This window comes from Carex rostrata, chromosome 14, assembly GCF_964058835.1.
Source record: "Carex rostrata chromosome 14, lpCarRost1.2, whole genome shotgun sequence".
NCBI classification, from domain to species: Eukaryota; Viridiplantae; Streptophyta; class Magnoliopsida; order Poales; family Cyperaceae; genus Carex; species Carex rostrata.
This window is the reverse complement of record NC_135931.1, coordinates 9,808,362-10,096,719: the sequence shown is the minus strand read 5'-3', so window position 1 is coordinate 10,096,719 and position 288,358 is coordinate 9,808,362. Positions and strand designations below refer to the sequence as shown.

Here is a 288,358-nt window from a genome sequence, read left to right as displayed (position 1 = left end):
TGCTACTTCCACGCAAATAGTGTGAACTGAACTGCATGCAAAAAATGTAAATCATATCCTTGAAAATAATCAACCATGTAAAAAGATAATCATCTCCCATGCTAATAGTCATGTGGGACCCACGTTACCTTGCCTTGCTAATAGTCAAGTGGGACCCACGTCCACTAGTCTTGCTAATAGTCAGGTGGGACCCACTTGTGTTAGCCTTGCATATAGTCAAGTAGGACCCACGTTTTCCACGCTTGCAAATAGTCAGGTGGGACCCACCTTCGCTTCCCTGGCAAATACTCCAAACTGGGCCAACTCTGAAAGTATTTTCATGCGTAGTTTTTGCAAGGCAAATCTCTTGCAAAAGGTCAGAACTGCGTATTTTCAAGGGAGGCCTTGCAAATACTGAGTATTTGTGACGAATGCAGTTCCAAGGGTACATTTGCAACCGTATCTCCTTGAAAATAGCCTTTTTGGACTTGTTGCAAGCGTATCTCCTTGCAAAAGACCATTTTCCTTGTCATGTAAAAAAATCATATTCTAGTAGTGGGCGGCTTTCCTCTCCGCTTTTTGCTGTTTCGTTTATGGCAAGTGTGAAATAGGAAAATACGAATAATTAATTAATAGGGCCAAAGGGGCAGATCCGTCTACAAATAGAAAAAAAAAAAAAAAAAAAAAAGAGAAACAAAGAACAAAATGGATCTCTGCCCCTGGTAACTATTCTCTATCCTAAACCTACTAAAATCTAAATGGTCTTATTATCATAGAACGATAGAAGTAAATATATAGACTCCGCTATTAATGGCAAGAATTAGCACGCCGTTTTTCTTTTGACATTTTTTTTCATATAGAATAATATATTTTTTTTTTCGCTACCATATAGTATCCTATATGTTGTGTATTGTATAGCATATAAATAGTACAATTTTGGAGGAAAAATATTGAGAAGCTTAAATTCTAAAGTAATTTTATGCTATGTTGTATAGGTTTAATCTCTTAGCATGCAGGTCAAATACTTTCCTTTCAAGATTTTTATTTTTTTAAATTGTTTGTATAAGATCAATAGATTAAATAAAAAATAATTAAGTGAATGAAGTTTTTTTAAATTGTTTGTATAAGGTCAAATACAATATTCAGCCTTTTAATCTGATAAAAAAATTAAAATTAAAATTTCGTAATTATAATAAGGTGTGACTGGTCGAATAGATGTAGAGTTGTAGACCAATGTTTTAATTTATATTCATTTGTAGGACATTTTTTGAAGTTCAAGAATTAATTTGATTACAAAGTTTAAGAACTTATGTTATTCTTATATAAAAAAAAAAATTAACAGAATTAAATCAACTCACTTGTCGTAATGGTGTCATCTAATTTTTTTTTTTAAATAAAATGTAGAATCATACTATTTTAAATCATTCGTACGATTGAAACAAACAGCAAATCATGTTTATATAAAAAGATTTCTGAAATTCTAAATCGATGAATTTAATTGGTTCCCTCTTTATTAACGGTCTAAATTGAAATAATAAGTTGTATATTTTTTTAGAAAAAATAGCGAATGCAGACTCTTCGATTAAATCTTAGCGGAATCAAGAGAAATATGGTGGTCCGTTTTAAAATTTGTGGTCAGACTGTCAGAGTTACTGAACAGTTCATATGAGCTTTGGGTAGAATAGTATCCGTACGAACAAGTACATCGGAATAGTATTCATTCGTACGACTCAAAAATGATTGCCGCTTGTTTATCAAATTGGCAATTTTTGCATTTGGTATTATTCGGACGAGAACAAGGGAGCAACTCCTTCCTCGAAATTGCTCTTTCGTTTTCTTCCGAAATCCAAGTCATCGATCTATAATATGGCTTGAATAGTTTGATATTTGACAACAGGATCTAGAGGGAAATAAGAAAAGTAATAGTCTAAAACCAGTGACCATACAAATATCAAATATGAGATAATGAGAATAAGAAAAGTAATAATTAAAACGCGTGCTTTGACGTAAACCGATCGATAAGCCCTACGTACGGAATACGGACTTGGTAAAGTCGCCGCTTGGAAATGAACCAGAGTAGACATTTGCTAACGGGTAACCCGTGACCCGTTCCGGGTTACCCGTTAGGGGTAACGGGTAGGACGGGTAAAGGGGTAGGTCGGGTACGGGTAAAACCCGTAACGGGTAGACGGGTAATTTTTCCAAAACCTCTATCCGGTCCGTTTATTACCCGTACCCGTTGCGGGTTGACGGGTACGGGTACCGCGGGTACGGATCCGGGTATCCGGGTACGGGTCCGGTCCGCCCGGTTTTTTTTTTTTTTTTTTTCTGTTTTTTCCCTTTTTTTTCTGTTTTTTTCAAAAAATTCAAATTTTTTTGAAGTGAAACGGGTCGGGTACGGGTAACGGGTACGGGTATGCGGGTAGATGGGTACGGGTAGGCGGGTACGGGTATGCGGGTAGATGGGTACGGGTAGGCGGGTACGGGTAGGCGGGTAGACGGGTACGGGTATAACGGGTTTTTTTTCAAATTAGGTTGTCCGGTCCGTTTATTACCCGTACCCGTCTACCCGTCTACCCGTTTGTACCCGGGCAACGGGTACGGGTAGCTCGGGTAACGGGTACGGGCCGGGCAAAACGGGTTGAACCCGTTAGGGGTTTAGCAAACGTCTAAACCAGAGCCTCAACTTCCAACGATCGGTATTACTATTATCCCGCGCAGGGAGGCAGAAAATTTATTAATGGGATCAATTTTTTAAGTAATTCCAAGTAATATGAAATATTAAGAGTTCCCCACGGTATATAATAACTATCTTTTTTTAATAAAAAAAATGGGGGTTGATACGGACTATATATATATGTAGTAGCGAGACAGTAGTGCCGTAATGCGGGATTAAAGTATACGTGTGTGTTTAGGTTTCGTCTCGTCTCAAGGAGACAGTCCGAGGTGAAATGAAAGTGTGAGGTTGGAGTCGGGATGGTAGTTGTGAGATACTCAAATTCTAATCTATATGCAGAGGCGAATCTTAATGTATTAGAAAGGCAGCTAAGTCACCTCTATAATTTTAAAATTTTAGTTATATTTATTGAAATTTAATTTAATTTAATTTTTTTAGAACTTTTTATATAGTCCAACCCTCCTCAATGATAATCAAATATTTATTTGTAGTCTAGTGGTTACAGTTTTATCTTGTAGATGAGAGATTTTGAGTTCAAATTTCACATACTGTCAGGTTTAGGCCAATTCCACAATACTCCCAATATCCTTAATCTACATTTTGCAGATGACACCCTATTGTTTCTTTAAGCCAACCCAACTATGGTGGAAAATCTCAAGTTCCTACTGTTAGGCTTTGAACTATTGTCAGGATTAAAAATAAATTTTAGTAAGAGTACACTAGTACCCTTGAATATATCCCACTCTCTAGCTGTCAATTTTGCTACCCAACTAGGTTGTCCTCTATCTACCCTTCAAATTACATACCTAGGAGTCCCTCTGAAGGATTTCATGATGCGACAAGGCAATAAATTCAAAAATTTTGACCATCTTACAAGCATCTACGGATCTACTTTATTATGCTAATTATATTAAAGCAATTCAAATGTATGCAAATGAATATCTACTCGTTCATTCATCACAAATTTATCTACTAAAAGTGATTTAGATATACCTCTACCAAATGTCAATTTGGTAAATAGAGAGAAATCAAATTCTCTTCTAGGTCTCTTGGATACCTTCGTTTGTCGAAACGGCCTCCTAGTGTTCACCTTGAACTAAACAAGGATTAGAAAGATCTTGCTAGAGATCTTAATCTAATCTAAGCTTAGAACCTAGTTAATAACCCTTCTTGTTCTTCTACTAATTCTTCATTAGAGAAATCAATAATATGAGAGAAAGAGGGATGGCGGCTAGGAGGGAGAGGAAGAGAAGGAAATAAATTTTCAGAAAATTTATGCTTGCTTACTTGAATACCTTCTCTACCTCTCCTTATATACAAATATACTAGGGTTTTCATTGTGTAACCTTCCTAGTATAATTCTCTTTATTAAAAGAGACAACCCTAGCTGCTGCTACAGTAACTGCTACAGTGCGCGCTACAGTAACTGCCTCAACTCATGTTCATTTTGAATTTTAATAAACTTATGTTATAATAATGTTTTGCACATTATTAATTATGTGTCATGTATATTATACTATATAATACGTACCATATTATACCAAATAATATACATGCACATTTCTCATAAATTTATTTTCGTTCTAAGCAGTCATGATATTTATTTATCACATATATATTATTTCATGTTATATGAAACAATATACATCATATAAATAAAATATCCTTCTTGTTTCTCGTTCAGTTGGTGTGACCTATATGGAGGATCTGTGTTATGTTGGCAATGACATAAAACATTTTATTACCATAAACTATAAGCGGTATTCTAGCTATACATTATAGTTACCCAAATAACATAGATGTAAAGTATCATTTTTACAATACATGATCCTTTAAAGTAACGTTACAAATAACATTACTTGTGTCCATTCCTTGCCACATGATATTATGAATAATATACAAAGTCGGACCGTGTCATCTTTGTATTATATTCGTTTCTTGGTCTCTTAAGTAAATTATAAATATATAACTGCACTTCAGTTATATTGCATGCATTATAATTCTACTTTACCAAGGGGCCCATAAAATATCATCACTCATTATAAATGAGGGGCAATGGTACTATTGACATATAACTTTCTCCCGCACAAGTTATATACAAGGAACTAATATTTTTATCACCACTTATGATAAGCAGCTTTTAATACCAATTACATTATATATTTCTCATGTGAAAAAGAAATACATGTAATATCTTAGAATTCTGAGACATAATGAAAATATTAATGACACTAACATAACCCATATAATATTTTCATTCGTTAGGTCTGTTCAATATATAAAACCTTTCATATACTCATGTTATTAAACGATAAGCTTTTATCAACATTTATAGAACTACAATGTACTTTAATCAACATGACAAACTTATCATGGTATATTAGTGTTCCATGCTAATAACCAAGTTTGTGAACATTTTAGAGATTTATGTTTGTCATCATATAGAGTTCTATGGTTCAAGACCAAGAGCATCTTCTTGAACACTTCTAAAGATAAACATAAATTTCATGGAACAAAATGCATGTAGCATCCAATTCATAAACATAACATATAAAAGTGATTAACATAAGATAACTTTTAGAACACATATCTAACACCCTCTCCACTGGAAAAAATTAACTGTTGCTGATTGGCAACCTTTAGTTTCCAAAATAGATAAAAAATTACATACATGGAAAGGAACCCTTCTTTCACTTGGAGGTCGGTTAACAATACTCAACTCAGTCCTAACAGCTATACCTCTCTACTGGCTATCCATTTATAGATTACCAGTCCAAATTAAGAAAAGTATAGACAGAATAAGGAAAAAATTTCTCTGGTCTGGTTCTTCTACGTCCCATAGAAAGTATCACTTAATTAAATGGGACCAAGTATGTTTAGGTAAAGACCAAGGAGGTTTAGGTGTCCTTAACTTAGATAGAATGAATATTTCTTTATTAGCCAAATGGTATTTTAGATTTAAAGATCCAACTTCCTCCGGCAAATGGAAGGATATATTAATAGACAAATACAGTACCTCAGGTCTCACTATTTCCAGATGCTCTTCCTTTTGGTCAGGCATTATATCTATTAGACATATAGTTGACTTAGGTATAAATAGAGTTCTAGGTAATGGACAGGACACATTGTTCTAGCTTGATAGATGGTCAGGTGAATGTGCACTTTATTGTATTTACCCTAATCTTTTCCAAATTACATCTGACCCCCTTATCTCAGATGCACAGGCCATCACTCCAAACAACCTTGCATTACAATTTACTAGGCAACTTATAGGAACCACCCTTACTGAATGGCAGTCATTAGTTTCATCTATACAATTTACAACTGTTTTTACCAATAGATCAGATTCTAATAGTATTTACTGGAGGTGGCTGTCCTCAGGTCACTTTTCAGTTCATTCATTGTATAAGTGGTTAGAATATGGGGGCATCAAGAACACTACTTATACCACCCTTTGGAAAACTAAAATACCCTTGAAAATCAAAATTTTTATGTGGCTTTTAAGAGAGGACAAGATATTAACCAAAGATAACTTGACCAAAAGGGGTTGGGTGGGAGACCAAACTTGTCATTTTTGCAATTTACCAGAGACAATTGACCATTTATTTGTAACATGTCCTATAATATCTAGCTTATGGACCTGGATAGCTAGCCATAATAATTTTGTATTCAACTGTGAAACCTTAACTGATTTGTGGCTGTTAGATGCATGGATACCCCTAAAAGATAGATACCTAATTGAACTCGTTAGAGCAGCTACAATCTGGGTAGTATGGCTAGCACGTAACAAAGTTTGTTTCAATAATACAACAGTTCCAACTTTAGCTTCTTTAGGTTCCCAAATAATTTCTATTACTACCTTTTGGTGCAAGTCCAACTTAGATGATTCATTTTTAAAACTATCTTTAATCCTTCCAATGGAAATTAATACTTTAATTCAGGCATGCAGTATTATAATCCTCTCGGAGACCGATACCTCCACGGAGGAAAACAACTCATGGGATTCCAAGGAAGAACCCTATCTTGGGTTAGAGGATTCAGACCTCCGGGATTACCTTAGAGACAGAGAAGAATTGGATGCAGCAGATGCAGCCTATTTGCAATCCTCTAACCCAACTGCTTCTTCATCTCGTGCCAGCTCTTCTATAACCAATTAGTTACCTTTATATTAGTCATAATATCTAGACTTTGTTGAATGATATATTTCTTGCTTTGTGTAATATTCTAAGTACCTGCTGTGCTCTGATTGCCTAACAATCAGAGTATTATTTTGTTGGTTAGACATTTAGTTTTATTTGGTTGGCTGTCTTGTAACAGTCCTAAGACATGTTTTGTATGATTGAATTAGTTTCTAATGAAACTGGTGGTTTTTAAACCACTTTTATCAAAAAAAAAAAAATTTCTAGTCTCCTGTATTAAAGTTTTCTAATTTCGTCCCTACCTGTATGGTATCTAGCTTGGAAAAAAAGGTCAGCCCCAGCTTAGTGGAACTGTTTGTCTTAAATAGCTTTTTCTCGTTCTGACATTCCGCGTTGTCAGAACAGTTAAGAGGGTTCGCATAGAAGCGGTGATGCTCGCATATTTGGGATGTGGTGTCCGCATATAGTGCAGTGACATCAACATAAAAAGTGGTAACTAAGTCGCACCCGCTTTGTACGGGCGCCTATAGTGGTGACCGTAAACCGATTCTAGGCCGGGATTCTTACAATATGAGGTCTTACAAGGCCGTTTATCCGTATGAAGATTGCTCTCGGGTCTCGGGGGCCTCTTTGCCGGGACATCGCATTTTCCATGCCAGATTTGGTAAATAGTTGTTACACCCCAAAGGGGTATATAGAACAAAGTTTCAATACACCAAAAGATGTACAGTTTAAACCTTGACCTAACTATGATTCAGACTGCAAGTGCACAGTCCTATCTTGGTAGTAAAGTCAGGTATCGATCCACAGGGACGGGACTCAATTACTAAACTTGGCTTAGACTCGAATTGGTTAAGTACTAGAAGTGAGAAAGGGGTGTTTTGAGTATTTAATGTTCCTAACAATTCAATCAATCAATTCTAAGTAAAGAAAGCGATATAAACTTGGTTTTGGTTTATGGTAAGAGGCGCTTCATGGATTTCGGATTTCATTTCTGTTTTGCCTCAGTCTGTCCGACCTAAGAGGTCCGACCTTAGGTCCGACCTTGGTTGGTCCGACATTAGGTCCGGCCTTTGTGGTCCGAGTCGGACAATGAGGTCGGACCAGACTGAGTTAATGTACCAGATTGCTGGTACCAGGTACAAATCTTGTGTGTAGGGTTCATCTGACCATACCTAATGTTCCTAAACCTCAACTATCGTATATTGGTTCGTTAACTTGGTATAGAACTGCAGTTTTTACCCTCTAAGGTCTCTAATCCTCAACTTTCGTGTTTTGGTTCAATTCACCTTAGTTGCTTGTTGGAATTCTAAAGGTATCCTCTAATCCATCGATTAGAGGAGATGTTCACCTGTCGGTTACAGATCGGGTTCACCTTTCGGTTCACTACTCCTACCTCAATTGCTTGGTTTGGTTCAAGAAAAGGTAATGGTTACATAACCTTGGTAGATGTGATCAAGCATCCATAGGCACACCATATACAATCAAGAAAGACAGATCAAGCAAGTAAAATCAGTTCAATCACAAGCAAACAAACACAATCAAGATTCAATACAAGGATTCAACAATTCAATACAATACAAAACAAGAAAATAGATCCTAATCCATGAAACTAGGTCAACTACTCATCCATAGATCTAGAGATCAAAGAAAGTAAAGAGAGAGGGAAAGCCATGGCAGAATGGAGATGGAGGAGGAGAGAATTCGCAATCCGTCGATCTCTTTGAGCTCCCTTCCTTCTTCTCCAAGTCTTCTCCAAGATTCCTTCAATTGCTCCTTCTCTTGCTTCTCTCAGATCTCAATTTTTACTGGAAATGGTCATTTTTTTTCTCCCCTTGGAAAGAGCGAATCCCGCCTATTTATAGGGTTTGAATCGTCCTGACAGCTGTCAGCTGAAATAGAGCTGTTCTGCGAAGGCTGGTCCGACCCGGACATAACTCTGGTCCGACTCGGACCAAGAGGGTCGGACAGAGGCGGTCGGATCAGGGGTCGGACCATGGAGGTCGGACAAGAGAGGTCGGATCAGGGGTCGGACCATGGAGGTCGGACCGAAAGGTTGAAGCGCTTGTTTCCACCTTAATCTTGCTCGTATCCTGCAAAACAAGAACAAACTCACAGCAGTACCAAATCTTGGCATATTTCAATGAAACACAGCTGATTAAACAGTTTAAAGCAATTGTCTGGTATGAAATCAGGACCGAAATGTAGATATATTTGCGGGATATCAAACTCCCCCAAGCTGAACCTTTGCTTGTCCTCAAGCAAAAGATTCAAACTTAGGTAGATGGCTGGACTAAATGACCTAATATGCAGATACAATCCTAAATGTGAATATTTACGTGAGTTTGCTAAAATCGAGAACTTTTAAAATCATTTTTGTCAATAACTTGGACATCCCTTAAATAAATTCTAATTCACCCCACGAATTGGCCAATCGAATGTCATATTTTGAGATGCTTTAAGGGTTGTAAAGACTAGTCATTTGAAATGATCAATTCTTTCATTCTACTAAGCCTATGCCCTCATTTGTGGTGATTTTATTTCATTTTCCCTCCCCCAAGCTTGGAACAAGCTTAGGATAGAAAGTTGCGAACTTTGTGTGTTGGTACATGCAAAATTTTCTTTATTTGGGAGACGAGCTCAAAGGCGCCCAATTGGACTTATTGCCAGTACCCTTATTTTCTCCATCTTTTCATTTTCTTTTCTTCTTTTTTTTTTCTTTTTTTTTTCTTTTTCTTTTTCTTTTTCTTTTCTTTTTCTTTTTATTTTCTTTTTATTTTCTTTTTCTTTTTCTTTTCTTTTTCTTTTCTTTTTCTTTTTCTTTTCTTTTTCTTTTTCTTTTCTTTTTCTTTTTCTTTTTGCACGTACCATGAATACACACATCCATTGGTATTCATTCATACCAATGGATACTCCAATCCTTCTATATTTAAAAATCTCATTTCCTTATTTAAAAGGCACAGTTCAGTTCTAAATGATTTTCCTTGATACAAGTCTAATGTTTCATCTTTTCAATCGCTTTAAAACATCTCATCCTAAGCAATTCTTTGGTCAACTATGGGGTTAGTTCAAATCATTCAGGGTTATCCTAATTAAAACAGAAATTTTTCTAAAAATTCTCAATTCTAGCAATCCAAGCAAATTTTCACCTAAAAATGCAACTGAAAAACTAAAAATGCAACTAGAAAGTGCAACTAAAAAGTAAACATGATCTAATATGATAAAGCGAAAGTCTTCCCCCCCAAGCTTAGTCTGAGCATTGTCCTCAATGCTTCAAGACTGAAAGATAGAAAGATGTAAAACTCGGGGATAGGAAAGCAAACCTGATCAGTAGTCATACTCGTCATCTGGTGGTGGCATGCCTGGCCAGTAGCCATACTCCTCATAGTAACGCCAGTCCCTCAGCTGGTCCTCTACAGACTCGAGGCGAGATCCCTGCGCGCGCAGCTCAACCTGAATATCGACGAGTGTGTCGCTCTGCGCAGTCTGTATATCTCGGATGTCACTGAAAGCGGCACGCTGCTCAATCCTCATGTCTGAAATGAGGCGGTACAAGTCGTGGATGGTGGGATTAGGTGGATATGAGGGTGCGGCAGTAGAGGTAGAGGCACCGGCAGCAAAGGAGGAGAAACCTCCTACAAAAGTGGAAGGGCCGGTGGCGAAGGTGGAAGGGCCAGCAAAGGTGGATGGGCCAGCGAAGAGAGTGGATGGACTGGCAAAGGTGGGTGGATGTGGAAAAGCACAGGTGGATGTGCCAGCAGCGAAGGTGGAAGGGTGAGGAGAAACGTGTGACCGCAGAGGAGAGCGCGGGTGGGTCGGCAGAGGAGACTGAAGAGGATCAGCTGGACCCTCATCGCGCTGAGGAGACTGGTGTACATCCGCCATCGCCACATCAGTATGTAGAGGAGAAGGGGGTAAGGGACGAGCAGCTCGAGATGGCTGCGGAAGAACCAGGTGCTGCTGTCATCGAAATCGAGGGAGACAGGGAAAGGCATGCGATAACTGGTCTTAGTATCTGGCATGACCCAGGCATAGTAGGGTCCAGTAGGTCCTTGCTCGATCTGGATGAACTTGTAGCTGCGGAAATTCTCGAGGGTGAAATGTCCCGGACCTTTGCATAGCTTATCTCTGGCGATCTGAAGTCCCAATTTCTCCGCAATCAGGGTGACATATGCAGAGATAGTGATGGACCCACCTCCCTTCGTGGCGCTCTGCAAATGAATCCAGTGCTTGATCATGAGGAGCATTAGGTCGGGCCGCTCTAGCTCGTCGGCAGGACGGAGCATGTGATCCAGCAACTGCAGATCGTCGACATTAGCACGGGCTAAAGTCTCACCACGTGCAAAGAATGTGCCGCCAATAATCCTCAGGATGCAGCGGAGAACAGGATGGGAGACGTTGAGGCTCTTGTACTGCCTATTGATCACAGATCCTGCCCTCATACCAGAGATCAACTGCCAGAAATGGTCTCTATCAAGGTCCCCAGAGAAGGAGAGAGAGTCGGTGGTGGGGTCCGCCTGGAAACCAAACCACTCACGCATGGTGGAGAGCCATACACGGTGAGTCTCGCTGCAGAGACGGAACTTGATGTAAGGGATGTCCCGTCTGTTGTACTTGAGCTCGAGAGAGGAGAGGAACTCGAGGGTGCTCAACTCGTATCCTTTCTGAGCGATGGCCCAGAAAGCGGGGGTAAACCCGATCCGACCGGTAAGACGAAGGAACTCCTCCTCAAGTCCCAGAGACTGCAGCGCCGTGAAGTCTACAATCCTAGTATTGACAATCTCCTTCTGGCGCAGAACATCAAAGCGCTCGAACTGACGACGTGAAGTGATGGGGAAGTACTCAGCGATGTACTCATCAGCCCTAGCAGTAGTGTCAGAGGAGACGTCGTCGGTGCCAAAGGAGCTGGAATGAGAGCCCGAGCCAGAATGAGCAGGCTGAGCGGGCTGGGCAGGCTGAGAAGAAGCAGACCCTGAAGAACGAGAAGAAGTGGCAGAAGGAAGGTAGTCGGACGCAGAGGCGGTACGCTGACGGGACTGAGAGCCGACTGTGGCGCGAGATGGAGAGTGGTCAGCGTCGGCGTCAGATGGAATGCTAGCGGTCTCACCGTCGCCAGAACCAGAGGGCGAAGGCGTATGTGTGCGTTGCGCGGCCTCTTCTTGTGCTCGTTGCGCGGCCTCCGCGAATTGAGCACGAATGCGTTCCTGCCGCTGCAGTTGAGCGTGCTTGGCGCGGCGTTCGTTCAATGGGTCAGACATGGTTAGGGTTTGACCAGACTTTGGTTTGACCAGACTTTGGTTTGACCTGTGGTCTGACCTAATGTGGTCCGACCTACTGTGGTCTGAGTCGGACAAGGGAGGGTGGGACAGGGGGTCGGACTGGTTGAGGTCAGACAGGGGGTCGGACTGGTTGAGGTCAGACAGGATTTTGGTCCGAGTCGGACTGGTAGAGGTCGGACCAGATCTAGGGTTTGCAGTTCCTTGGTACCAGAATCAATGGAAAACCAGTTAAACCGAAAAATCTAAACTACAACCTAAATCTAAACCTAAAATCTAACGAAATGATGAAGAAAAGGAGAAGAAAACCTACCTCGGTCCTGCGGCGATCCCCTTTGTGCTGTGCTCTGGTGCGTGAAAGAGAAGGGAAACGGCGGAGAGGGCGGAGAAAGAAACAGAGGCGGCGGCGCTGTGCTTCGCTGGTTCGGCTGGTCGGACGAGAGAGAGGGCTTGGTTGGGTCGGACTGAGTGTGAGAGGGAGAGAATGAAGGGACGGACGGGTGTTAAATAGGGAGTCCGAATTAAATGCCCGAGCGGACGCGTCTGTTCGTCTGCACAAGTCTGGTCCGACTCGGACATAAGTGTGGTCCGACTCGGACCAGAAAATGTCGGACCAGAGGTTGGACCAGAAGGAGTCGGACCTCAAGAGGTCGGACCAGAAGGGGTCGGACCTCAAGGGGTTGGACCAGCTTTGATTAAATTAGTTCTTCTCTCTTTTGATCGTCTCAAATCGTCAAAATGCAAATGCAAATGCACACCTATCTAAAATGCAAAAACGAGTAAAATGGCTTGGGTTGCCTCCCAAGAAGCGCTCGTTTTAGGTCTCGAGCTCGACCGTCTCTTTTTTCAATTTGCAGGTGGGGCAGGATCAGAAAGATCCAATTCCATGCGCTCGTCTTGAGGATGGTCAGCAATGTAATGCTTGAGACGCTGACCATTGACCTTGAATGTTTGCCCTTCCTTGTTCTTAATTTCAATCATGCCGAATGGGTACACCTTCTTCACACGGAATGGGTCAGACCATCTTGACTTCAGCTTCCCAGGAAAGAGCCTCAATCGAGAATTGAACAAAAGAACAAGGTTCCCTTGATTGAATTCACGAGGCATGATGCGCTTGTCATGGATTTACTTGGTCCTTTCCTTGTAGATTCTCGCGTTTTCATAGGCGTGCAGGCGCATTTCCTCCAACTCATGCAAGTCAAGGATGCGCTTCTCTCCAGCTGCAAGTAGGTCCATGTTGATTGCACGCGTGGCCCAGTACGCTTTGTGTTCGATCTCCACAGGTAGATGACATGGCTTGCCGTACACCAGCTGGAAAGGGCTCATCCCAATCGGCGTTTTGAAGGCGGTACGGTAAGCCCAGAGTGCATCACTCAGCTTAAGCGACCAATCCTTTCTCGTCCTAGCCACAGTCTTTTCCAGAATTGACTTGATCTCCCTGTTGGAAATCTCAGCTTGACCGTTGGCTTGAGGATGGTAGGAAGTGGTTACTTTGTGAATTACCCCATGACGGCTGAGAAGATTGTCGAACTGGCGGTTGATGAAGTGCTTGCCTCCGTCACTGATGACGGCTCGTGGCACTCCAAAGCGAGGAAAGATGATGTCTGTGAACAGCCGCTTAACTGCATTGGAGTCTGCCTTCTTACACGCCACTGCCTCAACCCACTTGGAGACATAGTCAACCGCTACCAGGATGAACTCATTCCCACATGAGGGTGGAAACGGTCCCATGAAGTCGATACCCCAGACATCAAAGATGTCAACCTCTAGGACAGAGTGAAGGGGCATCTCGTTGCGCTTGGTGATGTTCCCGGTTCGTTGACACTTGTCACAAGCTGAGACAAAGGTCTTTGCATCCTTGAAAAGAGAGGGCCAAAAGAAGCCAGATTGCAAGACCTTTGAGGCAGTCTTGGAGAAAGAAGCGTGTCCTCCATAGGCTGATGAGTGGCAGTGCTCGAGAATGGAGCGCACTTCGTCGTATGGCACACAACGCCTGTAAATGCCATCGATGCCTGTCTTGAAGAGATAAGGGTCATCCCAGAAGTAGAACTTGGCATCAGATCGAAGCTTCTTCCTCTGCTGGTACGTCATGGTGGGAGGTAGCACTCCTGAAGCGAGGAAGTTCGCAATGTCTGCATACCAAGGCACTGAATTGGTGTTGACGCGGCTCGTGTTGATATCCTCCATTGCAGAAACTGAGTGGAATTGATCGTCGAGAAATGAGTCGTTGATTGGCAAGTTGGCAGAGCCCTCATCTTCCCAGCGAAGCCGGGATAGATGGTCAGCCACAGTGTTGTCGACTCCCTTTTTGTCCCTAATCTCAATGTCAAATTCCTGTAGTAGAAGAATCCATCTGATCAAGCGAGGCTTGGCGTCCTGTTTGCTCACCAAGTATCTGAGTGCGGCGTGGTCTGTGTAGATCACTATCTTGGAACCAACCAAGTAGGATCTGAACTTGTCAAGAGCGAACACGACTGCGAGAAGCTCTTTCTCAGTTGTCGTGTAGTTCATCTGGGCCGGATCTAGCACCTTGCTAGCGTAGTAGATAGCACAGGGCTTGTTGTCTTTCCTCTGCCCGAGAACCGCTCCTACAGCATAGTCGCTTGCGTCGCACATCAGCTCGAATGGTAGCGACCAGTCAGGTGGCTGCAAGATGAGCGCTGAGATGAGGGCCTCTTTCAATTTGCAGAATGACTCAACGCAATCTTCTGAGAAAACAAAATCAGAATCCTTGACGAGCAGATTGGTGAGTGGTTTTGCGATCTTGGAGAAGTCCTTGATGAATCGGCGGTAGAAGCCAGCATGACCAAGGAAACTGCGGATTCCTTTGACATTCGTTGGGATCTCGAGCTTCTCAATCACCTCAATCTTTGCCTTGTCAACCTCAATGCCTTTTGAGGTCACGACATGTCCAAGAACAACTCCCTCTTGAACCATGAAGTGACACTTTTCCCAGTTCAGGATCAGGTTGACTTCCTCACACCTTTTCAAGATCTTGCACAGGTTCGCCAAACATGACTCGAAGCAAACACCATAGACAGAGAAGTCGTCCATGAAGATCTCAACTTCATTCTCGATGAAATCAGAAAAGATGGCCATCATGGCTCTCTGGAAGGTTGCTGGTGCGTTGCAAAGACCGAAAGGCATCCTACGGTATGCGTAGGTGCCATATGGACAGGTGAAGGTGGTCTTTTCTTGGTCATGTGGGTGGATGGGAATTTGGAAGAAGCCAGAATACCCATCGAGATAGCAGAAGTAGGAGTGATTGGCCAGCCGTTCAAGGAGTTGGTCGACAAATGGCAGTGGGAAGTGATCCTTGCGTGTGGCCGAGTTGAGCTTTCTGTAGTCGATACACATGCGGTATCCAGACACCACACGTGTTTGGACTAGCTCATTCTTTTCATTCTTCACCACTGTCGTGCCTCCCTTCTTTGGCACCACGTGGACGGGACTCACCCACTCACTGTCAGAGATAGGATAGATGATGCCCGCATCAAGGAGTTTCAGAATCTCCTTTTTGACTACCTCTTTCAGATTGGGGTTGAGTCGTCGCTGGTGCTCAACAGACGGCTTGTGATCATCCTCGAGAAGGATCCTGTGTGAGCAGATTGATGGGTCGATTCCTTTCAAGTCCTTGATCGAATACCCGATTGCGCCTTTGTGAAATCTCAGTTTCTCCAGAAGTTTGGCGGTCTGATCGGGGTCGAGGCTGGCATTGATGATCACAGGACACGACTTTTTCGGATCGAGGAACTCGTATCTGAGGTTGGTCGGAAGAGGCTTGAGTTCAGGGGTTGGATGCGGTGTCAGGTCGTCTACACCAGTCGTGTCATCATCGTTTGACTTGTGTTGGAGATCCTGAAAATCGTTCGTGGTTGCATCTGCCGCACAAATCGACTCGAGCTCGCTTGTTTCGTCTCCCAGCTGAGGCAGGAGATCAGAATGGTGTTGAAGCGAGTTGTCGAATTGTTCAAGGAAGAAGTCCTCAGCCAGACCCAACAAGTCTTCTTCGATCTCGTCTATCCTGTAGCAAGTCTCGGAAGATGATGGGTACTTCATTGCGCGGTCGATCTGGAATTTAACCTTCTCCCCACCAAAGCTCAAGGTCAGAGTACCTTGTCGAACATCAATTATGGCACCTGCGGTTCTGAGGAAAGGTCGTCCCAGAATGATGGGGACTTCCTTGTCCTCTTCCATTTCCATCACCACAAAGTCGACAGGCACAAAGTACTTGCCGACTTGAACTGGCAGATCTTCCACTATGCCGAGTGGTAGTCGTACCGAGGAGTCAGCCAGCTGCAGTGACATCCGCGTGGGCTTGAGTTCACCTACTCCGATCCGGTCATAGATGGTGCGTGGCATGAGACTCACGCTTGCTCCCAAGTCACACAGAGCTTTCTTGATCGTGGCTTTCCCAATGGTGCAAGGAATGGAGAACTTTCCAGGATCATCCAGTTTGGGTGGCAGCTCGCTCTTCAGGATTGCACTGCACTGCTCTGTCAACTTGACCGTCTCGTGCCCCCCCAAGCTTCGTTTGTTGGATAGAATATCCTTCAAGAACTTGGCGTAGGTAGGCATTTGAGTCAGAGCGTCGGTGAAGGGGATGGTGATGTGCAGTTGCTTGATCACGTTAGCGAAACTGGCGAATTGTTCGTTCAGCTTGGTCTCCGCTAATCTCTGAGGGAAAGGGACAGGTGGACGATATGGGGATGGTTTCTCGGTCCATTTCTTCTTCCCTCGTGTTTGTTCGTCAGATGGATGTGGTACGACCTCAGATTGAGTTTGACTTGAGTTGGTCCCACCTTGTGGTCCGACCTTGGTTGTCTGACTCGGACTGCTTTCCTCATGGTGGTCCGACTCGGACTGTCTTGCAGGGGTCGGACAAGAGAGGGTCGGACCGACAAGGGTCGGACCACAAGGGGTCGGACCGGAAGAGGTCGGGCCACAAGGGGTCGGACCAAGGGTAGGACAGGACATGGAGGTCGTACCAGGGTTCGTTTGATCTGGCATGGGTGGTTCTTCGTATTGGGTCCCACTCCGCAGAGTAATTGCCTTGGCCTCTCCTTTTGGGTTGGGTTCTGGTTGACTGGGCAGTCTATCAGGTTGAGTTTGGCTCGAGGAGGCATGGCCACCCATTTGATCCATCATCAGCTTGTTTTGGGCCATCAGTTGAGCTTGCATCTGCTGCATGGCCTGCATTTGATCGAACACCATCTGGTTCATCTTCCTTTGCTCATGCATGAAATTACTGAAAGTAGGATCAACACGCGGCTCGGGAGGACCGGATTGGGGTGCTCGATTGTTCTGATTTGGAAAAGAGGCGTTCTGGTAGAAGTTTCTGTTGTTGTTTCCACCGGGTGGGTTCCTGTTGAAGGAATTGTTGTTGCGAGGAGGAGGATTGTTCCAGTTGTTGTTAGAAGAAGGGTTGTTGAAGAAGGCGTTCTGCTGAGAGTTGTTGAAAGGAGGTCTTGGAGCGTTGTTGAACAGCGTCTGGTTGTTCTGATTCCACCTCCAATTTTGTTGTTCAACTGGATCTTTGGAGTAAGATCGGTTGAAAGGAGGTTTGGGAAAGAAAGACGGTTCGTTGTTGAGAGAGTTCACTTGCTCCACTTCTTCTTCTTCAGCTTGCACCAAGGGACACTGCTCGTACGCGTGTCGCTCGTCTCCACACATGACGCAGACCTCGGGCTGCTGCTCGACCGCCTTCACGCTCAGCTTGTCCACCGCTCTCTGCATAACATCCATCTTGGCGGTCAGAGCTGTGATGGGGTCGACGTCGTACTTGCCACCGCCTCCTCCCTTCGATCGTGTGTTGTCGCGTCCAGACCATTGTTGGTTCTGCGCCATCCCGTCAATCAAGTTCATAGCCTCGAGAGGCTCCCTTGACATCAAAGCGCCTCCAGCGACGGCGTCGACGTAAGCTCGCGTGCTCTCAGTCAAGCCGTCGTAAAATGTTTGGATTAACAACCAGTCTGGTATGCCGTGGTGAGGACACGAATACTGCAACTCCCTAAACCTTTCCCAAGACTCGTTCAACGGTTCATCAAAACTCTGTCTAAAACTGGTTAAGTCATTTCGTACCTTGGCAGTTCTTTTATGAGGGAAAAATCTGGTCAAAAACAGTTTGGACAATTCCCTCCAGGTCAAGATAGAATCCCTCGGTAATGACCCTAACCATTTTTTAGCCTTATCCCTAAGAGTGAAAGGAAATAAAGTGAGTTTTGTGTAATCAGCGTTCTCACCGTTGGTCTTGATGGTGGTGATGCACTCGAGGAAGGTTTGGAGGTGAGCGTGCGGGTCCTCATGATCCATGCCATGGAACGTGCTCTGCTGCACCATGTTGACAACTCCAGGATTGAAATTCGGTTGTTGCCCTGGTATCCGTGGCAGTCTGATTGCCCCTCGTACATCGCCAGCTCTCGGGACATTGTACTCACGCAGAGTCCTTGGCAGAAAGACGTCCGTGTCCTCGTCTGTCAGATTTGCCTCCTCGTCTCTAGCATTCCTGTCTTCCCTTTCCCTGGCTTCCCTCTCTCGAATTTGTCGCTCCAGGTCATTCTCCTCTGGAATCTCCATCTTGTCAGGACTTGATTGCTCAACTCTGGTTGTTGTCCGACCTTGATTGGTCCGACCTTGATTGGTCCGAGTCGGACCAGAAGGGGTCGGATCTGTTGACTTGGTCCGAGTCGGATCGGTTGTCTGTGTCCGGGTCGGACCAGGAGGGTCGGACAAGGAGGTTGAGTCAGAAGGTGGTTGTGCAGGAGGAGTTGAATCTGGAGGGGTTTCGTCAAAGAGAGGTCCTTTGCTCCTCAGGTGGTACTTCAACTTGTATTTACCTGCAGGAGGAGGTTCAAAAGCCAGTTTTTAGAATTTTGGAAAAAGAAGAAAAATAAAGGATACAATTTTAAAATCTAGATTAACTAAGTCAAGTAAAAACCTAGAAAGTAATTGATTGCCGTCCCCGGCAACGGCGCCAAAAACTTGTTACACCCCAAAGGGGTATATAGAACAAAGTTTCAATACACCAAAAGATGTACAGTTTAAACCTTGACCTAACTATGATTCAGACTGCAAGTGCACAGTCCTATCTTGGTAGTAAAGTCAGGTATCGATCCACAGGGACGGGACTCAATTACTAAACTTGGCTTAGACTCGAATTGGTTAAGTACTAGAAGTGAGAAAGGGGTGTTTTGAGTATTTAATGTTCCTAACAATTCAATCAATCAATTCTAAGTAAAGAAAGCGATATAAACTTGGTTTTGGTTTATGGTAAGAGGCGCTTCATGGATTTCGGATTTCATTTCTGTTTTGCCTCAGTCTGTCCGACCTAAGAGGTCCGACCTTAGGTCCGACCTTGGTTGGTCCGACATTAGGTCCGGCCTTTGTGGTCCGAGTCGGACAATGAGGTCGGACCAGACTGAGTTAATGTACCAGATTGCTGGTACCAGGTACAAATCTTGTGTGTAGGGTTCATCTGACCATACCTAATGTTCCTAAACCTCAACTATCGTATATTGGTTCATTAACTTGGTATAGAACTGCAGTTTTTACCCTCTAAGGTCTCTAATCCTCAACTTTCGTGTTTTGGTTCAATTCACCTTAGTTGCTTGTTGGAATTCTAAAGGTATCCTCTAATCCATCGATTAGAGGAGATGTTCACCTGTCGGTTACAGATCGGGTTCACCTTTCGGTTCACTACTCCTACCTCAATTGCTTGGTTTGGTTCAAGAAAAGGTAATGGTTACATAACCTTGGTAGATGTGATCAAGCATCCATAGGCACACCATATACAATCAAGAAAGACAGATCAAGCAAGTAAAATCAGTTCAATCACAAGCAAACAAACACAATCAAGATTCAATACAAGGATTCAACAATTCAATACAATACAAAACAAGAAAATAGATCCTAATCCATGAAACTAGGTCAACTACTCATCCATAGATCTAGAGATCAAAGAAAGTAAAGAGAGAGGGAAAGCCATGGCAGAATGGAGATGGAGGAGGAGAGAATTCGCAATCCGTCGATCTCTTTGAGCTCCCTTCCTTCTTCTCCAAGTCTTCTCCAAGATTCCTTCAATTGCTCCTTCTCTTGCTCCTCTCAGATCTCAATTTTTACTGGAAATGGTCGTTTTTTTTCTCCCCTTGGAAAGAGCGAATCCCGCCTATTTATAGGGTTTGAATCGTCCTGACAGCTGTCAGCTGAAATAGAGCTGTTCTGCGAAGGCTGGTCCGACCCGGACATAACTCTGGTCCGACTCGGACCAAGAGGGTCGGACAGAGGCGGTCGGATCAGGGGTCGGACCATGGAGGTCGGACAAGAGAGGTCGGATCAGGGGTCGGACCATGGAGGTCGGACCGAAAGGTTGAAGCGCTTGTTTCCACCTTAATCTTGCTCGTATCCTGCAAAACAAGAACAAACTCACAGCAGTACCAAATCTTGGCATATTTCAATGAAACACAGCTGATTAAACAGTTTAAAGCAATTGTCTGGTATGAAATCAGGACCGAAATGTAGATATATTTGCGGGATATCAATAGTCCAATTTGTCTTTTGGTCTTGAACCTTGTGTTTATTTTTGGAATTGGTCTTGCTAAGAGATTTCCATTCCAAACTTATTTTTTTGACCCAAAACTTGTTCTATAAAGACCTTGAGTACATGACTCTATTAGGTGTCAACAATATAAACTTTTTACATAAAATATGAGAGTCATTTTGAGATTTTCATAGCATTTTATAATGAATTATATAAAAAATATATATATAACCACCCTGATCTCGCGATACCTATGTGGATAATAATTATATCTTTGAAAATATTAATTTTTATCTATTTATTTTCGATAATAATTATTTTTTGCTCTCGTGAATAGTAGTAGATTTGTACACCTCATGTATGATAATATACATATTATGAATAGATCTGTACTATGAATTTATATTTTTACTTTTAAAGTTTAAACAGTTTATCTGAATCTTTAAATATAATCTTCATATGAAAATATATTTGAAAGTCAATTTTATATTTTTTAAAATTTCCTTACAAAATCACTTCTAAAATTTTATCTTTTTCTCATTCATTTCATAAATCTAAATTCAATCATGAATCTTTAGCACCCAACTAGATCATGCTATATGTAATAATAAAAAGCAGATTTATATATAAAGATTCCATAATTGAAAGAAAGTAGTATAATCTTTTTCCGAGAATATCTTATCAATACATTTCTATTCTATTTTGTTGTGTTTTTTTCAGAAGTTTTTCTTCATTATTTTATTTCATTATTACATGTCTATTCTATTTAAAAACCGTGTATGATGTGTTTTGACAAATAAAAATAGCAAAATTTTTGGAAAAATATACACGTTTTAGAAGAACAGTATATAATTTACCGAACTTACTATACGCGATTTCCGTGAACACAATTGCAAAACCGTATATAAACTCATTTTCAACCGTGCATGGAAACATTTTTGTAGTAGTGATGTTTTTCTTTTTGAAAAAATAGATCTACTGTCCTTTCCATCTATTTCACCTTCTTCTTTGGGGAAAACAATTCCAAAATTCTTTGATTTTCTCAATAATACGACTTTTAACATTCAGACCTCAACTATGCTTCACACTAGTGGAAAATATGGAATCAGGATCGGTTATATACGCATATCAGTATCGGAATATAACCGATCCTGATGAAGGCGGTACTGATACTATCAGGATCGGTTTTTTATTTTTTAAAGAACCGATCCAAATAGTAACTATTAGGATCGGTTGTTTATTATAACCGATCTTAATAGCAGTTATCTGGATCGGTTTTTCTTAACGAACCGATCCTAATAGTTATATTCTGAATCGATTCTTTAAAATAACCGATCCAGATTAATACCTATTAGGATCGGTTATTTTTTAATAACCGATCCTAAAAGTTTTTTTTTCATATCCTCATTCTTAAAAAAAAAAAAAACTTTTAGGATCGGTTATTAAAAAATAACCGATCCTAAAAGTTTTTTTTTTTTTAGAATTAGGATCGGTTATTAAAAAATAACCGATCCTAATAGTAGTAATCTGGATCGGTTGTTTAAAATAACCGATCCTGATGTTTTATTGAAGCTAAAAAAAATATTTTTATTTATTTGACCAGCTTCCATATATATTTTGCTGGTCAGCATCCTAAATTTTTTATTTTTGCACAGTAAGAAGCAATAATCAAATATCATATACACATCCTAAATTAAATATCATACACATCTTAAATTATTACAAAAAATTCATCTTCATACAAAGTTTTGTGAAGCATTACATATTATAACAAGAAATTTAAATCCAAAAAAATTTAATTAATAAACATACAAGTGACTAATTGAGCTATTTCTTCAATTAACACACATTTATGCAATTAATGTAAAGCACAACAATAAAAAAAAAACAATAATTACCTCTTTTGCAATCACATCACTTGAGATTAGAAAAGACCCGACAAACAAAAACAAAGGTAACAATTAGATGGAAAAATATTTTACAATAAAAAATACAAAAAAAATGTGTTTTTAAAAGTATAATAATGAGAAAATTAGATAAAGCTAATACCATGATAGTTGATCGGCCGGATGATTAAGTAACTTGAGCAAGATGTCCTCAAGACTGTAAAATAATATACAAACACCATTAATTAATTTTTGAAACAATAAAAAAAATTAAAAACTGACACAATTGAGAGACTCGGCTTTGAGAGGAAGAGACGGAGAGAGAGAGAGAGAGATACGGAGACACAGAGAGAGAGACGCTAAGTTGAAAATGAGAGGCGCGGAATGAAAATAAGAAGAACCCTAAGCAGGTTATATAGGGAGTTATCATTAGGATCGGTTGTTTATCAAAAACCGATCCTGATACTATTTTTTTTTACCAACTTTGAAAAAATAGTATCAGGATCGGTTGTTTATAAAAAGCCGATCCTAATAGTATCACGATCGGTTTTTTATAAAAAACCGATCCTGATACTAATTTTTTTTTTGGCAGAACCAACTTTGAAAAAAAAAATAGTATCAGGATCGGTTTTTATAAAAAACCGATCCTGATACTATTTTTTTTTACCAACTTTGAAAAAAATAGTATTAGGATCGGTTGTTTATAAAAAACCAATCCTGATACTATTAGGATCGGTTTTTTATAAACAACCGATCCTGATACTATATATAAGAAAAATCACTGAGGTAAACCCCACTCATATTGATGGTCTATCAACCATCAAACGGCTACCATTTATTTTCTTTTATGTTTGGTAATGCATGTACACGGATAAATATTAAGAAAAATGTGAAAAATATAAAAATTATTTATTTGTGTTTGTATGGCCAAATCAACTCTACTATGATCAATTTTGTACAATTTTATTATTATTAATGGCATCAAATTGTTAAATGGAATGCAGACCGTTCATTTCTGCATGATCATCCAATGGTGGGTCTGTAATTAAATGACATGTAATAATTTTTAAAATGATCAAGATATAACATGAAACATTAATAACGTAAAAGTGCCGAAGGCCCGACAACTGTAAGTTTTGATCCAACGTAAACTATTTACGGCCGTGCGATGTTGCTATATTGTTTTGCTTTGATGAACTAGTAAACGAATCCCGAATTGTATCAAATTTTATAATGGTGAAATTAATATGACATTCTTTCATTTTAACGGTTCCGATCGACCAAATGCTGATGTTCGTATTCGTTCCTTCACAACCCCACACAACAAGGGTTCAAGTCCTATGTATATTATTCAGTGTTTTAAATAGCGCGCTATAGCGTTTTTCGACCAAAAAAGCTATGGCGCTATGCCCAAATAGCGCCGCTATAGCGCGCTATTCCGCGCTATAGCGCCGCTATTTGAGCATAGCGCGATTTTTTTAATCCGTACGCTATTTCGCGATAAACGCTATTTAAACCATTGATATTATTATATGGCACAAGTCATTGATGCATCATGCATGATTGTATAAAAAAATTCAATAGTCAAAATGACTTCAAAATGAAATATCAATGTCAAATAATTAATTATATTATCACATAAATTTTAATAATATAAATTACATTAATTTTCATCAAAAAAAATTTATAATTGAACCATATGTCATATACAACAGTCACATATATATTCTATTAATCATCACACTAATTACATATAACACAAATGCCTAATTACATATACTTCTCAATATTAAAATTACAAACATAAATATTTTAAAATATTGAAAAAAACTAATTATAAAATGAAATTTGCTATCTCAATTTTGAAGCTGTCACTGTGCCAATTTGATTTTAATCCGAACAGAGCATTTTAGACTACATACAGCGCACCACACAAAGTTGGTTCTGAAAAAAAAAATAGTATTAGGATTGGTTATTTGAAATAACTGATTCTAATACTATTTTTTTTATTCAAAGTTGGTTCTGCAAAAAAAAAAAAAAAAAAATTAGTATCAGGATCGGTTTTTTATAAAAAACCGATCCTGATACTATTTTTTTTTGCAGAACCAACTTTGAAAAAAAAAATAGTATCAGGATCAGTTGTTCTAAACAAAGTATGAAAATTGTAATATCATGATTAAATAAAACAAACTATATTGAATGGGTGCTGAAATAAAATAATTGGATGCTCTATTTGTTTTTTACTCTTTTTGGGAGGGAGGTTGAAATAATAATTTGATTTCTCGAGAAAACTGTAATGATGACTTCAACTAATTTTAACTAAATTTATCCTAATTAAATTAAAAGGAAAAATATGAAATGTTTTTTAGTTGAAAGATTAAAAAAAGCAACATTTGTCGGACCAATATGTAAATCTTTTACATAGCCGGTTGGCCAAAATGTAAATCTAACTGACCAATAGCAACTACATATATAGCCTTTTAGTGTCAAGGGTAACTAAAAGGCCCCACATCAGGGAAAATAATAAGAACATGTTATTGAGATGAGAATAACATGTTCTCGTTATTCTAAAGGAATAAAAGCAGATTTATTTCCACCTCAGGAGTCAGGAGTCAGGACCCATCCCTTCCTCCGATGTAGATTAATTAAATTGAAAAGTACGGTCAAATATTGTATGATATATTCTGATACTCATCAAATAAATCCAAACAATTTAAAAGGGAATAAAAAACAGATTTCGTCAAATATGAAAGGGAGGCGGCTGGAAGGATTTCACCATGGATTTGAAGCATCTTGCAAAAAGTTTAGCGGTAGGTAGTATGCGATCCGAGTCAGGAACCTGTCCAATTATGTTGCCGCGTCTTTACAAATCAAACAAAACATTTTTAAGAGGCTTGTACGGAAGTGTGATTAGACCCCAAAAAATGTAAAGTCCAAGTCACTTTTTTTTTTATTTTTTATAATTAGGGGTCTAAAGGGTACAAGAGGTTTACTTCACCTGAAATTGCAAACATCATAATTTCAATATTTTTTTTCATATGATTATAAGAGTTCATTAGGTTGATACAAAAATGTCTATTTCATGAAGAAAAAGTATTTTACAAGGGAAATGATTTTGTTGGAGCATCACCATGATGTTTTTCTTTGCATTTTCTTAACAAAATACTTTTTTTTTTCTTATCATTAAGTATAATATCTTCTTTTACCTGATATCAGAGAACTTTAATTTTATCTATCATGTTCATATTTCTTATGATTAATTGATCATTATACAAAGCGAATTCGAGAAATTAAATAATCAATCCGGGAAGTATATTTCGAGTTTGTAATTTGAACTAATTTCTGGAAACTTATTCATTAATATATGCTACAGTACCCCCAAAAAAGTTGTCTCCTGAAAAGCACAGCCGATATTTTATCATGTGAGGTGACCCGAACCTTTTTTTTTTTTTGGTAGAGAAAGCTCCTTATATATATGGTCTGCATTAATTCAAAAATGAATTTTTTGAGTTAATGAATTTTAACCGTCCGATTTTAAACGGAGTCAATTCAGCTTCTGCTTATGATATAGGGAGCTCTTTAATATTAGTGCAGATTTAATCTGTACGAATTTTAAAACAGATCGAATGATCATAATTCATTAACTCAAAAGATTTCCTTTTGAGTTAATGCAGAGGATCCGAATTCATATATATGTGCACTGATCAATTTGGACACCAATCAATTGTACGCCATTAATTTATCTGCTGAAACTTGTGTCCAAGTACCAAGTTGTGAAAGTGAAACTTATTTTGTATAATTCATAAAAAAAGAAAATCCTCCAAAAGTTTTTGTTTCTTTAATTAATTTAAAGAATAATTATTTCAATCCTCACACTCCAGTACCCGCATTGTACCCCCATCTCTTAAACAGATTTTAACTTCTCATAAACTAACTTAACTAACTAGTTTAATTAAATTTATTCACAACACTGTGATCTTCCAAGTTTAATTAAATTCATGAGTATAAATACTTGGAAGATAATGAATTAATACTTACAAATTAAGATATTAATACTTGCATGTCTAACTTGATATAACTATATAGAGGGACCACTCAAACTACATGGGAGAATAATCATACACGTTTTTAGAGGTGAGTTTTTTTTTCAATATCTTCCACATTTCTCACGTTCTATGAGGAATTTTACGAATATAAAACCATGAACATATTCTATGCAATTTTATCTTTCAAATGAGATCCATAATGACGTACATTCGGATTCATCGTCACACACGTATTTATATACCTCATTGTGCAAGTATTTATACCTCATCGTGCAAGTATTTATATCTTATCGTGCAAGTATTTATACCTATACTTGTAAGTATTTCTTATAAATCATGAGAAATGTGGATGAGATTGAACAAATAAAATTGGAGAGATAATGAAAGAATGAGAGTGCGGGTACTCATATCACGTCTCTAATTGAAAACCTTGTTGCTTGGTGACATGTGAAAGCTTAAGTATCAAACTCAAATACGTCTACAACGCAATCTCAACCTCTCAATCCGTTGCCAATAGTTCTGGTTAATTCTGATAACGGACCGACATTTATTTTTTCTTTTCTTTTTCGTATGTTTGCCCGTAGGTTACAGCGCCATAAAGTGAATTTAGAAATAACCAGAAATTATATGAGAATGAAGAGCACTCATAATGTATTCTCATTAACTTTTTTTTTTTTTTTTTAAATCGGAACCGAAATGACGTTTCAGTTCTTATAATTTTTGTAAAAAAAATAAAATAATCATGTTAGTTTCATAAAAATATTTTTATAATTATGGTTTATAAAAAAATTGGTGGTCAATCCGGCCCTGTCCATTCCCAAATCCGAATCTTGAGATTACCCTTTCTATCCGCCAATCCATGATTCTCTGACTAGAAATCTAGAATAGAGACCGACGAAGTCTCCAATGGCATTATGTGTGGTAGTGCGAAGTGATGCCTGTCAAATGTCAATTGTCAAAAGAAAAAAAAAAGTGAAAAAAGGGTAGAGAAGAAGGTACTTCCTTGGGCCTCTCTACCATCCATTTCTCCTCTGTTGTGTTTGCTGTTTCTTTAGTGGAGAATCTAGTAGCTAGGAATAGGATAGATATGTCCCGGCATACGTACCTCTGTTCACCTACTTTATTGCCAAGCGAATTATTGCTAATTTCAGATATCCTGTTCCTGTGCAATCTGTGCAATCTGCTCTGGCTTACTGTTAATTGGTTCAATCAATTTATGATATTAACCCAAGAACAAATATTAATATTCGTCCCTTTGAACTTCAACGCGGTTTTTATTATCTTTCATTTCCAAGGTGTTGTTCTAATCACTACAATCTGCTTGCATCTTTCAGTTTAGATGAATGGTTTATTATTACTCAATTCACATATATAGTACCTGTTTTTGATAAGATGGTACGTACGTTCTACAATCGGATGGAAACAATCAGAAGCAAAAACATGAATTCTAAATTCTAAATCAACTTTCCGACCAATTTGTTCATTTGTTACTCGATCGGTAGCGACAACTCAATGGGTAACAACAATTCAAAGTTCATTATCCAACCAGGCTAGCTGCAACTAAGATATATACACGAATCAACATTCTCTCTTTTACTTCTTAATTTTCATGTATATCATCAACTATAATACATCATCAAATTAAACTAAGATAAATGCATCAACCATATATATTATGTAGAAAGAGACATTGTTATAGTGAAAGAACTAATTTTCATATTTTTATTCTATTCTTGTGATACCTGTAGATGCTTATATCCCTTTTATGGTGTACTTTATGCTTTCCTTGTAGATACTTGTATATGCTTATACCTCTTTTATGGTGTACTAGCTTTATTCTTTTCTTGCAGATACATGTATATATGCTTATATCTCTTTTATTGTGTGGCGCCATTGATCTATATTTACAGTACGTTCATGATCCAGAAAAAATTTAGACTCTGTTCGGGTGATATTTATTTTACAGAGATTCACGGGTTTTGTGCTTGAAAGATAGTATTAATATCTCATAAGTTTGTTCGGTAGCATTTACTTTTGTATGTGGGAATAGATTTTGTTTTTCATTCGTCTTTCCTTCCTTCAATAAAATCTGAAAAAAAAAAAATTAGATTCTACTTGTAATGTTAATTTTGTTTTTTCCCTGAATGCTGATGTTCTCTCGCATCCGCTCCATCTCTTTACATTCTAAGCACAAAATCTCTCTCCTCTATTTTTTATCTTTTCTCTTTTGTTCATTTTTGGTAAGACTATTTCTATTTTATTTTCATTTTCGGTGAAACAGCACATAGGTCCCACGAGTACAAAAACATAAAGCATACGCTACATCTTCATTTTCTTATATTATGTACGTAGTTGTCCTGATTCGCCAACAGCTAAGATTGAAAGATAAACTTTCAAATTGAATATCAGTCCTTCAATCACATAATATTTTTTTTGATTAAATACATCTATTTTATGTGTTGAAGTCTAAATTTAGTTAAAAACAAACTCGCCACAAGAACTGCTACATGGTTTGTCACAATTAAAATTGAATGAATCCCTAGCGATCCGTTTCTTTATTTCTCTTTACAACTATCTCTAATTCCTGCAATTAAATTATTTTCCTTATTTGTTTGTTTTCTCCATTTCATTTCTCCTCTTCCTCCATAATTTCGACAATGAAAATGGAAACTATTATATATTTCCGGATTTTGTTTAGGGCTACTATATCTTTGTGAATAGATGAATAGTATATCTTGTGCTGATAGAAACAACCATATTTTTCTGATCTAAATATATATGTATAGAAAATTCTTATTTGAATCATTTAATCATATCTTTCCCGATTTTGTTTATTTACAGATTATTTATCCTATAAATCGTTTAATAACATGTCTTACTTGTAGAGAAAATTATATGTTAATTCGCAATGATACTTCAAGAATTTTTTCATACTATATTTGATCTTTTTTTTTCATTTGTTGTTGTTTCTTTCATTGTTATTTAATATTTGAATATCTATTTTTTCTCATTTGTGTCTTTTATTTTCATTTAAATATTTTTTTTTAATTTTATGTGAAGGTCAAACAAAAAGGTCTCTTTATATTATATTCAATCTTATAATATGTTTCCGTTGCAACGCACGGGCATGATGCTAGCTAGTATTATATATATTTGTTCAAAATTTCCACTAAATACATGTTCAAAGCAAAAAAAAAAAAAAATACTATTTCAAAATTTTGCTTCAAAAAAATAATCAAATTGTACACGATTTTACTGTTAATTAACAACCATATATAAATTCCGTCCAACATTCATACACAGTTGTAAACAGTAAAACCGTGTATAATTTGATCAAATTGTACAAGATTTTTTTATTAAAAACCGTGTATAAATGTTGGAGGGGATTTTTCGAAAGTTCTGAAGCGCATATTCGGACAAGCATTTTCTGATGCTTTAACAATTCTACACAGTTTTATTATATAATCCGTGTGTGATGAAAGAAATACAAACTTTTTAACGTCATCGATCTGTGTCTTTCTGTTATAATGCATCTCTCTCTAATCTCTATTTTTCCTAAGTAATTTCTAAAACATCTCTTCCATTCCATGTAGGTTGTACATAATCGTTCTCTAAGTCAAGTAAATCTAAACATACGAGGCTAGGACGAAAGATAAGGTAGGAGAAGCGACATCTATGCCAAAAAGACAATTTCTAATAACAAAACTTCAATGGCCATAAAACGGAGCAACGGTGCTCGAGTGTCTAATTTCAGAAAATGACCATTTTTTAGAAAGATTGCGAGAAGATGTATGTGTTGTTGACAACCATGTCATTTTTTAAATTCAGAATTGCAAAAAAAATAAAAGGAAGAGTCTCAAAACTTGAGTTGAAGTTTCCCATTAAGTTTTACATTTTGATTTTCTTATTTTTTTTCATTTACCATATTTCTTCTTAAGGTTTGTTCATATAAATGTATTAGTCTCATATCTAGGGTTTTTTTTATTATATTTTCATTTTTTTTAGTTAGAATATTATTCATGTAACTAATAATATATGATGTAATTGTTGTTTATATATATATGTAAATGTAGTGTTGTAGTGTTTTTATTTGAAATTTAGTTTAGTTTTTTTTTGGTATTTCGATCTAAGATTAAATTTGAATTCAAATCTAGAGTTTGATTTGACCTCAGATCTAGGGTTTCGTGTGATTTATTTTTTAAAAAAAAATTCTTGATTTATACACGGTTTTTCTTTAAAAACCGTGTATGATGTCTTTTGGTGAACAAAATTGGCGATTTTTTTTAATTATATATTGTTTTTAATAAAAATAAATAAAAACATGTAGGATTAGTGTTTTTGTATACGGTTTGAAAACCATGTAAAATTTAGTGACCTATTGTACACGACTCCTGTAGATATGGTTCAAAAATCATATAAAAGTCAATTTTTTACCGCGGTTAGTAGTATCTTCTGTACTAGTGTTCTTGTAAGGACTTTTTGTTATTTTAATATAATTTTTCTTATAAGTTTGTACAATTTTTAAACATATATACCATATATATGTTTTTGTGTTGACTTCTTTCATTTTCAATTTTGAAAACTAAATTAAGTTATTTATGATTGCAATTTAATTTATAGTATTTGTTTTATATTGAAACGAATCCAGAATCTTTAATAAACAATAATAATTTTTACTATAACATAGTTGTAAAAAAAATTATTTAAGCAAATTAAGCATCAGTACAAGTTTCTTTTAATATAGTTGGACTTAGATAAGTATTTTTTATTTATATAATTAAATAATTAACCTAACTCTATAAAAAAAAAATTAAATGTGACTAAAATTTCGTTACAATTCTCACATTATATCCGAACATTTTTTTCCTATAATTTCATAATTTCCATGTTCATAGGATCCAAAATATAATCCCATGTCCTTGAAATTCTTTCTCGTGTGATCTCATGCATGACTGTGGAACATGCCCTGGGTTTGGAAAATGGTTACGACTTTAATTTCATGCATCCTCTAATGCATGAGACCAACAAAACTACTACTTTTGAGTTTTGAGTCATATTGTTATAATTTCATAAATAAATAGGAAATTAATTCAGAAAGACATCAATGATAAACGCATGTGAAGAGAGGAGAAATGCAACTTGGGAATTGGTCCTTATGGACCCTATCCATCCAGAAAGGACTCCATAATGGATGGCCTATAAGCCTTCAGAGGTAAAAAGGGATAAGCTTTTAATATTATGGTTAAAATATTCTATTTATCTCGTATAAACCATAATTTAAGAAAATGTTAACAATTTCTCATTATGGAAGTTTTGAAGAAAAAAAATTTATCAAGGAAATTTCTCTTTATTTTTGGAGTGCAAAGAATAAATTCTCAAACCTTTTTTTTTTGTTTTTGGACGGCAAATATTTCTCAACTTTTCTAAGAAGAACAGAACTCTCACTTGGCATGGGATTCTTAACAAAGTTAGAAACTGCCCCAAAAAGAAGAGGCCAGGATTGCTTGAAACTATTTAAAGATGGGCATGATGGGCCCCATATAGATCCCGTTGTAAAGTCGCAAGTCGCAACGAAATGGTGGGTCCCATTTGGCATGACCGCATGACTGGCTAATCGTAATTTCCATTTTAGTTGACTTCGAATTCTTTCGGTGGATAGGTAATCATCAAGTCAGAACATAAAATATAGTTAGTTTAATCTGAGATTAATCGAGTGGATTAGGCTACTGGTGATGACTTTTGGACATTCAATCTGAAATTAATCGAGCGTTCACGTTCATAACACAATCTCTAAGAATATAATAATAAAATTTAAAGAGTGAGGCTATGATATTGTGCATAGCGTGGATTGTTCTGTAATATGAATCAATATCTTATTTTTTTTTAAATACAAATAGTCAATCTGAACCTATCGACATAATATATAGACAATAACATACTTCATGCTAGATTTTACTATTTCTACAATATTTCTATTTTTTTAGATAAATAAAAAATCACTACTTTTAAATGATTAAAAAAATTCAAATCAATTAATTTCCTACCTAAATAAACAGAGTAAAAATTGTAAAAAAAAATGTAAACTTCAATTTGTATATACATTTTTATATAAAAAACATGTTGAACAGTTTAAATTAACTGTTTAAACTTTGAAAATTAAAATATTAACTCATAATACGAACTAATTCGTACTATGCATATTACCATAGCCTCACTCAATTATCAATATATGCCAAGGAAAATTAAATTATCAACAATTGAAAACGGATCTTTTTATTTGTTTTGTATAACAAAATAATTAAATATTAAGATACGATAACAGTTTTAAAACTACAATCTCCTAACTTTAACGATCAAATATATAGACGGTTAGACAATTTCCAGTGCCTACCTTATTCAGGAAAGTCAGCACCGATTGGGTTAAAGAAAATCAACACCTATTGTATTCAAGTCTTAATAGTGCTTTATCAAATTCTTAATAGTATTTTAGCCAAATCTTAATATATAGTTATTCTAACAAGTTTTAATAGTGATTTATCAGGCGCCTACCGTATTTAAGAACGTCAGGCGCCTGATAAATCACTATTAAAAACAAATTAAGATATGGAAAATCACTATTAAAACTTCTTTATCAAGACTTTATATCTCATATTATAAGTCTTAATAGTGATTCTCACAAATCATAATAGTGTTTTAGAAAGTCTTAATTTGTTTTAACAATGGATTTTCCATATCTTAATTTGTTTTTGACAAGTCTTAATATTACTTTTATAAAATTTTAATGGTTCTTTCAAAAAGTCTTAATAGTGTACCAAAACACATATCTTATGTTTTTCTTCTCCTTTTCTCTCCTCATAAACAACTCTTATTTCATCTTGTAAATCGCCAAGCAAGAAGAAGCTGAAGGCAGATGTAGATGGCGTAGCAGTCAAAAGAGGCAGCTGCAAAAGGATTTGAGAAGAGAAGGGGGGAGAGAAGACTGATGACATGGCGGTTGCAGGTCGCGATTGAGATCATTTACGGAAGATCTTTTGAGCTCCACCACGGCTAAAAGGGGATTTGGCGGAGGCGAGAGGGGTAAGGAGAGAGAGAGAATTGGGCTTTCTTTCTGAGAGGATATCGAAATTGGAATGAGAGAGAGCCGATTTTTTTTTTCAAAGTCTGACTTTTAAAAATAAAGATCGGAGCATTCTTTTTTTTTTTAGTAAAGGTTGGAGGAACCTTTAAAAATCTAAATCTCTTCTTTCAAAGTAGGTATGAACCATCAAATTAATTATATAAACTCCATCATATCTATTATTTATGAGTAGAGTTAAAATGCTTTATTGGTTTTGTATTTTATCATGTTCCAACGTTGTTATTTATATTTTCAAAGTTTAAATAGTTGATCTGAACCGCTCAATATGATCTTTATATTAAATGTTCTTGGATACAAAATTATATATATATATATATATATAGAGGAGGGATCGGATGACACCCTTTTTTGGTGACATCGAATAACATCGTGCATTTTCAAAGTTTTTAAAGTCCAAACAGTCGATCCAAACCGTTCAACTTGATGTATATGTTAAAATGTGCTTGCATATCAAATTTTATATTTTTTGGAATTTTTTTACTATTTGTTAAGTATTTAACAAAATTGCTATATTCAGACCGTTGGATTTTTGTACCCATCTTAATAAATAGTAAAAAAATCCAGAAAAATGTAAAATTTGATCTGCAAGCACATTTTAACATATCTATCAAGTTGAACGGTTTGGATCGACCGTTTGGACTTTGAAAATACACGGTGTTATCCGATGTCACCAAAAAAAGGTGTTATCCGATCCCTCCTCATATATATATATATATAGAGAGAGAGAGAGATAGGTTAATGTGCTTTCGGTAGCATATGGGCCGAAATACACACGGTCTAAATTTGAAATTTCAAAATCCAACAAGTCGATCTGAACTGTTCATCTTGTTCTCCATATTAATATGTGCTTGGAGACCAAATTTTACATTTTTCTGAATTTTTTTACTATTTATTAAGCCACTTTGAAAATTGTTGATCCAACGGTGGCTTAACAAAACACTAAAACCGTTGGATCAGTGATTTTTAAAGTCGCGATTGAGATCGTTTACAGAAGATCTTCTGAGCTCCACCACGGCTAAAAGGGGATTTGGCGGAGGCGAGAGGGGTAAGGAGAGAGAGAATTGGGCTTCCTTTCTGAGAGGAGATCGAAATTGGAATGGGAGAGAACCGATTTTTTTTTCAAAGTCTAAGACTTAAAAATAAAGATCGGAGCATTCTTTTTTTTTAGTAAAGGTTGGAGGAACTTTAAAAATCTAAATCTCTTCTTTCAAAGTAGGTATGAACCATCAAATTAATTATATAAACTCCATCATATCTATTATTTATGAGTAGAGTTAAAATGCTTCATTGGTTTTGTGTTTTATCACGTTCCAACGTTGTTATCTATATTTTCAAAGTTTAAATAATTGATTTGAACAGCTCAATATGATCTTTATATTAAATGTTCTTGGATACAAAATTATATATATATATGAGGAGGGATCAAGTTACAATAATTTTTGAGTTACAACAAGTTACAACAAGCATTTTCTACATTTTCAAACTTCAAATCGTCGATCCAAACCGTTAGATGTGATCTCTACAATAAAATGTGCTTGGAGGCCAAATTTTATATTTTTTTTGGAATTTTTTACTATTTATTAAGATGGGTACAAAATTCAATGGTTTGAATTTGACTAGTTTTTGTACCCATCTTAATAAATAGTAAAAAAATTTCAAAAAATGTAGAAAATGTAGAAATGTATTGTAGAAATCACATTTTATTGTAGAAATCACATTGTAAAAAAATTCAATGTAGAAGTGCTTGGAGGCCAAAAAATTTCAAAAAATTTGGTCTCCAAGCACATTTTATTGTAGAAATCACATCTAACGATTTAGAGTTTGAAAATGTAGAAAATGCTTGTTGTAACTCAAAAATTGTTGTAACTTGATTCCTCCTCATATATATATATAGAGAGAGAGAGAGAGAGAGAGAGATGTGGGTTATGGTGCATTGCAATGCATGGAGGGGTTTGTGCATTGGACCATAAATTTAAAATTCAAAATCCAAAAATGACCGATCCAAACCGTTCATCTTGTTCTCCATATTAATATGTGCTTGGAGACCAAATTTTACATTTTTCGAAATTTTTTTACTATTTATTAAGTCTTTTACAAAATTGTTGATCCAACAGTGGCCGCTGATTTTACTGTTTTGTTAAGCCACCGTTGGATCAACAATTTTGTAAAAGACTTAATAAATAGTAAAAAAATTTCGAAAAATGTAAAATTTGGTCTCCAAGCACATATTAATATGGAGAACAAGATGAACGGTTTGGATCGGCCATTTGGATTTTGAATTTTATATTTATGGTCCAATGCACAAACCCCTCCATGCATTGCAATGCACCATAGCCCGTCTCTCTCTCTCTCTATATATATATATATATATATTTGCTACTTTTTAAGATAGGTACAAAATCACTGTTTTTAAAAGATTCTGTACCATTCAAAAATAGTGATTTGTACCTCTCCAAACAATTAGTAAAAAAATTCTAAAATTTGTTATCCAAGCACATTTTAGAATGAAGATCATATTGAACGATTTAGATCGATTATTTAGACTTTGAAAATAAAAATAATATGTTAGAGCATAATGAAACACAAAATCAATAGAGTATTTTAACCCTACTCATTATTTATTTCCTAATCACTTACAAATTCTAACTTCCATCCTTGTTTAAAATAAATAAGTTATGATGCATTTACCTTTACTTAAAAACTTTGGATCAGGTAAATGCATCAGGTATTAAGGTCTCTTTATTTCTTGAGAAATTTAGATTTATACCCATCATAACTTCATATTAATTAGATATTTACCCATGAAAACTTTGAATTTAGTTATTTCTCCATTCAAATTCATTCAATTTGTTTATATCCCCATTTAGTGATTTAATCAATGAAAACAGTAATAAATAGTGATAAAATAAATAAAGTGACATTTTTGTCCCTAACTTCAAATCTGAATAGTGCACCTCTCTTTCGCTAATCCATTATTGGTTCTTGAAGAATATGAAACGATTTCAGTTTTGATCTATATCAATCGACGACGCAATTAAGTTCGTCTCTTTGATTGACTTTGAAGTTTAGATGCACAAATTAGTACAACATATTGGTTCCACTCACGCTAGTTAATCCCTCATAGTTGTGACTGCTTGTTGTTTATCTTAATCGAAATCCATAAAGTTTAATTATGAAGAGAACTGGAAATGTTTAAATTCTCAAATCCTAGTGTAACTTTCAAATTCAGCAGAAACTTGTTTAAGGCACAAAAACAGTTGTGAGGTAGTGGCCTTGAACTGTGCTGAAGTATAGCAATACATGAGGTAGTGGCTTTTGAATTTAGAAAAAAAAAATTGAACCAAATCGGTGGGTTAATTGGTTATAGAGAACCAAATTGGGAAGCAGAGCCAATGAGCCATATATTACATGTCAGTCAAATACATGAGAAAATGTTAAAGTAGAGTCTGACAAAACAGGTGGTGTGTGGTTTTTGTGCTTTCTTCTGTTTTCTTTGAGCTTGAGTTCTCATTGTGACTTGGGCATATAATTAATGAGTAAATTTATGATGGGCATATAACTAAATTTCTCTTATTTCTTTTAGCAAATGGAAATATCTGCATCAGCTTACCACCGTTTTATTGAATTGGGCCCAAATATAGCCCATCTAAATTTGTCCGGTCTAGACAGTGACCTAGGTTCCCGTTTAAACAAATTATTATATTACATAGTACCTTAACCAACACCTCTCTCCTGGCTCGTCATTTTATTTCAAAAAGAATATATATAATTGGATTAATTTTTGGTTTATCCTCAAAGACTTCTCTAATTTTCTATATACCTCTTTCCTCTTTACTCATTACATACTAATTTTGAAATTAACCATAGTTAAATCTCTAGTTAAAATAATAAATGACAAAATTAACCTTTCCAAAGAAGTTGATCTGTCTCTCTATTTTCCCGCGCTCTTATTTGCTCTCTTCGCCTCTTGCTTTTCTCTTGCTTGTCTGCTCTTCCTGCGCCCTTGCAAATTTATTTCACGGTAAATACTTTCATTGCTCTTTTTCGTTCTCTCTGAGATTGGGCCTCCATAATTCGCATAAGGCGTTTGACCGTCTTTTGTGCCATTTTCTGACCGCTGATGGCTTGTCAAATAGGTTAATTTTTCATTTACATTGAATACTTCTTTTGTATCATTTTCATTCGCTGATTGATTCAGAGACTAATTGGCTTCCTTTATTGCAATTTCTAAAGTAATCTAGAGTTTGTCTACCATATGTTCTTAATAGATGAAAAAAGTAGTATGCCATCACTATTAGAAAAAAGGAAGCGCACACAGGAACTTTCAGAATTTTCAACTTACATGCATGTAGCAGGAACTTTTGCTATCTTGTCCACAGTTTTCATTTCATATTTTCTTTATATTGTAACAATGTATATGAGCTTTTTACCATGGAAAGAGACAACATCGATCCTTTTGCCTCGTAAGTAATCAATCCACCACCTGAATTTCTCTCTCACACGATGGATCCCTCTCTTGCAAGACCAGGTCAAGATAATCATGTGACAAGCAATGAAACCGAGAATGCTTGGCATGGAACACATGCTAACTATCACAAATTAGAGCCTGGAAGAAAGGGGGAGAGAAAGGGGAAGCGACTTGATGATACTTATTCAAGGTATTATCCTTAGAATTGTTCATTTTATTATCTCTTTATTAGTAAAATGATAGAAGCAAATTTATTTGCTTGTGATAAATTGCAAACTGTTAATTTCAAACCGATCAATTGTGAGATTCTTTAATTTTGTTGGTATTTGATTTGATTAATCACATATTTTTGTTATCACATTCCTGTACAGCATAGATGAATCACCTGGCGGTTACAAGCTAAAAGTGAAGTATGATGGATACTTTAAAAAGGTTTTCATAATTATTGATGAAGTTTTTTTCTGATTTGGTGTTTCTTGATAAATTAAGATATTTTGAATATTTTAAAAAAAAAATGTAAGTGTGTTAATCTGTTCATAACTATCTTCTAGGGGCAAGAAAAAGATGGCATGCACAACAAGTTTGTTCAAGCTTCTACAAGAAGAATTCTATTAGCTTTTCATTTACTTCATTATTGTAATTTCTGTTAGTTTATCCAAGTTTTCTGATACAAATTGATATATTGCTACTAAAGTGTTTTGTTGTTGAAATCAATTTGATCTGAATTCATACAGAATTTGTTAAGATCAATTTGCTGCTGAAGTATTTTGTAATTTTCTTCTTAGAGTAGAACTAGGGTGTTCTTAAGCTCACCAAAGTGTTTGGTGAGCTTAACTTCAAAACCCTTCAAATCGGTTTCAAATGACGAATCCGAACCGTTGGAACCCGCCTACCTTACGAGTGATGCGTCTACATGTGAAAATTTTAAACATTTGAATTAATTTAGTATAAAGTCAATCGGTCAAAATTAGAAGGTTAATAAATTAATTTTAGTGCATTCATTTTTTGAACGTTTTTTGACCGCTTGACTTTATACTAAATTAATTCGAATGTTTAAAATTTTTACATGTAGACGCATCACTCGTAAGGTAGGCGGATTTCAACGGTTCGGATTTGTCATTTGAAACCGATTTGATGGGTTTTGGAGTTAAGCTCACCAAACACTTTGGTGAGCTTAAGAACACCCTAGTTCTACTCTCTTATATATGCATGTTTTCTAGTAGTTTCCAGAAATGCCCTTCTGATAATTAATTCTAGTATGCACAAATACAAAGAAAAAGGAAAGGAAGTGATAAAAGAAACTCATCTTCTGTCTTGCACAGTTGCACAGTATACTTGTATAGCATACTGGTACACAAAAATCATTTTTGGTTTGCATTATGTTGCAATAATTTGTATACTGTGTCTACAAGGATTCTAATTTGATAGTGCTCATATTGAATTTACCAAAGGTCAAAGGTATAAAAAATAATTAACTCAGTGTTTAATTTGTGTTTCGGATTTCTTTTCATTGATTTCATACTGGTACTCTTACTCTTAATTCCCAAGCTCAAAAATTGTTACACAGCATATATTGGTAAACAAACGATAATGAACACAAAAATATTTTCACATATTATTGTTCTTTCATTGAAAAATGTTGGAGAGAAAATAAAAAGTCTTAATACTTGTACTACAAGAGCCATCAATTAGAGTAATAAACTAATGCACTTTGATAATTACTATAATCTTATGGCAATTTGCTACAACACATATTAATCATTTAAATCAAGTATCTCAAATTATTATAAAGGAGCATCAAATAGGAATATGTGTTATAGTATATGTTGTTAGCTAGAATGCCATCTCTCATGAGCAACAAGAAGATTGCGTTAGAGGTGTACAATCAACCATGGATACTGATTTGTAGTTTATATCAGAGCTTCTAAGAATCTCTGTCACCTGCTGCTTAAATAAGTTAAGAAAAAAGAATAAAGTTATAAAAGAAATTTCATAATAATGTAAAAGTACCATCTTAAACTGAGAAACAATTCCAATTAAAGAACCCCAATTTAATGTGTTACATGAAATGTAGATGCTAACAGTGATATTGAAGGGCCCATCCAGCAAAAGAATAAACAATGAAACAGGAGATGTGTAGTGAAATTATAAATGGAGAATAAAACTCTACCTCTCCAGAGTCGTTCAGAGAATTGCAACCCATCTACATACAAAAAAGATGAAGAGAAAGAGGTTATAATGGGAAAATAAAAATTCTAACAACACTTAACTATAGAGAATTGACTCTAGGGATAAATAAGAAATATGATTAAGAGTTAAGAGGTATATTAGATATAATAAAGAGTGTAAGGGTAAATAGGAAATCAAAGAAGTTTTGAAGGGTATATGGAATATTACACATAGGCATTTGCTAAACCCGGAACGGGTAGAACCCGTTTTGCCCGGCCCGTACCCGTTACCCGTGGTACCCGTACCCGTTGCCCGGGTACAAACGGGTAGACGGGTAGACGGGTATGGGTAATAAACGGACCGGATAACATGATTTAAAAAATAACCCGTTGTACCCGTACCGGTCTACCCGCCAACCCGTACCCGCCTACCCGTACCCATCTACCCGCATACCCGTACCCGACCCGTTTCACTTCAAAAAAATTTGAATTTTTTTGAAAAAAACAGAAAAAAAGGGGAAAAAACAGAAAAAAAAAAAAAAAAAAAAAAAAAAAAAACGGGCGGACCGGACCCGTACCCAGATACCCGGACCCGTACCCGCGGTACCCGTACCCGTCAACCCGCAACGGGTACGGGTAATAAACGGACTGGATATAGGTTTTGGCCCAATTACCCGTCTACCCGTTACGGGTTTTACCCGTACCCGACCTACTCCTTTACCCGTCCTACCCGTTACCCGTAACGGGTAACCCGGAACGGGTCACGGGTAACCCGTTAGCAATTGACTAATTACACATGCCTCTTAATAATCAGGCCCACTTGGATTCATTCTTCTTTTGTCATTTACATCCCTTACCATGAGTTTGCAGACTTGTATTTTACGAACTCCTCCCCCGCACTGATATATGCCAGATCACCACTTTTACAGACTTAAACATTGCTTATTTCACCATTTAATTTCTAAATTGATCGAGGATGGAAAATTGGCACGAGTTTGGGGTTTCAGCAAAGTCAGAATCATCAGAGTACACAAGCATGATTATACTATTGTTTTAACTTATATTTTGAGTTATATAGTTTATCCAATGATTAAAAATTGGAAGATGGAAACTTCCGGAGCACAACTGCGACACATGGAACGAGCTGGTTTTTTTTTTTTTTTTTTTTTTTTTTTAACTCCCCTAGGACTCAGGAAGGGGAGGAAAAGAAAAGTCATGTGGTGACCAGTCCTGTTTACTCGCTCCAGAAGTGGAAATTTTAAGGGAAAGCAAAGGGGAACCTGAGGAAAAGAGGGTGAACTGTCTTAAAAAAATTTCTGACTTCGTCCACCCAAATTTCATTTTTTTTTTTTTTATTATTAAGTATTGCAAGTCTAGGGACCTAGTTCAAAAGGTCATATTAGAGATGACTATTATTTTGAAAGAGTATAAATCAAGAGATCCTCGGCCCCCAAAGCACGAGCATGCACCAGTGATCAGCTGCACCACAGTAGATCGTGCATCATTGAGATTTGTGCCAAACCACCCAGCCCATTTCAAACAGGAGGGCAGCTCACACAGCACTTGCCGCACGATCAAAGATAAGGGATCTAGGTTCATCACAGGTACTTGTATGTCAGCAGGATCATTCAACTTAATTCTCAGAAAAGATATCCAACCTATTATGCTAAGAATTTATAATGGATTAGACAGACTAACTGCTCCAAAAATGAAATAAATTGACGGAAACAGTTTATCTTTGTTAATATAATTATTAAAAGCTTAATAGGCTTTCATTCCCATAAAGCAATGCGCTATTTTCTTTTGCGGGAGTAGCCTGAAACTGCTTAATAGCTTCCCTCTTCTGTTGACGGCCTCCTTAAGAAATACCTCAAGCTATTGGCTAACACCTACAAAAGGAAACAAAATGCATTTGAGTAAAATAAACATATATTCTGCCACATTATATAGTTGTCAGAAAAAAATTAGCATAACATTATGTAAAAGCTTACTTGTTGCAATGCCTTGATCAGGGGTTTGCCTCGGTAGCTGACATGGAATTTCGCTTTTGCCAATAGCCCCTATTTAAATCATCACCAATATTAAAAATCATTCCTAAAACAAATGAAGTTCATTTTATGTTCTTTTCAAAAGTACACATACAATTTTTAATAATATGTTTGCACATAACCCTGTTGACACAATATTTATCAAACATAGCAGACAGATAAATGAAAATAAAATTCAAGAAATAACTCCCCATCTATAGTTGACCTTGCTGCCCCAGAATATCATAAGACCGTCCTATGCCCAAATTGAACTAGGAGGAAACCAAGCCAAGCTAATTAAAAATTCTAGTAGTGGTAGTATAATTATATTCTGCTTTACTGGTCAAATAGCTACATGCAAATATGAGAAATGTTTGATGCTACAAATATTATAATGCTCAACGCAATTACTAATTTCCATCTTAGAATATTACTTAATACCTCAGTGTCAAACTCTCCTGACTGAACCTCGACGTTAATGTCTGTAATTATCTTAACTAGGTCCACCAGCAGCCCTGGCCTATCAGCTGTCTCCACCACTAATAAGCTACAAGCCAGAAACAATTTTAATGTTAGTAAGTTTCAGTAATTTAAAATTTTATCGGGAATTACATGCAAAATGCACACACCTTCTGTCAGGACCATCATCATACACATTGACATGTGTCGCAATATCAACATCAACCTATGTTTAAATATAAAACAAAGTTTAAGACAAAAAATTGCAATATGTGTTTCCCGATCTGTAGCAAAAGAGAATGGGATAGTTCATTCCTCCCCATGGTCCATCCTTAATAGTGGGTATATGACTGTAAATTATGCTTTGAGATATTTGCAGGTGCACAAGTGAAAAAAATTCTTACCTCTTCAGGAGGTGGCTCAATCCCGAAAGTGGCACCCATGGCTAATTGGCTACTTGACTCCTGTTTCAAATTCAAAATAATCACCAATCTTTCAGGACCTTTTTCAAAATAATATGACAATTACATGAAGACGAGAAAACTAAAGAAGACAGTAGAATGTGTACCGGATGATATTCGATCATGTTATTAATAATTGTTAAACGGATTGCCTCTAGCAATTCAGGGTCATCGATCTTACGCCCAGTAGACCTGTATTGTTTATTATAATTTATTTTCTTATCAATTTGGGAGGTTAGACTTCCCAAATTACCCCTCAAGCAAAATGAAATTGCATTTTACTTCTGCTGATAACAAAAAAATTAGAATATTTAGAGAAAGAAAGAGAACTTACGCTTTAGTGATATTAAATTTGTTGTGCTTTCCAGAAGAATCTAGATAGACATTGGCTTTCACAACATTCAGCCCTAAATTTTTAAGAGAATTCATCTGCACAAACACAAACACAAACACAAACACAAACACAAACACAAACACAAACACAAATAATTAATCAAACAAATAGATAGATAAGACAGAGAAATAGATAAAATTATGACGACAAAAAATTAAAACTTGGGTTTAACATATCTTCATAGTAATAAAAAAATCATATATAAATCTAATTAACAAGTAACCCTTCAAGAAAGTTTGGTCTCAAACTAAGAAAGGCAAAGAAATAGTAATGAAAAATGTTATTGAAACATACAGTATCAAGAAGAGCACCAAGGCGATCACCAAAGGTTATTTCGACTATCGTTGCATCAGTGTCTGAATCTTGGTCTATAATAACTTTAGGTACTGGTACTGCATTGGAGTCACCTCCCTACAAAATTAAAAAAATACTAAACAGTCGCATTGTCAAACTTTAATTGAATTCCTGGTAGTGGTACATACTGGTTCACATGTATCAAATGCTTGACTTCTTTGTTTTGAGGAAGATTCACTGACATAAAAGCTTTGCAAGAACTGAGGTTGTAAACCAGTATATGAAGTTATGGACAGGTGTCTTGCCAGTTTTAAAACTGGACTGCTGCAATAATGAAATATCATACCTCAATAGCAGTGGGATATGCGGCCCCCTGAACCTTCAAAGATATAGAAAGCTTTGATCTGCAGAGATTTTTAAATATGGCATTAATAAAAACAGAAAACAAAGACATCAATCACTATAGTATTTTTGTAAGAGAGTATCAGATTATTAGAATCAGCAATTAAGCAAATCCATCAAACATCCTCTAAACAGTATTAAATAGATCGGGGGACTAAAATAAATTTCTTTTTTCAACCAAAAAAGGATGTCAAACAGCGAATCTAAAACCACTTATTCGAGCTCAAAAATATCAGATTAAAAACCCAAACCTCAATTTCAACGGGAAAGAAAGCACGAAACCAGACCCTGCAACAGATCCAGACGGGAAGGGCGCTATAGATTGGTTACTCGGTGCCATCTTCAACCCCTTGCACGACAGAGAAGCCATGGAAACCGCCATTTTCTCTCTCCTTCAACTAAAACCAAGAGGAGAAAGAGTGGGAGAGAGGAGGTGCTAGATCCTTCCCTATCACTTCAATTTCTTAAAAAATTCACCTACAAAGGGGAGAGTTTTGGAGAGAAATCCATCTAATTTTATCTCCACGTTATCTAGCCATTGCGAAGAGTGGCACTGTGGCCTCTCTAGCTTCACCAGTCTCTTTCCTTTCTCTGTCCATTTAGTTGGATAAATGTTTTTAGAAATAGAAAATAATAGATTTGGATTTTCTGTGGTCGAGCTACTACAACATGGGACGACGACACAATGATATCCGTGAGACCGTGACCTACAGATATTTGCAATGCAATTTAATAATGCAAACATTGTATACTACTTGGAAGTATATCTATAATTTGTTTATCAACTGTATTATAATTTTTTAATAAGCTATATTTTTCGTTTAACTTGCAGGCAAAGATAAAAAATGAAAATCTTAAAAGATAACTATTGCCCCCACGTAAAACACTTTTTTTTTATTAATTAATTAATGGTCTATCAATGGAAAAACATTATTGAATTGTCAACGGTAAATATAATTTATGAATCAAAGATAATATGTTTATAATTATAAACCAGTCAACAAATAATATTTTGTTTGTGCTCTATTATATGTGTTATAATTTTACAGAGCCTAAGGACAAATTTTAAATAAGTTAATTTATACATGTCATACAATCCTTTCTCTAATATTAATTTGTTAAAATTTTGAAAGAGAGATTGAAATTAAAATAAAAGAAAGATGTAAATTAAAATAAAAGAAAGATATTTAATAAAAATGATTTAAAAATAGGAGTCTGATAATTGTACCCCAAAAAAAATCTCTGAGCGCATTACCCAATTAGTTTAATAGAAAAAACTTTCAATGTTATCTAACTTTCATTTTCAGTGCTGATATTCAAATATTTAAAGCTCTGTTTATAACATTTTATAATACTGCTCGCCAGCATTTAAACTTCTATATGCAAGCATTAAAATTATAAATCTGTATAGTGTTAACTCCAACTACTTTTGTTTTCAAGCCAAAAACGGAAAGATTTATTTCACCCACTTTTTTTTTATTTTTTCTCTGATCATTCTCATCCATATTATCAATGATTTGTGATGAATTTTGCGAATCTAAAAAATATGAACGTTTTATATCCGATTTTCTCTTTCAAATGAGATCCATGAAGAATAACTTTTGAGTTATATTTGTATCGTAATTTTTCTTACCATTTTAAATATCTGTGACTTTCAGTTTTTTTTTATTTTGCTTCAAAATAATTTAAACCTCTTGTTACAAGCATATAAACCTCATGTACATGTTGTTTGAGCAATAATCTTTTTCGTCTATTTAACTAATTTGCAAAAACATACAATTATTGAATTTTATGATTTCTTTTATTTTTGAAAGATATGTAGGTTCAAGTCAAATGGAATTGCATTATGGAATACTTGGACTAAAAAAATCATGAAGACATTTATCAATAATACAAATTGTAAAATCAGAAGCTTGATAAAGTATGTTTGAGGCTGTTTACACAGGGATCAAACGTTGGTAATGTTTGTAAAACATTGTAACGTTTGTGTAACGTTTTAGGCCTGTTAGAAATGCTGAAGTAACAGTTTGATCAAACTCAGAAATAGCTTAAAACGTTGTAACATTTTAGGACTGACAGAACTGATGAAGCACAGCTGTACAGAATCAACTTGAAACGTTGTAACGTTTTAGGAATGTCAGAACATTAAGTACAGCTGTATCAAATTCAAAATTCAAGTTACAAACGTTATAACGTTTTAATTAAATCTGAGCTTCAAAAATTCTTGTTTTTGATCAAGTTTTTATAGTAGAAAACGTTACATAATGTTTTACAATCGTTGGTAACATTTTACTAAGCTGTCAGAAAATTGAAACCCTAAATCGCATTTTGAACTAAAACGTTGGTAATGTTTTAGGTCAAATAGCTCATTTTTGAGCTGTCTCGATAAATAGGGCTTTGAGCTTTCTTCCCAAATTATCTGAGCCGACCCTAAACTTCTAAAAAGCGATTTTCTGAGAGCTTAGCTTACTCCATTGTTGTGAGAGCTTAAAACTTCAAAATCCCTCAAACCCACTTTCACTAATCTTGAGTTAAATTAGATTAGAGTGATCTATTGAGTGTTTCTCTTGAATAGCTTGAACTAAGAGACCTTGTTTTCATCTCTTTGAGTTGGCCGATTGATTTCCCGCTTGGTGTGTAAAGACTTAACGGTTCACAAGTTGTAATCCTTTCGTATTGGGTAATAGAAAGGCGCACCCACAAAAGGTTGCGAAGCCTCGAAGACGTAGGCCTTTGTTTTGCCGAACTCCGTTAACATCCAGCGTGTCAAATTTCTCTAAACTCATCTCTTTACTCTTAATTGCAATTATTTTCAGTTTTTAGAGCAATTAGTGGTGCAACTAGTATAATAGTACAAGCATATAAATCTCATTAATAACACTTTAAATCTCGAGAATAAAACATATAAACCCCATATACAAAGAATTTAAACCTCAACAATAACACTTCAAAGCATATAAACCTCAACAATAACACTGCATTTATAAAGCTCATTTACAAAGCATATAAACCTCAAATACAAAGTCTTGAAAATTTTAATGTTTGTAGACTGAGATTTAAAAACGTAAAAATTTAAAGTGCTCATGAGTTTTACTTTAAAATTACTCAAAAGTATTTATTCATGGATCTTATTTGAAAGATAAAATCGAATATAAAACGTTCGTATTTTTAGATTCGTAAAATTCATCACGGATCGTCGGGAAAATAAATTATAATGATCAGAGAAAAAATAAAAAAAGAATGGGTGAAAATAATCTTTTCTTTTTTGGCTTCAAGACAAAAGTAGTTGAGAGTTAAAACTATTTAGATATGTTTTCAAACAGAGATTTATATGTTTGCGAGTAACATTTTAAAATGTTATAAACACAGCTTTAAATGTTTGGATATTAGCGCTAGAGATTTATATGTTTGCGAGTAACATTTTAAAATATTATAAACACAACTTTAAATGTTTGGATATTAGCACTGGAAATGGAAGTTAGACATTATTGGAAGGTTTTTCTATTAAAATACTTAAGGGACGCGCTCGGATATGATGGCTCGGGGTACCAGAACATTTCTCTTAAAAATATTAATAATAAGATATTATAGTGATGTGTATGCTTGATAAAAATAACATTAAAGTATTAATCAATAGCGGCTATACCATTTTTAATAATATCCTTTAGTTATTTAATATATGTATGTTTAAAAAATAAGTATCTACTAGAGTAGGTTTTTCTATTTTTAAAGGGCAAAATAATTATATTGAATGTGGCTCGTATTAATTTTTGTAGAATGGTTTATGCGAATGGCTCAAATACTTTTATTTGTTATACTTTCATTATGTCCTCGTTTTTTTAAACATCAATAATTTAAAATTTAAAATTTACATATCATAATAGTGTTAGACACGATCTATATTATTTTCTTTATGTACATGTAAAAGATTATGGCATTTTAACTTTCTTTTGGTTGTTATCAATAACTTGCAAAAATACACCGATGTAGATAATTTATGGACATTGATTTTTTGACTTATTGATTTATATAAAAATAAATTAGAAAAATTATTATTTTTATGTACATGTAGAGAAGATAATATAGATCATCAAATAGTTTTGTATTTATAAATTTTAAAATTTTGTTATTAAAAAAATAAAAAGTGAAGCATAATAGAGAAACAAAAAGTGAATGTATTTGAATCCTAATTCAGAGTTACATTAATATTTTGTTAGAAATGTGGTACCCTAAAGTCCTACACTATTATATTGGCAAATGGCAATAAGTGATTTGCCATGTGCCCACAATGGTTTCCCTTATCTTCCCGCAACAAAGAATCTCCATTCAAGAGGGTGAGGTTTGGTGACTTGGTGTGGCTGCCCAGAGCGTGAAGGAAAAGAACAATGACATCTTGCCATTTGTGTGATTCCAGTGTATCAATGTAGATGTGATATATTATCTAGTTTTGGTTTAATTTAATTTGGTTCTTAGTAGACGAGTCCGTTGGCACTTAGCACCGGTTAAGGCTCTAAGTTCAGAACAGGCTCAAACTGTAATTCATTCATCAGAGTAGAACTAGAGTGTTCTTAAGCTCACCAAAGTGTTTGGTGAGTTTAACTCTAAAATTCATTAAATCTGTTTCAAATGATGAATGTAAATCGTTGAAACCCGCCTACCTTTCGAGTGATGAGTCTACATGTGAAAATTTTAAACATTCGGATTAATTTAGTATAAAGTCAAGCAGTCAAAAAACATTCAAAAAATGAATGCGCTAAAATTAAATTATTAACCTTCTAATTTTGACCGATTGACTTTATACTAAACTAATTCTAATGTTTAAAAATTTCACATGTAGACGTATCACACGTAAGATAGACGGATTCCAATGGTTCAAATTCGTCATTTGAAATCAATTTGATGGATTTTGAAGTTAAGCTCACCAAACACTTTGGTGAGCTTAAGAACACCCAAGTTCTACTCCATTCATCATATTAATTAAAATAAATATGAGTGGTTTAACATGAAAAGCTGCAAATAAAAGTTTAGTGGCTCGTAACAAAAAAAAAGTATGTCTTATCAAGTAAATGTAAAAAATAAAAGATAAATATGTGGTTCAGAAATATGCAGTTACATTAACCGTGCATCCAACTGAGAAGTGAGAACCAAGCAGCGTCTATTGAAACAAAAATCAGGCATCAAAACTTAGGAAAGAATCCGGAGAACTTTTTTCTCACTTGCTAAGAAGAAGAAGGATATTTTCATATGCGTAACAGCGTAAGCGTAACGTGTCGGCGGGACAACTTAGAGCATCTACATCCCTGAAACTCTTGGAGTTTTTAAATAACTATTAACTAATTTTTAGAAATTTTATCTCTGAAAGTTTATAAACCCTCACATCCCTGAAACTCAAAATTAGAGTTTCTTAATTGCCATATCAGCAAATAAATTACAAGAGAAAAGAATTTCAGCGAATTATTTGGCCACTTCAGAGTTTATAAACGGTTTCTTATTAAGAAACTTTGGAGCAAAGTTGCTAAATAAGAAACTCATCTGCATCTCTGAAACTGGTTTAGAAACTGCCACATCAGATTAGAAACTCAAAGAGTTTCAGGAATGTAGATGCTCAGATAAGCAAAAGAGGATAACTGGATAAGATGCGGATCATGGGTCGTTGATGCCACCTTCCCCCAGTTTTCCCGAATTATAAAAGGCCAAACTTTGCCAAATTGCTCATATGTCAATTTGTCATATCATATCATGAACCGTCAATAATAATTCATTCTCTAATCCCAACTGTCATCGACATAATGACAACACTGCTGCATAATACATATTAATTGACTCGAAGTCTAAGACCATCATTTAAATATTCAAACAAATCTGACAAGTACATGATGAGCAAAATAAAACCGAAAAAAAAAATGTTTTCAAATTTCAGAAATTCCCACCGCCTATTGAAAACTTCATGTAATCAAACAATCAAACAATTAATCTTTTAACCACATACCCTTTGTTATGGAAAATAATATAAAAATGTATATTTTTCTTTCTTTTCTTACTCGTTTGCATAAAACATACATTGTAATTAACAGTCCTGCTATATCCTTGCTTCAACATTTCAAATAATATGAAAACTGCATATTGTTTTTTCTACAATAAGCCATGCGTGCATTTTTTTTTCCTAATACGAAATGAAAGTCAAATGAGCTTCATGATTTTTTTCCTCTTTTGTTAAGATTAATAATTTGTTCTCACTTGGCTAAGAACAAAACGTATATTTTGATATGTGTAGCGGGACAATTTAGATATCCAAAAGAGGATAAGATGCGAGTCATCGGTGATGCCTCCATTCCCCAGTTTCTACGGATTATAAAAGCCCAACTTTGCCAAATTGTACATATGCCAATTTGCCAGATCATGAACCGACCCCACAAGTTGTTACTGATGATTACTTGAATCTGAGTATACTTTTTGGAAACCAGCTTCTGAAATTTGAAATCAGTTGCAAATCTTTATGACAAGAAAAATTTACCAATTTTAGTACATATTGATCAAGCAGCGTGTTACAGATGGCATGTACCATCTGTACCAGATTTGACCGGAACATGAAAAAAATAGTCTGAAAGAAAGTCAAGAGCATCGCACCGACACAAGAGAAGTAAAAAAAAAAGCCTACCAAGATCCTAACTGGTTATGCATTGAAGATGTCCTGTACTTCTGTGAGACATATTTTCGCTAGTCCAAAATACATCACGAGTTTACGACATAAAAGTAAACTTAAACACTAGGTGTTCTTTTCTTAATCCTTTAGCAGTGAAACGAGGAAAGCCTACCAGTTTACTAGATCAATTACATCAATACTTTCTTAAACTATCTGATTATCTATTTTATAACATATCAGGCCTCCAGTCATGTATTCAACTGATTTGGAGGCAGATGGGGCAGTGCATAGGAGTATGCACCATCATCATGCTTTAATACCACCTAGAAGAAGAAAATAAAAAGACATCTTTAGAAATTTCAAGGTCAGTCATCCTTCAGCTGGGTTTTCTTTGATTGGTCTGTTTGCAAAGATGTTCTAGGTTTTCCTTAACAGCCCAGAATTACCATTTCTGCAGCTAATAATTATGTTTGTAATGTCTTGTTTTACCAAATGGCACACCTCCATCAGTTAGGGTAATGGAAAAAAAAAGACGTAATAAGCTTTCCGGTTTGTGTTAGCAATGAGACATTTTAACTTTGAATCAATTTTGCAAGAAAGGAAATACATACCATGAAGATATTTAAACATCACCTTCCTCCGTCTCACCACCCAAGTGGCCACTCAATCTCCTATAGAAAAAGAAGAAGAACAAGAACATACGCAAATCAGAATTTTTTATTTTTGAGAAACAAATCAGACAGATTGTCATCACAAATCACAATTGCAAGTAAACATAACTACTGGGATAAAATGAGGCCTCTTCATGTCAAATTACCTCGGTTTGTCAGACTTGGCAAAATGTTTTGACATTATTGAAGCCTGCATTTGTACACAAAACACAGGTCAGTTTAATAAAATAATCAGGAATAACAGAATTCGTTTTCAAATAAACTTCTAAACGCTGCCTTCTGCAAGTTTTCATGTGGTGATATTGGCATCAGTGAGGGTCATAGAAAGGCATAGGTTCTTAGTAAGGTCTAGGGGAGTCAGCGGGTACGGTAAGAATCGGGTGGAAGTAATTTTGTACCCATACCCATTACAAATTGTCCTTACCCGTACCCGTACCCTACCCTTACCCCCATTATGGTTTTGTCGGATAACGAAACGTAGCCGCCTAGCAGGTTAATAACGGGTAATGCTAATATAATAATTATTTTTATTATTTACTAAATAAAACATTTAAATGGATAAAAGGGTGCCATTGACACCCCTAGTAAGGTCATTATTTTGATTTATGATGGCAATAGAAGGGGTCAATTGAACAAAAACAAAATAATATATTGGCTTAAAGGAACAGGGAAGCATACTACCACCCATCAAGAAAACAAAATACTGAAATAGTATGGGGGCTAGATTCAGTTCTTTGTTTTCTAGAAAAGGTCAGAAGAAAGGAAAGGTGTTTAAAAGATTTGAGTACCTGCTCTTGAATGATGCTTCTGGCCTCAACAAGCTGGGCTTCAAGTTCAAGTTCTCTTTCAGTGGCCTCTGATGTCACTTCTGCCCCCTTTTGTGCATCTTGTAGTTGTGTCATCCTTGCCTATGTTTTACCATTATCACTAAAGACAACATTTGTTTATTTACTTACAAAAAATAGATCATATAGCTCGTAGGGTTAACCTTGATGGAAGCCATCTTGGTGCGCAGGCTCTCTTCAATTTGATCTCTTGCCATGTGAAATGGCAGGTCAAACATATCCTGCACACACAATAGTTAAACACATTATCTGATATGGCATGATGATGTAGTATATCGCTTTACTTCTTGCTATGCAATTGCTCAATTCGTGTGGAAAAATTAATAAGCTGACAACCTACAGGACAGCATGAATAATCTCTAAAAGCTGGTAAGTACAGTTTTAGAGATCTGTCATCGAGTATGTACCGTTTTGCCTCCTAAAGGGGTTTGAGGAGAGCCATTTTGCCTCCCATTGGCTTCAGGAGTCTGCTGTGGATCTTGTGAAAAGCCATTTTGGGCATTTAAAAATTCACGCATATCACCCTATAGTTGAAAAAAAAATAAAAAAAAAACAGAGAGGGAGAATTAAATTTTTTTTTTGGTGAATTAAAATATTTTCTTATAAAAATATCATCAATCTAATTTCAGGTTTACCCTTGTATACCAACTAATAACTTGCTATGTGTCCTTGCCAACAAAATATCAGAAAAAGAAAATCTATTTCATAAGCCATGTAAAGAATAGGAAATACTACCTAAATCAGTAAATCCTAATAATCCAACAATTTCAAATCAAGCTAACCATTCTTTTCCTATTCATGAACAAGACTGGGGCATCTTTAAGTGGGTAAGGGAGGACATCGAGCAAAAGATATTATTCATTTAAGCTTATGTATGGACAACAAATTATGGCCTTGAATTTCTGAACCTGATATGCTGAGTGCTTATTAGAGTATTATTAAATCTCACAAGTGGTAGAAAATCTGTACCTGCATGGAGCGCAACAAGGCTCGCAGGTCAGAGTTCTCTTGCATCAGCTCTTGTTTCTTCACTTCATATGCATCAACCTATTAATGGAATTTACAAAGTTCAAATTAACAAACAGTATAAAATTAGCCCTAATCAGCACAGTTAGGCAACTTACAATCATCTTAGAAAAATCATTGTCAGCTTTCTTCCCAGTCCATGTTCCTCTCTGCCTTCCTTCTTTCTGTTAGATTAAAGATAGTAGCAATAAGTTATTACTATACTGAAAAGAAGTTCCCTTCATTAGACAAAAAATAGAATTGGGAAGTGAACCATGATTAAAGGAAATGCACACTACATAAATTATTTAATTGAAGGACAAAAAATGTACCTGAAGCAAGTTCATGATTTCCATGCCAGAACGAGATTCTTTCTTTTTCTCCATTAACACCTGATTTAGCCTCTCCTGTATACCCAAACAATAAAATTGTTTAGTTCCCATACTTTTCATTTCAAGTAATATATTTAAAAAATTTAGAAGACATCCATGCAAAGTTACCTGAAGCTTTATGTATTCCTTCTCTTTCTTCTTCATCTCATGTATCTGCTGAGTTCGTACTTGCTAAACAGTAGCAGCAACAACTTCATAAATAAAAGGCCATAGAAATGGTTCAAAACTGAAAGGAAAAAAGAGAAACTTGCACCTGATTTCCAATGACCATTTTCTGGAATTCATCTCTTTCCTGTTGTAGTTTGTCGATCTGGGACTTTAAAGCTGCTGTGTTTTTTGCCTCCTGATTATTTGAAACATGATTTTATAAACAAAATAAATCTATAACTAACAAACTAAAAAGGTTAAATTCCCGACCAACACCAAATTCCCGACAGACCAACAAACGTAACACCCAACATTTCTTATGTTTGCAGTTAACAGCAAGACTTAATAATTTGAGATGCAACAACTTTTTTCAGGGTATAATAACAGGCCAAGAGCCTACTATTAATTGAAAATAAAATATAGTGTATATAAGCCAGAGTATTACATGAAATATTACCAAACTGAAAAGTAGTTAGAAGGATAAAAGATGGACATAAGAGGAGATAGAAAAAGAAAAGAAAATGCCAGAACAAACAAAAGAGCTTAATTAAAGCTATTTGAGTGAAGGAGAAGATGCAATCCTTTATTGCCACTTTTACCCCCGACTCCAATAAGATAATGTCACTACAATGTTCAATTTTTCAACTTAATAAAGCCACTGGACTGATACTTGGTCCCCAACAAAAATAAGCTACATATTTTGCTCAAGTCAAATTGATCCTTAATAATTGGGTATTATTTATAAAAAAAAAAATGATGTGGAGCATTACTTGAAAATATGAGATATGTTAGGTGTTATTTGTAACAAAGTCAAGTACTTGGTGCATCTTGCAAATATAGGTAAATATAACTGGAAGAACAAAAGGAAAAAACAAATAAAGAAATATCGTACAGTGCGGGTCAAGCTAGCAAGCTCTCTGTCTTTGGCAGCTATTTGTGCCTCAAGTCTTTCAATCTTGGCCTCCAATCTTGATATATCAGACTGTAACCTAAATTTGCAAGAATAAGTTTATTTAATAATGAACTAAGTAAATAAGTGATAGTTAACTCTGTTTTCAAGAGATATGGTGCTTGTAGAAAAACCATATTTACAAAACTGGTTGAATCTTGGCAGGAGTTATTGATCACCATGTATTTTCCATTTTGCTAGATTCATTGGCTTTTGTTTTTGTTTAGTTTGCCAAATTGGAAAGCTTAAGTACAAGGTGAAATTTGAGGTCAAATTGATTCACAATTGACACAAATTTCCACAAGTTACAGTTAGTTTCTGCAAATTTTTCTATTGAATATACTGTATTCTTGATCGCACATCTAATTAGGCTTAGTACTTTCTGGAAACAATAAGAGAATTTGCAAAGGACTTCCAGTGGTTGGAGATCACAGGTAACATTGAGTGATAACCAATTGCATGTATCAAAAGGACAACAACACTTCTTCTTTTCCCCTGCAAATTGGAGCAGCAGCATTAAAAATGAAAGACAGAAGTTGATAAAAGAACATCACCTCTGCCTCAAATCATTAGATGATTCTCTGAACTCGATATCTCTTTGTCTCTGTTGAAGCAGTGCGTATATGCAATTGCATGTCCTTGCAATAGAAACCTACTCTTACACAAACACAAACAGGTACACAAAATCAAAGAGAAACAAAAACGGAGGTACTAGCTAATGCTTTGAAGTTAGAAAAAACATATTCCCAACAATGATAGAGCTGATGATAAAATTTATACACTGATCGTTTTAAATATTAGTAGGAAAATATAAACAATGAATAGCTACTTGAAGATCAGCGTCAATTGGTGAAACCAGAAGATTCAGGGTAAACTAAACCAAGCACTATACTACATCTTGTCTAAGGCCACAATTGCCATTTGGCCATACTGAACAAAAGTTAAAATGACAGCTCATACTCAAGCCCCTTGACTTAATTTGCTAGACCAGAAAAATTAGGGGTTAACTTTGCAAAAAATCATCAGACAACAGGTATCTTCTGTCAAACAAATATTACTCCGCACAATCATCTACAGTTACGAGTCCACGTTTTGTCAGATTTTAACGATTAGAGAAAATATTCAGGATACTTATTTCAAATTAAAAGAGAAGAGGGACCAAGAGGTAACTTTCCCCTCGTAAAAATTGAAGAGAAGCACTTACTGGGTCAGTGGCAAAGAGATCAAGCGAAGCGGAAAAGCCGTAGGTGACAAGCGTCTGGTTCAAGTATTTCGCGCAGTGTTCTAAGTTGTTTGCATTTGCGAATGCATTGTCGCTGGACAAAGAAATTTACCAAAACAACAGGAAAATCAGAATCAGAAACAATGAGAAGTCAAATTAATGAAAATTGAACTAGAGATGGACAGATCAACTCGCCTGTTCCCAATTGACTGAGCACCAGGTACCTACAATGGAGCAGAAGTGCTAAAATTTCTCAGATTGGAATACAGAGTACAAAAAAAAGGGGATCTGAAGAAAAAAGAGTTCGCGATTTAGAACTCACTCTGAGATCGAACTGGGGTTGAGCCATGGCCATGGTGAAAGAGCGACGAAGAGATGTGATGCTATTTTCGAGTTTGTGTAAAATTTGAAATGTGGAGGTACTCGACTGAGAGAGAGAGACTAGAGACAATTCGCTGAACCTTGTTTATTAATTTATTTTAAATTATTACCATTTCACTGATTAGTGGGAGCCACGAGCCATTTAATAAATGAAAGTGGATCCCCACTTCCCCAGTTCGTTTGAATTATGGTCTCTGTCGGCCTGAGTCCGTATCTATTAGGTACCCATCTCCCAAAATTCGGACCGTTCGATTTATCGGCAAAACAGACTGACTGGATCGAAATTTTTTTGAGATCTGTAAGTAACGGTTCGGATGCTGTTTATTGTGATAGCGTACCTGGGACCAGGTCAAAGTCACGAGAATTTGGATTGTGGGCCCTCTCCTAACTTGAACCGTAGTGTCAAATATGTATATCGCTTGCGCCAGGAAAGCAAGACAGAGAATAGAACCGTTCCTGGTCCTTACTACATAGTGGGACCCAAAATATCATTGTTACGCAAGATTAAACGGTCCACAGATCCTTGTGCATTTAATTATTGTCGATTTTCAACCTCCATAAAAAAATTCAGCGAGGGTCGAAAGCCTCCCGGATCGGTCCGTTGATGATCCAACGGTAAGAAGCAAAGTCATAACTCATAGCAAATTGAAACGGACGCCCAGATTAATTCAAAACGGTGCCTATCGGAGGGATGGCGCAGGGGGCAGTATTATTTGTGCTTGGAGATTCGTCTCAAGTTAAAGGAACGAGCCTAGGCTGTCCGTTTCCAATTTCCTTGAGTCAGGTACTTGGGGCGATCCGAATTAAGCAGGCATTCTAGCTAGGGGTGGCAAAAAAGCTCGTAGCTCGTGGCTCGATCATAACTCGTACCTGACTCGCTCGCTAGCAGCTTATCCGTTATTGAATCGAGCTGTTAACGAGCCAACTCGCCACTAGCTCGATCCAAAATTAACGAGTTCAAACTGGGGCCTAACTTGCTCACTAGCTCATGAGCTAACTCAGCTAGGCATCAATTTATAAAATTGTATGAATTTGTATGCATTTTATACTGTCTAGCTCGGTTTAACTCGATTAAAAAGTTTGTATAATTTATTTTCTTAAAATAAGATCCAGTCAGATCTAGCGAGCTAGCTCGTTGCCATCCCTAATCTGAGCTGCCACCGGCAAAAAGAAAAAAGAAAATTTTAAATGACTTCAATTTGAGACTTTAAGGAATCCTTGACCTTAGAAATTAGAATGCAGAATAACAACAGCACAAAGAGAATTATCTAAATTTAGTCCAAAAAATAATAGAATGAATATAAATTATTTTTTTTGGACCGAGCTTTTTCACTGGGCTTGTCTACCCCAAATAATTAACTTTGCCCGAAACCCAACTATCAAAGCCCAGAGAGAAAAAAACAACCAACTCAAACCTCCGCTCCGAGAGCTCTTGCGCGAAAGAAAAGAAAAGAAGAAAAGAAAAGCCCCTGCGCGAAGGAGAAGACCGGCTCCGCCTGCGCCTGCGCTGCGCGAAGAGAAGAACCGCCGCCTCCGCCCCGCCAGCCACACCTCAGCCTGGACCAGCCACCTATCCCGCCTGTCAACCTGTGCCCGCCGCTGCCGCTAACCCTAGCCGCCCGCCTCTACTGCTGTTCGGTAAATCAAATTCCGAAATTTCTTGTTAATCTTGCTTTGAACTGAATGTCTGAATCAGATGATTAGAATTGCTTAGACTCGGTTATCATGTACTGTCTACTTATTGGGTTATTGGGTTTTTGAAAAAGAGGCAAGTGTACTGTGTATATGATAATATATAGAATAAGCTTCTGATTATTGTGAACATGTTTTATTCTAATTATTGCATATCATCAAAGAAAAACAATGAATAAATTTTTGGAACCTACTGAATTGCATATGCACTGAAAGATACTAAATTATTTTCTCATGGAGCTATCAGATTGTCTCTTTTTTTTTCTTTTCTTTTTTACAAGTACCAGCGTATGCAAAATGCTTCAGGAAATGACAGAAATGTAAAAAAATGCAAGCAGGTCCTTATATGCCTCTATGCTGCTATTTAATGAATTAAATGCCTTTCCATTTCTGTTATGCATTTCCAGTTTCATCCCCAATTGTTCACCTTGTTTGTACGTGCTGACATCCTCTTGGTATCGATTATTACCTCCATAGTCCCATTATGACCAGATTGACCGTGTTTACCAATAAAGATTGGGCTAAACCAGTGGCAAAATTTGCTTACCATTTACTGTCTAAAGCAAAATTTATTAGATATTGTAAGATTTAAAGTCCCTTTAATATGACATCTTGTTCAATTTTTTTGTGAAAACTATTTATATAGTTATGCTTGTCTACTCTTGATTGTATTCCTAGCTTTGCCACTGGGTCTAGCTCTTTTTAGAACAACGAATGGAACCACACTAGTGATGTAGTGCCAATGTGGGAGGCTTGTTGGCACCATACCATAGACTTGGTGCAATCATTCTGGCTACACAGAATTCACATCCTCTGCATTATCTGACAAGGGAATCTTTTACAATTAGTAGATCCTGATCGTTGTTTTTAACTTGACACAAATCTCAAAATCCAATAATATTCTCGTGCGTTAGCCTGAATCCCAAACCAGCTAAGATTTAATATCAAATCGTAAAATAAAAATAATCCTCTAAGGTTACGAATCCGACTACACATGCCATATCCAATACCCCGTCAAAAGTGAGAAAAATATTTGTACCGTACCATTGATATCGTGAAAGCATGTTCCAAAGAATAACCAATAGAAATGCACATTCTACTTGGTCATTACAACATTACACCGAAGAAATGAATTGGTGAGAGGCTGTATTCGGGAATTTTTTTTTGGTAGAAATTAACAGAAAAGAAGAGAGAGAAATAGAAAGAGTGCATCAGTTATTATATTGGTAGTAAGATCGATAGGAATTCTACTGATCCTAAAACTCTCAAATTTTAGAACGGTAACAATCCTACCGATCCTAACTGATTTTTATTTTGTTTTGTTTTTTTCGGCCGCAACACAGCTACTCAAATGAATAAGAAATTTTCAACTTACCTAGCATGGGCCCCACCTACCAATCCTACCTAGCATGGGCTCCACCTCTAAATTTACTATTCCTACAAAACTACAAATTTTAAATTTGGCAGCATGGGCCACACCTCTAAATCAAACATCTCGCACCAGGTGGCGCCTTTGTGAAACTTCAATTTTCTATAAAGATGTTTTGAGTTAGGATTGGTATTAATATTACTGATCAAAAAATTTGAGAGTTTTAGGATCGGTAAAATTCCTACCGATCTTACTATCAATTTAATAACTGATGTACTCTTGTTATTTCTCTCTCTTCTTTTCTGTTAATTTCTGCCAATAAAAAATTTCCCTGTATTTGAGTGGTACGTTCAAAAGGTATAATGAAGTTTATGATTTTTATACAAATATCCAAGTCAATTTACTATCAATGAAGTTTATGATTTTTATTTCTCTCTCTTCTTTTCTGTTAATTCCTGCCAATAAAAAATCTCCCTCCTCCGCCGTTCCCTCCTCTCAGCTCCTACTCGCCTCCTCCTGACGGGCGACCCTTGCTTTCTCTCTTGTTTTTGTTTGCGCGCGTGCATGCTCGGAGTCTCTTGATTGATCTCTAAGTTGTAGTATATTCTTCTCTCCTCACTTGTTTCTGTTTGTCATTGATTGATAAAAATAGCCATTTATGGACCAGCTTGTACTAGTGTTTAGCAATTCGACAACTTGCTTGTATTAAATTTCAATCAAGCACAACTCTAACAATTTTTATTATTGTAGATATCCTGCACTTCTGCACACTTAAATAAGATTCCCTCCTAAACTCCGGCCACGGTTGATGCGTCAATGTCTGCTTGGAAGGGGGAGCTACGGGTAATTGGTCTGAATTGAGCACTGTCGCCAGTGTAGGAGAGAGGTAGGTGTATGTTTGTGCTCAGGCTGTTCCACAGGGACATGTTGCCGCCCGTCGGCAGCGCCATCTCTCGCTGTCTCTCCACCACTTCCCCCCCTCTCCCTTCAGTGCCCCTCCCTTCTCACAGGTCAAGTTTGCCGCTCTATTTGCCTCCTTGCACACTTAAACTAATTTCTCTTTACTTATATTTGTCACTGGAAATTTCCATGCTAGCTATTTTTTCTGAAACTTTCATAGATCCCCATCGGTGACTTAAATTTAGGAGCTTTGTAAATACTACGGAACTAATTAACAATAGACTGATGAATCTAAGATTAGGCCCTGATAATATTTTGGCGTTGGTTTTTGAAATTATACAAATAATGATTACAATTTGATAATCTACAAATTATTCTATTTTCTCTTTATATCATAATACCTTGAAATTGACTTTTACTTTTTACAGAGAGGCGCATGTTTGGTACATTAAACCAGAGGAGATAAATGATTCTTTTTCACTGAAACAGTACACAGACTTGTTATCTCCATGCGAGAAAAGAGGTGTTTTATCTCTAAGTGGAGAGAAGCTCCAAAAGAATGCAATACTGGCACGTACGCTTGTGAGAACCACCCTTTCAAGATGTATGTATTTATTATATATATACCCATCTTCATGGACTAAGTATTGGTTCTGAAGATATGTTGATTCAAACTAATTGTTTTTTTTTCTAAATTAGACTAGATTTTGATGGCAGAGTTGATCCAAGATCAATCAAATTCAAGAAAGGAATATATGGCAAACCTGAGGTATAAACAATTATGAAAAGAGAATATTTTTTGGTGAACTGGAGCCAATAATTTACTCTAACTGCAACTGACATCTGATCTCCATACTTCCAACCATCACTGTGGCTCTCCCGTAATTGTAGGTAAAAAAAGCTGGCCACTAGATTTAGGTGATGGTAAATGTGTTTTTTTGTTAAATTTTGATAGTTATGTCTAATTTTAAGCTCCTGAACTTAAATCATGCCAAGTAGATTAAAGTTCTATAATCCAATGCTTTAATTGTTTATTTCTTGACATGATGGTTGTGGGCTTTAGGTTAAGATTGCCAATCCCAAGTTTCTTAGCTGAGTTGGCTATGTATGAAAAAGTGAATGGAGTCCATTTCTGCTAAAATTAAGTTGGGCACAAGCTTTTAAAAGCTGGCTGAATCCGCAATAACTGCAAGCATTCAGTGCTTGATTAAAATATTGCATGTTACTGAATAAGGTACATGGTGGATGTAGCCTGTTAAAGACATAATTTAAGAAAACAATGCTCATAAGTATGCTTTATCACGTTCTCCGTCCGCTGGAAATGCTCATTTACCTTTTTTTATTACTCTTCTTATCATCTGTTTCATTTTCTTATCCAGATGATGTGGCAAGATGATGATAATATTATCAAGCGACCTTTGCAATTCAGTCTTTCACACACATCTTCATTGGTTGCTTGTGCAGTTGCTTTGGAAACCCCGGTATTTTTCGTATCAACTTTTCTCTTCTGAACATTCATCCCCTCAAAATTTCACAATCCTATCTCCATACTTAATTCCTTTGATGTTCTTTTTCCTGTGGTCTTTGACTCCTGAATTTTAATAATCACTATTGGTAATGGTACAAGCTAACGAGAAATCTATATTTTGACTGGTTTTGGTTGATTTTGATAGCTTGGAATTGATGTTGAAGAGAATAAAAGAAAAACGGTGAATAGTGTTATATCAGTTGCTAGGCGTTATTTTACAGCTTCTGAGGTGGAATATCTGGCTGCTATTCCATATCCTGATATCCAACAAAAGGAGTTTATTCACCTGTGGACTCTTAAAGTGAGCTATTTCTTTAGCCCCCCCCCCCCAAAACACACACATACACCACAGCTTGAGTAATCTGACAGAAAGAAAAGCATTTACAAAATATAAGTACACAAGGGTTATCGCTAATAAAACAGAAAAAAAAAATCCATGAAACATGACGAGTTGGATCTATATTGTTTGGTTTGGTTTGAAGAACCAAATGCTTTTCGTTTCTTCAAACTCTTTGTACCTTTTAGCACTTCTCTATTCTATAAATTAATTACAGAGAATTATCCAGAAGTTTAAATAAAATCAAACAGATAATGAAAATGTAAAATAAAACAAGATTTAAACAACTTGATATGTAGAAGGAAATGCTGTGTGCTTGGTACACTCTCTTATCTCTATTATGATATTTTATTGGTGCTTAATTTTGTAGGAAGCATATGTAAAAGCTACTGGTAGGGGCTTTTCAGGTGCCCCATTCAAAAACTTCACAATTCAAATGGGATCAAACAAGGTTTGATTTTTGTGAATGACCTTCTTTTCATTAATTGCAAAGCGGCCCTCTACTTTTGGAGAAATTCAAAAGCAGCTAACTGCTGCCAGATTTAATAATAATGAGATATGAATAATGTAAATATGTAATGACATAGATGCTGATAATCACAGTTTGGGTCATCCTTATTTTCAAATAGGGTTATAGGACCTCAGGAAAATTCGGTCCATATCATTAAGCTTGGAAAACAACGCACCGAGTTATTTGATATGAGGAGTTAGCTATATTTTGTAAGACAACTCTGTCAGTATCTCATATTCAACCCTGCATTGTTGGTACAAGGGTGTTCCAGTCTTACTAATCGTAGTACCTTCTCTTGAAAGTGTGAGTAATATAAAAATTATGCAGTGCCTGTGCAGATGTTAGAATGGTAGCTAAGTTTCCCTCTGTAGTGTTTTATTTCAAAATTCCATTAACAGAATACTGTTTCTTAAGCATTTGACTGTTTTTTTTTTTTTCACTCTCTAGAGTGCTCCAAAATTGCATATTGAAGCTGGTTCCGGTTGTGATGGTCTAACTGACAATTGTCAATTTGCACTTGTGGAACTTAATAGTTCTCATGTTGTTGCAATTTGCATGGAAAGAGACCGAGCAATTTCAGGTATATTTCTCATTTCACAGGGACATTTTGCATCTCCAACTCAAAAGACTAATTTTTACGACCATAGGTTTCAGTACCCTTTTCTTTTTCATCATGCCGAAAACTCTGGTTTAACTTTTATTAAAATTTTGTTACTTCAATACTAGCTTTGAAACATTAGATGAATAAAAAATGATAGAATAAAATTCTCTGTATAATTTAATTTCAAACTGACTTGTCAACCTAAACAGAATATTTTTCGTTCTTGGTGCAACAGATGATGAAAAAAATTTACTGAGTTTAAAGGTCTGGAGGACAATTCCATTAATCGAAGATGAGTTCATCTCAGAAACAGAAGCTCTGAAGTACATTTGCAGCTTATCTTAACTTTGTTTTTGTTCTCTTACAATTTTTCTATATTTATTATTTAATTTAAATGTAATATTGACTTTGGTTTTATTTACCCGTATAAAATAAGGCTCAACTTTTCCGAGATGTTAATTCTGTTGCCTTATTCATGGTTAATGGCAATAGGCTTTACAGTTTGGTATTGTCATGTAATCATGATGTTGGATTTCTTTGTTATTGTTATTGGATTTAGGACCTTTACTGATCCCTGCATGCATATGTTCATAATAAATTCTATAAAATTATTCCAAATAAGTACAAAACTAAATAGAATGAATACGATGATTTTTTAGGAACTAAATAGAATAAAGATAATTATTGTTTAGGATGAGATAGAAGGAATAAAATGATTTTCTAGGAACTAAATAGAATAATAATTTAGAAACTAAATAGAATGAATAAAATGATTTCTTAGAAACCAAATAGAATGAAAAAAAATTATTGAAGATGAACTAAAACAAAAATTGTATCAAATAACAATCCGTGTTTGCACTATTAAATGAAGAGAAACGGTTATGTTAGACGACGTTTTTGGAAATTAGTTCGCTTGGGTCCTTGAGCTTTTACGAATATTTTGTTTGGAGATTATTTATGTTCCATTAATTGGTGAATTGCTATGAGCTTAATGAATTAATATTATGGCACTTTTGTCAAGTTATCTGTTATTACTATTATTTTTAAGACCTGAAGCATGATAGTATGTTTTTATTAGATATACATATTCGATTGCCCTCTTGATCTTTCTGTTTCAAAAAAATGTAATATGTAAATTGCCAGCGAACCAAAGCTTTCTTGATCAGCCATGTGGGGCAATTTTAGGCCGAAAATGTTGGGCCAAACCTTAAGCCCATTTATAATACTCGTACCTTCATTATTGCATACTTATTGTTATACTAGTATGTGTCGGTACATTGTGTACTAGTCAGCACCCCCAATCCCCATATTGGCGGGCTTTTAATGAAATCTTAAATATATGGAGTTTGCTGAGAGATAACAAGTCGTTGGTTGGTGTGTGTTGATGTGCAGAGAAGTCGGAATGAAAATGAAATAGCCGACAACTTAGCAAAAAAAGGGAGGTTAAATGATTGGGATTGTACCGGTCATATGTTACATTTTTTCCTTAATCAAGCTAAGGTTTATGTTTTGAACGGCACTGTGTAATGCTGACTTTGTAAGAGGATTTATCCTACGGGCCTTGAATGACCAAAAAAAAAAGTATGCAGACATTTTTATTAATATCTAATTTTAATTAGAAATTATCAAAACTTAGTTTTTTTTTTTTAAATGTCCAAGGGATTTTTATTCCAAACCGGCCACTTCAAAAAAAAAAAAAATTCCCAAACCGGGGACTTTAATTCTTTTTTTTTTCTTTTTTAAGAAACTATGAAATTCAATTTTTTTTTAAAATATGTTAGATTACTTCTTTTGATGTATAATTAGCATAATTATAATCAAAGATTTAAATAGCGTTTATCGTGTTATAGCATAATGAATAAGAAAATGACGCTACGTCCATATAGCGCCGCTATAGTGTGAAATAGCATCGATTGCGTAATTTAACGTCATTTAGCATAATTTAGTGTAATTTAATACACTATGATATCTTTGTCATTTAGTGTATTTACCGTATTTTTTTTGTGTAATTTAGCGTAATTTTTCTCAGTGAAAATCACTTATATATTTGCATAATTTGTGTATTTTAGCGTAATTTAACATAATTTCAAGTAATTTAGCGTATTTTAGTATAATAATGCTAATTATACATTATAATTAAGGTTATAAATAGCACGCTAAAGTGCTGCCAAATGACACTAAATTACTTGAAATTATGTTAAATTATGCTAAATGATGCTAAATTATGCAAAGAGAGATTATATCTTCACTGAGAAGAAATACGCTAAATTACGCAGAGAAATACGGTAAATACGCTAAATGACGCTAAATTACGAAGATATCATAGTGTCTTAAATGATGCTAAATTACGCTATCGGCGCTATATGGGCATAGCGCCGTTTTCTTAGCCATTTCGCTATCACACGATAAATTTTCCATCCTGACGTCATGTGGTCGCAGCTGCTGAGCTGTCGGTGTCTATTTTTGTAAAAATGAGGCTAGTTGAAGAGAAAGACATTAGGTGCTGCTACTCATGAGCCTCGTTTATTTATTGGCTTATTGCCCTGGCCCCTGGGTAGGTATTGAAATGCTTTTTAAGAGAATCTTACACGTGTCTGTCTCCCAGAAAAAGACACAAACCGTAATAATCAAAATTCAATGAGGCCGTAAAAGTCATTTCCTATTATTTTAATATTTTAATGAATAACTCAATTATTGAGGTTACTGTAGTGAATTCTTAAATTCACTATTCTCAATTATTGAGGTTACCGTATCACCCCAGGTACCTCATGTGCAAGAGGTGAATCTGGTCTGTTCATTTCACTTGACATGAATCTCAAAGCAGACTCCCTACAACCTCAACAGTTATCGGATTGAATTTGGTCTGAATGGAATTAATCTGAACCGTCCATTTTTATTAATTGCACCACAGGTATCTGGAGAGACAGGAACTCCTATAGCTGAATAGGGTCACAAGTATAGTTATACTTTCGAACTAGTATATATAAACATCAATTATATATAAAAAAAAAAATTATGTAGAAAATAAAATCAATTTTACAATAATATTATATATTTATTTTAAATTATATATAAATACAAAAAATTTAGAAAAAATGAAAATCAGTTAACTCTCATTCATGTTATTTAAGTCTTTAAGTCTGCCTCTGACTTAATTGTTAATGAAATAAATGTGCGTTCCATATGAAAATAGAATGAAGTGATCAAGCTGCAACTAAATAATTTTAACTGTCAAATTTTGATTAAATAATACAAATTAATTATTAGAATTAACGATATTCTGCTCGTGCATTTGAACAGAAGTAGTGGTGCTGGCATAGCCCTGGGAGATTTCGATAATTATTTGTGGAATGACAAAAATATAGATAACAACCTATTCAATTTCATGTGAAGTATGATAGTATTTTCTCATAGAAAAAGCAAGAACACTTTATTGAAACTCATGATGATATGTCTGTGCTTATTTTCTTATTACAAATTAAACCTCTGGAATTAAATTCTTAAGCAAATTTCATGATTTAAAGAAAGACGGAATATACAATTCCCTTCCTAACCATTTTCCTTTTATTTTTGTGACACAAATAGGGCTGCAAATGAATCGAACTTACCCCAGTTTAAATTAATTTCGAACTAAGTATGATTTGAATTAATTTCGAATCAAATTTTTTATGAACTCAATTTCGAATCTTTTACGAACTTTTTAACGACAAGGAAGAGTGATTGTAATCGCCGAAAGCGAGAGATGAAAGTCGTCTAGGGTTTTAGAACTGAAAGCGAGGGTTACGACTTACGAGTTATGATTTATGGCTGAGCGGCCTTATGTTTTAACTTTTAAGTCATCAGCAGAAATCAACAGTTCACGTTACTTTGAATTTTGAACTAGAATAATTTGCGAACCTATTTCGAACGAACCAGGTCCAGTTTGAATTTGATTTGAATTAATTTCGAACTGTTTTGAATCGAATTTTTTACGAACTTTTTCGAATCAAACTTGAATCGAATCACGTAGTACGAATTTTTTGTGCAGCCCTAGACACAAACGTCAAAAAAAAAATTGTGAGCCCAGTAACCAATTGAACTCACTCCTGACGCACCTACATACGTAGTTTTCACGCATCTTAAAAAAATAGTGAAAATTAAATGCATAAAAAAGTTGTCAATAATTTATAAAAAAAATATTTTTTTTACTGCTTGATTTTGTACTAAATAAAATTTAAAAAAATTTAAAATTTTGCATGTAAATACATTATTCGTGAAGTAGGTCGGTTTTAACGTTTGAATTTATTATTTGAAGTCAATTCAATATATTTTTTGAGTTATACCCACCTAACTCTCTTAGTGAGCACAACACATGCTAAATTTGCCCACACATGCTATTTTGAACCTTTTATTATCATTGTACAGTATAGACCAGGGTAGACCCAAGTGGAGCCAGCTGGATTTTTAAATTTTATGGTGATCTATAGATCCGGACTCTGGACCAACTTTGTCTCTCCCTGGATTTTTTTTTGCTCTCCTCTGAAATTATGATCTGCAATTTGAGTTAAATTTAGAATTAAAATAAGAAAACAATCCTTGAATTCGGATTGGTAATTAAAATTAAAAGTCAAAGCAATGAAAATTACAAGTTATTATTTTTAATCTAGTATTTGATTAGTTAATGACTTTGAACTAAATTAGACATTTAAATTAAATTCATTATTTTTTTCTCCTTAACAAAAATCACGAATCCACCCCTATTCTAAATTACACGTATGACTATTGCATAATGTATATGAGTAAGGCTACGGTGCTATGGGTTGCATAGAGGGCTACGGTGCTACGGCTCAATATTCCAGTTTTCAAAATCCTAACAGTCGATCCGAACTGTTCATCTTGTTCTCCATATTAATATGAGTTTGGAGACCAAATTTTACATTTTTTGGAAATTTTTTACTATTCTTTTAGAGAGGTAGAAAATCAAATATCTGAATGGTGCAGAATTTTTTAGATCAAGTGATTTTCTACCTATCTAAAAAAATAGTAAAAAATTGTCAAAAAAATGTAAAATTTGGTCTCCAAACACATATTAATATAGAGAACAAGATGAACAGTTCAGATCGACTGTTAGGATTTCGCAAACTCGAATATTGAGCCGTAGCATCGTAGCCCTCTATGCAACCCATAGCACCATAGCCTTACTCAATGTATCTCTCCCCTCTATATTATGCATCTTAAATTAAATTGACTGAACATAAACTCCAACTGTTGGGAATGATTGATCTAAATTCGGATTAAATCTGAACCCTTCAGTCAAATAATATGCCTTCCTTTAATTGAATACATCCTTTATATTTGTAGAAGTCTATATTTAGTTCAAATTGGATCCGCCACAAGTATAACCAAACGTATTACCACACGCATTTTCACTCTGCACCATTGGATTTGAATCAAAAATGGTGCAGATTAAATCTAAAATTTGTAAAAAATTTCGCTCTTTTTAATTAATATATTACGCCTACGGGCTTCTTTCAAATGAAACCAAATAAATTGTAGTAATAATCAACACCTTCGAGATTGTTGAATTGACTCACAGTAGTGATTATGTTCTTTGCAAATGGAAGAAAAGCTACACACATTTTTATCTTAAGTAAACTGTAGCTTAATTCGCAAGAAATTCTACAATGAATGTATCTATGTTAACTGTTAAGAGTTTTGTATCTATTGACATATAGGATTTGTTGAATAATTATTCATTTAACCTTAAAAAAAAAAAGAATAATTATTCATTTTATTGGTCTTTATTTTATGAAAATATATCATTTTGTATTTTGTTTTTCTCTTATAATATATCTCCATCGCAACGCATGGGCACAATATTAGTTATTGTATAATGCACACTTGTCTATGTACTTCATGAAAAATTAGCCGAAGCCCGAAAGCAACTATAAAGTTCTTAAAGAGTAAGTAAGAGTATTACAAAAAAATATTAAATTTTTAATAAGACCATCCGTTAACTGTCCTACTTTATCACATTAAGAAGGATTGGATAATCAGGTTTCTAATCAGTTTACCATGTTCTATATATTAAAAAAAGAGAAGGTTCGAACCTTTAAAACACGACTCTCCGTTTTTCAAACTGAAATATATGCATGGGATTTTAAATTTTGACTTTCATTTTTTTTTTTTTTAATTTCTTGAAGTTTAATATATAATTTTATATCTATTTTTAGAGGTATACTATTTTGGAAGAACTCTATGTATTGTTAGTTAGTAATAATCTAGAAGTCAATAATGCGATAAATTATCATATAAAGCTTTGTTCATAAATTGGATGTTTAATTATTTATCATTTTGTTGCCTTGAGTATTATTGTATTATGGATCATTTCGAGTTCATGACTAGAATTGTGAAACTCCATAATTAAGATGATATATACTCTTAAAAAGTCACTGACCAAGGTAATTAGCAGGAACACTAATTAACCGTTACTAGGTTAGTATGTGGATTAAAATATGGTTAAGTTTTACAAACCATTGACACGAGATGTCATTTTAATCACATAGATACATGTTCTAGGAACATGATATTTGACAGACTCCGAATGAAACATTGAATAGAATTGTGTTCGTGTCATTAATGTTTTCATTCAGTGTAAAGTTCTACAGTATGAGGTATTCATCGTTCTAGCTAAGAGATGTGTATGTGTGAGTGTTATCTAACGCTGTCCGTAAAAAGCAGTCATAACGGTAGCACTTCCATATGTATAGCTTAGCTAAGGAAGTGATGGTTTACCAAAAGTACTATTGTCCCTCGTATTTTTGTACGAGCTATAGCATCACTGGGCCCCTTGGTAGAGTTAGATTATCTGCATGCGGTATAATTACAAGAGTAATTATATTTGATAGTCTACTCAAGATCAAGAAAAGATTCAGTTAACAAGGATGACACACATCTATCTTGAAACTGATCTGATAGCTATGAGACAGAAGAATAGACACAAGTAAATTGTTTATTGAATCGTGATATTGTACAGTACAGCATCATTTGTGTAATTGGATGGTCATGATGTATACTGCCAGATGCCACTCATGATTATAGAAGTTAAAACAGTTTTAACTCTATTTACCAACATAACACAGATCCTATTGGGTCACACCATATAGGAGCTATTCGGAGAATCTTACTGATTAATTATAAATTTATTGTAATTAATATTAAGATGGTTATAATTAATTATACGTATTATAATTAAATTATATTTGTCATGTAAAATGACAAAGCAAAAAAACTAATGGTTATAATTAGTTATACTTGATATAATTAATTATAATTAGTTATACTTGATATAATTAATTATAATTAATTATACGTCATTTAGAATGACAAACATAAACACTGGTTAGTTTATAAATGTGTTTGACATGTTGTATAAAAATTACCAAACGAAAACCGCAGACGAATATAATTGTACATGACAATTATACATATTTGATTTGGATAGTTACTATTTACTATTCCTTTGGGTTAATGGTTTAGGATCCATTAAACAAATCCAACCAATATGAAATAGCAAAATCCAAATTGGATACCTCTACAAAAGGGCAAATTGGTAATTTTGGCAACTTCAGGGGTATTTCGGTCTTTTTGTGAACCTCCTCGAATGCTTATAAATAGAGGGGAATAGGTTAAAGAGAAAATTCACTAATTCACGTGTTAATCTGATTACTTCGTTAATTAAAATTTCTCTCTTTCTCGGTTTACGGTTTTTCGATCGGTGAATAGTGTTTTACCGAATTTCGCGGTATTTCAGATTTTGCTTAATAGTGAATCTGATTAATCGAAAGTTCGTGAATAGTGTTATTACACCTTTTTGGGTGAATAGTGTTTTTGCTGTATACCGCGGTTTATAGTATTTCTGGCAAAAGAAATAAACCGCTCTCTGGTTAGTCCTGGTGGATAACCAATAGAGGTATCACACGTGTGATACTCCGAGTCGATTTCTTCCCTGGTGTAGCTCTTCTCGCTCATCTGCATTCCAACTGTGATTTGGAAACAAGGTATAAATTGTTATATTAATCTATTTAATTGGTAAATAGATTTAAAGCTTTAGAAAATCAATTATGGAGTAGATCTGTAAATAGGATTAAACGGATCTTCTTGATTCATTTAATCCGTAGCTTAAGTTAGATGTAAAATTTTTGTTTTACTCTTTCCGTACCTTAAGCAAATAAATGGGTTTGAACCGTCAAAACCCCAACATACTTAATCAATGAGTTTGAACCGTCAAAACCCAACATGTATATCCTTCAAAAGTTTTGATATTACGTATTTCCCCTTCTAAAATTTATAATATCATATTTACCCTTTTAAATTTTCTGAACTCATATCCAATTTGTTGTCTTTTCTATTAAAATTTGTTTTAAATATATAAAGTAACTATTTTATATACCCCTTATTAAAAAAAATAGAAATATGTAGAATGTTTTAGAGAATGTTCAGTTTTCTAGTTGGCCAGTTACGAGAACAAATGGTTCGTTCTCTTAGCTATGACGCACAAATACACATGCCAAAATATTACAGTACATGTGTCACAAGTAGAGAAATAAACCATATGCTCTCAGAAACCAACCAATTAAAATACTAAATATTTTTCTTGCACAAATTATATATATACAGGGGCGGAACTAGAAAATTTTAATAGGAGTTGCTGAAAATTAAAATGCACAATTGTAGTGAGTGGGATTTGAACACAAGACCTCTCAACTACAAAATAGAGCTTTAACCACTAGGCTACAACTAAACATTTATAATTTATTGAGGGTGGCTATACTATATAAAGAGTTAAAAAAAATTCAATTAAATTTCTATATGTTTAATTAAAATTTTAAAATCACAGGGGTGGCTTAGCCACCTTTGACTAAGTCTTATTTCTATATATAGATTTTTTTTTATATAAAGAGTAAAACAAATATATAATTTATTTAAAATAAATTTTAATTCTAATAAATATAATACATTGAGTAAATTTATGAGTTTTTGGAAGTTAGAAAGGTATATGATATTATAAATTTTAGAAGGTGAAAAAAGTAATTTCGAATTTTTTTTTTATTTTTTAAAGGTAGTAGAACTCCCAAATCCCAATCCCAAATATTTTCCTAATGCGGGAATCAGTCCTGTCCACGTCTAGGAGACTAGGATAGGACTGTGTGGAGCAGGTTGCGAAGCTCGCCGATTTGTACTTTTCTTCACCGCAGAACCAAATCAACAAATTCCCGGCAGATAGATGCTACACGAGCTAAATTTATGAAAACTTGTGGCCGGATCGCATTTCGTACCTTACATATTTGATTTTTGACGATTCTTTTATATTTTGTGTTCCTTACTCTTTGCGCCACGTTGATGCATCCCAGTTCTCGGAGTTTCTATGGATATAAAAAAAAAAAAAAAATACTACACATCCAATCATTAAACAATCAAATTTAGTCGACTTATGTACGCCAATATGCCCCTGTATCTGTATGTAAGAGTAGATTGGGACTGTTATCTACTTTCTCATGTTAATTACGACCTTCCAATATATTTAGTATAAATTAGTTCAGAATATAATAAATATAAAGATAGCTTAAATTGTTATGTCAGAGAGATATTTGATTAACGAAATAGTGTTAAATCCAAACAGGTCTTTTAAAAATGAGTTAGAAATAGCTCTTTTATAATAAGACAAAATAATTAACACTTAATGATTACATGTCAGTATATTTTATTCATAGATAAATTATACAATTTCATTAAAATAGAATATAATTATTTTGAATACAAACACATTTAACATATTTTTAAATGATCACGGTGAAAATTAGTTACCTTTCTCTGAGTTAGGTTGGACATCTGGTGACAATCTAATTGTGAAGTTTTCATTGATATGTATGTTTGATTGTAAAATAAGAATAATTATTATAAAAAAAATGTAATTTATTATCTAAATCCAGTTCAATTATTATAAAATTAAACTCACGAATTCTCTAACGAGCTTAAAGTTCCCGGGAGCTTTGTTTCATAAATGTTGCAAACCACCCAACTTTCAACTGCTTTTACTGGTATTATGAATAGAGATTGTTGATCACAGCACATGCACCTATTATGTCGTTTAAAATCGGGTGTACCTATTTATTCACATAATGCCATGCTATAGGCTTTTACAGGTGCAGCTAACAAAACATTTAAGACCTCCATACGAATTTATTGAAATGGACATATGCAGGACTAGTACAGTGTTAGGTTCATTTGTCTAGTCTGTACAGATCTGTAGGGAAGTGAAATCAAGGATACCCTATTGAAATTCTCCTTGCACCAAGTAGCAACACTGTCTCAGTTATAACATTATGTCCTGCAGCCTCATCCTTAGTTGGGAACTGAATGCACATGCTCCAGTCATTGTCTCCATTTCAATTCTGCAGAGGTCAGGGGCAGAACTAGAAAATTATATTAAATAATTTGAAACTTTTGTTAGCTTAAGATAATTCAATTAATAAAAACATAAAGCAATCGATAACTGATTAATAGATCAGAAATTTCATAAATATTTCTCCGTCTAATAACCGATTAATAAATCTTTCACATCTTTCCCCGTTTAATTGAGTCAATTAAATTAGGATTCAATTCTATTTAATAACATTTCATTTAGTAACTATTGAACTGTCCAGTACTAAATTTATTTATTTCATTGAAGCCATAGCTTGTTTACGAAACTCTGGATGTTATGAATATGGTACTTTAAATACATAAAATATTATGTTACTTTATATAAAATTTAAGGAAGCGTCTAATTATCCACAGACTTTTGTCCACCATTTGTCCACAGCTTTGACTTGCGCGAATACTGTAAAATTACTTCTACATGCTGTATAATTATACAATATATCACATAAAATATATCAGTTAATCACAAAACATCCAGCAACTATTTGAAGTGGTCTCATGATAGTTAGAAAAAAATTGCAACTTGCACAACATGAGAAAAGAAATGTACTTTCAAACTGTACTTTCGGAAAATGTAGTTATAGGAAGTTATTGACAGTTAGAGTTAGTTATTAGCGTTTGCACTTGGTTGAATCTTGTATACTGTAAAATTGAATCTTGTATACAGTAAAATTTTCAATTGAATCTTGTATACTGTAAAATTGAATCTTGTATACTGTACAATTGAATCTTGAATATTGTAAAATTGAATCTTGTATACAGTAAAATTTTCAATTGAATCTTGTATACTGTAAAATTGAATCTTGTATACTGTAAAATTTTCAAATAATACTGTAAATTTTCAATTGAATCTTGTATACTATAAAATTTCTAAATCTAAACCATAAAATAATACCATATATACTGTAAGATAAAATGTAAAAAATGCTACATTTCAGCTTAAAGCTCTAACTGTAAGATAAAATATCGCCTCTCTATCATCTATTTCCTCCAGATTTTCACAAGATGAATACTGTAAAATTACAAGATGAATACTGTAAAATTACAAGATAAATACTGTAAAATTAACAAATCAATACTCCATATCGCCTCTCTATCATCTCTTTCCTCCAGATTTTCACAAGATGAATACTGTAAAATTACAAGATGAATACTGTAAATTAATAGGTTGAATATTATAAAATGATAAGATCAATACTCCATATCGTCTCTCTATCATCTATTTTCTCCAGATTTCCACAAGATGAATACTGTAAAATTAATAGGGGAATACTGTAAAATTAATAGTTTAATACTCCATATCACCTCTCTATCATATCTTTCCTCCAGATTAACAGATCTCCTCCATATCGAAATTCAACAGAAATAAAGAAATAATTACGAGATCCCTTACTGCATCAAATCAAACAACAAATTCAAATAAAAGTTCAAATAAAAGTTCAAAACAATGCTAGATCCGTTACTGCATCAAATCAAATAACAAATTCAATAGAAAGAAATAACTCACTACAACACCGTCACCTCGGTCGGACGCCGCACCTCTAACATTCTAGTATCTGATAGTCCATTTGGCAGCACATCAATATAGAAATGGAAAAATAAAAGTATTATTATTATGCAAACAAAATACATAAGTAAAAGTAACCTGTCCCATATGATCCGGTCATCAGTAGGCTTCAAGTGATAATAAATTATCACATCACGAGCAGCAGAGATGGAGAGAAGTTAATAAATTGTCACATCGAACATATCAGAATTTACCAGAATTTCATTGCATGAAAGCTTCACAAGCAAGCTTAGAACATTAATAAATTGTCACATCGAACAATTGATGGCAGTGATTCTTGAAAAACAATTAAATAAACCTTAGAAACTTGAAATCCATGGCACAATATCACGTGATTGTCATATTAAACTTGATCTAACACTCCCACCAGCTTCTCGCCGTGCTGATTTGGTTAGAATTATTTGCTTTGAAATTATTGCAAGTACTTAGAGTCCAGCATGAAACATGAAACTTAAGAAACTCAAAGAGTACTTACCTGTGTTGGATTTTCCACCCAGACAGTTACACAAATAAATTGAACTTGCTGGCAAAGGATTTGTCAGTGATTGTGACAACTTCAGGTCAGATGACCATGTGTGGAGGCAAGAGAAAATTGCTACAGTACTCCGACCAGCGTGGGTCCCTTTCATAGTCGTACGCTCGTACTCCGTCGCTACCACCCATTTGGCGCTGCTGGGACCTTGCTTGAAAGGGATCGGTGTCATCTGTAGAGAGATAAAGGGGTTAGCGAGACAGGCAGAGAGAGAGAACTCCGATCAGTGGTGCCGGGTCCGATCGATGGTGGATTAGCAAGACAGGCAGACAATGAGAACTCCAATCAGTGGTGCCAGATCCGATCGGTGATGCCGTGCCCGATTGAGATGAGAGGAGTGGACGGATTCTAATTGGAAATTTGTACAAAGAGAGATCTGGAATGAAAAGAGGATGGGATCGGGAATTTTAAAAATGATTAAATTTAATGAAGAAAGGAAGAAAGGAAGAAAGGAAGGTTTATTCATGTAGTCGGACAGTTAAAATCCGTTAGAATTGGATAAAATTCGTTAGTGGACAAAACGTGGACAGATAGCTGTGGACATAAACCTTTTCTCAAAATTTAAATACATTTTAGTACACGTGGTATCACACTATGAATTTATAATTCTTTCGGTTTTGCTCATGTTATAGTTTTTATTAATTAATGACTCAACATAATTAATTGAAATAAAAGTAAAACTCATAAATGGCCATAAGAAATAACATCTGTTGAATCTCCCATATTAAAATTTATTTATAACTAAACCGCTTCTTAATTTAAATCAGACCCCCACCTCATTTCTAAACTCCACTGTAATTCCCTTTGCCTATACTTCATGTCCATAAAAAGAGATTCAAAATCACACCAAAATCCAAACCGATTGAAGTTCTCTATTGCTTGAAAATTTATGCACTTAAGGTAACTCTAATCACAATATTTAGTTATAAATTGATAGTTGAAATAAATTGAATTAAATTATGATATGATAAACGGATCCATGTTGATGTTAACTAAACTTTGTCCTTTGATCATTTTAAACTATTGATGAGTAGTCTTTTAATTATATTAAAAATCTGAAAATTATCTTTCATTTTACAATACTTTGTTACATGAATTCATCAGTAATTTAAGATATTGTGTTCTGCTGTTTTGGTAAGAAATTTATCTAACTATTATAATCTGAAATTTTATTAACAATTTATGTAATTATATTTAAAATCTGAAAAATCTGATCTATTATTTCATTAGGAATACTAGTATCTGGAAATTTATTTCCTTTAATTATAATAAGATCTGAAAATATAATTTATTAGTAAAAATTTCTTTAGTTTTATGACTTGCAAAATTAAGTTATTAGTAAATATTACGGTTGTTATATTATAATCTGAAAAGTAAATTTATTAACATTCTTTAATTATATTATAAAGATTTAAAATAATTAAGTACTTATTATTAATATTAATTAAAGTTAGTAATTAAATAACTTAGGTTCAGATCTAGAGATCAAGGATCGTGACGAACGTGAAGAGCACGCTCTGGGAATTTACGGAATTTTAGGTGCGGATTTTCTGAACTTTGTAAAATTATTAGTTATCGTTTTGTTTGTAATTATTTTTATAGTAGAATTATGCATGTTGGATTCGAACAACCGTTTGACTTTGCTAGTGAATATTAGAATAAGATTATTCGCTTGATCAACGGACTTATAGGATGTGTTGTGTTGAATTAATATACGTGATGTGAAAAGATAAGAAAAGTGAACAGGGGCCGATATGTTCACATATCGGGATGTGCACATTGGGTTCAATGTTCTATTAGACCCCTCATTAACCTTACTGTAGACGAAAGCAGTCCTGTCACAGGTCAAGACCTAGCGTAGAGTGGACTCCCCATCTAATGAGACAGCCTCCTACTGTTGGTTGGACTTCTGAGTGGGTTGGCGGCCTTCCAATGTTGGTTGGACTTTCAATTGGATTGGCAGATAAATGAATTAACGAAAAACTTGAATGTGAATAACGATTTAAATATGTAGGATTGCATTAAAAATTATTTGTTTATTTATTTTATCATATTTTGTCTATGTTATATTTGTGAGAATTAAGTAAATTTTACAAACTCTGGGTTGAACTAAATCCCGCACTAAGAGGATGTTCGAATCTCTCATCCGTTCCACTTTTATGTGGGTTCCAGATAATGAAGATGAAGGTACTGAGCAAAGCCGTGAGTGAGCTAAAGTGGGAAGATCATGAAGGAATAATATACCACATGTTGATTTGATGTCTAATTTTAATAATTGATATATTGAACGGGCATGGCAGTGGTTGTTTCACTAGCCGTGTCTGTCATGATCGTTTGTAGGACTTTTTTGCTGATGAAATAAATGTGACTTTTATTATATAATTATTGATAATGTATGTGATATAAATACGCCTTACGTAGAAATACGTGATTAGTTGTCTCAGGGTGTAACAGACATACATATAGTGTTAGTTTGTAATAATCTAGAAGTCAATAATACGATAAATTATCATAAAGCTTTGTTCATGAATTGAATGTTTATTTATATATCATTTTGTTACCTTGAGTATTATTGCATTTCTGGATCATTTCGAGTTCATGACTGAAATTGTGAAACTCCATAATATAGATGATATATACTCTTAAAAGGTCACTGACCAAGGTAATTAGCAGGAACACTAATTACCGCTATAAGGTTAGTATGTGGATTAAAAGATGGTTAAGTTTTACAAACCACCTGACACGAGATGTCATTTTAATCACATAGATACATGTTCTAGGAACATGGTATTTGACAGACCCCGAATGAGACATTAAATAGAATTGTGTTCGTGTCATTTATGTTTTCATTCACTGTCACGTTCTAAAGTATGAGGTATTTATCGTTCCCACTGAGAAATATGTATGTGTGATTGCTATCTACCGTTGTCCGTAAAAAACAGTCATAACGGTAGCATTCCCATATGTATAGCTTAGCTGAGGAAGTGATAGTCTACCAAAAGTACTATTGTCCCTCGTATCTCTATACGAGCTATAGCATCACTGGGCCCCTTGATAGAGTAAGATTATCTGCTAGCGGTATAATTACAAGAGTAATTATATTTGATAATCTGCTCAAGATCAAGAAAAGATTCAGTTAGCAAGGATGACACACATCTACCTTGAAACTAATCTGATAGCTATGAGACAGAAGAACAGACACAAGTAAATTGTTTACTAGATCGTGATATTGTACTGTACAACATCATCTGTGTAATTGGATAGTCATGATGTGTTGCCAGATGCCGCTCATGATTATAGAAGTTAAAACAGTTTTAACTCTGTTTACCAACATAACACAGATCCTATTGGGTCACACCATATAGGAGTTAATCGGATAATCTTATTGTGATTGATTATAAATTGGTTATGATCAATAGTAAGATGGTTATAATTAATTATACGTGTTATAATTAAATTATAAATGTCATTTAGAATGACAAGCAGAAACAACGGTTAATTTATAAACGTACGCGTTACGTTGTATAAAAGTTACCGAACAACAACCGAAAAGAAATATAATTGTATATGACAATTATATATATTTGATTTGGATTTTAATTTGTTAATTATGGATTTGAATTATGGGTTTAAAAGCCCAAAATAATCAAAGCCTTAATTAAAATTAAATGCCCAAAGTCAAAGCCCAAAATCAAAGCCTTTTACTATTCATGCCTTAATGGGCCAAGGGCAAAATGGTCATTTCACACCTATGCCACCTTGCATGACACCTTAGGGTGTAGAAGCATGGAGAAGAGTGTGGAAGGGTGTGGAAGGGGTATTTTGGTCTTTTCACATATTAAAGGATGAGGTGTCAAGGGTTTTTGGTAAATAGATTTGTTTTGAGGGGTATTTCGGTGTTTTGCGAACCTCCTCAAAACACTATAAATAGAGGGGTGAGGGTAGAGAGAAAACTTACTAATTCACGTGTTAATCTGATTACTTCGTTAATCGGTTTTTCCTCTCTTCCCTGATTTCGGTTATTACGAGATTCAGAAAAAAATATTTTTGCAAACTCTGCGGTATTTCTTGTTTTGCTTTTTAAGTGAAACGGAATAACTTGGAGTCTTAAATATATTTAATATGTCCCTTTTTCGATGAATAGTGTTTCTACAGAATTCCGCGGTTTACGGTATTTCTGGCAGAAGAAATAAACCGCTCTCCGGTTAGTCCTGGTGGATAACCTATAGAGGTATCACACGTGTGATACTCCGAGTCGATTCCTTCCCTGGTGTAGCTCTTCTCGCTCGGTCTGCATTCCAACTGTGATTTGGAAACAAGGTATAAATTGTTATATTAATCTATTTAATTGGTAAATAGATTTAAAGCTTTAGAAAATCAATTATGGAGTAGATCTGTAAATAGGATTAAATGGATCTTCTTGATTCATTTAATCCGTAGCTTAAGGTAGATGTAAAAAAATTTGTTTTACTCTTTCCGCACCTTAAGCTAAATCAATGAGTTTGAACCATCGAAAACCCTACATATAGATCCCGCCCTAACAGAAATAACAAATACTTAGTACCATCCTCTTAATACGAGGTTATCTAAGGATTTTGTTTCTCAGCATGAGGCATCCAAAGATGGGTCCGAATCCTCTAAAGTAACTCAATCTTTGGGTTTTGGATCGAGACTGTCCGATTCGAATCTATCACTTCAGATTGCTTCACGATTCGAATTCATCTCTTGGAATGTGTGCGCTCTAATTCGGATAGATTATCACGGATTTGAATCGAACGGTCCCAATTCAAAACCCAAAAATTGAGTTACTTCACTGGATCTGAACTCTCCAAAGATGACTACCCTAGTTGGAGTCTTGATCTCCCAGACTTTGTGCAGTCTTGTTTGCACAATAAGACCCATCTGTGTGGTCTGGTAAAAGGATTTGACAGATATTTTTTTACTGGCAGTCCACTCTCCATAGGAAGAATGTCTTTCTGGTTGTTTGTTCTTTAATATTTGATCAGCGTGAAGCATTATTTCTTATATTTATGATATCCACTATTTTTCTTACTAATTATCTAATCATAACTTTTATTTTACTTTTACAACAGATAAATGATTAACAAATAATGCTTCCTGGTTACTTGAATGGAGCGATGTACGTTGATTTTAGACCGTTGAAATTATAAGTCATTCAATGTACATTAAAATATATAAAATATTTTATTATTTTATAGATATAACACGTGGATTATGAATCATATTTATAAAATTAGATTATAAATTTAAGTTTTATTATTTATGCTTGTTAAGATTATTAAAATAAAAAAATGTGAAGTGATTCTTTCTTATACTTGATTATAAATGCACGTAATATATAGATAAATAAAGGATGAATTTCACGTATACTGCTCAAAAACTTCAAAATTGCGTATTTTTTCCTCCAAAATTCATAATATGTACCCTTTTAAATTACAAAAATTTACAAATTTATCTATTTTATTCATTTTCTTACTAATACTCATTTTAAATTTATAAAGTATTCATTTCACTCTTTATTAAAAATATAAAAATATATGTACTATTTTTTAAGAAAAATGTCAGTATTCTAATAGGAGGTCAATTAACATCCTCTCCAATACCTGATAAGGGAATCTTTTACAGTTACTAGATCTGAACCGTTCTTTTTAACTTGGCACAAATCTCAAAGCTCAAAAATACTGCCCCCTATTGCGGCTGGAATACCAAATCGATTGAAATTTAGTCTCAAACTGTGAAGTGAGGGTAATCCTCTGCAATACCGGAGATGATACGGATTCGGTATAATCCTGGAGCAATTCAAGCATACATGTTTATGTTAAAAATGTATCAGCGCAATTCGGTGCTAGGTTTTATGTTTATTTGGAAGAAAAAAAAACTATAAGAAGAGAATATTATTTCATTTCAGGTGTAAGAATTTTTGGATTCAATTTTGTATTGGTGTATATAATTTATCTTATGCATTTTCATCTATTAACAAATCCATATTCTAGACATATTGTGCACTATATTTTAACCATGGATATACAAGAGAAATGATTATGCTCTTCAGAAAAAAAAAAAGTATTTTTGCAACTTGTCAGCTTGTCAGATGCACTCTTTTTTAATTCTCTTGAAAACATCTGCATTGAGATTTCTTTCTGATTTCTCAAAGCACGTGTGGTACATTGAAATTTAATTTTTGAAATGTAACGTAATTTTTTAATTTAGAAAGTTTAAAAAATAAAATTGTTTTCTAAATATTTTTATTGGCCCTCGGTCTCTCTTCCATAGTAATGATTACTGACGTGGTTACTAAAAGAAACTTAAAGTTAATTGCAAGAGTGTAAAGGTTTATAAAATAAAATTAACTTAATTTTTATTTAGTACTTAACAACTAGTTTTAATTTCTTCTTAATTTTTCTGATGGAGATGCTCTAACTATGAAACATAAACAAACACAAAAGATATATTTCCCTATAAAATAATACATTGAGTGCTAACAGCTAGTTTGTTTATATTAACAATGTGCAAGTAAAATAACCAATCACTTACCAATTCTAAAATCTTAAAAAATTGTGAAGTTATTCTTTCTCTTTAATTATAAATCCATGTAATATCAATATAAAAATGTCTCTTTTCAAAAATCAATATAAAAATGTCAAATAGCGGACTCTGTCCATCAAAACCATTTTTTACAATACTGTGTAAAACACAACTGGCAACAGCTAATAGATTTATAAAACTTTTCCAAAAATATTTTAAATATAATCAGTAAGACTATTGATAAAGAAAAAATAACATACTTCGATTAACAAAAAAGGAAGATACGGAAACATTATTGTCGGTCCGAATCCGAATTTTCATAAAAAAAAATTCCAAATTCATGATATCATTTTTTATTAGATTATAAATCAAAATCCAATTCGTTGTGCACCAATTCAAATCTGCACGCTCATTTTGTCGAGTCGGACCGGGCAGGCGTGGGGTTGCGAGTTGTTATGATCACCTCTACATCCATGCATGCTTCTTAATGATTTTTTTACTAGATCAACGGTGAACGTTGAATTCAAGTCATGCTATGGGTCTATATTGCCCCTCTCGTTTTGGGTAAGGCTACGGTGCTATGGGTTGCACAGAGAATTACAATGCTACAACTTAATATTTGACTTTTCAAAATTCTAACGGTTGATTCGAACAGTTCATCTTATTCTTCATATTAATATGTGTTTGGAGACCAAATTTTACATTTTTTGGAAATTTTTTACTATTTTTTTAGATAGGTAGAAAATCAGTTGATCTAAAAAATTATGCACCGTTCAGATATTTGATTTTCTATCTATCTAAAAAAATAATAAAAAATTCCCAAAAAATGTAAAATTTGGTCTCCAAATACATATTAATATGGAGAACAAGATGAACAATTCAGATCGACCGTTACGATTTTAAAAACTCGAATATTGAGCCGTAGCACCGTAGTCTTACCCTAATTTTTTTTATTTGTACTAACATTATAAAATAACAGAGAAAGTATATCTTAAATTTTAATGTATGGATGGATCGGTAGAAATTTGTTCTATCATTCATTCTTTTTGTTTAGTTGTCTTAAATCCTCTGTGATCTCCATCTTGTAAAGCAAAAAAACAAGTTTAGTGTTTTAATTTTTTTTTTGCTACAGTGAATCCAAAATAACTGGAAAATAAATAAAAGAAAGAACATTTTTGGATCGGTAAAAAAAATTCCGGTCTAAAGTTTGGATCAGACAAATTTTACTTATCCAATCCATTTATACATGGATATTCCAAGATACTTCTTCTCTTTTTCTTTATTATTTTATAATATTTTTTATAAATAAAAAATCTTCACGTATTTCAGTTGATATTAAGTTCAACGGCTAAATTTTTTATTGATATCCAATTGATCAAATCGCATTATATCTCTACAACTTTTTAGAAAAGAAAAGAAAAGAAAATATTTTGTTCAAACTAAATTTTCATAAACGAGTTAGGTCTTTTAAATGCAGCAACGCATCTTAACATTTTTTTAGAAAGAGAGGGGATAGAATATTTGACGAGAATCAGTCAATCAGATCACATTCGGTTGAATAACCGATCTAAATAATTTGATCCGTGTCAAAACTTGTACCTCAAAATTAAAATTATAAATCTCTCCTTGAACTAAACGGACTTACAAATTTTGAACGCCAATTGAACTGTTTAAAACAAATATCAAACTGAGTTTGATTCGTCGCGAATTCAAAGTCAAACAAACCCCTTTGACTTTGGAAAGCCGCAGGCGCAGCCCATTCTCTGCTTTAGCTGGTAATTGGTGTAGTTTAAAATCATGTACCACGATCATAGTTAATTGGTTTAATGGAATATTAAATGGCCTAATATGTCGGGCGTTGACAAGTTTGAATTTTGAAAAGTAGAAATAGACGAATAGTATTAGTAAGACTTTTCAAGTTTCAAGTGTTCTGTTTTTCATGATAGCACAGTCTATAAGAAGGTAACAAATTACTGACCTCAATTTCGCGTAGATAAATTAGGGGTGTTGGCGGCTGCTGCCAATATTTCCAAAAACAAAATTAGGGGTGTAAACGGATCGGATATTATCCGATTTTGTCTGGATTTGAATCTAAAAAATTATCTAAATTATCTGATTCATATCCGTATCCGAAAAATTATAACGGATAAGGATACGGTAAGATTTTTAACTATCCGTATCCGACCGTTTACATTTTTAAACCACAACAAATGTGATATATGTTATTAAATATGTGATATATGTTTTGTTAAATTGATTTACTAAATTACATATTGTTCCAATAATTTATTATATGCAATAAATTGTATATAGATATATATTTTGATGAATAAAATAACACTATGATATAATTAGTAACTAATATTTTAATAATATAATAGATGTTTTGTAACAAAAAAAAAATCTGTATCCATCAGATATCCGATTCGTATCTGTATCCGAAACTATCCGTATTCGTATCTAAAGAATTGTAACATATACAGATACGATAAGACCAGTATCCAATCCGCATCGGACCGTTTACATCCCTAGATCAATGCTCGCACAAAGCCGACAGGATTTTCACATAGATGCCCCATAACCATAAAAACTTGGAATGGATTGCACAGAAAATTAAGATAGAAACAGGAGACCAAATCTCAGAGTCGGTGGAGCAGTACATAATGGTCGGCCAATCACATGGTAAAAATTGAATTTTGAAAAAAAACTGGTTATTTGGGTTTTTTTTAGATGGTAAAAATAAAAATTTCGGAAGAACGGTAAATTACAAGCATAAGACATAGAGGCTCTTAAAATTAAACGCAACTTAGCTTATAATACATTTTTCAACATGTTCTTATAATTAAATGGAGAAAACTACAAAGTATTTGGATAAATAGAGGAGAATTGAAATTCTTGACGTGGCTAGAAATGTCTCCATATAAATTATGTCAGTTGGAGCTAACTCTTAACTTCATGCTAAATCCCAACATACTCTCTCCACCGAAGAAGATTGAAGGACCCTTCATGCATTGGAAGGTTCGTAGCTTTATACAGGATTAGTATCCAAATTAAGTTACTGCAAATTTAACTTTTAAGATAAGTAAAAATAAAAATAAATGAGCTACTACAAAAAAAAAAAGTATATATATGATCAATTGAGTCTTTATTTTGCACTTCTTAAATTGCAACAGTGTAGATATATTGTTTCAGGATCTAATAAATGACAATCAGAGACAGATTTAGAATTTTCGTCTGGAAAGTAAAAATATAGCGAATCAGATTCAAACTTATTAACTAATTAGATATTAAATAAAAAATAATGCTTAAAATTATAATTTTTAATTCTTTGACTAATAATTATGATATTCGAATTTATAATTCTAATTACCAATCATAATTTAAAAAAAATATTTTAATTTTAACTTTACATTTAATCTAAATTACAAATCAGAATTTCAAAAAGTGACGAAAAAAATTCAAAAATGACAAAATCAATCGAAATCAATAAACCTCTATAAAAATTGAAAATTCATAAAAAACAGATCCACCCCTAACCGCCCCCGATCCTATATGGATCCGCCCTAATGACAATACTCTTGACATCGACTCTTCCCAAAAAAAGATTCACCTGTCATTTACTTGTGCAATACATTCAACTATAGCCATTTAATAAATGTCTAAATCAGAAAAAAAAAAAAATTGCTTTGATCTAGTCATCTAACGTGGCAATAAGTCAAGTAGGCCCAAAACATTAATTAAATTAAAAATAAAGTCCATAGGAGACTGAAACTAATTTTGACTAAATGTAAGATGTTAAAAAACATTATTTTTCTTTTCTTTTCATCCCATGCGTAAATTTTTTCTCTTTAATGCACTCGCAAACCACGCACCAAGTTCATAGATTCCATAACTGAGTAGGTGCAGAGGCGTGTTGACCCACTGGGGTTTGGTGAAACCCACCTCCTGCTCTTGGCTTATATAAATCTCTTCATCTCACCGCCCCTCGTTTCTCATGAAATCTTACATTTGCTTCTCACCAACTCCCAACCAAACATTCACACAAAAACGAACAACCAACGGAGCGAAAACTCAACCAACCAACCCGTGACCAATTCCATCTTTTCAATTTGTTACAGAGAAATAATAAGACATGGAGACAGAACACATGGATCTGTCTCCGATGGATTTTTTGATGGCGATCTTCTCTGGGAGAGAGGTGGTGTCAATCGTTGAGAATAGAGAGATGCTCACGGCGGCTGTAACAGCTGTTGCTCTTTTGGTTGGATTTGGCTTCTTTTTGATCTGGAGGCGTTCTGGAGCAGAGAAGAAGGAGGTCGGGCCTCCACGACCGGCGGCGCTCAAGGTGGCGCTGCCACCTGAGATTGAGCAGGACGACGGGAGGAAGAAGGTTACTGTGTTTTTCGGCACTCAGACTGGGACTGCCGAGGGATTCGCTAAGGTCTGTAGTGGTGGAGGATTGATTCTCAGTTACTGATAAATTAATGGATTTGTTTATTTTAGTAGACTCTATCAATTTTTGATTAATTTACTAGATAGATGAGTACAGTCTACTACTGCCCTCAAGCCACAGCCCACCTTGGAAGAAACTAATAAAATATAAGTACACAGACAAACAAACAACTAAATAATTAAGTTCAAATAAAATTCTCCCTTTGCCCTTTTTAAGCTCACGAACATAGAACTTCGGTGAGGTCAGGAACAACTGCTCTATTATTTTAATTTAATTTAAAGAAGGGAACGTGATTTTCCAATTTCAGGAAATTCTTTGAATCTCTTCTCTGGAATTTATCGGTTGTTCAAGTCTCTTATTTTGGAGTTGCTATATTTTACTTAATTTTTTTCTTCTTTGGGCCAATAACAAAATTTAGTGGTGAAGTTTAAGATGAGGCACTGAAACACGTTGATTTAATTTTAATATAATTATTATAGTCGTCATATAAAAATTTCACTTATAGATTTCATCATGATTGTTTAGGCACTGGCCGAGGAGGCTAAAGCAAGATATGAGAAAGCCGTATTCAAAGTTGTTGATATGGTATAAGTTATTTTTATTATTATTATTATTTAAATTTGAACAATCCAAAGTGTTGTACCATGAAAAAATGTTGATTGTTTAATTCATCATCATTATTATTACTTTATTTTGTAGGATGAATATGCGGCTGAAGATGATGAATATGGGGAGAAGATGAAGAAAGAAAACTTCGCTTTATTTTTCATGGCCACGTAAGATTTATTTCTTGATTGTAGTTAGTAATAATTCTATACCTGTCAAATCATTTCTAAATTTTCTTATTTGAAAAATAGATATGGAGATGGTGAACCAACAGATAATGCTGCCAGGTTCTACAAATGGTTCACAGAGGTAAAGAGAAAGCAACATATATTTTTGTTTTGGAGACAGATAGTTATTTTTTCTGCAATACATTAATTAGGTACTTGTGGGCTTCATTATGGTTTAATTATAGGGTGAAGAGAAAGGGGCTTGGTTGAATAATCTTCAATATGCTGTATTTGGTCTTGGGAATAGGCAATATGAGCATTTCAACAAGGTTAGTATGCGATTTAGTGTATGGCAATCTGTTCAAATTTGTAGTGTACTTTAAATTCCTTTCTTATCTCTGTCTTCATTCATTTTTTCGTTGCTTTGGATGATAGGTTGCAAATGTGGTAGATGAGCTTCTCGAAAAGCAAGGTAACGAATTTGTACTTACCATATATATATATGATACAAGTATGTCAGGTTGAAAATTGTATTATTAATTTCCAAAAAATAGGTGCCAAGCGCATAATACCAGTTGGTCTGGGAGATGATGATCAGTGCATTGAAGATGACTTCTCTGCATGGTATACTTAAATGAGGTTTCTAAACATTTGATACACACAACTGAATTTCCCTTTTTTAATTTTCTTTTTTGTCCTCTCAGGAAAGAGCTTTTATGGCCAGAACTAGACAATCTGCTTAGAGATGAAGATGATGTATCAGGCGCAACCACACCTTATACTGCTACTATTCCAGAATACCGTGTGGTATTCCTTAAACCCGATGAAGATGCTCACCTGGATAAGAGCTGGAGCCTTGCTAATGGCCATGCTGTCCATGACATCCACCATCCATGCAGGTAATTGCATATCAATTTCCACTACTATTACTTTTCATAGAAGTAAAATCAACAAGGAAATGATTATTTTGATTTATTTTTTTTGAATTGTGTGCCTTCTCTATTTGTTTCTTTTTTTTAGATCCAATGTGGCTGTGAGAAAAGAGCTCCATAAACCTGCTTCTGATCGGTCATGTACTCATTTGGAATTTGACATTGCAAGCACAGGTCTTAGGTAAGATGAATTTAAGTATTATTATCTGGAAAATTTCAGTTTGTTTATTAAAATCCTCAAAGATACTGTGTTTTCAAAGCAAACATAATCATGCCAGCTAAGCTCAGCTTGACCTTCTGTTAGACTGTCATCCTAAAATCTGAAATAAAAATATTTGGCATGGACTGTATAGACTGGAATATCATTTGTTTTACACAGGTACCCTAAATTGTGATTCTTTCTTTTTCTTTTTTACTTTTTGAGAAAAGGAGTACAATTACAATTTTCTTCTTATGTAGATGAGTTTGCTTGTTTGCAAAATAAATTACTTCTATCTGCTTTCTTTATTGAACCTTTTTATAAGACTATAATATTTACTACGTAAAATATGCACGCCCTATACAAAAAAGAGTTTGGTTGTATTATTCCATTCGTTCATTTTGTTAGAGTTCCTTAACCAAGCCCTCTTTCATCTTTCACTCGTGACTACAAGAGTATTGACTAAAGGTGGGGGCTCTTTGGACATTATTTTGGTTGGAATAAATTGTTTGATGCTTCATGAAGGTGTGATGTTGCTCATGTTTTATGGAATTATGCATGGTATTTGTAGTTGTTTCCAAGGTTAACATGGAACTTACTTGTGGCTTGTTATGCAAAGTTAATGAACGTGACATGATTTTTTCTTTTCTTTCTTCCCTGTAGATATTGGTGCCAGCACATTTCAAATTAACCTTATCAGTTCACAGTTTTACCGTAATTTCCTCTCCTTTTTTTTTACAGTTATGAAGCTGGAGACCATGTTGGTGTATATGCCGAGAACTGTGCTGAGACCGTGGAGGAAGCAGAGAGGCTGTTGGGTTATTCAGCTGACACCTTTTTCTCAATTCATGCTGATAAAGAGGACGGCACACCACTTGGCAGCAGCTCATTGTCTCCTCCCTTCCCCTCTCCTATCACTCTCAGAGCTGCTCTTACCCGTTATGCTGATCTTCTTAATTCCCCTAAAAAAGTAAAATTTTCCCACTAATATTCCCTTCAAATTCAAAGTTTTTTCTTATCCTTCACTATAAGTAATGGTTAGTAGAATTTTTAATTTTTATCACAATCAATTGATGTCATTGAGAAATTACTAATTGACTTAATGTGTGTATCTGATAATTCACACCCCTCCAGGAAGGCATTACATTGTTTATTATTGTGTTTTTGAGCTTTCTCCACCTAATTTCTTTGTTTATTTTTTATGACTGTACAGAGTGCTTTGATTGCACTGGCTACTCATGCTTCGGACCCAGCCGAAGCTGAACGCTTGAAGTTCTTGGCATCTCCTGCTGGCAAGGTTGGGCCTCTCTCCAAAGTTCATATTTGATTATTTTATTCCTGAAATTTTCTTGATTCAAAAATGAAATTCATTTTTTGGGGATGCAGGATGAATATTCACAATGGGTGGTGGCTAGCCAGAGAAGCATACTTGAAGTGATGTCAGAATTTCCCTCTGCAAAGCCGCCACTTGGTGTGTTCTTTGCTGCTATAGCCCCACGGCTCCAGCCAAGATACTACTCTATCTCTTCCTCACCGAAGTAAGTACTTCAAAATTTTACTTTATAATATATGAATATTCTTGTCCACCTTTTGTTTTATTTTAAATAATTTCTATTGCTTGGCTTAGAATGGCGCCTACAAGAATTCATGTCACATGTTCATTGGTGTACGAAACCACACCGACTGGCAGGGTTCATAAAGGAATTTGCTCTACTTGGATGAAGGTAATTTATTTATTCATTTTGCTAGCAAAGAAGGTTCCTTTTATGAAGATTATTCTTTGTTTTTTTTTTTTTTTCTTTTGGTGCTTGTGATGCATCTTATTCGGTCACCTCTCTTTGTTTTTTTGTTTTTTTTTTGTTTCTTATGCTTGTTTATTATTATAGTTATCAGTAATTTGAATATTATACCCTCCTATAAAATGTAAATGAGACATTGCTATATAGACCACATTAAATTGAAGTTGTAAATGCTTTGAAAGTCATTCTCCCACCCTAGTAGTAATATAAAATATTAGGATAGCAAGTACTGACATTGTTTGATTTTATAAAACTTGATTCGCAACTTTCATATTTCATAATTTTACAGAATGCAACTCCACTGGAGGAAAGCAATGACTGCAGCTGGGCCCCCATTTTTGTCAGACAATCAAATTTCAAACTTCCAACAGACCCTAAGGTTCCAATCATAATGATTGGTCCTGGTACTGGCCTTGCACCTTTCAGAGGTTTCTTACAGGTATACGCTAGAACCTAGTTGCCGAGCTGTCATCAATTCTGTAAAATTATGTGCAGTTTTGCAGTTCTCCTCATCTCAATTTTTACTTGCCGAGTTGTCAGTCAATTCTTGAAAGTTTCTGCAGTTTAGTAATCTGTCTTATCCCAATTTGTACTTTTGATTTCTCAGGAGCGGTTGGCTTTGAAGGAATCTGGTATTGAGCTCGGTCAAGCTGTTCTTTGCTTTGGTTGCAGAAACCGCAATATGGTATCTTTTTATTTAAGATTGGTTTTTACAAAGCTGGATGTTTAACCACCAGTTTCTGATGGAAATAATTAATTGAAATGTAGGATTACATATATGAGGAGGAGCTGGATAACTTTGTTGCAAAAGGAGCACTTTCTGAGCTAATAGTTGCCTTTTCTCGTGAGGGCCCTACCAAACAATATGTACAGCACAAAATGGCTGAGAAGGTTAGCACATTTACATGGAGTATATTTCATCTACAATTAAACATTAGCTAAAAAAAGAGGAAGTCAAAGACATCGGAAATTGGGGATTGTCAAGTATATGTCTAACCATAGGCTTTTCTTTTCTAAATAGGCCCCTGAGATCTGGAATACTATTTCTCAAGGCGGTTATGTTTATGTGTGTGGAGATGCCAAGGGAATGGCTAGAGATGTACACCGTGTTCTTCATACCATTGTTCAAGAACAGGTATCGTATATGCATAAATAGTTGAACTCTTCTGATGTACTAAATTAAAAAAGTTGAGAACCTCTGCTTATTTTATTGTTGATCGAGCGTGTTTCTTTTTAATAGGGGGCAATGGATAGTTCAAAGACTGAGAGCTTTGTGAAGAGTCTCCAAATGGAAGGACGTTACCTCAGAGATGTTTGGTAAAATTAGCATATGGAAGGGGTGGTTCACGCAAATTCCGATTGTGGGATCCCATCCAAAAGATTTTTGAGGAGGAGAGCAAAAATCTTTGCTCTCATACCAATTATAGAAGTTGATGTTTTTTTTTTCTTTTAATTTCTTGTTTAAAAATTCATCATAAGCTATTCTTTGGACTCTTAAATAGGTATAGCCTCTAAATGTATTTTGGGCTTTCTAAATCTTGCGATGCGAAGATATTGCATGCTGGTGAAAGAACGGTCATGGTTCTATGCACCAATGCAAAATGTGCCTCGTTATTTGAAAGAAGGAAAGTCGGGGACGCAATATTTCAAAAATAAGATATTAGGAATAATTTAAGATTTAATAAAAGAAAGAACAATATAAGAAAAACGAGCTGATAAGAAAGTAAATCAGAATGATAATATTGAAACAAAAGGAAGTTGATATGAGTACCTGCATTTAAATTGTCATAATTATTTGTGGGGATCAAATTGCTATAATTACACTTCAGATCTGTAACTTTTTTTTTAATATTAATAGTCAAATTTTGAAGTATGTAGTTCAAAGAACACAAGTATTTATATCTATATAGTAAACAATGGAAATGATAAATTAATTATTTTTAAATAATCGTACCCGCACTTTTTTTTGAAATTTCTGATGTTGTACGTGCACCTAAACTGTCATAATTGCTTGTGGAGACCGCAACTGTTTCAGATATGTAACTTTATTTTAAAATATTAATAGTCAAATCTTAAAGTATATAGTTCAAAGAACACAAGTATTTATATCTATATAGTAAAAAATGTAAATGATAAATTAATTATTTTTAAATAATCGTACCCGCACATTTTTTGAAATTTCTGACGTCGTACCCACACCTAAACTGCCATAATTGCTTGTGGGGACCGCAACCGGTCCAGATCTATAACTTTTTTTTAATATTAATAGTCAAATCTTGAAGTATATAATTCAAAGAACACAAGTATTTATATCTATATAGTAAATAATGTTGTAATTTTTACATAACTACTTGTGGGGACCTAGATTGCCATAATGTTGTAATTGGATCCCTCCTCTTTTTACATATGACACTGAAAGTATTAATATCTAAGTATTGAAAATATTTATATCTATGCACTGAAGTATTTATTTTTATGAGGTCAACTATTTTTGTTAGAGAAATGTTGACGCGGAATTAGTGCCGATGCTTTAAAAGGATGCTGCTGGGATTTTAGAATAATAATTAGTTGAGACTATATAATATCTTTTTAGAATAATAATTAGTGGACATAATATAATTAGTGGAGGCCATAATACATTATTCCTCTAAATGCAGTTACTATAGCGCGGGTACTGTGCGGGTACTATAGCGTGGGTACAGAAATGATTATTCCAAACAAAATCGTAAACTCTTTCCGTTGTGGTTTATAGAATTTCTTTCTCCGGTAAAATGATAATTACATGAAGGTTGTCTCTGCGAAATAAATAGGATAATATAATCACATGAATGTTATACCTGTAACGGCATTTCATAAAATTTATTTTGACAATGATAGTATACATCCAATCTCGAATCTGGTACCATCCCCATATTCCTGCAACCGAATTCATAAATTTATTAGGGTAATTATAATTTTCCCCGTGTTTTCATCCCCCGAACTTCTTATCCATACTAACGACTTAACAACTTAAGTTACTTAACTAATCTCTCCATTTGCCTTCTGTCTCCTTCCTCTCCATTTTTATATCCCTTCCGATCTCCTTTTCCTTCCCCTTTCTCGTTCGTTGACAACTCAAAAGAACTAACACGATTCTTCCGATCTCTCTTCCTTCAACCGCCACGTGTTCGATCTCTTCTCCGACTTCACCTCGGACTCGTCCTCCGTCTCTCTCTAATGGACGCGAAGGCTTCTCGATGGAGAGAAACAGATCAGATAGATCAGAAAGAACAAGATGTATCAGTGGCGCAAGTTTGAGTTCTTCGAGGAGAAATCTGGTGGGAAGGCCGCGATCCTTGCCGAGATCACCGGAAGGATCCAATGCTGCTCCAGCGGTAGAGGCAAGATAGCCATTGGTTGCGACGTTGTTACTGCCTGTCTCATTGATTGTAGCTTTAAGCTTTCAAGCGGGTTTCAGGTGCACTCCTCCGTTGTCCTCTTTCTCCAGCAGGTCAAGGTCAGTTCCCTGTAATAAATCGACTTAGAAAATTAAAAATTGGATCAATTGAATTGACGAGAAATTGGATTGCAGATGGCTATTTTAGTCAAGCCACTAGTAATTTATTACCTGTTTTACTATTTTGGCTTAATTATGCTAATAAATTGAACTGACGGGAAGGATTTTATACGCGGGGATTTTCGGGGGACTGTAGCCCGGAGGACGTTACCTTTTCTCTTTTTATTTACCCTATTTCAATTTCACACTTTTTATTTTGTGGTATGAGGTTTGCTTAAATGATTCATCTCGCACTAAGATTCATCTGAAGTTTCTCTGATTTCATGCGCCAGTCCAGACACCAGTGTTATTCACTGGATTAATTCTTTGATTCTGGTTTTTCTATGAGTGAGGTCCCATCAGATTATTCAAAATTAAGTTTTGATATGATTTAGGCTACTAATAGTGTGCATGTGTTAGCTAATTTTGTAGCTAAAATATTGGATGTGGTTATACGTTTTTGCTTTCACCTTTTAGGATTTTATGGACTGAAATCAAAACTGGACATTGCTGCCTATTGTAGGTACCCAACTGGTACAATACTAGACCAGATAACCTCTAGTATTATGCTAGTTGGAGATTACATCCAATCCTGCACGACGGAAGAAGCGCATGGTGCAAGTTTTGACGAGAAACGGTGCCAGACCCCTGCCTCAGAGAAGTAATTGTTCATATTAACTTTAAACAAAGAAGACTAAAGCTAAAGGTGTTAAAACAAACAGAATTGAGGTTCTCCACTCCTGTGCCTCCAGTCCGACGAAACAGCTTCCCTTCTTAACCTCATCTAGTGGCACCGTCAGATCACAATAGGCGCGCCAGCTTCGACGTGACAGCAGCTTACACTGGCTACCTTCCCAATTCGAATCCACGAAAGTAGGTCGGATCAAGACAATTACTTGTTATCATCCAATTAAAAAGGTCGGCATACCTGATTCGGTGCAGTGAGTTCTAATTAAAGCTAGCAGTGCCTTGATTGAAAAAATTGCATATATATTGTGACTTGCTGTTTTTTAATATTATCCTAATTTCACCTTCTAAAGTTACTTCACAAAATCTGGTAATTATAATTTGGCACCAGTTCAAACTCACATATAAGTATATAACCCAGTTTACTTGTAAAGTTACTATTATCCTTATTCTCTCTTTGGGCGCTTGTTAGTAATCACTTCAGGTTTTCATCAGATATTTAAATTGCAAAGAAATTGGAAAGTGAAAATGTCAAATGTAACAAATTGTGTAAGATTCAGACCTTTGAACTCAAAGGAGAAGAAAATCAACATGAATCTTTTGTGCCTCCATAGTTTAGACTCAGAGTCGTTTGTATGAAGATTTTAATGTTGGTTTATTTTATATGATTTGTTCTAGAATTTGAAGGCTTGTGTTAATTTTTTTTTGGTTATTTGTTATTTTGTGATTGTACTAGCCTCTATTGTATCAATGACACCGAATTAACAATTATTTGTTATTAATAATTTTGGTTCTTAATTTGAATACTTTGAATAATGTATATTGTTTTTGTGATTATTTAGATGGTGTGAATACTTTACATATTATATGTATGTATATTTTTGTTTATAAATATATGTATGAATGCTTGAACACTTGCAAAACTGGTGCAATGTGAAACAATTATATTAGGAAGAATTAGTTTTTTACATAATAACATTTCTTTTGCATATATATCAATACTTAGAGATGTAGTTATCAAAACTTTAATTATTATGATTAGGAGCTGGGTTCATGAATTAGAGCAGCGTGTACTAAGTACTAAGAAATGACAGAAAAAATAAATTTTGAAAAAAATAGAGGTATGTGAATGAATACTTGATGTCTTAGGTATGAATACTTGATCTTGTATAAATGAATACTTGATATCTTAGTTATGAATATTTCAATGTATATGTATGAATACTTAACATCTTATTTATGAATACTTTAACGTATATGTATGAATACTTCAATGATGTATGTTTTGTTTCTTTTAAACATTGTTTCTATTTTTTTTTTTTGTAACATTTCAATTCAATGATCTGTAAAATTTGATAGGTTATTTTTGTTTTGATAATGAAACATGTGGAAACTATTTTTTATTACTAAGAAATGACGTAAAAACAAATTTTGATAAAAAAAATAGATGTATATGAATGAATACTTGATATCTTAGGGATGAATACTTGTATGACGAGTATGAATACTTGTGCAACGGACAACTCAAAAGTATGTCATCATAGATCTCATTTGAAAGATAAAATTGTGTAGAAAATGTTCGTGGTTTTAGATTTGCAAAATTTCTTACAGATTGTCAGAAATATTAGTTAGATTGAACGGAGAAAAAAAAACATCTCTAAAAATGTGTAAAAGATGAATGAGTGATGTGTCCAGTTTTTGTATTTACACTTGCACGATGAGGATGAATACTTTCCCAATGAGTGATAAATACTTGGGTAACGAGAATAAATACTTGTGCAACAAACAACTCGAAAGTATGTCATCATGGATATCATTTGAAAGATAAAATTATGTAGAAAATGTTCGTGGTTTTAGATTTGCAAAAGTCCTCACAGATTGTCAGAAATATTGGTTAGATTGAACGGAGAAAAAAAAACCACCTCTAAAAACGTGTAAAAGATGGATGAGTGGTGCGTCCAGTTTTTATATTTGCACTTGCACGACGAGGATGAATACTTTCTCATAAAGATGAATACTTATGCAACGGATAACTCGAAAGTATGTCATAATGGATCTCATTTGAAAGGTAAAATTTTGTAGAAAACATTCGTAGTTTTAGATTTGCAAAATTCATCACCGATCGTCAGAAATATTAATTAGATTGAACGGACAAAAAAAAACCCATCTCTAAAAATGTGTCTATTTTTTTTTTAAATACTTGATATATCAGGTATGAATACTTGATGTGTTATACATGAATACTTGATGTGTTATATATGAATACTTCATGCATTATAGATGAATACTTGCACGCGCCAGTTGTAAAATCTTTCAAATATTAGGTAGTCCTCAAATAGTAAGTGGTCCCCTTAGGTAGTTAGTAGTTATTGAAGTAGTTAATGACCGAAGGATAAATGGGGAATTGTTAAGAGGAGATAACTAGCTGCTCCCAATTTATTATTCGAAGTACCTTTCTGGTATTTTTCTTGGTCTTTGTAAAGATCCAAATTTATCATCATTTATAAACGAATCCAATATCGTTGTACTTGAAAAAAGAAACATATTTTGAAATTGGCAGTGTTGCTGCTGATGATTGGATGCAAATTCATGATTTAGTGTTAGGATAAAGATTTATTTATCCCATCTTTAATCCCCCAAATGTCCTCTAAGTACTAACGGTCTATCTCTCATCTCTAATCTTTCCAAATTTTTTAAATTTCCTAACTACCAATTTTGTCTCTATCTGTCCAAACTCCAAACAATCAAGCTTGAAAAAAGAAAAAGAAATCAAGTCGCGCGCTCCAAACTTCATCGATTCTTGCATCCCCATGTCGACTTTATCCAATAATCTAATATGTCTTGATTAATTACTTTCGAATCTTCCTGCTTTTTTATATCCAACAATACTCCGCACATCGTGCCAATCTAATTCGATTATGAAAGCAAAAAATGACAAAAAAATCAATGGAGAGAGAAATTACAGAGAAGTGATTCGGTTCGTATTCAGTGCTGAAATTGATCCATATTCAACTACCTTGATTACTTACTTTCTTGTGGCCCGACTGTTAGATCTAAAGTCCTGAGTTGATCCGGATTTGCTTTCAATAATTTTCTTTTGAAATAATTTTTTCGTATGGATCATTTCTCACATATTGTGATTAGTGTTGTAAAAAAAAAGTCTGTTTAGGCCGATTAATTGCGATTAATTATTAGTGGTGACCAAACCATTATGAATTTTTCTAATTAATTGACTGATTATTTCCATTATAGCCGACTATTCCTGATTATTTCTGATTAATCGTTTGGCGGTGATTTTAATATAGGTGACTTTTTGGCCTTTCTTTAAAAAAAAATGTGAGATGCATTATAGCAAAATCATCAAACTTTATCAACTTTTTTTTTGTATTGTCGTGTTGAATTAATAATAGAATTAAAATAATAAAAAATAATATATATAATAGCTATATTGTATTCTAGATTTTTGAAAATTGTCGTATCGTCGTATCCATATCGTATTTGATACGATATCCGTACTTGTATCCATCCAACATAGTCTACAACGTAAATATTAGTACATAAATGCACAGGTGTGAATATTTTCCATATTACTTATTAGCACCAAACAGAGTAATTTGTAAAATAATATTAAATTAAGATACTCTTAAACATAACAATTCATACTTCAGTTATAAGTATAAATACTTACATTACGAGATATGAATACTTACAATACTTGATATTAATACTTTTATAACGATGTATAAATACTTACAATACTTTATATTCATACTTTCAGATATCATTCAGTGCCATATGAGAAAAAAAATTAATATAATTTGTTAGATACATATATTTGATACATGAACTATTTTCACTTACATTAGGAGGTATGAATACTTGCATACTTGATATTAGTACTTTCAAATGTCATCTGATGCCATAAGAAAAAAAAACTATTGATAAAATATTTTAAATAAAACGCTTGATACATAAACTATTAACATTTGCATGATGAAGTATGAATACTTGCAATATTTGGAATTAATATTTTTATACATCATTCCGTGCCATATGAAAATAAAAATAAAAATTTCATAGATTTTGTTAGTTACTAACACTTATATTAGAAGGTATGAATACTTGCATACTTGATATTAGTACTTTCAAACGTAATATGATGTCATGAGAAAAAAAAACTATTGATAAAATCTTTTAGATAAAACGCTTGATACATACACTATTAACATTTGCATGACGAAGTATGAATACTTGCAACATTTGGAATTAATATTTTTATACATCATTCCGTGCCATATGGAAATAAAAATAAAAATTTCATAGATTCTATTAGTTACTAACACTTGACATATGAACTATTTACACTTGCACGACAATGTATAAATACCTGCAATATTTAATATTAATATTTTTAAACGTCATCCAGTGCCATATGGAAAAAAAATTGATAAAATATGTTAAGTACAAACACTTCGGACATGAATTATTTACACTTGCATTATGAGGTATGAATAGTTGCACGACGAGGTATGAATACTCGCTCGACAAGTTATGAATACTTACACAGCAAGGTATTTACGACAATGTATGAATACTTGTATGACGAGGTATGAATACTTGCACGATGAATAACCCGAAAGTACGTCATCAAATATCTCATTTGAAAGAGAAAATTACGTAGAAGACGTTCATGGTTTTGGATTTGCAAATTTTCTCACAGATCGTCAGAAATATTGGCGAGTTTGAATGGAGAAAAAAAAAACCCACCTCTAAAAACGTGTAAAAGATAAGTGTGTGATGTATTCAGTTTTTTGTTTTGAAATACTTGATATATTAGATATGAATACTTGATGTATTATATATTAACACTTGCGTACATAGCTTTTCATATTTGCGTGCATCAGTTGTAAAATCTATCAAATATTAGGTGGTTTCCAAAGTAATTAATGATGTATAGTTAATGAGCGGTTTCCACATGTAGTTATTGTTAGTCGATCCCTTAGTGTTAATGCGTTACTTTGTGGTATATGTACTGTACCAGACACTAGTATTGTACCTACCAGGCAAGAGGGGAAGAGCTTTTCAAGCATCATTTCTCTCCTTGAGAAATTCCTCATGAGAAAGAAGCCATTGTTAAGCTTGACCAATCAGCAAAAACTCGGAGCCTTGATGGGCTTCTTTCCCATCATCTTGGTTTTAAGAATCCAGTGAAACTCTTTCCCATACCTCTCTAGTATCTTTCCATTTACCTCTGTGAAAGCCCCTCTGTATCTGCATTGAGGATCACAACAAAAGATCAAGCTTTCCTTTTTGATACTTTGTGTTTTCAATTTCTTTTGTTGTCTTCTTTGGTTTTCCAATTGCTGAAGCACTGATGTTAAATATCAAGGTTAAAATAATTTAAATTCAATTTTTCATTAAAAAAAAAATCTGAAAAAATATCATCATCCATGTGCCCAAATCCGAGCAAATTTGACAATTTAGCAATACTAGGTCACCAGGCTGACCGGACTCAGTTAGGACTGAGCAGCTCTGTTAGAGGGCTGGTGAAGGCAACTTTTATTCACTCCACTAAGGGTCGTATTGGATCCATGGTGTTTCCTTTCTAAATATAAAAATGCCAACCTGACCCAGACCATTGTCGCGCTGTCTATAATCCCAACTGTAGAGCCCTACCAGTATAGCATTTACCAGAGAACTATCAATAACTAAAATGGACTAGGTTTTTTTGAAGGTTTAAAATGGACTAGTTACTAGAGTACCATAAGACTAGTGTTTAGTGATCACTGCAACAATGTATTCATGCTTTCTGTAATCAGGTTCTAGCTAATCCTGGTTATCCAATATCATCAGTACCAGTACTGGTATGATGGTATTGAACAAATTTTCAAAATCCATGCTCTCTTTAAAGATGACAATTGCACCCAAATATGTCTTCCTAGTCAGTGTGTATGTATTGTTTTAATTTTGCAGAGCATTATTTTGACTCAAGAAAATGTCAATACCTTATACACAAAAATTCTAAAGGGAGAGAGGAACTCAAGAGAGAATGAAGTCAATGAACCTTGTAATATTCTTATATGATTTGATTACAATTACATGGAGTCTATTTATAAAATTATTATAATTTTTTTTTAAGTGTCTTCATCTAAGCATCTCCTACCTATCATGTATCCAACTTTACTGTACATCATCCCATATTATAATACATCTCAAATCAGAGATGTGCTTTTCAGAAGAACAAAAATGTCATTTTCAAATGTAGTATTAAATTTAATTAGTTAAATTTACTGATTAGATCCCAAGGACTTCTCAACCATCCAATCAGTAAATTTAATATCTCATGACCACACTATATGGTAAATGAAAGTTATTGACCGAACAATACCTAATTTCCTATAAATAATTGGATAATTAGGAAGTAATTCAAACAATAAATGTCTGGATATCTTAATTGTGCTCTTACAGGATTTTTAAGGCAAGCCCTAATTGTATTTGTATGGAAAAGGATCTTATGTCGCTCCTTTTAGTTTATTTTGGAGAGTTATTGACCAAGGGTTCGCCTGAAGGATTGGTCTTTATGTATCAGGAAATGATTGACATTGACCATACCAAGATTAAAAAAAAATGAAGAAAACAAAAGTAATAATATAGCATGTTTCTGTTTTAAAAGGACAAATTAAATTTGAGAACATGTAATTTTGCAGTTGTTGATTCAAGTATCCAACCATTATTTTACTTCCAAAGCAGACAGCCTTATGAAAGAGCATAACTTCAGTAAACAATTAACAAGCTAAATTAAACACATGATCTTTTAATTTTATGCTATAAAAAGTTCTTTAAAGCTACAAGCAACAAATCGTAAAGGGACTTCTGGGAGGTTTCAGTTCCAGCAGACTCGCCAAAATAAATTAGCCTCACAATAAAACGCATAAAATAATCACTAAACAAATCAGAAGTTGAATTATTTCCCACTTATTCGTTTTAATCTTGAAATGGAGGCAGTCCCCAGTTTTGGGGACTGAATTGCAAGAGCGAGCTAATGACTTGGTCAGCTCCTTCATGATATGAAATATCCGGTCTTGGATCTGGTACCATCACCGCTAACCTATAATTGTTTACTCTGTATAAATTTATTTATAACAACAGCTAACCAAAGTAATTTGCTTTTAAATTTTCTCTTATCTCCAAAAACAACCCAACAACAATAACAATAATAATAATTCAAACAGAAATCTGGGGATTTATGATTTGATTTATCCTCCCCCTCCCCAATGAAAAAATGGATACACGGCAGCAGTCACAACCATCATTGGCAACAAACAGAATGTTGCTTCGAACAACACACCCCAATTTTTGTAAAAATCATAGTACAGAATTGAGGCAAACTGGTCATATAAATTTGTCACTGTGTCCAGTTCATAACCATGCTAGTTAAAGCGTCCTCTGCAAAAGAAGTCCATATACTTAAATAAGGCTTGAGCTTCGGGTGTTGATTGGGGGTGGGGGGAAGAAGTAGCATCTGCCAAATTTCTCAAAGAGAGGGAGAGAGAGACTCACATTCCTGCATATTTAGCTGCTGCTATCCCATAAGGAGCATCCTCAAAAACTAGACAGTTGCTAGCCTCAACTATGCCCTGAAAACATACAAACTTTTATAAAACAGAAAAAACAATACATCTTAGACAATTAGCAAGTGAGATTCGAATTAATACCTCAAATCTTCTAAGAGCAGCAAGAAAAATATCAGGGGCTGGCTTTCCTTGTTTCACCTCAGGGTCATCTCCCTTTACAATATGATGCATCATTTTAAATATTTTACTATGATTTTGAGTCTTTAATAGAAAATGACTGGTGCAAGATCTACAATAAACAAAAATATGAATTATGAACCAAAAAATAAGTGATGAAATACAAGAGAGAAAAAGGGTTAGTACGCTGTGGCGACACACATAGGTATCCCCTTGGCATGGAGATGGTTCACCAAGCGTTCTACTCCTGTAAAATATACAAGTAAACAAGATACTTTTGGTTACAAGCCATCCACAAGATACTGGTATAAAACCCAGATCTAAGATTGTTATCCTTTGTACAAACCACCAAACCTGGCTTAAAACAGTCTGCACAAAAAATCCCGAGACGCATAGCATAAGACTTAAAGGCCTGCCTGGTTCTTTGCAGGACCATATATATACAAAACCTGACTGGTGCTTTAGCAAGGTTCCAACTGGTACATTGTGTATACTTTAATCATTATTCAGTATAGGAATCTAATAATGCTAAACCTATGCCTGACAGAGGCAATGCGGTTCAGTACTGTCAGAAGGATCCTGATCACATGTTAGAATCAAGAACTTAAATGGTGATGAGAGTTTCTGGACGCTTATCGTACACAATTTTCATGGTTATGTATACGTCTGGTACAGCAAATTTTAAGCAGTACTCCACTTCCAAGTTCAGTTACAACAAGTTCATAGTTTGTACCATCACCTAATATGAGCAATGCCAAATCCAATACCAATTGCATAACCACCTGTCACTGTTATGACCTTTCAATCGAGTGAAAGATCAGGTACCTGGTAAGAGGGAGCAAGTTGGCAACAGCTCTTGAAGCATCCCTTCTCTTTCCTTCAGAAATGCCTCAGGAGAGAGAATGCCAGATAGGCCAGACTCATTGACACAAATTTGGGCCGACTCCATGGTCCTTTTTCCCATCATCTTGGCTTGTAGTGGCCAGTCAAAAATTTTCCCATACCTCTCGAGTATCTTCCCATTTAACAGTGTGTAAATCCTCTCTGTATCTGCAATGCAGCTTAAACAAGTGTTAGGCTTCAGTTCTAGAATTTTTATTTAATACGACTACAATAAGGAAAGTCGACAGTATTTTGTTAGAGTAAGGATTTTTATTCCACTGGATGATAAGGAACTAAGGATAAGTTCAATATAAAAAGTTTAGTGTTTAACTCATATTTTTTTCTCTTATTGAAAACTTCCAACTGGGCTAAATTAAAATATATGTAACATAACGCAACATCTGTCCAATACCAACCACATTAGGAACTTTGTTAGTGCTGACCATCGGGTTGCCGTGAGCCAACCCAAATCAAGAGGTAAGTTGAAGGGCCAGGTCTGGCTCAGTATATCTTGACCCAATTAATAGCAAGTTGCATTGGCCTAGCCTGATTCTATTTTAAGTATAAAAATGTCCACCCTAATTTGCAATCCATTGTTCCATGTTTTGCATTGATTTGTCATTAATTGAGGTTTTGAAGCATATCATGTAATACCACAATAGTTGTTTTTGATGTTGGCAATGTACCAATTAATTTATGTCACTTGAACTAATATCTCTCTTAAATATGAATGGAGAACTTTTTGTCACAAAAAGATCTAAAAAAATATGAATGGAGAACTCATATGATTGTAAAACTAAACATCCCTCTACAAAATGACTGTGATGTCTTAAGGCATAATAGAAATTAGAATAAACTTAGAGAAATGTCGATGCAAAGCACACCATTGGCTATACAGTTTGCAGGGAGAAAGGGACTTAGGCTGGTGACAGTTAGAGGGAATGCAGTAAAACAAATTTGAATGTTCTGTCAAAGAGGGTCCATCGACAGTAAAAGAAAGGACTTAAATGGAAAAGTGCAGCAGCCCATCCACTGGAGAAGAAATATTAAAGAATGGTGTTGGATATTGATAACAATAAATGGCATTTATGTTATTTCTTTTTTGTTGGTTCGTTTGTGTAAGAACTTGTTGATGAATCAATAAAACGGAGATCCTTTTTATCTTATCTTCTCTCTACCACTATTTACCATTCCTTTTTAATTTCCTCAAATTGCCCTCTAGGTCATTCATGGTCTGGTAAACAGTAAACACCATTACTAACACTTCTTAATTCCTTCAGATTGCCTAATTGCACTGAGTAATATTCTCCTTGACTGAGGGATAAAACACTTTACTTTATTATAAAAGAGGTGCTTTTATATATGGAGACGAATAAAAATAGATCGAGAGCGAGAGGTATGTGTACCGAGTAGGAGGCCATCCATGTCAAAAATGACATGGGTTATGGTTGGAGTCAACATTGCCGTCGGTCCAGATGTCTACAACGTCAATATTAGAAGCCTCTCTCTCTTTCATTCTCCATTAACATTGGTTTTTTCAGCAAAGAAAGAAAAGAAAATGTTTTTCCCCATTTTAAAAAAGGAATATGCGCATCAGGGAATCTCAGCACCTGACTGGTCAACACCCAACCAATTGGATCTTTTTAGGTACGTAGTGGTTGGTAATCGGACCGTTTGATCTCTACGTTTGGATCTTGACATTACAATGAATCAATGATTAGTGCAATTGGATCTTGGTGACAGTACGTTTGGATCGTGCCAAAATTAGTGTAAGAATAGAGTAATTGATATTGGTAGATGAGAATAAGAATAAAATAATAATTTTCGGATTAGTATGAAAATACCTTCTCCTGTAGTATAATACTAGTTTTTTTAAGGTCATAATACTCGTTAAATGAATATAATTAGCATAACTCGTGAAAGAAAATTTCGAAAAAAAAAAGATAACTCGAGCAAAACTGATGGAAGTTGTGAACTACATGTATACGAATGAACAGGATTTTTTTTTTCTTAGTACTCAAGCACTCCTATTATAACTTTTTTAGTTTTTTATAATTTTAATTTACTCGAGGATCGCACTGATGAATTTTTTTTTTTTTTTTTTTTTTGGGATTACATATAATTCACAACACTACAATTGATGAAAATCTTTGGTTTATGTACAGCTCACATCACAAACAAACTATTAATGAGCTATTTCGGCTCGACTCGTGATTGACTCGGCCGAAGTCTAACTCAACTCAGCCCAATTCCTTCTCGCTTACCATAATATTGCACGAGTTTTTTTTTCCCCAGTGGCAACTGGTTATCTCACAGGTTTTGACCTTGAGCACAGCCTGCACAGGCGTGGGTCGATTTCAAGCTACATTGCAGCTTACTGCACCAAAATATATTAATACTTTATTTGTGAGGACAGAAGCGGCAGGAGATTTGAATTGGATATTTTACGCTAGATAGGATGCTAATGCTTTTACTGAACAGCTTAATTATTACAAAACCATCATTGAAAATGTTACCAAGTATAATTTATTATAAGCTGAGCTTTCAGTACGTCAGTTAGCTCACTGATATATGAGCCAAAAAATAATCAGGCAACAAAATATCACCTAAGAAATGAGAACTGGCTTATTTCTTATTCACTATTTAGTATTTATTATTAATCTTCAAAGGGAGGCAATCCCCAATATTGGGGCTGGAATTCCAGGAGAGAGCTAATAACTTGGTCGGCTTGTTTCTGATAGGATACATCCAGTGCTGCATCTGGTACCATCACCACCGACCTACAGTTTGTTCCATTTGTAGCAATTTCATTAATAATTTCAATCAAACAAAAGAACTTTTGCATTTAATTTGCTTCATACTCGATTACAAAATATTTCTTTAGAACCACTCCCCCATCTCACCCCAAAAAAAAAAAAAAAAATAAAAGGAAAGAAAATGAACCTGCAATACAGCATATACAAACAAAAAGAAGAAGAGTACTCTAATGCAAATTGGGACATTTAATAATCCAGTAAAGATGAAAACAAAAAATGCAGCTGATTTATGAAGTACAGCCACCATTTGTCCTTGTTTGAAGAAAAACACCCATGTATATTGGTGCTTGCAAACCTCACAGTTTTAATGGGCACTAAAATCTGATAAAGAACTTTTCTGTCTCTACAATTTGTGTTTTAAACAGATTTTACTTCTATTATCTCAAAATGTTATTAATGGTCATTTCAACTGTGCAAATGATGTGTAGAGATATGAGATGAAGAATAAGAAGGATAGAATGTATACAAGGATATGAATTTAAAGTACATACAAAAATATATGATTGTGATGGATAAATCATTGAACCATAAAGGGCAAAGTAGTGATTTTCTGAATTTATTGATACACTTTCATTGCTCATTCTACTTGTGGTGCTCCTTATACATACCAAAAAATCGGCTGCTTTTTGCAAATATTTATATGTTTAGCTCATTCTTTTTCTGGGGTGGAGAGAGAGAGAAACTCACATCCCAGCATTTTTAGCAGCAGCTACCCCAGTTGGAGCATCCTCAAATACTAAACAACTACTAGCATCTACATTCCCCTGATCAAATAAGTTAAAATCTTTATAAATGGAAAGCTATAATTTATCAGCCAATCAAAACAGAATCTCTTATATATTTTTTTTTATTCAGTACCTCAAATCTTCTAAGAGCAGCAAGAAACACATCAGGGGATGGCTTCCCTTGTTTCACCTCAGGATCATCACCCTTCACCACATGATGCATCAGGGAAAATATTTTACCATGATTTTGAGTCTTCAACAAAAAGTGCCTCGCATGAGATCTGACAAGACAAAAAGATTAATTATGAAGAAAAAAAAGATGGAGAAAGAAAAGGAGAGAAGGCAAGATTACCCGGTTGCCACACACATCGGGATCCCCTTTGCATGAAGATGGTTCAGTAACCGTTCTACTCCTGTATCATATAGGAAAGAGAAATTAGTAGAGGTTGGGTATAGACACATGGACGACACTTGTGCTTTTAAGTCCAATCCCAGATTGTATCCTTTTTATGTACCGCCAGTAGGAATCAACTCACTCTGTCAATATGAAGAGGTAATTAATGGTAATGGTACATAAAAGCACTGGACGTTACTGGTTCACTGCAGGTAGTAATTGAATTCTTTTTATGTACAACAAGTATCTGGACATTACACTACAGATCAAATGAAACTGAATTGGATATGGACTCTAAATTTACTGATAGATTGATTACTGTAATACAAATCAGATTCCAACTGGTACATAGTGTGTACCACTGCAGTTATAATGTACCATATTTCAATCCTGTACCTTGGTCAGCTGCTACCAGTGGTTACGTACTGGCTTTGAGAAGCCTTAGGGGTAAGTATTGGACCAAAACCTGCTCAGGTCAAAAGGTGAAGCCAGATAGTAGAAATGATGAATTGCCTGCTTCAGCACAAGTTTGGTACATATCAATTTGGATTAGACGCATAGTTGCCAGTACTGTAGCAGAGACTGGTTCTGAGAAGCATGACCTGAAAAGCATGAAATATTCCACCTGCCGCTGATCGGCTGATATTACATAAATGTTTCTCAAACAAAATACTGTACCTGGTAAGAGGGTGCATGAGGGGAAGAGTTCTTGAAGCATACTTTCTCGCTCTTCTAGAAAAGCCTCAGGAGAGAGAAGACCTGTTAGCCCTGATGCCTCTACAAAAATTCGGGCTGACTCAATGGCCTTTCTTCCCATCATCTGGGCTTTTAGTGACCAGTCAAACGTCTTCCCATACCTCTCCAGTATCTTCTCCTGTACCAATGTGTAGAAACCCTCCGTATCTGTGTTGCATTATATAACACGAGAATTAGCTTTTCCTCTCATCATAGGTTGCCGTTTACCATTGTTTTCTTCTGTATAATTGAAACCTCTAATCTTTTGTCTTAAGTTTTTTCTCTCAAAAAAAGAATTGATTAGAACTAGGGCTGGAAATCCTCAATCTGATCCAGATGGGTTCGCCAGACACATACAGAGCTTAATTGGTTGGGTCAGTGTCAGGCCCTTGCGGGTCAGGCCAGGTCCTACCTGACAAGACTGATGCTTAATTTAATTCTTTTGTTTAGTAAAATGTTGAACTTTCAAGCAGGCAGCAATGACTAGTTAATGAATGAGAAAACAAATGTATTTAACATAATATGTCCCCAAAAATATATAATTTATAAATGCCACGCGTCGGATTGACCTGGCTTCACCTGACCTGACCAAATATTATTTCCCAACTAGGGTGGCTCAAGTCATAAGTCAGTATTTCTTGACCCACTAAAGTGTCACACTAGACCTGCTCTAATTTGTCATTTATATAATATTTCAAGTTCCAACCAAGCAAAAATATTGCAATATCTAGTAACGGTACCAAGCTTTGCAGTACCAAACTACCAATTAATGGTATAGTATAGACAGGTACAGGACTGTAATACAAAACCAGTTTAGAAGGTTACACGACAATTTGTATTAATTTGTAATTATCGACAATACCAAACAAGTTATGTGTTTGTAATAAATATTCTCAAGTGTCAAGGACGAGCCCCATCTAAATCTCAAAAATGAAGCAAATGCATTCATGAATAGTTTCTTATCTAAGCGAGACTTGGGGCAAGCTTAGACCTCAGATTTAAAGCAGGAGCCCACAAAAATTAATTTTACCAAATAGAAACTGAAAATGGAAAGACCCAATGAATTCAATATCAAATAATAAAAAGACTTAAATGACCACTGAAAATATTCTTTGGAGTACCAAAGTATCGAGTTCATAGGAGAAAATAAACATGGGAGGGAGAGAGAGACCGAGGAGAAGACCATCCATGTCAAAGATCACGTGTGTAATGGTCGGAGTCGCCATGGCTGTGAAGCGAGATCTCTTTTTTTCTTTTTTCTTTTTTCTTTTTTTTTCCTGAAACTCTGATAGTGGCTGTGAAGCGAGATCTTAAGGTAAGAGTATATGTTTTCTCTCGGTTATTTAAGCTAACGGGCGTTCCCTCAACGCGGACCTTTTAACAATCAAAAGCGAGCACCTCTTTCTGTGCGTTTCTTTCGTCTAGGCCGACAGCCCAAAACAGGCCCAATCCTATCAGGGTTGTGAACTATAGATAAATAAATGTTTCCAAAAAAAAAAAAAAAAATGGTTCTTGCACGAGACCAGTATTGGATAATGGACTGACTTGATAATTTTCATAATATTGACCGGGTTGGAATAAAGTTCTCTCTCATATTTGATAAGACCTTTTCCGACATATTTATAGTCGTATTTGATATAAAGAAAGTGAATAGATAAAAGATGTGGCTTGAGAGTATTAAAGTAGGTGAAAAATCGTTCTTAGTATCATTTGTAATAATATAATATCATTTCCCGTTCTGCTTGTTTCTTTCTTACGGTAATAAATAGAAACATGACGTACAAAAGGTATGTCAGAACCTTCCAAAACCTGCTTAGCTATTGATTTCGAAAAGGAAACATAGTCCAGTCTAGCTTTCTCTATGTTCTTCTGTAGAAATAGGAAACCACCACCCCTCTCTGCCTCGCTATTTATGTACAATTTTTTTATACAAAGATTAGTTGCTCCTCTTGCAGTCTTTGCCTACTGGCTTGTGATAGAAAGATTATAAAAAACAGTTGTTCTCTTCCGAAAAATGTTCCAACTTCATTCTCCATCTCCTTCTCTTTCCGACCTCCCGATCACGGCCACCCATTTGGACTCTGACGGTTATGATCCAACTAGGTCTCCTACCGTTTCTGGTGATCAAAACTATTCTTTTAGCCCAAATGAATTTGAGTTCTCCTTTCACAATCCCTCTTGCAAAATGCCATTGGTACCTTGTATTGCCGATGAATTATTTCTCGCCGGTAGACTGCTTCCTTCCAATGCCGAGAGGCCAAAATGCCTCAAGCTGCCACAAGAGGTGATGTTAAGATAAACTAAAGTCTCATAATTTCTCATGATCTGGCATCATATTTCTTTTTCGTTGTTAAATTGTATGTTGTCATCTTTCGCTAAGAATTTTGAACAAATTAGTGTAAACAGATGGATTTGCCGAGAAAGGCTCGGCCAAGGTGGTACCGGCTTGTATTCGGGCTGGTCCGAGCACCATTACCAGAAATGGATGTGAGAGATATCAAAAGGCGTGCCAAGAGGAAATTGTTGAGCCCGGTCTTGGAGACACGAAGGAGCTCAGCTGGGTGGAGCCTGATCCGATCACTTAGTTGCCGTGCAGTGGAGAGTGTTGCCGTGGCTGCTACTGTGCCCATGAGCATGGTCTAGAGTACAACAGATATTTAATAGAAAATTCAAGGAGCTTAATTTCTAAGTTCTAGCTTGAAGTATTTTAGTAAACCTATTCTCTTAACAAACAGTTCACGTTTCATGTTCTCCTCTTGTGAAATGATATGTCCGTGCCATTGATTAAGATTACATAAAATATTACATATACAATTATTTATTTCCAATGTATCTTTGTTGACTCAATTTTCTTGTTATACTGTTACGTGTCAATCCAATATTCCAGTTATATCTTTTTCACCAAATTGTGAGCAATTTCAACATGATTATCTGGTTCAATCAAAACTTCATTAAATCGGACTGACAGATACTGTTTCGACTTTTCATCTTACTAGTATACTATAATACGTATCTTATTGGATTGAAAAGATTAAAGGAGAACATGAAAAGTAAAAGACGATCCGAATGCAACCAGACAAATGTTCAAAAAGACGAAGGCAAGAAATCATGAACATTAGAAAGGTTAACAATGAGATGCCATCACATGATGCTATGGCCTATCAGCTATCAGCCTGTGCCATTCTACACAAACAGCAATCATTATATTATATGACTTCTTTGTAGAGTGTGCTGCAAGCGTTAATGATTTTACCGGGGACCAAAAGCATTCATACTAGTATCTTGACTCTTTATCTTTGTCAACTTGCTAGTGATGTCTGGATACAGAATATTACTACCAAGCGCTGCAAAATCTTCTATCGTTTTTGTGTATTACTATCAATACGATACCCCGGATATATATTATGCCCATGTCAGTATAACATGATAGAAATGTACATACCTTCACTTTGTACCTTGAGGATTCCCGCTTAATAAATTCAGCAAGTGTCCAAATCCACATAAATATGCACATATCTGTGCGCATTAGTGCATGCCTGTGACGGGTGCTTTTGTAGGTTATGTATACAGGTTTAGGTGTGTGTGTGTGTGTTTGTGCACACTTGATCAGGAAATTACCGCCAACGAAAAAAAATAGGCTCCTTGACAACTATCTAAACAGTGCAACGAATTACCATAAAAGATGACGAGCACTATATTTTGTGATATTAATTTCTTATACAATGGTACAGAAAATTCAACACTGAGAAAAAGCATCACTCACAATTCATACTAAACGAAACAAAAGGAGGGAACAAAACAAAAACAGAGAATCACAAGCACTATCTCCTAATACCAACCCCTCTACATACAACAAGAATGCACCCTCAAAAAAAAAAAAAAAAAAAACAGAGAACCAAAGAAATTTTTTAAAAGAATAATCACCTCCAATCAGAAACCAAATTAAAGATACAAATAGTTCCCGGTAGAATAGGTATGGCTAACCTCGGTGAATTGCACAACTGACTCACTAGCAGGTCGGATCGAGACACCGGACAAGGTCATTAGGCTCTGACCTGAAAACCTCACCATACCAACAACATCCAACTCTCCCTCACTGGAGTCCTGGTCAACTGGCATGCGGGCCCGCAACCGGCCAGCAGGTCCTTTGAGCGGTATATCCGGTATGTGCCACCTCAGCTCCCTCTCCTCTCTGCTCAAAACTGCCTTAGGTGAAACATTTAACAGTGAGGGATCCACAGGCAGCTTTACAGCAAATGTGACATTTGTCAGAGGTGAAGGCAGGGTTGGGTTAGACGCATACTGTATCATCACTGACAAGAGGGTCCCACTGTGACGCTTTAATAACCGCACCCTCAGAGGCAATGGGGTAAGCTTTGGTTGCAGGCTAAACTTCAGAACAGGTATCGGTTCCTCCTTGGATCCAGTTCGCACATGGAACAAATTGTTCTCAAGACTGCTAACAGTCGAGTTCAACAAGGCAGCACGTTTAATTACAGACGTGCCCTCGAGCCTGAAGGAGAATTCAGTCTCCTTCCCTGCAGCCTTTTTGGGTGGCAGGGTTCGCAAATAAACCGTGCCCTTCAGCCCAACCCGCGAAAGAAGTGACTCCTTGAACTCTGCATTGATTTCTTCATGGATATACATTTCTGGAGTTGTCATCTCCGTAGCTGCCTGTGCAGCCATTAAGCCGTCAAGCTGGGACCCGGCAGCCACAGCTGGAGCAGGCCCACCGGGTCCCGTTGCCAGTAACTCCAGACCCGTTAAGCCTGGACCCTTGGGTTTGATTTTTGTTGTGGTCACGAATTCTGAGGCATCAAGACCACCTCCGAAGGCAGTATTGAACCCTTCGAAGGCGTCGTTAAGGGAGGCTTCTTCTTGACCGAATTCAATACCACCATAGTCACCCTCAAAACCCTCAACACTTACAAAGGTAGGTTTGGTGGCCTCAGCCGGAGGCAGAGCGGTGACCTCTAGCCCGACCAAGGAAGCTGTCGGATCTGCTGTGGGATCCTTTATTTTCTTGAAACCACCAACTAGGGCTTCTTCAGGCTTGTTTAGCTTTTCACTGGCTGCAAATGGGTCTTTCTCTTCAGTCGATTCATCAGTTGATTGAGGGAGTTGATCTTTCTGTGTCTGGTCCTCTGTTGCAACTGCAGGTGCTATAGCAACAGCAACCTCATCACCTATCAAGGTATAAGATAACGGCATCAAAATCACAGGATGCATTTGTGTCAGGTAAGTTATTACTTGACATGCTGATGTTTTGCATTTTAAAAGTCCAAATTTAATCCAAGAATACAGAGATCATCAAATATTTAAGTTTCTTTTTTCGCTTATCTATTAATGTATAATGATTAGTAAAATCACTGAATACACATTCTGTTTCCTAGAATTTGACCAACAGCAATGAAAAACAAAATTTGCAGTTGCTACCTTATAAGAATTACAATTTCACGGTTTAAAAGGAAATATGGTTCCTAAGCAAAAAAGGGGGAAAAAGAATAGAAAGATTGTTTTCTTTTCCCCCACTGAATATGTTAGCATGCTGCAAAACTGGAACTAACAGATTTGACATACCAGCAGCAAGCGTCTCTGCAGGGAGCTCAAAAGTAGCCCCAGAGAATGATTCAAGTGTGGCCCGCCTCTCAGCCGAAAGTGCCTCCATCTGAGCTGACCATTGATCAGCACCTCTGACACGAGACTCGGCATCAGGTGCAGACGAAACAAGCTTTGAAATGTTGTCTCCATGGATAGATGACAGAATTGCAGCCAATCTGACAGACCCTGCAGCTCCGCGTAGGACAATATCCAGCGCCAAGTACACCTCAGGGTACTTCCGATGCACCTGTTATAAGCATAAAACTCAGATAGTTAATCTTTTCTAAGTTGACATTTTGGAGGAATCTGTTATTTAGCATTGTTTGGGAGCAAGAGGTCCCAAGTTCAATACCCAACAAGAGCCTATTATCATTAAATTCTGTGCAGAGAAATATAGAGGAAGAAGAGGACGATGACAGAGAAGAAGCAGAAGATGGAAGTGATGTGTTATTAGTCAGCAAATTGTCGATTTTTGCTGGACTGAGCCTTCTAGTCACAATAGTTATGCTTTATCAGCTATTAGCCCAGGGTGATGTCGACCAAATTCATTTGAATTTACAATAAAGAGGTCTACAAACCAGAATAGTCGGTTCTTCTGTTTGACATGATAAGAGTGAATTTCCAACAAACCAGGTAGTCTGGTCTAAATTTATAGACATGATAAAATAGAAACAAAATCCACCTTTTCAGGGGTGACATCAACCCCACGGCACGCAGCAACGACGACCGCCACAGCTTGGTTGACTGTGTTGATACAATCAAAAGCATTAGTGGCGGCGCGTGCCTGATCATCCGCTGTTGTTACGCCGAGTACATAAATTGAGTTCACAAGCCGATAGATTACTCGGTATTTTGACTCCACACCAACAGTCACCTGGTTTCAAAACAAAATGAAAGTCAAATAAGTTAATCCAACTTAGTTGTCCTAAATCAGGAAGTCATATTTTAAAAATACCATGTGAATGTGCGGTGAAGTAGGTTTCATTCATATGACCTTTATTATTTATCTCATTTGTTAAACATTACAGAAACAAGAGGATCAGCTTTCATTTGCATTTGCAACCACGAAAAAATTTAATTCAGTTTATATTATCCTTTATAGATGAGTACTGAGTTCTGCACAACTATCCTTGTGCACTACAACTATAGAAAATTGGATCTTCTGAATAAATAATGACACCAGTTCAGGTGTACCCTTTCACGTGTTTCTACAATTCTGTTGAAACTTATATCTAATCTAAGTTGCACATGGCCAGTTTTATTTAGTAGACAGGACATTTAAAAAAAAAACAGAAAACACCTTTCATATGCAATTAGGCAGTTAATTAGGATTTAATCCATGTGAACTTCATTCATATCAGCTGGGTTGATTGTTTTAACTGATCAGTTTTACATCTAACCTCAATGAAACCAGTATGGAACATGAATTCCTGGTTCAATCCCAGTAAAACTGACTCTTACCATATCACCATAATTTGCAACTTCCATTTGTATTTAACCACATTGCAACTCGGTTCACTTCTAACTTCTTCCTTATTCTGATATAATTATTTTTTCTACTGTCGTGATCTACTCAGCAGCCACTAATACATTAATGAACTTGAAGAATTAAGTTCAGTATTATGAAAAGCCGCCAAAACAGGCAAAATGTACTGAATTTGACAGTAGTGCTGCTTAGACGAGTGCGTTGAGGAAAAGAGGGCTTTAATCTTATCCACGTGATTCTAAACTCGGTGATCCCTTAAGAGATATCACTATTCTTTGACAAAACAAAATGGAGGAAAATTTGTCAAACCTGGCCGCTGGAAGCCGCGAGGGGATCGTCGCCGAGAGAGGAATCGAGATCGTCGGAGCTCGGGTGGGGCTGCGTTGATGCGGATGCAGAGGAGGAGGCGGCGGTGGTTCGGTGGGATGAATGAGAGAGGCGAGTGAGACGGAAGGCAGAGAGAGCAGCGAGCGCACGGGAAGGAGGGAACCACTCGCGAGTTTGTAACATTATATCCGGGCCATTAGTCGGCTGGAGCGATAGCGCTAGGCACGCCATCGGAGAGAAACGGGCTGAGATCGAGAGAAAGGAGAGAAGCGAAAAAGGGAGGTTAGATCTAGAGAACAGAGGAAGGAAGAGGACAGGGACCTACGTCACTCCGGTGTAACTACTGTATTTTTCAGATTCGTGCAAGCGCGGATGTTGATGCAGTCGGTGGTCCGGTAATTGGAAATTGACTGGGAGTGGTTTAGCGTTGAAATTTTGAGATATAAATCTGTTGTTATTCCAAAGGGATCACAGACCCTGTTATTCTTATCCCAACCTTTCAAAGTTTTACGTGCGTGAATATCAAGGAATAATGCTCTTCGTGCCCGAATCTCAACAAAGATCAACGTCTGGAGTCAGAATCTCAACAAAGATTTATTTCCTGAAATTTGACATCCTAATCTCTCGTTGGCAAGTCTGGGTCCGGATCCCCTAAAGTAACTCAATCTTTGGGTTTTCTATCGGGACCGTCTGATTCGAATCCGTCGTTCGAGATTGCTTCGTGATTCGAATTCATCTCTCGAGATGTGTGCTCTCCACTTCGGATAGATTATCACAGATTCGAAAACCCAAAGATTCGAACTCGGCAAGTCTGTTGTTACAGTGTTTTAATATTCGGTTCACGCATGCCACATATGCAGATTTTTATGCAACTTATATATTCGAATTTTAAATGAGAATTCATATATATATATATATAGAGAGAGAGAGAGAGAGAGTGAGAGTGACTAATATGCATTCGGTAGCATATGGGCCGATATACATACGGTCCAAGTTTAAAATTTCAAAATTTAAAAAGTCGATCTGAACCATTCATCTTGTTCTCCATATTAATATGTGCTTGGAGACCAAATTTTACATTTTTATGAATTATTTTACTATTTATTAAGCCACTTTGAAAATTGTTGATCCAACGGTGGCTGTTGATTTTACTGTTTGTTAAGCCACCGTTGGATCAACAATTTTCAAAGTGGCTTAATAAATAGTAAAAAAATTCAGAAAAATATAAAATTTGGTCTCCAAGCACATATTAATATGGAGAACAAGATGAACGGTTCAGATCGACTTTTGAATTTTGAAATTTCATATTTGGACCCTATGCATATCGGCCCATATGCTACCGAATGCATATTAGTTACACACTCTCTCTCTTTATATATATATATAAACAAGATAATATGTAAAATAAGCCACTGTTAATATACTCTAAACCGATTATATGTAGTATAAAATTAATACACTCTAAATCAGTATTTTTATCACGGTTAATATACTCTAAACCGGTAATATGCCCTAAACCGCATATTTGGACCGAATATAGATTTTCTATTCGGATTGAAACCGAATATGAATATTCGGCCGAATAGACCGAACATTACTACACTAGTCGTTAGAGATGCTAGCGGCAGCAGATCAGTCCAGGACTCCAGGTACAGCCGATTTTTTTTTTTTTATTTAAGCATCATGAACAAAAAAAGAATAGGATTCATAAGAAATTTTGAAACATTGCACACATATAATATAATGAACAACGCAAGCACGGATTATATTTTTTTTAGCTTACGTTTTATCAAGAGAAAAACACAAGCACATGTTGTGTTTGTGTGTATTGTGAATTTAATTTTTTTCATATTGCTACGGATAAAAAAAATTAGAGATACTGCTATAGTTAGATTTGTGTGTTAAAAGAAATCGATTTTAAAATTTTGGACCAACATTTATTTGCAGCTCCGCAGTGTTTAAATGCATTACGTCCGTAATTATTTCTCGATTTTATTTTCCGAGTTTTTGTGTGATTTTAATTTATGAGAAATCCTCATCTTTCAAAGGCAAACTCTTTTTGCGTGTTATCAAATTCGTTCTTTAGAAGAGAAACACGAGAAGAAGTACAGTACAGTTCAGTTGGTTATTACTAATTAGTTTAAAGTTGATATTACAGCGTACCTACACAGAAAAACAGACAACTGGCACATGTCAATCCGTATTAGTACATCTCTTAGTCCCTACTAATACAAATATATTACAAGTAGGTCTCATGTATACAAGCAAGCAAGAAAAAAACAAAAACAGAGAACTGGTACATACTAATATGAATTCGTCGGTTTTTCATGCTTAGATAGAGATGTATTGAGTCATCAAGCATTTGTCTTCAGCACAAGTGCGTTGGTTGAAAAAACGAAGCGAGACCGAATATCTATAGAAAACACACTGCATTTTCATGTGTTATTGAAAGAAAATAATAAAAAGAGAGACTGAGAAGGAAGAAGGATAATATAGCTCACTCGGTGAGTTTTGATTGGACTGAAATTACATGTTCAAATTTACAATGTTCTTATCAAAATGGAGGAAGGGAGCGTCAAATGTAAAAATAAATAAGAATCATATGTTGTACGCATGACTGAGAATGGAAGAAAAAAAAAAGTTTTTATTTTTTATTTTGAGTAAAAGTTGGAGTTCTGATCACTAAACTATTTAATATTCACAAGTATTGACAGATAAATGTAAAGATTTTGCCTACCCGTTTGATTTGAATTATTTTACTTTGATTCAGTATTAATTGTTCAATATGTTTTTCTCTTGTTCGATGTAGTGTCTACTATTGTCCGAGTTAGTATGATTCTTGAACCGATTTCTTATGAGATTTGATCGATCCTGCCTATTTTTTTTTTTAGATCCACGATACTTTATTTCCTTAATAAAATGAAAAAGAGGGATAGAACAATAAAGATCTGACGGTGTGATCTATTATTACAATTTTAAGAAAATGGGTTGGTCGAACTTTTTGTGCCTTTTATTATTCAATAATTATATTTCGGTTAAATTTTTTATCTAAGTTTTGACTTTGATTTACTAATTAGTTAAGAACAGTCCCACTTTGAATTGTGCCAAATGAAATTTTAATTAGCTTAGGAAAAATATTTCAATGCTGTGTCAATCAATTTTATAATTATAATAGATTTTAATAAACATAGTTATAAAAATTGAGTTATAATTGTGTATCCGATAAGTTTTTTTTTTAAAAAGTGTACCCGATAAGTATAATTTTGGGTTTTTTGAGGAGCTGCCAAGTCAATCTGTAGCCTCCAAAAATAAAGCTGCATATTGACTTAGCGGTCCGATACGGTAGATATAGAATTCTTCCATAACGATAGTGTTTTGGTTTATTTTTTTATTATGGTATAAATAAAAATTTCGGGTTAAATCGATTGGTCTTTTTCCACCGTAAACTTTGACGAGGTATACAATTGCTTTCTCCAAACATTATCTTTCTTTGGTGTATTTGTTTTTCAGTTTAATTTTTTTCCCTTTATTCTACAACTATGAAATCACAATTTTTGTTAAAATTCAACATAGATAATGAATGTTTTTTCTCTTCTAGAAAATCAATTCTTATCGTTAGTACATGCTTCCGATTAAACAGCTTCAAATCGAAACTATTTATGTTCATTTTTTTTACCGTACAACAATGTAGTCGGATTCAGAGAGACAATTGTGTAGTTTTTGTTCTCTTTTTCTCAATCAATCTTGTCAAGTTAATTTCTTGAAGAGACGTCTTCCCATTATACATGCATTTTCACCTTTTGCACCTTAAATCGAATTTTTTTTATAAATCATAAATAATTAAATGAATTTTACGGAACCAATATGATTACTTTTTTTTTAAAAACCATAAAGACTGGACGGTCCGTCCGGTCTCACAATCACTTTTTCCTCAGACCGGACGGACCGTTCGGTCTCAAATTTTTTATTTTTTGTATTAAAATATTAGAAATGTTGAATATATTTCTTTGAAAATAGATGAAATACAATATAATTTGATTTATTAGAAAGACTGCAACAAATAACTCGGATCAATATTTTTCAGATCGGGTTTTTTTGCGGCTGTAAGAAAAATTAATATATTTCTTTATGTGTTATTGGAAAAAAATAAAAATGCTTAGATTCTGAGTTATTGATCCCGGTTCAAAAGTCACTTCTAGATAATCCAGAAAATATTGTGATTCTTTTAGTACATTTAATTTATGAAAAGTTGTATCTATTTTTAAAAATAAAATAAAAACTTTAAGTTATTTAATGATTATTATTCAAAAAGAATTCTCAAAATAGATACAACTTTTTATAAATTAAATGTCCTAGAAGGATCACAATATTTTCTGGATTACCTAAAAGTGACTTTTGAACCGGGATCAATAACTCATAATCTAAGCATTTTTATTTTTTTCCAATAACACATAAAGAAATATATTAATTTTTCTTACAGTCGCGAAAAACCCGATCTGAAAAATATTGATCCAGGTTATTTGTTGCAGTCTTTCTAATAAATCAAATTATATTGTATTTCATCTATTTTCAAAGAAATATATTCAACATTTCTAATATTTTAATACAAAAAAAAAATTAAGCTAATTGTGAGACCGGACGGACCGTCCGGTCCTTATGGTTTTTAAAAAAAAAAAAGTAATCATATTGGTTCCATTAAATGTTTTTAATTATTTATAGTTTATCAAAAAAATTCCCCTAAATCCAATTTAACTCATGCCCCTTCTTTAGTTTCTCTCTTATCCGTCATCTCTATTATTCTCTCTTATTTCACGGTGTGGAGATTTAGCTGATCATTAGTTTCGGATACCATATATCATGATAGCGTCAGAAACTAATGATGAGCTAAATCTCGACTTTACATGTGAATTGCTTGATAGTTTTACATCTGTAAAGGAGAAGGCCAAAATACTTCATACCTCATATTTTATATCTTCGTTTTTAAAGTCCAAATTACTGATTCGAGCCGCTGAACATGATATCCATAGTAAAATATTTTTGAGAATAAATTTTATAATTTTATAATTTTTTTTTACTATTTTTTAAGATAGATACAAAATCACTATTTTTGAATGGTCTAAAAACATTGATTTTTATCTATCTTAAAAATAGTAAATTTTTTCCAAAAATTATAAAATTCCATCCCCAAATATATTTTAGTATGGATATCATATTGAGTAGTTCGGATGGACAATTTGAATTTGAAAAACGAAGTTATAAAATATAAAGTATGATGAGTTATAAAAAACATGAGGTATTGGAACCCTCATATATAAACTCAAAAACTTATAAATTTTACATGTAAACGCACAACTAATGAAAGTAGATCGGTTTGAACGGTTTGGATTCACTATTTGAACTCGATTTGATAGGTTTTGGAATTAGTGTTATACAGACTGAAATGACACCGATGTTATATTAGTCATACTCTTCAAGTTCAAACCAATTTACTTTATGAGTGATGCGTTTACATGCAAACTTTTTATATTTTCGAGTTATTTTACTATCAAATTAAGCGGCAAAAAAATTGAAAAATGAATGTATTAAAATTAACTTAAAAACTCACACATTTGACCGCTTGACTTGATACCAAATAAACTCAAAAGCTTATAAATTTTACATGTAAACGCACAACTAATGAAGTAGATCGGTTTGAACGGTTTGGATTCACCATTTGAATTCGATTTGATAGATTTTGGAATTGGTGTTATATAGAGTGAAATGACACTGATGTTATATTAGCCATACTTTATATTGAATTAATCAGCGTGATATATATTCTATTATTTAAATACATATAATTAAAAATTATATTTGTATGTGTATGCGTAGATATTTAAATATCAGATTACTACATCTTTCTAATTTTCTGACAAGACACCTCTACCTCCAATCTTCTGTTCGAAAAAAAAAAATCCTGGTTCTAATCTATAACGGGATTGCTTCAGTTTCTGATCCTATGACGAAGGTCCTCTTATTACTATAAAAGATTCCCCTCACTTTACGGTTGAGATTAACTTCCAACCGCTTTGGAATTCGAGAATGCAGGGACAGTATTATTGGGCTTTGAGATTCGTGCCAAGTTAAAAAAAAACGGTCCAGATTCAGTAATTATAAAATAAAGATTTCGTATTACGGTACGGGGAGGATGAGAGGATCTGAATTCCTATGTCAAATGGACCAGTTGGGTAATTATACGGGTGGTAAAAGTCACCGCAGACCGCAGTCACTGGCAAAGGACATCTTATACCAATCAATGAATCAAGTGCCTCTGCTTACACAGTTACACCAATCAAATGCTAGATTTTCTGATCTAACGGCCAATATCCAATAACTCAACCCTCCCACGGATCGCGCTTCAATCGAACGCAGCGGATACGAGACCTCTCCTGGTTAAAACTTAAAACAAAGCGAACCCATGTATAAATGACCTCGATCCGTATGTGCTCGTTTGCACCAATCAAATGCTACCTTTTCTGATCCAACGGCAAATACAAAAATTTCGACCGTCCCACGGATCGCCCCTGAATCGAACGCTCCAATTTTTTTCAACCATCTTATAAAGTCTCTCCCCATAAATTTCTTTTTCAAGCCCTCCCAATAACGAAATCCCTAATTCGAACTCAACTTAAAATTAACATCGACCATGTCGGGCCGTGGGAAGGGAGGCAAGGGTTTGGGGAAAGGCGGTGCTAAACGGCACAGGAAGGTGCTGAGAGACAACATCCAGGGCATCACCAAGCCCGCAATCCGACGGCTGGCCCGGCGTGGTGGTGTTAAGCGCATCAGTGGATTGATCTACGAGGAGACACGTGGCGTGCTCAAGATCTTTCTCGAGAATGTGATTCGTGACGCTGTGACCTACACAGAGCATGCGAGGAGGAAGACTGTGACGGCCATGGATGTGGTTTATGCTCTCAAGCGCCAGGGGAGGACTCTCTACGGGTTTGGTGGTTAGATCTAGGGTTAGGGTTCTGTATTAGTTTGGGTAGGTGGCTCGTGTTTGTCGTACATGTAATTAGGTTTGTTATCGGTTTCGATTCAACTAATGTTTGTGCTTGATGCAGCGCTGTGTTTACAAGGTGAAATGAAATGCCTAATTTTTTTGCTATACGTTCATTTTTTTTCGATTCGATTAACTGCTTCGATTCGCACGGATTAGGATCGGAGGGAGCGAACACCTGAAGTAAAACACCCCAGTGATGCCTCAATTCTTTAATTAATACATTATGTTGGTCGGATTTACCAGTGTTTTCACTTCAAAATTTGAAATATCGAACGTCAACTAGCAAATTGAATGAGAAAAAAAGTGACATTGCCGCGGATGGGAAGAATCATACAATCGTGTTATAATAACTATTAATTTGAACTGTTAACTCTCTTAATTTCTATATTTTATTTTTATATCTATATATAATACATCAATATGAGCATAATAAAAGACAGATCAAATTAGGTCTCCCACTGTCTAGCTAGAACTGGCTTCAACTTGCACTGATTGAACATTACTCGATCAGGTTGCATAAATAACAAATGGCACTGCAAAAGAACAACAAATTTTTAAGAAAAAAGATTGGGAAGCCAAAGAATAATGAAAAGGCATTAACCTTGTTAAGGTTGTTATTTCTCGAAAGGAGTTTCATACAAGCATCTCTATTCTACCCTTTTTGAAAAGGAAGATTGCATAAGGAACCGTATAATTCCTTTCTTGTATTAGCTTGGGTAGGTGGCTCGTGTTTGGCTATCTCAGGAAAGCTTGCTATTTACTAATATGAGTGGTGTCAACTCAATTTAGAAAGGGTGCATCAGGTAAAAAAAGTCCACTGCTGATTTATTGTTAGTTTCGTTGGGCCAAAACACAGTAAATAATTGAATTTAGCACCTTTGTCAAATCCCCGGTATACTAAGATGATTAGAAACAAGAAAGATCAAATCAGGTTGGTAGGAGACTTGAATGAGCTTTGAACTTTTTTTTTCTTATTGGAATAGTTGTCATGTCAAACAGCTATGTATACCAGTTTCACAAACAACAGAAACCCCGTGATCTAGTAAAAGTTTATAACTCAACATGCTAAAGTTTCTAAAACCAACATACTGTTCTACCTTATTTGCCATCTTTCACGAGGACATTATTTTGGGACTCAGTCAAGTATACAACTCACCGATAAGAACAATGCTCATCAGAAGAAAAAAAGTGGCTCGAATTGACCGGCTTAGTTGTGAATTTTGTTTAATGATCCGGTCACCTCTAACGTAATTCAGTTGCAAATTTGAACTTTTCAGGTTCTCTTTCAATCTATAAAAACAGCCTCTACTCCTTTCGCTCAGTCCAGGAAAGTTCTGCTCAAATATTGACAAGTTTATGTATATGAGTAAGTTTGGAACTTACAGCAGGATATTGGTTAATGCAATGCAATTACATGTGGTCGGTTCTGAGTTGGTTTTATTATTCATGCATAATTGACATGCCTTTAAATTATGGTACTTTACCGGTTGGTGCAATACAACTAGGGCAAACCCATACTGGTACATATCAATCCCTACTAGCTACAGGTTCATACTGGTCAGTACCAGTAGTGGCTAGTGCCTGCCAGCATTTCAAAATTGTTGATACTTATGGTTGGTTTTGGTACAAACAGCTGTTACCGGTGAAAACTAATAATTGGTACAGTGTTCTTCTTAGAAAATAATACCTTTGAGATAAAAGAAATTCCTTTCAAGTTCAAATGATTTGGAAATGAATTCTTCAGCTTGTGCATTGATTCTTCATCCTTCACCCTTAAAATACTGTTCTTACACAATTTAACCCTTGCTTGTGCTTCAAATCCTCTTGAAAAGCCATTTGAACTTGCCCTGTGACAATTATGTGTCACCTCATGCTCTCCATTCAAACTCTCAATTTGAATAATGGCCTCTTTCTCTCTCTTACAAGGAACCTCCTTTGGGGGCTCTGTGGCTCTATCTGGTTTTCTAGTGGATGGTGAGTCTGAAGAGAGAAAGGAAACAAAGTCGTCTCTGTCTCCTTCTTCCAATTTAACCCAAGTAAAAGTCGGCTTTCCTTCTTTTGCGAGATTACTAGCTACTGACATTTCTACTCTTTTGATTTGGTCCTTTATTGCTGATATGAATTGCTTGCGTCTAGAAATTGCATTCTCTTCTGATGGATATTTTTCATGACTTGCAGCAATTGCTTGCTGAAATTGTTCCAACTGAAAACGAAGTATAAATATAAATACTAAAAAAAGCCGAAGCTTTTAATAAGATAGTTCTTCCCCTTTTCAGTATATATATTCATTTAAGAAGTACTCCTATTAAGGGGTGCCTATGTGAAGTAGGTTCTGAAACAAAATCCCTATGCTAATTTATATTTTCTGAAGGTTAGGGGATAGTTGCCCACTAACGATTGCATTAATAAGAAATGTATTTACAAGACCAGAGGATCTGGTTTAGCAATATGTGCAACAGATTTTACGAACTAAAAATTACACTTAGTCAAGAAAAGTAGAATCCCGTGAAGTCTCCTCCCTCCCTATGCTAAATTATTAGAGATACTCTCTTTTAGAGTGGAAAAAACGTGCCGTGACTAAGTGAACAGTGATCTGTGCCGTGCCGTGAACAGAATGTCAAGGGGTGGTCACGGCACGCGAGTCACAGCGCCATATCCAAACGTAACTGGTCACATTTCTCGCGTTAACTATTTTTTCATAATTTAAGTTAGTTTATTCAAGATTCACCATTTGATTAAGACCTAACGGTCCTAATTATACGTGACTCGCATTACGTGCCATGCCGTGACTGAATCTTTCGCGTGCCGTGACCAAAATGTTAAGGGGTGATCACGGCACATGACACACGAGTCACAGCACGGAACAGTAACACGTATCGTGCCGTTCCGTGACGGAGCCGGCTCTGTCGTGCCATTTTTCCCACACTACTCTCTTTAGTTGAACAAAATGAAATTTCCATAGGAGTAGAACTAGGGTGTTCTTAAGCTCACCAAAGTGTTTGGTGAGCTTAACTCCAAAACCCATCAAATCAGTTTCAAATTACGAATCCAAACTGTTGGAACCCGCCTACCTTACGAGTGATGCACATGTGAAAATTTTAAACATTCGAATTAATTTAATATAAAGTCAATCGGTCAAAATTAGAAGGTTAATAAATTAATTTTAGTGCATTCATTTTTTGATCGCTTGACTTTATACTAAATTAATTCGAATGTTTAAAATTTTCAAATGTAGATGGATCACTTGTAAGGTAGACGGATTTCAACGGTTCGGATTCGTCATTTGAAGCTGATTTGATGAATTTTGGAGTTAAGCTCACCAAACACTTTGGTGAGCTTAAGAACACCCTAGTTCTACTCTTTGCATAGATTAGCTCCAATGTTTCTAATATTTCTCTTAAAAATGAAGAATATAAAATTTGCATAAACAGGCTACAGTATTTCAAATATCTTTCTTTAATTTAGGCAAACGAAATATTAAGCTGGTACTAGCATTTTGCATACATATGCTTCAATGATTTAGTACTAAACTAATGATTATTTAGAATTTACACCAGAGGGGGTTACGTTGAAAAACTTTAACTGAAAGAATAAAAACTCTCTGGTCTTTAACAATTATTTTTTTCTGCCTTCGTTGATCAAAGTACGGGCATACAAAGTTAATTTCGAGAAATGGCTTATTGAAGAGCATATTTTCATCCATATGGACAAAACCTAATTTGATTCTGTTGCCTGATCAAAGTAAAAAAAAAAGGTTTTGGAGGGTATATGCTTAAATATTTTGAGTGTACCTGCCACTTAGCAGTACCTAATGCTGCTCGTAGCTCCCTTTGCAATTCTTCTGAGTCCTTGGAGCAGATTCCACTGGTACAATCGTGATGCCAAGTTCTATACAATGATTCCATTCTGAAATTGAAATACATAAATGTTTGTTTACGATATAATACAATCATTTATTACAATAAGAGAAAGACTAACATGCACTATAAACTCTTGACCTTTGAGCATAAGAAAACCGTGAACTACTAAATTCTCTCATCTAAATATGACACTTTGTTAATTTGAAAATTTCAGAAATATTAAAAAATGGCAGCGTAGTATCCCAATTTTTTATTCCATGATATGGACAGTTCAAACTGCTGATTTAATTTCTGTATTTCGTAAAAATAGGAAATTTGAAGAACTACGAACCAAATTCATCTCAAATGAAGATGACAACTAAATTGGCCAGACAAGGTCCTATTTGAATTACCTCAACAGAAAATAAAATAAGTACTACAAATCCCTATTGCTAAAATTCCCAAAACAAGCAACATTTTCACTGTATCTTCCAACTAGAAACCTCAAATGACAAAATCTACAATCTTCCAAGAAATAATACGATATGCCCCTAGATTAAAGCTTTTATAATTATCTTCCTTTTTTTGAGAACTCCAAGTATCAAAATTATCATCAAAATTAACCAAAAGAACACAGATTTAATAAAATAAATATTACTAACACATCAGCTGACTCTTGCACTTCCTCAGCTGCTGAAAAAAATACATCTTGTTCCCACTGATCGAAGCTACTCACCACCGCCATAAAGAATTTTTAAAAATCAAATTAGCTCTTACTGGAGTTTTCTTCAGCTTTGGTTTAGTAATTTTTTTCGCTCCTCCTCGAAGGACCCGACAAGTAAGAATACAACCAAAAGCAAAGCAAAACAGAAGGAATGCAACTTCGTAGGATTAATTGGGATAAAGAGAGAGAATCAGTATAGAAGATATCTCTCTCTCTCTTGTGTACCAAGAGAGAAGGTAAATAATGAGCCGACAGAGGTGGCTGGCTGTGAAATCCCGCGCCAATTACAGGCTGGTGGGAGGCGGAAATATTTCCAATGCCCAATTTGTGTACCTAGGAAAGGCACTGCGCCTAATTAATAAGGAGTCCATATGACATTCGTGTCACATGACATTAATTTTAAAATTTATTGAATATATTTTAAATAATTAATTCAAACCATTTAAATTAATTTACTTTATGAGTGATGCGTTTACATGTAATTTTTTTATATTTTCAAGTTATTTTAGTATCAAATCAAGCGGTACAAAAATTGAAAAATGAATGTATTAAAATTAACTTAAAAACTCACACATTTGACCGCTTGACTTGATACCAAATAAATTCAAAATATTATAAATTTTACATGTAAACTCACAACTAATGAAGTAGATCTGTTTGAATGGTTTGGATTCACCGTTTGAAGTCAATTCGATAGGTTTTAGAGTTGATGTTATATAAACTGAAATGACACTGATGTTATACTAGCCATACTCATTAATGAGAGTAGAACTAGGGCCGACATTTTTATTTTTATTCATTTTTTAAAATATTTTATTAAAAATAACTAGGGTTCGGCGGGATTTTTAAAAATATCCAACCCGTGGACAAAATTCCACGGCCCGGATTGTTTATTCCGCCATGTGGAAAAAATTCATGATCCGGCCTTTTTTTTTGCACTATAAATAGGGTAGTTTAAGCTGATCACATAGAGGACGAGAGAGAAGGAGAAAGGAGAAGGAGAAAGAGGGGAGGAGAGAAGGAGAAGGAGGAGAAAGGAGATGTAGTTACTGTTCAGCTGCTAAATAAGGTATTTTTTTTTCTACAACAGTTCATTTACGTATTTATTGTTCATATCGTATACGTATTTACTGTTCATATCGTATACATATTTACTGTTCATGTAATGTTCATATACGTATTTATTGTGCATATACGTCTTTATTGTTCATATACGACTGTTCACTACTATTTACAACTATTCACAATTGAAATAAGTAAACTAACAAAATATTTACCATTTACGAATGTAGTTTATTGGCCATGCCTATTGGAATTTCAGTACATTTTGGAGAGAAATTTATTTTTTACCAGAATGGGGTACGTTACTCCAAATCTCCAGTAAATACTTATTGGGTTGATGAAAATTTCTCATTTGAGCAGTTGCAATCACTTTATTTATGAAGTGAGTGATTACAATAGGAATCGCTGGGAATTAGAAATAATGGTCAGATTGGTTCAAGTAGGAAAGTATGTCAGAATCGCATTGGGAGATGACGGGGCATTGAGAGGCCTTATCGCGCAGGTTATGAGGTCCGGCAAATCAGTATGCGAAGTTTTTGCATGCAGAATTCGTAGAGAGTCAGGGGTTGGAAGTTCAGGCCAAAATTCGGTTGCAGAAAATTATTAACCAAATTATGAACCACACACTCCTTTATTCATACTCGAACAAATGCCAGTACCAGAATCAGAAATATACAGTAATTCACTCCAATCTCCACCTTTTATCCCATCTATGTCCGTGTATAGAGGTCCTTCATCCTTACCTGGGCCTGAACTAAATCCTCACCCCATACCACTACTAGTACAGGAAGATCCAAACGAGTCGGAATTTGAATTTATGAACGAGGTACTGGAGGAGAATATGCAAACTGGGGATGAATGTGAAGGAATGAGACTGGGACATTAATGATGAAGAAAATGAAGAAGAATACACACAGCCCACTGTGACGCAAAATAGAAATATAACGTTAAGTGGTCGTTTTGAGACTCACCCGTTTGTAAACTTCAATGACACATCTGCTTTTCGAGAAACAGATGTTTCTTACTATAGTCATCGGATTGAATATAAAAGTGAGCTCGCAAAAGGCCAATACTTCGAAAACAAAATAAATGTATCTAGAATAGTTTATATGAGTACCTCTGAATCTTGAGCGGCGTGGAACGCCAATGCAGACCTCTCTGAAATAGAGTTCGCAGCTTGGTCCTCTTCAGACGGTACTTGGACTTCCCACCATTATCGAGTATATCTGGCCCCCCTCCCAATAGCTCCGCGAGTCTGGTATTAATCGTGTTCTCATCAGCATCAGTGGGGTCAGATATGCCACCAACGGGCTTGCCCTGAATGGGCAAACCCCATAGGGCACTCACATCTTGGAGAGTCACTGTCATCTCTCCAAACAGTAAATGAAACGTGTGCGTCTCGGAGCGCCATTGCTCCACTAATCCTGCAATAAGGGATCCATTAATTGCCTTACTCTCCGACTCCATAATATCGACCAAATGGTACAACCCCAAATTTTGTAGATACGGGTCCATCAGCGAGTAGTACTGCATACCATAATACCGACTCCAGGCATCTATAATGTCCTCACTCTGTGTTGAAAAAAGTAAACAACACAAAAACCTGAAAATACGAGATCTCGACAAAATTTAAACTTAAAAAAAACAAAGAGAAAAAGTAATCAAGTACCTCTTGGGATGCCAGTGAGACTCGGTGCTCCTTGTGACTCATCCATAATAAAGGAGTGAAATATTACGTGCTGTTCATGGGAATGGGCTCATCAACAGGGTCGGCTGGTGGTGGTCTCCTAGGCCGTCCCCTAGCCATCCTACGTTAAAAAAAATTTAGACATGCTACAATTAACTGAAATACGCTAATTGCAGTAAAAATAAGCTAATTGCGGTAATATGCAAAAATATGTTAATCGGATAAAATATGCTAAATTAGACTAATATGAAAAAAATGCTAAAATACGCTAATTGCGCTAAAAATAACCTAATTGCGGTAATATGAAAAAAAATATGTTATTTTAGTAAAATATGCTAAAATAATCAAAAGTATACTCGAATATGCTAAAATACGCTAATTGCGGTAAAAATATGCTAATATGCAAAAAATATGTTATTCGGGTAAAATATGCTAAAACAAGCAAAATATACTCAAATATGCTAAAATACGCTAATTGCGGTAAAAATATGCTACATTACGCTAATATGTAAAAAATATCTTATTCGGGTAAAATATGCTAAAACAAGCCAAAATATACTCAAATTGGCTTAAAATATGCTAATTGCGGTCAAAATATGTTTATTCGGGTCAAATATGCTAAAACAAGAAAAACTATACTCAAATATGCTAAAATACGCTAATTGCGGTAAAAATATTCTAAAATACGCTAATTACGGTAAAATTTTGGAATAAAAAATTCAAAATAAAATTAAAACTAACTTTGGTACCTTAATTATCACTAATTATAACTACTTTGGTACCTACATTAACACTATCTACCACTAAATTCGGTACCTTAATTAAGTAACCCTAATTACAACTAATTAACACTAATTACGGTAAAATTTGGCCTAAAAAATTCAAAATAAAATTAAAACTAACTTTGGTACCTACATTAACACTAATTACCACTAAATTCGGTACCGTAATTAATTAACCCTAATTAAAACTAATTAACACTAACTGAACTAACTAAATATAATTAACACTAATTACAACTACATTATAGTAATTTTGGTACATTCTACACATAATTGGACTAATCTACAACTATTTTTACACTACAAATGAAATTTTTAAAAAATAGAGGGACTTACTTACAAATATGGTGAAGAGAGGAGAAATTTTGGTGAAAATTCGGATGGGAGGAGAGAGTTGGATTTTGAGAAAATGAATTTTGAAGAGAGATAAACCACAGCTCACACCCTTATATAGCCCTGGGTTGTGGATTTTTTTCACGGGTCCAAATTTTAATCCCGCACGTGGATTTTTTCCACGGGGCAGAGTAATAAATCCGAGCTGTGGAATTTTTCAATGGTTTGGGTATTTTTAAAAATTCTGCCGAACTCTAGTTATTTTTAATAAAATATTTATAAAAATGGTTATTTTTTAAAAAACTCGGGAACTAGGGTGTTTCTAAGTTCACTAACTTTTTTTTTTGAATTAAACTCTAAAATATATTAGATTAATTATATATGGTAAATTTGAATTATTGAATCTATCTACTTTATAAGTGTTACGAGCGATGTCTCTATATACAAAAAATTTAAAATTTATCTAGCATAAAGTCAAACGGTCAAAATTAGAAAGTTTATAAATTAATTTTAATACATTTATTTTTTAATTTTTTTTTCACCACTTGACCATATACAAAATTAATCAAAAATTTAATTTTTTGACATGTAGATGCAATACTCATAAAGTTTTCGAATTGTGTTTACAAAGAAAATTGATAAACTTAGGAACACCCTAGTTCTACTCAATTAATGAAAGTTATTTGTAAAGGAAAAGTTGTTGAGTTTCCATCAAATATATGACTGCTTTGTAATTTATATTGTACCAATAATTTTATAAAAAGCTATATCAAATAATTTTTTTGAACATAAATGTGGACTTAGATAAAATGCTTTGTGGCAACTAATAATACAATTGATTTTTCATTTTTATCATCTCTTCAAGTTTCTGTGAATAAAGCAACATGTATATTTTTTTTAAAATAAGAGTTCCTTTATATCTAATATTTTTTGGATGTCTTTTATAATTTGTGTCTGCATATAGAGAAATAAGGTCTATTATTATTTAGGAGCCTAATAATTGTCCTTCAAATAAACTCTCTCAGCTTGTTTTTCAAGTATTTCATGTCTAACTTTCATTTTCAGCGTTCATATTTGAGTTTTTAAATTTTTATTTCTAACATTTTAAAATATTACTCACAAGCATTTAAACCTCTATCTGCAAGTAATTAAATTCTAAATCTGTGCAGTTTTAACTTCTAACTACTTTTGTATTCAAGCCAAAAAAGAAAATATTCTTTTCACTCACTATTTTTTTTTCTTTAATCATTCTCGTTTATTTTTCCAATGATCCATGATGGATTTTATGAATCTAAAAATACAAATGTTTTTTATTCGATTTTCTCTTTCAAATGAAATCCATGAAGAAATACTTTTGAGTTTTTTTTTCAAGTCGTTTTTTTTTTTTGTAAAGTAAAGTCCATGAGCACTATTTAAATATTTGACACAACTATTTTTAACGATTGTATACAAATTTTTAAATGTATGATACTATATAATCGATATTAGAGGTTTAAACGCTTGAACATAGTATTTTTAAATGATGACATAAGAGGTTTAAATTTGTAGACTGAGGTTTAAAAGTTAGAAAATTTAAAGTCCTCATGAGATTTACTTTAAAAAAAATAATTTAAAATAACTCAAAAATATTTTTTCTGGATCTGGTTTGAAAGAGAAAATCGAGTAGAAAACACTCGTATTTTTAGATTCGTAAAATTTATCACGGACCGTCGAAAAAATGTACGAGAGAAAATTTTTAAAAAAGTGGGTAAAAAAAAATCTTTTATTTTTTGACTTGAAAACAAAAGTAGTTAGAAGTTAAAACTACACGTATTTAGAATTTAGTTGCTTGCAGATAAATGTTTAAATATCTGCAAGTAGCATTTGAAAATGTTATAAATAAAACTTTAAAAATTTTAAAAATGGGCGATGAAAATGGAAGTTAGACAAAATTGAAAGACTTTTTCTATTAAACTAGTTGGGGGATGCGCTCGGATATGATAATTTAAGGGACCAGAACATTTCTCTATTATTTGGACTTGGCTACGGTGCTATGGGTTGCATAGAGGCCTCCCGTGCTATGGCTCAATATTCGAGTTTTTAAAATTCTAACGGTTGATCCGAACCGTTCATCTTGTTCTCCATATTAATATGTGTTTGGAGACCGAATTTTACATTTTTTGGAAATTTTTTACTATTTTTTTAGATTTATTGAAAATCGTTATTTTTCAGACAAATCTGGACCATAAAAAACAGTGATATTCAATAAATCTAAAAAAATAGTAATTTTTTTTTGTGATTTATCTACTTGCACCGGAAAGCATAAAAGCACCTTCAAATTTTGTTTTTAAAAAAAAGTAGAGAGCAACAGCACCATCCCAATTGGAGTTGAGATATAATATCCTCTCATAGTGGCAGCTACCCAGACCCAATTTCGCCCATCTTTTCAATTTATGTGATCTTAGTTGATAAATTATACTGGGAGATATAATATCCTCTCATAGTGGCAGCTTACCCAGACCCAATTGCGCCCATCTTTTTAATTTATGTGATCTTAGTTGATAAACTATACTGGTCAAACATATTATGCAATAGCAACTAGGGATGTAATCTTAATTGGCCTCTGCGCTATTCTACATTTTCATTAGAAGGCTGATAAGTTCACAAAACCAATATCCTCGCCTCAAGTGAAATTAAGCTTTCTTCAATTTGTATTCGCGAGTTCAAAGATATTAGTAATATTCAATTTTCATTAAACGACAGAACTATCAATTTTATTAGGGAGAACTAATTCCACTTTAACTCGCCACACACAGTTTGTTACAGAGTAATATCCGGGAAAGTTTTTGACTCCAAAGGACCACCATCCAAAGTGGGTAAAGGCAAATCCATTTTTTTTTTGGTTGAGAGTGATTATTGGTTCATTAAATTATCTTTGAGAACTACAATGGAAAATCATATTTAACCATTTCTCCTAGCCATACAGGGGCCACAATGGTAATCCACTCCAACAAATTAGCTTACAAGTTGCTTTTTATGTTAGCCACATCATGATTCTCACAAGAAAAAACAAGCTTACCTAAAAATATATAGATGATTTGCACTTGGATAAAAAAAGTAGCTCAAATATCCCTTGATAAGTTGCATAATTCTCTAAGATAAAAATATGACGTCCCCTCTAAATTATTGGCCCCTCGCCTTGTACCATGGATACATGCTATACAACCATTTTGGATCAGACTGGTACAATGGAAATTATAATACCAAGTCAATAACTAGAGTTTCATCAACTCAAGGCCAGAATTGCATGAAGCCACCACAGAAGAAATTATTACTCTCTGCAGCTCCTTGAATTCTAAAGCTAGTATTACATCCCAGCTTCTGTTTTCCCTGAAAAGAATGAAATATATATATATATATATATATATATTTTATAATAAGTTAAAAAAATCACCTGCAGGTTCAATCCCACATGTACTCCTATAGAAGGTCAAAATATCATGTGCCATGTAAAATTGAAAATCTCGTGCATGACATACAATAAAGTAGATGTAGCACATGTTCCCTAAATAACATGAAAATCCTTTACCCCTTTCTCTCCATTTCCTACAAAACATGACACCAAACTGCCTCTCCATCTCCGCTGAATCCGTATCACCCCAGGTACCTGAGGTGCAAGCTGAAAATCAGGACTGTTCAATTTTAAAGCAACCTCCTACAGTCACAGCAGCTACCAAATTAGCTTTGATTTGAATAGAATTAATCTGGACCGTTCGTTCTTTTAGACTGCACCTCAGGTACTTGGCCGGATATGCACTCATCTCTGCCTCCCAGAAGAACAGGATACATTTTAGATGTTGTAGGTTATGTGCAAATCAGAGCTATAAAATATTCCTCCTTTTGCAGGGGTAATATGCGATTTGTGATTTTTTTTGGTAGGGTTACACAAAAAACTATTCTTCCCAAAATAAGTGAAAGTTACATCACTACTGTTCCAGTTTGCAAGCATACCAGACTGGACCATCAGATGCACCTAACTCTTCAAGCATGGGATTAAAAATGGATAGCATCATCTCTAGCACTTCTCTGTCAGTTTCTTTTCTCTGACAAGATTAAGAAAAATACTGCATTAATTTAATAGATGTAATATTTTATAATCATGCAAATCATTGTATAACTGACACTCACATCTGGAGCAGAGTCCATGAGATCTCCACAATTCAAAGCACTTCGGAGATGTGCAACTAATTTATGAGGCAAGCCATAGGTGCATGGCCCATTAGATTTTGAGAGCCATGTTCCCCTTACCATGTGTTGACTCTTTGCTGAGCCGTCACCATCCAAAGCATCAAAGTCTATCATGAAAAGGACATCAAAAGGCTTACGAACAAAAAAAAGAGTAAGGCTTGGGTGCTATGGATAGCATAAGGTCATCCGTGCTATAGCCTCAAAAACTTATCGTATAAACTTCAAACTTCGATTTAAGTAGCTCAATAAATTGGTTATATAATAAACTTGTAGAATACTAATTTTTACTACTTTTGGAATTTTTTTACTATTTTTTATGATTTATGAAAGATGGCAAAAAATAGCCTAAAATATTGACAATTTTCTTTTATTTTTAGGCCATCTTTCATAAATCATAAAAAATAGTAAAAAAATTCCAAAAATAGTAAAAATTAGTAACTTACAAGCTTATTTTATAACCAATTTATTGAACTACTTAAATTGAAGTTTGAAGTTTATACGATAGGTTTTTGAGACCGTAGTACGGAAGTCCTTATGCTATCCATAGCACCTAAGCCTTACTCCAAAAAAAAATAGCAATCCTTTCATCAGGCCAATATGCACTGCCTTAGCGCACAATATTGTCATCTTGAAATTTGGTTTACTAGACATTTGGTTGCCTTACTGCACAAAAATCCTTTTTTGCACTAGCAGTTGACAATAAAATCTGTGGGCAATGCCAAAAGAACACTGACACATTAAAATAAAGGTTAAGAAATTTGCCGGCTTAAATAAAAAAAAAAATTCTTGAAACCCAGCTTCAAAATCTGCTAGTTTAAACAATTATGATTTTGCATCAGGTGCAAAATTGTCAAGATATAAAGAAAAGACTTTCCCATCAGTAAGCCTAACAGTTAAGGTATGTTTACAACTACATCAAGGAGAGATAGTATGTGTTATCTGCAACTGAAATAAAATACTGCATCTGCATTGCAAAATAAATTCTCATAACAGCGGGCTTTAGAACACTCCCTGCTAAACGAGGGCAAAGAGTCATACACCTTACTAACATAGCTGAAGATCAAAACTTTATTTTTACGAAAACCATTTAGCTGGTGGTTTTGTTTTATAATTATCATCCTTTCATTTTTACTATGTAAAAGATCCATCTAAAGCTTCATCTTTAAAAATGCCCAAAAATACTTGTTAACAAAGATCTCAAACTTACCTAAAGGGATAAAGTCGTAGTAATTATCTCCTTTCGGAACAAATCCATAAAATGTTAATAAATGAGAAGACGAATAACTTCCATAGCTAAGATAGCATTGTTGTCCTCTTTCACAAGGCCTTGATAAAGGGAATTTCAAATATTTTGTCAAAAGATCCACTCGACCATATTGAAGAATATGAGGACACAACTGAAAAAATTAAATAAATTAACATCAAGGTCAAATTAACTCTGTTTCAAACACTTGTTGCATCACAATAATTTGTCTGACAAAACACCCTTTTGATGTCTATTTTATTTTTAAATGAGCAAGAGCAGTGGACTTAAGAACTTGATACATATCCTCTCAATTATGATTTGCATCTTATACCACAGGTAATATCGTAATATTTTGCTTCCATATTAAAGTCATATAACAAGCTAGACTGAGAATTTCAAAGTATTCGTGCAGAAGTAAAAAATAAATAAAAAAAAATCTTCAAGTTGAGGTACTAACTGAGTGATTTAAAAGACCAGCAACTGGTACGAGACAAGTCTTCAATTTTCCATCCGAAAAAACAACCTTCATACTGTTAGAATAAAAAAGCTCACAAGCCCAAAGAAATTTATCCCATGTATAAATTTCCTTTTTGAATATGTCGGGATAATCAGAGAACAACATGGGGAATAACATGTCGTATTGTTGCCTCAAGTGCTGAAAAAGAAAGGGAAGAATCAGAAAACATTACAGACGCTGTGTTTTCCCAAAAAAATACCAATTTCCAAGCTCATTCCTCATTTATTGTATTCTCTCCATGGATGAGGTTAGCTAAGGTAATGTTGGAGATTGCTCATATTTGAATTTACAATTTTAAGTAAAGGGAGATGTTCTCAATGAATTATAGGCATAGGATATATTTTGAGGTTTTAACGAGGACACCATATGGAGAAAATTTAGAGAAATAACCTCTTTAGATTGCACTAATTCTTCAAAAAGAAGAGTTCCTTCTAATTCAGCAAGTGCTTCTATTCCAAAACTCAGACCTGTGAAATTAAACATCTAAAAGTTTATACCTTTTACTAAGAAAAGTAAGTACATAATTATGTAATCATAATACCTGTGTTAAAATTTTCAGGAAGTGTGTCAAAGTAGATCTTGAATTTTGAATCTGGGTTAAATCTCTCTCGCATGGTCCACAGAGTTAGCATTGTGTCGGAAGTCATAATCTGCAATTCCTTGACTGCATTGTACTACAGAAAGGAAATATAATTGCAGAGACTAGCCCTATTATTCCATCCACGGGTTGTTAATTCCTTTTGTTATAAAAAAAATAACCTGTTTCATCTTTCAAAATCCCTTCATAGTTAACTGAGTAATATTAATACAGATCTACGAGTAGCAACAGGAGTCGATGACCCTTTGCTGCTTTTGTAGAGCTATCCATGATATTGTGATGGTTTTGTACGGATCACGTGATCATTTGTGATTTTGCATGGACACAGAACAAACTCTGCCTATAGAAAATACAAGAGGCTGACCAACTAGGAGCCGATTGGGCAGACCTGTCATCGAATGATCAGATCCACCATACATCATACTGATCTAGATTAACTGACTTGCCTTCTGTAGTGGCATTGTCATTCATTTCAATTTGGATGGAAATAAACGAAATGGCATACTTTTGTACCAGTAAAACCAAGAATCCTATCTTCCTGTATTATATTCTTGTTCCTTTTACTCCATTGGCAAAAGCTCTCAATAGAGAAAGGGATTATGATGATCACGAATGGGGTGGTGGGGGTTTCACGACAGCCATCTTGGCTGAATATTTGGCAAAAATGGAGGAATTAAGCTGTTTGATGGATTATGGGGATTGTTAGGATCCTCATCCTGATTGGCAAAGGATCTGCTCATCATATCTAAGCTACTCTCACTAACACAACAACTCCTTAATACCAAATGCATGTGCATCAGTTTCATGGATAAAATTTCAATAGCAGTGAAACTGAGAAAGAAAGGAACAAAAACAATAATTGCAGACGCTCAACTTGAATAGCTGGTACCAAAGGAAATGTGGGAGGGGTGGGGGTTTGGTTGCATTACTAAATTATATATACACAAAAATGGTTGGGCACGGGAAGGAGCAACTTTTAATGGAAAATGAAGTGCTTTTAGGGAAAAAAAAATTGATTGTGGTAGAACATACCATTTCTGACTGAAAGATAAGATCCTCAGAAATAATTAACGATTCTGGAATTTCAAGTGCTGCATCTCCAATAGATAAATCATCTGAAGCTATCAGTCCTCTTCCAGCTCCTTTAAAGCCTAAATGAAAAAAAAAAAAAAAAAAAATTATGCACAACCTGGATAAATGAAAAATCTTGAACCACCCTATGAACAGTGGGAAATGCTCCCATTCCCCACCTTCCTAAATTCTTTTATAGTATAACCAAATGCCGATCCTTTCCTTTTTGACAACAATAAAGAATGACTGTTCTAGCATTTGAACAAAAATCGGGAAGAATTAGAGTAGATAAGTTTAACATTTTATGGGCAAAGGTGGTGCATTCTGTGTTCTTAGGGGGTATAAAATAGTATTTTTGAGCTTTTTAGGGATTCATGTGTAACTATCTCAAAGTAGTAATGTAAACAACACTTACATCCAATATTCAACTTTGATTGAACTCCATTATTCTTAGCCCATCTTAGTAAAGAATCATCTTCCTCAATATTATTAGAACTTTCATCAATCATCATATGATCCACAACTCCACTTTGTGTCCCGACTAAGTGCAGTTTTGAAAGTGTTACATTTCTCAGTTCTCGTAAAACTTGTATTGCCTGATGATTAGTAGGTGAGAGTAGAGAGTCTATTGTTCTTAGAATTAAGTTGAGGGACCCAATTTCATTTCTCGGGCTAAATGGACCAAAATCTTCGTCCTCAACAAAATAAAGCTCTATCTGACAGTAGAATAATGCAATGATAATTAGCTTGATGGACAAAACAACTTGAAAAAAAATGGTGGTAGTTTGCATAATATAAATAGTACCTCGTCCATATGGATTAGTCTGGCAGTTTGAATTATCTGATCAAATATTTTAAGAATTTCATCCGTAGAGAGAGAATTTGGCAGCTCAAATTCGTATCTCAAGTCTCTAGCATCTGATAAATTCTACATGAAAAGAGCGGACACAAACAAACCGCTAAATTTAAAAATATAAATTAGCACCTCCACTATTGAATAAATCAACAATTAAAGGCATACATGAATATATATACCGTACCACCTTAGTGTGATAATGAATAGGATTCATATCAGCTGTACCAAACCGAGCTCTCTATTAATTTATTGTTAAGTCTTCTACGGCTCTCATCTGTTTATTAAATTGCTACGGAAGAGTGCCAATACCTCACGAGTCAAGTGGAGTACCAACACAAAAGCGCTCGTAACGCATAGATACAAACACACATAAATTTAAGAATCAGTACCTTCTTTTCTGCGTAAAATTGGTCATCTTGCGTGAGAGGCGGGAGACAAAAGCTGAGCTTCGCTTTCGCCATGTTTGCTTTCATTGAAGAACTGGGACCAGTGGAATAATAAGTACAAAAATAAACTTATGTGGTAGAACCACATAAAGGGTTTAGGGTTTTTCCATTGGAGAAGAAGAGAAATAATGCAATTTTGAAGATTCGAGAGGGGTCCGATTTACGAATTCACATCCGGTGCAATAAGTAGATCCGGACCGGTCTTTCTAACTTAACACGAATTTCAAAACGGACCCCTATAGTTTTCATAGGCACAAGATTGAATTCGGCCCTGCTAAAATTAATCCAGGACGTCCATTTATTATTGCACCCCTCCAATCAAGGGACACTCACTCCCGATTTACTGTTTCTAGGCCCATTAGTTAGGCTTTTATTAGATAAATGTCGGCCCGTATCAACACTTTATGTGAAAAAAAAAAATTAATTTTTCGTAATCCAAACGCACTATAATGTGAGAAATTAAGACATGGCACGAAGAAGTTATCTGGATGTGCTGTAGATATCTACTCAAATTGCATTTGCATGGACTTTAGTTCAGCCTTTTTTCTCAAAAGGTTAGTTCATCTGTAAAAAAGCATTTAAATAACGAGAAGAGGAGTACGAAAAAAATAAATGAAAAGTTTGGTTTTTGTCTCCAGTTGCCTCCCAAAAATGTAGTTTTGGATAGAGAGCTTATTCAACCTGATTATCTACTATTAAAATTTAAAAATGCATGAGGAAGTATTTTGTTCTATATTTTGAAAAATGACACTATTTAAAATTCTCCACTTTATTTTGCTTTTCTTTTTTGCACGGGCCGGTATTAAACGAAGAAACAAAATTTTTTTTTTTCAAGTCGAAATGAGTCGACAAAGTTGTTCATTAAATAAGAAGCTTAATAAAGTGTATTTGTTGGATCAGGATATCATAAAATGTTGGTCCAAGAACAACCGGGAACTGATAATTGATACAATCGGCCTGGAATTATAATTCCAGCCCAAAACTCTAAAAATGGGGGCCTGTTATAAACTTTATAAAAGCGAGACTTCAACTTTTAAGCGACGGACTTTGCTCAAGGAATCTTAAAAGTTGGAGGTTCCGATCCCTCGTGCCTTTCATATCTCATCATATTTTATATTTAATATTTTCGTTTTTAAAGTTTAAATTATCGATCCAAACCATTCAACATGATATATATACTAAAATATGGTTAGGAATGAAATTTTATATTTTTTGAAAACTTTTTACTATTTTTTAAGATGGATAGAAAATCATTGTTTTTTTAACGATTCAAAAACAATGATTTTATACCTATCTTGAAAATTAGTAAAAAAATTCAAAAAATATAAAATTTCATCTCCATGCATATTTTAGTATAAATATTATGTTGAACGGTTCAGATCGACAACTTGGACTTTGAAAACAAAGATATGAAATATGAGGTATAAAAAAGATGAGGCATTAGAACCCTCCTCATTATTTATTGTTCTCATAAATTTCAGGACCAAAATGAAGTTGTCATAAATTGTAGGACCAAAACAGAATCAGGTGGTCCTACCGTCTCAGGTATAGTTTATTGGAAAACAATTCAATATGAGATAATGCCAATCACATGAACCACTGATGCTTCAAATAATTTTTCTGCCAGTAGAAGCAATCTTGAATGCAGAAACCATATTATATGATCACGAAGTCAACTCGCCATCTTTTTATTATTTTCTAAAAGTATATCGCATTCAACTACCAACTTCCAGGTACCAGTTGGTTACAACATCATTGATCACATCGATAATATAGTAATGAACTATCGTTTTTATGCGGAATTTTATTCCATTCTGATCTATAGTTAGAAAACTCTTGTAGAGAAATAAAAGGGCTCAAATAATTGTAAATGGGAAAGTAAAATTTGAATAGGTTTTAAATTATTTGAATAGGAAATGGTACCAACCTTGCGCTACTAGCTATGAGTTAATTAAATGGGAAAGTAAAATTTGAATAGGTTTTAAATTATGGTTATAGAGTAATAACAACATGAGAGGATAAATTAATTAAATTGAAACTTAGAACATCAGATCCCTCCCACTTCTAACAAGGAGAGAATATGAAGACTTGAACTTGCCAGTACAAAAAAATTAAAAAAAACAAAACTATAACATGCCAGCATGATACATGGCATGGATAACGGTAACACTTGGGATGAGATGACGAAGCAACAAGTATTTTTTGGAATTTGAGGCAAGTTCGTTTAACACAGGGTTTTCATTGCTCCTTACAAAACACTGGCACAATTAAGCTGTCGCTTTTAATGTTCCAGGGGCAAATGAACTTTTGGAAAATTCTATCAGTATTGCAAAGGAAATTAAGATCACATAAGTGATATTAATTGACCATAGAATATTTCGTAGACGAAAGTATAATCTTCTACTGTTCCGAATTTCCGACCTTATTTGAAACTGAAAATTTAAAATTAAATTGTTCGCGTGAACTTGATGCTTGCACGTCCATGACATCTTGGCCACTACCAAATAATACAAATTTAAGATTATATATTTATGTCATCATAACAGCACCGATACCTGCAGCTTTAATTTGGCCTTTGTGTATAATTAAATTAGAAAATTAAAGGCCAATTTTATTATTAAGTTATTATCAATTCTGAATTTCTGATAGCTAGCTGCTTGATGTACTTATTTCGCATAGGGAAATAAATCTGGTGCGATTCAAAAATTCCTGCAATCTCTGCCATTCTAAATCCGTCCGTTCATTTGTTTAGAGATTTGCACATAAAAAATAATTGCTCCTTGAAATTTGTGCATTGTAGAATGTGAAGGGAGAGATATGGAGTCGCAGGGATTGTGTAAGATACACGATCTGACGATCTAGTCTCCACTTGCAATTGAGCTGCAAAGTCAGCTGCTTGGACAAGCTTTGACGATCTGAGCTTCAGCTCAGTAGAACGATGAGAGAGATAAAAGAGAAATTGGAACAAATTGTGTATTTATTTCATGATTCGTTCTGTTACAAGTATTAGCCTTATATAGGCGAAGTAAATTGAAAAGGAATTACAACTTTTTACAAACTAGATGCGTCAGATGCATAGCGAGATGACACCTCAGCTGCCAGCACAGCATCTTCTTTATTTGGCAACAGACTAATGAATTCTATTAGACTACGCTTAGGGACCACCTGTCAGTGTTTCAATGATCCTCCCCTTTAATTCAACCCGAATCACTCCCAATTCAGCTTGGGTATCGGACAGATTGCAGGGATTTTTGGATTGCAACAGATTTATTTCCTTTCCCATAGTTGTGAATAATATACGGTTCAAGCACAGCATCCAGAAAACTCAATTATCGGTATTTGTTACGAAATTTATGATGAACTTTTTCGACAAATTGCAATAGATTCTCGAATTATTTCTTATACAATTTGAATTGAATTAATGCATATGCATACAGCTGCTTGTGTATTGTTAACGAAGAAACAATACATGATAACATGGGTCCAGGATAAAGGGCATGAATGCATGATCTTCACGCTTCGGCCAACTCTGGAGGATCTAGGGGTGTAAACGGTCGGATACGGATCGGATAGTGGTCTTACCGTATCCGTATCCGTTATAATTTTTCAGATACGGATACGGATCGGATATCGGACGGATACGGATATTTTTCATAATTAGCTTGTTAGTTACAAAACATCTATTATATTATTAAAATATTAGTCACTAGTTATGTCATAGTGTTATATTGTTCATCAAAATATATATCTATATGCAATTTAATAAATTATTTGTATAATATGCAATTTAATAAATCAATTTAAAAACATATATCACATTTATTGTGGTTTAAAATATAAACGGTCGGATGCGGATAGTAAAATACCTTACCGTATCCGTATCCGTTATAATTTTTCGGATATGGATACGGATACGGATCGAATAATTTAAGTACTTTTCCGGATTCGAATTCGGACGAAATCGAATATTATCCGATCCGTTTACACCCCTGGGAGGATCCCTCTTCCTGGGTAAATTAGGTCTACGCCCCCACAGGGCCCGCCACGTGTACACAAACTATTGTTTGTTATGTAAAGATGTCAACGCCTAAGCGTTAGCCGTTAGGTGATGCTGATCGCACGTCAGATTAGATGTCCCCGTCGGATAAAATTAAGTGCGTTTTTTTTTTTTTTGGTTCTTACATGGCCCGTAGGCCTATTAAGTGCGTTTTCTGCTTGTCTTTTCAGAACGTCGGCCTCCATTCCGGGAATTTTTTTCATAAACCATAATTAATAAATCAAAAATTAGGAAACTAATATGATTATATTTTTTTTAAATCATAAGGACCGTATGGTCCCTATGGTCTCCAAAATTGCATTTTTTCATACCGTAGGGACTATACGGTCTTACCTTTTTTTCTTTTTTTTTATAAAACAGAAATTTTTTAAAATTTTTTATTTTTTATTTTTTGTATTAAAATATTACAAATATTGAATATATTTCTTTGAAAATAGATGAAATATAATATAATTTGATTTATTAGAAAGACTGCAACAAATAACCCGGATCAATATTTTTGAGGTCGGATTTTTCGTGGCCGTAAGAAAAATTAATATATTTCTTTACGTGTTATTGGAAAAAAAAATAAAAATGCTTAGATTCTGAGTTATTGATCCCGGTTCAAAATTCACTTCTAGGCTATGTTGCATGGATACGGATACGGGTATCGTATCGGATACGATACGGATACGGGTATCGTATCGGATACGATACGGATACGGCGATACGCCAATTTTAAAAAATCAAGGATACGATACGTTTATTTTATATATTATATTTTATTTATATTACTAACTCAACATTTATATTATATAAATTAAACATAAAAAAATTATGGATATATTAAGATAAAATAGTTCAAATATATATTAAATATGAATGCTACTAGGATTTAGCAACAAATGGAGAGTGGTGTGGTGGTAAAGGGTCTTGGTTCTTGTTCCGCACAACCAGGGTTCGATTCCTGCTGCTGAAAATATAAGTTTTCCTCAACAATCGGTGTATGCGCGGTGTATAAGGTGTGTGGTGTATGCGGTCCACGGTCCACGGTCCTATTCTGCAGAAGTGTCACTGGTGCAGCAGTATCCTGACCGTATCCGGACGTGTCAGAACCGTATCGCAGCGAGTCAATCCGTATCCTTGACCGTATCAAGGGATTAAGGATACGCCACGTAGGCTGATACGCCAGCTGGCGTATCGGGTGCGTATCAGCTACGTATCCGATACGGATACGGCGCCCAATGTGGCGTATCCGAGTAACATAGCTTCTAGGTAATTCAGAAAATATTGTGATCCTTCTAGGACATTTAATTTATAAAAAGTTGTATCTATTTTGAGAATTCTTTTTGAATAACAATAATTAAATAACTTAAAGTTTTTATTTTTTTTTTCAAAAATAGAAACAATTTTTCATAAATTAAATGTACTAGAAGGATCACAATATTTTCTGAATTACCTAGAAGTGACTTTTGAACCGGGATTAATAACTCAGAATCTAAGCATTTTTATTTTTTTCCAATAACACATAAAGAAATATATTAATTTTTCTTACAGCCGCGAAAAATCCAACCTCAAAAATATTGATCCGGGTTATTTGTTGCAGTCTTTCTAATAAATCAAATTATATTATATTTCATCTATTTTCAAAGAAATATATTTAATATTTCTAATATTTTAATACAAAAAATAAAAAAATTTAAAAAATTTCTGTTTTATAAAAAAAAAAAAAAATGGTAAGACCGTATGGTCCATACGGTATGGAGAAATGCAATTTTGGAGACCATAGGGACCATATGGTCCTTATGGTTTTTCAAAAAAAAAAATAATCATATTGGTTTTCTAATTTTCGATTTATTAATTATGATTTATGAAAAAAAATTCCCATTCCGGACTCATTTGAGATTAACGAGAGAGCTTCTTCAGTTCCTCAGGAGCTGGAGACGGCCTTGATTTGCAAACGGAGAGCAAGTGAAATCATTTCGAGGAGACAACAGACACCGAATTTTTTTATTAATAAAAATAAAATTAATAAAAATTTGAAAATGAAAAAAAAAAAAAATCTTGGATCGGACGTCATAGTTTATAGCAACGCAAAAAAAATGAATGCCACGGTTTACGAAGTTGAAGAACAACATTTGATATTTCCCTACCCAATTCTTTGTTTCTCCTTATTTTCTAAAAATACTTCCCTGTCCAATAAACCCAGACTCCAATTATTAGATAAATACTTATAGAAGTTTTATATATAAAAATGTTTTTTGGGATGTATTTTGGAATATAAAAAAGTTACACTCTGACCGAATACGATTTTGTCATGACTAGTAGCGGACCCAAGAAGGGCAACCCTGGATTCAATTTTTTTTTTAAACACAATGCTATTTTATGCATGTGCTTATTCTTGAATGGATATAATGTCCACTCCTGAATTTAATTCACGGTCCAGTAGAATTAATTTGTACGGGAAAAAAATTAGTTCAGACTGATTCGTGTAAAAAAAGAAAGAAAAAAAATGTATGCTACTAAGGATATAAATATGTATAGTGTCGTGATTAGTTGTGTCATAACTTGGATCATGTGTCTTATTGTGTTGTGATTAAATTTGGAAGGATGATCATAGCAAGTAAATGGTCACAACATATTAATCACGCCGTGGCCATGGCATGTCGTGACAAGACGAGTCCAAACGTAATCAGTCACGTTTGTCATGGTTAACTATTTTTTTTATAATTTAGGTTAGTTTATTTAATATTTATCATTCGATCAATATCTAATGGTCTTTATTATACGTGACAATATGTCGTGTCATGACCAAATCTTTTGTGTAACGTGTCTTGTCGTGTCCATTTTTCGAAAAATTGTCACAGCACGTAACCGGCACACGTGCTGTGACGGAACTGTGTCGTACTGTGACGTATCTTGTCATATCGTGACTTTTTTAGATCTCTATCCACTACATTTCAATTCGTCAGGAAAAAAAATTGTAATCTTGTTAATATTTTGTGCCTACACTTGATCAAAATCCTAGATCTGCCCTTGGTCACGACACGACACGTGATCCAAGTCATATGTTGTGACTCGCGTGTCCCATATTATGACAATATTTTTAGAAAATTGACACAGCAGGTGAACTAGTCTGGTCATAGCACGCAATCACCAGGACCGTTAGATCTTGATCGGAATTTAAGTTATTTTATTACATTGCCCAAGTTGCATGCTGTGACTCACGTGTCCCGTGTTGTGACAATTCTTCGTAAAATCAACGCATCGCACGATCACGTGTAATCAGAACTGTTAGATCTTTATCGGAATTTAAGTTAGTTTATTACATTGTCCCGTGTTGTGACAATTCTTCGTAAAATTAACACATCGCACGGTCACGTGTAATCAGGACCATTAGATCTTAATCAAAATTTAAGTTAGTTTGTCCAATTAAAATCAATATCTATCAGTCTTGATCACATATAACTACATACCGTGATCATTTACATGTCATATTGATTTTTTTTAAAATGGTCACACAAAGAACACGCGAGTCACGTGCTGTATCCCGATATTACTGATTTTTTTAAAAATACTCATTAAAAAAATTAATTTAATAAAAAATAACCATATATGAACTGAAATTTTAAAACTACCCAGATCGCGGATTTTTATTCCGGGCCGCGGAAAAAATTATTGCCCCGAAAAAAAAAATTTTTAATTTTTTATTCCGAGCGCGGATATTGCCCGAACTGCTGAAGGAGTGCTTCTGACCCCAACTTTGCACCTCTGATTAACATACCAAAACACCTTCAAAAATCATGAAAATTTACTGACATGCATTCTTGACTTCATAAAATAAGACTGTGAAGTTTCATAGCAAAGATCAAAACCGATCGTGAGATATCGGCTCTCAAAAATTGCCCGAACTGCTGAAGAAGTGCTTCTGACCCCAACTTTGCACCTCTGATTAACATACCAAAACACCTTCAAAAATCATGACAATTTACCGACATGCATTCTTGACTTCATAGAATAAGACTGTGAAGTTTCATACAAAATCTCAAAACAGATCGTGAGATATCGGCTCTAAAAAATTGCCTGAACTAATTTCGAACAAACTATATATACCCAGTTTGAGTTTGAGTTTGAATAAGATTCAAAACGAATTGGTTTGATTTGTTTCATAACAAACTAATTTCAAATTGAATTAATTACGAACTTTTTTTTGAATCAAACTCAAATCAAATCACGAACTACGAACTTTTTGTGCCGCCTTACATGAGAGCAAAGAGAACGGAACGCGAGAGATTTCTTTATTTAAAATGACTGAATGACGATAGAAAAGGTAACTAAATTGGAGAGTTTCTATATTTTAGAAGGATAATATGATACTTCAAATTTGGTGAGAAGTATGTAATATTAATGGTTTAGAAGGATAAATATTAGAGTTTTTTGAATTTTAGAAGGATAAATATATCATATATAACATTAAACATAATTTATAATTTTAAAAGTTAGAAGGATTAATGTGAGATATTTTTATTTTAGAGAGGGAAAATGTAATTTAAATGTTTTATAAATATATGTATGAAATTTATAAAAATTAAAATTTATTGATCAGTCATTTCATGTGAAAAGTCATGCCTTGCATTAGGCATCATAGTTCATGGATTATCATACATATTTTACTGATATTATAAAAGTTTGTTATGAAATATTTCTTAGATCAATAGCTTTTTTCTCGTATATTAAATTAATTCATGATTTTTGAAGGTGTTTTGGTATGTTAATCACAAGTGCAAAGTTGGGCTCAGAAGCACTCCTTCAGCAGTTTGAGCAATTTTTGAGAGCCGATATCTCACGATCTGTTTTGAGATTTTGTATGAAACTTCACAGTCTTATTCTATGAAGTCAAGAATGCATGTCGGTAAATTTTCATGATTTTTGAAGGTGTTTTGGTATGTTAATCAAAGGTGCAAAGTTGGGGTCAGAAGCACTTCTTCAGCAGTTCGGGCAATTTTTGAGAGCCAATATCTCACGATGTGTTTTGATCTTTTGTATGAAACTTCACAGTCTTATTTTATGAAGTCAAGAATGCATGTCAGTAAATTTTCATGATTTTTGAAGGTGTTTTGGTATGTTAATCAGAGGTGCAAAGTTGGGGTCAGAAGCACTTCTTCAGCAGTTCGGGCAATTTTTGAGAGCCGATATCTCACAATCTGTTTTGAGATTTTGTATGAAACTTTACAGACTTATTCTATAAAGTCAATAATGCATGTCGGTAAATTTTCATGATTTTTGAAGGTGTTTTGATATGTTAACCAGAGGTGCAAAGTTGGGCCAAAAAAATAAATTTTTTTTCTCCAAACTCTAAAAAAAAAAAAAATTATTTTAAAATCCGGGCTGCGGAAAATATCCGCGCTCGGAATAAAAAATTAAATTTTTTTTTTTCGGGGCGCGAATTTTTTCCGCGGCCCGGAATAAAAATTCCGGGTTGCGGAAAAAATCCGCGATCTAGATAGTTTTAAAATTTCAGTTCAGATCTGGTTATTTTTATTAAATTAATTTTTTTAATGGGTATTTTTAAAAAAATCGGCGATATTACCTTATCCAGTCTCGACGTAAAATTTTTATATTCCAAAATAGATTCCAAAAATAAATTTTATATATAAAATTTTCTAACTGTTGATGTCCTCCTCCGCAATGCCAAAAGAGCATTTATATCGGCGAGCATAAAATTTAGAACAAGTTTGTATAAGATAAAAAAATATATATATATATTAACACAGCAGATTAAGCATAACAAATAATAATATTTTGCATGTTACCTTGTATAATTCGAAATTTTGAGGTCCACAGTATAATATTAAAAAAAAAAACAAAATAAGATGATCAGGCTGTTGAACCGGTCCACCGGACCGATCCAGAATTGGTCATAACTTGGAAGAATTGTGATCAGTAGGGACGACTTTGTTTTCTTTTCTTCCCACTTCGTGCGCGCGTAATAAAATACTTTATTTTCGGGATGTCCAACGTGGCACTCAATTACTGGCTCACTCGCCAAGAGTCAAAGTCACCGCTCCGCTTCCTCACCAAACATGCTTACGCCCTTTCCGCGTGGTTGGTTTAGTCTCCATTTCATGAAAAAATGGAGAAATTCAGAGGTCCTCTTGAGTTCAATCAATGAGTTAATAAAAATTCAGTTCGAAAATATCCGTTCCGGGTTGAAGTACGCTGTACGCAGCAGGTGCCCCGAGGTTAATTGCAAATTTGCAATTAATGATAGTTCGCTGGTTCATTTGACAAGATACACATGACTAATTTATAAATGACAGGTTCAAATAATTTACTACGATATTTTGGTGCAGTTATCATGTGTATAATTGATATAAAACATGATATTTGCATTTATAAATTTGTTGAATAAGAGTGCCTCAATTTTATCTGCCACATTTATTAATGAGTTTTCAGTAAAAATAGCAGCCATCTTAATTACTGTAATAATTAGAAGTTTTGTACTATTATTTTTATAAGATTGGATTTAATTAAAGACTAACTTTTGAAAAACTTTATCAATATAGATCTTCAAATTTTGATGAGATAGTCTTCACAGTAGCAAAGTTAACTATATATATTAATAACTAGTTAAGCTTTATAATATAATAAAATAAATAGTAGGCAAGAATGCATTTTAAACAATTAAATATAGTATGAGTGAAACTAGTTTGCACTTCAGTTAAAACAATTGTAAACCTCAATTTAAAAAACTGCCCAATCAGCTTGAAATAAAATATTTAAACCGTCAGTAATGATATTCTCCACAAATCAAATATTTATGTTTCAAAATTTTATTTTGTATATTTACTTTGAAGAGGGTTCGAGTACTTTCATTTTGTGTGCCTCCATTATACCTCCATTTTTAAAAGCGTTAATAAATTAAAATTTAATCATAAACGTCAAAATAAAACTGTTATATACAATCTATGTTATTTCTCTATGTGCTCATAAAAAAAATCACATTTCGATTTTATTTTTATGTGAATCAATAATTTGAAAAATCAACGTCTAAAAATTATCCACATTATTATATTTTTACAACCTCTTAATGATTATCAAAATAAAGTTGAAATGCCATATTTTTTACACGTGCATAGATAAAATAATGTAGATCATATTCAACGGTTTTATTTTAACTTTTAAGTTTTAAATTTTGAATTATTAAAATTCTTAAAAATAGAGGCATACAATATGAAGATATTTGAACTGTCCTCATTTACTTTTGTATTGCTAAAAATTATTAAAAATGTTTATTTTTAAAATAATTTGCTTTTTAACATCCTAATTTTATACAAAGGTAATTTGAAAATAAAAAAATAGAATGTGAACATCTAAGTCATTAAATAGATCATTTTTATTTAAAGTCATCATGACTCTTAAAAGTAATAAAATTTTCTGTAAGAATAAACTCATACTAGTTTTACTTGCATAATATTGGAGCATAATTTAGTTAATTGATAGACAAATTGACCTCTCCATTTTATATTAAATTAGAGGGAGAAGAAAAAGTTTATTATCAGATTTCCCACCAAGTCCTCGACACAGTTATATTACCTTCTCCTCCCACCCCATTTCTTCCTTCAGGAAGGAGCAACAAACATCAACACCCAACCGAACGCCAAGCAAACTCTTCTCAAGTACCGAATTCAAATTCCCACTTCAGCTCCAACTCAAATCCAAAATCAAAGAAAATGGGCTCCATGCAAGAAGAGATCATCTTTCGCTCCAAGCTCCCCGACATAAAGATCACCAATGAAATGCCGCTGCACACCTACTGTTTAGAGTCCCTCTCCCGCTTTGCTGATCGGCCGTGCCTCATTGAAGGCGGCACTGATAAGATCTACACCTATGCTGATGTGGACCGGCTCTCCCGTCGTGCCGCTGCCAGCCTGGCGAAGCTCGGTCTCACCAAGGGTAAAGTTGTCATGAATCTCCTCAGAAACTGTTCCGAATTCGTGCTCACTTTCCTAGCAGCGTCCCGATTGGGCGCAATTGCCACAACAGCCAATCCATTTCTGACACCGGGTGAGATCAAGAAGCAGTTGGTGGGTTCAGGCGCTATTGTGGTGGTGACCGAGGCCTGCGCTGTGGAGAAGGTGCGCGATCTGGCGAAGGAGAAGGAGCTAACGGTAATTACGATTGACAAGAAGTTCGACGACTGCTTGTTTTTCCCGGATCTAATTGAGGGAGAGGAACTCGAGTCGCCGGAAGTGGAGATAAATCCGGACGATGTTGTCGCGCTTCCGTACAGTTCCGGCACTACGGGCTTGCCCAAGGGAGTGATGCTCACGCACAGGAGTCTCATTACCAGTGTTGCACAGCAGGTATGTAAATTTAAGAATTAGGAGCGTGAGTAAAATAAAAAATACCAAGTAATTTTTGGGTTTGAGTTTGAGTGGGGAGATTCTGTTTTAGTCCCTCAAATACTTGAAATTGTGTTAGTAGGTTAACTCTGTCGTTCTCTCTACTTTGTTTAGTCCCTTATTCTGTTATTCGATTGTGGGTCACCGTCACTGGGTAGGCAGTGTCTTTTGGTAGCTTTTGCTTTTGTTTGGTTTTACACTTATACTATGTAGCATATACCATTCTAATTTGCCTTTTGTTATGACGCCAACTCTGTTTTTCTCTTACAAAGAGTCGTACGGTTTAATGCGAGTTTGTTTTCTATAATGTTTTACACGGGGATGCCATGGACTTCATAAATTGGACATTAGTATCATAGTATGTTGTATTTAAACTATACTCGTGATATCGAGGACCGTATTTTTTTTTTTTTTTTTCCAATTTCTTAATGAAAGGGTTTACTATTTCTTAAATGGGATCAAGGAATCTGACCAAGAGCGTGGTAGTCAGTCAGACCATATCTTTAGGGTAGTTTGTCCGGGACATTTTGCATTTTGTTAATTGTTCCCGATAATTTTTCAGATCAGATTGAGCTCTCTTTCCGTGTTGACTTATTTTTAGGCGCGCTCTGGCTTTTAGCGAAATCGGATTTTTTTTTTTTTTTTTTTTTGCCGTTCGCCCCATATTTCCAGTTGTCAGATCTAAATGTGCTTTTGTCGGTTTGATCATGTTGATTTAGCAGTGGTTTCTTTTTGTACTCCATTAACGGATAAGTAAATTGAGATGTTATTTGTGTATATAGCTAGACTATGAGATGATATTAGGGGTGCAAATGGATCGGATAATATCCGATATTCAAATATCCGTATGGATACAGATACGGATATGGTTTTGAATTTTAATTATCCATATGCGAATATTAGATACATACCATATAATTTAATATATATTATGAAAATATTTATGTATATATCTACAGATATCCGATATCCAATCTATATCCGTAAAATATCCGATTCGTATCTGTATCCGAAAAACAAAAGCGGATACGGATACGATTTTACCACTATCCGATCCGTTTGCACCCCTAGATGATACGGGTCGTGTTAGGGAACCGGATCTCCTGTCCGCTTACAAGATCCATCCGTCTATTCATTTTATGTTTGTTTTAATTTAAATAGTCAATATACAAATGTAATGAGTGTTTTTCAAAATTCAAATACTTTTTTATATTTTAATTATTATCATTCAGATTGAAATAAAAATAAAATGAATAAATGGATAGTGGACAATTTTCTGCTAACCAGTGGGCATGAGATTTGGTTTCCGTGCTGCAAGGGGCTTAATTTCCTTTCCATCGATCTGTTCCTTTTTGGAACTATTTATGTCTATATTTCATAACGTCCGCATTTATTATAGTGTACATTTTACAAACTATTATTTCACGGACACATATTATAGGAATACTGTTACCAGTTTATGGAAGGCTCATGTCATACACTTCGCTTGTCCTGTATCCCTTGCTTCCTTGTTTTCCCCTTTCCTTTTTCCTTCACGAGCTTTTGTGTTTTGTACTTTTGTTGCGGTGGATATACAATCTAAACTTAATTAAAGTCAAAGCTTGTGTATATTGAAACAACTGGGGCTAGGGGTGTCAATGGTACCTTTTAAGCTGTTTACCCGACCCGTATCGTATTTGATAAGACGGGTATCGATAAGATTTTTTTTTCGTTAGCTTATTGGGTATGGGTATGGATAATGACTATTTAGTACCCGTTACCCTATAGGGTAATTATAAAATCCAAATATATATTCAATTCAATTTCCAACCCACTTAAATGTATATTCGTGTTTTTGAATTTTTATTCTTTATAAAAATTAATTTAGTTGAAATTGATTGCACATCTATTTTATTTTTATTAGACATGCACTTATATATGTGTTAAAATGAATGAGTTTTTGATGTTTAATTTGTAAAATATAATAAAACTAATTATTATACTAGTATTATCCGTTATTCACCCGCTACCGTTTCGTTACCCGATAATATTAACGGGTAAGGGTAGGGTAGGGTAGGGTAAGATCAATTTTTAATGAGTATGGATAGGATATGGGTAAGATCAATTTTAATGGGTATGGGTATGAAAATGTCTCCACCCGATCCGTACCGTACCCATTGACACCCCTAACTGGGGCTTGCATTTGAATACATTTACTTCTTGTCGGAAAATATCTCTCTATAGATATTTCTGGCGGTCTTAATTGATTTTGAAGGATCCTGAAATTAATTAGAATGTACATAAAAATAGAAAACCCAAAATAAAATATTAACTATCGGTAAAAAAAAAAGAATGTATTGAAAAAGAAATCTGAACGATTTTTCTCAATAAGTAAAATCATTATCCAACTTAATTTACAAATCAAGAATAATTGCAATTAGACAATAACATAGCTAGGGAGGGGTTTAATTGTAAATTGCTACGGTCTATTCCTTCTCAATGAAGATAACTCAAAATCCATCTCTGCAAGTAAAATATCACGTGGACATGGTCTATTCCAATAACTCGTGTAATTTTAAGCAGTCCAATTTTAATAATCAGTCTAAACATTATCATTTTAAGAAATATTTTAAATTATGTTAAAATGTTCTTGAATTCCAAAACAAAATTGATAAAAAGAAATGCTCTAGCACTTTGAATTATGTCAAGGTGTTCTTAAATTCAATAGAAAAAAATAAAGAAAAACAAAAAAAAAAAAATACTAAAGTGCATTTGTGGCTTTAGTGCTAATTTTATTGACATATTTTATTTCCTATTACATTACAGGTGGATGGAGAGAATCCAAACTTATATTTTAGCGAGACAGATGTAATTCTTTGTGTACTCCCCATGTTTCATATCTACTCTTTAAACTCTATCCTGCTTTGCGGGTTACGAGTTGGATCAGCAATTCTAATTATGAAGAAGTTCGAGTTGGTTGCTTTGATGGAATTGGTGCAAAAGTACAAAATAACAGTGGCACCACTAGTGCCGCCAATTGTGGTGGATGTTGCGAAGAATGCATTGGTTGAAAAGTATGATTTGTCATCTATTCGAATTGTTATGTCTGGTGCTGCTCCTATGGGAAAAGATACACAAGATGCTTTTAGAAATAAGATCCCTAACGCGTTTCTTGGTCAGGTTAGTACAAGTTCAATATTTGATTTTTTTTTTATAATATTGTTCTTTAATTATATTAAGTATTGGTTAAATGTCAGTCTTTTTTTTTTCTTAAAAAAATATAATTGAATTTTAACAATCATTTATCATAGTTAAGCATAAAGCTTAGCATATATGTTGAAAAGTATAATGAAGAAGTCGCATAATATATTACGTGTCATCAAATAGTAAAATTTAGTAAACCAGATTAAAAATCCGGAGCAATTCATTAAAATGAAAAATTCTGGAAACGAGATTATAGGAAAAACATACTATTACTTCGTTCGCAGTTTTTTCATTATCTGGTGTATAGCTTAGTGTACTCCGCGTCTATCTAATTCTCTCTCGTTCCAAGCTCTAGTTTTTAATTAGTCTAAGTACTTTCTGGTTTCCATTTGTCCACTGGCCATATCATATAGTTCAAACTTCATAGATACGGGAGTAGTGGGACCCAAAACTTCGATAAGTCAACTCCTCTCCAGTTTTAGGTAATGGAGTCGTGCCTTCTCCAACGAGAGAAAAAAAAAGAAAAAGTATACGTATACATGATTATGAGATAACAAAGAAAAATATAGGGGCCCGCCTTCTGGAGAGGGGTCCAACTGGCTTCATAGCAAGAAATAGCTGTCAGGTTCAACTGGGTAGTATGATAGTATCTAGTTTATGTTTATCTAGTACATAGTGATATAGGAAGTATAATTATTATTCTTTTTGTCCTAAAATAATAAAAAACCTAGAAGCCTAGAACTATGTTTCGAGGTTATATAGATATATAGATAAGAGGTGGTGCAAACAATCATGAGTCCGAACAACATTAATATTCCTTTATAATATCTATTTTGATGAATAATTTTACATTTTTTTGCCATGATTATGATGATCTGATTGTGTAAATATTTTTCTCGATTCATTTGATTAAAATCAGGTGGTAAATTTGATTAAAAAAATAATCATGATAACAAAACTGGAGGGTTCCTTTCTAAAATAAATAAATTGAAGGGTCCGAATTAAAACAGAGCAACCCAACTGCTTAAAAAAATGACACAATAATGCCATCATATTTCATCAGAAGAATAATATCATCATAATTTGACAACAGATGGGGATTCTTAATTAATGATCTACTATGCTACATCTATACATGAATTAAAGAAAATTTTGAGGGTTTAATTATTAAATGACCGACCACAGTTGAGGCGATGTATAGTCAATAGTACATGGAAGCTACGGGTTTATCATAAAAAAAGAAAGTCTAGCAGGCTAGGGAACAAGCATGTAGCACAATACTGCTTCATTTAAGGGAATCAAATTTGTAACTAACTGGAAATGAAATGTGTTTTGCATGTTGAGTGAGGCTATGAATAATAAGTACCGACCTTTAATATGGATCTATATTTTTATTTTAAAATTTAAATAATCGATTTGAATTGTTATACATAATTTTCATATAAAAATTTACTTGCAAATCAAATTTTACATCTTTTAAAATTTTATAGCTATATTTTTTAGAATGGTAGAAAACTACTATTTTGGATGGTTCAGAATTTTCAAATCAAGTGATTTTTTTAATCTATTTTTAAATATAGTAAAAGGTTTTAATAAATATAAAATTTAGTTTACAGGTATATTTTCATATGAAAATCATATTAAATGATTCGGATGATTATTTAAAATTTAAACCGCAATATGAGTTCATAATGCAGACATTTATGTAATATGTATATGAGGAGGGTTCAAATGCCTCCATGTTTTTGTGCCTCCATCATGCCTCCATCTCTCTCCATCATTTTTAAAGTTCAAACAGTCGATCCGAACCGCTCAACCTAGCATCCATACTAAAATATGTTTGGAGACCAAATTTTATATTTTTAGAAATTTTTTTACTATTTTTTAGATAGGTACAAAATCAGTAAATCTGAACCATCTAAAAACAGTATTTTTGTATCTATCTAAAAAAATAGTAAAAAAATTCCTAAAAATATAAAATTTGGTCTCCAAACATATTTTAGTATGGAGGTTAGATTGAGCGGTTCGGATCGACTGTTTGAACTTTGAAAATGATGGAGAGAGATGGAGGCATGATGGAGGCACAAAAACATGGATGCATTTGAACCCTCCTCTATGTATATTACCATAGCCTCACTCTAACATGTTTTGTTTGTTGTTCCGGTTGGTAGATCCAGCAATGCACTTGACAAGAAAATGCCTATCAACTTCTATGAAATAAATGTTCAAAGACAATATTTCTTCCTTTTGGTTTTTGCCGAGATTTTTTTAGTTACCATCTTAAACTTTTAAAATTTTAACTTTATCACTGCTTTAGAAAAAGTTCAAAACTTGATAGACTGAATCTGCATATATAAAAAATTCTGTTGTTATGTGCAAAAGAAGAACTGAACAGAAAAAAAAAATAGTATTGTTATGTGCAAAAAGAGAACATAACAGGAAAAAAAAAGCCACACAAATGGTGAGCGCACGTGTCAAGTTTTGATTTTTTTTTTTCTAAAACAAAAATAAGGTCTGAATTTTAGAAGTGTAGGGTGGTAACTAGAAAAATTTCGGTGGCTTTTGCTAGGTTCGATCTTTGGTTTTTAAAAAAAAAAAAAAAATCAGATTTGTACAATATTATGCGGGAAATTATGAAGTACCTACAAGTTCTGTTAAAATTTAGAAGCCAGAGAACCAGAACATGACTCCAATCGTCATACATAAGGCGCAAATAATGACAATTAATTTACGCGGCACAGTAAATTGTACATTTTCCTCTGCCATTATTAGGTTTCCACACGACATCCAGTTATAGAAAAACAGAATTGCACACTTCTAATTAATTTTACAAAAATAATTTGTTTTTGCCTGTGCTAGAATAGCATTTGTAATGAACGCGCTAACCTATGGTTGATGGAGAACTACTGTTACCACGAGAACAAAAACATTTTTTTAACGAAATTCTACAGAATTCGTACTTTTTGTCGTTTGTCTTTCCTTCTTTTGTCCTTTACCACGCATTTCCGGAATTATTAGATACCTTAGTACTTTCGATTATTTCTCTGATAGCACACCCAAAGTATCTGAATAAGAGTATAAGACCATGCTATGAAATAATATCATTTGTGTTTTTCCCCACCTCATCATTTTTGTCTTCCATATTTTAGTTTGTATTGTCTAACATATTTTGTTCATTATATTCTTTTTTTAAAATCAACTTCCCCAACTATACGTAATCCCTCTTACTGGGCATACACTATTTCCTAGTTTCAAGGGATCTACATTCACCCGTACGGGTGCTAGCCACTCTATGATTTTAAAATTTTAGTTATGTATATTGAAAATTTATTTTTTTTAGAATATTTTATATAACTTAGCCACCCTCATAAAATATCACATGTCTATCTATAGCCTAGTGGTTATATATTACTTTGTAGTTGTGGAGAACTTGGTTTTAATTTTCATCAACAACATATTGTTCATTTTAATTTTAGCACCTCCTATCATAAATTTCTAGTTATGACCCTACCTAGTTTATAAAACAAAATGTTTAATTATATTGGTAGTAACATAAGACTACCTATCTCCATAGTCTTATATTGCACCATGGGTAGGTACTAGCGTACTAGTGAGTGCCATAGAAGATCGGTACAATTGTTGGTGGGGTCGTGGGGACTGGAGATATCAGATTGGAAGTAGCTCTCATCTCATGTATTGTTTCTTTTGTAATGGGGCAGCTCACCAACATCTTAACTAATAATGTGCCGTTGCTTTCACCAACAGAATTGCCTTTTGTAGTTCCTAACGTGAAGTAATTAAAACCTAAAAATAATTCTTAATTTAGGCGACCAAACAACTCAATAGCTTCGATAGTACTCCTTGCTTTAGGTCAGTGTACTCTTTTTGAGGATGACGTCTGAAGGTATCCCTGGATGATTAGCAGTGCAATAGGAGCCGTTTGATCAAAATTGAATGGCTTGGATGGATGAAACTGATGACTCGTACTGTCAGCCAACTATCATTTAATTGCGCCAATTGGGTCATTTAATTTGCTGATTGAAAAATATCTTATTGGCTGCAATTCATCTATCACCTTCAAGATAACTGAGGATATAGACCCATAATTTAGTCGAACTTCTTAACTGGAAAAATACTTGTCTTTTCTAACTAGTTGATATGTTATAACAACAGATTTATTTTATTATGTATTCACCTAACCTAATAGATATGTTATATTGACAACAAATTTGTTCGATATTCTAACAATCAATAAAATACTTATCAAAATAATAATAAAAAAGTATAGATATATATATTCCTTAGTTTACAGACCGTGCATAATATTCAGTACGATTTGAGAAAAATCGGTTTTTAAATTACACTAAATCTGATACCTTGTCCTATATAAACTATGGGGAATATCAATATGTCTATAATCTACTCTAGATTAATATATATGAGGGGCGTGAGAACCATAAAAAACTAATTCATTTAAAATGAAATGTCAAGTAACAGTACAATAAGAAAAATGAATTACCTTGCCTTTATGAACTTGATGTAGATAAATATATTCATATTTCAATAGGGTTATGGTATGACTGAGGCGGGGCCGGTGTTATCGATGTGCCTTGCATTTGCGAAAGAGCCATTCGATGCAAAATCGGGCGCTTGTGGTACAGTTGTTAGAAATGCTGAGATGAAAGTTATTGACCCGGAGACAGGCGCATCTCTAGGACGAAACATGGCTGGCGAAATTTGCATCAGGGGCCAGCAGATCATGAAAGGTAATGCATTATTTTTCATCCTTTTTCAAGTACTATTAAAAGTTAAATACCTCGATGGTAAAAATTTGTTAGATCAATTAGTCACTTTTTTGCTTGGAAACAAGTAAATCTTGATATAATGCCGAAAGTTCCAAAAACAGCCGGCTATTTGTAGTTTCTGAAATCAGAGATTGATCTGTTCATAGAAAAACAGTATATAGAAAATTAGTTCCATTCAGCTCCTGCCTAATTCCTCAACTCCCAATGACAGGCGTGATCTATGCTATTGCACTAATGTTTTTGTAATATGCAAAAGATACTTTTCATGACCAAAGATGAATTTTTCCTGATCTAATCTATCAAGCAACAATTTGTTAATGTTATCATGATTAGTGAGTGATTAGGCCAACAACTACTGAGATGCAGTGGTTGACATATCAACCATCTTTATGAACTTTTTTACTTGGGAATAATATCTACTCAACCACCATATAGACCTTAAGATAGGGAATTTTCTTCATAATTACTTTCTTTTCCGTTGCTAATCCCAGATCAAGTACTTTGCACGACAGTAAAAGCTTTCAAATAAAACTTTTATTTTTAAATTTGTAGTCTGGTGTCAACTATTTATATGATGACAGCTCGTAAAATTAATTATTCCAATTTTCTGATATAAATGTCATTTGGGTCGGAATTTTATATTGACATCAAATGAAAATTAGGTTTCAATGTGTAATTGAGGTAATTGGATACTAAATGTAAATGCTAAATTAATGCTAAATTCCAAGAAACATAAATAAGATATTAGATTGAAAATAAGGTAACAAATTTTGTTTCCTGTCGTCAGGTCAAAAGAACAGATAAGCTTCCTCAAGCAAATAAAAACTGTAGAATTTTAAATTAAAAAACTTGTCGTCAAAATGACAACAAGATAGTACTTAATATGAATCCTAAATTCATAACATGCAAAGGTGTTTCTAACATGTTCACATGTGCACCTAAATGCAAATTTGAATATTTGATAGCTGTAGGATCCTAGATGCACAACTGAATAAGCGAGTAAATAAAGTAAATTAAATTAGAGACATCGCACCAAGAATCCTAATTAGACTTTTCTTTCAAACTATACCTTGAAAGTGGTGAAAATCATGGACCACGAAATATTCTATATTGCATTAATGGACTTTGTCCAGCATGATAGATGCAAATTTACCATATCTGCTTTACTTTGACAATAATTCGAAGTTTATTCATATTCTCTAAATTTATAACAGTTGAAACTAAGAAAATATTTTGCAGATCATGTCAGTTTCTTAAGAGTGAAGATGAAAACTTATGTAAAAAAATTAAAAAATGTTGCGTGCAGGATGCAGCACATGTGTAGGCCGTTTTGAGTTGAGAGTTCCAGCTGGTCGCAATTTTAAAAAAAAATTAGGTGGCAATAAACAATAGAGTCAAATTACCATACATGTTCTTTCGATGCTTCAAATAGTCAACTAAAATTTTAAAAATTAACGTAAACAAATATTTAAAATTACCTAAGATTAGATGACTCATCTTGGCCACATGTATGCATGTTTTGCACATCGCTTTCTTTCCAAATCAGTTTTAAGAGAGGTCCAGAAAGTTTCAACTTTCAAGGATCTGTACCTCACCCTTCTCGGAAGAAAGAAACTAGTTTTCAAAAATGCATTTAAATTTCTTTGGAGTTGGCGTGACTTTAGTTTGACCGACCTTCATCATAAATCCACAGTAGGATCTTTCTTACAATTTTTTCCGTGCATAAGAATTAATTTTTTTTCTAACACAAGTAAAAACAATAATTCAGCTGTGTAATAACTCTCTCCATTTCAACAATCCATGGTTTCTTTGTGTCAGAGACTTAACAATTGAACACTTCATAATAGATTCTTGTTGGGATGGGGCCTGTTTGGTTCAGTCCACAACTGCAGTGGCGGACTTGAGATAGAGTGACTGTAATGTAATTTTCAAGTTCACTTTTCCTGTCAATGACTATATAGGTTTGGTTGGATTTGAAATTTTGTAGTTTAACTATACAATAATTCCTTAAACATTTAGTAAAATATAACTATTTCTCAATCAGAGCTCTGCACCTGTGCAATTGTTAAGTCCGAGTCACTGTCAGGTTAATTGTTCAAAGTTCGTACCAGCCACAAATGCATACATTACCAAAAAATAAAAATAAAAAGAAATACTCAAATTCATCCTTTGTTACAACTACAGGTTATCTGAATGACCCGGAGGCCACTAGAAATACGATAGATGAGGGTGGGTGGTTGCACACTGGCGACATAGGATATGTCGATGACAATGAAGAAATATTTATTGTAGATAGAATAAAGGAGATTATAAAGTACAAGGGGTTCCAAGTGCCTCCTGCTGAGCTCGAGGCCCTTCTCATCGCACACCCCAGCATTGTGGAAGCTGCAGTTGTCCCGTAAGTCTTTACAGTCTTGAAGTTTTCCAAAATATTTTCTTGACCAACTAACTGCTGTAAAATGGTAGTCCATTTAGGCCTTGTTTACTATGCTATTAGAGTTTTTAAGAGTCTTTATTCATAAGATGATTTTGAATGCTACATCAATGCATGCTTAACACTTGCAAGGAACAAAATTGTGAAAAGGAACACAATGGGAGTCAGACATCTGATATATTAATACATCACATTGTGAACCCAGCTATATATAAACTACACCCACATATACGATTAAGTTGAAAAAGACTGGCATTGTCCTACTATAATTATTTATTTCTTCTGGCGTATTGCACCAAAATATTGAACTTTCTAGTGCTTAGCAAGGAAACTTTAATCATTGAAAAACTGTCCAAAAGCATTACTAGTTGTCAGGCTTTCAATTCAATTTACACAAGCATATAGTAGACCTCATGTAAAAGAGCGAGGTACAACATGGCCTTTTATTTCTAAATGAGGACCGCCACTTCCTTTGGTGTGTTTGTGACTTTGTGTGCATGTGATCAAGTGTGTGTGTGTGGGAGAGAAAGTGAAAGTGAGAGAAGAAAGCAATCCTACTTAGCAGCCACTCCATAGTGTAATCGTTAATAATTAAAGAGGAAAAATCAACTTTCAATGAGTTGTCAACATTACCACAAATAAAGGGAAATAAATTACTTCATCGTATAAGACCATCCCCAATAATTGGAGAATTTGTTATCAACATCAAATAACAGGACAAAATAATATAAAGAAGCAACAAGTTAATCATATATAATTCTTTTCTTATAGCATATTTCCTAACTTTTTTTTCTTGATATAACTCTGGGAATCTAAGTCTATCATCCATTTATTTTTAAACATTTCAGATTAAAGGATGAAATGGCCGGTGAAGTACCAGTCGCATACGTGGTACGTGCCAAGGGCTCTGAAGTAACTGAAGATGAAATCAAGCAATATGTCTCATCCCAGGTTTTTTCTTATTGCTTGATTTTATCCTTCATGCACAATATCCTTTTCTTTACAATTCCAAACGCAAGTAATTTAGAGAAAGGATGTGCCCCATAACGTGATTTGATATGCCTGTACACTTTATCGAAATCCTAGAATATGAAAACGACTAAAGTTTCATTTTCATATTTAGTACATTTCTAATTATTCCATTTCCAATTTTAAAGGTTGTATTCTACAAGAGGATCAGTAAGGTTATCTTCATAGATGCCATTCCCAAGTCACCATCAGGTAAAATGCTCCGGAAGGACTTGCGTGTAAAACTAAACGCTCAAGTGTCCTAATTTACACAGAAGTGCAGCTTCCAAGAGAAGGTGCAACATAATTTCATATTTCCGTCCTCTCCAAATATACTGAAAGTTTGTAATGTATGTAAAATTATGGCTAAACGCATAATAGAAGATGTTTGGAGATTTGATTCTTTACAAGTTGATAGTAGATCTGTTATATTATTTGTTCTTTTATTTGGTTATGAAGCTATTTAATTTTCATTGTTGGGTTGGGTGCACGAGTTTGTTCATGAAGTGTAGATGATCCTCGGGAGTGATTATGTCCTTGTAACTCAAATTTTAGATTTTTCAATTTTTTTTGTAATTTTGTTGAATACGTCATTCCATTCGTAAATATGTGGTTTATTTTCATACACTTGCTTTTAGTACTCGGTTAATTTCAGGCAAGCCTAGATATTCTATGGTCATGGTAAGTGGTTGAACTATAAATAGATGTGAGGTTCCTGGTATTAATTCTTGGCATGTCAAGGAAAATGATGAAGAATTATAAATACCCAATAGTAGAGTTGGCCATGGATGGGTACGTTTCCTAAAGAGGTAAAAAGGGACCTATAGTAATTTCTTTTTTTTTCTAAGCAGATATTTTTTTTTTCAAGTAATACACAAAAGTATATCTGATTAATTAAGAAGTAATCAACATGAATCTCAACAACTGTATTCCACCTTCAGAAGGGCACTATATCTATTAGTAATTAACTTAACATAGTTTCACACAAAAAAATGTGAATCTTATTTGATTTAGTAAAATTGTTACCAGGCCATTGCCAAATAAACTTTATAAATTAAATTGTACCCAATATATTCTATATTTACTTGTAATCAACTAGATTTCACATAATTTGACAAGAAAATAAGTTGTACCTTTCAAAATTCAATTGACCGACATACATTGCGGTGCTCTCACATTACTAATATCCAATGCGAGTTCTTCTTTTTTTGAATCAAAGGCCAAGATTCTCTCATAGACCTTGTTAAGTTGGTGAGTGCATATGTCTAGAGAAGTACATGGGCCACACATTAGATATATTACATTTCCAAGAGGCCTCATGTAAACACCATCCTCACGTAGTTGCCGGATCAGAGATGTTGCATACTGGGATGCATAACTGATGATAAAATTAAGCCTCATTAGCATGTCACTCCTTGATATGAATGTAGAAAAGGTTGAAACTCCACACACACAAAGTACCAAACAATGAACTAGTCAACAATAAGCAAAAGAATAATAAGAAATAATAACAGCATACCCGGCATCAGAACCTTCAGCTTCGAGTTCTATGGCACATACCGTGCCAATCGAAACTATCCTCTTGACATTTGGAAGAGATGATATCTTATTGATAGTTTCCCCATCCCACAACTACAAAACCAACACATATAAGAAAAGGCAACATGCAAAGAAAATAATGTGACAAAAAGTAGACATCTTACCTCCTTCAGTTGGGTACCACTTGAGTCAATATTTGCATTGGTATGAGGATCCTTGAACCACTGTACTGCTTTAGCAGTGGCAGTACACCCCAAGGCATGTGCAGAATAAGAGTGGCCATGCAACAAAGCCTTTAATTTAGAATTGCCTCTGAATACTTGAAAAGCATCTTCAGTTGCCAGAGTTGCAGCCAATGGTATGAGGCCACCTGTCATTAGTTTGGCATAGCAGGCTATGTCAGGATGGCAGCCCAGCAGCTCAGCAGCTGACTCACGGCCCAGTCGCCAGAAGCCCGTAAATACCTCATCAAATATCACTGGGATTCTACATTTTTTACACTCGCTGACAAGGATTCTTTGGAAAAGCGGGTCAATCATGTGCATTCCACCGGCACCTTGTATCACTGAGTGATGGAAATATTAGAAAAAAGTAAGGAAGAAAATTGTAATTCATTTTTCTTGTTTGAGTAGCCAATTTAAGCAACCACTACCAAGCTGGTGAATCTCAGTTTTTTATCTCATTCTATTACAGTTTTCTCTATCCTCATTTAATATATATACATTGGCAGAGGGTCATTTGTGAATAAAGCATCAAATTTTAGCAAAATACATAACTTCAGTGACAGAATGATAAGCAGTGTAAAGAGAGAGTAATTCACTTGCCAGGTTCAATTAGAAGTGCACCAATAAAAGTTCCCTGGTTAGGCCCAGAATTCATTGATAGTTGCTGACAAATGTAAACACGGTACATATCAGCAATAGTAGAAGAATCTCTGCTTCGGCAAAAGATATCAGCCAGAAATCCAAAACCTAAAATCATTAAAACAAAAAGATTCAGCTACAGTACCATACAATAAGAAACATCTGGTGATATATACTGAATTGGAACATTGGCTTAGTGATTTAAATGTGACTCACTGGGTTGATTTTCAGAACTTAGATTATCAGATACTAGTGAATCAGGAACAGATAGATTCCATTTCCCATTGGTAAAAAAAACTGTCGGAGGCTCCAAGAAAATGCCTCTCCCTGAGTACCTGTGTTAAAGAGAAAATACATGATCAGTACCATATGACATCAGTCCTAGTTACTGATTCTAATTAAAAATTTATTTTTGTTTATGTTTGTTTGGGTTCTACAGTTAAATCCATCATTCTAGGGAACCTTTTAGATCTGGTATCAGAAGCTGTAAAAATCTGTCTTATCTTCTCTTCTACTTTCCTTTGTTAACCCTTCTGTATCTTGAAGTAACTCTCTTTTTTTTTTGTTCAATAAATGTCCATAGTAGGCTGTTCACTTACTAATTCAAGATAAGATCCGGTGCCAACAGTTACTTCTGACCAGTAAGTTCGATACTACAAGACGACAGTGTTTCATATCATCATTTTTTGGTATATTGGAGCCTAGGACAAACACACATTTGCAGCTTAGACCATACATATTTTAATGTGTTTCGATACCACCAACCTGAGCTCTTTGGGCAAACAAAAATCAGTATTATTCTGCAGTTACGTTATAACTGGTACCAAGTAGATGCCAGCTGGTACAGCAAGAATATTTTAAACAGATAAGTACCATGGTTGTTGAAAAAAGCCTGTATAAGCAGAGGGGGATTGTGCTTCCATTGCACCAAGTGTATCTCCATGGTAGCCTCCAGTAAGAGCAAGAACCTTCAATATATGGCAAACAAAAGTGTTTACTAACTACTAATTTTAATTAATCAAACAATGTACAGTAAGTTATAATCAGGCATAAGGACGGTATAGTACAGTACCTTTAGCTGAAGGTCAGTACCGTTCAGTATATTCACTTGCGAAGTTAAGAAGCTACTGTGATCATGAAGAAATTTACGGAATGCCATTTTTAGAGCTATTTCGACTGCTGTGGACCCATTGTCAGAGTAGTAAACCCTAGAAGCCCAACCTGTTAAAACAAAAGATAGGATTGATAAAGAAAAAGGAAAAAAAAAAATGCCTCCTCACATATCTTAGAAAGACCTCGATGATTATCTTACATCCTCTCCCCCCCCCCCCCCCCCCCCCCCCCCCCCACCCCCCACCACCACACACACACACACATAAACTTAGGGTGAGCCACATAACAACAGAGAATTTGGCTAGGAAGTAAATAACCTGTACAACAGCATCCTAAACATATCCGCTACAGCAACGCTCAGGCTCCTCAACTTTAAGCTTTTCTTTAACACATAAAGGTAGTCCCAACTAAGTTTAACATGAGGACGACAACCCTAGTTTACACTTTTGAAGTATTAAAGTCACAATATGGTATGTTTAAGGGTCAAATGACAATATGCTTAATTTGCATTATTCAAAATTAAAATAAAGGAAAAAAAAACAGCATGCAGAAGCTATATAAACCTTTTCCAACTCCATCTAGAAGAAGCTCTGCAGATCTAAGAGCAGGTTCATAAACATTCTCAGGAAACATCACGTGGCCATATCTTGAGGCAGAGTAGCCCACATCCCTCGCGAGCTCAGTCTGAAAACACCTTATGACATAAAAAAATGAAATTACAATCCAAGAAGTTTTTCAGAGTAGGCAAAAAGTAAGAACTATTGTGATGAGACCCAGTATCTCATATCTGCAAACCAAAAACCATCACCTTTCTTGAACTGCTAGCAAACTCAGTGCAAAGACTAATGTATTAAGGAAATACATTTTATTATTTATTTTACTTTGGACTACATTTAAGAGTACTTTGTTTTTTCTAAGGCTGAATTCACCCAAGGATATAAGGGAACAATACTTGTTACAAATTTGTTTGAGCTTGTTATGGAATAATTAAATCGAGCTAAGTGAAAGTTCAAGATCAATTTAGTCAAATTTGTTTTGACTCAGCCTCGATTATACTAGTTGGGTAACTTTTTTTTATATGACGCAAATAAGTGCAAATGGTTTCATGCAAGTTGCACACACAAAGAAAGCATCTTATAGGGGTATATGTAAAACTTCTTGAGGTCTTGTAGTGCCATGTGTGAGTATTTCATATGGAAATGATTAAAAATAGAAGGATAATTAACCTGTAAAGACAAATCAGGTCCTTGAGTCCACCAACTAGCACACGCATCAAACTGTGGAATTATTGCTTCTTTGCCATCCTTGACCTAAAATCAACCACAAAGAATAACAACCAAAGTAACAAGAATAATTAGAGAAGTTCATTTCTAAGAATGTTTCCTCATAAGCTTTCTCATTCAAAGGGCACTAAAGAATCATAAGTAATGAAATAATTTTTGCCTACAGTGGACACAACAATCCTTGGTATCTCCGATGCAACTCATGTAGAAATTGACAATGAAAAGTTCTTGGCCCTTCATGAACCTACCAAAAATCAAAACTACGCCTTTTGTTCACCCAACCCAACATTCTGGGTGTTATATGCAATAATTGCATGCAAATATAATAAACTTTTGCTTCATTTGCAAATAGCCCACAGTCTAAGTAACAATAGGTGGATCTAAAAAGTACCTTATAAATTGAAAAACTCTCTGCACACCGTGAATCGATCACAGTGATACTATTTTCTGGTACCAGGTCATGCTGAGTGAATGGCCACCAGAACAAATCCTTTGCCTTTTTTGGCATGTCCTTCAACCTCTCTACTCTCCTTGAATGAAATAAAAGAAGTTCATCTTGGAGAGAGGTGAAAACCGAGGCCGAGTCAAGAAACCAGTCTGTTAGGTTGTCAGAAGGGTCTTTCGGTATAGGTGGCAGCACAAGAACAGGCACCCTGTTTACCAAATTATATAGATAATTTTTTCAGTCTACTTTTGAAGTACTATTTTTAACAACAACTTACATCAATCGCATTTGCAAATTTTAGCACACCATTCATTGGATTAACATAACTTTGATGTGTCTGAGTCAGTTTTTCTTAAAGTTGGGAAAATATTAAGCTTTTGATGAGTTTAAGTTACGGTGCTTCATGAAGCAAAGAGAAACTATTACTCTAGCTCCAAATCTTGATTTTCAAAGTTTGATCGGTTAATCCGAGTCGCTCAATGTGTCTACATATCAAAATCTTATAGGATACAGATTTTTTTTTTTTTAGAACTTTTACTACTTTTTCGGATTTTTGAAAAATGACCATATTTGATATGTTAATGTTTTTATTATTTTTATTTTAGAGTTATCTTTTAAAAAATCCAAAAAAAAATATTAAAAAGATTCTAAAAATAATAAGATTAGGTATCCTACAAGATTTCCATATGCAGGTTGAATTGAGCAACTCAGATCCACCGTTCAAACTTTGAAATTAAGATTTAAAAGCCCAAGTAATGGTGCCTCTTCATGAAGTGCTGCAACATAACTCAGCTTTTGATAGTTGGGGCCAAAATCTTTAGAAGGTGATGACATGCAAGAAAACCATCACCCTAAACTAATGGTAGGCTACTAGTCGCAAAAATGTGAAAACACCAGATAATAGTTTAAACATGAGAAACATAGTTTCCTTAGCAGCAATCAATAAAATATTCAGTCAAACTGCAAAAAACATCAGATGATAGTTTAAACATGAGAAACATAGTTTCCTTAGCTGCAATTGATAAAATATTCAGTCGTACTGCAAAAAATCAATTCTAATTATAGCCAGTTACAGCAAGTACGAGAACTTATATAAGTGTAGACAACTAGCTTAGCATTTGTAGAGGGCTAGAGGCCTAGAGGGTTATCATAACACAACATTACAAAGCAACATTGGGCTGATTAAGTCGGATTAGAGTCAGGTCAACTTTGGTTCAGTTGCTTCAATTCTGATTGTTTTACGTTTTGATTTGCTATGAATCTCATAAAATGACACAGGTCTCTTTATGGCAGCAGATTATAACAGGTATTGTTTTCAAATCTGCTTACATTTTGAGAGTTCCTAAACAAGCAGCTGGTACATAGTGGTACCAGACACAACAGTAACAAACTGGTACAGAGCCAACTCAAACGTCCATTTTTAATGTGTAGTTCTTAGCCAGAGCACATTAACGTGCATGTTGTACCAAACAAAAAGAAGGAAAGTACAATATAAGACCTAACAGCTAACAGTTATTGTATTGATAATTTGATATACATATGTGTTATATCAGTTTCTTGATGGAAAAGACATGATTTTGTACCTTTTTTTGAGATAAGAAAGCAAGGCTACTTCGTTTGAAAGCCCGTTATCTTCAAAAATAACCACCGGTACATCATAACCTCTTAATACAAGGCTCTCATAAGCTGAAATAGTAGTAGAAATGCCACCCAATCGGCCGTCTCCTACAAGTACACCTGGCAACCTTAAAGGTCTGGTTTCAGACCAGTCCCCAACCATTATTAGAATTCTATAATTTGAATAGCATAAGCTTAAGATAACAACAAAAACAGAGAATATTATTCGGGCAGTTTTCTCGCATATAGAAAAGGTAAACCATGTAGGTACATATCATGTGGCTGGTAGAGCTCTACGGTGAGAGGTCTGTTTGTTATTGTTCATTTCTGTTTACTAAAGTTCAACTGGCTGGTCTATATATAGATCAGTTGAGTTTTCCAGTTTAAATACTTCCAAACTGTACACAAACCTACAGAGACAAATGGGGTGGACAAAGAAGTACCTGTACAGATCGCACTGGAGAGTTCCACTGGGGCCTGGGCTGGCCACCCCACCAGCTGTTTCTATTAGTCTCCATTCAGACCCATCTTCATCTCTGCTTTCTGTCCCCAAAAACCTCCCCAAAACCTTCCTAACTACCTCATCCTGCACCATCAGCCCTTCTCTCTCTGCTGCAAGATGCGGGCCCACAGCCTCTCTCCAAGCATACAACGTCTTACACTCCAGTCTAACCTCCTCACCTTGTCTTCCATTCACTTTCACCTCCTCATGCGAGCAACCCCCCAACTCATTCGCGGATCGTGATGCAATAAGGATCTGATTGGACGCAACAACAGAGTTAGTGCAGTTCGCCAGGCGTAATTGGTCCAACACCTTGCGAAACACAAAACGGGAGTCGGAGTCGAGTGGGTAACCGGTCTGTAGAGGTTTGAGGTAAAGAAGGGACTGGAGAGAGGAAAGAACCGAAATGGAGAGTCCAGTGGAGACCAGCGTCTTGCCTACTCCCGTGTTGGCGCCCCATATGGTGAAACTCGGACTGGAGAGGGAGAGCGGAGGCGGAGTGGAGACAGTGGAGAAAAGAGTGTGGAACGGAGGGTAGGGGAACGAGAAACGGCGGGAATTATAACGCCGAAGGAGGAGGGGAGACATTGCACCCTCGGCGTAGGGGGAAGGAAAGGGAAGGGAATGAATTGGAAGGGTTTAAGGGAGGTAGCTGAATGCCTGAGGCTAGTTCAACAAGTTCCTTGGTCCCTGTGAGTTTTGATAATTTACTGATACACCATACAGCGTTTCATGAAAACATAATATCCTCCAAGATCAAGAGCTAAGTCTAACCAAACAAATGAGAAGTAAATTTGAGTGGATCCCATACGTCATAATGTCATTCACATCGTTGCTACTTGCTAGAGGTGTAAGGGCCTCAGAGAATAAGGAGGCGGCGGAGAGCCCAAGAAGATAGGAGTAGCCAAACCGGAGTGTATCTCTTGTCGAAATTCGGTTCGTCTGTGACACCCACCGTGTCTGGGTTAATAATGAGATCCAAAACCGTTTGATCAGCATTAAAGAGTTGTGTATATAAATATTAAAACAAAAGAACACACGCATTTTAATCTCATCAAATTAAAGTTAGATTTAATGAGCATCAAACATATATACTCTTCTCTCGATAATATAATATAGTTGTCAATAAGCAACAGCTCAAACTAAGTATACATTTTGACAGAATAGAAATCATTTATCTGATTATTTTCTCTCTTATTTATACTTTGTATGAATGAAAAACAGCTCTGTCAAAATATGTACCCCTCAAACTTGATTCATGACAAAACAAGTGAGTTACGAGCTGAATGAGTTCATTAATAGCTCTTTTTTTGTACTGTGAATTTTTACAAGAATGAAGTTTTTGTTGATTTAGTATTGTGAATTGCATATATATTATTAGTCGGTAAATAATTATCTTTCTGTTTTGCAACGAACTTCATTTTTTTATACTGAACACAAATAGTGTTGATAAAAAATTAAAAAAAAAAATTATGCACTTTTTACAAAGAAACTGGATTAAAAGAAAGAAAAAAAAAGAGCTAAGAAATGAGCTCATCTGAAATTAAGGTCGAAATCGTTAGTAACAAGTCGAGTTAGAAACAAATGAGCCACAAAACCATGATCTTTTTTTTTTTTTTAGCCGGCCCTAGTTGGTATTGCTAGTTTACTAGCTTTCACGGTCTATACTGTGTAACTACTTACCCAGAAAACTATTCTGTAAGTTACAGGATTAAAGGCCCAACTTGAACATGGGCCTATCAATTTGTTCTCAATTAGTTGTATGGACTATTAGGCTATACATGGATGCAATGTTAACAGTTTAGACAATCTATATTCAGTCCGAATAGAAAATCTATATTCAATCCGAATATCCGGTTTAAGTTATATTACCAGTTTAGAGTATATTAACATTGATAAAAATATTGGTTTAGAGTATATTAACAGCGATTTATACTACATATTACTGGTTTAGAGTGTATTATATGTTTAGAGTATATTAACAGTGATAAAAATATCGGTTTAGAGTATATTAACAGTGGTTTATACCATATATATGAATTCTCATTTAAAATCCACATAAAAATCTACATATGCACTATGTAGTGACTTTCCACATACCGCATATAAATCGAATATTAAAACACTGGATGGATGACTTCTATTATTGATTCGTTGTAGTGTTGAACAAATATTTGACGCAGGAGTATGTTCCTGGCTGAAACATATGTGTTCCTAGCTGTTCCTGGGGATACACAAAAGTGCCTTGCTCTGGAAAGGCCAAAACAGAATGTTCTTGAAAGAAATAGGGATCGAAACCACCTGTTTCTGGTCAAAACATAGATGTTCCTAGCTGTTTCAGGTAATGCAAAATGTGCCTTGTTCTGGAAAGGCCAAAATAGAATGTTTCTGGAAGAAACAGGGGACGAAACCACCTGTTTTGGTGTCAATCGTTTTTCTCATAGGTTGTTGCTCACTTTTGTATTTTCATTAAGCATGGAGGTGAATCAGTGTTATGAATCATGGTAACTATATGTTTAATGTCAATGCCTATGGGCTTTTCACCAAAAAAAAAATATATATATTTGATGCAGGAGAGATATTATTTGAAATGCAATTAGCATTATCGTTTCGCAATTATATTATAATTTTTTATCTCCACATTGTATTAAATGCATACTACTCTTTAATTGACTAATAAAATAAGCTGGCAAGCATATTTTTTTAAATTATCAAAAAGTTACCATATTTTTCAAGTTAAATTTTTTGCTATACAAATGTATATATGCTAAGGTGGGATGTACATAAAAATTTAGATGCTTACCTTTTCCAAAAATAACATAGCCACGAAAGAGGATAATTGAAATGCATTTGTTTATTGACGAGAAAATTTTGTTTAATATGTGTTAGTTTGTTACAATATCTTTTATAATAAGCAAACAAATAAGTTCAGAGAATTTTATTGACGAACCAATTCCGTCTACACCATTTTTTCATTCAGATTTTAAACTCGTAACCTCTCACGTAGAAAACATTACCTTAGAGGTTCTGGACTTGAATTGTGTTACTAGACCTTATTTTAAAAAACTTGGAAAAACAAAAAATTTATACCTTAATAGAGAAGCCTTCCATTTGCATTGATATCATACATACTTTTTTATTGACATGAATGCTGATAGAAAAGTTAGATAAGAAGAAAACCACACTGAGCATGACGTTAGCTCTATAATTAAGATCATGTTATCCAAATTGCTATACAAAATAACAAAGGTCAAAAGGTGGGGATTATTTATATGCTAGTAAAAATCAAACTTGCATTCAAAAAAGGACAACAAGGCTCTCTTGATCAGGAATTATTTGTACCAACAAGAGCACTAAAGGTATATATCCTAGTGTACTGAACGAATTTGAGTCAACCTCCTTGTTTTCTAATTAGATCAAAACACACATATATACCTGGTTATATTCTGAATTACAATTTAGTACTAGAGCTCTTAAATAGATATCTAGCAATACCTAGAATTTTTAACAAATCATTTGGCAATTTAGTTGTATATATTATTTTTAATTAATTGGTGATACCAAATCAGTTCAAAAACATGTAATTGTGGCTGCCGGTTATAATGCAGTATTTAATTCTGGCCTCTCATCTCATATACTAAATGTACTTCTTGTCAGCACAACTAATTTTTTTAAGTAAAAAGTTGAAGGTTAAGCCATTCAACTAATTTACACTACTACAAAAATGGTCATTGTACACTGCACATTGTACACGGATTTGATAATTTTACCTAAAAACCATGGAGAAATTGTAATTTTTTGGAAACTCGAAATATCTGTGGGATCTCTACATGGATGTTTATTAAAGAATCAGTGTAGAAAGCCTTGAGAGAGCTACACGAACGTTTATTAGGAACTGTACACGGATTATTATTTAAATAACAGTGTAGAAATCCTTGAGAGAGCTACACGGATATTTATTAAAGAACAGTGTAGAAAGGTAAGAATTGTACACGGATGTTTGTTTAAATAGCAGTGTAGAAAGCTTGAGAGAGCAACACGGACATTTAATAAAGAGTCGTGTAGAAAGGTGAAAATTGTACACGGTTTTTTGTTTAAATAACAGTATAGAAAGCCTTGAGAGAGCTACACGGATTTTTTACTTAAAAATTCGTGTAGAAAGGTTATTCTAGGGTTTTGGTTATATAAAAGACATTCTCCTTCCAACAGCGCCATTTTGATCAATTAATACTCTCTCTCTCTCTCTCTCCTTCCAGCAGTGTCATTCTGATTTCTGTGCACAATGAGCTAGGATCTGAAATCTTTGAAGTTAATTTGTATTTCTACTCTCTATCTTGCTAAGCTTAGTCGTATATATATATATATATATATATATATATATATAGAGTACGGCTAACGCGCTTCCTCTAGCATATGGGCCGAAATGCTTCCGGTGGAAATTTGAAATTTCAAAATCCAAAAAGTCGATCTGAACCGTTCATCTTCTTCTCCATATTAATATCTGCTTGGAGACCAAATTTTACATTTTTCTGAATTTTTTTACTATTTATTAAGCCACTTTGAAAATTGCTGATCCAACGGTGGCTTACCAAACAGTAAAAATCAGAAGCTACCATTGGATCAACGATTTTCAAAATGACTTAATAAATAGTAAAAAATTTCAGAAAAATATAAAATTTGGTCTCCAAGCAGATATTAATATGGAGAAGAAGATGAACGGTTCATATCAACTTTTTGGATTTTGAAATTTCAAATTTCCACCGGAAGCATTTCGGCCCATATGCTAGAGGAAGCGCGTTAGCCGTACTCTCTATATATATATATATATTTCTCTTTTCTGTTACTAGCTTATTATTGCTTATTTAGGTCAATTATTAATTAATGCATGCATGCTTGATTTGTTATGATAATGTAAATAATTAGTGTAATGTGGATCATTTTTTGAAAGTGAGAAGTAAAGAAAACGCCTAAGGTCTCCATCATCATATCTGAGGAAAACCGTTGAAGATCAGTACTAACGCTTCCGCCTAAAGATGTCTGCACTTCAGAACTGTAAGATTTAAATTACTTTGCTATTTTATTTTGAATTTACGGATTCTGGATTGCTTGTGTTTTTTTAATTGCAAAACACGTCATAAATTATTAAGACTATCATTTTGTATCAGAGCCATCGTAAATTCATATAAGATGCAATAATTTTTTTTTTACGAAATTGATTTTCAATGGTTCGTATAAAAACTAGACAGATTCAACTAATTTTATATATAAATATTTTCTTATAATTTTGGATGAAAATTTTAAAGGAGAATTTTTATTCCCTATTATGTATGCACATATATGTTGATCAATGGATTCTTATTGGAGATGCAATATGTTGGAGACCTTTAACCAAGAGGCATCATGTCATGGTCACATGAGAGCTCCTTTTTTGGTATGTTGGATCTAATACGCCTTAGTTTGTATGAAATTTCGGTTCAAACTAGATCATAACCAAGAGTTTTGGCAATTTGAGCCCAACTTACCGAATTTTGGTCCAAAGGTTGATCATGTGGTTACTGAGGAGTATATGTTATGTTTTATCACATGAGATTGCATGTACAAAAGGCTTTGTATATATATATGTTGCATGAATTGTAATCTTCTACCTTTTCTTGTTACTAACTAATACCAAATTATAATTGTAGTATGGACCAAAGCAAAAGTGTTACACCAAGGAGCAGATCGACGATGTTAGATGTATGTGGACAAGACGGTTTCAATTTAAATTTTGTAATGCTCAATATGAATTTGTATAATTTTGTATAATTTAGTATACATAAATTATTTATACTGTTGTATAGTTTTGGAATTATGAGTTTAAAAGGCCTCTGTTTAATGTTTCTCTATTTTGGAATTCTAATTTTAAATGGCTAACAAAATTGAAAGCTAGCCAACAAAAAAAAAATGAGAAAAAAAAGAACAATTCTACACGGACATTTAACTAAAGTCCGTGTAGAAAGGTATTTAAACATAAAAAGAAAAATAAGAGAGCTATACAGACATTTAGCTATATATCCGTGTAGAAAGAGTAATCGTACACGAACATTTAGCTAAATGTCCGTGTAGAAAGAGTAATCATACACGGTTGTTTATGTAATAATCTGTGTAGCTCGGTTATTTTGAGAGTGACGCTGGCAAGCGTTTGTACACGGTTGTTTATGTAATAATCCATGTAGCTCTCGATAATCGCACACGGGTAAATATCCGTGTGTAAATATTCAAGGATTTCTACACCCTCACATTCTGCACGGCAAGAAATCCGTGTAGCTCTCCTGTTTATGTCCGTGTACAATCACTTATTCTGTAGTAGTGTTACCCTCATTATTACAACAAAGAATTTTTTCCCTTCGAGTTTCGACCCATGATCTCCCACATAGAGAATCAGCAAAGCTAATTGAGCATATCAAGTGATCATTGAATTCTTCAGGGGCCCTGGTGTAAATAAAAATAGGTACAATTTGAAGTACTTCCACCATTAAATACTAACCAAGTCAGACTTTCTAATTAACATATGAAATTAAGGTCTTCTTAATGAAGTTGTTTTAGGTGACTCTACTCCATGGTGTGTCAAACCCCAGCCTTCATCTGCTTGGAAGCTAGTTTGATTCTTATCATTCATAAATCATGAGATCAAGTTGCCTTATCTTTTGGATAAAATATTCCACTTGGTCGCTCTTTTGGTCTCATATGACCCTTTTGGGGTTTTACAATAATTTAGTTGCTCCTATGTCAAACCCTGTTGAAAACAATACTACTATCATATTCAGATATATATTCTGATTGCGCCATGTATATGCCAACTAAAGGCATCTGATATTAATTTCTTAATAAGAATGTTTAGCTATGGCTGTCAACCATGCTAACCAATTGATAGCTATTCTCTCTTGAGAGCTGCATGAAGGCTGTGAATTGTTGTAACTTTGCAGAAATCAAGTTATGATATGTAGAAACAGAACTATCATTCATGTCAGTACAGGCTGTTATATGATATGTAGTTATGTATTAAGTGTAAATTGGATCGAGATTCGGGTTTTTTAGATCACAGTGAAGGCTGTGAATTCATCTTATCGACTTAATTGAAATTTATAAGTTGGTAACTTATTATTTTCATTTGAGCTTAATTCGTAACTTTGCAGTGATATTTCTGTTGTAAATATCCACTAATATAGAAAAACATGTTAAGCAAATCAAAAGTTATTACTTTTTAAAAAAAAAAAAAAAAAAAAAAAACTTAGTAGCGGCTACCAGTTATTGCATTAAATAAAATCAAGTTTACAACTCACTCCAGTACCCAGGTACTCAGCACCGTTTACAACAAACCAAAACCAGTTCCTGTAATGTAATGTGAAAATAAAATAAAAGAACTATATATGATAGCTTTTGCCCATCATCATTGATCAAAAGCTATTACTAACAGCAGGGGAAGTTCAATCAAGCTATTACTATATATGATAGCTTTTTCATATTAGACTGAGATTTAACAAATAGGAAGTTCAGTCAAGAAAGTGCAGATTAGGAATTTTTTACAAATAAATATATTTGTAATTTCTTGAATTAAGTGAACTGTTATCTAATAGCAGTACGGTTCATTTCTATTTATGGCGTGAAAAAATTAGATCCTGTTTTTCGTATATGATTTGTTTGATGATTTGATACCTAACGTGATATATAACTCATATACATCAAAGTTCAGAAGGTCAGCCTCCTCAAAGATAATGCATTGAGAAAATAAAGCTTATTAAAAATTAAATCACAATCACACAAACACACACACACACACACACACACACACACACACGGTCAACAGATGTGACATCACAAGGTCATATAGCAATGCAACTGCCCATGGACTAATAGTAGGTCAGCCTATAAGGTACACTTGTTACCTGCTGAGGTTGGTTTTATTTCAACTGTGAAACTAACTCGGTTTTGACTTGACTTCACCCTTTGGCCTTCTTTGCCATATATCCATTTGTTTTCAATATCCTCTATCTTTGTTCTAATATTTTTTTTATCTCCTATTTTGTGGCGTCAGATCACAGAGAAAATATCTCAGAGGAAAATATGATGGGTTTACAAATCTTTTGGAAATCTATACAATTAAAATTTAAAACTGACAAGTGACAACAGTCAAAGAGGAATTAAAAAAAATGTTAAATGAGTGAAAGGACACCCATGGGCCACGGTGAGGACTCAATATGTTTGCTTTGTTTATGCATTTTATATCTCGGACATTTAAGACATGGTTGAAATTCACTGGAATGTACAAGTTTAATTTATCTATATATATATATATATATCCTTACGACTGTGCTGTGCATAGCTGTCTCTTCTTCTCCTTAATTTAATTGTTCAAAAAGAAGAAAGGAGGTATCTTATATATATTTTGAGAGATAATCTCTAGCCGTCTCTTGATCTGAGATTCTAGAGCTCAGATGAAGACAAGTGCCAGGAACACACATATTCTTAGGCTTGTCTGTATAAAAACAACACGCAAGTATTTTTATACTTTTTTTGTCAACCATACAAGAGCCTTTCTGCTCCCACTATCTCCTCTTTCTGAAAAGTTAACAACTTATAAATCGTGTGGTCAATCATTGCACTTAATTCAATTTCAAAAAATCATTCTACTTAATTAATTAACTAATGTTGGTTATGCATGCGCACAGTACAAGTTGTGATTTGAGATTTCTTTTAGTCCAAGTTTTTGTTCTCTATTAGAGGTCTTGCATGTGCCGTAGGAACATTTTATTATCTTTTCAAGTGCGAAAACATTAAATAAATCAAGCAGAGCCAAAATATGGTAAAAAAAATATTGTAGTAATTACAATATTCTTAGAATTAGCCGGAAAACTCAAGGAAGTAATAAATGGTCCATGTACATAGATTTTATACATCGCAACGGAAAATTATAGTTTGAAATTTAACAAATAATATAATTATATATGCCGACCAAGTATCACGCTAATGGAAAATCAAATTAATAGGACCTCCGTCAACTTATAGTTTAATCCTAAAATTGAAAATTCGAAATGCATTTTCTATATGAAAAGTACTTAACTCTCTGATTTCATGCAATATGAAATGGGCGTATGATGACTTTTATAAAAAATATAAATATATATATATATATATATATATATATAGAGAGAGAGAGAGAGAGGGGGGGTTGACTAAAATCAAAGTGGTAGTTTCTGAGCTTTGGTGCTACTAATTCGTTTTTTAATTTTTAAAGTTCAAAATGTTGATCCGAACCGTTCAAATTGTTCTCCATATTAAATTATGCTTGGATACCAAATTTTACATTTTTCTGAATTTTTTTACTATTTATTAAGCCACTTTGAAAATCGCTGATCCAACGGTGGCTTAACAAAACAGTAAAATCAGAAGCCACCGTTGGATCAGCGATTTTCAAAGTGGCTTAATAAATAGTAAAACAATTCAGAAAAATGTAAAATTTGGTATCCAAGCACAGTTTAATATGGAGAACAACTTGAACGGTTCAGATCGACGTTTTGAACTTTGAAAATTGAAAAATGAATTGGTAACACCAAAGCTCATGAACTACCACTTTGATCTTAGCCAACCTCTCTCTCTCTCTATATATATATATAGAGTTAGGCTGGGGTGCTATGGATAGCATAGTGGCCTCTATGCTACGGTTCAATATTCGAGTTTTCAAAATCCAAACGGTCGATCTGAACCGTTCATCTTATTCTCCATATTAATATCTGCTTGGAGACCAAATTTTACATTTTTCTGAATTTTTTTTACTATTTATTAAGTATTTTACAAAATTGTTGATCCAACGGTGGCTGCACAAAACAGTAAAACCGTTGGATTAGCGATTTTCAAAGTGGCTTAATAAATAGTAAAAAATTCAGAAAATTATAAAATTTGGTCTCCAAGCAGATATTAATATGGAGAATAAGATGAACGGTTCGGATCGACCGTTTGGATTTTGAAAACTCGAATATTGAGCCGTAGCATAGAGGCCGCTATGCTATCCATAGCACCCCAGCCTAACTCTATATATATATATATATATATATATATATGAAAAGTACTTATATTATTAATTGATCTTTGTTGTAAGGCATAAGTGACATATATGCATGACAAATTAAGAAGAAGACTACAATATAATTAATTTGGTCCTCCTACTTGTCGACATCTTAATTAATTAATTTATTAAATAATGACTATAAATTTTATAATTTTGTATGTTTATTCATTGCTTGCTATGTACAATATATGAGATCAATTGTTCAACCTTTTGGTTGGTAATTTATATTTGAATTATGGGAACTGAACCACAGAATTTACATATATAACACCTACGGTGCTGAGTGTTATACTGTTTTTATTGTAATTAGCCACTTACTGTGTTATTTGTATTTTCCTAAATTCAGATCACATGATCTCCACACCAAAATTACAATCATCCAACTCAGCGGTTGTGGTCCACTGAACTTTTGCTACTCTTTAATTATGAGGCTTAGCTCCTGAGTCCTGCCCAATGTGAAAGTAAAACCAGCCTTTTGATATTCCTGTATTTGATAATATGTTAATTATGCCGTTGAAAGTTTAAAATTCATCTCCCTCTCATGAAAACCACAATAATATATGCACTATAAATTAAAATTCTTCTTTGAGAATAAGATGAGGGTTAAAATCATTCAACTCACTTTTATGGGAGGCACAGGCACTGGGCTTCGAATGTAAATCCAAATTCTCTTAAAAAAATTGAAATAATTAAACGTTATCGATTTACTGTCAAGACTTCTTTTAATTAAGATGACAATAATTTACAGAAACCAGTAATGAAATAAAAAAAATATTGCTCAAACATGCTTCAAAACTGGAAACAAAATACGAAAAAATATATGGTGCCCCATGTTTTGTCCTCTCATTTCACCTACCACTTATAATGATTAATGAGTGAGGTCCATTATTGTGTGGGGGCCTAGTGTCATAGATGGTGGGTGAAATGAGGGGAGAAAGCAGGGAGCACTGTATAGAACAGATTAATTTGAGAAAGGAAATGAGAGAATTCTACAACTTTGCTAGTATTTGTTGTACAAGTTCAGGATTCTAGTTTTTGCCTATTTTCCGTAAAACAAATGATTAATCTTGTTACATCATGCTGCATTACTTCGATTCTTGGCGGTACCAAAATGGTATCCGAATCCGATAAAAAAAAAAATGAAGATAGAAGAACATAAACAAGGGAAGGTAAAAGGAGCCCAAAAAAACCGTGAAGTACTTTGAACTAATAATATTATCGTATCATCACTATCACATCAAGTCAACCCACTCTGATTTTTTATATTTATTTTCTCTTTCTCACACCCTCCTCTATTTGCTACTATAAAAACTACATCACACCTCATCGTTTTCATCGCCAAGCAATCATCTCACCTTCTATAGTGAGAAAAAAGGGAGACAGATCAGACAGACTGAGACAGAGCTAGATATGGGGCGAGCACCTTGTTGTGACAAGGCAACTGTGAAGAAGGGGCCATGGTCACCTGAGGAAGATGCAAAACTGAAGGCTTACATAGAAGAGAACGGGACAGGTGGCAATTGGATTGCGCTTCCAAACAAAATTGGTTAGTACTGAGTAGGAACTAAATGCACTGTGGCATTAAGATGAAGTACCAGAAGCAAATCGAGTAATGCTTGCATACATTATCAACTTATACTATACACACACAACGCACACACTATTTCTTGATAAAATATGAATTTCATTCACCAGTTTCCATTTTTTGTGGCAACTTTGAAGTTGTACAGAAAAAAGAAAAAAGAAAGAACAAACCTTTCAAGTTACTTATGAAACAAAGGAAAATACAGCCATTATATTTTGCTAAATATGCTATATATATTGTGTTATAAGTGTGATAGAAGCATACATGTTTATAGCTGCACTATTGAATTAATTAAAATTGCTTTTGACAATGGGGTTAATTTAATGTGATTGATATTGCAGGGCTAAAGAGATGTGGGAAGAGCTGCAGGCTGAGATGGCTGAACTACCTGAGACCCAACATAAAGCATGGAGATTTCACTCCGGAGGAAGATAACATCATTTGTAGCCTCTACATTAGCATTGGTAGCAGGTACAAAATCTCAGTTTAATTTATGCCTATAAATAATGTCTGATCAATATACGCTATCCATCAGCATTGGTACAATACAAATGAAAGAAGGGTATCAGAATCTTTTAATTTAGTTGCTACCCTACACACCACACTGGCTCCACAACTCATGTTCTTTGTTGAAATAAAAGATGAAACTTGGAAATTGGAATTTACCAAATGCCCTTTTCAAAAGTTCTCTGGGCAATAAACAAGTACCATCTGCTTTGTTTGAATGAAGCATTCATTTTTCTGACCAGTTTTGTTTTATTATCCGGCATCAGCTACAGTTATGAGAAACAGTGTCTCAAGAAAGGGGGAGGGGGATTACAACATAGTAAAATTCAATAAGTCAAATAAAATCACCTAAGCTAAGCCTTGTATAAATATACTATCACCAGTCTGACGCTTGTTGACATTTAATCTCAACATAATTAGCCTAACAATTGCAAGTTCATCTCTGATGTATCAGGTGGTCAATTATAGCTGCACAATTGCCAGGAAGGACTGATAATGATGTCAAAAACTACTGGAACACGAAGCTGAAGAAGCGTCTCCTTGGCCGGCGCAGAGACCCGTCTCGTTCTTCGCACCTCCAAACAAACAACCATGACCAAAGAGAACCATCAAATGAAAACGACAACAGCGCCCAAAACTTGAGTGCATCGGCTCTTGAGAGGATCCAGCTATGTATGCAGTTGCAGGGTCTGCCGTTACCTTTATTTCAACCACATGCTGACCCCCAATTATGGACTAACAATGCAATTAACCAAACCAAGAGTGACCATTTATCTGATGTGGTACTGGCTGAGCCTTCTTCCAACCCCCCGGTTAGTGAAAATGGTGTAGTTAGTTCTTTTGATGAGGGTTTATTGGATGGAATAGAGGCATTTTCTTCTCCTTCCAGTGGAGCAAACTCGAATATTAATGCAGTTGAGGCAGAGCTTCGGGGTTTGTTGTATGGTGAAGAGGTTCAAGTTAGCGACCAGAGTTATAACAGAGAAGACGACCTCGGGGTAGGAAACATGGAATGGTGGGATAATTATAGTAACAAGTCTCCTATGAGTTCATGGGGATATACTGCCGACCAAAACCCAGTTACCCAAGATTATGCTTCGCTATATGACATTTAAGAAATTGTCCAGTATAGAACCTGGATTTGTTACAAGATTAGTGTGGTTGTGCAGAAAATAGGGAAAGCATATCTAGTTTGTAATAGTAGGATACAATTATGTCTATTGTCTAGTCTTTTGTATTAAATATCCCTACTGTAAGGTGAGGGCCTTTCTTGTACCAACAAATAACCAGTGTTATATCTGAGAACATATGTAAGAATCATTATGACAAAAATAACATTTGCAAATGTTTAACTTCTTTATTTTCTTTTCCTGTGTAGAAAAACTGTGGTAGAAAAATAGTTTAGTGACAACACAGCCCCTTACCAAGTTATTATTTAAGCTTGAAACGATTAAAGTAAGGTGAACAAATAAATTGAAAAGAATTAAATCAATAAACATTAAACTAATTGATACTGTTCAAATTCCAAAATAGTTCAAATGATTATAAATCAAATCTGCCCAGCTATTAGTAAATGTTACAAGTCTAAACCATTGCATATGTTAATTTAAAATTTTAGTTAAAACTTATCTTTTGATCTTCTCACCAGTAGCATAGTAATTATAAAATTGCACATTTTACTTTCAAATTTAGACCTTCAAATAAATGGGATCTTTAAAAGCTAGGCTTATGGAAGCACGGTGGCGGTAGCTGGTAAAGGTTTTTTTTTTTTTCAAAAAAAAGATAGTTTTCACCAACATTGGACCAGCCATACACTACACCATGCCAAATACTGGTAATCCACATTACACCATACCAAATACTGGTAATCCACATTACACCATGCCAAGTACTGGTACTCGATTACCGTCTCAGCAGCATTGTAGCATTTCATTAGTACAAACAACAATTACTTAACCAAAAGATTACTTCAGATCTAACACAACAAAGAAAGCTTAATGCATAACAAAATATACATCACATGATATGAAATACCCAACTTCTATCAATCATATGGCAAGCCAGAGGCCACAAATTACAACTGACACAATAATACTCAAGCCTTAACAATTCGTTTAGGGAAGCAAGCCAAATCCACCCCGGCTTAACAGTTCACCTGAGATTAGATCTGAACGAGGAGGTAGGAGGAGCAAAAGGCACCGATCCATTGCCACTCAAATTCCCGATTTTACCCCCAGCGGTGGTAGGAGGGTCGGAGGCGGCTGAACTGGATAGCTCCCGCACTAAAGCGGAAAGCGCCTCGGGATTGACGCCCCGATCACAGAGAGCAATCAAGAGGGAGAGCGTGTGGCGGTCCAGGCCAGTGCCCAGGATCTGTGACACCTGGTATGCCAGGTCCAGGGACTCCTTAGCACTGTCCATGGAGAGTCGCTCTAAATCCCCCTCGGGAGGCTGACGTAATCAACCGAACTGGAGAGTGGCGGCAGTGGACACTGGCCGGTAGACGGTGGGAGGTTGATTTCCTTTTTTCTCTGTTTGGGGCCGAGAGGAGACTGGAGAGGGGCGGTCTGAAAGACTAAAATGAAAGCAATGAAGAATTAAATTTGATTTGGGCTTCAATAAATGGGCCTCGTTGAAGCTTTTTAGGCAATTCTTCGTATCAGGCCATAGTAAATTTTGATTTGTGAATTTCCTTTTTTCTTTTTCTTTTTAATTGGAGTATTATGGTGTCTGTGTGCTTGTAATGAAATGTAGCCCCTTTTATTCTTTAATACTAATTAATAGAACAGTTTAGACTATGTGTTGTGGTTTGGTAGTGTTCAAAACATTGTAGTTGGTGGTTTGGTTAGTTGAGTATTGACCGTGGACAGATTAATTCCTCTATATTGAAGCGTTGAGTAGTCATGAATTATAAAAAAGCTGATTGTTTTTATTAATGAAACTGGAACTGGCGATTATGTGTGTCACTCCTCCCAAAAAGAGAGAAAAAAAAATTATGTGAACTGAGGCGGAGTTAAAACTTTCAAATTATAAATGTTAAAAACATAATCATATAAAAATCTTATGTGTATGTGAGAGTCAATTTTATGACATCTATAACATTTTATTTAAAATTATATAAAAATTATATATAAATATAAATTTTGAAAACAAATGAGAGTCAATTGATTCTATTAACTAAAACCGTCCCTCTATGTAAGGCTCCTTTGTTTATATTTTTTCTATCTTCAGTTCAAAATGCAATGAACACTTAACAATATCTCTTTATATGGAAACAGATCGATTAAGAAGATAAAAAAAAATCTTCCACTAACGTAAAATCTGAGTCAGTACGTGATATCTAGTTTTGGTCTTGAATAAGTTGACTGATAATTTTGTTAAAGAAATTCTAAACTCGCACGCATCTGTATTTAGATTTTAGATAGTACAAAATAAATAGGTTCGGTTAGATGGTTAGTACCAACAAAATTTGGTGTTTATTATTGCTTATTAAAGAAAAATTATATCAGCTGCCTTGCTTAGGGCTGTTTAATTATGAGTCGAGTTCGAGTTGAGGTGAGTTTGTATTTGCTAAGTTGAGTTTGAGTTACTAATTCAGTTCCGAATTAGAAATTCCAATTTGAAATCAACTCGTGAACAACTCGAGTTGAGATGAGTCGACTCGTGACTCATAATGTAGTAAATTGTGAGACAATCTAATTTAATTCTAAAGAAAGAAATGTTGCATTGTTCACTAAAATAATACATAATGAGACAATAGTCAATACATAATTAAAAAATTACGAAAATATTAAAATAATGCATAATTAAAAATTACTAAACATATAAGGTTTAGTCATTTTTTTTTTTAGTTTCAAGTAACAATACAGTAGATTGTGGAAAACGTGTATAAGGTTTGAGGACGCAAAAATTAGAAATATATGGATTAGAGTTTAGTGTGAGTCCAATCCAACTGATTCCGAACAAAATTGGGAATAACTTGAATTTGATTTATAAGTCAGTTAAGTTAGTTTTAACTTGAGTTAATTTTAACTCAAATTATTAGGGAGTTGAATGCAAATTAATTCTGAACTGAATTTAGAGCAGTGAGCTTTTTTTTGCACTCCTAGCCCCGTTACTTCTTGAAACGGCACCGTCGTAATGACTCATAATTGAACCGAGCCTACCCCGTCAAGGTCTACGGTCTACGGTACGCGTTCATGGACCAGCTGACAACTGGATATTGCGTACTCCCTTCCCTTCAGAAGTAAGATTCCAGCACTAATATAGACCCTGCTCTCTTACTTTCTCTTTCTTTCTAGCAGTTAGATCTCTTTATTCCCCACAACTGGCGCCGAGCAAACCTCTCTGCACCTCACTGATCCGATATTGAATCCGTCGGATCTGATATTGCGGAGGATCGGACGGTGCGCGCGCAACCATGGGCATCCTTTTCACGCGGATGCTCAGTTCGGTATTCGGCAACAAGGAGGCTCGGATCCTTGTTCTTGGCCTCGACAATGCGGGCAAAACCACTATTTTATGTATGTCCCTCTCTATTTCTTGTAATTCTCATTCCCCCCTGATTTGCTTGTAATCTTTGCTGAAATCTTGTATAAAACTGTAGCCATTTTGATCTCTTCCTCTTGAGATCATGGTAGTTACCTCAAATGAGTTCAATTAGGTTTTAGATCTAGTAGGTAGCTGATGATAAATTGTCTGAGCATCTTGGTTTCAGTGCGGTTTTTAATGTGCATTTTCATTGTGCCCTGGAGATCTTGGTCAGCAGGGAATAAAATTTATGGGACTTGCTCTTGTTTCAACCAGCCAAAGAACAGTTCCCTCAATTGCACCAGTTAGATGTTTGCTTATTACTTATAATTGGACGAAGTTTGAAATGTGGTGCATTTCTCCCATAGTATAGTATATTTTTTCAAGAGTGCGGTCCCTGTAAAACGTTGACTTATGATATTTGCACTTCTAGGATGTTTATACTGTAGTCATCTCAGATCTGAACCTAAACCCCAGTATAATTTGCTTGTCACATATTGATCTAATATCTAGAGCAACAATATCTTATAATACGGTCACTTAAAAATAATAATTAATGATGTCTAGCTACCATATACCACTTGTGGACATCCAAGTTGGAAGCAAAAGAAGAACATTTTGGTGTTTCATATGTTTTCTCAGCCACTTGTTTCTGCTATACTAAAGGCATGCGCCTTTTTGGATAATGAAACTGACTATTTTTTACTTTCTGTCTGATTTGTTTGTGCAGACCGACTTCAAATGGGGGAAGTAGTCTCTACCATCCCAAGTTTGTACCAACCTTTTCTTTGCTTTCTTTTCTTTAATCTTTCTATGGATTCCTAGATACATGCTTCTATCTTTCGAGTTAACTTCTGTGTGTATGATCCAGCAATTGGGTTCAATGTGGAGACAGTACAATATAACAATATAAAGTTCCAAGTTTGGGATCTAGGTATGCAATTTTCTTTTTCTTCTTTTCTTCTTTTGCTAGATGTCTTTTCTAACTTAGACTTAACTGAGAGTTCTTTTTTTTTTTTCTGAAACAGGTGGTCAAACAAGTATCAGGTACCTCATTTCCCATTCATTTGGCACATTACTACTAAAAACTTTTTTATCAGCAATTAACCACCAAATCTGGTGAAGAATGGTGTTGTGATACCTGACTAACTAGTACATATTCAGGCCATATTGGAGATGCTACTTCCCAAATACACAGGCTATAATATATGTTGTTGATTCAAGTGATACTGATAGGCTTGTTACTGCTAAAGAGGAGTTTCACGCCATTTTGGAGGTAGGTTTTGAAACTAAAACTTTGTATTCGGCATGTAAGAGTCAGTATTAAAGTGGTTTCTTTAGGTCCGTTATGCCTCTTTGAACCTCTTTACGTTTTTTCTGAGGCTTTCAATAATATGCTGCAGCTTATGGTTTAAGCTACCCATACCTATACCAGCACCAATGATTTGTTTTTGTTTTTCCCCATTCAGTCATTTCTTTTATCTTTATTTTTTTTTTGCTCAAAATTTCGGTGTCTATCTATTTTCTACAAGCTGGCTGTTCCAATAAGTAATAATATCTTTTTATTTAGTATATGATGTATTAGTTAAATAGGATTGATTAAGCCTCTCATTCTTAAAAGGTGTGCTCCCAAGTTTGGGTAAAGGAGGGGAATGGGTAGGAGGAAAAGGGAGGAGATAAGAAGAGGATTTTCACCTTGCTCCCAAGTTTAAATTGTTGGAAGTGAAGGGAGATGAATGGAGGAGAATGGGGAGACTTTCTCTATTAATTTTTTGAAGATCTGTTCCCTCCCTATTTGGGGGGTAACAATCATAACTCTCGCTTCATTTTCTTTCTTTCCCTTCTCTTTCCAAATCGGGAGCCCGCCCTAAATAAGGTGCTTGGCACCTTGTGTATTTGGTATGGCTACAAATGGGGCAAGATGCTTAGTTATTTTGATACTATTTACATATTTCTTTTTTAATTTCAGGAGGATGAGTTGAGAGGAGCTGTTGTGCTTGTCTATGCAAATAAACAGGTGATTAACACATCTCAGAGGAAGTTTTAATTTTGGAAATTATCTGTACCCCTGCAAAGTGAGAACATAACATATAACCCTGCAGAGTTAGAACTATTCTATAATCCCTATGTTTTGCTTTTGAATAAAAATGGTAACAACTACAGTTTATCTTTTACACTTCCTATTGAGAGAAAAGGAGGAAGGATCCATTTTTTTAATAAGTTATGTGGGTTATATGATATCTCATAGGAGGGAAATTATGTGGGTGTCTTCATGAAATTAGGATGGAAGGGTATAAGATAAATTTTTTTATAGATGCAGAGCCTTGTATGTCATATTTCTCATTTTGCATGGTGGGTAGATGATGCTTTGTCAGGGTTTACATGACATTTTTGCTTTTTTGAAATAAAAAAAAAAAATCAATTGAGGTAAGGACTTTGGATTTATCATTTTTGTCTGGGCTAAATTTAGTATATAGGAACTGGTTATTTATGCGTTTATTTTATAATGCAGGATCTACCTGGGGCGCTTGATGATGCAGCCATTACTGAATCATTGGAGCTCCACAAGATAAAGAACCGTCAATGGTCCATTTTCAAGACCTCTGCTATAAAAGGAGAAGGGATTTTTGAAGGCTTGGATTGGTAAATGTTCAACTCTCTTCTGCTCTGATGGTTGATTTATCTTTAAAAAAGTTGGACGGCAGTGATAAAATATTCCTTATCATGTCTTGATGAGGGGTAAGCAATTAATTACCAAAATGCTTAGTGTTAGACCAGTTAATGTAGATGAATATATCCAAATAAACCTGCACTTCCTTTCCTAAAAATAAAATAACACATGCACTCAGATATCCTTTTTTTTCTTCTTTTTATATTTCTTTTTATCAATATTTACTATTCTTTTTTATATAATTACTACTATTCTTATTAATCATTAGTATGACTAATATTGTTATTATTACTGCTACAAACTTTTTTTTTAAATGTTGTCATTTTCTTATGTTATTGTTATTTTTATATTTTTGCAGGCTTAGCAACACACTCAAGTCAGGAGGCGGCTAATTATAAGTAGGGAAAACAATGTTAAAGGACCATTTTTCATTTTTCCTGTATGGTTTAATTGTAGAATTTATTTCATTTTTAATTCTGTGGGATACTGGCCATGTAGCTTTTTTCGTCATTTGAGTCTACTTTGTAAATTTAAGGAATACAGTATTCTGGTGAGTCTGTTTTCAGTTCGGTTATAGGACATGTTGACAAAGTTGGCTTCTGATTTTTACTTTTTTACACGGATGTTCTGTCTTTTGCTGCTTGTTGTACTTCTTTCACCTTGTGTTCTTGTCTTTACGCAGTGACAAGTTTGCTTGCACTCTTGATACCAAGAAAACTTTTCTATAGAGAGCAAAAGAGACCCATGGCATGCAAATTGTGGTTGTTTTTTTCTATTTAATAAAATTGTACATGTCAAACCTTTCAATTTACAAGGCAAACCCATACTTGCGAAAATCGTTTCTGCTAGACCAATTGGGCCAACTGGTAGTAGGTTCAGATGTTGTTGATGGGGTCTGTTTTGTACTTAATATTTTTTATGTAAGGTCATTTCCACAATTAGATTAGACTTAACCAGAATTAGACTAGACTTAACCAGAATCAGATTAGACTTAACCAGAAATGCTGATGTTATATACTGGTTAGATCCAGACTGACAATAACCCATATGAGGTGTGACATGCTCTTGGAGTTGGTTGTGTCAAAAAAGAATCAACTGTTGGAAAATTGTGAAATGAATAATGAATCACTAATTACAAGGTGGCGGAAGAGAGCAATGGCAATGCAACAGCAGCAGCTGTGACTGTGACTGTGAAAGCAGAAGCCGAGAAAAATAAGGTACAATGAGGAAAAAAAAATAACAACAAGAAAGCCTCCTTTTAAGATTCAAGCTTACAAATCTAAAAAAAAAAGATCCCCATAACTCGATCTTCATGAGAAAAATTACAATAAAACAAAATGTTATGCATTCTCAACTTTACCTTCTGCCTACTTCAAGCCAGGCCTTCTCTACAAACATAGAATACAGTAATACAACCCCGGACAACCCCTTCCTCCCTCAAAAAAATAAACCGGGAAAAAAAAGAAAGAAAGAAAAGAAAAGGGAAAATAAAAGAAGGAAGAATATGGAATGACGATAAGTTAGATGCACTAGTAAGGAAGATTAAATTCAGTAACCACACTAGAATCATCATCTGCCTCATCTAGCTCCCGCTCAAGAATTTCCCATCTCTGAGACTCTCTCAAGTCATCACCTTCTGATAACACATTCAAAACCTGTCAAAGAATTAACAATAATGTGAAACACCTTAATTTCCCCAGAACTCCAAACTTCTAACAAAAAATTGTTATTCAGTCGAAATGGTGGAAATATTGCCAACAAGTTCTGGTTTGGCTCACGACTGCACTGTTAATTCCTTGGAAGAATTTGGTTGGGCCAATTGCACCAAGTTTGGTAGATGTTTCAGTTTCAGCCAAGGTTGGTACAATCCCAGCTTGGTACTGCATTGGCATGTTGTAGACAGATACCAGTTGGTAATTGTCGGGAATGGTCTAATTACCTCAATCATAGATGGACGCCAAATTGATGGCTGTCTTATACAATGTGAGGCGATTTGCACTAGTCTCTTGAGTTGAATTTCATCATAATTATCCCCAAGCATTGGATCCACCAATTCAGATACTTTTCCTGCCTCTAGAAGTGGCTTTACCTGGAAAGAAGAAAATATCGCAACTCATTTCTTTCATCTGAAAAATATTTATGATGTCATATTGTTGATTCACAACCTAGTTTGGACAGCCAAACAGCTATAAAGAGTCCAGACCAGGTCGGCATTTCTTCACGAGCTGGAATGCTGTGTTGGGTCCTTATTTAAAATTGTGTTGGTCCAGCCTGACAGCATAGCACTCTAATTAGGTTTGTATTATTTTTTATATTCTGACAAGCAACATGAGCAACTCAATTGTTGCCTCCACTTATCAGAAAGAGAAAAAAAATGAGATCCAGTACATGTCTAAAATAAAATTTGACCAATTGACTTGACGCCATAGGTCAATTGTTCAAGTCATTGGCATTTCTCGTCTCTCTCTACGTTGGATTGGATTGGGTCGGCTTTAGTTAACTTATACCTTGATGGGGTGCAAATTTTGCCTTGCTATACTTACCCATTGAAGAAGGCTTTGTTTTGAACAATCAACAGGCCTCCTGCCGCTAACTATCTCCAGTAGGAGTACTCCAAATGCAAACACGTCAGTTTTCTCATCAACTACTCCATGCATAAAATATTCTGGTGCCAAGTACCTGATACAAATTCAAATTTGATTCAACTTTTATCAAGTACAATATTTTAACAATCACCATCTGCACCTTTCAAAATGTTCCAAATTTATTAGTTATCCGTGTTTCAACAACAGCATACTAAAATGTTTTTTTTTGTTTTTTAAACAATGGACGCTTAACATGTTCTGTTATTACTGGTATTTTTATTTACCCGAAAGTGCCTTCAATTGGAAGTACAGAGTGGTGACTCCATTGCTTGGGAAGCCATTTTGCCAATCCAAAATCTGAAATCTACATTCAGAAAAGAAAGTTTTTAGTTAGAAGAAGTACATGTTGAACCAATTAAGATCTTTCAGGTAGTATATGTTCAGTATTGCTCTTCTACCTGTGGCTCAAAATCCTCTCCTAGAAGAACATTTGAGGCCTTGATGTCACGGTGAATTATTCGGTGCCGACAGCACTTGTGTAGATAATGAAGACCTCTTGCAATTCCTACCGTAATTTTGTAGCGTATCGGCCAATCAAGAAAAACACCACTTTTTCCTTCAAAAGAAAAGGTAACTATATTACATGAGATTTCTTTGAAAAGAAAAAAAGAAATTTGTGGAATTGGTAACATTACTAATTAATTGACCTCAACACCACTAGTAATATGACCACCACAACACACATGTTGGAAAATATTGTTAGTCAACCCTTGTTACATACTATAACATCTTAACAATAACTAAAAAAGAAAAACACTAAAGCTTAGTGTCATACCATGCAAAGCAGACGCAAGTGTTCCATTTGGGCAGAGATCAAATATTAAGTACAGACCATTTTCAATACAGCATCCGACTAAATAGGCTGTATTTGGGTGGCAAACATGGCCGAGTATTCCCAATTCTGTCATAAATTCATTTTCTTTATTTCCATCCGCTTTGCCCTTGGCCAATCTCTTGATTGCAACGGTTTGTCCATCACTGAGCGTTCCTTTGTATACCTCTGCAAACCCTCCTCTTCCGACCATATTTTCTAATAAAATCATTACAAAATTATTTCAAGTTTTAGTCTATTTAGTCAACATTATTTTGTTTTGCTTGTATACCTAGTATGTCTGCGTCATGTTTTCTTTTCTAATCTCATTTTTCCTTCTTTTTTTTGTTTGAGGGAGTCTTGGGTTGGTAATTATGTGTGAAAGCTACTGTGTTTTTCCTTGGAAAAGAAAAAGAAAAAATAAATAGGATTCCCTTTTTTCTAATGAGAAACTACACAAGCCAGTACTTTTTCTGAACTAAGTTTCTATTTAAGAGAAGGACACAGAAAAAAAAATTTACCAGGGTGGAAATTGTCAGTTGCAACTGAAATCTCGTCATAACCAAAACATTTCCAGAGAGGCTTCTGATCATCAGTGTAATTTGACCCTGCATCACCATCTTTCAAACTGGACTCCTCCAGTGCAAATATGGAAGGAAGCAAGCCCTTCACAAATGATAACCTTCTCCAGATATTTGACCGGTTAATGCTACTTGAATTGCTTGATGGGCTTGAAAATGTTACATTTGTTGCTTGTTGTGATGACTCATCTATCCCATCTAACACTGCTTTTGGCGAGCTTTTCCCACTCATGCTCTTAGAGAGAGAGAGATTTTTCTCTCTCTTTGAATATGATTTGAAAAGCTTTTGGATAATGGATTGTGATTTTAATAGTTGGGGTTTTTCCTTTTTATGCCATTGTGAGCTTGAAGAAAAATTGTCTTCTTCTGATAAAAATATTCAATTCAAATTTTGAATTTAGTATACTTAAAATTAAATTGAAAAGTAAAAATTGAACAGGTGCGAGGATAGCGACAATCGACAATGGGCTAAAATATTTCTATATATACTGTATCTAGGTCCCGAACTGCTACATAACTTTACCAGTTAACCACAGTTTAGGCCCCTTGTGTTTCTTTCAATAATTGCTTGTTGAGCTGATTTACACAACTGAGACTCCAATATTTAATCGACTATATAGTCATAACAAAAAAGACGGGATGGCGCTTAATTGGTCATAAATGCACATCTTAGGATCAAGTTAGATAAAAAGATGCTAAATTGCATTACTGAGATTCCATTTCCCTTGACCGCTTGAATTGGATTATTGGAAACTTTAATTAACTAATGTCAATTGTGCAATTGGCAGTTAAGGTATCCTACCTACCTGGGCTTGATCTGGATTATTGCAAAATTAAACCAAACTTTTTTACCTTCGAATGTTCCAGCTCTGGACTGAAGTTCATTTAGTATGGTTTCTGTTCTAACAGTGACTACTGAGCAGCTTTTAGGTGTATATGTGAAGCAATGACTTGTTATCTCGAAAAATTTCCTAAAATGATGAAAACAATTGATTAATTCTTGAGTAATCAGTTGTACACATTCCCAGTTTTATATTGAAACAAAAGGAACTGAAAAAATCATACTGATTTGAGTTTCTTGAGCTACCAATAATCAGAAATTTGGCCCCAGTCAAGGCTGCTTCTTGTGCGAGAGCTCTTCCAATGCTTGAACTAACACCAACATTTCCTTCCAGCCTTACCTTAAAAAGGCTCAAAAGAAATATAAGCAATAGTTAACAACTTAACATTAAGAAGCAATCAATTAGAAGAATAAGAGTCTTTTTTCAAGATTAATAATAGCAAACAAAAAATTAACACACTGGTTTAATGGTTTCACGCACTGGTCAAATTGACCCCAGCCAGAGAACCCCCTGGAAAGCTAGAATACTTTTAGGTTATCATGTTTATTGTACAACCTAATTTGCATACCTGTTTGGCATGAGACATCCTTACAAAATCTCCAAGCAATGAAATAACGTAAGCTTTAGCTTTGCGCAATTTACGCTTCTCGTCAGAATTAATCTTCCTCTCTTCTCTACCCACTGGTTCAACCACAGACAAACCAAATAGATTTTTAAATGCATCTAATAATTGAAACAGCAATCCTGAAACATATGAATTTTAGTACAGTCCAAGAATTCCAGTTCAGTCTAGTACAAATTAAACTCTAAATAGTCATTCTGCTGATTTATCGACTACGAACCAATTAGATTGAGTGCCACTACAAATGAAACAGTATTATGTGCATTGTTAGAAATAACTAATTGATGAACTAACCAAGGATATTCAATGCAATGATAGTGTCCCAAGGCCTTGCAATAACTTGAATAGCCCAAGAGAGAAGCTCGGCACTCGATTCCGCATTGAGAGAAACACCGACTAGTATCCTTGAGCCCAGATCACACTCCTCTATGATTTCCATATCTAGTGTTTTGTGCAAGGCACAAAATTGTATAGAAATGGAAGTTTGTTAGTTAATATCTTTTTCAAGAGTCATATAGGTAAACGGGGACAGTGAAGGGGAAATATATATAAAATAGATAGGTCTTGTTGCACAGATGATATATGTTGTCAAGAGGGCTTGGTTTGTGGAGTCCACCTACGCTTCATTCATATGCCATATAATTTGGATTGCTTAAGGTATAAGGGGGGGGGGGGGGGGGCAGAGGGGATATAATCTTCTTCTTTTTTAAATCCTTGACAGGGGCTGTCAAAATTGGGGAATATAATTTTACATTGTATAATAACAAAGTTGACATTGCAGAAAAAAAAAAGGTTGAGTTTAAACATGAATTAAACTAGTGATATGACAAGTCTATAATAATTAATCTCAAATTCACCCAAAAATATGGAATGAAGGTAAAAATATTCAGCTTGAGACGTTTTGGGTCAATTTATGAGGTCAAGTTAATTTGGTGTGCGTATTAAGTATTTTTCGTCTGATCAGCTACTTGGTCCAGAAATTCCGTGCATTTAGTAAAAATATCTTGGGGAAATTGTTAGAGGTAAGCTTTTCTGATTCTTTTCTAAAAAAAAAGGGGTTATATTTAAAATAAGTCCAGTTAGTGATATGGATGGTGTTGCAGTTTTGTACTATTTTATTATGGCTAAATTTCAGTTCGGTTTTAGTTTGGCTATTGCCAGGTTGGGATCAGATGTTGATGGTTAGTTAGATTGTAGATTATTTTTTTCAGTTAAGATTTAGATTGAATCCGTAATCCCTTTCGCAAATTGGATATTTAAATATTTAATTGACAATTCAGATTTTGTTGAACTGAGAGCAGGGTATTTGTTTTAATCTTTTGGAACATTCTGATGATCAAATGCTACGTTCCTGATTTCCTGCCAGTTTCCTGTTGTACTGACACGTGTACACTGGGGGGCAAGACACTGAGGGGCCTGGAGTGACGAGACTCTCATTTGACAATTTAATTTGGGGCAATGAACTGGGAAGATAATGCGGTTGGTAGAGAGAAAGAGAGGTGGTTTGGTGTGGAAGCAAAGCTTTAGTTTGTGCTTGAGAGGTTTTATTCTAGCTTCTTGTTGAAGTCAAATAGCATGTGGCCACTAAGAGAGTGAGAGGAAGTAAGGGGCTACTGTTATGATAAAAAAAAAGTTATAAACTGGCTAGTATATTAGGCTGTTTTCTTAGGAATGATTGAAAGGATTTGGTATCTCATTGTTTCTTTTGTGACACTTAAGTAAAATTAGGGGATAAGGCAAGTTAAAAGGCCTCAAGGGATTAGAGTGAATATTAATGTGGCGTGAAGGTTTCATAAAATGTGTTATCATCCGCAAACAATTTTAATTAAAAGATAAATTTTATATTGAATATTAGTTTTCTGATTAAATATTCTGATTTTATGTATCTTTTTATGTGTTTTTATGTATAGAGATCTAAATTAATTTATACACATACATGTCTCACGTACTTAATACATGCAAATAGTATCATCTCTGTAATTGGTCTTGGTCTTGATTCATTTCTATTTTTTAAATGTCATTTAAGAAACTTTTGAATTGATTGGTAATTGATTAGTCATGTCTTCATTTTTTTTATATCATTTAAGAAATGTTATTTGTTATTTTGTATGAGAATTTTTATAAAAATATGTCAAAGATAAAAAATAATATAACATTTAATAATATTATATGTCATTTAAAGAATGATATTGTTATTTGGTCTAATTTTTCATTATGAAATTATGTAATTTTGTGTGAGATTTTTCTTATTCTTTTATAATATATCTCAATTGCAAAGCACGGACACAATACTAATTAAAATATTAATCATTTGATATAACAATTGTTGGATTGAATCTGATATTTGTTTTCCAATTTGTAATTTGTGATCATATTGGACGGTTCAGAGTTGATTAGCAAGGCCATACTATCTACATATGTTGCTAACCTTTTTTATGGACAACAATAATACTCGTATGAAAACAATAATCTATATGTTGCTAACCTTTTTTATTGGATGACATTTGAATGACTTGTGGATTTTGGAAAATAACTGATGTTTGGAGCTTTGCATTATTTATTGCATATGGACTTTGTATAATTATTTTTAAGCAACATTTAGGATTTAAAACCGCACAGGCCCAACAAATTGCACAATTAAGTTTTGGATAAAGATCATTAAAAAAAATACGGCCCATGATAAAACCAAGATCCATACAGCAGATAGCCAAGGTACAAGGCCTTGAATTCAAGGCTAGGGAATGAGTTAAATGTTTTGTGGATTGCAAGTTCTACCGTTTAACTAATTATAATTTGGTGTGAGAATAAGAAAAGCCGCAATCATGAAACAATGAATAATTTTTTTCATACTTGATTGCCTTGTAATAATTGGAAGATGTTTTCAACAATTTTGCTTGTCCAAGCATTTAGTCATGTTATATTGTAGGCTAAAAAAGGAACACCTGCAATCAACTACTAGTTGAAGGCAACCCACCCACCCCCCATGATCCCATCCTCTCTGTCGCTTTTGGGTCTCTTTCAGTTTCTAATTGTACCTACTTTTAATATACGGCACTGTACCGTCCCTCTCCGTTGGCTAATTAGACATCATTTTAGATCGGAGCATTCCCCCAGGGTCCAGGTCGATCCAGGTTTTAGAATCTTATCCAGAGAAATATGTTACCGCTCCATATTAACAGAAACGGAGACTGACTTGAATCACAATTTGGATCGCATTTAGTATCAGCTTAATAATTGACGTATCAATACAAACAGTAAAAATAATAGGTTATACTAGCTTAGTTAACATCTCTCTGTATTTTCTAATAATTCATCTGAATATTCTAACTATTCTTACTAGGTTATACTCTGTATTTGTACTAGTTAAGAAATGTTTGCTCCTGTATCACAGTTTGAAGAGCTAGTGCGGGTGTTGTTGGAAACTATATTTAAATCCTTCTTTTGGCCGTTGCTATCATTATCGTTTGGACCACATTAAATTACGACAATAAAAAATGATCGAAAATTGACATTCATTTGCATAACCGGTAATGTTTTCCCTTATTTTTTTGTTAGACCTTTTGTGGTGTTAGGCAAAGATTCTGTAAATTACTTTCGGGGTGGTTAAAACATCCAGAAAAAGAAAAATATATGAACGCGCATTTAATGTTATATTTATTGTCTTTTGCTTATTAGCCCAAATGTCAAACTCCTTAATTTTTAATTTTATATATAATAGAATTATAATGAAAAAGGAAAATTAAACATATGTAGCAATTTGGACTCTATTCTTAATTAACATAAAAACACTTGATACAAGGCGGCCATTTTTATTAATATCCCTAAAACAAATCAAAATTTTAAAAATGCCCTGACCGCCTGGGCCCAGGGCGGCCCAAAATACCCAGTGAGGCGCCCCATACCCCCTGTGAGGCGCCCCGCGCCCCAACATAACCCCCCCCCCCCCCCCCCCCCCCCGCGCCCCATCCCTCTCTGTCTCCCTTCTGCGTTTCACCCGCCCAGAACCCCCCCAAAAAGAAAAACCCTAGCCCCCCCCCTGCCCCCACCCCACCCGAGCCCCACCGGCCACCCTAACCGCCGCCCTAGCTCCGCACTACGTCCGGCCTCAATTCGCTTCTCCCTCGGTTGAACAAGTAAGTTTTATTTGTTTTTTATTCGATTAGAGTTTAGGTTTTAGATTAAATGTGATTGAATTGTGTAATGTGATTCGGTTTGATTCGATTCGATATTTAGGGTTAAATGTGAGTAATTAGTTGAATTGATTGAATTGGTCGAATTGGTTTGATTGGATGCTTGAATTGTGGCAATGACATGAATTAGTTCGATTGGATGCTCGAATTGGTTCGGTTGGTCAAATTGGTTCGATTGGATGCTCAAATTGGTTCTATTGGATGCTTGAATTGGTCGAATTGGTTCGATTGGTCGAATTGGTTCAATTAGATGCTTGAATTAGATGGTTGAATTGCTTGATTGCTTGAATTGCTTGATTGCTTGAATTAGATGCTTGAATTGCTTGAATTGGTTCAATTGCTTGAATTTAGGATTATGATTTATGGTAAAATTGCTTGAATGCCATATGGTTCAATTTAGGGTTTGTAAAAAAAAAATGCATATGCATGCAATTTACTTACATGCAAAGTGTAAATTAATTGTATATAAATGCAAATGCATATGCATGCAACAAAATTAACTGTATATGCATTAACATCATATGCATGCAATTTACTTACCTGCAAAGTGTAAATTAATTGTATATACATGCAAATGCATATGCATGCAACAAAATTAACTGTATATGCATTAACATCATATACTTGCAATTTATTTACATACAATTATTTTGGGATTATATACATGCAATTCTTATTAAAAAAAATTATATAAATTGTATGTTTGCATGTATATGATTTTCAATAAATCTAAAAAAAGTAAACCCAGAATTGTATGTAAATTGCATGTATATGCATTTTTTTGTTTAAAAATTAATTTTGTTTTTTTTTGTAAAGTTTATTTGTTTACAAAAAAAATGCTTTGATTAATATTTTTTGTATGTTTTGATTAATATAAATTGTATGTTTTGATTAATATTTTTTTATTAAAGTTTATTTGTTTACAAAAAATTTATATAAATTGTATGTTTTGATTAATATTTTTTGGCAAATGTAGTATGCCTAGAGTTAGACGGTGGGGAGTACGAGCTGAGCCTGCAGAGGGTGCAGATGCTGTGGATCCGAGTGGAGCTGGCACGTCCTCGGTGGATCCGACTGGAGAGGGCCCGTCGTCATATGATGATACGACTGGCAGGGGTTTTGAGGATCCGACTGGAGCGGATCCGTCGTCTCAGGCCGATTTTCCAGATGGTGTGCATGATCCTGACACATTTAGTCCTCTTCTATGGACCCATCATGTTAAGCACCGCGTTTCATTGGCATCTCTTGAGGTACGTAATGTATATACTTAAAAAAATGACATTCTGTTGAGTTACTAAAAAAATGGCACGATTTGAGTATGACAAATTGATAATAAATACAGGATGATGTCATGCTTACGGTGAGGCACCGCAGGTCTGAGATTCCGTTCGTTCCCCATAAAGAAATGCAACGATACATCTTGAACCTCGGGTTGTACCAGCTTGCCACCATGCCGCAGAGTAAGATCGATGTGTCTCTGATGCACGGTCTAGCGGAGAGATGGCGACCTGAGACTCATACATTTCATCTCCCGGTCGGGGAGATGACAGTCACCCTTGGTGATGTGAGCGCCTTATGGGGTTTACGTATCGATGGCGACCCCATAGGTGGCATCTCAGACCATCCAGAGCTGCAGAGGATGATACCGGAGTTGTTAGGGTGTGATCCGAAGACTCTGCAGAATAAATATAAGAAGAAGAAGGGGGAGGAGGAGGAGTTTCGTTATTCCGGGTACTGCATTTCTCTAAAGGCACTCCGGTCTCACTTCTTCCAGAATCAGATAGATGTTGATACTGATGACATTGAGGCGGTCAGGAGGTACTATTACACTCTTTAAATTAACTTAGTAGTTGCTCAACAGTCTCAATTATTTACATTGATTATTTTATATTGCAGGTATACTAGAGCATATGTGCTGGATTTGTGCGGTGCTGTCATGTTCGAGGATTCCAGCGGTGACGCAGTTCCGATGATGTACCTCTCCCTGCTGAGGGACCTGGAGAAAGAATCGAGATGGAACTGGGGTGGAGCTGTCCTCGCCCACTTATACAGAGGCCTCTGTCATGCTTGTCTGGTAAGTCTGTATTAATATACGTTGTTATTGAAGGATGGATAAGAAGCACCCAGATTTAATTTTAAGTTAAATTTTCAGGTCAAGAATAAACAGCTTTTTGGACCACTGCTTCTGCTTCAGCATTGGTCGTGGTCACATCTGCCCATAAACCGGCCAGTCATACCATTGCCGCATCCCGATTGGGGAGGCCCTGAGCCAGCCAGATGCCCCGCATACGCCGCCATATGGGGCAGTCATCACGATCATGAAGAGAGGGGCAGGGGGATTTCTTATGTCCGGGGTCAGCTCCAGATGCTCCGAGATGGGAATATCGATTGGTTTCCGTATCGTGCATGGTATCAGCGCAGATGGCTGAGCCCGCTGACATTAGAGCAGACACATCTATGGTATTATCGGGGACCGGTCATCTGTTTCTGGATAGTGGAGTACCATTACCCCGATCGGGTATCCCGACAGTTTGGCTTGGATGCTTTCATCCCGGAGCACCCGTTGATGGGCAAGGATGCTACCGACAAGTTCCACAAGTAAGTACCATCTACTTAATTAATTTTTAACTTTAATATATCCACTGTTTCTCTACTTTCTAATTAATTGCACTTGCAGAACGGCGCACACTAAGGCTAAAGTCGATTGGAGCCAGCATTTCGTCATGCAGTACAACTGGGCTCGACATCCGGAGCAGCACTTATGGAGCCCGCCATGTACTACATCGTTGGGTGCTGGTCCCGGGGATCTGAGATATGTCGTATGGTACCAGAGATGGGGCATGCCGTCAGTCTACCTGACAGGCCATTATGGCGAGACCCTACGACGTAGGCTGATGGATTCATCCAGCAATTATATGCCCTGGGGTCCGATCAATGCTCGCGCGGTAAGTAAAACCGAAACATACTTTAATTTTAAATTGCAAATTTTAATTACTTACTGTTGGCATAATCATGTTGTGTGCAGCTGTTGACCGCTATGAGAGGAGTTGGACACAGCTTGGCGTGCATGGCGAAGGATGCTTGGCAATATATAGGATGCCAGATGCTCGAGCACACTACACCAATCGTGGAGACAGGCGGTTTTGAAGGCCGCCTCGTTGGCATGCTGCCCGATGCTGGGGAGAACATCAATTGGCGGGAGATAAAGTCTGCACCGCGAAATCCAGATTATCAACGAGTCCCTGTCTACGGCGATGAGATGCCGCAAGCTCCTGCAGGTAATTACAAGTTAATATTAAAAGTACGACACACACAATATTCTTATTTTCGTTGAATTGTTCGTTCTAACTCAGTTAACTTCCAATTATGCAGCTGATGACTCAGGTTGGGCGTTCCACGACTGGGTGTTGAATACCCAAGGATGGGATGCTTATAAAATAAATACGGAGTTGCAGTAGAGCTTGACACGGTCAGTCGCCAATTATACCATTATTGGTTGCAAAGTTCTTTGTATGTAGCAAAACTAACATTATTTTAATCTAGGATGGAGCACCTCGTTGGAATGCCGATCCCATATTTAGCATAAATGAGCTGGACCCGGCAGATACAGATGCAGAGGCGTATGGCTCCCACAGACCACGATATGGAGTGCAGATGGAGCATGACTTTGAGGCTGGTGGGAGTTCATCTCAAATGGCTTTGTCTCTGCATTATTTGGCGCACCGCCTCCTTCCACGTATCCTGCAAGCTGGGAGAAAGATCCATGGGAGCTGCGTACACAGCCCGCCAATGCAGAGTCAGCTGCTGGATTTGATCCATGGGCAGCCAGGACAGGTACGCAGCACATGTATACGGGGGACGAGGATGAGGATATGGGGGACGATGAGGAGGATTTGGGAGAGGATGCATTACGAGATGTGAGTCCGCAGAGGCGCGTGCAGCCGCACAGGCATGGCAAGGGCGTAGCGGCTCCTAGGTTGTCTCTATCCGGAAGGAGACGAAGATAATGATTGTAGAGTTTTTGTTTATTGTGATATTTTTCTGACTATAGTATTTTGACTATGGGACTGCTGTATTATGTTGACATTACGTTTTTTTATTTTATGTTCATGTTGGTATTATGTTGTTTGCACTTTACATTTCATTATTATAACACAGTTTAACAATACAATTAAAGTTCAACAATACAATTAAAGTTCAACAATATAATTAAAAACTTAACAGTATACTTCAAGTAATTACATTCAAACTAAGAAATTATATTCAAGTAATTACAATTTCTTCACTATTTGCGACCCACACTCCCAGCAGACCGCCTGTGACAGGGGCGGTTTGCTAGGGTCCTGACCGCCTGGGCCACGGGCGGTCCACTAGGGATGCCTATTTATTCGTTTTTTCTCTCTCTTTTCTCACTCCAACATCAGTCTACCTTCCACCTCAAAGGCAGAAAGAAGGGAGAAAGCGCTCAAGGCGATTTCGGGCGATTTTCTGGGCGACTACAGCTACAGGTAATTTAAATATTTTTGTAATTATTTTTTAAATATTTTTTGTAATTATTTTTTAAATATTTCTTTTAATTATTTTTAAAATATTTATTTCAATTATTTTTTATATATTTTCTAATTATTTTCTAATTAGCCGTTGATTACTGTACAGTTAGTATTTAATTACGCACATAATTAGCCTTCCTAATCAATTGCTGTCACTTGAAACCCTAGTTATAATGGCACCCAAAGTTGGAAAAAATAGAGGAAGAACTGAAACCGAACGCGAAGCAAAAAGAGCACTCATTAATAATTTTTGGACGGCTGAAGCCTACGCGATGAGGAATTTGGAAATATTGTTTTCACCCAAAAATAATGAAGAATTTCTGAGCACTCTTGATCCATCAATTAGAAAAATGCTGATGGAAGGCTGGGTGGACAGGGTCCCTCCACCTGGATGGGGACAGTGCTGCTTATGTGAGCTGAACGGAGATATGGTGGATATGTTCTTCTGTTATAAATGTGGCAAAGCTGTTCATCCCAATTGCATGGACCCGCATGCAGATCTGCTGAACGACGCTCGTCTCACTACGTGGGAGTGTCCTGCGTGCGTCCGTCGGACTGAGGAAAAAAAGGGAGCAAGCTCCTCGTCTCGTAAGGCTTAGACCCCAATTGTATGTTGTTGTAGTATTTTATGTTTTAACTGTAACGGTACTGTATGGACTCGACGGTACTGTATTATTTAGTAATGTATTTGAATTTTAAATTCCTGGATTTTTTATGAATTTTAATCTGTTTTTCTTCACAAAATTCTTCAAATCAAAATACTAAGCTCTATATAAAAAAAAAAAAAAAAAAACACCATGAGGCGCCCTTAGGGCTGGCGCCTCACTTGCCTTATGGGGCGCCCCAGGGCATGGCGCCTCACTGGGTATTTTGGGCCGCCCTGGGCCTAGGCGGTCAGGGCATTTTTTAAAAAAAATTGGGAGTAGGGGCATTTTTAAAATTTTGATTTGTTTTAGGGATATTAATAAAAATGGCCGGATACAAGGTCACTGACAAGTGACAAGTGACGAACTGACTACCGTAAATTTCTTTTGTTGAACAAATCTATTTTGTTTCCAAATCAGGAATAAGCATTTTAACCCGTCTCATGAAACATAGCACCAGAATGGTAACATATCATCCAATAGCTATACTAAGAATATCCGGAAATTATTCAACAGGCGATGTACTATGTTAATAGTAAAAACGCTGTCGCGTCGCCGCATCCCAACCAAAACCACTCATTAATGCTGCCACGTGGCACAGAACAACATACCACCGCTCTAAAACCTCTCACAAATTACCAAGAATGAAAGAATTCCGTAATTAACTTTCAAAATTCCAAATGCAACAAAAACACAAAAGATTTATATATTAAATGAGCAAAAAGACAAGCTGACCCACAACCAAAAGATCTCTCTGTTCAATAAAATGAACAGGGTCTCAACCCCGTCCCAATTCTCTGTACTTTTCTTGTCTTGTCGTCATCTGCTACTATCGGAGAAAAGTTTATTTTTTCTTTTGTTTGATAAAAGTTACCGAGGCCATCATTAGACAAAGCGAAAAAAAAAAAAAAAAAAGCTATAATAATAAATAGAAGAAAATTTCAAAATTTATAAGAACAACATACAGATAAATCTGAAGTCAAGGTTGCAAAATTGTTTTCCTATTAAAAATCCTCTCAATTAATTATTTACATTCCCGCAACAACTAAAATTGACACCCAATAATAAAACCAGAATGATTTGATTATTATGTTCCAAGAAAGCAAGAAAAATTACCACCCTACTTTTACTGATATTACTGAACCTGGCCTGATTCCTCCTCAGGCGCTTCACTCCGGCTCAAAGCCGGTGCGACATTCCTCCCGTCACTACTAATTTGCAACGCCTTCTCTTCCCCTTTGACACAATCAAACGACCCTGAACGGCTGCATGAAGGCGTGGCGAGGAAAGTCGGCTTCTGCTCTCCTGCCATGATGACCGCAAACAGCTGGTGGAGAATCGCCGGTGGACCCGACTGAGCAGCCGGCTTTGTGTCTCTGTCATTGCTGTCCGGGTCGTCGGACTGGGACTCTGACAGGAAGGAGTTGAGCTTCCAATAAGAGCAAGCGAGGATCAGGAGCGCCAAGGCGATCAAGCCTAGCATGGCAGCGAGCCCACCGAAGAGGTATGGTACAGGCGACTGCCATGCCGAGTGGGGCTGCGCTGGGGAGGTGGAGGGGGCATTGGATGAGTCGGAGTTGCTCAGGAAGGCTGAGCCTGGCCTCATTTGTGGAGTTTGGTGAGTTGAGAGGGAAGAGAGAGATGGTTTTGGTTGAGAGGAAGGGAAAGGGGGTTTTATAAGAAAGGTGGTGCTTGAGCCTTGAGGAGGAAGCTTTAGGAGGAAGGAAGGATCCTCTGCAATTGCGGAGGAATATTGGAGATATTCTCTAGCGTTCTCGAGTGTTCGTTCGGTTTAGGTCAGTAATGAACTCCATATCCGTTACCTTTCTAAAAATTATCAACATTATTATTTAAATGTAAAATTCAGATGTCTGGATCAGTTTGAATTAGATAGTTCTGATTGGATGATAATGATAATTAATGTGCGTGTCATCATAATAAGACAAGGGATGCTGATGACATATGGACATAATATGACTCGGTATTTTCTAAATAACTGATATGATAAATGTTCCATGGGAGATATGATATGAGATATCTTGATTTTTAGTTTTGAAATAATTAAATACAAATCAAAATTAATGGAATTGTCTCTTTATTTTATTGATGAACTTCTATTATCTAAGGATAGAATGTAATTGCGACCCTTCATTTATCTTTAAAATTATTAGATTAAATGAATTGTCAAATTTAGAGGGACAAATTTGTAAACAATGTGAGGACATCTTTTTCTTTCAACTAGTATAGTTATAAAAGAACAAGAAAAATGCAAATTATGTCGTACAATTTTTTTATGCATGTGTTGTTAATATATTTTAAAGAGTTACTCATCCTGGTAGCTCCTACCAAGTTTTTCAAAAAAAAGAGAGAGGGAGTTGCTACTCGATATGTTATTATAAAACTTCTTGGAGTGTTTTTGTATGTGCTCTTAACCACAATGGGGTATGATTGTGTATGTTTGATTTTTAATTCTCTCTAGTTAAAAGTAAGTTTATTTGTTTTTCTTGGTTAATTTTCTAGATTTCTTGAATGTCAAGTTGTCTAACCCTAAATTAATTATTCTCATTACTTCAAAGTTGAAGTCCGTAATAATTGTCAAGTTGTATCCAATCAAGCAAATTAATATTTGCCGCGTAAGTTTCAAATTTGTTTCTTATTTAAGCTATGTTTGCTAATTACTTTGAATTTAATTTTTTTTATTACCCAGATACACTGCCTAAAAATCGACCGTTTGTGCTGTATTTAAGAGACAGTTTACAAAATTGAAAACAAATAAAAATAATTATATAAGAACTCAATCATATATAATTAGCCAATGAAATTATATAAAATAACATTATGTACACACAGTTTAGAATATTATCTTGTTTAAGTTATTCCATTATCATTATTTCTTCATTTTGTAAGTTTGTTAAGGATTTTTTTAAAATAATTATGTTTAAAACTATGTAGCGGTTTACATGAATTGTAAAATATAAGAACAATTTAGCAATAATTAAGTTCATATACATATATATATATAACAAGTAATTACTATCCATCCTCAGAATCTTGAAGAAAATATAATATTCACAGTCCTGTATAGGATTAGAAAACTCGAACATATAGATGCACTAGAGGTATATATATATTACAATTGACTTCATTGAACTTTATTTTTATTTTTTGCGTTCCAGGCTTACAATTTAATTTTATTGTACATTATGTCTCTTGTGACAAAAAAGAATTAACAAACATTTGTTTATTCATATGAATTTAAGACTTTTAAACGAAACGCTAGCTGCTAAGTTATTATCGAGTATATATATAATATCGTATTTGATAGTTGGTGCATATATGGCATTTACATTAACGAAATTGAAATACTATGACTCTATTTAACTTTTGAACGTTCTTTGAACTGTCATGTAAATAAAAAGTTTAAAATATGGATGACATGGGTTTCGATTTATTTTTCACTAACTGTTGTTAATCAGACATAATAAGGCAAAAAAAAAAAATTATTTATTAATTTTCGCAGTTGCTGTCATAATAAGGCATTAATACTTTTAGAGACGGATGTAAGTTATATGAATGAGAGTTAATTCATTCACATTTTTTTTATATTTTTTATATTAATATATGATTTTATATATAATTTAGAGTAAAATGTCATCGGTAGTATAAATTGATTTCATTTTTAACATGAAAATTTTATATGATTGACTCTTATTATGTGTTTTACAGTTTTACTCCAATAGATTGAAAGTCTGATTTGCCCCTGATCACTTCCTTTAAATATACTCTAAATTATAATAAAATCATCATTTGATTAGTTTTGAAAGAGTTAATATATAATATTTCTAGTGAAATCAATAAGGAAAAAAAAAAGACAACACGCAGAGAAACTCCCTTTATAGAATTTTTTTTAGAAACCATAAATAAAAAATTATCAAACCCACTTAATTGCTTTAGTTTTTACAAAAATCATAAGAACCGAGATGGCATTTCGGTTCAAAATATATATATTTTTTTCCGGGACCGAGATGCCATTTTGATATGAGCCATTTTCACTGATTTTGATAACAAAATAATGGTAAAACTTGTGAAAACCAAATCCATCAAGTTGGTTTGGTAAATTTTTATTTATTTATTTATTTATTAATGGTTTCTAAAAATTTCTTCACAGCATGCATTGGTTTCGTGGATGAATATCAAATTCAATCCCTCCGAAGGGTACGGATCAGCTGGGAAACGGCAGCAACAACACGGGATCAATTCCCACATTTTTGTGGGACCCGCTTAGGCACCCGTTTTCGCGGTATGCCGCCGAGAAACCAGGTGTCCTTTTTCCTTGTTTTTGTTTTTCATTGTTTATTTTAGATAAATCCCGCAATACTACCCGTAAAATTCACTTTCGTATTCGTATATAAGCAAAAACAGTTAAGGCACCCAATTTATTCTGTACAATAATAACTGCGGATAAAAAAAAATGTATAGTTTTTCACAACTGAAAATACGAATATTATTATTGTGATTTCGGGCTTTACTAATGAATTGATCCGTTGATCGGTTGCAAGTATTAACTGTAATAATAAATAGTCGGAATAAATCGTAGAATATATACCACATAAATAGAATTAAGAATGCATATCACGTCATATGCATCTTTACTTAGATGAAAAAAAAAACAGGGGCAACCTTTAATTAATGAATATTAAATTATAATTATGTCTCATTTTTATTTAAGGTGAAACAAAATTTTAAGATGAGACATAATTTTATAATTATTTTGAATATTAAATATTTTTTTATAATTTTCTAAAATAACATAGAAGTAGAACTATATTTTGAAAAAATAAGACATATTTTAATAATTAATTGAATCTTATATAAATGTATTTTCATAATTTTTCAGAAAAATAAACATACAAATAAAAGTGTGTGTGTATTTGAGCTAGGAGTAGGGGTGCAAACGGAGCGGATAATGCTAATATTATATCCCTATCCGCCTTTCACTAAGCGGATACGGATACAGAGCGAATAATCTACTAATACAGATTTGAATACGGATACAAAATAAATAACTGTCGGATAATTGAGTTATACATTTTAAGATCCAAAAGAGTGTTTTGTTATTGTCTTGAAACAATGGTTAAAACCAATTTAACAAAGACTAAGATTAAGAGCATACTACATTCACGGGCTAAAATCTTGAATAGAAAAGAACAGAGAGTGAAAAAATTAAGGTAAAAAGGAACGAAAATAGTGCTATTGTAGCACCATCACTAACGAAAAAAAAAGATTAAATTGGAAACCATATCGTAATTAATATCATTTATCCCACAATCAAAACTAAAATAAATATGGAATAATTATATAACAATTTCTATCTTGAGCAGTAAAGTCGGAGCCGGTTGAGAGCAATTTTGGATCCGAATAATTGCGGATAGGGATACGGATATTCACCTTTATAAAATTATCCGTATCCATATCCGTCATTATTTCATCATATGCAAAAAATATATATATCCGTATCTGTTTAATCCGAATTTGAATAATCTCTAAATACGGAGCGAATACAAAGCGGATTATCTGTATCCGTTTAAACCCCTAGCTAGGAGGGCTCCATTCCTGTAGAATAAGTAAGTGGATAGTTCAAATAGGTATTCATGAACCTCCAACAAATTAATTGATGCGCTGTCGAAGTACAATATGCTCGATCCATAATTATTTTGCCTTCACTACACGTACGTAATTAAAGTGATTTATTCGCCGTTTCTATTTTCCAACAAAATTAATGATTAATTTTCTGGTAAATTAATTACCTCTGACCTTTGAATGAGCCGATCGAACTAATAAACAAACAAGGGCCTTCATTCTTCGAGTGACAACAGATGTAATAAAGGTTGGAGCAGGTATGAGGTATCCAGGTCCTGCACCAACAGTAACACTATTCACGCTGGGACGCTGGGTGCACTTGTTGCTGTCTGATCGTAACAGAATGTAATGGCCTTCATATATTTGTATGCATTTCTGTGATCAGCTTTCCTTCCCATATTAGCTGGTGCTTATTAAAGCTGTCTTTCTTTCCCTCTTGTCCGTTCCTAAGCAGTAAGCTAGCAGTACTATTAATTTCTTTCTTCTCTACGTGCTACCTATTGAGTGGTGAAAAGTACAGGTTTAGACTAAAATTGGTATAATGAAAAATGAAGTGCCTTCATTGAGGAAATAAGCCATAAATTAATGGCAAGTGTTGTAACAAATTAACGGTTGCAATTTTGTGACAGAAGTTGAACAAGGTAAAGAAAAAAAACAGAGATAATTAAAAAAGAAAGAGCAAGTAAAAAGATGGCTGTAATTATCTTCCGCATAGAAATTTTCCGCGCAGAGCTGATCCACTAATTTGTTTAAAATTTGTGTCAATTCAATATCAAAATCTCCACTACAAAATCAATAGCGACAATCCGCACAGGATGCTTTCCGGGCAGTCATACTCAGTGAAGAACCGAAGAAGTTGCTTTTTTTCCGTTGAAACTTTTTCCTAGGAAACAGATTGGGAAAACCGTGAAGTAGCTAGAGGATTGCGCGCACGTTTGGACAACCAGGTATTAATTGCAATACAAAACACAAAGTGTAAACAAATACACACCATTGTTAAAAAATAATAAGAAATTGACAGTGTTGCTTTGTGCCTACCTATACTTTAAGTAGATAAAAAGGCTAAGCATATGAAAGGAACTGAAAAAAATTATTTCCAAGCAAAAAATTTGAATCGGATTTACAATTTTACGCTCTACATATTTATTTTATTTTATTTTATTGCGTAGTTGTAAACTTGTAATTCTATTCGGGTAGGCGAACAGTTTTCTATACTCCGTCTCAATAAATAAAAGCTTTGTCATTTCCGTTCAATTCCTTTTGGATATAAAGTAATAATAATTGATGTACTGACTGTATAATTGGGCCCGCTGGGGGCCCATGATATGATTAAATATTGAAAGAAAATTATAGTACGGATCGTAAGAAGCTCTTTAATGTCGTCACAGCCTCTTTTTAAGATGATGGGCCCCACCACTTTCTGTTTGCCTGCCACCTGAAAGCGGGCCCCACGACAAAATCTGCTCCTTAATTGGTTGTGCATTGTGGGACCAGCTCGAGTCACTGCGCAACGTACCGGGATATTGACAACGCCACAACGGACTCCACATACGGGTACGCACAGTGGACGCAACGTTGTCGGACATTTTTATTAAAAAAAAAAAAAAATGTTGGATTCTAAATCTCTCAACAATTTTACGTTCCTTCGTTACTAGGAATCATGTCATATCAAATAAATATCTTCCTATGATAGTTTAGATCATAATGTTAACAGAGCAAAACTAAAGTGTGATGTGCTCACTAAAAGAGATTGGTGAGTACATCTCCGAAAAGTTACCGGATTGACTTTGAACTACGAATTAAAACCGTTGAAATTCATGTACTTCGTGTGTGATGCATGTACATGCAAAATTTTTGAAGTTTTGAATTTATTTAACACATGATCAAGCGGTCAAAACAATGAATATTTTATAAGTTATTTTTTTAATTATTTTATCTATTCATTCTTCATCATTTTTTTTACCACTTGACCATGCACTAAATGAATTCAAAACTGTACAAATTTTGCATGCACATGCATCACTCACGAAATACATAGATTTCAATGATTTGTATTCGTAGTTCGAAGTCAATCTGATAATCTTTTGGAGGTATGCTCACCAATCCCTCTTGGTAAGCACATCACATCCTAGTTTTGCTCATGTTAATAAATAATAAGAATTGGGCTACGGCGCTATGTATATATAGTGTCATTCGGTGCTATGCATTTGTTGACCGTAGGATGAGCTTTAAGATCTGTGCTTGAAAATTCGTTGGATAAGAGGTTAAAAAAAAAGAACTACCGCTGATTCAAACTAACGAAGTTAAATAGATACAAAATAAATTTCAACTTCTCTCAATGTCCCCCCACCACACACACACCTTGCTGCTCTCTCTTGTGCCCACCATGGTCACTCTCTCGCACCTCCTCCCTATGGCCGTTCACAATCACCCATGGTCCTCTCTCTGTCAGTTGCTCGTCTCCCTCTCTCGCTCTTACTCTTGAGGTTCAGAGAGCTCCACAATATAGCCGGAGGTGTGAGATAGCGCGAGACGTGAGGAATGGGCCAGATGCGTGAGGTGTTGCGGCTGTGCTTGTCTTGAAAGGAGTGGGCTGGAGGGAAGCGGAGATTAGTCTTCTCTTTTTGTATGTTGAATTAGGGGAAAATATACGGATAAAGGATATAGAGGTGTCAGTGTTGGGGTTTCGGGGTGGTATAACCAAAACCCCTTTTAGGCTTAAGTTGCGGAATGACCGTAGAACAAAAATTTCTACGGCCAACTTAAGCTCAGGATTAAACGGGGTATGTCAGGAAACTTTCCAAGGCGGTCCACCTTCAGTATTCCTTTGGCATCAAAACCCAATTTAATCCTTTTACAGATCTACTCCATGATTGATTTCTAAAACTTTAATCTACTTACAAATTAAATAGATTAATATAACATATTTATACCTTGTTTCCAAATCACAGTTGGAATGCAGACCGAGCGAGTAGAGCCTCACCAGGGAAGGAATCGACTCGGAGTATCACACGTGTGATACCTCTATCGGTTATCCACCAAGACTAACCGGAGAGCGGTTTATTTCTTCTGCCAGAAATACCGTAAACCGCGGAATTCTGCAAAAACACTATTCACGGGGAAAAGACGAAAACCCGTAAACACGAATTTTCGGTTGCTCAGTTTCATCAATATGCAAAACTGACATACCGCTAAATTCGGTAAAACACTATTCATCGATCCCGTAAATATTCTCCACAACAACCCGCAAGATTATACGTCAACTACGTATAACTTTCTTTTCTCAACCGAAACACTATTTGGGAGAGAAACCGAGAAAGAGAGAAAATACAGATTCGTTTCTGCACGAAAAGATACATGTGAATGTGCATATGTATATATGTGAATATATCTTTCTCTCTCTACCCCTCCACCCCTATTTATAGTGTTTAGATTCGGTTGCAAAAGACCAAAATGCCCTCCAAGTTCGGCCTATTTACAAGATATGTCATTGACACCTCATCCTTTTATATGTGAAATGACCAAAATACCCCTTCCACACCCTTCCACATTCTTCTCCATGCTTCTACACATGCAAGGTGGCATAGGTGTGAAATGACCATTTTGCCCTTGTGGATAGGATTGATGACATGTCATCTGGATAGGATCAATGACGTGTCATGCGGATAAGCACGAATCTGAAAAGACCCGAATGCCCTCGGCCCGAACACAAATAATATTCGTATAATTATTCTGAACAATTATATATATATTTTTCTTTCGGTTATTTGTTTCGGTATCGATGACGTGTCATCTGGATAGGATCGATGACGTGTCATGCGGATAAGGACGAATCTGAAAAGACTCGAATGCCCTCGGCCCGAACACAAATAATATTCGTATAATTATTCTGAATAATTATATATATTTTTCTTGCGGTTATTTATTGTTTCGATAATTTATACAATGTGTCCTGCACATTTATAAATTAACCGGTTAACTTTTATACAACGTGTCATACACGTTTATAAATTAACCAATGTTTTTGCTTGTTATTTTTACATAACATTTATAATTTAATTATAACACGTATAATTAATTATAACCATCTTAATATTAATTATAATCAATTTATAATTAATCAGTAAGATTCTCCGAGTAGCTCCTATATGGTGTGACCCAATAGGATCTGTGTTATGTTGGTAAACAGAGTTAAAACTGTTTTAACTTCTGTTAGTCATGGGTGGCATCTGGCAACACATCATGACCATCCAATTACACAGATGATGCTGTACTGTACAATATCACGATCCAGTAAACAATTTACTTGTGTCTGTTCTTCTGTCTCATAGCTATCAGATTAGTTTCAAGGTAGATGTGTGTCATCCTTGCTAACTTAATCTTTTCTTGATCTTGAGCAGATTATCAAATATAATTACTCTTGTAATTATACCGCTAGCAGATAATCTTACTCTATCAAGGGGCCCAGTGATGCTATAGCTCGTATAGAGATACGAGGGACAAATAGTATTCTTGGTAAACTATCACTTCCTCAGCTAAGCTATACATATGGAAAAGCTACCGTTATGACTGCTTTTTACGGACAGCGGTGGATAACAATCACACATACATATTTCTCAGTGGGAACGATAAATACCTCATACTGTAGAACGTGACACTGAATGAAAACATAAATGACACGAACACAATTCTATTTAATGTTTCATTCGGGGTCTGTCAAATACCATGTTTCTAAAACATGTATCTATGTGATTAAAATGACATCTCGTGTCAGGTGGTTTGTAAAACTTAACCATCTTTTAATCCACATACTAACCTTATCGCGGTAATTAGTGTTCCTGCTAATTACCTTGGTCAGTGACCTTTTAAGAGTATATATCATCTATATTATGGAGTTTCACAATTTCAGTCATGAACTCGAAATGATCCATAAATTCAATAATACTAAAGGCAACAAAATGCTATATAAATAAACATTCAATTCATGAACAAAGCTTTATGATAAATTATCGTATTATTGACTTCTAGATTATTACAAACTAACAGTCAGGTAGAGAAAGGTAGAATTTTTTTAACGGCATGTTGGTTTTTAATTTCCGTTATTGTTTTTCATCCAGCCTTAAACTTTGTATGAATTTTAATGTTCATCCGACGATTAAAAAATACATAACACAATATGACACTATATATACATAGCACCACCGTAGCCCACTCAAATAACAAATAATAAATATGTTTACTATGGAAGTTTGAAATTCCCCTCCCCTCCCCTCTTTTTAATGATACTATTAGAGCATATTTAGTAGCCATGTTGTCTAAATTTATATCCTCTGCATTAACTCAAAAGATAATCTTTTGAGTTAATAACTCTCAACCGTCTGATCTGTTTTAAAATCCGTACAAATTAGATTTGCACTAATATTAAAGGCCCCACATATTATAGACAAAAACCGAATTGACTATGTTTAAAATCAAACGATTGAAATTCATTAACTCAAAAGATTCTCATTAATGCAGAGGATACGCATTCATGTTGTCTATGAGAATTATTGGATAAAATAACTCTATAGGTATTTGTACCATTGAACTATTTGAACTTCAGTCAGTTTTATTAGCATTTCTATGGTTCTATCACCCAGTTAGGTTATATTCTCATTCTCTAATCTATCTATATTAATTTGTATGAGAAAAACTTCTTTTTGGACCTCCGTTTTTTTTTTCCTAAATGCTGAACTTGCTCACCTTCCCTTTTTTTTTTTTCCGGAAAACTTGTAAACACAAATAGGATACTTTGAATATTTGACGTTTTAGACAAAAGCTTGGTCTTTTATAATGATGTTGAAAAAAGTTTTTTTTTTTCACAAACAATTGAGCATAATTAAACGGAAAATCAAATTAATTAAAGACATTTTATAAATACAAGAAATAAATAAAGTGGAAAATAAAATGGGAAATGATTATTAATTAATCAAACACATATAATATACAAGAAATTGTTTTTTTAACAAACAATTGAGCATAATTAAACGGAAAATCAAATTAATTAAATACATTTTATAAATACAAGAAATTAATAAAGTGAAAAAATAAAATAGGTGATGATTATTAATTACTCAAACACATATAATATACAAGAAATTAATTATACAAGCATAATTAAACTAACAACAGTTAATTCTAATACATTAAGCTAGTTTTAAACTGATATGTACAACAAGCATAATTTAAACCAATCCTTAGTATTAATACACTTCACATAGTTTGAGTTGAGGATTACATATTCTACAAAAAAATTAATTGTAAAAGGAAAGAAAAAATTCTCATATATTTGCCGAACATCTACATTCTAAATTTACCATACATTGAAAATTCACAAATTGATATTCTCATTCCCATATTCAAAAATTCTCATTAGCGAACATAAGGTTTCAGTTTCAAACTGATACCAATTTCAGTTTTTCCTGGCACGTTATATACTATTATTTATCAGTACAAAATTTATTGTTATTCTTTAATTTAAGTTCTGTTGCAACCTATAGGCTATAGCTATATATATTTTTATTGATTTTTTTTATGTATGTTCATACTCTCTTCTTATTTGATATCATGATATGCTTCTATTTGACAGTATTTGATTTTTATAATAAAGATTGAAAATTAAGTCATCTAATTGTTTATTGAGGAGATTTCAAATGCCTCTATTTTTTGTGTCCCCATCATGTTTCTATTTTTAAAAACTTTAATAACTCAAAATTTAAATTATAAATGTCAAAATAAAACCGTTAAATGTAATCTATGTTATTTTCTCTATATGCTCATAAAATATTATCACATTTCATCAATTTTGTTTTTATGTTAATTAATAAGTTGAAAAATCAACGTCTAGAAATTATCCACATTAATACATTTTTTTACAATCTCTTGATGACAATCAAAATAAAGTTGAAATACCGTAATATTTTACATGTGCATAGATAAAATGATGTAGATTATATCCAACGGTTTTGTTTTAACTTTTAAATTTCAAATTTTGAGTTATTAAAGATTTTAAAAATGGAGGCATGATGGAGGCACAAAAAATAGAGACATATGATCCCTCCTCTTGTTTAATATTCATAATCTAATTTTTTTTTTTTAATTTTAGATATGTGACCTCTTACGTGAAGAACATTACATTTTTGGTCACTACCCAAAAGACTATTATTCAATAGTATTTTGATTGTTAGTGATACTAATTAATTAATTATATTTGAAACTAAAAGCTAGGGGAAATATTGGAAGCTTTTTAAGTAAAAGAGAAATGTTCTAGTACTCCGAGCCATCATACTCGAGTGCGTCCCTCAAGTAGTTTAACAGAAAAAAATTTCAATGTTGTTTAACTTTCATTTCTAACGCTAATATCCAAACATTTAAAGCTATGTTTATAACATTTTACAATGCTACTCGCAAGCATATAAACCTTTGTATGAAAGCATTAAAATTCTAAATCTGTATAATTTTAACTCCTAACTACTTTTGTCTTCAAGCCAAAAACGGAAAGATTACTTTCACCCACTCTTTTTTAGTTTTTCTCTGATCATTATAATTTATTTTTCCGACGATCTGTGATGAATTTTACCAAATTAAAAATACAAACGTTTTCTATTCGATTTTATCTTTCAAATAAGATTCATGAATAAATACTTTTGAGTAATTTAAAGTCATTTGTTTTTTTTAAGTAAAACTCATGAGCACTTTAAATTTTCAAGTTTTTAAATTTGAGTCTACAACCATTAAAATTTTCAAGGCTTTGTACATGATGTTTATATACTTTATAAATGTAGTGTTATTGTTGAGATTTAAATTCTTTGTACATGAGGTTTATATGTTTTATTCTAGAGATTTAAAGTGTTATTAATGTGGTTTATATGCTTGTAAACAAAGGTTTAAATTATTTTGAAGTAAAATTAAAACAAAAAATTGAAAGTCACAAAGATTTAAAGTGGTAAAAAAAATTACGACACAAATATAACTCGAAAGTCACAAAGGTTTAAATTCTTCATGAATCTCATTTGAAAGATAAAATCGGGTAAAAAATATTTATATTTTTAGATTCGCAAAATTCATCACGGATCGTAGAGAAAATAGATGAGAATAATCAGAGAAAAAAATAAAAAAAAAGTGGGTGAAATGAATCTTTCCGTTTTTGGCTTAAAAACAAAAGTAGTTAGGAGTTAAAACTATACAGATTTAGAATTTTAATGCTTGCAAACAGATGTTTAAATGCTTGTAAGTAGTATTGTAAAATGTTATAAAACAGGACTTTAAATGTTTGGATATTAGTGCTGAAAATGAAAGTTAGAGAACATTGGATGTTTTTTTTGTTAAACTATTTGGGGACTTGCTCGGAGATTTTGTTTGAGGTACAATTATCAGGCTCCTAGTTAAAATACAATTAAATGCTATTTTTACAGCAAAGATTTTGTTTATTTTATTAGCGATGTTAGGCAAATGGTGAAATATGATATAACAATATGAAGTATCACAAGGCGAGAGTTAAAAGAATCAACAAAATACGAAAAATCACAAGAATCAGATGAAGATTCACATAATCTGAAGAATCACAGCAAGAATCATTAAAAATCGAGTAATAAGGAATTACACGGCTGAAAAAGTTTATGAAATTAAGAACTACAATTAATTATTGCGGATATTGAAATCCTGGTAGTGGATTTCCTACACAATAACCACCGAAGCGATATATAATCTTGTGTCAGTTCTTCTTCTAGATACTGTACAAGTATTGCATTACATGCATGTGATCGACATTTTTTATTCAGAAGCAAATTCATAGCGGACACGAAATAATATTTACTGAAGCAATGTGATTTCATTAATTTTTGTAGGCAAATCATGGCCGGACAACAAGAGAATCGTTCGATCCATTGAAAAAAAAAGACTATCATGTTCTTCATTCAAGTGGATGAAAGTAATTAATTACTAATGGTCCACTTACGTCATTAAGGATCTTTACAAGATAATATATGAAAGCATGAGAAAATCACATATTGTTACATATTATTTTATTTGCTAGGGACAGATATTTTCATTATCAATTGTGATCCGCTTATGTCAGAAATTTGGGCCTTAAAACATAAATAATTATAATTTCAAAAAGTGGAAATAATGCCTTCTTTAATCAATCAAGAACTTTCCTGATGAATTTCTCCTTACTTTGTGCAAAATTAATATGGGTCAATAAATATTCTTGACTGTGGTCTGTGAAATCACATTACTTTTGTCATATAATAAATGTTATGTTCTGTTGGAATTTACTTTATTAAGGGAATTATGTTGGATAGTTGTTTTATGTCATTAATTAATTGTTATAGATGTATTAATATTCCGATGCTGCAACACGTTGGTACTTGGCTAAAGCAGTTTGAACTTTGAAAAGTTGGGTAAAAATTATTAAGATTCTAGTAAAAGAAAAAACAACCGCAATAAAGTTGCATGGCATATATCACGCTGTGACGCTGGTCTCTTAACCAAAATCCGGCAGCAGACCTGATCTAGTCTCCAATTTCCATACGAATTTAATGCTTTCATTTCATCTGTGCTGAACTGCTGATGCATTTTTGACTTGTTTGTCGATTTACTGGTGTACGTATTGGGAATTGTTTGTCCTCTCTAGGCAGACTGAACAATTAATTTCACGTATAATTTAATTTTTTTATTATATTATAATAATAAACTTATTCAGCATATATCAAAACAAAAATATTATATTATATTATATTTATATATAGAGAGAGAGTGAGTTGCCAAGTAAAGCGACTATTTTACTTCACACTTATATTTTGCGATTTGAAAATTCAAACGACCGATCCGAACCGCTCAACATGATCTCCATATTGAAATGTGCATGGAGACCAAATTTTACATTTTTTGAAATTTTTTTACTATTTATTAAGCAATTTTGAAAATCGCTGATCTGATGGTCCAGAAATTTTTATTGTTCACAGCAAAACAACAGTTTTCAAAATTACTTAATAAATAGTAAAAAAATTCCAAAAAAATGTAAAATTTGGCCTCCAAGCACATTTCAATATGGAGATCACATCTAACGGTTCAGATCTGTCGTTTGGACTTTCAAAATGAAAATACGGCATGAAGTAGAAACGCGTTTTACTTCGCAACTCACTGTAGCTCATCTCTCTCTCTCTCTGATCTCTCTCTCTCCATATATATATATATATATAGAGGTTGGCTAAGATCAAAGTGGTAGTTCCTGAGCTTTGGTGCTACTAATTCATTTTTCAATTTTCAAAGTTCAAAACGTCGATTCGAACCGTTCAAGTTGTTCTCCGTATTAAATTGTGTTTGGAGACCAAATTTTGCATTTTTCTGAATTTTTTTACTATTTATTAAGCCACTTTTAAAATCACTGATCCAACGGTGGCTTAACAAAATAGTAAAAATTCAGAAAAATGTAAAATTTGGTCTCCAAGCACAATTTAATATGGAGAACAACTTGAACGGTTCAGGTCGATGTTTTGAACTTTAAAAATTAAAAAATGAATTGGTAGCACCAAAGCTCGGGAACTACCACTTTGATCTTAGCCAACCTCTATATATATATAGAGAGAGAGAGTGTGTTGCTAATTTGCTACCGGAAGCACTTCGACCGAGGTGCTTCTGGGGCTATATTAGCATATGTGATGTTCAAACAACAAATCCAAACCGTTAGATGTTTAATCTATATTAAAATCTACTTGGAGACCAAATTTTATATTTTTTGGAATTTTTTTACTATTTATTAAGATGGTTTGAAAATCGTTGTTTTTTATGGTGCAGAATTTTAATAATTTGAAAATAAATTGAACCATTATTTTAGTATCTGCGCTACAGTACCCGCACTTAGAGAAATAATGTATTATGGTCCCCACAAATTATATAGTTTTAACTAATTATTATTCTAAAATCCCAGCAGCATCATTTCTATATGATCTAGTATTATATAGTTTCCCTTTTACCATCCCCGCACTCGTTCTCACGTCAACATTTCTCTAACAAAAATAGTTGACTTCATAGGAATAAAAAACTTCAATGCATAAATATAAATACTTTCAGTACTTAGATATTAATACTTTTAGTGTCATGTGTAAAAAATACTTAGATATCTATACATTTGTAGTTATAAATACTTAGAAGATAAGATATTAATACTTAAAATAATATTAATACTTTGATGCGTGACTTGTTATGATTATCCCTTTTCGAGTTCTCCAATCATCCCTGCGTCAACCTTCCTCTAACAAAAATAGTTGACCTCATGCATATAAGTACTTCAGTGTAAATACTTTTAATACTTAGATATTAATACTTTCAGTGTCATATGTAAAAAAATACTTGCAAATATAGGTATAAATACTTGTACGGTGAGGTATAAATACTTGCGCAACGACGAGTCAGAAAGTTCGTCATCATGGATCTCATTTGAAAGAAAAAATTGCGTAGGTATTAATAATATGGAAAAAAAAATTAAAATTGTGGAGATTTTGCAGTCCCTGTAGGAAGTTATCTTTCTGCATTTGATTTTCAGTGGTAACCCCGCGGGTATTATTATCTCCGCTCTACAATACCCGCACAATAAATAATTGTTCTCCTCATAGCTATAAATACTTTTGTACATATGTATAAATATTTCTATGTATAGATATTAATACTTTTGGAAAAAAAAAATTGAATTATGAAATTTTACGATCCCCACAAAAAGTTATTTTTCCACATTTAATTTTCGATGGTCCCCATGCGGATATAGTGTGGTTACTGTAGCGCGGGTACTGTTATCAGCTTCCAAATAAATTAATCATTCATCAATCTATTTGAATAATTATTTCCGTAATTGATCATTAATAAAATAATTTTAAAATTAATTACATTTTATACGTAACATATTATAATTGTAGAGAACAGTTTTGTAATTTTATATATATCTTTTTAATGAATATTTCTCTAGTAATCATGATTGTCATGTATTAACTATTTTTTTAAAGTAGCAGTTCCTTTCAATATTCTTTTGAGGTATATATATCCAATAAATTCAGATCAAATCACTATAAACAGATTCGCCTTGTTGTGAAATTTTTTGGATTCACAACATGACGTAATTGACAACATGTGCAATAATATCAATTGAAATTTGGGAGCCATCTTTAGTCTGATATTAAAATCAATATTTTTCATGTGAAAAATTACATGTTTAAAATTCAAATAAAAATTTCTTGTCAATATTAAATAATTTAATGACTTAACAGCCTTCAACTTTAATCTAAAAAAATACCAACTGAAAGATGAATGAACCTTTATTTGTCATTATAAAAAAAAAAAAAAAAATTGGCATCCTTTATGCGTTGATAGTATAAATACTGGAACAAATTTTCTTTGAAACTGAGAGTTACGATTCTTGTAAAACTCTAGGATCGAGGGGCGAACGTGTCAGACAGGACAGAGATCCAAATTCTGGGATTAAGTCCAGGTTCAATATGAATCATGACAAGGTTTTACGTGTCGTGGCAGTTTTCTCTAAAGATAATTCGCCTTTTGAGGTTTTGCAATCTGAATGGATGATAGTCATAGTTCTAAGAGAATTATTATTTATTGGGAACTAATTTATTTTTCGCAAGTGTTCGTCCACAGGTAGTATCTCGCCAAGTATGAACCCTTTAATCTAATCCCGCTTTTTTATGGTGCATCCATTAGAATTGGAGTATCTTATCGCTAAAGATATTACACCGAATTTTTTATTAATATCCAAATTTAATATTAAATTTCAAAAAATAACCGTATCAGCCATGTTTTTCGACATATACCCTTTCCGGAATAAATTTTTCCGGAAATAGACCGAATTTCCGCAAAAAAATTTTCCGGAAATTGTCCCTGTTTCCGTAAAAAAATTTTCCGGAAATAGACGGAATTTCCGGAAATTTTTTTTCCGGAAATGCAGTTTATAAATTCGCAGAATGTCGTCGCATTCATTTCATCCGCTCTCTCACAGTAAGTTTTAATTTATTTATATTTCGAATTTTATTAATTTATTATTTATAATTTAATTTATTTATATTTTAAATTTAAGTAATATATAATTTTAATTTCATTAATTTATAATATTAATTTCATTTATTTATAATTTAAATTTATTTTATTTATAATTTAAATTTAGAAGTATTTAATTTGTAATTATTTAAATATGTAACTATTTAATTTGAAATTATTTAAATTCTGAATATTGTCATATTAATTGAAAAAAATTAAAAATGGTGCAGAATAATTTTAAAAATTTTATTAATTCTAAAATAATTTTATTAATTCTGAAATAATTATGATTAATTCTGAAATGATTTAGAATTGTTTTAGGAACTTTTTGCTTTTCGGATTCCTTACGGAGCTCTGACAGTCAGATCGACCGATTTTCGATTGAGGTAATTATATTTTCTTTATGTTATTTTTAATTTAATTTAATTTATAATTAATTACTTCATTCCAAAATATTTTTTATTTTTTATAATATTGTCCAGAAAATTTAGAATTGTTTACAACCTTCCAAAATGGTTTATAATAATTTTAGAAATTCCAATATAGTTTAGAATGTTGCCCTATTAATTTATGAAATTCGAAAATAGTGTAGAATAATTATTGAAAATTGTCCAGAATATTTTTACCAATGCCAACACAATTTTTAATTAATTATATGTTGTTATTTTTGAAATTGTCAGACCAATCGAAATTAAAAATGACAACTATTTGTGCGAAAATTTATACTGGAGGGGAAATCCAATATAATGATGAGGGGGTCTATTACAGTACCCGAGCTAAATACTCATTACCGATAACCGTGAACCACAATTTTGATTATCTTCAGAATGAGATTTATAAATTTGTTGGGTACAATGCTAGTCAAGCAAATCTGGAAATTCAAGCCAGGTTTAATATGTCCACCGATGGACAACGTGACTATCAATTAGTACCGGTAATGGACCAACAATCATTCGAAATGATTTTAGGAATTGTGTCGTCTTTTTCACAAAGGTTCCAGATTATGGAGTTATATGTAGAATTGGAACCGAACTGTACTAGTCAGATTCCTGAACCTCGATCCCGACCCAGTACCAGTCAGAATCCTATGGAACCCGACCCAATACCAGTTAGATCCCGACCTAGCACCGGTCGGTACTCTGTGGATGTAAGAATGAGACCCGGACCCAGTACCGGTAGCAACTCTGTGGATCAACCAGTTATATCCCGACCCAGTAGCAGTCATAATCATGCGGATCAAGACCCAATACCAGTTAGATCCCGACCTAGTACCGGTCGGCACTCTGTGGATATACCAATGAGATCCCGACCCAGTTCCAGTGCGGTCCGCAGACATGTACGCGATTATTCGCATGTACCTGTGGATGCAATTGATTCTGATAGTTTGGCGAGTGGAGATGAGATGCTCTCCGGTGAGCCGTCGGGTTCCGATGATGATATCGGACAGCCCAATCATTCACAACCACAGTCCCGTCAATCACAGTACCCGATTACTGGTCGGGAAAATATGACACATCCGGTTGACAGTTTCAATGACATATCCGGTTTTCGGCCTGCGGATGTCGATTTTTTCGGCAGCTCAAAAAAAATGACAGATAATCCATTGGCTAAAGGTGTATTTTTTGAGTCGAAAACGGCTCTAAAGATAGCAATCAATGAGTTTCATCTTGAAAATAATTGTGAGTGCAGGGTTATTAGGAGCGAACCTAGACGTTACGAGGTGGGGTGCAGAGATGTTTTTTGTAAATTTAAGGTGTCCGCAAAGCAGAACGGTCTTTCAGAATCTTGGATTATTACCAAACAAGCACTTCCCCATACGTGCACAGTATCGGCAACACGTACTGATCATTGTCAGCTTACAGCAGAGATGGTTGCCCTTGCGATTGATAAGACCATTAGAAGGGACGTGTGTTCTTCTATAAATCATATTCGAGATATCGTTATGATGAAATATGATAAGGTAACCCCCAAGTACAACAAATTATGGAGAGGCCGTGAGCTTGCTATTGCAAATCTATTTGGGAGTTGGGAGAACTCGTACAACTTGCTTATTCCACTATTGGAAGCCATCAAGAGAAACAACTCAGGAACTAAGTATTGTGTGATCTCGAAACCGATTGAGAAAGAAACTGATAGGCACTTCCACAGAGCGGCATGGGCATTTGGAGCGTGTATTGCAGCGATACCGTTCCTCAGACCAGTGATTAGTATCGATGCATGTTTCATGTCGGGACGGTACCAAGGTAGGCTGCTAATGGCATGTATGTACGATGCTGAAAACCAATTGCTTCCAGTGGCTTTTGCAATAGTGGAGAAAGAAAGCGCTGACAACTGGGGTTTTTTTATGAGATGGTTAAGGTTGGAAGTAATTGGAGATAATCGATTCTTTTGTGTCATATCGGATAGACATTTGGGAATTAAAGCCGTGTTTCAGGATCCAAATCTCGGATGGGATGAGTCTACCGATCAATGTGTGCATCGGTATTGCTCCCAACATGTTGCCGAAAATCTCTACAAGCACGTGGGTCGTAAGAGAGAGGTTAGTGACAGATTCATAGCTGGGGTGAACAAATGCAAACCTAGGAGGTTGCAGGAGATGTTACAAGACTTTGAAATTGGTTGTCCGAAGGCTATCGACTACCTTAACAAGGTGGGTAAGAGGGACCCTAACGATGAAGACGAGCTTCCATGTCCAGAGAAGTTGTATAAAGCTTTGGACGGAGGCCACCGATGGGGGATAATGACAACAAATGGGTCAGAGTCACTGAACGCCGTGTTCAAAATTAGTCGGCGATTACCGGTTGCAGCGGTCGTGGAGGATACGTTCTATAAATTAAATAAATAGTTTTTTGAACGATCGAACAAAGCTCAAATGGCATGTCAGCATGGTCAGGTGTGGTCCGACAGGGTAACTAAGTTATTGCAAAAGCGTATTGGAAAAGGAAGGAACATGACTGTGATTCCTTATCGTGGAAGTCATGGGCTTTTTGAGGTCCTAGTTAAGGGTGAAAAAATTCCAGCAAGGCGTAATCAGCCGAGACTTGAGTATACTCGTAGAGATTTCGGGTATAGGGTTGTTGTTAAGGACAACAACAAGGTTGAATGTGAATGTCAGAAGCCTTAATTGACCGGCATACCTTGTTCTCATTTCATGGCCATTGTCCGTGAAATGAGATATAATGAAAATTTATACGTCAACCCCTTGTACCGTATGTCAATAGTAGCACAAACATGGAGTGGACATTGGGAACCGAAAGGCAACCAATGTGAATGGCCATTGTATGAGGGCCCAAAAATTAAACCTGAGTCGAGACTGATAAAAAAAGGAAGGAGACGGCACGACCGCATACCGATGGAGATGGACAGAATGCATGGTCGGAGACTCGGACACCAGGCTCATCGTGAGACAATTGATCGAAATGCTGCAGGTATAACTGAGAAACCAACTGTTGTTAATTTTTTTTAACTAAATTCACAATCTAATGCATGCTCTACACTACATGTAGATGAGGCAGCAAGACAGGCGCAAGCAGCGGCAGAGCAACCAGCAAGAACAAGTACAACAGTTTGGCGCACCCTCGGACAACATTTCAGTCTGCGTCGTAGAAATTAACATGTGTGTTTTTTATTATGTAATAATGTTATGAGAACTATTTTATTCTGTAATAATGTTGCTGATTATGAAATTGTAGACCACCAAGATGGACAGTAACAATCGAGAAAAGACCGGGGAAAATAAAAAAATTTGTCAATTCTGTGGAAAAGATGAAAAGGACTGTCCGAGATGTGTGCAGATAAAGGAATATTTACGAGTTGAAATATCTGATGATGATTTTGTAGATAAAAAAGCCTGGCTAGCACGTCGTCTGGGGGACATAAAAAAGTCTGGCTAGCATTTCAGGCTAGCATTTGTATGTGTTGAGACTTATTTTATTTGTATGTGATGAGAACTATTTTATTATGTATGTGCTGAGAACTATTTAATTAAGTACGTGCCGACAATTATTTTATTTGTATGTGTTGAGAACTCCTTTATTTTGTTAGGTTATAGGATATGGTTTCGATGCAACACACAAGACAAGATAAATCAAAAATAACAAAATATAACACAAATTTATAAATAAAAAATATACGAGGAGTCCTACAAGATAATAAAAATAACAACATATAACGCAAATAACAAGATAAAATCCATAAATCCTACTGGCGACGCTGTGCATGTACATGGTGGTCCGGATACTGCGAATGTGAGAAGCGAGAAGCGTCAACCCTAGCACGCTGTGAACGTCGCGGTGCGTCAGTGGGATCCACTGCATGTGGTGTCTGAGACGGATCCTCTGCAGGAGATGGATAAGAAGACGACGCCCCAGGATCACCTGCATCATAAGAAGACGACACCCCGGGATCACCAAATGCGTGGTCGAAGAATGGAGTCGGAGGCGCCTCCATATGACCCATCATTGATTCGTGCCTTGCCTGGTCAAATTGTATTTGACCCATCTCGTTCGCCTGCTCCTGAGACAGTCCTTGATAGTAATAATAACCCGCTTGATCCTGAGACATCTGCATTTCATAAGAAATTTTTTATTACTTGTTGATTGTAAATTAAAAAACAAAATTACCTCAATCAAAGTATTACATACCGGGCCGCCTTCATCGCCGAATAGTACATTCATCCATTCAGCATGACTCATATCCTGCTCCTGCCCCTGCTCATGCGTCTGCTCATACGCCTGCTCATGACTCTGCTCATCAGTCTGCTCCTGAGTATGCTCATGAGTCTGCTCCTGCAATTCATACATAGTTTTTCTTATCTACAAATTAAATTTTAAATCAGCTTGTAAGTTGAATTCATACCTGGCGCGCATTGGCACGTGATGATAGAGTATGCCTTGCTAACTCTTCCGGACGGATGTAATCCCTCCATTGTGAGCCATCATATAACCAGCCCGTCACTGGATCTGGGCCTTCAAATACAGGGCCTGGTGGCATCGGCTCCGTTCCCAAAGGATAAGAATCGTCGGATGGAATTTCCTCCCAATTACGTGGAACCCCCGCATCCTCCAGCATGGCAATAGCACGGTCTCCATAACCATTATCTCTGCAGAGGCACCAACCTAGTCTCATCTTGCCCTTGCCAATTGCACGGAGACCCTTCGTGAAAAATGCCCGTGTGCCATGTGCTAACTCTCCTATCCCACGCAAAGCCTGTACGTATATTCGGAGTATAATAAATGATATATAATAAAACAATCATAAAATTCAAAGTTAGAAATGTTTACATTTCGAACAAATGTCGATCCGCTGGGAATGTATCCAGACTTGGAGTGTTCGTCTCTTGAAACCGGAACATTACGATCCATACCCACCACGTGCTGGCCAAACAGGTAGACGGATGCCATGCAGTTCTCCTGGTACCATTTACGATATCTTAGGAGGTCATTTATATCCCACGGACGACCTACTTCGTACACATGATCTGCATAATGTGTTGCATCGTTTACATGCCGACGGTGCACTTGCGCCCAGTTGGCATTTCTCTTTGAGCCCGATTTCAACCTGTTTACAAGGTTAGTAGAATAAATAAGTAAATAAATACTTTAAAATAAGTAAACCACATATGATTTGCGAATATTACTTGTGCAGCTCTTGGTGCTCGACTGCATCCTGGGGAAGCGGTGGCTCTATCCGTTGCCATCTTCCGAACTGTCGCATGCAGCGATCAAGATTGTGATGCTCAACAATCCAATAAAAAATAAGAGGACCGCGGTACAAGTAGAACGGCTGACAAATTTAGAGTTGCAATGTTAGGTACAAATTATAAATGTGATGACATAAATGAAAGAAATAATATGACTTTACTACAATGTACCTGATCCGCCCGGGTTGTTCTCGAAAGGTTGTGGTAAACAGATGCGTATGGCTGCCAATTGACCATGTTATCCGTCAGTTTCTGAATCTGGTCGCGAGGGATACTTGGACCGGAGGTTGCACCATGGGACGAGTTTTCCCAATTGTGTGGGCCTTTCCACATGTCAGCAAATGATGGACATGTATCTTCTGTTTCTGTGCCCCAATTCGGTTGAGATCCCGGTAACGGCCGATGAATTTGAAATCGGGTCCACGACCAGTGTTGCAGAAGCATGGTGGGACCATTCATGCTTTTGCATGAAGGACTGGATGCGAGGCATAGATTTCTATATAAATAAGCGAGAACAGCTCCTCCCCAGTTGTACTTTCTCGGCTCGTCCAAGTTTTCAATCATGCCGAGATACCACAGCGGTATTTCGTCCCCGCTACTGTCAGCAAACATTGTATTCCCTAGCATGTCGAGGAGAAATCCACGGACATACCTAACCGTCAATTTTAAAATGTGAGTACATTATTAAAAAATATAAAATACGAATAAGGTTGTAAATAAAAAAATACTAACCATTTCAATTGTTCTTCGTTCGAATCTGTTGGTAATGTTTTGAAGCGCTCACGGACAGCTTTTTTGGCGATAAGCATGTCGTACGTATCATTTCCCCTCTTCTTCATGAACCCCTTCACTTCATCATCTTTCACCCCCAGCAACTCATACAGTCGGCCTTGAAAACTCGCCGAGTTTGTAAATCCCGTTATCGGCTCCCCCGTAATAGGCAAACCCCATAGACAACTCACATCCTCCAGAGAAACTGTAATATATTTGACTTGTCAGTAAGGAATAAAAAAATATATATATTTAAATTAGTTAATACCTGTCATCTCTCCGAATGGAAGATGAAAAGTGTGCGTCTCCGGACGCCACCGCTCGACAAGTCCATGAATGAGGGCCACATCGAGGGCGATATCGGGCAATGTCGCGAGCTGATATAAGCCCATTCGAATTAAAAATGGTGCGTACCTCTCATTATACTCGCATTTGTGCCGATAATGTCTCACGTTTAAAATCTCTTTACTCTAAAATAAGAAAAAAAATTAATTACAATATTTATTTGATTACTTACAGAGTTATGAAAAACGAAATAAGTAAATGTTTACCTCCTTAGACGCCTCAGATATCCTGTGATTACCGTGAACTATTCACAACAGGGGGCTAAATCTATGCTTAAGTACTGGGTCTGCCATACTACAAAATTCAAACAATATTGTAAATCACCTTAAATTTTTTCAAATTATTCTACATCATTTTGGTATTTTTGTAAATTATTGTACATCATTTTGGTATTTTCTAAATTAATCAGACAATATTCTAAACCATTAAAATGAACTCATTAACTATATTTTAAATTAAAATAAAAAAAATTCAAATGTAAAAACCTGAATCGCAGATCCGATCGATCAGACAATCAGAGCTCCGAAAGGTACCCGAAAGGAAAAGAGATTCCTAAAAAAAAATTAAATTAATCGAACAATTTTCTATATTACTAAGGTAATTTTCTACACCATTTGGTATTTTCTAAATTATTCTAGACTATGTTGGTATTTTTTAAATTATTCTACACCATTTCGGTATTTTCTAAATAATTCTAGACTATTTCGGTATTTTCTAAATTATTCTACACTATTTTGGTATTTCTCAAAATTATTCTACACTATTTGGGTATTTTCCTAAATTATTCTACACCATTTTGGTAATTTCTAAACAATTCTACACCGTTTCGGTAATTTCTAAACAATTCTAGACTATTTCGGTATTTTCTAAATTATTCTACACTATTTTGGTATTTCTCAAAATTATTCTACACTATTTGGGTATTTTTCTAAATTATTCTACACCATTTCGGTATTTTTTAAATTATTCTACACCATTTCGGTAATTTCTAAACAATTCTAGACTATTTCGGTAATTTCTAAACAATTATAGACCATTTGGTATTTCCTAAATTATTTGGACATTATTTTAAACCATTTAAAATTAAATAAATTAAATAAATTAAATAAAAAAAAATTACCTTCAAAAAACGCTGATGGCTGATGGGGACGGGTGGAGCCAGCGCCCTTTGTAGTCCACCTCTGTTTCCGTAAAAAAAATTTCCGGAAAGAGCTTGTTTCCGTAAAAAAAATTTCCGGAAATAGCCCGTTTCCGGAATTTTTTTTTCCGGAAGTAGCCTCTGTTTCCGGAAAAAAAATTTCCGGAAAGGGTATATTTCGAGAAACGTTGCTGATGCGGTTATTTTTTGAAATTTAATATTAAATTTGGATATTAATAAAAAAATCCGGGATATTACATATAGCAATGCACGAATCCTCCATGCATGATTCGAGCTGGAATAAAAAATGAGTAGGATTAGATCATGGCACTAGACTTAGCTTGTTTGAGGAGTTACTAAAAGCAAGGAGAAATGTTAGACGACTTTGAAAACAGATCTTTAGGTGCATAATTTCGCTGAGGTTGGTTGCAACTTTTGGAATGTCTCGTCAATGCTTTTTCAAAGTGGTTAACTCGGTAACGGATAAATATCATACAAAAAATTCCTTCTTTTTAGGGCTCTTGACCAATTCTCCAGGTGTTAACGGGTCGGGTTTCTGATATTCTGAATCCTCACAAGAAGAGGATTTTACATTTTTAATATGACAACTTTCGGATGTATAAATTATTGTAATTTTTAACAATATTCACAAATTTAGGATCGAACGAAGAATCTAAATCCTTCATGTCATTTTTTCACAAGGGATTTTATCTAGCTATGTGAAATTTTACGTAAGAAAAAATTATTTATTTTTTTAGAAGGGTGAAGAGTGCAAAGATGAACATGCTAAAATTTATTCATTACAATTAACTTGATCCGTACATTTTATTGACTCTTTATCTTGTATATATAATCTTAAGAAGTCATATAATTTTACATTAACACGTTTCTCTTGAAGGATAATTAACAATAATAATCACGACAACTTACCTATATTTTTTTTTTTTATTAATTGGTGGAATAAATTTTTGTATGTATCACGATTCATGAGAGAGAATTGAACTCTTGACTTTTACGTAATCAATGATTTTAAGATTTTCTTTCAAATCAACTATGCTACCTCTTCTTTTTCTTCATTTTAGTTTTTGAATTCATATTCTCAATATTAATTTCAGGCAATTTGCTACGTACTTGTATTGAATTTTAAGCATTTCGTGCATTAAATTTGTCCAAATTTTAATCAGATGGTTCAAAACTAAACTCAAACTTAATATTGAGGATGAGGACTTCTAGTTTATGGAATTTGTATCCTTCTAGGAACATGAAAAGAGAATCTTTTACAATTAGTAGATCCGGACCGTTCTTTTTAACTTGGAACAAATCTTAAAGCCCACTAAAACTGCCCCTGCGCTAGAGTTTTGAAAAAAATCAGTCGGTCCAGATCCGGATTGGACTATCCGTGAGACCGACCAGGACTAACTCGGACCGGGGTCTAAACTTGTGCCAACTTGGACCGGGGTCACAAGACGGGTCTAGCCCGGGTTTGGGTTGATTTTCTCTACTAGAACTGTGCCAACCTGGTCAGTTCAAAACCCGTTGACTGTTTTAGCCCGGATCGTGAATAACCCATATCGGACCAACTCGAATTAACCCGGACCAAATCTAGACTAACCTGGACCAAACACGAACCAAACTCAGACCAAATCCGGACCAAAACCAATAAACCCGGACTAAACCGGACCAAATTCGGACCAAAATAGATTTTTTTTTAAAAACAATTGATTAAAAAAATTTGGATCGGACCGAACCAACTTGTGTGGGTCTGGACCATGAGCCATAGCACGAGTTTGGACCGTCCCCTCCAAATCCAACCTGCCTAACTCGAACCGTGCCAATCCATAGAATGGACCAATCTGTGAACTGGTCCATCTCATAGACCGTGAAAATTTGAATCAGACCGCACCGAACCGGATCGGACCAGTATGTTTGCAAAATACTACCTTGCACTAGCCCGAATTTCAAAACAGTTTAAATCTCAAACCGTAAAGTGAGAGGAATCTTTTAGGGTACCTGGTAGGGGTGTCAATGGTACCTTTTTAGCCGTTTACCCGACCCGTATCGTATTTGATAAGGCGGGTATGGGTAAGTTTTTTTTTTCGTTAGCTTATTGGGTATGGATATGGGTAAGAATTTTTTTTCGTTAAATAAATGGATAAGGGTATGGGTAATGACTATTTCGTACCCGTTACCCTATATGGTAATTATAAAATCCAAATATATATTCAATTCAATTTCCAACCCACTTAAATGTATATTCGTGTTTTTAAATTTTTATTCTTTATAAAAAATAATTTAGTTGGAATTGATTGCACATTTATTTTATTTTTTTTATTAGAAATGCACTTATATATGTGTTCAAATATATGAGTTTTTGATGTTTAATTTGTAAAATATAATAAAACTAATTATTATACTAGTATTATCCGTTATTCACCCGCTACCGTTTCGTTACCAGATAATATTAATGGGTATGGGTAGGGTATGGGTAAGATCAATTTTAATAGGTATAGGTATGAAAATGTCTCCATCCGATCCGTACGGTACCCATTGACACCCCTAGTACCTGGGAGGGGGAGGATACTTATCCAGTTTCTGGACCTCCAAAATTAGAAAAATTGCTCTGCGCCGAATTTGTACATTTCCAAAATTGAATTTGGTTTCTCTGAACATCATTAATTCATTGTAATATAAACCCATACCGGTGAATCTTTGCCTGAGCACCGAGGTTTATGGAATTGTACCTAACAAAAATGCTCACTCCTTTCACCTTTGCAATTTTTGTTTATATAAACTAGCTTCATCAAGGTAATTAATCTTAAACACGGAAGAATTAAAAACAACGGGCAGAGTGTGCGTCTCCCTCATATAAAGCAAAAGAGAAAGGGAACTCGCAAGTGGTTTGGTTGGCTAAATTGATTACATTATTAGGACTTGATACATTGAATAATTAATTGATAAGATATAAAGTTATGGCTTTTAAAATTATTGAGTACTTAAAGAAGACTGGCCGTCCAAAACATGATTAGAGTTCGATAATCTTCAAATGCTTTTTCCAGGCATAGTTGAAAACATGAGATGTACTGGTTTTCAAATACCAGTTTTGTCCCGATTTTTTTATTAATATCCAAAAAAATAAATAAAAATTAAAAAATATCCAAATCCCGAACAAATTTCAAAAACTACCCAAACCGGTTATCCAATAACCGGATTTGGGAAAAATTTCCGGTTAATGGTTTCCATTAACCGGGTTAACCATTAACCGGATTTTTTTATTTTAAAAAAAAATGAAAATATAACTTTCCGGTTAATGGTTAACCGGATATACTGTTTTGAATCCGGGAAACCATTAACCGGAAATTTGTTCCAAATCCAGTTATTAGATAACCGGTTTGAGTAGTTTTTGAAATTTGTTCGGGATTTGGATATTTTTTTAAATTTTATTTAATTTTTGGATATTAATAAAAAAATCGGAGTTTTGTCACATAAAATTTTATTTCATCCTATGAGAATTTTTTGGTCCGCCCTGTTATTAAGATACACAAGTGATATATCATATATATCTAGTGAATAAACAGACCATTAATGTCTTTAACATCTTTTTTTTTATGGAAGCAGCTAACAGTCCTCCAACTTCAGTCTCTCAAAAATCACCGGATATTTTCAACTAATTCTGTAAACATCAATACTAAATCCTGTAAACATCAATACTAAATCCTGCAAACTAATTCAACAAATACTGTCAACATAAAAACGTGTGAAAGCTGTTAAAAACGCGTGGAAGCTGTTAAAAACGTGTGACAGCTGTTAAAAACGCGTGAAAGCTGTTAAAAACGTGTGACAGCTGTTGAAAACGCGTAACAGCTGTTGAGGACCACCTTTTGTGAACATACACATAGTATCCTGTGAACATACACATATTATCATGTAAACATACACATATTATCCTATAAACATACACATAATATCCTGTAAACATACATATTGTACTTGAAATTATGACAGTTTGAAAGCGCGTCAGAACTAAGCTAAAAAGGAAATACTTTTATACACGGAAATTTTTGAGAGACTGTAGTCTGGGGACGTTACCTTTTCTCTTTTTTTATTTATATTTAAATTGCAGATACATAGATATGATTGGTTCGGTTTCACTACTGCTGTCCGATTTGTCCGGAACTATTTATTTGGATACACGCTGATTCATTTCTTAAGACTTAAAGAGTTTCAAACAACCTTCTTTCTATTTCGATTTTCAACTAAATCTTGACTTGAAAATGAGAAACAATTGAGTGTCAATTAGGAGGAGAAGAATGAGCTTTGAACCGGTTTAATAATAAAGAAATGTTCTGGTACTCTGAGCCATCATATCTGAGGGTGTCCCCCAAGTAGTTTAACAGAAAAAACTTTCATTGTCAGAGCTAATATCAAAACATTTAAAACTATATTTATAACATTTTACAATGCTACTCATAAGCATGTAAACCTATGTCCGAAAGCATTAAAATTCTAAATATGCATAGTTTTAACTTCTAACTACTTTTGTCTTCAAACCAAAAACAGAAATATTCCTTTCATCCACTCTTTTTTATTTTTTCTCTGATCATTATAATTTATTTTCCCGATGATCCGTGATGAATTTTACGAATCTAAAAATATAAACATTTTCTATTCAGTTTTATCTTTCAAATAAGATCGATGGAAAAATACTTTTGGATAATTTTAAAGACATTTGTTTTTTTTTAAAGTAAAACTCATGAACACTTTAAATTTTCCAGTTTTTAAATCTCAGTCTATAACCATTAAAATTTTCAAGGTTTTGTACATGAGGTTTATATGTTTTGTAAATGCAGTGTTATTGTTGAGGTTTATATGCTTTGAAGTGTTATTGTTGAGGTTTTAATTTTTTGTACATGAGGTTTATATGCTTTGTAAATGCAGTAATATTGTTGAGATTTATATGCTTTGAAATATTATTGTTAAGGTTTTAATTTTTTGTACATGAGGTTTATATGATATGTTTGTTACGTTACGAAATCGTTACTATTAAATTTAAATGATTTAAAAGTAAGAATCGAAAATCGTGCTAACAAAATATAAGTTTAAACCTTAATTAATGCATCTCTAAATAAGTAAGTCAAGTGTAAATCAAAACCGCGTTGAAATTTTGAGATTTTGAGACTCTATAGGCTCAGTGTGTCCGCACTGGTGATGAGTGCGGGTGCCTGACCCGCATTGGCCTCTGTTTGCCTTAGATTGTTTTCTAAATTTCTCCTCAGTGCGTCCGCACTGGCGTGAGTGCGGATGGGTGATCCGCACTGGCGTGAGTGCGGATGGGTGATCCACACTGACTCCAATTTCTTTTTTTCTCCAATTCTGACCAAGTCCAGAGTGCGGGTGACCGACCCGCACTGAAATTGAGTGCGTTCGCATTAGGCTCAGACTTTTCCCTTGTTCAGTGCCGTTTTCATGAAAATTTGACTAAGTACTGAGTGCGTACGCACTGGACTGAGTGCATCTGCACTAGGGTATTTTTTTATGTGTTTTCCAAGCTGCCGAAATTCTGCCAAGTGTTGAGTGCGGATGATATTTCTGTGTATTTTCAACTGCTAAAAATCTGTCCAAGTGCTGAGTGCGGGTGGCCGACCCGCACTGAATTGAGTGCGTCCACACTGAAGGTGTCTTTTTAACCAACACCAGATTGCTTTCCTTTCTATCTCTTCCCCTCCGCCCATTTCCCCATTTTTATGTGATTTTCACCCAAGCGAGAGGAAAAAGAGCGAGAGAGCTTCCTTTCCCTCTCAAGCCCCCGATTGTTGCGAGAAATCGAAGTTGGAACTGAGCAAGCGGCCGTAGATCTCTCCTAGCTCTCCTATTCGGTATTTTTTTCTCTTCTCGTTTCTCTCTAAAATCTCAGATTTCTCGATTTCTCGGGTTTTCATTTTAAACCCGAGATTTGTGTTTGAATTGCTTGTAGACTAGCTCCTTGAGCTTCTTTGATTGTTTATTTGCCGATTCTTTCCCCGATTTCACCCCGGTTGCGAATTTTGATTTCTAGGGTTTCGTGCCAAAACTGAAATTGGGCATAATCGTGAATTGATTAGTTTAATCCAACCGATTAGACTTGTAATCGGTAGGGTTACCTCTTGATCTTGAATTGCTAGAACGTTTAACGGCTAATTTGAGGTTTTGACCAAATTAGGGTTAACCACTCGATGAATTGAATTGTTACGGGAACCGAATTTGTGAACTAGTAAATGAATTGTTACCAAATTGAGATCGTGTATGGTCTAGAAGACCCAAATGGAAATTGTGAGAAGTTAGAGATTTTAAAGCGAGAAAGAGGAATAGGAAAGTATAAACCCTAATATAACTCGAGTGAACACCTCGATCGTGAACCAAGGTTAAACCAAATTTATGTGTAATATAGGCGTAGGCTCGGTCGAGCAAGACTTTGCGGGACACTTCGAGACGTCTGATCCATAAATAAGCGATACGCTCGTCGTAAACAGGTGCGGGATTCTTGGACTTGTTTGATACTTTATTTTCAGAAATTAAATTATCTTTTTCGATTGTCATGTTGAATGCTTGTTTGTTGCATACTTTAGAATTCATGTTGTATGTTTGATTGTTTCATAGTTGTAATTGTGTGAATTGTTGCATAACCCAATCTGGTTAAAATCGAATGGTGTGACATGGTTGAATTGCATATTGGTATGGTTGTCATTTTGATTGTTCGTTTATGATGTGATTTGGCTTTAATAAGGTGACGCTGACCTATGCGTTGACCTGTTAAGAATTTGTTAGGCCGACCTGTATAGGTGGCTGGATAAGGTGACGCATACCTATGCGTTGACCTGTTAAGAATTTGTTAGGCCGACCTGTATAGGTGGCTGGATAAGGTGACGCATACCTATGCGTTGACCTGTTAAGAATTTGCCAGGCCGACCTGTATAGGTGGTTGGATAAGGTGACGCTGCTGACTTATGCATTAACCTGTTATGAATTTGCCAGGCCGACCTGTATAGGTGGCTGGATAAGGTGACGCTGCTGACTTATGCGTTGACCTGTTATGAATTTGCCAGACCGACCTGTATAGGTGGCTGGATAAGGTGACGGTGACCTATCCGTTGACCTGTTTAATGAATTTTGCAAGGCTAATAGCTGACTTTGATCCTATTTGAATGAAATTGCAAAGTTGAACAGTATGGCTGACTTTGATTCTGTGTGATTGCATTTTTGTCAAGTTGACCTGTATAGGTGACTTGTAACCAGACCTTAGGAAATGGTTAAGCCAAATAGCTACAGATGGGTGTCAGATAAAGAGTCCAGCTCGGTGGGACGTCTGTAGGTGTCAGTAACCCTACAGACGAGGCTTTGATAAAGGGTCCAGCTCGAAAGAACATCTGTAGTTGTTACAAGCCCTAATGTGTCGAGTTAAGCCAAATGTATATTGTGTTTGAAATTCACCTTGGAAATTCCGTAAACTGTGATTCGGTTTATTATTTGTTGTCGAGCATATGCATTCATTCTTTTATTATGAATATGAATTGATTTGAATTGCTATGGTTTGGGTTTCATTTTTTAATATGGAGTTTGATTGCAAGTCCAATAATCTAACTGTGGCAAATTTTGCACTGAGAATTTATTCTGACCCCCACCCTTCGGGCTATTTTACAGGTTCGGGTGCGACTGATTTCGGAGAGGCACGCGAGTAGTAGGCCTTGGTAGTTTACCTTCATATGACCCTAGATATGTTTTGTTGTATAGCTTTAGGGTAGGCCCCCTGGTTGGTATCCGGATGAGATACTTTTGATGTGTTATATTTTGACCAGACTGTGTACTCTGATTTTATATATATATGAACCTGTTTTTATATTATTTTATTGTGAATTGCTTAATTTATTTTAAATGCCTTGTAAGTATATATGGAGTGTATGCTTACGGCGGGGTACTGTTGCAACCTGTGGCCGCGGGGTGTGACAATGTTTTATTCTAGAGATTTAAAGTGTTATTAATAAGGTTTATATGCTTGTAAATAGAGGTTTAAATTATTTTGAAGCAAAATTAAAAAAAAAATGAAAGTCACAAAGATTTAAAGTGGTAAAAAAAATTACAACACAAATATAACTCGAAAGTTATTCTTCATGGATCTCATTTGAAAGAGAAAATCGAATAAAAAACGTTCATATTTTTAGATTCGCAAAATTCATCATGGATCGTCGAGAAAATGGATTAGATTGATCAGAGAAAAAATAAAAATAAAAGTGGGTGAAAGGAATATTTCCGTTTTTGGCTTGAAAACAAAAGTAGTTAGAAGTTAAAACTATACAAATTTAGAATTTTAATGCTTGCAGACAGATATTTAAATGCTTACGAGTAGCATTGTAAAATGTTATAAACAGAGATTTAAATGTTTGGATATTAGCGCTGTAAATGAAACTTAGATAACATTGGAAGTTTTTTCTGTTAAACTATTTGAGAGACACACTCGAAAATTTTATTTGTAGTACAATTATCAGGCTCCTTAATAATATTCGATCCACATACAATATTGTTCTCTCCTAGTTTTCAGAATGAAATTTGCTATTTTTTTTAGAAAAGTACGAACCTGTTTTTCTCATCCAACCGTTAATTTTTATCGAAATTTTCTGTATAAAAAAAATTTGAATGGTTGGATTAGAAAAAACAAATTCGTGTTTTTTTTAAAAAAAAATAGCAGATTCGGACTCCTAAATTTTCAAGGGCACTTACTGCGAAGTAACGGGTACATTGTTTTCGATTTAAGGTCAATATTTTATTTTGTTGGTGTTTGAGAAAATATATAGAGACGAATATAGTTTGCTCATCCATTTTATTCCTGGAAATACGGCTTTCAAAGATATTTAATTTTTAATTGAGTGTTATTGTTAAAGGAAGTCCAGCGGATCGGGCTTTACTGATTCACCAACATTTGTGCGTACTAAAAAAAAAACAGTCCGAATTTGAGAAATGGAAGGAAGGGAAAAAGAAAAAACGAAATCGGAGAATTTTTAGTTGAATGAAAAAAAATGAAACATGCGAAAAGAAACTTAATCATTATCACAATGGTTATATAATTTGAAACCAGATAGCGAATTTCAAACCAGCACAGGCCAATGCAACGTCTTGATTCTGGCAGCGCAATTGAATGACAAGTTTGATTACACAGTAAAATAACAGATAAGCAGATTGGGCTTGGGTATTTTTTTCTTAATGTTCTCAACATGTACAAAGGCCCGTTGCATATTTTCGCGAGCAGGCCCATTTGAATTAGTTAAGGCTTTAAGGCTAGTTTGGAAATTATCAAAATAGAGAAGTAGCATAATTCATGTTGGATAAATTTGTTAATGATAATTAGAGGGTTAAAAAAATGTTAAATATTCTAATCCGCTACTAGCATTGTAATTCAAAATTGTACATCAACTTTTTTTTTTCAAGTATATGTTGCTGACATCAAGCACGTTAGATTTAGTATGAGGATATTTTAACAAGTTTATGGATCTGAAGCAATTATGAGTGAAAACAGTATGGATAATATTCAATCCGTATTCAAAAACTCAATTGTGGATTTCCGATATCTAAATATCAGTGTGGATAAAGATACCAATATGGTTTTACGTTTCAATTATCTGTATCTGAATAGTAGATATATACCATATATTTTAATATATATTATGAAAATTTATGTTGTTCACCATTATAGTTAGATAAATATTACAAACTTCATTATTTTTAATATATTTTTATATTATTTTCATAAATATCTGATCTGATCCGGATTCGTATTCTTATCCGTCTGATATCCGCTCCATATCCATATTCAAAAATTGAAAATAGAAATATGAATATGATTTTACCACTACCTGCTCTGTATCCGCTCCGTTTCACCCCTAGAACTTATGCATCAATAAAGAAAATCACACAATTTTTCTAAAAAAAAATGTTACTTTCTATAAGATTAACAATTCGAATAATAAGAATTCTTACAGATTAGATCAAATTCGTTTCACAAAAAAATAATAATCAATTTTTAGTCCTATTGTAGATTGTTTCTCGTAATTTATAACTATTCTTGTTTAAATTAGATATTAAAACGAATGAAGAAAGTATATTTATATGCAGCTTTTATTTGACGCCTAGCCTTTTTGTTTTCTATGGATTTTTATTATTACGGTATTTTATTTAGATCTTCTTCCTCTCGGTACTGACGGTATATATTTGACGAGCATAAATAAAAAAAAGATGAAAGAAGGCGGGAAAATATGAAATTGGCATTTGGTAGTTAAATCACCAATTCTGTCATGAATTCACATCTCCTCAGGTTACAGGACTGAGTTCAATTAAACCGGACGGCCCATTTTCTTTTTAACTTGGCACTAATCTCAAAGCACAAATAATACTGCCTCCTGCATCATCCCGAGCAAGCATCAACTAAGAATAAATCTGAGCCGTCTGTTTCAATTGTGTTGAGTCAGGTACCTGGGAGGATACGGATCCCCCTCTCATGCATTTACAGTAGTAATCTAATTCTATACCAAGTCATATTTTTTTTAAAAACTTTTATAATTTTTTTATTGATATATCTAACGTCGGATTAACTAAGAATGAGATGTCAACAGTAGAGTATATAAAAAAGGAATCGATTAACAGTCTCTCTACTTCAGTCCTCTAAACATCCCCCTAATTAACTAATACATAAAGTACGATGGGGACCACTAACTATATGGGAGACTACTAACTACTTGGGAACCACTTATATTTGAAAAAATTTACAACTGTCGCACGCATGTATGGATACTTATACGCGCAAGTATTACCATATAATATATTAAGTATTCATACATAAGACATTAAGTATTAAAAAAAAATTGGTCATCAATTTTCTTTTACACACCTATCTTTTACACGTTTTTAGAAATTGGTTTTTTTTGTCTGTTTAATCTTGTCAGTAATTCTAACAATCTGTGAATAATTTTGCGAATCTAAAATCACAAACATCTTCTACATTATTTTCTCTTTTAAATGAGATCCATGATGAAGTACTTTCAGGTTCTTCGTCGTTCAAGTATTCATATCTCAATGTGCAAATATTCATAGCTTGTCAAGTTTTTTTTTTCTAAAATGCCGAGTATTCATACTTACTCAGTAAAGTGTGAATATTTATATTATAAAGTATTTCTAAGAAATCCACAGACGTGTCTTTGGCATTAACTACCTGGGGGATCACTACTGACTTTGGGGGGCCGCAAACATCGCTTGAAAGCGACTACGATAGGGACCACACGCAGAAAACCAAGGACAAGCGGATGCGTAATAACCATCTCAAGTGTCAGCATTGTAATTGTTGTAAATGTTCATTTTAAAATATAAAATATTCATACTTACACATTAAAGTGTGAATTTTTATGTTGTAAAATATTTTTGAAAAATTCCTAAACGTGCTTCGTGAATTAACTACCTGGGGGACCACCACCGCGCAATCACCAGCACGATAGTTTTTGTAAAATATTAATATATGAAATTTCAAGTATTCACACTTATGCATTGAAGTGTGAATTGTTATGGTGTAAAGTAACTTAAATCAGTAAATCAGTTGCTCTATTTGATGCTTGAATGTATTGATAGGTACTAAATAAAGTATTCATACTTATAACTAAAATATGAATTGTTTACATATGACATTTGTATTTCTACAAAATATATAACATATCAAGTATTCATACTTACACATTGAAATGTGAATTGTTATGTTGTAAAGTTACTTAAATTAATTAATTTGTTTGGTGCTTGAACATATTGATAGGTACCGAGAAAAGTATTCATACTAATAATTGAAGTATGAATTGTTACATTGTAAAGTATCTTAATTTAATATTTTTTAAATTGATAATATTCAAACTATTAATATATGAAACAGTAAGTAACAATAGTTAAGACAGCAAGTATTCATATATACTTTTGTTGTTACTGTGATGCATATGTTTTATTAATTTTAAGACATGAAGTATTCATATCTACTTGGTCAAATTTTGGTGTTACTGTGATGCATATGTTTTACCAATAGTTAAAACATGAAGTATTTGTATCTAGTCGTTTGTGTTATTATTCTTTTCATACATACTTTATCTGATTTATTGATATCTAAAAGACTAAAACACTTAGTATTCATACTTAAGCGTGAAGATGTGTATTGTTATGAAATAATATTTGACTTTAATTTTTTTGATATTTATAGATAATAGCAATCATATTAAAAGGTGTATTCATACCTATGAATTTATGTACGAATATTAATTTTAAAAAGAAATTTCAATAAACCTCAACCATCTCCAATATTTATCAACAAATTTGTACATACTAGTAATAAGCACCTAGACGCTCCCAGTACTTATTTTTTTTTAGTTAAAATCCATACATGAATAATTCAATGCAATAAACAAAGTAAAGTACATAAAGTACACAGAAAATCTAGAACAATTTGAAATGTTAAAACTAAAATCTAGAACACTTGAAATATTATCGAACCTAAGAATGAAAGCAAGCATGACACTTATTAATAAGTAGCTTTGATGAAAATGCCTCTCTTTATGTACAAGTGCCAGTTCTTTCATATTGTACTGGAGCACCTTCAATAATACCTCTGCCTTGGCTTCAAAAATACTTCAAAAAAGTAGCACGTGCTATTTCAACAAACAATTCAAGATCTAAGTTTATGGATAAATTAAAGATAACTAACGATCAGTCCAAAATCAAGATCCAAGCACCTGCTCATCACTATGAAATTGGTACCTGATTCTAAGAGTTTATTATCGTAGTCACTTTCAAGCAACATTTGCAGCCCCCAAAAGTCGGTAGTGATCCCCAGGTAGTTAATGCCAAAGACACATCTGTGGGTTTCTCAGAAATACTATACAACATAAATATTCACACTTTACTGAATAAGTATGAATACTCGACATTTTAGAGAAGAATACTTGACAAGGTATGAATACTTGAACGACGAAGAACCCGAAAGTACTTCATCATGGATCTTATTTGAAAGAGAAAATTATGTAGAAGATGTTTGTGGTTTTAGATTCGCAAAATTCCTTACATATCATTAGAAATATTAACGAGATTAAACGGACAAAAACAAATCTACTTCTAAAAACGTGTAAAAGATGAGTGTGTAAAATAAAGTTGATGTACAGATTTTTTTAATACTTAATATCTTAGGTATGAATACTTAATATATTATATGGTAATACTTGTGCGTATAAGTATCCATACATGCGCGCGCCAGTTGTAAATTTTTTTAAATATAAGTGGTCCCCAAGTAGTTAGTAGTCCCTCCATATAGTTAGTAGTCTCTATCGCACTTTATACATCAGTTAGTTAGAGGGATAATTAGAGGACAGACTCAAAAGGGACAACATCTTTACTCTATAAAAATGTAGAATCTAGTGCTAAAGTTGTCAAAATGAACAACGCATTTGAGTTACTAACATTGATGGGCGACGACACCAACTGAATAAAATTGTACTTAGAACTAGTTATTTGTTAAACATGTTTAAGCACCAAAAATAAGTCTAAAACTGAATTAAGGGACGAAGCTAGAAAAAAAAGAAAAAAGAAGAAGAAAGAAAGCTGATTAAACCACAAACAAGTTCCTTACGTATCCAGTGATAGAGCGAGCTCCAATGGAGATTTTACTTCTTCTAGAGACCCTTGACGAAGAAGCGAGAAGTTAGTGGAGCTGTAGAGAAATTTTTCAATGAAAGTAGTCACATTTGTGAAGAATTTGAAAGCCATCTTTCATAAAAAAAATAAAAACAATTCGTTGTTATATTACAAATTTGCCCTTCATATAAAACTTTCCATTAAATTTAACGGATTCTATAATTTATCTATTAGTGAGACCAGAAGCGGATTTAGTTGAGATGAATAGGGGTCAATTGACTCCATTTATACTTTCAATAATTGTATTTTAACATACTATTTTGTAATTTATTAGAAAAATATTGTAGTTTGAACTATAATTGATCCTCATATAATTTAATAATTGTATTCACTTTTGACCTCCATATTATATTTTCTTCTCCAATTTAAAAGCTTGCTAATATTGATCCCTAACAATAAATTTATGCCTCCGCCCCTGAGTGAGGCTATGGTAATATACATATTACGGATCGACTCATAATATATATTTATATTTTAAAGTTCAAATAATCAATCTGAATTGTTAAACATAATTTTCATATAAAAATATACTTCAAAATTAATTTCTTTTTTATATATATATTTTAATTGACGATAGAAAAATCACTGTTTTTGAATACTTCAAAATTTTTAAATTAAGTGATTTTCTACTTATTAAAAAAAATCTAAAAAATATTAAATTTAATTTTCAAATATATATTTATATAAAAATCATGTTAAACAATTCATATCAACTAATACAAGTGTATAGGGTGGGTCACCAATATGCATATTACCATAGCCTCACTCTTTTGCCTTTTAGTCCTTTACATATGTTACGAATGATTCTTGTGATTTGCTTATAATACGGGAACACACGTTAGGTTAAATATTCCAGAGGCACAGAAATTAATTCGGCACTCTTCGATACAATCGAAGTCAGGAAAGAAAGCAGTGTAAATATAGACCAACTTTTCCTAAAAAAAAAGTAAATATAGACCAACCCATTGTACCGTTGTACCTCTTTCTCTTGCAGCCCTTCCTACTCACGCTGTTCGTGCCACTCTTTCTCTTGCAATTTCCCCCGCTCTTTCTCGAACGATGGCGTCTCTAACCGGATCAACGGTCTTCGTCTCAGCCCCTGTAATGAGGCGGATCAAGGTATAACCTTTTCTCTTTAATATTTCTCCGCATCGCTTGATCGTCGCTCCTTGTTTCACGGTTACTCCGATCTGTTGTTGACTAAAGCTTAGTGGTAGATGTGGCAGGTGTGCTTTCAGAATTTTCTGACTTGGTTGGAATAGATCAGAGGTTAGAGTTGATTTAACTGGTGTTGTGTGTTTATTCGGCTTCCTGAGCTTATAATCTGATCTATTGATTTTGGATCCCTATGTTGATTCGGTAGACTGGGGGAAAAATTGAATCTATTGCTTTAATTTCGATACAAATGTATAATCCTATTTAACTACATACTAAGGTTCGTCGGTTTAGTTTTGATAATTTGTAATATTGGGCTCAATAATCCCTTGTATGATTTATACTAATTGTTTATTACTTTATTATGTTAATTGAGACCTACCTTGTGTGTTAAAAAAAAAATAGAATTATTATAGTTGATCTGCTATTGGGTTCTGTCTTGTTATCCTTAGATCAATTTCCATGTCTAGAATTTATTAGAACAATTGTAAGCTGATTCCACATATAAAAATTAAATTAAATTTTTGTGTTGCCAAAATTGATGACCTGATAGTCTGAGACTGCTATATATATATATTTTTTAATTTTAATTGCTTATCTGATCGACGTCTCCTTCTGCCTTGTAGGCAACTAATGGTGCCTCCAGTTTGAACTCGGTTTCATTTTCTGGCCAAAAGAGGAGTTTCCCTTCTTCCTTGCGCCTTAGCATCTCCTGCGCTGTATGTGTTTATAGCTTACTATTGCAATTGTGTATCGCTACTTGTCTATTCTAACAGCTCGTTTATCTATATATTCATCCCTTTTTTATAGGCCAAGCAGGAGACAGTTGACAAGGTCTGTGACATAGTGAGAAAGCAGCTGGCCATCCCTGCTGAGACCACCATAACCGGTGAATCCAAATTTTCTGATCTTGGAGCTGACTCCCTTGATACAGTAACCCCTTGAAACTTTGAACTCATCTTTATTCCTTGCAATTAGTGCAATTATTTTATGTCGAGAACTCATTTTGGTACCGCACTAGTTCCGTTTTGCTTTCATGCATCAACTTAGTTTGTATCCACTAATAAACTGAAGTCTTAATTGATAATAAATGATAGTAGTCAATGATAATATGAATAATGGCAACAGAAAAGGTTGAAAAGATGACATTCGCGATGTCAATAGGTATGGTACCATAATTGGTAAAGTTAAACTACCCTGAACCAAACCCAGTTTGTATTTAGAGATTTTTTTCTCTTTTTAAGTGAGTAAGATTGTATAGTCTGGCAGCCTTTTTAACTTCATATATACTTGATTTTTGCTAATTCTTAAAGTTTTTACTTCATTTCTTCAATTTATAATATTTCTGTTTTCTAATTAAGGTTGAGATTGTGATGGGATTGGAGGAATCCTTTGATATCAGCGTGGATGAGGCAAGTGCTCAGGATATTACAACTGTTAAGGATGCAGCTGAAATGATTGACAATTTATGTGCAACTAAATGACAATTGAGTAGTCCGCACCATTTTGGAAACTTAGATGGCATTTTATAATTTAGTTTTATCTCTGTTACAAGACCGTTTCTGTGGGGTTTGTGAACTTAGTGATGTGATTTGCGGCCTCATGTGTGTCTGGTAGAACCGCAGTGTAGTTTTCTTTTTAATGGTAATAAAACTATATGTTGGTCGTTGGAGATATGTGTGCTTGCTTGGTGCTGATTTTGTTTTTTTTTATTGCTGGATTTCTTTTACATGAGGGTACTATTAATGGTAACCTCAAAAGTTAATAGCATAGTTTGGAGTTTGTGACTCTGCATCTCCTCGAGTAGGGAGCAAGGAGCCAAGTCTAGTTCAATGGGCATCTAGACCGTTCGAAAGTGTGTCAAGATTCGTTCCAGGACTCTTTTTAGACCCTCAATTTCACTAACGTCATCATCTCATAACATAGCCCTTGACCATTTTCACCACGTCATCTTTTTTTCGTCATGGTCAGCATCGCTCCACTTCGTCTCTCCTTCTTGCTCCCAAATTCCTCCTCTCACGCTCTCTCCCGACCGATCCCAATCGCCTCTTCCTCTCTCACACTCTCTCCCTTTCCATCACAGGTTTTCTCACGGATTAATTTTATTCTATAAGCAAAATTTACCAAATCGCTCAACATTTCAAACTAGCAAATTCAAATCACATTCTTTAGATTTGCTTAAACAACAATCTGACTTTCCATGTATCTATAGATCAACAAAAAAAAACACCACACATCAAATTGGCAGTTCCAATAATCGACTTACAGATTGCTTCGATTGACAGATGCAATAAGGAAACAAATAAATATATAACTATATTTAAGAATTTGTTCATTTTAAATTGTAACGTATCGTGTGGCAGCACATGTGGTTGGTATGTTTTTAACTAAATTTAGACTTCTATACATAAAAGAGATGCATTTAATCAAGAGAAGACAAATTATGTAATTGGAGAGCTGAGATCAAATTCGAAGTTTCATCTCTCAATCGTAGCCGTTGGCGGATCGGACACCCAACGTGCATAATAATATAATGGAGATATATCAATGAAAATAATAATTATCTAAAAATTAAAACACATGTTAATAGAAATTTTATATGATTATGTATTTTTAATTAACTTTAATCATGATCTATGATAATAATTTGATGATGTGATGATTTTTTATTTTTAAGTACCAATGATATCAAATAATAGCTCGATTCGAATCTAATATCAAATATCATACAACAATTCAATATCAACATATAATATGATATCAAAAAAATATAAATAAAAAGTGTTATCGTTTGTATGTATAAGATGTATACACACACACACACACACACACATTATAAGAAAAATATATATTCACACACATGTTCCAATTTATATTCTTCTTTGTTTCCAATTTAGAATACACACACACACATACACACATTGATATATTATATATTGGAAATATATTCTAAATTGCCCACACCAATATGTATAGAAACAAAAAAAGAAAAATAAGAAAATTAAAAAAAAAATGATTTCCATTGTGATTCGTATAGAAACGAAGAAGTAAGGAAACAATAAATAAGAAAATAGAAGGTGGAGTCTTCTTAATTGAAGAGGAAAAAAATATGGAAATAAAGGAATAAGGAAACAAATAAATATATAGCTATATTTCAGAATTTGTTCATTTTAAATTGTAACGTATCGTGTGGCAGCACATGTGGTGAGTATATTTTTAACTAAATTTAGACTTCTATACATAAAAGAGATGCATTTAATCAAGAGAAGACAAATTATGTAATTGGAGAGCTGAGATCAAATCCGAAGTTTCATCTCTCAATCGTAGCCGTTAGTGGATCGGACACCCAACGTGCATAATAATAGAATGGAGAAATGGATATATTAATAAAAATCTCGGTTTGTATCTCAAGTTCTCAACGGTAGTTAATGAAAATCTAAAGCCTACGGACAAGTTGCCAAAAAAAAATGTTATAATAAACACCGCCCAACAAGAATATGTAAAATTAAAGTTCCTACCAACTATAAGCAATTGCGTTTTAGCAAAGAAAAAATCATCAGCGTATTTATTCTCGTCTCTCTTCTGTTTTCCTTTTGTATTCAAATAAAATCTAAAATTGACCTAAAATATACAAGAAAAGCCAGAAACCTATGAAAAACTACAGGTTCATTTAACAAAAATGAAACGAAAAAAAAGGCGTCTAAAATACTGAACAAGGCTAATGCGTAGGAAAATTTATCAATTTTTTTGGTGGTAGGAGAGAGAACAGAGGAAGGTTTATTTATCAATTTTATTTCTAAATTAACTAAGTAAAAGATTAAATAACTAAAAATGAATAGAAGAAAAAAATGTGAAGTTTGTATGAGAATATTTAATATTCTCATAGTTTTTATGATGTTTTTTTTGAAAAAATTGTCTATTTTAAAAGCTTACGGGCCTGTTCGGCCTTCAATTAAAAATCGGCATGGATACAAGAATTGAACTGAAAAGTACTATTTTCATGAAAAAAAAAATCAGTTCACGAAAACAGTAACACAGCCAAACAGAACCTACATAAGTACACGAGTGAGTCTATAGTACTATGCATATCACGGGTTGTTACCGTGCTACGGCTCTATATTCGAGTTTTCAAATTCTAATGGTCGATCCGAACCGTTCATCTTGTTCTCCATATTGATGTGTGTTTGGAGACCAAATTTTACATTTTTTGAAATTTGTTTACTATTTTTTTAGATATTTAGAAAATCACTTGATCTGAAAATTCTGGACCATCCAAAAACAGTGATTTTTAATAAATCTAAAAAAATAGTAAAAAAATTTCAAAAAATGTAAAATTTGGTCTCCAAACACATATTAATATGGAGAACAAGATAAACGGTTCGGATCGACTGTTAGAATTTGAAAACTCAAATATAGAGCCGTAACACAGTAACAAATCGTAATATGCATAGTACCATAGACTCACTCTAAGTAGACTAGACATTTTTCCAATTTTAATTTACTTTTGGAGAAAGTGCTCTCAGTGTTACGTGTCACCCTTTCTGTCTGTGCATTAATATTTCGATCCCGCGACCCCCACAAGTAATCGGACGGGATCCGTGCTATCTCATCAAAGACCTTCTGCACATCGGACGGGCGGTTTGCCTCCGATAAGCATACCCTTTTTGTTAGAAGCACGTGCTTACCCTGGGAGCTAAGATTCGTGTTTGCTCCTTTGTCTATCCGCGCTCTCTTTCTTCAGCTGAGATGGCGGGACCAGGGATCCACCCGTACCACCACCAGCCATGGGCGCCGCCTCACCCGCACGGACATCACCCTCCTCCTCCAGTCGGTCCGCCGCCTCCACTCTCCATCGAAAACCCTCCTCGACCCGGCCTTGACGAGGTTTCTCTTCTATTCCTCTACGATCTGATTTCTTTATAGATCTGTGCTGCTTCTGCTGTTGTTGCAAAATTGAAGTTCATGCCCGACTTTCGGGCTGCATTTTTTAAACTCATTCCTAATTCGTGCTAGATCCAGTGTTTGAATCGAGTTTAGTTAGTGAGAAAATCGACAATTTTCTTTTGTCGCATTTTATAAAATAAATTCAAAAGTAGCATGGTTTGGATTAAATTCAGAAACACAGTCCGGGAGTGCATTTCACTCAGAGATGAAATGCGGACCCCTGTCAGACATATGGGTCGACTATGGTGAATTAGGGTTACATTCTATAATTTAATTGTCTGCAATTGGTCTGGTTGGTCTATATTTGATCTAAAATTGGTCTGTAAATCTGACAGGGATTTGGTCTACAATAGATATACATTTGATCTACATTTGGTCTCACTAAATTTTATAATTTAATTTATGTCTGGTCTATATTTGGTCTACATTTAATTTATATTGGGTATGCATTTTATTTGTATAATTTTAATCGGAAATATAAAATCAAACTTAAAAATAATAACCTTGCTAGTCTGAAGCAGCTCGCAGTAAAAACAAAGGATTTGAATGTGGTAGAAATATATAAAATGGTATAGGGCCAGTGTTTCCGCATTCCTTTATATAAGCAGAGAGAGACGCAGTCTGGAATTTTTTTTAATTTAATCCAAACCTCTGCTTATATCCAGGATTTAATTTGAACCGTGCTACTTTTTGAATTTTTTTTTTTTGTAAAATGCTACATATATAAAAATCAGCAAAAAATTAAGTGAAAGCGACATTGTACTCTCCAGAGAGAGAGAGAGAGAGAGATGGTCTGACTAGTTATTCGGAAAAATCTAACTTAAAATTTCAATTTCTGAAATCCTGTATTGTAGATATTAGGCTAATTTTGAATTTTATCTAACTTATCCAATAGAAGCCATGCCAGTTAGGGAATGGGTTTACGTTATTTTCTCTTTAATCATAAATTTAGCTGAATTTTTTAGTTACTAAGGATAGAAGAAACTGGTTTTTGCAACAAGAATCATCTTTTCCATATTACACTGCACATTGTTAAAACCATGACCACTGAATTATGGACTGAGTTGCTTTTTTTTTTTTCTAATTTATTTTTCTTGTAAATCAGGTTAGGACAATATTTATATCAGGTTTACCAGTAGATGTAAAGGAGAGAGAGCTACACAACCTGTTGAGGTGGCTTCCTGGATTCGAGGCAGCTCAAATAAGTTTGAAATCGGAGCAGCCAATGGGCTTTGCTCTTTTCTCTACAGCCCACTATGCCATGCAAGCCAAAGGGATGCTTCAGGTCTAGCTTCCTCTTATAGCATTATTGCTTGGTTACTACAGCATACATATATTCTACAGTGATTCCTTATATAATATTGGTCATTTATTCTCTGAACATTCTTTGTATAAATTTGGCTCCTAACAGTATCATCATCTATACCACTTCATTTTCACTTTAAAACTAAGGAAAATTTGATTACATATGGTGGGTCCAAACTGGAATTTCTAGGGACCAAATAGAAACTTTGAAACTATGTGGACCCAAACAGAAACTGAGTTACGACAAGGACCATTAGGACTGATCTACTTCATTTGCATATGTATGTTCCGGTCAGGAGCCAAGCTTTTGCTTTATATAGCATTTTGTGGTATTCTTACCTTTTATCTTGCTGTTTGATTGTGTTCGTGTGGAATAAGTGATTATTAGCTGTCAGATGGCTGAATAAAAGATACAAAAATGGGGAGCAGCAAATAGTGTGCAAAAGACCAAAACGTCTGCAAAACAAATTATGTTGGTTGAAATGAATGGTTTGGGAGTGTATATTGCATGGTCTCAGGCCTCAGGGTTGATATTGCCCAACATTTCAGCCCACAATAAGATTTGTTAAACAATTGCAAATTTTTTTTTTTTTTTTTTCATTTCAGGACTTGGTTTTTGATGCAGAAACGAACTCCACTCTGCACATAGAGATGGCTAAGAAGAATCTTTTTGTCAAGAGAAGTGTGTCATTTACTCAAGCTGTTAGCTTAGATCTCTTGGTTCATATTACCATAATCTCAGTTTCAAAGCTAAAACTAGGAAATCATCTAGCACACCACACATTAACATCTGGACCTCATAAAGAAAAAAAAAGTCAAATTCCAGAAGCACAACATAGATCTCAATAGTATTTTAAAAATAGAGGGTTAAAAAAATTGAAAGGTTACAATTTCCATTAGACTGATTACAGAGATCACCAATCTGTAAACCATTTGCTAATCGGGTTTGGTTTGTTGTTACCAGCGGTCGGTACTGATCCTAGTTTGCTCGACCCAAGCAAGCGACTGAGAACAGTAGGGGACTACACTCCTGCTGCCTATCCTGGACCCCCTTTTCATCCTTCACCCCCACCACCACCTGTGTGGGGTGCTGCTAGGTAACTATGTTGATTTTAAGTGCATTCTTATTCCGTTTATTGATTTTAATATAATAGGGTGATTTTTTATCCTTGAGAGGGAGTAAACAAACAAGGAAATAGTAAAAAACTTTGTACTATTATTTTAGATTCCTTGGATTGATGAAACTGAGGGCAGGCTCTTTATTTCTTGTAGTTACCTACCTCCACCTGCTCCATACAATCCATACGGTGGCTACCCAGTATCTCCAGTGGCCGTGCAGCCTCCAACTGCAGTAACATCACCAGCTGGTTATGCTCCTGTTCAGGTTTTATCTCATTTTCTACATAAAGTGACATTACATATATTTTGGCCTCACGTCATACGAGGGATTTACTATTCTCAGAGGTAAGGCGGCCATAGCAGTTGCAAGGAGTGGCCCAATGTAAATTCAAATGGCATTGATGGGATCAAGAGTGACAGTTCAGATGAAATTCTATTCCTATCACTTGAGATTGTCCAGTTCCAAGCCGTCTAATTTCCATCAATATGAACCCCAAATGAAGATTTAGGTTCAATTTCACTGAAAGTCAATCAAACTATGCCCATGTTTCAATGTGGTCAACTAATTTTGATGAGTCCCTGGCTCCCTGCACTTAGCTGCCAACTTTGGTTCAGATCCCATTGATTTAAACCAGTGCACAGAGTTCTAACTCATTTATCAAATGATGATCAAACCATATCAACAAATACTAAGCAACATAAAAAGAATTTTCTGGTGGAAAATTATTATTTTACTTAATATATGTTATGCTTTGTGAAACTTGGGATGGAAGTTTAAAAAAATCGTGGTGTTGGGACCTTTGCATATTAACTTGTGGTGTGTATGTGTTGAAAGCTTTGGACCACGCCAATAATTAATTTGTAGGTTTTTGCAAATTTTCGTTGTAGAAATGAACAATCTAATTGAGTTTTCTTGGGAGATCACTAAGCTTTGGACCACACCATAATTAGTTACTGAACTTTTTTACCTTTACCAATCATGTCACTTGGTCACCTTTTTCCCTTAAAAGAACTAGCAAACTGTTGACGTGACTGTCAACATGAGAAAAGAGCATCTCCATATGCATACAAATTCAGCAAAAAGCTGTCCACATCAGCCCTTGTCCAGTTCTTTCTGTGTAGAGGTAAGGGACTGATCTAGTTGGAACAAATAGGTAGTTTGGTCACTTGAGGGTCGCAAATCGAAGTTCACGGATTAATTTCTGACATAGTGACCCCTGCAGAAGTTTATCTGATGTAATTTGGATAAATTTAAGTGGTGAGTGTTGTGTGAACATCAAAACTGGGTGACCAATGTAATACTGGGTGTGGTTGAGCGACCTCTAGTGAAATTTATTGTGAGAATTTCATTTATGACATCACTAATCTATCCTTTATATAAATAAGATGGTCACAGAACTTTTTCCTTTTTTTTCTTATGGTTATGTGATATATTATTGCAGAATACAAAAGATAATGCGCCATGTAACACACTATTCATTGGAAATTTGGGTGAGAATGTAATTGAGGAAGAACTGAGAGGTCTTTTCTCTGTGTAAGATTCTTTGTTTCAGTTCCTTAAGTTGTATATAGCAATTGATCAGCAATTCTCTTTTCATCCTTTTTAAATGAGAGATATTTTGCATAAATTCTCTTGCCTATTGAGTTGTTTGCAAACATGATGGGATAAGCATTCTGATGTCCCATTTAGTAAGGGTACTATATCAAGTCGCACTGATTTTAGTTTGCTGCAATTTTTTATTGACAATGATATCACAAATTCAGGCAACCTGGGTACAAGCAAATGAAGTTACTGCGCCAGGAGAGAAGCACTGTCTGTTTCATCGAGTTTGAGGCAAGAAATGAGCATTTGATCTCAATAATAGAATCACCTGAAGATGTTGTGTCTGTTGCCTGAATTATCTAAATTATCATTCAATTTCAGGATGTAATCTCGGCAAGTGCAGTTCACCAGAATTTGCAAGGTGCTGTTATTCCGAGCTCAGGTCGTGGAGGCATGCGTATACAATATCCTTTATATTACCTATTTGTTTTGCAGAAATCTTAGCTGCCTATTGCCTACATATGGCAGATTGTATGTATTATAAAAGTAAACAAATGTGGAAGTAGATAAATATATAAATAAACACATGCACACACAGATAAATGTGAAAGGAAAACCACAAGTAAAAATGAAATGTCAAAAGTGAAACCAAGAAGAAAGGATTTTATTGGATTATAGATATTGTTAATTGATAAATAAACCATATTACCACAAAATAAGGATTGAATGATCTGGTAAGGAACTGACACAGTTGTTACTGAGATGAGTTTGACTTAATATAATGTTTACAACTACAGTTGCGCTGTGTGTTTTTCTTGATATTATATTTTCCTTAACTCGGCTAAACATTTTCGAAGAACCCATTTGGGAGGAGGAAAGATTCAACCAACAGCGGAGGAGGTGCAAATGGATCACCTGTGCCTTAAAATCAGCCATTTAGGGGGGCATCTTTTATAATTCTCTCTTAATCGTGCAACTCATGCTGCATGCATCCCACTTTCATTTAGTTGTGACATACATATCATTAGCATTATGTTGTATGTATCGCACTGCTATTCAGCATTCTATGTGAGTTCTAGATCACCATGACGTGCATTTGCATCATTCTCATGGACATATCATAGCATTTCTATTGTTTTTCTTTTCTTGATTTCATGGTGTGAGGTTCAATTTAGTTTGTATTGTAATAGTTGTTTAGACTCAATTTAGATTATATTTTGCTATGTTATTAGTAGTGCAGTTGAAGGGAAACCATGTCATCTCCATTTCATTTATTTGATTGGGCCTTTGTTGTGCAAATGTTAAGTCGTTTTTGTTTAGCCTTCTACATGCAAGTAATTCAAAGAAATGAGACCTGATATCATGAGGTCATCTCATATCATGGCATCATCCTATGTGGTGAACACAAGGCATTTCATGACAAGGGCATGCATGGTATGGTCATTTGTTGAGGCAGTTGAAGGGAAACCATGTCATCTCCATTTCATTTATTTGATTGGGCCTTTGTTGTGCAAATGTTAAGTCGTTTTTGTTTAGCCTTCTACATGCAAGTAATTCAAAGAAATGAGACCTGATATCATGAGGTCATCTCATATCATGGCATCATCCTATGTGGTGAACACAAGGCATTTCATGACAAGGGCATGCATGGTATGGTCATTTGTTGAGGATCTTGGTTCATTGTTCTCGGTTAGTTCTCATGCATGCCATGAATCAAATTATGCGGTGAAGAGGCATTGGAAAAAAACATCTCATGACAGCATGGTCATGCCATGGCATGGTATATAAGGAGCCTTAAAGCATGTTCATCCTTTATGTTCCATTTCAATCTGATGAATATACTTTTGCACCAGGCGTAAAGGTAAGAGTTCAGAAAGATCTGCATTCTTTTGACTTCTAACAGAGACGGACTTGAAGAACTTGAAAGGCGTTGTTGTGATTAACTCTTTTGAACCATATCCTCTGCTGTAGCTGAAGTAAGAGTTCCTTTTGAATTTAACTTGCTGAATGAAATGGATGTGGTGATTCATCATTTGTTACTAACACCATGAAGGGAGATAGATCAGGTAGCTTCTCGAGAAGCATAAGAATTAATGAGGATTTTCTTAAACATTCAAGTTTAAAAAAATAAAAACATTGAACTTTGACCTTTTTTTTTAATTTCCAAATTTTTTAAGACTAATGTGGGATACATTTTTCTCAAAGCTTTATTAGAATATCATTCTTTTTTCTAGTATAGTTTAGACGTCTAACTATTTGACAAATTAAATAGTAATTTCTTTGTACAAGTTAACTTAAAATGAGCAAGTGACATAATTTGGGGGAAAAAATTGTAAGTTTAATGACCACGAGGGTATAGCTGCACAAACCAATTTTGAGTGACCACCATAATAATACTCTCATTTTTACCTTGGTATTCCATATACTATATATGGTGTTAGGACTTGTAGATGACTATGTAAACTATTTTTGTTTATGTTTGTTTCTGTAGTTTGTTATTATAAGCCACTATCCTGGTGCCTCACCCATCATAATATTGAGCATCAGTGCTTGAAAGTCTGATGATATACCCTCCTTATGTACAACTGGGTATTTTTAAAACTTAGCAGTCTGTTTATCCTCTGCACTCTGGCTCCATGAGTTGCAGGGAGTTATTTTTGCCAGGGATAGTACAAATCTCAATGGAGTTGTGCAGTTGGCGGTGTAATAGAGTATGTGAATCTGGGGTTGAGCTCACCCCTTGTATCTGCCAGTAGTGACATTTCAAATTGCACCAGAGGCATGATCCTGGTTGTTTGATCTGAGTTGAATGATCTGTATTTACCTCAGGCTCTTAATTTTGCCCGTGCATTTGGAGGATAGCTGAAATCCTGATTAGCATTATCAATATGTTTACTTGGTGCGCTTAAAGGATTTGAGCTTTTATTTTTAAATTTTATGCTTTGGTTAAACCTCTCCTCTCTTTAGTCCTTTCTTGGCTATTTGAGATGCCAAATTCTTTGTGCACGGTGTGTGAACTAAATAAGAAATGAAATCATTCCTACCTCTTTTGAACTTATTATTCGGTGTCAGTTTCACAACATGGTAATAAGATCCAGTGATAACGGGTCGATCTTGCTTATGTTGTATCTAGTGTCTTGTCCATGCGTGGCCAGGTATATGTAATATGAAAGGGAACACGACCAACTTTCAAACCCGGTTAAGTAGAGAGCTACTGATATTTACCCGCAGACATTCTTCCCTTTTTGCGAAAGATAATCATGGTATTATATACGTGCTGAAACTAAAATATCCAGCCAAATCGGACCAGTTATGCGATCCCATTGTCGACCACTCGAAAAAGAATTGATCTAGTCACTCATCAAATCCGTATTTGGAGTTAGCTCGCACCTTTTTCTAGAAAAAATATTACGCGAGTTGAATTGCAATTAATTTAGTAAAACTTGCTGAATTATGTGTGCATTTTTTTTAATCTTTCTAATTTAGTAAAACTTGCTTTCAAATAATTTACAAGTAGCGGTTATTTCAAGACTTCATTTAGGTGTTGCTCGAATAATCTCATTATCTTTACAAGCAAGATCACGTTTTTCATTATGAACTTGTACACACGCTTTTAAAGACTTAAAGCCATCTTGTTTGACAACTTAAATTTGAAGTAAAAGATTTAGTTTATCTTTACTCCACAACCAAACAATCAAACATGATCTCGATGCTATTAACGCGTGTGTAAAGAACATGTATTTGGTTTAGTGACAAAGACACATGACTCTCATGTGAAAGATCATGATCTCGAAATTCACAAAGTGAAAAAAATTTCTATAATATATGTAGGAGTTTGAAAGTGTATTGAATGGCTTGATCCAATCCATGATTTAAAAAAAAAAAAAAAAAAATACGCGTGCTTAAGTCACCAGTCTGTTTGCCTGTCTCCTAAAATTGATAAATTAAACAAAACAAACAAAAGAGAACCACTTTCCGACAGTTTGCTTGTCTCCTAAAAGTGTGTGTGTTAAAACTTAAAAAAGACGGTTTCAGATTGTGTGGATGATATTATGCAATTCAAAATTTCTTGTTATTCATGGGATGAAAAACGAGCTAATTGGGACTCTCTTTGCCGAATTCAAACCCAATTATGCCATTCATGTTTTTTCCAGACTTTTCCGACATCACTGCTCGGCTGCTACTACGCTCTGGTTCTCTTACAATTCATCCCAGCCAAATGCAACGCGAGCTAATTGGGACAGAGAAAATCAGGTACAAAATTGCTAGACGCGTGTCATTTATTAGAATGATGTGAAGTAGTGAGCATTTCGATTGTATTAGAAAATATTTATAAATTTTTAATTTTTAATGAAATTTTATAATAGGTGATTGCATGATACTTCACACACACACACACACACACAAAAATGTTTTTGTTTTGATATCTATAATGACCTTAAGCAATAATACCGTTCTTACTATCTCATGTGAAGAAGGAAAAACTGCAAGAGGACCAGACATAGAAGTTGCATCTCTAGGCACATCTTAGTTAATAAACATGTTAAAAAAGAAACAAGAAAATCTTCTGTTGCTGATATTCACGACGAATGAACATGTTTATGATGCACAATAATAATTTTGTCAACGGAACATATTTTCGCCGTAGCAGAAACACATGGGCTGATTAAGTTTCAGAAGGTTCAAATATATTCGTGCCTTCATTTTCAAATTTAAATGTCAAAATAAAATTATTAAATATAATCTATATCATTTTTGTATGCAATTACAACATTTTAACTTTATTTTAAACCATATCGAGAGATTGTAAAGATATGATGGACATTGATTTTTTAACTTATTAATTTATAAAAAAAAACAAAATAAGAATGTGATAAATTTTTATGTATATATTGAAAAAATAATATAAATTACATCTAAGTCTAATTTCAACATATGAGTAGTAGATTTTTATTATTAAAAAATTAAAACATAAAAAATGAATACATTAAAAATCTCCTACACCATCCAAATCCATGAAAGAATTGGTTGGACCCAAACATGTAATGATTCAATCACAAAATTGCACTTGAGGGTGTACTAAAGCATACCCAAAAGAAACATTGCACAATCACCATGGCAATACATTTTGCACATGTGATTGTTCACTGCATTTTCTAACCCGAGAATCAATTTTAAAAGTATATACAAGTATGGCGAAACAATTTATTTCACCCTCCGTTGACTATTAGAGACTGAAGCGGCACTCTCGTTATCTCCACAACTGTGGAGTACTCATTGCTCAATGGTTGTTTCCATGGTTCACCGTCCATTTGCATGAATGCGTTTTTCCACTGACCCCCTCTTATTTCTAATCGAATTGCAGTTGCCTTAGAACATGAAAGAACAAAAGAAAAATCAAGATAATGTCAAATAAGCTGAATTTATGGAAGGAAGACCCTTTTGGGGCTTTTACATAGAAGTTGCTAAATTGTTGTAGTAGCTCCTAATCACCTTCTCCTTAGTTTTTAAAGGTTCATGCGCGTTAAGCCTTGGTAACAAGTACCCTGAACCAATCAGTAATGCTATATGGTAAACAGTAGGTTTACAGAACTTTCTCTTGAGCAAAATCAAAAGTGCTCTGAATTCCAGTAATTGAGAAGAGTACCTGAGCAATATGTTTTGCAGAAATAAGCTCCACCATGACTAATGAAGCGTGCCAACCTTGTTTTAGACCAAATATTTCTAGAAGACCATCATCTACATGAGCCTCGACAAAGCCTTTCTGTAACAGATCAGCAAATTTTCACTGAACCTTAAAAGATTCGCATTGGAAGAATAAGTGCATGCTCAAAAAACAACAACTTTCTGCAAAGCAAAGAAATGCATAATTTATAAGACCTTCTCTAAGTATTCAGTTTTAAGATTTCCCCATGGATGGCTTCCACTTCCATAGTTGTGAAGATTAAGAGCAACTATAGCCCTCACGCTGCATATAATAAGAATTTACGGTCAAATCAGCAATGCAACAAAATAGATGCAAGCAGAACACACAATTATGTTTTAAGAAAAAAAAAATAAAGATACTTGCCTAGTTGGTACAGGAATTTGCTCCCACTCATTAGAATTCATCTTCTTGATTGATACCCGAAGAATATTTTTAAGTCCCCTAAATGATAAATCACACGTTAGTAGCAGATACTTGCTTAGCAATTGATACTGATGCAAGTATATATTACTGGGGTTTCTAGTCACAGCTGTCAGGTTGGACTAAAATTCAAAGTTCTTTTACCAAATTCTATACATTTCAACAGATTTAACACCCAAAGAAAATAAAGAAAAAGATCACCTCAAGCTGGGATCACTGGTGCAAGGTGTGAAGAACCATCCTTGAGAGCAGGTATACCCTGCATAAATCAACTGTCAAAATATCAGCCTCATTAGTGCTCATCATTAATCAACATATTAATGATCGTGTAAATTGCAGTAATTTGGAAGTGATTTGTGTAATTTGAGGCGAAATGGATAATTTGTGACACTTTTTTGGGTATTTTGGTGTATAAATTGATAAAGAGAAAAGGAGAAAGAGAGCAAGTCTCAATTCAATTTATTCATTTAACATCATGTCTCAATAACAAAGATGGGATGAGCTTATATAGCCACCTCTTTCTACATTTCTAGACATCCCCGACTACTTACATCCTTAATATCTACAACCTATGTACCTAATTATTCTTATCACCATCCATTAGCTATCCATTTCTAGACACTACCTAATTACTCGGGAATGAAATATTTTGGTGGAAAACTGAAAAGAAACTAGAAGGTTAAAAGGGTAAATTATTATCTTTCGAAGGCAGGATCACTTTATTGAATGTAATACTTTCAGCTGCTCCTTTATATTGGTTATCTATATTTTGAATACCAGTTAAATTAGATTAAATTGATCAGCTTAGAAGAAGATTTTTGTCATATGGGTTTAGTTTTGTGAAGAAGAATTAAGCATTAGCGCTGTGGAAAATTGTATGCTCTAGTAAACAGTAATGACTAGGAATAAAATATTTAGACCTGATGAAAAGGGCATTGCTTGGTTAATGATTATGGTTATGGAGGTTTTGTTTTAAACTTTTAATAATGTAAAGGGATTATGGAAGGATATTATTAATTTGAGATACCACAATAGAAGAAATACTAACTTTTTTTCCGTTTTTAGCAAAAGGGTATATAAGGAAAAGGTTACAGTTGAGTTAGGAATTAATAAACTTCTAGGAAATGGATCTACTATTCATTTTCAGACAGATAGATGGGCTGGTAAATGTTTTTTGCAATCATATTTTCCTTTGTTATTTAGGATTGCTACCAATCCACTTGTTAGTGTAGACAAAGTCTTATTGTCAGGTTCTATCAATTTACATTTTAGAAGGCAATTGGCGGCTAATTTGAACGTGCAATACACTGCATTACAATTATATCTAGCAAAGTATCATTTGAATCCCTTGTGTACAAACTCTACCATTTGCAGATGGGACAGCAAAGGAACTTTAGTGTGCTTCTTGCTATGATTGGTTAGAATTTGAAATGGTAAATAGTAATTCATTTATGATTACTTGGAAGACCCATTTTAGAATTAAAGCTTTATTTTTTGGTTGGTCCAAAGAAAAAGGGGATGGCAGGGTATTTCACACTGTATCTTTTGTCATGATAATGAGGCACGGGACAATTTATTTGTTAATTGTCATCTTGCTTGGTACATATGGAGTTGGATTCCAAATTATAACAATTTTGCTTTTGATGTAATACTGTGAATATCTATGTGAATTACAGAGGTTTATACTGCACTCCATTAAATGACAGTACCATAGTGGAATTAGTTAGAAGGGCAATTTTGTGGATAATATGAATGAAAGGAATAGATTAATTTCCAAGGGGGCAATTGTATAGCTATTAGAAGTTTGGGTGTAGTCGTCATATCTTTAGCATCATTTCAGTGTGCAAATCTAGAAACAACACATCATTTTTAAAATTGCAGCTAATTCTACCCTGTAATGTTTCAGCAATGCTAATGCAGGAACATGGTGGAGAATTAGAGGAAGGAGAACTGGTAAAAGAGGGGGCTCAAGGGGAGGCAGAGCGTGGGTATGGAAGGGGGTTTGAGGTCTGGCTAAGCGATTAATGATGCAATTTAGAGTATATTTTGTGAGTGAGTCTATGGTATGCATAGCATGGATTGGTATGTAATACGGATCAATATTTCCATTTTCCTAATGGTCAATCTGAACCTTTTAACATGATCCCCATATAAATATGTACTTGAAGACCGAATTTTATATTTTTTAGAAATTTTTACTTTCTTTTAAGATAGGTAGAAAATCACTTGATCTGAAAATTCTAGACCATCCAAAAACATTGATTTTCTATCTATCTTAAAAAATAGTAAACAAATTCTAAAAAATCAAATTTGGTGAACAAGTACATATTCATATGGGGATCATGTTGAACGGTTCAGATCGACTGTTAGGATTTTGGAAACAAAAATATTGATCTATATTACGGACCAATCCGTGCTATGCATAGTACCATAGACTCACTCATATCTTGTTCATCTGAAGTGTGTTGATCTTTTGGATGTTTTTAGTTACTCAGGTTTTGGGTTTTTCATGTCATTAGTTGTGTGAGATTTGAACTTGTTTTGACTCAGAATTAGTGGGAGTTTCTAATGCTTCTTAGTTGAGTAGATTGCATAATCATTGTTCCTACAGGCATCGAGGTGTGGTACCACTTAAACTGATTGCTTACTTCAAAGGAAATTGGTGGTAAGACGACCTTGTTTCAAACAAAAAAAAAGAGAGAGAAGAAATTAATGCACCATATGTTTTATTGCCGAAATATGTACCTTGTTAGCTATTGGACCATATGCAAGGTATGGTTTCTCATCACGCAAATTGTGAAATCCATAAGCTATTCGTGCATCCATTCCTAATATTACAAAACAACAACACACATCATAATCTTAATCCAGATTTATTGACTCCCTTACACTACCAAATAGGAATAAAATAGTATTGAAATGAGGAGGAAAAAAAAAGGCATCATAATGGATAGTACCAATACTGATGTAGTTATAGAACACTCCATCAAAACAAAAGGCTTTTTCTGGCACCTCCACTTCCATGTTTCCCTCCTGAAAACCTCAGATTAGCACTTCAAATGTGAGCAGATAAATTTGCAATACTAAATTGCTGCAAGAGTTTTGTGACTCTGGTTGGTTTTCATTTCTAGCCTACAGTTGGGGACTAAAGTCATGGTTGTTGTTGTTGTTTGTACTAAATTGCTGTAAGAATTCTACTACGAGACTTCCTAAGTCCTTAATAAAGACCAAATTTAACAAGGCACCCAAAAAGCCCCAAAAAACTGAAAGAAGTGGCCCACAAAATAAAAAATAAAACAGTACCAGTATGTTGAGAAAAAGCTGTAATAAAACCTGATCAATAGGGAACTCTCCTAGTTCCCTTAGATTGTGTGGCAGATTCATCTCCCCTCCAGCTGGCATCGCCACTGTAACTTTCCAACTGTGCTTTTATTTTCACCACAAGTAGAAACAAGAAAACAATTAAAAAGCATCTAAAAGTAGTTTGCTTGTTGAGATAAAATAAAGGAAAATATTTTGAAATTAGTATGCACCCATACCATAACCTATTTTTATTTATTCAAAAACTGCCCGTCCTTCACTTTATTTTTCCCCTTGATGAAGGGATTAAGGAAAAAATCACTTTGTGAAATGTTGGCGGATAACTAGAGAAGCATACGGGGTACTCGGCCACTGAATTTTACTTGCAAGATGTTTTCTGATATTGCCTGGGTATATATTATAAAATTATAGCAATAAATTTACCTATCAAGACGGCAAATTGGGCCAGTTATGACTTTGTAAATAGACCTTTTAACAGCTTGTCTCCACGCAAAAGGAAATGAAGCACCCTGAGAAAATTCCATCAAAGTACTTTAGTTAAATTCCACACTTACAAATTTACCAACCTTCAGAACGTTAAGGAGTTATTATTAAAAAAAAATAGCGAACTATCATCATTTTTTCAGACGACTCTGCTATTTTCATTATCTTTGCATAATTCCATTTATGTATCGATATTATGTGCATCAAGAAAAAGAAATTTGTTAGGTTAGTTGGAAAATGGGATAACAAGAGGAAGAGAATGTAGTCAAAGGAGAGGAATATTATGAAGAGGAGAAAGAGATTCATATATTCCTGAGTCACTCCTAAACAAGTATAACAAGTGGGACTACTGTATTCGGGCAAATTAGAGATTTTTCTATATTTCTTCTGGCACTCAGCAGTGCTTATTTTAGCTACAGTTGCTTTGCAAATGTAAAAGTCAAGGGTTGTTTTACAAAGACTTGTAATTTCTGAGTGCCTTTTGGAAATGTTCTAAAAATTAGTAAACCAGAAAAGAGAGTTACCCAACCGAAACTTCTAGAGAGATCATTTCCTGTACCAAGAGGGATGATGCCAATTGGAGGCACTGGCTCTCGATTTTGCAACTTTAATTCCGCTAAACACCCCAATAACCAACCTATTGTACCATCACCACCAGCAACCTAAAAGGAAATATCAATGCTATCAGTTTGAAATAAAATTAAGATTTTGTATCAGTATGACTTGGTAATACCAAAAATCCAACAGTTATTTTACCTTGTACAGGTATACTGGAACATTCTGTAGGGTATAAAAGGGGGTCCAAGTTTGTTGCACTATGCACCAGACAGTAAACTCTACGAACTCCCCTCGTACCAAGAACTATAGAAAATGTGAAATCTTGAAAGATAATTTTGGTAATTCCTTTACGTGACATAAATTGGGCTGTGTGCCAAAGGTAATTCTGACCCTCAATATAGGAGATTTCACCCTTCTACACGAACTAGAATCTCACTTGAATTCACATACCATAATTCTCAAATTTTCACGGGTTGTTCTTGCGCAGAAATCTCCTGATTTGGCCAGCAATTCCAGACAAGCCAAACCATACTGCACAAAGTCTGATGGCTTCACAAGAGAGAGATCAAGCACCTACACTTAATTAAGATCTTATTATCAGAAGAATGTCGATTTTAGCCAATTTAATGAATATCATTTTCATCTCTTTACATCGAGGTTTAAATGTTGAAGGACTTATATCATGGTGACATGACCCTACAATATTTCACAGTATTCTTAAACTTGTTTACTGAATCACTCACTATATATAGCATTCTCACAAGACTGTTGACTCTAGACAATTTAATGATCCTATATTTCTCAATTTCACAAGAAGTACCCGAGCTACCTTCGCATCATTCAAGTAAGTTGGGAAGTCATAGGCGAACCTAAAGTATTTTGGACATTTCAAAATGTTGTTGTTACAAGTGGTATATGCTTTTTCTGAAAGGAAAATTCTAAATCAAACCTGTGCTTGACCAATGAGCTCTTGTAACCTTCCCTTCAAAATAGGACCGTGGCGGCCTCCACTCTTGCAATTCACAAAGACCACCAATGGGTTCTCAGGGGGCTCCTCCTCCTCCTCAGCCACGTGATCCCTAGGTTCTGACATAATAGAAGTAGACCCTTTCATCTGCATTGCCTCTAACATGGCGGTGCAGAGCCGGTGTGGTATTTTTACCCGTCGACGAAGGTCTGCCTTGTTGATCCCACCAATGCCAATACCGCATTGGCTCAAGGAGTCGATCAAGGACATGCGAGACGGAGTACCCGGTGTACCAGTCGTAGAGACACCTAAGGTCAGGGCCTCTTTCTCGTGCGCTATATCGGTTCTGGAAATTGACATGTTGCACCTCTGGCACCTCAATTTTTCGATCAAGAAGAACTGTATTTGGATTCAGACAGAACCTTATAATGTCATCCAACTTGTGATCAGATATCAACGTTGAATTGAAGTATCCCTCTCACTGCATCCAGAGAGGGAGAAACAACAAGAAAAGGAGTATCAAAAGATCAGAAAGAAATTGAACGTTCTCTACGGAAGGAAAGAAAGAGAAAGGAACAAATGCATAGTCTGTTTGAGTTCCTATATTACAATTACTGATGCACCGACAACATTTTCATCTAGAAATGCGCGAGTGGATAATTGTTTTTAGTTTTTCTTAATTGAAAAAAAACAAAAAACAAAAAAGATAACTACGGAAGAAGAAACGAAATCAGTAAAATTTTGGAAAGAAATGGCAAAGTGGGGATCCACGTGTACGGATGAAGGTGGAACGCCTGTTTCTAGGTCCGCTTTCCATTTATCTCCATTTTATGAAGCCAGAATAATCCAGTCAATATAGATGTGTTGTTAACCGATCTCTCCGGCTATTTATTCAATTGAGAAGATTAAGAAAATCTACCGAAGCTGTGAGGGTCCAGGCTGGACAACTATAACCGAAGCTGTCGGATCCATTCCGGTAGAAACCCGAACCATTTAGGAAGCATATAGCTGTTGACCATTTTTCTTTTTGTATTTAGTTCCATTTTTAATGTATTTCTTCTTTCCTCTTGTTTAAATTATTGAACAAGGTCATTTTGGCAAGAGAAATAACCAGACTGCCTGCCAATTTCTTTTATCTATGAGAAAAGGTTTTTGTCCACTGAGTTTTGTCCACCATCTGTCCACTACACTATCCATTTCGATTTACCGTCTCTCCGCTATCCACTTTATAACGGCCTATTTAAACACCGACGGACGATGGAACCTTTCTTTTTTTTGAATTTCATTTCCGATATTTTCAAATCCGATCTGATTTTCTCCGCATTTGGTGATTGCCTTCCTCTTTCGCGCGATGCCAGATTCATTCCATTTTCCATTCGCGATTGACTTCCTCTTTGCTATTTCATTCAAATGATTGGCGATTAACTATTCGTCTAATGAAATCTGGTCCATTCGCGATTAACTATCGCGGGTTAAAGGCAAGAAGGAATCTGGTCCATCTCAATCATCGGTCTAACTTCTATTGCAGGCGTGCAATCACCACTGAGTTGGAGACGTGCAATCATCAGCCTAACTTCTATTGGAGGCGTGCAATCATCGGCCTAACTCCAGATTTAATTAGACGAATAGAGTTGTGCAATCACCAATCCTTGTTGAAGGCTGTGGACATACGCGGGATAAACCTTCAATCATGGAGCGCGATCGAATAGAAGTTGTTTTTGTTGAAGAGCACGGCAAAACATTCAAATCTAGTAAGTTATTTCTGTTGAATTTGTTGTTTTCGTTGTATGCAGTAACAGATCTAGCATTTCAAATGAAATCTGGAGAAAAGAGACGATAGAGAGGCGATATGGAGTATTGATCTGTTAATTTTACTGTATTGCCCCGTTAATTTTACAATATTCATCTGTCATTTTACAGTATTCATCTTGTGGAAATCTGGAGGAAATAGATGATAAAGAGGCGATATGGAGTATAAATCTGTTAATTTTACAATATTTCCTTGTTAATTTTACAGTATTCATCTTGTGGAAATATGGAAGAAAGAGATGATAGAGAGGCGATATGGAGTATTAATATGTTAATTTAAAAGTATTGCCCCGTTAATTTTACAGTATTCATCTTGTCAATTTATAGTATTCATCTTGTGGAAATCTGGAGGAAAGAGATGATAGAAAGGCGATATGGAGTATTTATTTGTTAATTTTACAGTATTTATCTTGTAATTTTACAGTATTCATATTGTAATTTTACAGTATTCATTTTGTGAAAATTTGGAAGAAAATGATGATAGAAAGGCTTCTTACTCATCCGAACAATATTCAATTGAAAATTCTACTATATACAAGATTCAATTTTACAGTTCTGCTGATTCAATTTTACAGTATACAAGATTCAATTGTAAATTTTACTGTGTAGAAGATTCAATTTTACAGTATACAAGATTCAATTGGAAATTTTACTGTATACAAGATTCAATTTTACAGTATACAAGATTCAATTTTACAGTATACAATATTCAATTTTACAGTATACAATATTCAATTTTACAGTATACAAGATTCAACCCAGTGCTAATAACCGCTAATAACTAACTCTAACTGCCAATAACTTCCTATAACTGTAATTTCTGAAAGTACAGTTTGAAAATACATTTATTTTGTCATGTTGTGCAAGTTGCAATCTTTTTCAAACTATTATGGGACCACTTCAAATAGTTGTTGAATGTTTTGTGATTAAGTGATATATTTTATGTGATATATTGTATAATTATACAGCATGTAGAAGTAATTTTACAGTATTCGCGCAAGTCAAAGCTGTGAACAAATGGTGGACAAAAGGCTGTGGACAATTAGACGCTTCCTTTATCTATAACATTTCAGACAGAAAAAAATTCATAGCATCGAATTGGAAAAATCTCAAAACGCAGCACAAACACAAGAAATGCAAGCAAATGTTGCGTTTACTCTGAAAAAACACTAGTACATGATGTGTTTATCACTGAGTAAACCGCAACTCCAGGATGCATTTCTCTATCCCATTTTTTTTTTTTTTTTAGAATTTCATGTATATCCCTAAAAACATTACCCCCTCTAAACTTCAAAAACTGACAAACTGATTATCCCTTTTTGTAATTGAATACAATAAATTAATAATCAATTTTCGTTGTCTGTAGTTTTCACTTCTTCTTTTTTTCATGTCTATCTTTTTGTACTAAATTTCAGTATTGAATGTCTGTATTTAGCTTTATATTCGTTGTGGATTTTTTTAACCTTCATTTGCAATATTGTTTACAGTCATAATGGTTAATTAATATGTAAATTTTTTACATTAAAAAAATATAGCTTGTTTAAGAAATATGTCGATCTTATTCATTATGCCTTTTGTCCTTTATAAAATACTCATTTGCTCTCAAAAATCGGATACCCATTATCTTTATCCTTTATAAAATATCTATTTTGCGCTCGAAAATTGATAAATATAAAATCGGCATATTTCTTAAACAAACTATATTCTTTTTTTAATTTCAATAAAGAATAAAATAGATATTTTTAAATTTTTCTTAAAGGTTGTTTTGACTTTCGAAATTTCTTTAGTTACCACCTCAATTTTTTATAATTAAATTCAGAATTTGACACATGCGTAGATCTGCGCACCATTTTTGTTGGATGTGCATTTTTCTATTTCTTTTTTTTTATTTTTGAATTCTGAGTAATTTGTATAGCACAAGGTGCTCAAAATATATCTTAAGAATCTAAAATTAGACACAAAAGTTTAAAATGAAAATTAATAACCAAATATAGACCAGGCACATCCATTCTACATTAATTGATACAGGCCAAATTGGTTTTCGAGTGGAATTTGTGACAACAACATGCCAATTTTTCTAACAAGAAAGACGAGAAGGTGAAAAATGACGAAGAAATTTCAAATAAGTGTATCTCGAAGCTCGAGCAATGGATTTCAACATATAACCACTTTTTAGAAAATTCGTAAGGAGATATACCACAACTGCACACCAAAAACATTTCAGTCAAAAAAAAAATATTTATAGTATGCGAACTGTATCTGCGCACCAAACAAAAATAATGCACAGGTCCAGTTTGCTCACATGACAAAAAATGAATTTTGCACCAAATAATAATAAGTGCGAATTATGAAAGTTTAAGATTGGTAACTAAAAATTTCTTGGTTTCGACTTTAGAGGAAAATACACACGTATCGAAAATAACAAAATTTATGTATATATTGTCTATATACTAGGCATAAAGATCTACCGAGGTAGATTAAAGAGACTTATAGGATTAAGTCAAAGCACGTACATTGACAAAGTGCTGAATCGGTTCAGCATGCAGGATTCTGAGAGAGGATTCTTGCCAGTGAATCATGATGCACTGCTTTGCAAGACTCAGTGTCATTCGACAACTGATGAGTAAAGTAATATGAGTAGAGTATCATACGCTTCGACTATTGACTCTATCATATACGTTATGTTATGCACTCGCCCTGATGTCTCGTACGCTTTGAGTGTGACGAGTAGATATCAGGCTAATCCAGGCATAAAGCACTGGAATGCTATAAAGAATATCCTTAAGTTCTTGAGGAGAACTAAGGATATGTTTCTTGTTTACGACGTTATCACCTAAGATCGTAAACATAATAAGATGTTTATAATTAATTATAAAAGATATAATTAATATAAAAGTGATGTAAAGGTTTGCAAAAATTGACACAGTCAACAACACAGCTGATCCACTCACAAAACCTCTTACTCAAGCCAAGCACCAGTTGCATACTGCTTCTATGGGTCTGAGACACATAGGAGATTGGCTATGAGATTTTCTTTTAATCTACGAGATTTTTAGAAAGTAGAGTTTTGTATAAGTAGAGCCTACGATGATTGGCTCCTAGCTTAAGTGGGAGATTGTTAGTTTGTAATAATCTAGAAGTCAATAATACGATAATTTTGATTATATAAAACTTTGTTCATGAATTGGATGATTAATATCATTTTGTTGCCTTGAGTATTATTTTATTTATGAATCATTTCGAGTTCATGACTGGAATTGTGAAACTTCATAATATAGATGATATATACTCTTAAAAGTCACTGACCAAGGTAATTAGCAGGAACACTAATTACCACGATAAGGTTAGTATGTCGATTAAATAATGATCAAGTTTTACAGACCATAGACAAGGAGTTGTCATTTTAATCACATAGATATATGTTCCAGGAACATGATATCTGACAGACCCCGAATGAAACATTATACGGAATTGTGTTCGTGTCATTAATGCTTTCATTCAATGTTAAGTTCTAAAATATGAGGTATTCATTTTTCCTACATAAGAGATGTATCTGTGACTGTTACCTAACGCTATCTGTAAAAAGTAGCTATAACGGTAGCTCTTCGGCATACATAACTTATGCTGAGGAAGTGATGGTTTACCAAAAGTACTATTATCCCTCGTATTTTGTACGAGCTATAGCATCACTGGGCCCCTTGGTAGAGTTAGATTATCTGCATGCGGTATAATTACAAGATTAATTATATTTGATAATCTGCTCAAGATCAAGAAAATATTAAGTTAGCAAGGATGACACACATCTACCTTGAAACTGATCTGATAGCTATGTGACAAAAGAACTGACACAAGTAAATTGTTTACTAGATCGTGATATTGTACTGTACAGCATCATCTGTGTAATTGGATGGTCATGATGCGTTTTGCCAGATGCCTCTCATGATTATAGAAGTTAAAATAGTTTTAATTCTATTTACCAACATAACACAGATCCTATTGGGTCATACCATATAGGAGTTAATCGGAGAATCTTATTGTGATTGATTATAAATTGGTTATGATCAATAGTAAGATGATTATAATTAATTATACGTGTTATAATTAAATTATAAATGTCATATAAGATGACAAGCAAAAACAACGGTTAATTTATAAACATACACGGTACGTTGTATAAAAGTTACCGAAACAACAACCGCAAGAAATATAATTGTTCAGAATAATTATATGGATATTGATTTCAGCCAAGGGCATTTTTGTCTTTTCACATGTCATCCTTATCTGCATGACACGTCATCAGTCTTATCCAGATGACACGTCATCATCCTTATCCACCCGAGGGTATTTCGGTCTTTTGGCAACCGACCCTAAACCCTATAAATAGGGGTGGAGGGGTAGAGAGAAAAACCACTAATTCACTTGTATCGTTTCGTGTCGAATCGAATCGGTATTTTCTCTCTTTTTCGGTTTCTCTCCCAAATAGTGTTTCGGTTGAGAAAAGAAAATTATACGTAGTTGACGTATAATCTTGCGGGTTGTTGTGAAGTATATTTACGGGATCGGTGAATAGTGTTTTCCCGAATTTTGCGGTATTTCATTTTTGCTTATTTGTGAAACTGAGTAACCGAAAATTCGTGTTTACGGGTTTTCGTCTTTTCCCCGTGAATAGTGTTTTTGCAGAATTCCGCGGTTTATGGTATTTCTGGCAAAAGAAATAAACCGCTCTCTGGTTAGTCCTGGTGGATAACCTATAGAGGCACCACACGTTTGGTGCTCCGAGGAGAATCATTCCCGTGATGTAGCTCTACTCGCTCGGTCTGCATTCCAACCAGTGTTTTAAAATGCGACCGCATGGGCCGCATATGCGTATGCGGTCGGCAGCCGCGCTCAAAACGGCCATGCAATCATTCCATGCGGTTTTGAGCATGCGGCCGCATATGCGGTCCGAATATGCGGCCATGCAGTCGTCCCATGCGGATCAGCAGCCACCGTTGGATCAGCAATTTTCAAAGTGGCTTAATAAATAGTAAAAAAATTCAGAAAAATATAAAATTTGATCTCCAAGCACATATTAATATGGAGAACAAGATGAACGGTTCGGATCGACATTTTGGATTTTGAAATTTTAAATTTGGACTGTATGCATACAAATGCACATTAGTCACACACTCTCTCTCTCTATATATATACGTGGATTTTTATTTTAAAATCCGCATATATAAATCCGCATGAAAATCCGCATATGCGTCCGCATACCGCATATGCAGTATGCAGTGGCCTTCCGCATGCATGAACAAAACCGCATTTTAAAACACTGATTCCAACTGTGATTTGGAAACAAGATATAAATATGTTATATTAATCTATTTAATTGGTAAGTAGATTAAAGTTTTAGAAATCAATCATGGAGTAGATCTATAAAATGATTAAATTGAGTTTTGATGCCAAAGGAATACTGAAGGTGGACCGCCTTGGAAAGTTTCCTGACATACCCCGTTTAATCCTTAGCTTATGTTAGAAGTAAAATTTTTGTTTTACGTTCTTTCCGCAGCTTAAGCCTAAACGGGTTTTGGTTACCCCGAAACCCAACATATATCTACCCTATAGTTTAATATTAAACTATATTATGATTTATGAAAACTTTATGTATATAGAGAGAGAGAGAGAGTGACTAATGTGCATTTGAATGTATATGGGCCGAAATACATACGGTCCAAATTTGAATTTTCAAAATTCAAACGGTCAATCCGAATCGTTCATCTTGTTCTCCATATTAATATGTGCTTGGAGACCAAATTTTACATTTTTCTAAATTTTTTTACTATTTATTAAGTATTTAAAAAAATTGTTGATCCAACGGTGGCTGCTAATATATATATATAGATAGAGAGAGAGAGAGTGGCTACCCAAAAACCAAGCTAGTCTGACCATCCCCTAATGACCATGTGGTGCAGGCTGCCATGATTGAACGGTTATGCATCATTTCCCGCCACAATCAAGTGCATGCTGACTCCTGACGAGCAGACCAAAAGGAGGTTTGGGGAAATTATTTTGCTTGCATAATTTTTGACCAGAGAGCTTCACCGTCTGACACCGTTCTCCAAATATTTTTGAGAACCATGGCTTTGTTAAGAGTTTCCTAGTCCCAACCTACTTTCCTCTTTGGGTCTCATTATCTTTGCCCATTTAATGAGACATAAGTCTTTTTCCCCGGCTTTCTCCAAAAAAAATGAACACACCTTGATTGAATTTGGTTTAGTACTGACTTATGCAATGAGGTATTACTCATGTGGTAAATAGCTTTCCTCCAGGTGATAACAACCTTGATTTCCACATGTGTTATTTACTATCAATTTTTTATAGTAAAGGTTGAAATGATGTGCTCCTTGAAACATCAACCAAGGTGAGATTCATTCAAGTTTCCAAATTTAACTTTAAAAATTCAAAGGGCAAGCCGCATATGAGCCAAGGAAGTGTTTTTAGAGAACCAAATTTTTGACTTTTCTGGTGCCAACTTTTGACTTGAGATGGAGCAGAACGTGTTGAGAACCCAATTTACCCTTCTTATTTCATTACTACTCGTCTTTCCCAGAATAATGAGGTCGCATGCATACATCAAATTAGTGAGAGGAGGTGTTGCTCGGGTCAGTTTCAGACCACTCGGGTTTCCTTGATGAATCTCATGAAGTAGTATCGTGGAGAGGATGTTCATGCAGAGAATAAAAATATACGGAGCTAAAGCACAACCTTGTCTAATTCCTCGCATTGGCACAATAAATCCATCCCCTTGCCCCTGGAATAGGATGGTGAAATGTGCCGAGGTCACACATTCCAAGATCCATCTCTTGAATTTGGGAGAAAAACAGTGAACCGAGAGAGCTTTGTCAATAAAACTCCAACTCATACAACGATCAAACGCCTTTAAAAAATTATATAGTTTATGTCATGATACTTATATCATTTTGAATGAAAAAAGATAGATATTTTATGATATTATTAAAGATATTTTGAATAACAATTTGGACTTTAAACTGGTTCAATATGAATATTCTAATTTCTTATTCAATTTTGTATTATTTATTATTCTATGAGACTTTAGATGATGTTGATAATTAGTAGAAATATAAAATATAATTTTTAAAACAAAAAACGTTATGTAGGATAGTTAAGCTATTCACAATAGGTTTTGTTTAGCCTTTCCGCTATAACGCGATAATTGCTATTTAAAACCTTGATAAAAACTGAGACGGATATAGTTTTACCACCATCCAATCCATTTGCATCCCTACATACTGCTCTCCGGACTTCAGCCAACAGGTAAAAGGGTAGGTTAAAGGAGCTTGTGCTTATTTTTGTTATGTTTCCCGAAATGTTGAGACTTGAAATTAGAGGTGTAAACGGAGCGAATTTGGAGCGGATAATGCTAATATCATACCCGTATCCGCTTTTTAACGAGCATACACAAATACGGATACAGATAGTAAACGGATATCAAAATTTAAAATTAAATCTGCCTTAAACAGATACAGATACGAAGCGAATAATCTACAAATACAGATTCAAATACAGATACGAAACGAATAATTATCGAATAATTGAGTTATACACTTTAAGATACAAAAGAGTGCCTTCTTGTTGTCTTGAAACAATGGTTAAAACTAATTTAACAGATACTAAAAGCATACTACTTTAACGGGTTAAAATCTTGAATGGAAAAGAATAGAGAGTGATGAAATGAAGATAAAAAAAGAAAAAGAAAATAACACTATTGTAGCACCATCATCAGTGAAAAGAGATTAAATTGAAAACCATATCATATTATCATTTATCCCACTACCAAGACTGAAATGAATATGAAATAATTATATAACAACTTCTATCCGGAGCAATAAAGTCAGAGCCGATCGAGAGCAATTTCAGATACGAATATCCACCTTCATGAAATTATCCGTATCCATATCCACCATTATTTCACTATATACAAAAAAATATCCATATCCGTATCCACAATCTGTTTAATTCAAATTTAAATAATCTCCGAATGCGAAGCGAATACAGAGCAAATTATCCATAACCATTTACACCCTACTGAATACTCTCGAGTGACAAGGACCCCACAAGCTTCTCGACAAAAACCATTTTTATAATCATAATTGTTGTGAATATAGAACTTTCGAGTTCCTTCTCTCAAGGAAAACTTTTTCTATAAACAGAATCCTGGAAAGATAATGCTATGTTTACTGGACAAGCCATTAAGCATAAACAGCTAATGACATCATGAAGGCATAACAGAAGAGCATAATGACAAAAATTTGATTATAGAAGAGCATAATGACATATGAAGGCATAACAGAAGAGCATAAACAGCTAATTCAAATTTGATTCGACAGTGTCAAAAATTTGTGATTTAAGAATAATTGAGTATAATTTAAAAATAATTCAGTATCACAAAGAAACAAAAAAAATCACAAATAAAATTTATGATACATAAGTGTGCGTTTTATTCAGTGTTCGGTTCAAAAATATCAAAAATCCAAATAAAATAGCAGAAGAGTACAATCACCAAACCACTATCCAGAAATGTGAAATGACCAAATTAAACTCAAAGAGTAAAATGTACACAGCCAAATATTCAAGTAGCTGTTCAATAAAAAGTCAAATTGCTTATTCTCAGATGCCAGCAGAACATAACAGAAATATATTTTGGCAGACATTCGCCATCTCAAACTACACAAGCATCGTCACAATGTAAAACAAGAAAAAATAGCACTGGATTAAAAGAACGTCGGGTTCTCTGTCAAGCTCTCTCAGGCGTCAGGACTATCTGATCTAATAGCTACATGAAGAGAAAAAAAACAGTAATTAGAATCAAGCAAAATTATAACAACTCCAGAATTAGTATTGCATCGAGTAAAATATACAATTCAACAAATAGTCAGAGCCAACCCTCATGTTATCCAAGAATATTGGTGACGTACCAGTTCTGCCTTGAAAATTTGTTTATTTGCATTGTATTTACTACCTTAGTGACTCAAAAAGGGTGAAGATAGCAAATAGGTTGCATAATAAGGAGCTGATTGTACTCATAATAAGTCGGAAATACCTGAACAGCTGATAAAACCAGATTGAACAAGAATGATTGACAAATAAGAGGCCGCGCTGATCTAAACCCTAAGTCACATAAAATCAAATCAAGGAATAATACAACTAAGACAAATTCGAGATCATACTTTCTTCCAAGACAACTTGATCAGAGGAAATTAACCTAATAATGTATACATCTTCAGCTAATCTAAACTTTACTTTCCACCAAACCACGAGATAAATCATATTATTGACAGGTCCTATCAAAGATGGCTCTAATCTACAAATCGCACAGATCTGGAAAGATCGACTAAATCTAAAAACCGATCAACAACAAAAATCATCACGAGACAGAAAAAGAGAGAGAAGAGATCGTACTGGGCTTCTCAGGCTTTCCACCAGCCCACTTGGAGACGGAGAAGTGAACCTTCTCGCGCGAAAGAGCATCGGTCTTGTGGGGCTCCTTGAGGCAGGAGCGCACCAGCGAGGCGCAGATGTTGGAGTAGGTTATGTAAGTCATACCTGCAGCACGCCAGAATGGCGCGGCTGCGCTCGAAGCCGCCGAAGCCATCTCTATCTCTTTCTTTCTCTGTATATCACGTCAATCGCCTCTCCCTCTCTGTTCCCCTCTCGCTCGGTCGCACAGAAAACACTTTCTAGGTCTCGTCTGGATTAAAAACTGAGAAATGGGTTCGTTTGGGCTTCTATTAGGTGGTGTTCGTGTTAGGCCTTGAAATAGGTTGTCGAATTCGAATAGGTGGTCTGAGTCAATTTGGACTTCAAATAAGCTTCATCACTTCATGAAATAAGATTATAATTAAAATCAGCTCACTTCCTTTCCATTTGTTAGGTCTTATTATTTATTTATGTTTGGAAAAACTTAGATTTTAATTGGAATTAGTGTTAATATTTATTAGAAATATTAAAAATATGTCAAATAAAAATTAACACGAAACGAGACGAAAACAAAAGAGTTGTAATGCTTTTGAGAATCTTTTTTCAGCTTAGTCACATCAAATACTTTATTTTTAAACCAGGAAGAGAAGCAATGTTTTAAAATGCATTTTTTGTGCGATATGCGAAAGGCCATTGCATATGTAGATTTTTATACGAATTTATATATAAGAATTTTAACATGAGAATTCATATAGAGAGAGAGAGAGAGTTGGGCTATGGTGCATTGCAATGTATAACCTCTATTGTACATTAGACTATAAATTACCGGATTCAAAGTCCAAATAACTGATCCAAACCATTCATCTTGTTCTCCATATTAATATGTTTTTGGAGACCAAATTTTACATTTATTTTATAAATTTTTTACTATTTTTTGAGATTTATTGAAAATTGTTGTTTTCAGACAAATCTGGACCATAAAAAAAACAGCAATTTTCAATAAATCTAAAAAAATAGTAAAAAATTTCCAAAAAATTTAAAATTTGGTCTCCAAACACATATTAATATGGAGAACAGGATGAACGGTTTGGATCGGTTATTTGGACTTTGAATCCGGTGATTTATAGTTCGATGTACAAAAAATGTTATACATTGCAATGCACCATAGCCCAACTCTCTCTCTCTCTCTCTATATATATATAGAGAGAGGAGGGTTCCAATGCCTCATTTTTTTATACCTCATCATACCTCATATTTTATATCTTCATTTTCTTCATATTCAAAGTCTAAATTGTCGATCCGAACCGTTCAACATAATATCCATACTAAAATATGGTTAGGGATGAAATTTTATAATTTTTGATATTTTTTTTACTATTTTTTAAGATGGGTAGAAAATCACTGTTTTTTGAACGGTTCAAAAACAGTGATTTTGTATCTATCTTAAAAAATAGCAAAAAAATACCAAAAAATATAAAATTTCATCTCCATGCATATTTTAGTATAAATATTTTGTTGAACGGTTCAGATCGACAATTTGGACTTTGAAAACGAAAATATAAAATATGAGGTATGATGAGGTATGAAAAAAATGAGACATTGGAACCCTCCTTATATATATATATAGAGAGAGAGAGAGAGAGAGAGAGAGAGAGAGGTTGGCTAATATCAAAACGTTTGCTCCTAGACCGTTGAATAAACGTTCGAATTTCACTTTTAAAAGTTCAAACAGTCGATCCAAAAATATTGTTTACATTTTATATATTTTTTAAATCCTTTTAACTATTTATTAAGTCAATTTAAACTTGTTGTTTTCAATTTTTCAATATTTATTAAAATCAGCAATTTTAAAAATGACTTAATAAATAGTAAACAAATTTCTAAAAATATAAAATTTGGTCTCCAAATGCATTTTAATATAGAGATCACATTTAATGGTTTGGATCAACCGTTTGAACTTTGAAATCAGAAAATTAATTGGTTGCACCACAGCTTTGAAACAAACGTTTTGATATTAGCCAACCTTTATATATAAAAACAAGTATGCAGTAATATGCAATAATATGAAGTAATATGTGGTATGCGGTAATATATAGTATGCAATAATATGCACAGGGACTGATCCAGAATTGATCAGAGGTAGGCACAAAATATTGACAATGATACAATTTTTTTTCAACTGACAATTTTTTTCTAAAAAAAATCACGACACGACTGGATACGTCATGTCATAGCACATGTGACGATTATGTGCCGTGAATCACGTGTCATGTGTCATGACCATCTTTCAAAAATTTGACATGACAAGGTACATCATGCAAAAAAATTGGTCATGGGACGACACATGCGGCCACGTGTGATCAGGATCGTTAGATCTTGATCGAAAGGCGAATCCTTAATAAACTAATCTAAATTATAAAAAAGAAATAGTTAAATGTGACGAAACATGGCCGGTCGTGTTTGGACACGTCACTTGTGGTCACAACGTGATTAACATGTTTTTACCATTCACATGTTATGACCATCCTTCCAAATTTGATCATAGTACGACACGTGATTCAACTTACGGTACATATTTATATCCTTAGTAGTTGATATCTTTTTTCTCCTAACGAATAAATAATTTTTCTAAGTGAAGTAGTGAGTCAGACTGTGTCTTTTTCTTTCTTTCTTTCTTTCTTTCTTTCTTTCTTTTACGAGAATCAGTCTGGACTGACTACCACGCAATTTTTTTTACTAGATCGTGAATTAAATCCAGAGGTAGGCATTATATCTATTCAGGAAAAAAAATACAAATATCAAATATTACTGGGTTAAAAAAAAAGTTGAATCCAATAGTAGGCACTTGCTTACTCCTGACCCCATTTGGATCCGCACGGTAATATACGATCGAACATACAATAATAATATACAGTCGAATATGTAGCAGTAATATATGACCGAATATACAGCCGTACATGCAGAACTACATATTGAACCACATAGAGATTTTTTATACGTATTGAAACGGAATGCCAAAGTTTTTTAAAAAAAAAGGGAATATACATATACGGGCTACATAGACCGTATTTTAATATGTAAAGAAGCTTGAACACATGAACTGTCCGATCGCCATAAACGAGAACAAAGAAATAAAATTGTATTGATGAGGACAACGATGATGTGAGTTTCAAAACTTAATCTCCTTATATTTATAATTTGATTTGACAAAAGAGAAAATTGTCAATATTTTAGGCTAATTTTTATCATCTTTTATAAATCATAAAAAATAGTAAAAAAATTTCAAAAATAGTAAAAATTAGTATTCTACAATATTATTATATAACCAATTTATTGAGCTACTTAAATCGAAGTTCAAATTTATACGGTTTGTTTTTGAGACCGTAGCATGAATATCTTTATGCTATCTATAGTACCCAAGCCTTACTCTCCATGCACTATATAAACTTATATAAATATACTCTCTGAACTATATTCGTGTTAGTTAATACCTGATTCATATATATTTAATACCCAATAATATGTATCTGTATAAGAATCTATATCCGTATTTGTAGAATAGAAATATATATACCATATATAAGAAATTGTGCACTTCTTGCAAAGATATCCAATTTTTTTGAGGGGCATGACGTAAAGTGTACCCTCAAATTTGAATCCAGCTCGGTTAATAAAAAAGCGCACAGCGCACTCCCCGATCTATCAAAACCCTTCTCGTTCATTCCCAAATCCAATCTCGCCATGGATGAATCTCAAGTTGCGCAGGTAATAGATTGAATCAAACCGTCTTCACTTTCTTTTCTCTATTATACTCCAATTGCTAGTCGTAGATCTGTTACCTCTCCATCACTAAGACTGATCAGAGAGGGAAAAAATTCTGAATATTTAATTATTCTTAGTTCGTAAGTTTGAAGGTATTGATTGGTTTTTAGAAACTCGAATAAATTGAATATAATAATTGATTATGTTTTGCCTCTTCTGATTCTTCTGCTCTAGTCCATTAATTTGATAATCCAGCTTTTATCCAGTTATTTTTTTTGTTAAGGAGCTCAAGTAACCAAAATTTGCTTTGTCATAAACTTAATTGTGCAATACCTCAACATGTATGTTGAATTATCTTAAAACGTAAAAAAAGGACTAAACTGACATATACATGATGTTTACTCTAAATTCTAACAACTTATAGCTTTTTCTCCTGATAAATAAAGATTATAGAGAACCAAGTCTTGACGGTTGTAAAGGCAGTAGAGGATAAAATAGATGAAGAAATAGCAGCTTTGGATCGACTCGATTTAGACGACTTAGATGTTTTAAGAGAGAGAAGATTACAACAAATGAAGAGAATGGCAGAGAAAAGAAATAAATGGATTTCTTTGGGTCATGGAGAATACTCAGAGATTGGTGAAAAGGAGTTTTTTGCAGCCGTAAAGGCTAGTGAGCGGGTTGTTTGCCATTTTTACCGTCAAAATTGGCCATGTCAGGTACAAGATATTTTGGTTTCATCTTATGTCTACAGCATTGTGTTCTTTATGAACTGTATGCGCTTGTGTGTGGATGTGGGCCATATATTGAACGGCTGGACATAGAGATTTTTGTTTGTTAGTTTTATTCTATTGAGAAAAGCATGGCTGGGCATGGGCTGATTAGACATCAGTACATAAAGGTGATTTTTTCTCTTAGTGATACATATTAGCATGTGCTGATATATGCCAGCAATATGATTTTAATTGAGGACAATATCAAGTTCTGGTGAATGATATGCATAATGCGCCTTAGCATCATAACTGCATCATGCCCACATAGTACATTAGGCTCAAGTAGTGAATTGTAGTATTGAAATTCAGCATTAGTAGCTTCACAACAAAGTTCAGCATTACCAGATGCTGTTTGAGTTTTTTTCTTAAATTTCAACTTATCAGAAAAGATTATTATTGTCACAATGTCACTAAATCAATAAACTAATTGGATCAGAAGCTTTGTTAACTGCATTTGTGGGATGTACACTATGAGAAGCTGAACCTCTCTTTTACTAAAGGTATATTCTCACATGAGGTGGTGCCACACCGTATAGTCATTAGGAAATGTACGTCTAGATTTATATTACCAATGTCATGAAATAAAAGGATTTTGGTCGAGCCTTGCCATCTCAGTGGTTAAATAATCTTTACTGCTGATACAGTGGCTTATTTTCTGATCGTGGACATCTCTGATTAATCTATTAGGTGTAAATCATAATTGAATTGTTTTGCATCCAACATCTGATACATCAATATTCGCAAAAAGCATTCAAATTTTACGTCATAACACTGATTTATTGAGTTAGTAAAATAAAAAGGCATCTTATGTTAGATATTTAAACTTAACAATATGTCCTTGGCTTGGTTAAGATCTTTTGTTAGAACTCTAAACTGAGTAAAATTTCAAGTAAACAATCTAAGTATCCATTTAAAAGCTTAAAACAAACTGAAGCGGATTGTATGGTTAATATGAAATGTATGGATCAATGTTCTTGTTTCAAACTTGACCTTGATTTTGGACTTTGGTTGTTATTGCAAATATATCATTCTGTGTTCAAAGCAGATATATGAAATTTTCAGCATTATTTAAAAACATGAATTGGAGTGTAATTTTTTAGGATCGCTTGCTGCTGTTGTATCAGTAAGTCAAATTCAGAATTCTTGGAATAAGAGGGGGTTGTAGAAGTAAATAATGATAGCTGAACTAGTGTGAAGTCTCAAGTTTAAATGATAACATGGTATGTCCTTGAATCCTGCCTGTTAGAAAGCTTGTCAAAGGTTTTAAATTTCAGCTCAAGTTGTTCATAGCAGGAGACAACTAAATACCATAATTCAGAACTTCAGCCACCTAATCTTCTAAATATTAGGAAGAAGCCACCTATGCTTTTTTTTAGAAAATTCTAAAACAGAAATTGCTGCTGTATCATGCTATAGCTTCAAGCTCGATGTCTTCAGAACATTATTTCATGTATATTATAAAACTATCATATTTAATTAAATATTAACTTGTTCTGTTATTTTACAAATATTTTGTTATTTACAGAGTTATCATTCGTTATGTTCAGGTGATGGATAAGCATATGGCAATTCTAGCAAAGCAGCATATGGAAACACGATTTATAAAAGTTCATGCTGAGAAAAGTCCCTTTTTGACTGAAAAGCTAAGGATAGTTGTTCTTCCGACACTAGCACTTGTAAAGAATGCCAAAGTTGATGATTATGTAGTAAGTTGCTTTAATTTCTTTTAATATCTTCCATTTCTCATTACTGCACAATTACTATTACCTCATTCCAATGGAAGCAGTATGTGGTCTTTTTCTGTTTTGTCTTAAAGCAAATGACCACCTTCAGCTTCTCTTCTTTCAGAACCCATTGTTTTTGGTACTTGCGAGAAGCACCCATTATAAATAACACGAGGCTAATTAATATTACTTTTTATCTCAATAGTTTTCTTCTTCTTCAGCTCTTCCACTAAAATTTGCATAAATATTTATGTTTCAAATTTGTTCATTGGGACTAAAGGCTTGTTTGTTGTTGGAATAATTACATTTAGGTTATGTAGAGATGTAAGAGGAATTAACAGTAATTAGGAGACATTTGGTTTTTAGAGACAACCGGATATATTTTTTAATGGTCCATTATGTGTTATAGATTTGCTTAAAATCAAAAGATTGTTGGTATAAAAAAATGAAGTAACAGGTTATCATTTTGTTTTTTCACAGCATTTTGTCAGTTCTCACTTTGTCATATTAATGGTGTCTTAACATGACGACCTTCACCGTACCATGCCAGGTCAATTAATAAAATTTTAGAATATGAAAATAAGTTTGCACCTCATTTTGGGAACATAGCAACCACCGAAAGGCATTAGAAATAGTTACTTGATTAATGTAAAACAAGCATCAAATTTTATTTCCACATGCATTATATATTTTCTTATTGAGAAGAGATGCTTTGTCAATGGAAATTATTTGGCTATCTTGACAATGTTTGTCAAATTAATTCAAAAGAGGTACAAAATAAAAAATCAGTTCATATGCACACAATATATGTTTTTGTACATATAGAACCCAGAATATATTCTTTTGAATGCATTTGTCAAGATTGGTGACTAATTTTTTGTTAGCAGACTGTAATTATGGATCTCAAATCTATTTGATTTCTTATAATTATCAAGATTTTCAACTTAAAACCATTATATCTATGTTAGCCTTATGGTGATGTTTGGTTGTGAACCAAATAGTGGAATAAGGACTTTAGGTCTCAGTTATTCCGTCAAACGTGGTTTAATTGAGCCGGACTAAGATGGAACATGCCAACCTTTAGGCCAGCATCAAATGAAAAGAGCTAAGGCACCTATCTAGATGGTTTAACGTTTAGTCCATGCTGAAAAGTTAAGGCACCCCCATTTCTTTCCCAATTTATTCGAGGAGCATTTCAAACTGACCCAAATTGATTCTGTGAGTTTCATTACGCAAGAAAACCTTGAATTTACAAACTTTTTATTTATCTGTAACATGTATTCGGTCTTGGAATTGCAAATTGCATTGCAATTTTTTTTATAATCAATCCATTTGGGAAGTTTATCTGGGAAGATTCAATATTAAGTTGTCGTGTTTGACTAATTAATTTTTAAGGGGTTCAAAGTGCATCTAGACTGCAATTTCTAGCGATTTGAAAGTAGATTTTATTGTAATATAGTTACTGGTTACACTAAAAAATAATATGAATTTGAGGTGCTTCATTTATTGCCTTTTGTTGTGGCAAATTGGACAGAGACTGGCACTGGTTGGGCTTGATACTGGTATTGTGGCACTGTATATCAGAGATAAAATTATATTAATTATTCTTATTTTATTATTCTAATTGCACAATATTTTATTAATTAGGTTATTCTACTTTCAATTACTTTTAGTTAGATTTGCATGCAAAATGAATCAACAGAAAAAAATAATTTAACTTAAAGCCAAGGCTTAAGTAGTTAAGTAACATGCTTCAACCAAACAAAGAATAGTTTAAACAATGACTTAATTTTAGACCTCAAAGAAACACCACCCATATCTTTTGCCCTGGGGGGGTGATTAATTGTCTCAGTTAACATGTATGAGAGTGGCATCGGTTAAGACAAGAACATCACGATTTGATCTTTTCTTTTCTGGTCAATTAATAGGTTGGATTTGATGAGCTGGGAGGAACTGATGACTTCAGCACAGAGATGTTGGAGGAAAGGCTCGCCAAAGCCAAAGTTATCTTCCTCGAAGGAGAAGCCTCCCGACAAGCCAACGCAGCAGCTGTCAAACGAAACGTTAGACAATCTGAATCATCTAATTTATCTGATTCTGATTAATTATGGCTTGTTATTTGCAACTTCTATATGTTGAGAACCTGAGATGAAATTGTAGCTTGTTCTTCTTGATTCTGTTGACGTTTGTTGGATATGGCTATTTGGATCAGACGGTGAAATGTAATTTGAATCTGATATTGGGAAAATATATCTTTATTTCCCTTTACTTTCTGTTCTGTTTTGGTTGTTGGCTTGAGGCTTATACGTAGATGAGCAGATAAATAAGCATTCTTTAATTGTATCAGCCACAGAGAGAAGTGGAGGATACAATCAATTCGATTGCATCTGAGAAATTGATACCAATGGGCCTTTACTTTTGGATCTTTAATGCCTCAGGAGTCAGGACTCAAGAGCATACATATTCACGGGCCTCCTTTTTAAGAAAGAAAATTTCTGCCTACGGATGGGTTATTAAAAGAATGAAAGATAATTAGGGACACTAATAGCAAAATACAAAGATTTCATTCTCATTAGTCATTACAGAAAATATAAGTTGGTGGTTAAATTTCAGTATCATGTTAATTTGAGAACTGACATGTTATTTTTTTTATTTAATCTCTCGGAGCAGGCAAACCCACTCTATTCATCACTTGGGTTGTGATTGCACATAAAATGTCATATCAAAAGCATTCCACTTTAGGGACTTCAAGTCTGAACGATATCATTGCATTGCATTGCATTGCATTTGAAATGCACGCAATAAAATCATGAAAAATCACAAGTCACAAGCAGTTAGCTGAATATTGTTCTTAGCATGCCCGCAAGAATTGATTGATGTGGCTAGGATACCAAATATGAATCTAGGATCTGCTGTGCTCGCAAGAAATTAAATAACTTTACATGCTGTCTTCTAATCAACACGAAGTGATGGCATAGATTTTTTTTTTAAGAAGATTACGAGAACTTTCATCACAAGGATAAGTCAGAGTCTCTATTCTTCTCTTTCTATGGATAAAGAGAAAATTAAAAATAGAAGGGTGCTCTTCTTCTAAATAAAAAAAATAAAAATAAAAACAAAAACAGTGAGTTCGACAGATTACAGTTGACGAACATTGCTCATTTGTGCTAAAACAAAGTTTTATTATTT

The 288,358-nt window shown here is 34.5% G+C and overlaps 23 protein-coding genes across 31 annotated transcripts; 10 read left to right on the top strand and 13 right to left on the bottom strand.

The window, feature by feature from the left end:
- Positions 1 to 41,950: 41,950 nt before the first annotated feature.
- LOC144565849 (ACT domain-containing protein DS12, chloroplastic-like) lies at positions 41,951 to 44,943 on the bottom strand. Its single transcript, XM_078315696.1, has 10 exons — positions 44,602 to 44,943; positions 44,295 to 44,352; positions 43,949 to 44,065; positions 43,595 to 43,689; positions 43,368 to 43,452; positions 43,204 to 43,263; positions 42,970 to 43,025; positions 42,782 to 42,887; positions 42,305 to 42,373; positions 41,951 to 42,202 (listed from the first exon to the last, which is right to left on the bottom strand). The coding sequence occupies exons 1-10, from the start codon at positions 44,730 to 44,732 to the stop codon at positions 42,140 to 42,142; spliced, it is 840 nt and encodes a 279-aa protein (XP_078171822.1). The 5' UTR covers positions 44,733 to 44,943; the 3' UTR covers positions 41,951 to 42,139.
- Positions 44,944 to 50,999: 6,056 nt separating this feature from the next.
- Positions 51,000 to 56,690, bottom strand: LOC144565108 (uncharacterized). Its single transcript, XM_078314752.1, has 16 exons — positions 56,547 to 56,690; positions 56,420 to 56,448; positions 56,207 to 56,318; positions 55,557 to 55,654; positions 54,946 to 55,042; positions 54,160 to 54,249; positions 54,015 to 54,077; positions 53,847 to 53,921; positions 53,634 to 53,699; positions 53,479 to 53,556; positions 52,917 to 53,033; positions 52,653 to 52,730; positions 52,453 to 52,572; positions 51,811 to 51,854; positions 51,605 to 51,664; positions 51,000 to 51,316 (listed from the first exon to the last, which is right to left on the bottom strand). The coding sequence occupies exons 1-15, from the start codon at positions 56,577 to 56,579 to the stop codon at positions 51,616 to 51,618; spliced, it is 1,149 nt and encodes a 382-aa protein (XP_078170878.1). The 5' UTR covers positions 56,580 to 56,690; the 3' UTR covers positions 51,000 to 51,316; positions 51,605 to 51,615.
- A 1,321-nt stretch (positions 56,691 to 58,011) lies between these two features.
- On the top strand, positions 58,012 to 64,051 carry LOC144565238 (uncharacterized). Of its 4 annotated transcripts, none has more exons than XM_078314945.1 (9): positions 58,012 to 58,243; positions 60,447 to 60,676; positions 60,995 to 61,170; positions 61,271 to 61,335; positions 61,946 to 62,047; positions 62,240 to 62,395; positions 62,802 to 62,882; positions 63,390 to 63,522; positions 63,779 to 64,051. In XM_078314945.1, exons 2-9 carry the CDS (start codon positions 60,561 to 60,563, stop codon positions 63,886 to 63,888), a joined length of 939 nt encoding a protein of 312 aa, XP_078171071.1. In that variant the 5' UTR covers positions 58,012 to 58,243; positions 60,447 to 60,560; the 3' UTR covers positions 63,889 to 64,051. The 4 variants fall into 4 exon arrangements, with proteins under 4 accessions (XP_078171071.1, XP_078171069.1, XP_078171068.1 ...); XM_078314943.1 differs by having other exon boundaries at positions 60,417 to 60,676; XM_078314942.1 differs by lacking the exon at positions 58,012 to 58,243 and adding an exon at positions 60,130 to 60,265.
- A 22,457-nt stretch (positions 64,052 to 86,508) lies between these two features.
- On the top strand, positions 86,509 to 92,338 carry ATR2 (P450 reductase 2). The gene is made up of 18 exons (XM_078314751.1): positions 86,509 to 87,090; positions 87,628 to 87,687; positions 87,802 to 87,878; positions 87,960 to 88,017; positions 88,121 to 88,204; positions 88,311 to 88,347; positions 88,430 to 88,499; positions 88,580 to 88,774; positions 88,896 to 88,988; positions 89,748 to 89,976; positions 90,220 to 90,303; positions 90,393 to 90,544; positions 90,634 to 90,730; positions 91,095 to 91,244; positions 91,413 to 91,490; positions 91,574 to 91,696; positions 91,827 to 91,940; positions 92,046 to 92,338. Exons 1-18 carry the CDS (start codon positions 86,782 to 86,784, stop codon positions 92,124 to 92,126), a joined length of 2,091 nt encoding a protein of 696 aa, XP_078170877.1. The 5' UTR covers positions 86,509 to 86,781; the 3' UTR covers positions 92,127 to 92,338.
- A 9,373-nt stretch (positions 92,339 to 101,711) lies between these two features.
- Positions 101,712 to 105,248, bottom strand: LOC144565856 ((DL)-glycerol-3-phosphatase 2-like). The gene is made up of 6 exons (XM_078315700.1): positions 105,067 to 105,248; positions 103,604 to 103,828; positions 102,965 to 103,025; positions 102,743 to 102,890; positions 102,588 to 102,664; positions 101,712 to 102,135 (listed from the first exon to the last, which is right to left on the bottom strand). The coding sequence occupies exons 1-6, from the start codon at positions 105,119 to 105,121 to the stop codon at positions 102,012 to 102,014; spliced, it is 690 nt and encodes a 229-aa protein (XP_078171826.1). The 5' UTR covers positions 105,122 to 105,248; the 3' UTR covers positions 101,712 to 102,011.
- Positions 105,249 to 106,116: 868 nt separating this feature from the next.
- On the bottom strand, positions 106,117 to 175,391 carry LOC144565104 ((DL)-glycerol-3-phosphatase 2-like). Of its 2 annotated transcripts, none has more exons than XM_078314749.1 (7): positions 175,387 to 175,391; positions 109,502 to 109,575; positions 108,274 to 108,498; positions 107,554 to 107,614; positions 107,335 to 107,482; positions 107,164 to 107,240; positions 106,117 to 106,440 (listed from the first exon to the last, which is right to left on the bottom strand). In XM_078314749.1, the coding sequence occupies exons 2-7, from the start codon at positions 109,554 to 109,556 to the stop codon at positions 106,317 to 106,319; spliced, it is 690 nt and encodes a 229-aa protein (XP_078170875.1). In that variant the 5' UTR covers positions 109,557 to 109,575; positions 175,387 to 175,391; the 3' UTR covers positions 106,117 to 106,316. The 2 variants fall into 2 exon arrangements, 1 of the variants encoding a protein (XP_078170875.1); XR_013514837.1 differs by having other exon boundaries at positions 106,300 to 106,440; positions 107,085 to 107,240.
- On the top strand, positions 110,159 to 111,158 carry LOC144565531 (uncharacterized). The gene is made up of 2 exons (XM_078315323.1): positions 110,159 to 110,614; positions 110,737 to 111,158. Exons 1-2 carry the CDS (start codon positions 110,345 to 110,347, stop codon positions 110,971 to 110,973), a joined length of 507 nt encoding a protein of 168 aa, XP_078171449.1. The 5' UTR covers positions 110,159 to 110,344; the 3' UTR covers positions 110,974 to 111,158.
- Positions 112,012 to 116,183, bottom strand: LOC144565102 (muniscin carboxy-terminal mu-like domain protein). Its single transcript, XM_078314747.1, has 4 exons — positions 115,727 to 116,183; positions 114,614 to 114,805; positions 113,911 to 114,178; positions 112,012 to 113,516 (listed from the first exon to the last, which is right to left on the bottom strand). Exons 1-4 carry the CDS (start codon positions 115,973 to 115,975, stop codon positions 112,273 to 112,275), a joined length of 1,953 nt encoding a protein of 650 aa, XP_078170873.1. The 5' UTR covers positions 115,976 to 116,183; the 3' UTR covers positions 112,012 to 112,272.
- Positions 122,352 to 122,894, top strand: LOC144565846 (histone H4). The gene has a single exon (XM_078315693.1). The coding sequence runs from the start codon at positions 122,430 to 122,432 to the stop codon at positions 122,739 to 122,741; it is 312 nt and encodes a 103-aa protein (XP_078171819.1). The 5' UTR covers positions 122,352 to 122,429; the 3' UTR covers positions 122,742 to 122,894.
- LOC144565875 (Syntaxin/t-SNARE family protein) lies at positions 123,083 to 127,583 on the bottom strand. Of its 2 annotated transcripts, none has more exons than XM_078315731.1 (5): positions 127,291 to 127,583; positions 126,581 to 126,695; positions 124,477 to 124,992; positions 123,887 to 124,123; positions 123,083 to 123,322 (listed from the first exon to the last, which is right to left on the bottom strand). In XM_078315731.1, exons 1-4 carry the CDS (start codon positions 127,371 to 127,373, stop codon positions 123,929 to 123,931), a joined length of 909 nt encoding a protein of 302 aa, XP_078171857.1. In that variant the 5' UTR covers positions 127,374 to 127,583; the 3' UTR covers positions 123,083 to 123,322; positions 123,887 to 123,928. The 2 variants fall into 2 exon arrangements, with proteins under 2 accessions (XP_078171857.1, XP_078171856.1); XM_078315730.1 differs by having other exon boundaries at positions 123,946 to 124,123; positions 127,291 to 127,582.
- Positions 134,314 to 140,321, bottom strand: LOC144565685 (SET domain-containing protein). 2 transcript variants are annotated; one of them, XM_078315506.1, is made up of 11 exons: positions 140,121 to 140,321; positions 139,681 to 139,834; positions 139,291 to 139,591; positions 138,837 to 138,955; positions 137,748 to 137,880; positions 137,597 to 137,673; positions 137,147 to 137,344; positions 136,651 to 136,840; positions 135,384 to 135,550; positions 135,207 to 135,298; positions 134,314 to 134,585 (listed from the first exon to the last, which is right to left on the bottom strand). In XM_078315506.1, the coding sequence occupies exons 2-11, from the start codon at positions 139,687 to 139,689 to the stop codon at positions 134,471 to 134,473; spliced, it is 1,401 nt and encodes a 466-aa protein (XP_078171632.1). In that variant the 5' UTR covers positions 139,690 to 139,834; positions 140,121 to 140,321; the 3' UTR covers positions 134,314 to 134,470. The 2 variants fall into 2 exon arrangements, with proteins under 2 accessions (XP_078171632.1, XP_078171631.1); XM_078315505.1 differs by having other exon boundaries at positions 139,681 to 139,803.
- Positions 151,815 to 164,634, top strand: LOC144565103 (4-coumarate--CoA ligase 3-like). The gene is made up of 6 exons (XM_078314748.1): positions 151,815 to 152,579; positions 155,424 to 155,777; positions 160,369 to 160,567; positions 162,791 to 163,004; positions 163,889 to 163,991; positions 164,198 to 164,634. The coding sequence occupies exons 1-6, from the start codon at positions 151,947 to 151,949 to the stop codon at positions 164,312 to 164,314; spliced, it is 1,620 nt and encodes a 539-aa protein (XP_078170874.1). The 5' UTR covers positions 151,815 to 151,946; the 3' UTR covers positions 164,315 to 164,634.
- BIO1 (adenosylmethionine-8-amino-7-oxononanoate transaminase) lies at positions 165,037 to 172,087 on the bottom strand. The gene is made up of 12 exons (XM_078314746.1): positions 171,352 to 172,087; positions 170,875 to 171,045; positions 169,238 to 169,499; positions 168,790 to 168,873; positions 168,127 to 168,247; positions 167,523 to 167,671; positions 167,324 to 167,418; positions 166,667 to 166,785; positions 166,412 to 166,558; positions 165,752 to 166,152; positions 165,568 to 165,680; positions 165,037 to 165,426 (listed from the first exon to the last, which is right to left on the bottom strand). Exons 1-12 carry the CDS (start codon positions 171,996 to 171,998, stop codon positions 165,192 to 165,194), a joined length of 2,544 nt encoding a protein of 847 aa, XP_078170872.1. The 5' UTR covers positions 171,999 to 172,087; the 3' UTR covers positions 165,037 to 165,191.
- A 7,464-nt stretch (positions 175,392 to 182,855) lies between the features above and the next one.
- On the top strand, positions 182,856 to 184,956 carry LOC144565654 (transcription factor MYB36-like). Its single transcript, XM_078315471.1, has 3 exons — positions 182,856 to 183,061; positions 183,442 to 183,571; positions 184,062 to 184,956. The coding sequence occupies exons 1-3, from the start codon at positions 182,926 to 182,928 to the stop codon at positions 184,720 to 184,722; spliced, it is 927 nt and encodes a 308-aa protein (XP_078171597.1). The 5' UTR covers positions 182,856 to 182,925; the 3' UTR covers positions 184,723 to 184,956.
- Positions 184,957 to 185,583: 627 nt separating this feature from the next.
- LOC144565655 (mitotic-spindle organizing protein 1-like) lies at positions 185,584 to 186,177 on the bottom strand. Its single transcript, XM_078315472.1, has one exon. The coding sequence runs from the start codon at positions 186,026 to 186,028 to the stop codon at positions 185,759 to 185,761; it is 270 nt and encodes an 89-aa protein (XP_078171598.1). The 5' UTR covers positions 186,029 to 186,177; the 3' UTR covers positions 185,584 to 185,758.
- Positions 186,178 to 187,793: 1,616 nt separating this feature from the next.
- Positions 187,794 to 191,424, top strand: ARF3 (ADP-ribosylation factor 3). Its single transcript, XM_078314750.1, has 8 exons — positions 187,794 to 188,130; positions 188,868 to 188,906; positions 189,009 to 189,071; positions 189,166 to 189,184; positions 189,302 to 189,413; positions 190,107 to 190,154; positions 190,650 to 190,780; positions 191,167 to 191,424. The coding sequence occupies exons 1-8, from the start codon at positions 188,028 to 188,030 to the stop codon at positions 191,198 to 191,200; spliced, it is 549 nt and encodes a 182-aa protein (XP_078170876.1). The 5' UTR covers positions 187,794 to 188,027; the 3' UTR covers positions 191,201 to 191,424.
- A 621-nt stretch (positions 191,425 to 192,045) lies between these two features.
- On the bottom strand, positions 192,046 to 196,855 carry LOC144565768 (putative receptor-like serine/threonine-protein kinase At5g57670). Its single transcript, XM_078315592.1, has 11 exons — positions 196,604 to 196,855; positions 196,256 to 196,368; positions 195,911 to 196,026; positions 195,698 to 195,816; positions 194,786 to 195,211; positions 194,229 to 194,483; positions 193,852 to 194,009; positions 193,678 to 193,757; positions 193,352 to 193,487; positions 192,748 to 192,897; positions 192,046 to 192,463 (listed from the first exon to the last, which is right to left on the bottom strand). Exons 1-11 carry the CDS (start codon positions 196,746 to 196,748, stop codon positions 192,338 to 192,340), a joined length of 1,824 nt encoding a protein of 607 aa, XP_078171718.1. The 5' UTR covers positions 196,749 to 196,855; the 3' UTR covers positions 192,046 to 192,337.
- Positions 196,856 to 206,675: 9,820 nt separating this feature from the next.
- Positions 206,676 to 207,356, bottom strand: LOC144565378 (protein GLUTAMINE DUMPER 2-like). Its single transcript, XM_078315115.1, has one exon. The coding sequence runs from the start codon at positions 207,297 to 207,299 to the stop codon at positions 206,829 to 206,831; it is 471 nt and encodes a 156-aa protein (XP_078171241.1). The 5' UTR covers positions 207,300 to 207,356; the 3' UTR covers positions 206,676 to 206,828.
- A 39,695-nt stretch (positions 207,357 to 247,051) lies between these two features.
- Positions 247,052 to 248,918, top strand: LOC144565788 (acyl carrier protein 3, chloroplastic-like). The gene is made up of 4 exons (XM_078315625.1): positions 247,052 to 247,218; positions 247,881 to 247,973; positions 248,065 to 248,187; positions 248,616 to 248,918. Exons 1-4 carry the CDS (start codon positions 247,159 to 247,161, stop codon positions 248,736 to 248,738), a joined length of 399 nt encoding a protein of 132 aa, XP_078171751.1. The 5' UTR covers positions 247,052 to 247,158; the 3' UTR covers positions 248,739 to 248,918.
- A 2,920-nt stretch (positions 248,919 to 251,838) lies between these two features.
- Positions 251,839 to 258,369, top strand: LOC144565787 (RNA-binding (RRM/RBD/RNP motifs) family protein). Of its 2 annotated transcripts, none has more exons than XM_078315624.1 (9): positions 251,839 to 252,138; positions 253,304 to 253,483; positions 254,110 to 254,185; positions 254,468 to 254,600; positions 254,776 to 254,887; positions 256,065 to 256,156; positions 256,387 to 256,456; positions 256,547 to 256,631; positions 257,015 to 258,369. In XM_078315624.1, the coding sequence occupies exons 1-9, from the start codon at positions 252,001 to 252,003 to the stop codon at positions 257,089 to 257,091; spliced, it is 963 nt and encodes a 320-aa protein (XP_078171750.1). In that variant the 5' UTR covers positions 251,839 to 252,000; the 3' UTR covers positions 257,092 to 258,369. The 2 variants fall into 2 exon arrangements, with proteins under 2 accessions (XP_078171750.1, XP_078171749.1); XM_078315623.1 differs by having other exon boundaries at positions 251,859 to 252,138; positions 254,110 to 254,224.
- Positions 258,370 to 261,312: 2,943 nt separating this feature from the next.
- On the bottom strand, positions 261,313 to 268,361 carry LOC144565679 (diacylglycerol kinase 4-like). Of its 2 annotated transcripts, XM_078315496.1 has the most exons (12): positions 267,604 to 268,361; positions 267,105 to 267,227; positions 266,621 to 266,758; positions 266,037 to 266,122; positions 265,626 to 265,713; positions 265,250 to 265,325; positions 265,038 to 265,120; positions 262,494 to 262,564; positions 262,236 to 262,313; positions 262,046 to 262,133; positions 261,813 to 261,929; positions 261,313 to 261,534 (listed from the first exon to the last, which is right to left on the bottom strand). In XM_078315496.1, the coding sequence occupies exons 1-12, from the start codon at positions 267,979 to 267,981 to the stop codon at positions 261,376 to 261,378; spliced, it is 1,485 nt and encodes a 494-aa protein (XP_078171622.1). In that variant the 5' UTR covers positions 267,982 to 268,361; the 3' UTR covers positions 261,313 to 261,375. The 2 variants fall into 2 exon arrangements, with proteins under 2 accessions (XP_078171622.1, XP_078171623.1); XM_078315497.1 differs by lacking the exon at positions 267,105 to 267,227 and having other exon boundaries at positions 267,604 to 268,125.
- Positions 268,362 to 278,011: 9,650 nt separating this feature from the next.
- Positions 278,012 to 279,186, bottom strand: LOC144565087 (ATP synthase epsilon chain). The gene is made up of 2 exons (XM_078314719.1): positions 278,893 to 279,186; positions 278,012 to 278,266 (listed from the first exon to the last, which is right to left on the bottom strand). Exons 1-2 carry the CDS (start codon positions 279,083 to 279,085, stop codon positions 278,238 to 278,240), a joined length of 222 nt encoding a protein of 73 aa, XP_078170845.1. The 5' UTR covers positions 279,086 to 279,186; the 3' UTR covers positions 278,012 to 278,237.
- A 3,373-nt stretch (positions 279,187 to 282,559) lies between these two features.
- On the top strand, positions 282,560 to 287,437 carry LOC144565313 (thioredoxin domain-containing protein 9 homolog). The gene is made up of 4 exons (XM_078315035.1): positions 282,560 to 282,675; positions 283,119 to 283,391; positions 284,993 to 285,151; positions 287,098 to 287,437. The coding sequence occupies exons 1-4, from the start codon at positions 282,652 to 282,654 to the stop codon at positions 287,272 to 287,274; spliced, it is 633 nt and encodes a 210-aa protein (XP_078171161.1). The 5' UTR covers positions 282,560 to 282,651; the 3' UTR covers positions 287,275 to 287,437.
- The last annotated feature ends 921 nt before the right edge of the window (positions 287,438 to 288,358 follow it).

Coding starts and splice junctions, on each gene's coding strand:
- LOC144565378 (XM_078315115.1), bottom strand. CDS start 207,299: ATGAGGCCAGGCTCAGCCTTCCTGAGCAACTCCGACTCATCCAATGCC.
- LOC144565685 (XM_078315505.1), bottom strand. CDS start 140,204: ATGAAAGCAAACATGGCGAAAGCGAAGCTCAGCTTTTGTCTCCCGCCT. Junction 137,881..138,836: donor TTATCTTTCAGTCAGAAATG/GTATGTTCTACC, acceptor TCCTTTCTGTAG/TACAATGCAGTCAAGGAATT. Junction 136,841..137,146: donor CTGGTCTTTTAAATCACTCA/GTTAGTACCTCA, acceptor TAATTTTTTCAG/TTGTGTCCTCATATTCTTCA.
- ATR2 (XM_078314751.1), top strand. CDS start 86,782: ATGGAGACAGAACACATGGATCTGTCTCCGATGGATTTTTTGATGGCG. Junction 88,775..88,895: donor GACATCCACCATCCATGCAG/GTAATTGCATAT, acceptor TCTTTTTTTTAG/ATCCAATGTGGCTGTGAGAA. Junction 91,491..91,573: donor GTTGCAGAAACCGCAATATG/GTATCTTTTTAT, acceptor ATTGAAATGTAG/GATTACATATATGAGGAGGA.
- LOC144565849 (XM_078315696.1), bottom strand. CDS start 44,732: ATGGCGGTTTCCATGGCTTCTCTGTCGTGCAAGGGGTTGAAGATGGCA. Junction 43,026..43,203: donor TTGAGCCACCTCCTGAAGAG/GTAAGAATTTTT, acceptor ATTTAAACATAG/GTTGATGTTGATATTGCGAC. Junction 42,203..42,304: donor TGATCAAGGCATTGCAACAA/GTAAGCTTTTAC, acceptor TTCCTTTTGTAG/GTGTTAGCCAATAGCTTGAG.
- LOC144565787 (XM_078315623.1), top strand. CDS start 252,001: ATGGCGGGACCAGGGATCCACCCGTACCACCACCAGCCATGGGCGCCG. Junction 254,888..256,064: donor CTGGTTATGCTCCTGTTCAG/GTTTTATCTCAT, acceptor ATATTATTGCAG/AATACAAAAGATAATGCGCC. Junction 256,457..256,546: donor TCTGTTTCATCGAGTTTGAG/GCAAGAAATGAG, acceptor ATTCAATTTCAG/GATGTAATCTCGGCAAGTGC.
- LOC144565238 (XM_078314945.1), top strand. CDS start 60,561: ATGTTTGTGCTCAGGCTGTTCCACAGGGACATGTTGCCGCCCGTCGGC. Junction 60,677..60,994: donor GTGCCCCTCCCTTCTCACAG/GTCAAGTTTGCC, acceptor TACTTTTTACAG/AGAGGCGCATGTTTGGTACA. Junction 61,171..61,270: donor GAGAACCACCCTTTCAAGAT/GTATGTATTTAT, acceptor AAATTAGACTAG/ATTTTGATGGCAGAGTTGAT.
- LOC144565679 (XM_078315496.1), bottom strand. CDS start 267,981: ATGTCAATTTCCAGAACCGATATAGCGCACGAGAAAGAGGCCCTGACC. Junction 262,565..265,037: donor ATGGTCCAATAGCTAACAAG/GTACATATTTCG, acceptor ATATTTTGACAG/TTGATTTATGCAGGGTATAC. Junction 262,134..262,235: donor CAAATTCCTGTACCAACTAG/GCAAGTATCTTT, acceptor TATTATATGCAG/CGTGAGGGCTATAGTTGCTC.
- LOC144565108 (XM_078314752.1), bottom strand. CDS start 56,579: ATGGCCATGGCTCAACCCCAGTTCGATCTCAGA. Junction 56,319..56,419: donor GCTCAGTCAATTGGGAACAG/GCGAGTTGATCT, acceptor TTCTTTGTCCAG/CGACAATGCATTCGCAAATG. Junction 53,557..53,633: donor ATGATTTTTCTAAGATGATT/GTAAGTTGCCTA, acceptor TTCCATTAATAG/GTTGATGCATATGAAGTGAA.
- LOC144565313 (XM_078315035.1), top strand. CDS start 282,652: ATGGATGAATCTCAAGTTGCGCAG. Junction 282,676..283,118: donor ATGAATCTCAAGTTGCGCAG/GTAATAGATTGA, acceptor TGATAAATAAAG/ATTATAGAGAACCAAGTCTT. Junction 285,152..287,097: donor CCAAAGTTGATGATTATGTA/GTAAGTTGCTTT, acceptor GTCAATTAATAG/GTTGGATTTGATGAGCTGGG.
- LOC144565846 (XM_078315693.1), top strand. CDS start 122,430: ATGTCGGGCCGTGGGAAGGGAGGCAAGGGTTTGGGGAAAGGCGGTGCT.
- LOC144565087 (XM_078314719.1), bottom strand. CDS start 279,085: ATGGCTTCGGCGGCTTCGAGCGCAGCCGCGCCATTCTGGCGTGCTGCA. Junction 278,267..278,892: donor TGGAAAGCCTGAGAAGCCCA/GTACGATCTCTT, acceptor CTCTTCATGTAG/CTATTAGATCAGATAGTCCT.
- LOC144565104 (XM_078314749.1), bottom strand. CDS start 109,556: ATGGCGACTCCGACCATTACACACGTGATCTTTGACATGGATGGTCTT. Junction 107,483..107,553: donor CCGATGTGTGTGGCAACCGG/GTAATCTTGCCT, acceptor TTGTCTTGTCAG/ATCTCATGCGAGGCACTTTT. Junction 106,441..107,163: donor GCTGCTAAAAATGCTGGGAT/GTGAGTTTCTCT, acceptor AACAAACTGTAG/GTCGGTGGTGATGGTACCAG.
- LOC144565856 (XM_078315700.1), bottom strand. CDS start 105,121: ATGTTGACTCCAACCATAACCCATGTCATTTTTGACATGGATGGCCTC. Junction 103,829..105,066: donor CATGGATGGCCTCCTACTCG/GTACACATACCT, acceptor GCTGCATTGCAG/ATACAGAGAGGATTTACACA. Junction 102,891..102,964: donor CCTATGTGTGTCGCCACAGC/GTACTAACCCTT, acceptor TGTTTATTGTAG/ATCTTGCACCAGTCATTTTC.
- ARF3 (XM_078314750.1), top strand. CDS start 188,028: ATGGGCATCCTTTTCACGCGGATGCTCAGTTCGGTATTCGGCAACAAG. Junction 188,907..189,008: donor AGTAGTCTCTACCATCCCAA/GTTTGTACCAAC, acceptor TGTATGATCCAG/CAATTGGGTTCAATGTGGAG. Junction 189,414..190,106: donor AGTTTCACGCCATTTTGGAG/GTAGGTTTTGAA, acceptor TTTTAATTTCAG/GAGGATGAGTTGAGAGGAGC.
- LOC144565788 (XM_078315625.1), top strand. CDS start 247,159: ATGGCGTCTCTAACCGGATCAACGGTCTTCGTCTCAGCCCCTGTAATG. Junction 247,219..247,880: donor CTGTAATGAGGCGGATCAAG/GTATAACCTTTT, acceptor TCTGCCTTGTAG/GCAACTAATGGTGCCTCCAG. Junction 248,188..248,615: donor GAGCTGACTCCCTTGATACA/GTAACCCCTTGA, acceptor TTTCTAATTAAG/GTTGAGATTGTGATGGGATT.
- BIO1 (XM_078314746.1), bottom strand. CDS start 171,998: ATGTCTCCCCTCCTCCTTCGGCGTTATAATTCCCGCCGTTTCTCGTTC. Junction 168,874..169,237: donor AGAGTTTTTCAATTTATAAG/GTACTTTTTAGA, acceptor GGTTGATTTTAG/GTCAAGGATGGCAAAGAAGC. Junction 166,153..166,411: donor TGCACTTCTAATTGAACCTG/GCAAGTGAATTA, acceptor TCCATCACTCAG/TGATACAAGGTGCCGGTGGA.
- LOC144565102 (XM_078314747.1), bottom strand. CDS start 115,975: ATGGCGTGCCTAGCGCTATCGCTCCAGCCGACTAATGGCCCGGATATA. Junction 114,179..114,613: donor TTGATGTCACCCCTGAAAAG/GTGGATTTTGTT, acceptor TGCTTATAACAG/GTGCATCGGAAGTACCCTGA. Junction 113,517..113,910: donor TGCAGAGACGCTTGCTGCTG/GTATGTCAAATC, acceptor ATACCTTGATAG/GTGATGAGGTTGCTGTTGCT.
- LOC144565768 (XM_078315592.1), bottom strand. CDS start 196,748: ATGGAAATCATAGAGGAGTGTGATCTGGGCTCAAGGATACTAGTCGGT. Junction 196,369..196,603: donor CATTGCATTGAATATCCTTG/GTTAGTTCATCA, acceptor TGGTTGAACCAG/TGGGTAGAGAAGAGAGGAAG. Junction 195,817..195,910: donor AGCTCAAGAAACTCAAATCA/GTATGATTTTTT, acceptor TCATCATTTTAG/GAAATTTTTCGAGATAACAA.
- LOC144565875 (XM_078315730.1), bottom strand. CDS start 127,373: ATGGCGGTGGTGAGTAGCTTCGATCAGTGGGAACAAGATGTATTTTTT. Junction 126,696..127,290: donor GTGCAAGAGTCAGCTGATGT/GTTAGTAATATT, acceptor TTTCAATTTCAG/AATGGAATCATTGTATAGAA. Junction 124,993..126,580: donor TAGGTACTGCTAAGTGGCAG/GTACACTCAAAA, acceptor CTTCGTTTTCAG/TTGGAACAATTTCAGCAAGC.
- LOC144565531 (XM_078315323.1), top strand. CDS start 110,345: ATGTTCCAACTTCATTCTCCATCTCCTTCTCTTTCCGACCTCCCGATC. Junction 110,615..110,736: donor GCCTCAAGCTGCCACAAGAG/GTGATGTTAAGA, acceptor TAGTGTAAACAG/ATGGATTTGCCGAGAAAGGC.
- LOC144565655 (XM_078315472.1), bottom strand. CDS start 186,028: ATGGACAGTGCTAAGGAGTCCCTGGACCTGGCATACCAGGTGTCACAG.
- LOC144565654 (XM_078315471.1), top strand. CDS start 182,926: ATGGGGCGAGCACCTTGTTGTGACAAGGCAACTGTGAAGAAGGGGCCA. Junction 183,062..183,441: donor TGCGCTTCCAAACAAAATTG/GTTAGTACTGAG, acceptor TTGATATTGCAG/GGCTAAAGAGATGTGGGAAG. Junction 183,572..184,061: donor TACATTAGCATTGGTAGCAG/GTACAAAATCTC, acceptor CTGATGTATCAG/GTGGTCAATTATAGCTGCAC.
- LOC144565103 (XM_078314748.1), top strand. CDS start 151,947: ATGGGCTCCATGCAAGAAGAGATCATCTTTCGCTCCAAGCTCCCCGAC. Junction 152,580..155,423: donor TTACCAGTGTTGCACAGCAG/GTATGTAAATTT, acceptor ATTACATTACAG/GTGGATGGAGAGAATCCAAA. Junction 163,992..164,197: donor AGCAATATGTCTCATCCCAG/GTTTTTTCTTAT, acceptor CCAATTTTAAAG/GTTGTATTCTACAAGAGGAT.